Source organism: Neodiprion pinetum, chromosome 5, assembly GCF_021155775.2.
Source record: "Neodiprion pinetum isolate iyNeoPine1 chromosome 5, iyNeoPine1.2, whole genome shotgun sequence".
NCBI classification, from domain to species: domain Eukaryota; kingdom Metazoa; phylum Arthropoda; class Insecta; order Hymenoptera; family Diprionidae; genus Neodiprion; species Neodiprion pinetum.
The window spans coordinates 27,471,834-27,677,058 of record NC_060236.1 but is presented as its reverse complement, the minus strand read 5'-3'; the positions used below and the strand labels follow the sequence as shown (position 1 = coordinate 27,677,058).

General features: G+C 39.0%; 24 protein-coding genes, 5 long non-coding RNA genes and 1 other non-coding gene across 83 annotated transcripts; 16 read left to right on the top strand and 14 right to left on the bottom strand.

Annotated features, from left to right (window-relative positions):
• The first annotated feature begins 422 nt into the window (after nt 1-422).
• AGBE (1,4-alpha-glucan-branching enzyme) lies at nt 423-5,754 on the top strand. The gene is made up of 10 exons (XM_046629728.2): nt 423-667; nt 1,727-1,896; nt 1,981-2,228; nt 2,400-2,609; nt 2,687-2,994; nt 3,178-3,378; nt 3,471-3,823; nt 3,936-4,120; nt 4,312-4,600; nt 4,697-5,754. The coding sequence occupies exons 1-10, from the start codon at nt 555-557 to the stop codon at nt 4,702-4,704; spliced, it is 2,085 nt and encodes a 694-aa protein (XP_046485684.1). The 5' UTR covers nt 423-554; the 3' UTR covers nt 4,705-5,754.
• On the bottom strand, nt 5,389-16,059 carry mon2 (Mon2 homolog, regulator of endosome-to-Golgi trafficking). 3 transcript variants are annotated; one of them, XM_046629721.2, is made up of 25 exons: nt 15,588-16,059; nt 15,055-15,186; nt 14,481-14,663; nt 13,977-14,213; nt 13,758-13,883; nt 13,358-13,555; nt 12,960-13,212; nt 12,713-12,866; nt 12,306-12,548; nt 11,926-12,218; nt 11,335-11,705; nt 10,844-11,056; nt 10,534-10,709; nt 10,249-10,411; nt 9,980-10,127; nt 9,574-9,827; nt 9,294-9,428; nt 8,940-9,190; nt 8,694-8,856; nt 8,388-8,531; nt 7,964-8,277; nt 7,663-7,847; nt 7,335-7,578; nt 7,129-7,211; nt 5,389-6,997 (listed from the first exon to the last, which is right to left on the bottom strand). In XM_046629721.2, the coding sequence occupies exons 1-25, from the start codon at nt 15,708-15,710 to the stop codon at nt 6,828-6,830; spliced, it is 4,956 nt and encodes a 1,651-aa protein (XP_046485677.1). In that variant the 5' UTR covers nt 15,711-16,059; the 3' UTR covers nt 5,389-6,827. The 3 variants fall into 3 exon arrangements, with proteins under 3 accessions (XP_046485677.1, XP_046485679.1, XP_046485678.1); XM_046629723.2 differs by having other exon boundaries at nt 7,129-7,205; XM_046629722.2 differs by having other exon boundaries at nt 11,926-12,215; nt 15,588-16,058.
• A 47-nt stretch (nt 16,060-16,106) lies between these two features.
• Nucleotides 16,107-19,661, top strand: Not11 (CCR4-NOT transcription complex subunit 11). The gene has a single exon (XM_046629729.2). It carries the CDS (start codon nt 17,554-17,556, stop codon nt 18,919-18,921), a length of 1,368 nt encoding a protein of 455 aa, XP_046485685.1. The 5' UTR covers nt 16,107-17,553; the 3' UTR covers nt 18,922-19,661.
• On the bottom strand, nt 19,141-30,549 carry Taf3 (TBP-associated factor 3). 5 transcript variants are annotated; one of them, XR_006883625.2, is made up of 12 exons: nt 30,242-30,549; nt 29,592-29,802; nt 29,232-29,474; nt 27,924-29,086; nt 27,273-27,830; nt 26,959-27,138; nt 26,691-26,788; nt 26,384-26,496; nt 23,698-23,792; nt 22,671-22,855; nt 22,282-22,382; nt 22,120-22,140 (listed from the first exon to the last, which is right to left on the bottom strand). XR_006883625.2 is itself a non-coding variant. In XM_046629726.2 (11 exons), the coding sequence occupies exons 2-11, from the start codon at nt 29,755-29,757 to the stop codon at nt 22,005-22,007; spliced, it is 2,853 nt and encodes a 950-aa protein (XP_046485682.1). In that variant the 5' UTR covers nt 29,758-29,802; nt 30,242-30,547; the 3' UTR covers nt 19,141-22,004. The 5 variants fall into 5 exon arrangements, 3 of the variants coding, with proteins under 3 accessions (XP_046485682.1, XP_046485683.1, XP_046485681.1); XM_046629726.2 differs by lacking the exon at nt 22,671-22,855 and having other exon boundaries at nt 19,141-22,140; nt 30,242-30,547; XR_006883626.2 differs by lacking the exon at nt 23,698-23,792.
• A 437-nt stretch (nt 30,550-30,986) lies between these two features.
• Girdin (protein girdin) lies at nt 30,987-38,864 on the top strand. 3 transcript variants are annotated; one of them, XM_046628304.2, is made up of 23 exons: nt 30,987-31,653; nt 31,780-31,868; nt 31,972-32,281; nt 32,502-32,615; nt 32,689-32,876; nt 32,962-33,043; nt 33,293-33,471; nt 33,578-33,704; nt 33,787-33,913; nt 34,018-34,352; nt 34,428-34,709; nt 34,788-34,894; nt 34,983-35,174; nt 35,292-35,454; nt 35,662-35,844; nt 35,953-36,240; nt 36,328-36,528; nt 36,609-36,754; nt 36,913-37,005; nt 37,093-37,156; nt 37,256-37,376; nt 37,512-37,624; nt 37,700-37,841. In XM_046628304.2, the coding sequence occupies exons 1-23, from the start codon at nt 31,603-31,605 to the stop codon at nt 37,700-37,702; spliced, it is 3,558 nt and encodes a 1,185-aa protein (XP_046484260.1). In that variant the 5' UTR covers nt 30,987-31,602; the 3' UTR covers nt 37,703-37,841. The 3 variants fall into 3 exon arrangements, with proteins under 3 accessions (XP_046484260.1, XP_046484259.1, XP_046484258.1); XM_046628303.2 differs by having other exon boundaries at nt 31,059-31,653; nt 37,256-37,367; nt 37,718-38,864; XM_046628302.2 differs by having other exon boundaries at nt 31,061-31,653; nt 37,718-38,864.
• On the bottom strand, nt 37,370-45,983 carry LOC124219997 (uncharacterized). The gene is made up of 3 exons (XR_006883501.2): nt 45,547-45,983; nt 45,252-45,405; nt 37,370-37,643 (listed from the first exon to the last, which is right to left on the bottom strand). It is a non-coding gene; the product is annotated as an uncharacterized lncRNA (long non-coding RNA).
• On the top strand, nt 39,056-42,831 carry alpha-PheRS (phenylalanine--tRNA ligase alpha subunit). The gene is made up of 8 exons (XM_046628306.2): nt 39,056-39,356; nt 39,592-39,932; nt 40,008-40,229; nt 40,346-40,461; nt 40,575-40,759; nt 40,944-41,305; nt 41,591-41,692; nt 42,028-42,831. Exons 1-8 carry the CDS (start codon nt 39,213-39,215, stop codon nt 42,686-42,688), a joined length of 2,133 nt encoding a protein of 710 aa, XP_046484262.1. The 5' UTR covers nt 39,056-39,212; the 3' UTR covers nt 42,689-42,831.
• Nucleotides 45,984-46,013: 30 nt separating the features above from the next.
• Nucleotides 46,014-68,450, top strand: HUWE1 (HECT, UBA and WWE domain containing E3 ubiquitin protein ligase 1). 9 transcript variants are annotated; one of them, XM_046628298.2, is made up of 50 exons: nt 46,022-46,601; nt 47,282-47,513; nt 48,865-48,943; nt 49,087-49,305; nt 49,717-49,956; nt 50,153-50,215; nt 50,396-50,692; nt 50,818-51,089; nt 51,182-51,458; nt 51,576-52,244; nt 52,326-52,595; nt 52,699-53,208; nt 53,289-53,732; nt 53,833-53,982; nt 54,184-54,318; nt 54,437-54,723; nt 54,810-55,047; nt 55,166-55,288; nt 55,402-55,665; nt 55,782-56,102; nt 56,187-56,318; nt 56,447-56,701; nt 56,797-57,164; nt 57,234-57,474; nt 57,568-57,721; nt 57,872-59,111; nt 59,342-59,477; nt 59,560-59,665; nt 59,760-60,038; nt 60,185-60,338; nt 60,452-60,593; nt 60,715-60,841; nt 60,952-61,101; nt 61,218-61,349; nt 61,472-61,684; nt 61,811-62,000; nt 62,116-62,292; nt 62,392-62,620; nt 62,870-63,050; nt 63,137-63,506; nt 63,597-63,773; nt 63,885-65,199; nt 65,311-65,551; nt 65,651-65,926; nt 66,040-66,228; nt 66,329-66,516; nt 66,649-66,782; nt 66,883-67,048; nt 67,124-67,314; nt 67,522-68,450. In XM_046628298.2, the coding sequence occupies exons 3-50, from the start codon at nt 48,899-48,901 to the stop codon at nt 67,622-67,624; spliced, it is 12,780 nt and encodes a 4,259-aa protein (XP_046484254.1). In that variant the 5' UTR covers nt 46,022-46,601; nt 47,282-47,513; nt 48,865-48,898; the 3' UTR covers nt 67,625-68,450. The 9 variants fall into 9 exon arrangements, 8 of the variants coding, with proteins under 8 accessions (XP_046484254.1, XP_068992573.1, XP_046484257.1 ...); XM_069136472.1 differs by having other exon boundaries at nt 46,022-46,703; nt 53,833-53,949; nt 61,493-61,684; XM_046628301.2 differs by having other exon boundaries at nt 46,022-46,703; nt 53,833-53,949.
• A 637-nt stretch (nt 68,451-69,087) lies between these two features.
• LOC124219991 (UNC93-like protein) lies at nt 69,088-75,025 on the top strand. 6 transcript variants are annotated; one of them, XM_069136474.1, is made up of 8 exons: nt 69,088-69,468; nt 72,324-72,718; nt 72,831-73,117; nt 73,177-73,399; nt 73,524-73,683; nt 73,785-74,052; nt 74,174-74,245; nt 74,327-75,025. In XM_069136474.1, exons 2-8 carry the CDS (start codon nt 72,456-72,458, stop codon nt 74,431-74,433), a joined length of 1,380 nt encoding a protein of 459 aa, XP_068992575.1. In that variant the 5' UTR covers nt 69,088-69,468; nt 72,324-72,455; the 3' UTR covers nt 74,434-75,025. The 6 variants fall into 6 exon arrangements, with proteins under 6 accessions (XP_068992575.1, XP_068992574.1, XP_046484266.1 ...); XM_069136473.1 differs by having other exon boundaries at nt 74,174-75,025; XM_046628310.2 differs by lacking the exon at nt 69,088-69,468 and adding an exon at nt 69,480-70,528 and having other exon boundaries at nt 74,174-75,025.
• Nucleotides 69,481-72,092, bottom strand: LOC124219996 (uncharacterized). The gene is made up of 3 exons (XR_006883500.2): nt 71,717-72,092; nt 71,510-71,571; nt 69,481-69,635 (listed from the first exon to the last, which is right to left on the bottom strand). It is a non-coding gene; the product is annotated as an uncharacterized lncRNA (long non-coding RNA).
• Nucleotides 75,026-75,348: 323 nt separating the features above from the next.
• LOC124219994 (protein dj-1beta-like) lies at nt 75,349-76,737 on the top strand. Its single transcript, XM_046628317.2, has 4 exons — nt 75,349-75,657; nt 75,918-76,079; nt 76,225-76,414; nt 76,510-76,737. The coding sequence occupies exons 1-4, from the start codon at nt 75,571-75,573 to the stop codon at nt 76,635-76,637; spliced, it is 567 nt and encodes a 188-aa protein (XP_046484273.1). The 5' UTR covers nt 75,349-75,570; the 3' UTR covers nt 76,638-76,737.
• Nucleotides 76,738-76,948: 211 nt separating this feature from the next.
• On the bottom strand, nt 76,949-77,477 carry LOC124219995 (uncharacterized). The gene is made up of 2 exons (XR_006883499.2): nt 77,326-77,477; nt 76,949-77,052 (listed from the first exon to the last, which is right to left on the bottom strand). It is a non-coding gene; the product is annotated as an uncharacterized lncRNA (long non-coding RNA).
• Nucleotides 77,478-77,732: 255 nt separating this feature from the next.
• Nucleotides 77,733-81,683, top strand: LOC124219993 (probable peptidoglycan muropeptide transporter SLC46). Of its 2 annotated transcripts, XM_046628315.2 has the most exons (7): nt 77,733-78,438; nt 78,838-79,098; nt 79,270-79,619; nt 79,703-79,982; nt 80,338-80,520; nt 81,289-81,436; nt 81,513-81,683. In XM_046628315.2, the coding sequence occupies exons 1-7, from the start codon at nt 78,342-78,344 to the stop codon at nt 81,532-81,534; spliced, it is 1,341 nt and encodes a 446-aa protein (XP_046484271.1). In that variant the 5' UTR covers nt 77,733-78,341; the 3' UTR covers nt 81,535-81,683. The 2 variants fall into 2 exon arrangements, with proteins under 2 accessions (XP_046484271.1, XP_046484270.1); XM_046628314.2 differs by lacking the exon at nt 81,513-81,683 and having other exon boundaries at nt 80,621-81,419.
• TRNAV-AAC (transfer RNA valine (anticodon AAC)) lies at nt 77,849-77,921 on the bottom strand. The gene has a single exon. It is a non-coding gene; the product is annotated as a tRNA-Val (tRNA).
• Nucleotides 81,684-82,006: 323 nt separating the features above from the next.
• On the bottom strand, nt 82,007-84,056 carry LOC124218547 (ionotropic receptor 75a-like). The gene is made up of 7 exons (XM_046625085.2): nt 83,980-84,056; nt 83,739-83,861; nt 83,484-83,653; nt 83,134-83,399; nt 82,652-82,911; nt 82,375-82,581; nt 82,007-82,307 (listed from the first exon to the last, which is right to left on the bottom strand). Exons 1-7 carry the CDS (start codon nt 84,054-84,056, stop codon nt 82,145-82,147), a joined length of 1,266 nt encoding a protein of 421 aa, XP_046481041.1. The 3' UTR covers nt 82,007-82,144.
• Nucleotides 84,057-86,998: 2,942 nt separating this feature from the next.
• On the top strand, nt 86,999-88,983 carry LOC124219367 (uncharacterized). Its single transcript, XM_046626826.1, has 3 exons — nt 86,999-87,027; nt 87,274-87,381; nt 87,465-88,983. The coding sequence occupies exons 2-3, from the start codon at nt 87,283-87,285 to the stop codon at nt 88,851-88,853; spliced, it is 1,488 nt and encodes a 495-aa protein (XP_046482782.1). The 5' UTR covers nt 86,999-87,027; nt 87,274-87,282; the 3' UTR covers nt 88,854-88,983.
• A 1,113-nt stretch (nt 88,984-90,096) lies between these two features.
• Nucleotides 90,097-91,901, top strand: Arfrp1 (ADP-ribosylation factor related protein 1). Its single transcript, XM_046628272.2, has 5 exons — nt 90,097-90,287; nt 90,380-90,550; nt 90,972-91,053; nt 91,391-91,562; nt 91,653-91,901. The coding sequence occupies exons 1-5, from the start codon at nt 90,195-90,197 to the stop codon at nt 91,750-91,752; spliced, it is 618 nt and encodes a 205-aa protein (XP_046484228.1). The 5' UTR covers nt 90,097-90,194; the 3' UTR covers nt 91,753-91,901.
• A 347-nt stretch (nt 91,902-92,248) lies between these two features.
• Nucleotides 92,249-103,055, top strand: AP-1gamma (adaptor protein complex 1, gamma subunit). 25 transcript variants are annotated; one of them, XM_069136487.1, is made up of 16 exons: nt 92,250-92,470; nt 95,868-96,029; nt 96,972-97,033; nt 97,805-97,997; nt 98,078-98,224; nt 98,535-98,850; nt 99,118-99,135; nt 99,794-100,204; nt 100,284-100,514; nt 100,644-100,865; nt 100,978-101,105; nt 101,360-101,633; nt 101,724-101,985; nt 102,070-102,230; nt 102,302-102,394; nt 102,682-103,055. In XM_069136487.1, exons 2-16 carry the CDS (start codon nt 96,010-96,012, stop codon nt 102,781-102,783), a joined length of 2,640 nt encoding a protein of 879 aa, XP_068992588.1. In that variant the 5' UTR covers nt 92,250-92,470; nt 95,868-96,009; the 3' UTR covers nt 102,784-103,055. The 25 variants fall into 25 exon arrangements, with proteins under 25 accessions (XP_046484197.1, XP_068992579.1, XP_068992588.1 ...); XM_069136485.1 differs by lacking the exon at nt 92,250-92,470 and adding an exon at nt 94,242-94,653; XM_069136484.1 differs by lacking the exon at nt 92,250-92,470 and adding an exon at nt 94,242-94,920.
• Nucleotides 103,056-104,630: 1,575 nt separating this feature from the next.
• Nucleotides 104,631-107,580, bottom strand: CSN5 (COP9 signalosome subunit 5). Of its 2 annotated transcripts, none has more exons than XM_046628264.2 (5): nt 107,449-107,580; nt 106,985-107,156; nt 106,580-106,814; nt 106,251-106,445; nt 104,631-106,158 (listed from the first exon to the last, which is right to left on the bottom strand). In XM_046628264.2, the coding sequence occupies exons 2-5, from the start codon at nt 107,134-107,136 to the stop codon at nt 105,712-105,714; spliced, it is 1,029 nt and encodes a 342-aa protein (XP_046484220.1). In that variant the 5' UTR covers nt 107,137-107,156; nt 107,449-107,580; the 3' UTR covers nt 104,631-105,711. The 2 variants fall into 2 exon arrangements, with proteins under 2 accessions (XP_046484220.1, XP_046484221.1); XM_046628265.2 differs by having other exon boundaries at nt 107,511-107,548.
• Nucleotides 107,581-108,388: 808 nt separating this feature from the next.
• Nucleotides 108,389-118,186, top strand: LOC124219971 (transmembrane protein 65). Of its 3 annotated transcripts, none has more exons than XM_046628263.2 (7): nt 108,389-108,514; nt 108,821-109,116; nt 113,361-113,486; nt 116,430-116,471; nt 117,258-117,325; nt 117,411-117,614; nt 117,696-118,186. In XM_046628263.2, exons 2-7 carry the CDS (start codon nt 108,855-108,857, stop codon nt 117,825-117,827), a joined length of 834 nt encoding a protein of 277 aa, XP_046484219.1. In that variant the 5' UTR covers nt 108,389-108,514; nt 108,821-108,854; the 3' UTR covers nt 117,828-118,186. The 3 variants fall into 3 exon arrangements, with proteins under 3 accessions (XP_046484219.1, XP_046484218.1, XP_046484217.1); XM_046628262.2 differs by having other exon boundaries at nt 108,412-108,514; nt 108,693-109,116; nt 116,439-116,471; XM_046628261.2 differs by having other exon boundaries at nt 108,413-108,514; nt 108,693-109,116.
• A 53-nt stretch (nt 118,187-118,239) lies between these two features.
• LOC124219970 (protein CNPPD1) lies at nt 118,240-120,424 on the bottom strand. The gene is made up of 5 exons (XM_046628260.2): nt 120,195-120,424; nt 119,956-120,052; nt 119,626-119,831; nt 119,287-119,415; nt 118,240-119,198 (listed from the first exon to the last, which is right to left on the bottom strand). The coding sequence occupies exons 1-5, from the start codon at nt 120,237-120,239 to the stop codon at nt 118,446-118,448; spliced, it is 1,230 nt and encodes a 409-aa protein (XP_046484216.1). The 5' UTR covers nt 120,240-120,424; the 3' UTR covers nt 118,240-118,445.
• A 410-nt stretch (nt 120,425-120,834) lies between these two features.
• eIF6 (eukaryotic translation initiation factor 6) lies at nt 120,835-123,242 on the top strand. The gene is made up of 6 exons (XM_046628266.2): nt 120,835-121,185; nt 121,281-121,366; nt 121,558-121,733; nt 121,804-121,980; nt 122,102-122,283; nt 122,421-123,242. Exons 1-6 carry the CDS (start codon nt 121,079-121,081, stop codon nt 122,428-122,430), a joined length of 738 nt encoding a protein of 245 aa, XP_046484222.1. The 5' UTR covers nt 120,835-121,078; the 3' UTR covers nt 122,431-123,242.
• Nucleotides 122,701-128,185, bottom strand: LOC124219966 (uncharacterized). 3 transcript variants are annotated; one of them, XM_046628256.2, is made up of 10 exons: nt 126,952-128,182; nt 126,407-126,708; nt 126,077-126,331; nt 125,685-125,961; nt 125,184-125,470; nt 124,915-125,058; nt 124,586-124,829; nt 124,320-124,462; nt 124,020-124,155; nt 122,701-123,913 (listed from the first exon to the last, which is right to left on the bottom strand). In XM_046628256.2, the coding sequence occupies exons 1-10, from the start codon at nt 127,124-127,126 to the stop codon at nt 123,732-123,734; spliced, it is 2,145 nt and encodes a 714-aa protein (XP_046484212.1). In that variant the 5' UTR covers nt 127,127-128,182; the 3' UTR covers nt 122,701-123,731. The 3 variants fall into 3 exon arrangements, with proteins under 3 accessions (XP_046484212.1, XP_046484210.1, XP_046484211.1); XM_046628254.2 differs by having other exon boundaries at nt 126,407-128,185; XM_046628255.2 differs by having other exon boundaries at nt 125,280-125,470; nt 126,407-128,185.
• A 264-nt stretch (nt 128,186-128,449) lies between these two features.
• Nucleotides 128,450-130,089, top strand: amx (TM2 domain-containing protein 3 almondex). 2 transcript variants are annotated; one of them, XM_046628268.1, is made up of 5 exons: nt 128,450-128,800; nt 128,941-129,134; nt 129,301-129,422; nt 129,611-129,709; nt 129,790-130,089. In XM_046628268.1, exons 1-5 carry the CDS (start codon nt 128,716-128,718, stop codon nt 129,923-129,925), a joined length of 636 nt encoding a protein of 211 aa, XP_046484224.1. In that variant the 5' UTR covers nt 128,450-128,715; the 3' UTR covers nt 129,926-130,089. The 2 variants fall into 2 exon arrangements, with proteins under 2 accessions (XP_046484224.1, XP_046484223.1); XM_046628267.2 differs by having other exon boundaries at nt 129,566-129,709.
• Nucleotides 130,004-132,143, bottom strand: LOC124219968 (uncharacterized). The gene is made up of 4 exons (XM_046628257.1): nt 130,896-132,143; nt 130,438-130,742; nt 130,256-130,373; nt 130,004-130,177 (listed from the first exon to the last, which is right to left on the bottom strand). Exons 1-4 carry the CDS (start codon nt 132,141-132,143, stop codon nt 130,097-130,099), a joined length of 1,752 nt encoding a protein of 583 aa, XP_046484213.1. The 3' UTR covers nt 130,004-130,096.
• A 667-nt stretch (nt 132,144-132,810) lies between these two features.
• On the top strand, nt 132,811-134,963 carry IntS14 (integrator complex subunit 14). Its single transcript, XM_046628258.2, has 6 exons — nt 132,811-132,987; nt 133,058-133,382; nt 133,505-133,716; nt 133,832-134,086; nt 134,182-134,517; nt 134,582-134,963. The coding sequence occupies exons 1-6, from the start codon at nt 132,811-132,813 to the stop codon at nt 134,801-134,803; spliced, it is 1,527 nt and encodes a 508-aa protein (XP_046484214.1). The 3' UTR covers nt 134,804-134,963.
• Nucleotides 134,964-135,019: 56 nt separating this feature from the next.
• LOC124219976 (pyroglutamyl-peptidase 1) lies at nt 135,020-136,998 on the bottom strand. Of its 2 annotated transcripts, none has more exons than XM_046628270.2 (3): nt 136,932-136,998; nt 135,752-135,999; nt 135,020-135,513 (listed from the first exon to the last, which is right to left on the bottom strand). In XM_046628270.2, exons 2-3 carry the CDS (start codon nt 135,974-135,976, stop codon nt 135,091-135,093), a joined length of 648 nt encoding a protein of 215 aa, XP_046484226.1. In that variant the 5' UTR covers nt 135,977-135,999; nt 136,932-136,998; the 3' UTR covers nt 135,020-135,090. The 2 variants fall into 2 exon arrangements, with proteins under 2 accessions (XP_046484226.1, XP_046484225.1); XM_046628269.2 differs by lacking the exon at nt 136,932-136,998 and adding an exon at nt 136,609-136,925.
• A 33,937-nt stretch (nt 136,999-170,935) lies between these two features.
• On the top strand, nt 170,936-182,672 carry hbn (homeobrain). Its single transcript, XM_046627223.2, has 4 exons — nt 170,936-171,336; nt 175,100-175,377; nt 179,881-179,968; nt 181,696-182,672. Exons 1-4 carry the CDS (start codon nt 171,258-171,260, stop codon nt 182,184-182,186), a joined length of 936 nt encoding a protein of 311 aa, XP_046483179.1. The 5' UTR covers nt 170,936-171,257; the 3' UTR covers nt 182,187-182,672.
• Nucleotides 182,260-182,941, bottom strand: LOC138191030 (uncharacterized). The gene is made up of 2 exons (XR_011177268.1): nt 182,762-182,941; nt 182,260-182,336 (listed from the first exon to the last, which is right to left on the bottom strand). It is a non-coding gene; the product is annotated as an uncharacterized lncRNA (long non-coding RNA).
• Nucleotides 182,942-192,459: 9,518 nt separating this feature from the next.
• Nucleotides 192,460-200,862, bottom strand: LOC138191034 (uncharacterized). Its single transcript, XR_011177274.1, has 2 exons — nt 200,755-200,862; nt 192,460-192,582 (listed from the first exon to the last, which is right to left on the bottom strand). It is a non-coding gene; the product is annotated as an uncharacterized lncRNA (long non-coding RNA).
• Nucleotides 200,863-205,225: the final 4,363 nt, after the last annotated feature.

The following is a 205,225-nucleotide window of genomic DNA, read 5'->3' as shown; positions in this document are numbered from 1 at the left end:
ATAAACGAACAAATAAAGGCTGTTTGATCTTGTCGTAAATAATTGTGATTCTACGTATTACTTCAAATATTCTCAAGATTTATGGTGATTTCTAAAATTATTCTTATTACAGCATACTTACGATCAGGGGTAAATTTTGTTTCACTCGAATGTCATCAATAATGTAAATACTTTCATTATCGATCCAGTACGTCATAATTACGTCGGTAATGAAAACACCGCCATTACTATCAAACAACGGGAAGTAGAACTTACTTTCCATCAACGACGTACCATCAGACGATAACTACTGTCTATTTATAACTATCGTAATAACTATTTATAATGAATGGAACTCGGTATAAAACTAAACATCCCACAATTTAGGGACATTTTTAACGTGACAGATGGTGAAAGTGTATTCTGATTTCGGTCTGAGGGGATGCGGGGGGAATCACCTTGACATGTCATTCGTATTTGAGCCGGCATTACAGCTACACGCGATTGTTGAAGCAGTGATTTCCGCGATCTTGAATCTGTGTGAATTTATAATACAATAAACAAATTTCATAACAATGGGTGGAAAATGGTCCTCAATGGATCCAATGCAGATCGAAGTACCTGAACTGAAAACTCTACTAGAAAGGGATCCGTACTTGGCGCCGTACGAAAAGGAGATTCGGAAGAGGTTCTATCATCATTTTTACTTTTATTTCTCACGAAAATACTGAGTGATTTTTTGCCCATTTACTGGCCGTTTGCTCTTGAAAAACTCAACTTCCTGCTCGACGGAAATTGCCACTTTCCTTCATTGTTTTCGATCCGTGACCCGTGAATGTTTTCGTCTAGTTCCCTTCTTATTTTACATCACAGACATTCATTCGATACTGCATATTTGTATACTTATGCAATGCACGTGCAGGATCATTTTATTCTGGATTCCGGACTAGATGGTGATTGGTTACTGAAATTTCTTTACGACATTATGATTAGATCGACAGTAACAACAAACTGTAAATTGAGATAAGGTATCCGACGAATCTATCCCAAACATTATGAAAACTCAGTGACTTGAGTTTCATTCAAACAATTTCAAATCAGCATGCTGAACTTTTATTCTCCATTCTGTCTACCATATTCTTCGTTTGTTTATAAATGTATTATTTTTATATTATATTGCAATTTTTAAGCAAATCAAAAATTAAAAGAAAGAAAGAAAGAAATTGGATTTCTTTTCGTTGCTTTTGAACAACGTTTAAACTGCATTGGGAAATCATTGATTTAAGATGTTAGAGCAAATAAAAAGACCAACTAAAATGGCTGGAATAAATGATTTCAAAACAGACTACTCCTGCACTTTCTTGGCATTAAAATAAAACTTAGTAAAGTCTTATATAACTGTTCTTATAATAGATGAATTTTACACAAAAAAAAAAAAAAGAAATAGCCAAATTAAAATGAACTACATCATCTGTTTTCACTAAGTAATTCTCTGTCCATTTGCGTTTTCTGCAAACTAACAGATATAATTTGGATAATGAATGAAAATCAGACCGCTATTAACGCAATTCAATGTGAAGGTCAAAGGTTCTTTGATATAGCTAATCACAATTACTGATATTTTGTCAATTAATATCAACCTCGAGATTAGCCTCTTCTTTAAAGTACTGAAATACAGATTTATCTGGATGTGTTTGCTGAAATTCTTCAAATATATCACTAAGAATTCAATCTTGTTTATTTACAGGTATGCGATATTCAAAGATTACGTGGAAAAAATTGAGGTGGCGGAAAAGGATTTTGATCAATTTTCCCTGGCATATAAACACTTTGGAGTGCATATTAACCCAGACAACAGTGTAACAGCTTTGGAATGGGCGCCGGGAGCTAGAGAACTTTTTCTTACCGGCGACTTTAGTAAGAAATTTCATTACTAATTAAATATCAGTTCTGAGTATAAGTTTTGTACAGGTTCATAATTTAGTCTGTTTCGATACACAGATGGTTGGGATCGCACTAAAACTCCATACAAGAAACTCGATTATGGAAAATGGGAGCTGAAACTGGAGCCAAATCTTGACGGTTCCAGCCCCATTCAACATTTGTCAGAAGTTAAAGTTATTGTGAGAAATAATAATGGCGAATTATTGGAAAGACTGAGCCCTTGGGCATCTTACGTTACTCAACCGCCAAACCGCTCTGAAGGGACAACTTTCAAGCAAAGAATATGGCATCCAACTGATGACAAGGTAAAACTGCTCCAAAAGATAGTTACGCTTACCTGAAAATATAAAAAGAGCCTCAGTTAATTTGTTCGAAAGTAAATTACTTGCATATGTCCTTTTTTCAACTGAAAAAATAATTCTGCACAACATTTCCATTCTAGGTTGAATTTAAAACTATAATCGATGTTTTTGCAGATCTACAAGTTTAAATATCCAAAACCAAAACCACCCAAGAGTCTAAGGATATACGAATGCCACGTGGGAATTGCGACTCAGGAATTGCGAGTCGGGACATACTTAGAGTTTGCAAAAAATATCATACCCAGAATTGTTAAGCAGGGTTATAACTCCATCCAATTAATGGCGGTCATGGAACATGCTTATTACGCCAGTTTTGGATATCAGGTAACTTGACAAAAGTTATGTTTATGCAAACGATGATTAAAATTTTGTTACACCTCTTTACTTTTTGCATCTCCAAGGTGACTTCATTTTTCGCAACCTCTTCGCGTTATGGAACACCTGAAGAGTTAAAGGAGTTGATAGATGAAGCTCACAAGCACGGATTGGTAGTTCTTTTAGACATAGTCCATTCTCACGCTTCAAAGAACACCTTGGATGGATTGAATGAGTTCGATGGAACAGATTCTTGCTTCTTTCACTCAGGCTTCAGAGGCGAACATCCTCTGTGGGGTAGTCGCTTATTCAATTACGCGGAATTCGAGGTTGTCAGATTCCTACTATCAAATTTACGTTGGTATGCTGAAGAGTTTGCATTCGATGGATTCAGGTAACGATTTTCTAGCATTGGATTATCTTTGATAATATTTGAAAAAAAAAACAACAAAACTTAGATGATGCTTTACTACCTTTCAAGGTTATAGAAATTAACAAGGATGATATACTTAGAAACTCAAAACTCACAATATTAAAAACTGGATTGTTAATTCTTTGTGGAACCAATGTTATACAGGTTTGACGGTGTCACGTCCATGTTGTACCATTCTAGAGGGATGGGAGAAGGATTCAGTGGTCATTACGACGAATATTACGGTCTCAATGTAGACGTTGAAGGAGTAGTTTATCTAATGATGGCTAATCATATGCTGCATAAACTTTATCCTGAAATGATAACCATTGCCGAGGACGTTAGTGGAATGCCGGCAATTTGCAGGTACTATCTTGGTGAAAATATACATACAACATTCTTCAAGAAACCTTTCCTCCAGAGCGGTATAATTCACGTTGATTTTTCGTTCCATTCAGGCCAGTTGCAGAGGGAGGAGTAGGCTTTGATTACCGCCTAGGAATGGCGCTTCCTGACAAGTGGATTAAATTGTTGAAGGAGTGTAAAGATGAGGATTGGAATATGGGGGACATCTGTTGGACATTGAGCAATCGTCGCTGGATGGAGAAAACTGTGGCTTATTCCGAATCCCATGACCAGGCGCTAGTCGGTGACAAAACAATCGCCTTTTGGTTGATGGACAAAGAAATGTACACGCACATGAGCGAGCTAAGCCCCCCCAACAACCTCGTCTCGCGTGGAATTGCTCTCCACAATCTTATTACTTTGATTACTCACGGACTTGGCGGTGAAGCTTATCTCAATTTCATTGGTTGGTATATGCGTTTCAATTCAGGGAAAGAGCAAAGGGACTTCATCCCCCATTCATAAGAGATAATCGCATATTGAAGAAAAAAAATTAATTTTTACGCATTTTCTCTCAGGTAACGAGTTTGGGCATCCTGAGTGGCTAGATTTTCCTCGGGCAGGAAATGGAGACAGTTACCACTATGCAAGGCGGCAATGGAACCTTGTAGATGACCCAATCCTTAAATATAAGTACATGAATAATTGGGACCGAGAAATTAATCTTTTGGAAGAAAAATATGGCTGGCTGCATGCTAACCCTGTAAGCAATGTGAATCAGTTTAATACTTTCGTTGTTATAATATCTAACAATTTTACATTGAATGTTGAGTGGATAATTCAACATGTATCGAAATGTGAAACAAAGTTTACACGAAATGTATTTCTTTATTCTAAACCAAAAATTATGTTTTTTCACCTGAAAGTAAAAGGTATTGTTTTTTTTTTCTTTAGGGCTACGTAAGCTGGAAACACGAAGATGACAAAGTGATAGTATTTGACCGAGCAGGACTTGTGTTTGTCTTTAATTTTCATCCGACGAAGTCATTCCCTGATTACGCTATAGGCGTGAACGAACCTGGAGTTTATCAGATATTACTGAGCAGTGATGACGCTCAATTTGGCGGCGAAAATCGCATCGATACCAGCATCAAGCATTTCAGTAAACCAGAACCATTTGCTAACCGTCCGCACAGACTTTATGCCTATGTTCCCTGTCGTACAGCTATAATTTTAAATCGAGGTAAGTGATCAATTTTTCAGAGATTTGACTTGACTTCAAAAGATAAGAGCAAACTTCGCATTCGGGATATTGATCAATTTAATTTGTATGTTTCAGAATCCTGATTATAGTTACGTGAATTAGATACTTTCATATTTTGAGAGTAGCATTACAGAACTGTTGTAACGCTTGTTTGAATAATCAAAATAATGATGTGCATAAATTTCATTTCTCATCTTACTTTTGTAAGTATTTGACAATCGCGCATACATGCATGAAGAGTCTGTAATATATAATAGAGACAATACACAAAGAACTTGGTACAAAACCGTGGAATTTCTTAGTTTTCTTTTTTGCTGTTGTAAAGAAATCTTGAACGAAGTTTTCAAAACTTACGTTTTTTACAACATCATGTCTTATGGTAAATTCGATGTATATGTACAAAGAATTATTGTACAAAAATTAATTGCGAACGATTTTTTAAAACTTGTATAATACGAGAAGTTACTGTTAAGAGGATAATAAATTTTTGGGAAATAATATGCATGAAATGACCTATACTATATCCTTCAATACAAAAATTACTATAATGAAAAAAAAAAAAAAAATATTGCCGAGTTCGCAAGTATGATAACTTGACATAAATACCGCCCAAAATTGCATTGAAAGTTTGCTACTTTATTTACATCATTCCAATTTTATGCTCCCGTAAGTATTATGTATGAATATTTGACGATTGCAGGATAATCCAATGTTATTAAGTATACAAAACTGTCTACTTATATTAGTATACTAAATTCTTTAGCAAATCATTATCATCAATGTAATATTTACATCAGACTTTACAAAGCCATACTACTTCTATTTTTATAAACCTGCACTGCAATTAATTATTTACAGTTCAAATACTTAATATTAATCGTTTATTGCACACTGTCTATTATCTAGAAACTCGTGTAACATGCTAATAGCGCCGGTATTATGTAGTAATATATAATTAACTGTGTAATTGTTAATTACTACACTTTGAAATTAAATAATTGATATCTACACTGGGTAGGGGGGGTTAATCTTTCGCAAAAGACCAGATAATTGCAATATGTATAGAATTGGTGTTTCTCTCGTCTGTCAGTAAAAAAAAGATCGTTTTTGTACGGAAATACCTGGATAATTCACCCGCTCGGGAAAAATAGTTAATTGATGTGCACGGCGATGTTAAAAATTTAAATACCGCCAGTGAAAACTGAACATTACAAACATTGCAGTTAGTTAATGAAAGATATTTTCCACATGATTCAAGTTGTAGTCTAATGAAAGATTTAACACGACTAATTACGTTACTTTGCACGTTGATTATGTAATAAAAAAAAAAAACAAGACAGAAAAACAAACTATGACATAATATTAATTTTTACTGATATTCTTATCTTCCTGGCTAAAATTTTTTCACCAGTCCATATAATTTTTATTAATCTGTTTACCCTATATCTTGGTATGGTTTTTGAAACCTGACTTCATTGAACGGTTATAAAAAATTGTATCCAACCTATTGGACAGTTATAAAAATTCAGTACCGTTCGAAATCAATTTCTTCTAAAATATCTTCCATTATAATATTGACCTCTTTGTTTAATGTTTACTGTACTACTCGATTCTACCAGCATTTTAACATTGCATATTCTCATTAAATATAGTTATAATTATAAAATATGTTTTCTTTTTTCATCAACTTGTCATTAGTGATAACAGATCTCAAGTGCAAAGATTTTTTTTCACCTCACCTATTGTGGTTGATAAATGAAAATTCAAGACCAATGTAATTTAGGTATGTTAAATAAGGAATACTATTTCAGTCAAGATTATTACAGCCAGATAACCTGATAATTTTCAGTAAGAATATAACTAAATAAAAGGACGAAAAAAACAATAGAAATTCCTAATAACAATCAGAGAAAATAGTTTTGGTAGCGGAATTAAAAATTCACTCTACTAAATTATGTCTGAAGAAAAATGAATTATATTATAATCAATTTTGTACCGTCTCTGTTTCTTTAAGTTTAAGGGAAGGGGAATACTCACTGATCAGGGATACCAAACACATCACCCGCATGGGTATGCATAGTGGATATATCGTTGAGCAGTTCAGCCAAGGAAGTGATCTGCGTAGTGTAGGAGATACAGTTTAGCCACGACTCAGACGTGTCGTATTAAAATGGTTAGTAGTCTTCTCGGAAATTGTTTGCATAGGTCAAACGCCGTTGGAAGTTGGTAAACTACTTGTCGGTGATCTGAGCAAATCGTGATACTGGAGGAGAGCTTCGCGCAGCGATCGTGAAACCTGGCCAGAGGCAGTGGCCACTGTACATTCGACTAGGTATGGATACAAGCCTATTAACTGCTCCCAAACCGATCGGTCAACTGCGATAAAAGATAAAATGTGAAATTGTAGATGAAAAGGAACGTTTATAATATTTCATCAGCTGTAAAAATTCGAAATCTTAATCGAATACACAGGTGAAAATAGAATTTTTCAAAATAATTTAACTTACCTTTGTTAGCAGGTGCTTTCTTCAAAGATACAACTAGAGTCGCTACAGCCTTTAATACAAAGGATATCTCCGACAATCTGTATCTAGAACATGGATTCATATTCAACACTTATTTACAACGCTTTAACGAGTCAATTCTGCCAGTCACACACAAGGACAAGGTTTTTTAAATTTTCATTGACTCGTGACGAACGTGTTTACATTACCTTGGCAGAGGGCATTTTCCGCTGCGTCTTTCATCTTCTATGTAGCGACGCAATACTTCTTGAAACCTGTGAAGCAGGGCTGTAACAGCTAGTCGGCCAGCGACCCCTCCTTCGTCAGATTCCGAGGCTTCAGTCGTTGTCGTTTCAATTTCGTTGCTCAAGCCATCGAGCAACGAAAACTGAAGAAGCGTCTCGAAACAAGTCTTTGCAAATTCTTCCCTCAATTTAATCTCGTTACTATTTTCTATTATGCAAAACATCGAAAAAGTTTCGTTTCTGTGCCACGCTCAAACTGTAGCAAAAATTTTAATAATAATGTGCGCCTTACCAATACTTGTAGTTGTTGCTGAATGAATGGAACCTTTATTTAGCAGCATGACGACTCGAAGTATAAATTGATGAGGTACGTGCTGTGAGTGCGGCAGTACTTCATCTCTCAGTAGTTCCATTACTTGGCAATCAACCGCTTCATCCGCTTGCACTTCTTCGGCGCCACGTTCCGTAGTTATCACGCTATTTAATTAAAAAATACAACAAATACTTATACGATAGATAAATTAACTTCTATCTGAAATTCTTCAGTGCTACTCGCGTCGCGGAAATTATAGGACTACTTATTATTAATTCACCTCTTAGGGAATAAAAAATCGTCCAAAGTATCCGCTAGTTCTGTCCACATGCTGGAGAACTGCTCAGGATACGTTCTTGCCAGTGGTAAACCTGTGTGTAGGACAGCCAAGAGACTGGTGACTGCTAGTTTCCAAGTTGTAGGTGATGGGCAATTGTATTTCATGGATAACGGAACGTGAAGAGCTTCTATTATGTGCTCGAGCACTTTTCCGTCTATTACCGATTCCTCGTGAGCAGTTTTTTGATAGAGACTTACGACCATTGACAATGCCTTCTCCCCAAAGGGTACGTAGTTCATGGTAACCCAGTCAGCCTATTGTGTTTACATGTAATGGATTAATCAATTGGATTATTGATCACGAAAAATTATTTCAGTCATTCAACAAAGTTTTACAAAAGGCAAGAGAGAAAATGGACACTCACAGACACTCCTCTGACTTGGGATATATGCTTTGTGGGTATTTTTCCGTAAGTGGGTGCTTGACAAGCTAGCTTTGAAAAACTTAACAGCTGCAGGAATATCGAACCAATCATCGTTCTCAGATTGTCTGTTCCGTTGAGTACTTCCTATCAAGATGATAACCAAAAATAAGAATTTGCTAATGAATCATTCATCAGTAAACTATGATTAATTTGGCTTGCTAAGGTTTCGAGAAGAATTCATTAGTCTTTCAAATCCTCCGTAGAATTTCATTACAATTTTTCATACTTCAAAAATTTACAACAAACCTTTTGCAGTAGTTCCATGGAGTGAAGAACCCCATCTTGCAACTGGGTCAGAACAATATCCGGCAACGTTGGTAAGATGTAAGGAGTTGATTCTCCGTGTACAGGAACAGCGACTGCGTTTTTTAGGACAATACATAATTTTTGAAGGTCCGTACCCGTAAACCTGGAGCATAAAATAGATCATCAGTCATCGATATTGATTACGGGACAAATGAATAGGAAAAGAAGCAAAGAAATGCTACTAACTTATTTCTAATGTGCTGAAATACTGCTGGAAAAATATGAACCAATGCCGTCAAAAAGGCTTGCGAAGGTACGTAGGGTTCAGTGTCTCCTTCTCTCGGTGGTGTCGTACTTTCCATACCGATGCTAAGCCAAACTCGCCATGCAACCAACCACAATGCTTCCGAATCACTAGATCGACCAGCTTCCTCACTATCTCCACCTTTTTGAAGATAAAGTATTTCTTGGAAAGACTTTAGAGCTGCCAGTGAGACCTGAACATTGAATTAAATGTAAGTTTGTAGAATTAATTTTTACTTAGTACATATTTGTATTTGATCAAAAGAAACCTCACAATATTTTCAGACCCATACTCACTTCGTTATTTTTACTCAATGCAGAGTTTTCAATGAATTCTAAGAGCAGAGACCACGCCCGCGGAAAGTCTCCCAATAATTGTAACAGCTGCCTTTTTGTGTTGAAGACTCGAGCCACTCCGCTCAGTGTTAAAACCTGCAAAAGTTCAGATTCGAGTTTTTCGTTTCAAATGAGTTTCATTTATTTTCAGTTTTCAGTTCAATTTTAATTTTATCTCAAATACTAGAACATTTTTGGAGCGGAAAATCTGAGTGGTACACGATATTTTATGTAAACTGACCTGGGTTTCAGCCCACTGCTTTTGAGCAGTATTACGGCTGTGATGGATAAGAATATTTCCACTGGTATCGACCTTTTCACTACTTGCAGAACTGGATAAACTTCTAACTTTATCCAGCAAAGGGAACAACACCTGCCAAAGCACCGCTTGCCAGGTTGGTTGATGAAGCAATCCTCCGTGCGCAGATATTGTTGAAAATAATGTTTGGCTTGCAGATTTTCGAACTGCAGGCCTTGAATCCACGCACAAATCTCCTAGAAAATAACAATTTTCTATGTATGAATACCATTTAGCATTTTATTACAAAATAAACCGGAAAGCAGAATCTAATAAAGAATGAAGGAAGTTAAACATGTGGAACAAGGAGTAATTTTCTTGAATAGCGCTTAAAAATGACAAATCTTACCTAGTCTCGCGTAGAGACACATCCATAGTTTGTCAAACGGTGGCATATTTGTGGTACCAGGAAAATCGGGAAAGACGGAAGTAGCATCGCCTTGTAAAGAGCTGCACAATTTTTCTTGATTTTGGTAGAAGTAATCGCTGATGTTCCACTATAACAGACGGAATTAATTTATAAAAGCAGAGATAGACCATTTATTATAGCGCAATAGGTGAATAAATATCCCCAAACCAAAGAAAAGCGTTTTATTTATATTTTTATTTTCGATTTACCATGAGTCCCACTGCAGTGAGGGAAATGTTCAGTTCCTGAGTTTGCGAACCAAATTTAGCAGCAGTATCGACGCACAGCGGAAGGCATCTCCATGGCATTACAGGTAAAAAATCCGTCACCACCAATTGTAGGCATTGAAAAGCTATGCGAACCAGAGCTTCCCTGGTAATCAGAGAATAAAAAAGTAATTGCAACTTGATATTTATAAGCCTGTCATAATGCAATACTACTTTAAAATACATGTACAGAAGTACTGTGTGCAGTTTTTAAATAGTCAAATTTACCCATGATGATTGGAAACAGCTCCTATAATACCAAGAACTAAGGGCCATCCATGGGACAAAGTTTCTCCAGCTCCGTGTAAAACTTGTAGAACACATTCCAACTGGCGCTGCCTCACATCTCCGTGACGCACCGATGACAACTCGGACAATGGTCCCAGTAACAGAGTTTGTAATTTCTACAAATGGACGAAAACGCACGTATTTATAAAAAGCATATAAATGGCAAGGCTGAGCAGCATAAACATCAAAAAGCTTCTAGATATGTTATTTTTAGTTTGGAGGTAAGCTGTTGATTGATACCGATTGATACCTGATTATCCCGGAGTGGCTGGGGGTATTTATGTTGAAGGGCAGCTTTGACGAGGTACGTTATTGCCTCGACTCCCCATTCTCGCATTCTAATGTGTGGATGTTGACACACTTCCAAAAGATGGTTGGTCAATGGCCTCCAAAGAACCTCTACACGTGGTAAATTGACAAGCCCAGTTTCTAGCAGTTTTGCTACAGCGAACAATGACGGTTCCTGAAACAGAAATCAGTTCATTTCTTGCCTATATCAACGTGCAAGGAAAAAATCAGTTGTTTTAGTTGATGAAACGAAGTAGAAAAATGAATGTTGAAAACTAACAGCTAAGATTAGTGATTAGTTCACATGAAATTGAACAAAGCCAACGAATAATCGTCGTTGCCATTCAGAATGATTTTTAAATCGTAACACCCAGAATTTCCAAGAATCATTTTCAAATTTGGCATTGTAGAACGAATGAAATAATTAATTAACATAGGCTTTTTCAGTCTTACCCTATTAGAATAAGCCAGCTCCATAGCCTCGTGGCTCAATTTGCATAAAGCATCGATTAAGTGATGTAACGCAACGTCATCAAGATACTGACTGCTCTCAAAAAGCCTACTAAGCATAGCGCTAAGAACAGGCAAATCCGCCATCACAGCAGTAGTTATAACTGCGTTTGAATCAGCGGTAGTTCTACCAGCCTTCAAAGACCCTCCTGTGGATGGCTTAAGACCCAAGATCCAAACAAGGTGCTGCAAAGTTGTTAACACAAGATGCCAGGCACTGCCCAGGATGCTGCCGTGACAGTGAGCAAGTGACAGTAGCGCCCGCATACACTGCAGATTTTTTGCCGTCAGCATAACTGGTCCTTGCTGAGCCCCTGTAAACAATAAAAATTATCATACAACAAAAGCTAAATTGTTTGGTCGCCAAATCATCGAAAAAAATCTGTTACATTTGAGCTGTTTTTAGCTCCATTTAAGTAATGCATTGTTCGAAACTCTGTTACAATATTTGTTTTCCGACATTAGTCAATGTGATGTGAGAAAAACTATCAAAGTTTCATTGCAATATCAGAGTAAACGAAGTTGCCAACTTACCAATCGGTAGCGACGCAGTCGGCAACGGAGTACCAACAGCTACGACTTGCTGCCTGTAGTCAGGTTCGCTGATATTAGCCGGATTATATTGTACAGGATCCTGAGGTCTGGCACTCGGTATTCCTTGTGGAGCGCTGTATAATACAGTCAAGGCATAATGGGGTGGTAAAGAGGCCTTGCAAATTGCCGTAATGAAAGCATCCCTCGGTGTCTGTAGATCAAGGGAGCCACAGAGCGAGGCAAAAGTCTGTATGGCTTTAAGGACATTTTCAGAGGCTGACTCGTCGGTACTGCTGACAAAAATTTTTCACTTTACATGTGACGTCTTCATTCCTCAATAACTTTTAAACATTTCGTTCACCAAATTTAGATGCAGTTACCTGGCATCGACCAATGGACTGAGAGCTGCGAGTAAACCACACCAACTCGAGATAATTAATTGAGTGTGCAACTTGCGCTCAATTTCTGTTGGTTTATAGCGGTTCTGTTCTCTCCCTTCCTCACGGGGACCCTCGATAGCTAGTGCCACAGACCGAATGATGTCCAACAAACAAGCGTAAGCAATGCTGATTCCATAGCCATCAGGTATTTGGGGCGGTTCAATCTTGTCCAGCATTTCTAAACTGTAATAGATTTATTTCTTTTAATTTCCTTAAAGTTTTCGTCGAGACTCAAAGGAATTTTCCAAGAACTTTCCAAGAAACATGCAAAATTGTGAAATCTAACAAGTTCCCGGAGCAAAACAAAGAAATATTCGCGTCTTGTTAAAAGTTTCCAGTTAACTTACTACGTTGATTTAGCTTGACCACTGGTGAAAGTGGCAACAACAGGCAACCATATCCCTCGAGAATAGAAACCAGGCTGTGGAGATACGCCAGGACCGACAGGCATTCCAGCCAATAATGCAGGTGGTTGTCCTTGAGCAACAGGTACTCCAGTACCTAAATGATGAGAAAGCAATCATCGGTGATTCGTTCACAGAAAGAATGCCGAGCAAAATACGCCCGTTCAAGTGAGGAGAAAGCTGAATTTACCTCCTCCAGCTTGTCCCATCATTTGGGGATTTACGAACAGACTTTGCACGTAAGCTCCCAGACTGTTAACTATGTCTTGAAATATGTTTGTTGCGTGAGGTTTTAGGTCGTAGCATTCGCAAAAGCTTGTTAGCAGATCGGCTTGAACAGTCATTTTGTGTAATACTTCCAATGCCAAGGCACGCTGCCACGCAGGCTTGTCAGGATCCAGGAATTTAACGATCAGAGACAAAAATATCTCACATTCAGTTACCTAATATGCAAAAATTAAATGGAATTACGAACTCAATTGGCTCTTTTATTACAATTGATCGTTCAGAATATGTAAATTCGTGGTGAAACAATTTGGGTTAAAAAAATAAAAGTAAAAAATGATAGAAAGAGATGATGTAACTCACCAAAAGACAATGGTATTTTTGAACTAATATCGAAACAACTCGGAGTAGTCTCATGCTGATCGGAAAATATGGCTTGTCCAGTGGAGTTGCTTGCTGTACCGATGCTGGCACAGAGTTCCGATATTTGATGTTTGGGGAGAACAGTTTTATTACCAAGGCACATACTCGTTCTTTCAGTAGGAAACTGAACTCTGGATGCTGCAAAAAGCGAAAATTTAAAATATTAACCAATTTGAAGGCGTGACGGTAATCTGACATGTAATAAGTTTTGCATTTCATAATATCGTCATTGTTTCCCACACTTTGCCAAACATTTCACATTTCCGCACATCTATTTTCACTGAGAATTTTTCCCTTTCCTTGATAAGAGATCGGATTCTGATATAAAGACATTGGGTACCTTGAAGAATACTGATGAAAAGTTTGTTAAAACAGACTCTAGAAGTTCCAGACCAAAAGTTCTGGTCATTTCCGTTATCCCTATCAGCCAATAAGGTTGATCAGCATTTACCAACTGTACTAAGTCCTGAAAAAATAAGCAAAAAGAGTCATTTTATTATTGTTACTGAAATTTCATTCGAAGGAAAAGACCACAGAGAATACCAAACAGATTTGGTACCTGGAACATGAGGTAGGCATCTGCTGCGCATGGTCTTAGACCTTTGGGTGCTTGATTTGTAGGTACTTTTAATTCTTCTAAATTAACATCCTCTGGTTCGGCACGGCCGGCAAACTCTTCATCTTCAACTACTACACGCTCAAATACAAGCGATACTAATTGCCTCACAGTCGCTCCGGCAGTATTAATCGTTGTGGAATCTTTAGTAAAATGAAGCCGAAAACAGAGAACTAAATTCTGAAAAAACAAACAATATCAAAATCATTTTTGTTGTATCTATTGTTCTAATTACTTGATTGACGACAAGTACACTAGCACTTACGTATCATGTATGCTGAATAATAAATACATATTAACCGAATAAATATTAATTGATCACATCATAACGAAAAGCCAGAAATTTAGGAATATTATTATCCCTGGTTTGCTTTGAGCAGCAACTCATAACTGATTGCAGCTGATTGAGAGTTTAGAAGATTTCTTCAAATGAAACTGAGTAATTACCCTGGCCAGAGTCTCTCCGTGAACGACAGTGTTACTCGTTAGTAGCAGGGTAACACTTTGAAGAATTTTCACTTCCTCTGTACCAGATTCCATCAGCATCCATAGAGCATCTGTAATGTATCGGGCTCCTTTTGTGTCCACCGCTTGCTGTGTTATGAGCCTTTGCATCATGCCTAAGCAAAACTGAAATAAAAACAGAATAAATTTAAAGTTAACTTCATAACCTATAAGTTGGATAATTGGTTTTCAGTGAATTTTTCAGTACATATTCTTCCATAATTCTACGATTTTGTGCCAAAGTTTATCTAATTTTTGAGATTTCTAGTACACCCATTATTTTTGTTCCTTGTCCGTTGATTCATACTTTAAGTCAACTTGATAAGAATTGATAAAGTAGATAGTCTAAGTCATATTGAACAATATGTTAAAATTAAAAAACCTCTGTTCATGCTGCTGAAACGAAATCACAAAAGACTAATCACAAACTAACAATTTGAATAAACGTTTCAACTTATAAGCTAGCCATTACATTTTTTCCTGTAAGACTAACACCAGCAGTAATGCTTTTTGATACCTTTATAATCTTTACATCTCGACTTTCGCATCCTTGTACCAAAGGATATAATATTTGATTGACAATGTAGTATATCGGTGTTCCAGGACTATTGGTAGCTGTCCGTAACTTAGATATTCCTTCTTCGCAGGACTGTGAAACAAAAGAAATATTTAAAAATTTCACATCAAGGCAGATGGAATTGTACAATCGTCAATTATTCGATAAGGTAGGCAAACAGAAATAATTTCAGAAGCGAGCTTTTCGTGGTTAATAAAGTTTGAAAACAAATTACTGAGACCGTATTAGAACGTTTTGACAGCTGTCAAAATGTTCTGAGTCAAGACTTGTTTGTTCTTCAGCAACAGTAAAGCAAGAAGACATGATGCGCGAACAATAATTGTTGTAAGTTATGTTGAAGTCGCAAACAGGCTATAGGTCATTATCAAAAGAATGCTTATGATCGAGCAGATAATAACATCCTGACCTAACCTAAAATGAGAATAATCAATTAAATGGTGAATAATTGATGGCGTATGGATAAGATACGATACCTCTCTAATCTGTGGATACTTTTTTTTAGTTTCCGATGACAGAACCTTTAAATCAGATTGCAAAGACTCAAGGAATTTGGCAACGTTCTCCTGGCCGCCTCCGACGGCTGTATTTACCATCATCTTGTTGATTACAGTAATTTGTGATAAAATCGAGGTGGAGCCTTCGGTGAGGCAGATATTATTCTTTCATGACAGTTAAACTTCGATGAATTTCACTCGCACTTAACAGTTTCCTTGCAGCGAACGTCAGAAAGCGTAATCACAGATGCCGCATTAACAGATGAGCTGGCATTCTGATCGCTCCGTTTATCAGAAATGACAACCACGAAGTTATTGCTAGTTCGTGATGACAACCAGTCAGCTAACCAATCATCAGCCAACCACCGTTTCGTATAGGCTCGCCCTTTTCGTATCACCCCCACTCTACACCATCTCGGCCGAGTTCGAATAACACCAAGGGTATGTTCCGATATACACTGCGAGCACTGTTCAGTGCTCTTACAGTATCATAGGGAAATATATGACGTCATAAATCGTCGCCATTTTTCTACTGTGAACACTGGTGCTTTCGAGGTAAGGTGCTCTCAGTGCTTTGATCACGTGATCAACAGCGTTCAGAAATTTAACAGCTTCCACTATTGATAATTATTATTATTGAATATTGTCATTTAAAAATATCGGCCGTTAAAAACAAAAATGGAAAATTTGAATAAATTGTGTTTATTGCAATGTGAAACAAATATTATGTATGAAATGAAAGTAACGCCAAAAAATGTCGATCACAGTATACTGTACTGCGTTCCGTTTTAAGCAGTAACCAGTATAGCTAACTATACAGGAACGGCTTCGCAGTATACTAAATTGACGACACACCTTACAGTGCTCGCAGTGTATATCGGAACATACCCCAAGTCCGCAATTTGCGATCTAATCCTAAAATTCTACGAGCGACCTCGAGAAATTTTCAAATTCAGGTGGCAATAAAAAAAAAAAAAACTTCACGAAACCTACTGTACCCATTTTTACCAATTTTACCCGACATCCCGAAGTGATTCTACACTACGATGGCCCCTAATAAAATTCACTCAACTGCAGAGAGGCTGAGTATAATGACCTAAAAATACCTACTTTTGGCGTGACGATTATAATCCAAGTAACTCTACAGAACACGATGATGAAAACAATTATCTTCTATGCTGGCGCACAGGAGTTAAAATTTAATTAAGTAAATGATGAAGTATCGCCTTCGATTTACCGTCAAAATTGATGAATAATGAATGAATTTTGTTAACTCCGTCTTGATACGAATACTCAAAGTAGCAAAACATTGGCGATTGATCAGTTTTCGAGCTTTTCAAGTATAGTCTACAAAATTTGAAAACACTTTCGATCATTTGAAGTAAAATATGATGGATTTTATGAAATAATAAATGCAAAAACGAAAAATGATCGAAGCCAAAATGCAACTTTGCAAAGCTTCTCGATTTATCCGCCAAACATTGGATGACATCACGTGGTACAGGATCCGTAAAATATTGACGCCTCATCTTTCTTCCCAATTACTTTGTCCGTGACAACTTGAAAAAAAATGTTTTGATGAGAGGTTAAGAAACATTGAAGTGACTTCAAGTAATTGAATAAATATGTAAATATTGTAGATTTAAAGTGCATAATCCTTCTAATATCTAATATGTGTAAAATTCTGGGGCTCACTCATTTCCATCAGTAGGAATCTTCGGCAAAGAAAATTTTTTCCCACCGAAACTGAAGGTTACCGTAATAACAACAACATAGTCATTCAAATTGAATTTGCCTAGAAGTGTGTTTCGAAACCCTTCGAAGCTGTACGAAACCTTTGGCGATAAGTATTGTAATTGATTGGTGGATGAAATCTCGACGCTTTCACCGAATATTGACTCCAAAAAACTCTGTACAAACTCATCGATAAAGTCCGCAATTCGTCATGTCTGCAACACCAAAGCAATTATCAAACCTGCTTGATATTCTGGACGAGGAGAACCTGGATACCAGTTTAGAATCACTATCTAATCAGTTACACCAGGCGTTTGCAAAGGAGGATCTCTTCAAAGTCGGAACAACCCTGTTGCTGCTTCTTCAGCACATCGATCTCCTGCCAAACAATGTTCAGCGAATAATGGCGCTCGCTCTTCTCTACGACCTTTATCGAGGCGAGCAACTGGCGTCTACGCCGTTTGCCACAGTGTTCATCCAGGTATTGAAGCCCTCGGATGAGAGTGCTTCAGGTTCGGTGTCTCGGCCAAACTTCTCTGGACACATCCCGGCGCTCTCCAGATGCGAGAAGAACCTGCTTAGCCACCTACTCGGCTATGGAGCCAAAGAGACGATGCAAAAAACAGCGAGACAAATCATAGAAGAGATGTCTCACTCGGCTACTCCTCTCGTCGATCTCACTAGTCTGCAGCTTCAACTAGCCGAAAGGCTGTCGGAACTACCAAGTGTAAGCAAATGTGGAAATCCAGTAATCCTCCCGGATATGGACCGCTCGAAAGCTGGCGAGATAGACAAGAAAGTTGGCAGAGCTATAGCGGAGAGTCTTGTGATCGGCGAGCCACCTCTTTGTAGCCAAAGCTATCGGCCAGAATTCCTGAGGCTCACACCACCGTTGTATCACTCCGCAGATGAACTTGCATGGATGAACGTTGAGGAGCCGAGCCAGTTCACGGTTGAGTACGATTCTTCCATGTGTGTGTCTAATTGTGCAGGGGCCGAGGCACGCAGACTGATGGGCAGAGCGTATAAGAGTGCCTTGACGCTCCAGCAGCAACAGCACTTGCTTATGGAGCTAGACGCTGACCCAAAACTCGTTTACCACATCGGTTTGACCCCCGTAAAGCTTCCAGACTTGGTTGAAAACAATCCGCTAATAGCTATTGAAGTCCTGCTGAAGCTTATGCAGTCCAGCCAAATAACAGAGTACTTCAGCGTGCTGGTTAATATGGAGATGTCCTTGCATTCGATGGAAGTTGTGAATAGATTGACAACCACAGTCGATCTACCAACAGAGTTTGTTCACCTTTACATCAGTAATTGCATATCGACTTGCGAAACCATCAAAGATCGATATATGCAAAATCGTTTAGTCCGTCTGGTTTGCGTGTTCCTTCAGTCTCTAATCAGAAACAAGATAATCAATGTTCAAGAACTTTTCATCGAAGTACAAGCCTTTTGCATCGAATTTAGCAGGATTAGAGAAGCTGCCGCGCTCTTCCGGCTGCTTAAACAACTTGAATCTGGTGATATCGGTGGGCTCAATACCCCGCCGGCTAAGAGTAAGATCGATCCTTGCTGAAAAGAGTTATTGCAAGTAATGGAAAACTTGGATTGTAATAAATAGTTAAGAAATGGATCATCGTGGTATTGCAATTGGAAAGTTGAGATGCTTCAGTTGGTATACTCTTCATGGAAATATTGAACCAAATCTTCTGGGCCGCATGGATTCGAATTTTTTTTTAACATTCAATAATAATAAGTATTCTGTTTATTCAGGAAATATTCTGTTACTCAATCGATTTTTCAGCAGAAGAACTAGGTAATGAGTTTTTTTTTTTTTTTTTCAAGTCAACTTTGTTTAAATTTGACAATATTATTATTTTTTTTCTTTTTTTTTTTACAAGTATACGTATAATAAGTTCTGTTTTATACAAATTCATCAAATCAATAATTTTGAACTCTTTGTTCCATAATTAATATTTCTGTAAAACGTTTACTTACGTTAATACACAATCTTAGAATTGGGCAAGGACTTCATTCGAAAGTGTAATATCAATAAAATATATACTTTACAGTTAACTAGTTTCTCCTGGCTGTTATTAACCCGTGCAGATATATTTATATACGTATATGATAGATGAAATGTTATGGTTAAACAGTTTTAGGAAATAATTTCCAATGATAAATTGACTCTTTAAATTATCGCAAACAACGAATCACCTATAAAGTGATTAGAACAAGTCCTGCAATAAATTTAAAACTTATATAAATCCCGCATTTTTATTCATAGGTAGAAACGAAAATTTAGTCTACAAAATTCAGTTTTTGCAAAAAAAGTCATACGTCAATGTTATATTTCAACAATTCAAGAAACCATCATATGTTAATCACCAATGATAGTCTGAACATATTGCGAATAATGATTTTATCAGTAGTTGATCGACTATTGATTTCTCAAGTGAATTCATAAATAATTGAATATAAATATTCGTGCCGTCAATTTTCTGTATTGTTATATTAAATATATTTATATGACATAGGCATAACTGAAGCCATAAATGTGTCTTTTTACAGGCAATACACATAAAGTACGGATCGTATGGCTACAGAAAATACAGGTCTTGTTTCAAGCTGGTCGATTTTCTAATAAGCTTACGACACTGCTTTATATTTCATATACTTTCTATACCTATACTATACTTTCAACCTATAGTATGATATTTTATGATACATGATTCGAGTCGTCCTCAGACGTGTATCTTTTAAATAAAGATTGTTATTATTATACACAACATTTTTAAAAATTATCTTCCAATTCCAATCATTTATATTAGCTCAGTGTTACTTTAATTACTATTGTTACAATCATTGTCAACGTCATCATCATCATCATAATGATTATTATTATTATTATTATTATTGTTATTATTATTATTATTGTTATTATTATTATTACTACTACTACTACTATATTATATACACGTAGAATATAATTTGACTTTTAAAGAGAAAATTAGTTGTACTCTAATTCATGTATAGGTATAACATTACATTAAGTGTTACGAGACCGCAAATGGACTTTAAAATTTTTATTAGAAACCAAACTTGGTCAGACTGGATTTGATCCATTTTATTCATGTGACATATCTGTTGTTTTCTATGACCGTAAACGTAAAACCGTTACACCTTTAAATTGTTATGCGAATTTGTACAATATTCTATACTTTATCCTGATGCAATCTCAAGCGGACGCAAAAGCTTGTGTAAATAGATCGTGTGAAAAGAAATCAAAAAGAGAATAATCGTATTCACGTATGAAGAGGAGAATTAAAAAAAGCTGTCGGTGCCATTTATTTATTCCATTTTATTTTTAATATTTTTTTTAATTTAAAAATTTTACTTTTAAATTCCCAATGATAAATAACTATGCAGTAATTTTACAGTTGCAGGCACTTGCACATTTTTTGATTTCTCCTCTTCGTAAGTGCAACTAACAACAATTTCGGAATTTTTCATCGCTCTGGTTAGGTGTAAATCAATCAAATTTCGATTGAACATCTAACACAACAATATCTCACAATCTTCAACTAATTTTCAATCATTCAATCAACGAAAGGTATCAACAAGTACCTTTAATTTATGTACAAAAATCCTTAATCACTATGATGATATCTTGAGAAGTATTTGATCACTTCATCGATTCAATTTATCTCAGATGCAACAATGCGGGTCAGTCGGAATCTCTTAGTCGTTACCTCGCACATTATAAAATTGCGAAAGTACAACTACGGATGAGATTTTAAATCTTATGGTCCCTGATCGCTCAGCAAAGATGCCTCTATCAGGTTAATATAAATGGTTCTACTCGTAAATTTTGAGTTAAAAAAACAGAGAACTAAACATATGGAATTCATAATTTATTGTTAGTCTTTTCAAAAATATCAAATTAAAAAAAAAAAATTAACTCTAATTACAACGCCTACCGATATATGAGGTTAAAGTTAGTATGTTGCCTTGATAAAACGTTAGGAAGAAAAATCATCACTTTGCAATTTTAGAATGATTTTGAAAGAGTTGAGTTTTAAAAATATGAAAACGTTTCTGCCTCGTTACGATTTACTCAATTTCGGACGAAATTAAAGTTGCGAAAAAACTATTCTTCTTAAACATTTATTATAAAATTAACGTTACTGATTTCAACCTCATCACAATATTAGGAAATTATAGGCTGGTGATAGAACAAACTTTTCTGAATAACTAGAGACCAAAGATGCCAAAGTTGTGCAGCTACGATCTATTTCCTAAACGGAACCCAACAATAACGTTCAATCCTTCTGAAATTTAAGCTAACTATGTCTAATATTCAACACCATTATTTTTCTTCTTCGTCTTTGTACTTTTCTACAATGCGGCAATGTCTTTAAGTCGTTTTCCTTTCTTGACTGTTGTTTGCATTTTCAATCCGCTCTTTTTACCCTTTGTTTTAGGCTTTGCAGTTTTTGTTTTAAACCCTTTCATCTGTACTTTGAGTTCCTTCTTGGACACCTTTTTTCCCTTCATACCAACCCCTTTCACGCTAATTTTGTTGCCACCCTTTAGCTTCACCTTAGCTGTAGATTGGCTGGGTAAACCGGGCCTTGCACCAGGCCCGGTTAGCTTATACTAGGCAGTCACCTTCACCTTTTTCTTACGCTTCTTTTTCTTCTTGTCATGATGAAGCTCTTGCTTTTTAGCTATGCACAAACGGCAATACCAATCCTCGTTCTTTGCAGGCGGTACTTGCATACCTACGCAAACCCTGAAATTTTTATAAAGAAATTAAATAGTGATGCAATCTTTACGCAAAATCTCAGTTTCACGAGTTTTTAGACTGATGAAAATTGTTGTAGTTTTTTTTTCTACGTTTCTCAATGACTTATTCATATCAATAAATTCTTACCAATGATACCAAGCGTCGCAATCGTCGCATCCAATCATAGGAGTACCATCGTCCTGGTTTCCACAAGCAGGACATATCCATACTTGTCTTCCCTCTTGATCCTGTAAAACTCGTAGAGTAATGGAATCCGTACGTTTTGAAAAACTAGAGAACAACCCAACCCATTTAGCAAGAAATTATTCCTGTGTACCTTTTTTTTTCTTTACTGACTCGAATTGCATCAACGAATGTAACAATATTTTATCAAAACTTTGAATATCCAAGATCGAGCATTGATTAAATCATTTGTAAGTCACATTAGATCATTTGGGCTCGCCCTAACACGGATTTTTATGAATGACTAGGTTGTCGAAATAGGCAAAAAAATTTTAATGGTTTTCATGACTGACTGTAGTAGCGTAGCGTGCGAGCCCAGCCTCTTGAGGAGGACCGAAGTGGCAATTTGCAAAAAATTGTAAGACAGGTCCTCTCGTTCAGAAGCCGAATCAGCGAGCTACAATTTGAACTTGGTCCGGCTGCACCCGGACAAGGTTTTCTGCAGTTTTCCTTGTGCACTGTGCAAATGCGGGTCTTTCTATTGACATACCCAAAAAGGTATGGCGTGTTTCGAAGTTATTATAATTATTGTCGTGTGACTGAATTAATTTAAGTGTTTTCTTTTTTTTTTAAATTTTTTGAAATAAGCAGTGATGATTGTAGGAATGAGGGTCGAATTGTAAAGTAGCGCAGCACATGATAATATGATGAATAAAGATTGGTCTCCGATACTTGTCTCTTCTTTAGATTAAAAAACTGCCTTGACATTCCAACGTAGGTATATCGCAGCAGAATACAAAGTTAACAGCCAACAATGCTTTTTTTTTTAAAGGAGTTTTGTTTGTAAAGGAGGCAGAATGCATCACACAGTATTATCGATTTTCCAGCTTTAACTTTGTAATAATAAAGTAATACTAAAGCCTAAGAATTAAAACACTATTGAGCGTTTTCTAACTTTTATAAAACTAAAAGTACCAGGCACCTTTAATCCTGCCTTTTAAACAATCCCTGTATTGAACCACGCTCGCAAATAACTCGCAAACCGTGAGTTTAAAAATCGCGCAAGTCTCAACAGAATCAGAATATGTGGATTTCAAATCTCTCCTCGCAAAAATAAACCTTTGTTAGATAATAGCCGCAAGAGGAGACAGGGATTAATTGTTTGAGCGAACATCTTTGCTAGATTTTACTTTTCATCAAACCTATCAGTATTTCAAACATTTCGTAGCGCTGCCTAAAGCTTTACATTTCTATCGAACGATATTATATCGGAACGCAATGTACCTTATCTATGGTCGTTTGTTCCCATTAAAAACGGAGTGATAATCGCCGCGTACTCCTCTCTCATTCAAGTAGGGAGTGAATTACTCGTTTACTCACCACGGTGGTGGCGGTTGTTGGTGTCGCAGTGTTCACCCCATTTTCTTTATCTTCCTTGATGTCCTCTTTCTTCGTAATCCCATCTGCTTTCACCTCTGTGCCGGCAAAACCTTTGGTTATATTGCTGACTCTTCGCGCATGCTAAACACATTACACTATGCAAGCAGCATGCAGCTTAATTTGAACTACAAAAAACCGTTTCGCCAGTACCTTGTAAACGCTATTGCTAACATCAATGTATTAAATATTTTTCTCTAAATTTCAATGCGTTTAGAATTATTCTGAAATAGTTTTTAATTTAAGACGATAGAAAGTACGTCGCTTTTTTTTTAAACCATGCTTTCACGGTATCTGTGATAAAAATGTGATGTTTGTTTCGTTATAGCTATTTTACTTCTACAAGCTAGAATTGAGTGGTAAAAAGAAACTTTAATACAGAAATGAAAAACTCTAAGGAGGCATGAAAGAAAAACACAAAACCAAAAGGGATACGAAATAAGTCGTAGTTCGCGCATCTTCTGTTACTTTGACTGTTATTTTGCGCCATCATATCAGTCAAGTTAAAATCATATTTCGCAAATGTAGTGGAACGTATTTGATATATGATTAAAAGCGTGCAATTTTACTTACATAGATATAAATACTTTTAGTTCAGAGTAATTACAGGGAAATTTTCAATTTCTATATTCATGCTTATATAGGACCTAAATTGGCTCAGTTATTAAGAAATATATTAATTCTAGGAAAGAATCTTTTACCTAGCATTAGCTTAAAAAATATTCGAATCTTGAAAAAATGCACAATGATAGTCAAGTGATTGAGTAATAAATAGATAGATAGATAAATAAAAAAATAAATAAATAATTAAATAAATAAATAAATATACACACTGTGCAGTAGAGAAATGTGCTACGTTTTAAATTACAGAGTGCGCACTAACAGAGTTTAACGATAAATGGTTGTAATCATAATTCATCATAGCGCTGAGGTGTACAGAAGAAACCGCAAAGAAGCCGAAAGAAGTTCACATAAAGTCACAGCCATTTAAAAGTGTCCACGAAATTAGTTTGTTTTTTTTTTCTTTCTGTGTCAAATATGATTTTATGAACTAAATTTGATTAAACAGCGTAGTCATATATCTGAAGACGGGTTAAGTACTTCATCTTAGACAAAGCTGCATCGATAGAGACAAAGTTACGGATTCACATAAGTGCAGTTGACTTTTTACTTTCGGATAGTAAATTAACGTTCGCTTTCAGGGATGCTGCCTATATTTCAGAATAAGAAGAGACAAGTACAACCGACGTTATTAAAACATTACGTGGATGAATGAATGAATGATTGAATGATCGAATGAATTAGTAAATAAATCACCAATGAAACGCTGAAAATTGGCGAGAATATAAGAGTGAAAAACAAAGTTAAGATGTCATTCAAAATAAATATGCAAATACTTTCAGCGGGAGACGAGATACAGATTTTTTAACAATGATTCCTTTTAAAAACATTTGCAAAGACTTTCCGTTGATAACTGGTAATTTTTCAAGGATAGAAAATACGCTGATAGAAGCTAGCACAAAGAATTTCAGTGTGAGAAAAAAAGAACTGTGTAAAATAACAATTAGAAGAAAAACAATAATTTTTACTTGGCAAACTCTAAATACGTATAAAAATATTTTGGCCAATGTCATCTACGTAATTATATGTACAAAATTGTATATAGTAACGTTTTGTAAAGCGTCAACTAAAATTGTATATAGTAACGTTTTTTAAAGCGTTAACTAAAACTGAAAACTATACCGCCACCATAAGTTCTAGATGCATAGAAAACGTAGAGCAAACGAAGACGAGACATAATAAAGTGAGGTTTTGAAACCTGTGTTTTTGTTATATTGGATGGGTTGGGCCGTTACTCATTAACTGTAATACTTCTGCAACCTCACGTGAAAGATCAAACTAATTTCTCATTCACCGACAAATAAGCGTGATACGATTTTATTTTTAGAGAAAATTTGGAAAAAAAATAAACAGATATTCGTACTACGATCAGACGACAAATTCTGAGTTCGATGCAAATATTTACATATGAGGTTGCAGAAGAAAATTAAAAGACTGCGAGATCACAACAAGTAAATGTTCAGAGGTGCCCACCAGAATGAATAAATTGTAATTTTATCAAAATGTAAAAATGATCTGCCTTCCTGGATCCATTTACATCGTGGACTAATATCAAAAAATCACGACTGATCTGAGTGTAAAAAAATGCAGATGAAGGAATAAATATGATCTCGCAATCTCTGAAGCAGTGACAAAGTTTTTCAACCGCTCTGTCCGTATTATTTTATATTTAACACACGTGTCAGTAATTTTTTGCAAAACAGAGAACTTGGGCTTGGAATTGAAGTTTAGTATACTAAGTAAAAGTGAATAATAAAACTTTTGTCACTGCTAAAATAATAAGCGAACGTACTTACGAAGTAAAACGATGCTTGCTGCTGAAGTAACATAGGGCTTGGAATATCGGGTGTTTTGGAATAGGATAAAACTGAAGATTCTCTGGGCGGAAGTGTTTTGAATAGGGATTTTTTAGCCCGAGGTGTTGGAGTTGAGGAAATATGGGCCGTAACATTGATATCAGAAGAAAAGGTAGGGCTGACGTCTAAAAGCCCATCCTCCATTCTCTTACTTGTTGACTTCTGCTTCGGTGGCCTAGTTATTAACGCTGATATCTTAGCCAATTCAGGACTCGGCTCGCGTTTAACTTCGTCGTCAGGTTTCTTAAGCAGTGGTTTTATCGTTCTGTAAAAATTGAAAATGTTTCATTATATTTGTCACGGTCAACTTCCATTACTGTAAACTTGATGACATCATTTTGAAAAGAAAATTCTGCACCACTGAATCGCAATGCCTGGAGGGTTTCTAGGACACTTAGAAAAACAGGATGGTAAGCAATATCCAGATTTAAGTGTATCTTATGGATTCAGGATACTCACATTTTCGTCAAAGGTGTCGTATCAGGTGTTGGTGGTCTAGGAGACGCTGGACCAAGTTTCAACGTGATTTTAGGCACACCTTCGGCTTTATCCTCTTTCTGAAATATCAGATACCAAATTATTAGTTCACTGTTTGAAATAACAAACCTGACCGAGATTCTTGAAACGCCAATAACTTGTTCGTAAAATTGATTTATGCGTATTTTTTTATTCAGAGTGAAGATGCGAACCGGGATCTAGAATTCAAATGTGTAAGCAAATTATTTACGTCTTTGTCTTTGCGTTTTTCTTTCTTTTCTCGCTTTTCCTTAATCTTCTCAGCTTTTTCCTTTTTCTCGCCCTTTTCTTTTTTCTCCTTATTTTTCTCTCCCTTCTCTTTATGTTTTTCCTTCTTCTCTTTCTTCTTTTTCAGCTTATCTTTCTTCTCTTTTTTGTGCTCTTTCAATTTCTGCAACAGGTAATTGTTAGCAATAGTTTAAATATGTGTAAAAATTGATTGCCGGCAAATAACAACAGTTCATTTTCTATTCAAACTACAAACTTTCTCTCAATACGACTCCATAGCACAAAAAACAACATTACCTTGTCAATTTTATCAACTTTCGGGCTCTTTGGTGTGAGCAAAGAGGAATTGGTCACAAAATTATTATTTATTACTGGTAAAACTAAATTCGAAGGTTGCAGGGTTGGGGTGATGGGTTGCGCCACAAACTCCTTGTCATGTTTAGAGATTTTCGGGATCTTCTCGGGTTTCTCTTTTTCCACTTTTTCGGGCTTTGCTGGTGGGATAGGTAAGCTGGGCACCGCTGGTATAGGAAGCGGTTTCTCCCGTTCAGAAGGCTTAGATTTTGGAGGTGGAAAGTCGTCTACTTTAGTGTTCAGTCCAACGAATCTTGGGGGCAATGGTAAATTAGGCATTGCAGGATGCGGCACCCCTCTGCTCAGTGGAAGAGGAAACCTTGGAAACAATGGGTGACCAATGGGAGGCGGAATGAGACCAGGAGCTGGTGGAAAAGTTGGAAAGAATGGAAACGGCATTGTCGGAGGCAGTCCTAATTCTCTAAGTGGCGGTTCTGGTGCCTGCGGAGTCTTTGGCCTCTCCGGTGTATCCGGCTCCACCAAATCGTTTGACATTTTGATCTAAAGAAACATGAAACCAAAGCGTCATTATGGGTTGATGAGATACCGGTGGTAATTTGTAAAAACTACTTGACATCATTGACAATTTTTTACCTTTTTGGGACTAATGCATTGCTTGGGACTTTTTAATTTGGTTTCCTTCTTTTTTCCTTTCTCTTTCCGTTTCTTTTTCTGATCTATAACCACAGGTACGTTAAGTTCTGGAGTTTTAGGCGTACTAGGAGTGCCTGGTGGCGACATATCATCGAACATGTAGATGTCAGAGGATGGGCTTTGAAGACCAGTTGGATCCCCGGAATCAGGTTGTACATGTACATCGGGTGTATGGGGTGTCTTCTTCTCCTCAGTTTTCGCCTCTGCGTCAATTTTTCTGTTCAGCTTCTCGATATTCTCGTCGATTATCAAACCTGGCGAACTTTCACGCGAGTCCAAATCCTTGTGTTTATTCTCCGTAGTATCCTTTTCTTTATCGTCCCGGGGCTTTGAGATTTTCTTGAAAATATTGAGCTTCTGTTTGTCGGGCTCGGACGGTAACTTGTCTACCTTCTCTTCTTTCCTTTCTTGCACCAAACTACTGTTCGTTGGTTCAGATTTTTCTAGCTTCATTTTTGGCTGCACTACTTTAGGAGGCTTCGGACTCCCGGCAGGTTTTGGAGGTGAAAGTTTAGGTGTTGAAGGCCTTGCTGAAGGACCAGCTATCCCTGTTTGGCTCTTGCCACCACCTGGCTTTAGGGCTTTCAATTTGGCAAGTTCCTTCATGCCAGCTAATTTTTTAACTTTACTATCATCAATTTTATCTGGTTTAAAGAGCTCCTTCGCTCTGTCCTTCTTCTTATTTTCTTTATCAAGTTTCCTATCTTCTCCATTCTTTTTATTCACAATTTTCTTTGGCTTTTTGTCGGAATTCAATTCAGGGGGAACCATTGGATACGAGCTTGGCGACGGAGAGTCTGATCGAGCTTGTTGAGGTGTTCGAGCTTCGGGAAGTTTCCCCTCCCTGGCAGGGGACAAAAACCCTGAAGTAGTCATCATCACACTATGAATCTCACGCAGTGGTCTACCTTCCTCGACTACTCTTGGTCGCTTAGCTATTGGACTTTCAAGAGACACTGGATCTCCAGGGCGTTTGAAAACCACTTGTGGCGACGTACTTTGTGGCGATATGTTCGCCGATCCGTCAGGTGGAGAGCCGTTTAAAGGCGTTACTTCTGGAGTTGTTTCAGATGGGTTTTCAGATTTAGTTGGAGGATATTCATCTACAATATGAAATATTGATTCCCAGTTTTAATTGGAACAAAATCATCAAGAGTTTTCGTGTTAGGGAATATTAATTTTTTTAAACTTATCCAATGATCAGTTTTTGTGCATTTCGTAACTCGCATATTTCTCATCAACTCATACCTTCTGTGTCAGGGTACATAGCTGGCAAGTGTTCGTGAACATGAACAGGCCTAGTAACGACCTCTCTGCTTCCTGGCTTCAAAAAATTCATATGACTTTCGCGAGGTACAGGAAATTTAGGTACCTCGATGGCACATGGGACTGAATCAACATTTTTAACGTATTCTGCTAGTTCTTGAATGTCTATATTCATGTGCTGAAAGGCTAATCCAAGATCATCGAGGTTCGGTTCCGTTTTTCCCACTGAAATTAATCATATATGCTTCAATTCACTTGCAGTACAATTAAATGTTTGGTTTTATTTATGAAACCTTATGTTTCTGAATTTAGGATTCTTATAGTTCAAAAGTGGCTACTCACAGACTTCGGCATATTGGTGAGTCAATTTAGATGTCCTCGTTAGGTACTCTTGCATGAGATCGACCAAGAATTCCAGCGGCGTAGAATTTATTGAGTGCCATCCGATCGTTTGGCATATTTGAGCCACCACTACTCTTAATACGTTTCTACTGTATTCTGCTGCCATTTTTACAATATTCAAAAATTTTACTCATAGGACAACACTGATGACCTGAAAAACAATAATCAACCCTCTCTTATTTCTACAAAGATAAATCTAGGTGACTCACTCAGACTAGATCGTTGTGAGTGAGGATAAAATTTTACGGAGGTATTCCACCTTCAGTTTGGTATATTCTCAATCAGATAAACTAGCACGATAATACAGAACTAACCTAGCAAAAAAGTCAGTACATTTTTTTTAGGAAATTTCTCGATAATTCAAAAGAACTGTGTAAATGAAATGTATGGAAATTAACTTGTTCACAACATTGCAGCAGTGACCCGATGTACAGAAATATACTCCTGCGAAATGCTGAGGAGTAATCGAATACTAATATCTTTTTTCAAAATAATTATTTCACAGGTGAAAGACTTCCGTATCTTTGCATAGTAGACAAGTTGGAAAGTTCACCTACCCCAGAAAGTGAACGCGAGAAATTACTTCTTACCTGATAAAACTTTATCCGCCGTTGAGGGACTTGGATTTTTACGTTGACATCACAGAAATTCGCCTAGACTTAGTTCTCGGCATTGTTTTGCACAATTATTCACAAACGTAATACATGAACCTGCCAAAAATACGACAAAAAGAACAGCGTAACGCACTCCGGAACACTCGCCTCGCCACCATTTCTAGTCTTGGCAAGCAGTCAACCATAGACTTCTACTATTCCTGGTAGCTATTGCCAAGCCATAGACTATCTATTATATATGAAATCATTCCCAGTCGTTCCTCTTTCCGCGAAACTTACAGGACTAACGACAAACCAGAGAGGACAAACAGCCACGGAACAGCGGAATACCAATACCGTACACACGAACTTAATCGTACGGAATACGGAATTCCAGCCAATGGAACCATTAGGATCTCTGGCAGAGGCGTGGCTTAGAAATTGTACCTAGCGGTGAAAATATGCACTAGTTTGAGTAAGTCACGTTGTGCATAAACAAATGTAGATAAGGGTAATTTTATAAGAATACATTTTGTTTTTGTAATTTCAAAATATAATATAAAACTTTCATTGCAAGAAATTTTTTAAATTTGCACATAAATCAATAGTCAGCTGTGCGATTCGACCTACTCGCTCAGATGTTAAATATCGCCACCAGATGGCGTATCCGAGTGCTTTCCATCCACTCCACACGGGAAAAAAATTATTCAAAAGTGATAAAATTTCGCTACATTTTCAGGCAAAAATACCACATTTCTTGAGAAAAAAATTTCCTCTTGTTTCATCGGCGGACATCAAAATTCTTGAACCGAAAGAAATTTTTTTACGGTTGGCAACGCCGGACAGATCATACCCCATACTCGTGTCTCTACTCCATACCACTGATATCTGACAAATCCGTGAAGCGAAAAAAAAGAAAACCGAGTGAGTCATGATGATCTCACGGAGTTACACACATACAAAACTGCTCCCCTAGCGAAACTATCGCGAAACTATCGGCTCTCTTTCTCTCTCAGGGACCTAGCACAACAAAATAACTTCCGTCGATTGTATTCGGCGACGCAGCGAACTGTCAGTGCCGTCGGGAGGCATTTCTCCGTTCTGATAACGGCATCTTCTACCCCATTCACGATTAATATATTTAGAATATGTGTGTATTCATTATGATAGACCGACACTATTTTTTTTACACATACCTCGAGCTATTTTAAGGCTATCGGAGCCGATCAAGGGTCTTCCGAACTTTTTTACAAGAGTACCCTTTACTCGTTTACCATTCGCCAAAAAATCCGACGACTTGTTGAATAGACGTCCAAGATCGTTCACTATCTGGTTGATCAAGAAAACAAACAACGATTATGGCAACATCAAGTGTTGAAGACTTTTTATCCGGCCCTCTCGTCACTTGGGTAATTATTGTTTTTCTAACTTCAACACAAAGTATGGCTTCAGCCTCAGATTAGATAAACTCTATTACAATAGTCTCATTCCAAATATTTGGTAAGTTTTTCTTCACATGTTATTACTCATTATAGTTCACAAGCTGCCTTAAGGAACCTGACGCCCTTGTCAACTATGAAGATTTGGTTGACGGAGTTGCACTGCACGATGTCTTCCTACAAATGTAAACACAAACATAGAATTTCTTCTATTTTGTTTTGTCATGTGTTAGATTCTCGACTTTTAAAAATGATTTTCATCGAATGTTCTCTTTCAATCCTTTATAGAAACCCAGAGCCTATGCATGACGGGGTCGTACCGAGTGTTAGAAATCCAGCGATGAGAACAAAGAATTTAAACGCTATCATTGGAAACATTAAGCAATTTTACGAAGAGGAATTGGGTCACCTTGTTTTAGTGTTACCTGACACTGTCAAGTTGGGAAAAGAGCCCGAAACTGCTATTGGAGAAATCAAGTTACTTCTGTTACTTCTACTGGGATGCGCAGTTCAATGCCCCAACAAAGAAAAATTCATCACTAAAATCAAAGACATGGCTGTAGACGTTCAACTCGCCATTGTCGACTGCATAAAACAGGTTCACCACTAACTTTTTTCTGAAAACCAAACAATCCTACAAATGACATAAATCTATGAATTACTAAATAATTTACCATATGAATAATGGTTTTTCATTTAATTTGTAAACCCAAAACCTGATACTCACGTTACGTCCTAGTTTCGTAATGCATTTACAGTGGAAATATTATTTTCCCTGGTACTTACGAATGACTTCACTGATTGTTATACTTTCACAGGTCACAGATGATCAGAATATCGTGATCACTCAAGAGTCGATGGAGAATGTTAACATGGGTGTTTTGTTTAATCAAATTAAGAGGTTGGTTCACGATCGAGATCTATATTACGAGGTGAGTTATTTATTTATAACTCTGCCGATCATGATTGTACTGATTTACTTATGCTTTTTCGGATGTTTCATAGAAATGGAAAACCTCAACAACAACTGAAAGTGCAGACAACAGTGAATCAGCCATAAGCATTGAAATTGAAGAAATGAACAAACTGCATCAAGTAAACAGTATCGTAAAATCTGAGAGAAGCAACAACCATCATCACGCTGTTGAATTGGCCGATTGGAAATCAAAAGTTAGAAAGCAGCGACAAGAATTGTGAGCAAACACGAATTAAAGTACCCAAACATTTACCTTTTCAGGAAAGATAAATAAATATATGATTTATCTTCTTTATTTACAGGGAAGAAAAGACAGAGGGCTTGCTTGAGTGTAGAGAAGAATTAGAACACACAAAAGCTGCACTAGCAAAACTCAGGCAAGAGGTAAACTACATATTTATTTATCCATCCTAATGTATTTGAAACAATATATGATTTACATAAGCTTTTTATCTTACCAATACAGATAAAGAATCTCGTGGTGAACTGCTATAAAGAATTTTCTGTCGCTACCAGATAATAATCGAAACAAAAAACCAGTTTGCAATACAACTAGAACAGAGCTTTATTTGCAGAATTTTTACAATATCCCAATAAAGAAAGTTAGATTGATACATTAACATTTTCTACCAGAATCAAGAACTCATGCATGAGGCACGAACTGCAAAATCATACAGAGACGAGTTAGATGCAGTTATCGAACGGGCTGAGCGAGCTGATCGGCTTGAAATTGAGGTAGCCAGATACAAGGAGAAATTAGCAGACATTGAATTTTACAAAACTAGAATCGAAGAGATACGTGAAGATAATAGGTAATAAACGTGTCTAATTCTGTTGTAATATTACAATATTGATTAAAAGTTCAATATTTACGTTCTTCTTCTACTTTACATGTCGAAAAAATTTTTTATTCTTCAGGGTATTAATGGAGACCAGAGAAATGCTGGAGGAGCAGTTGATGACGACACGAAGGCGTTCAGACAAAGTCCCGGAGTTAGAATCAGAAATAATAAAGTACAAGCAGCTTCTCAATGATGCTTCTTTGGTAAATACTCATTTCTCATCTCTCTAAGAAATTTCCGTTACAATTTGCCTCCTTATCATATGCTAAAGAATGGATATTGCAGGAACGAGAGGCCGACAAGGAGAGGTACCTAGAAATTTGCGATGAAAATGCGCAGCTACGCTGTATAACAAAAGGAAATCTGGCGGAAACTTCACTATCACCATCTATGAGTGACTCGGAGGAGCCAGGTAAGATTGTTCAAGTATCAAATTGTATTTGAGTCACATACATAACTATATGCCACGGAAATTTTTACAATCGGATAACTAATTCTTGTACCTTGTTTTTTCAGCAACAGCAGACAACAGCCTCTCTGAGCAACTAACAAACAATGCCCAAACTCGAGCCTTGAAATTAGAGTTGGAAAATCGGCGTTTGGTAACACTGATTGACTCGCTTCAAGAGAATTCATTCCACGAGAGTTCTACGAGGGTTTTAGAGTTGGAAAAAGACAAGAAAAAATTGACTCTGAAAATAAATTCGTTAAACGATAACTGCGAACGACTAACCCAACAGAATGCGGACCTTGAAAGAATATGCAGAGATGCTCTGGAGGAGAATAAAAAACTCCAAGACTCTTTAAATAACAAACGTGCGCTGTTCGACAAACAGCAACTTGAAAATCAGGTACCTTATTCCCGTTTCATCCATTTTACTTGTAAAGCCTTTAAACGGTGTTAAAAAAAGGATCCTTCTCAACAGTCCCTGTCTACGAAAATCTCGGATTTAGAAAGGAATTATGAGTCGGTGGTGAAAGAAAAACAGCGTATTCAATCACTCCAAGAAAGCGCACAAAGGCGAGCTGAAGACTTAGAGCGATCTCTGGATTTAGTAAATCAAAAATTGGAGGAGCTGAAGAAAACTGAGAGCAAATTATCAGATATGGTGCTAAGATGTACCGAACTTGAAACTAAGCTTCTAAACTTGGAAAGAGAAAAAGAAAATGCTCAGCGTGACGTCAACAAGTTCCGCCTAACCATAGAAGTAAGCAACTGATAGAGAAAACAGTTATTGTTTGAAACAATTTCAGAGAAATTGTATAATCGTGCTCATTTCTTGCAGGACAAAGACATCGCACTCGACAAAGCTGCGAATGAGATTGAAATTGCGAACAAAACAATCGACGAATTAAAGCAAGAAGTTGACGATTATAATTCTCAAATTTCCAGGTATGATGATATACATTCATTTTTTAATTTTTCATATTGCACATGAAAATTTGTCATTTAATTTTCACACTTGTGTTATTCGACACAGGCTACGGGATATCGAAAGATCCAGCAAAGAATTGGATTCCAGAGCTGCAATTGATAGGGAAACTCTGGAAGCATTGCAATCTGACTTGGTTGCAGAAAAATTAAACACCCAGCATCTATCAACTGTCTTAGAAAAGTTCGGAGTTAGCATCAACATGCTATTATCTCTGCCTACAGACACTATAATAGAAACGTATGTATACAGTGTTGCAAAAACTTGCCTTGAAGTGAGCTAATGCCGTCGCTTTAAAAATAAGTAATAGGCAAACGAGAACGAGTCCTGAAATTATTATCACCACATTCATTCCAGAATCGCACAAGTTCCAGAAGTTATAAACAGTATTAAAAAATTCGTCACTATCGAAATTCCACCGCTTGATAATAACTCAGTCAGTAATAAGTCTTCCAATTCAACTGATATCAACACAATCACCGAACAAAATCGGTTGCAAAATACAGTGGAGACATTAAAGGTATTAATATATTCTTTTTTCATTTAATTCTCTAAAAGCCCCACAATAATTTTTTTCATATTAAAGAGAGCGATTGAAGAACAAGGGGAAAACCGGACAGTACTAAAATAATCCATATTATAATTGTTTAACACCATTTGTTGAGAAACTTGCGTAGTCAGGTTGTTTTCATTTTTCAACACCATAAATTCACCTTAATTACTTTAGATCGAGAGTAAAAAACTACGTGCTGAGTTGACAGCCTCGCACGCAATGTCGGATAATCTTTTAGCAGAGAAGGCTAAGCTTCAAGTAAATATAACGACACTACAGTCTCAGAACACTTCACTGACGACTCAGCATACGGCGTTGCAATTAGCTAACTCACAACTTGTCGCTGAGAAAGAAGAGGTTTGTTTATTTGATCGATTTTTTTTTTTTGCTGTGAAATATTGAGTAACTGAAAATAACTAACATTCACATATTTACGAGTCTATTGATTGAATGGTTACTTGACAGCTATTGAAAGAACGTGCATCCCAGGAGAGCATTCACTCTCAATTGGTCAATGATCAAATAGCTCTGCAGATCCTCCACGAAGGGCTCAACAATGAGTATGAGAAGCTGCTAGTTGAGCGTGAAGTGGTGAAGTCAACTCTTCGGGATGTTAAAAATGAGGCCAGGGCATTAAGAGAGACCTGCCAAAGTCTTGAAGCGAAGAATAAAGCCTTGCAAGCAGAAAGGGAAACGCTTATTGGTAATACTAAGAGCTTAAGCAATCTTCGAGGAGAACATTCGAAACTTAAGGTAAATGACAACCTCGATCAAATCTTAGCCTCCCACCGTTTTTAATCTAGAAACTATCTATACGAAATAAATTCCTTTTGTCCACAGGATGACTTCAGAAATCTTTTCACCGCTACGGAAAAGCTTAAATCCGAGTACAGGAATTTGCAGGAGGATTACAAGAATAACAAGATGGAAACTAATCGGCTGAGTCTTAAGCAAACGGAAACCAATGGAGAGTTAGTCCTTAAAGACGAGAGGTGTGCTTATCTAGAGTTTGAACTGAGCAAGTTGAACCAGCGCTGCGAAGTGTGTATTAATGATTATTATGAGCTAGTGGTTCGTTTTTAAAACAAATTTGACCACTGTTTCTTCTATCCATTCTTTAGATGCTGTTGCAAATGAATTCAGGATTAGATAATGACAGGCGTTCACTCATGGATCATGTCAGTTTGCTTCTGAGCCAATATCACGAGCTGCTGACCCATTCTTTGGATGATAAGGAACATTATCATATGGAAGAAAAATTGTTCACGTTAGTATATACCCATGATCACTCTTACTCACAATCAATCAAAATTGTCTTGATTTAATTATTTGATCTCTACAATTAAGGTTTTAACCGTGTTATATCTGTTGTTGTTGCTGTAGTTATTTGATTTAATTGAAAAAGTACAATTTTGTTATTCACAGGGACAAAGTAAACAATCTTTGCCGACAGAAAGAGAAACTGGAAGAAAAAATAATGGAGCATTACCGCAAACTTGAAAGTTGTTCGATGAAAAAGTATGAACAGACTGTGATTCCCAAAATTGATATTGTACCCTATTCTGCTTATGCATGTATTCATTTATTCATTCATTTCTGCTTTAGAAAAGGATTCGGTGCTAGTTTTGTCAGGAGAGTGAGAAAGGCCGGCTCTGAGCTCTTGAACAAGGTAAGAAAAATCGAAATATGCAAATGTAAGATGCCGAAGTTACTACCCCCAGTGAATCCTACAATTCAGGTTTCTAAAACTTTAATTTCCGATTAACAGAATCGTAGATCCTGGGCCGAGGACACCAAACAGTTGGATGGCAAAACATACGAGTCCGAATCTGGTGGAAACGATTCCGACGCCAGTGCAGAAGATATTAGACAGATAAGAGGTAAAAAAGGTACATAGCTTTAGTTACTGTTTGGATCCTTAGTAAAGAGCTGAAGAAATGAGTGAACGAGTGGTGCAAGTTTGGTGCGAAACTGTTCCATATATTAACATTTAGTGTTTTTTCTCTTTTTTCTCATCAATTCAGAACAGCCAGATTCCACGGAGCTGAGAAGCGATCCCTTATCGCTAGGCTACCCAGGCACTCGGAGAACAGTTTACTATACAGACGAAATTCCATCGAGCAAAACGACTCTGGATGTAAGTCTGTGTCATGAATCTGAAATAGGAAACTTCTTTTACTCCAATGAAAAATTACATTATTCTTAAGGATAGTGATTTTCCATTAAACAGGATCAACGAGTAGCTGATTCAGCGAAGATGCTAGAAGGAGATGAGAGAAACAGAAACGGCCAAATCGATTCGAACACAAATCCAGATTTAGACGCGCAGAACAGTAAACATCCAGTATTGATTTACAACAAAGTATCAGCGGTGATAAACGAATCGAAAAATATCTCTACAACGGAGAAAGATATTCCAGCCAATATTCCTGAAACCGTCGGTGAAAGATCATCCGAAAAAGATGCCAAAGCGGCTTCCGTTTGGTACGAATACGGATGTGTATAATTTAATCAACGAATAGTTACTAATTAATCAAGTTATACCGATCGCGTTACAAGTACAAATTGTAAATATTAGCGCTTACCTAATTTTGTTCTCTTTACAAGATATTTGTAATTTAGACTTGGTCAAGATTAGAGGTAACCGTTCTGGTTGTTTGTTTTTCTTTCAGTTGAGAAAAAAAAATAGAGGATTCCTACCTTATTGATTTTAGTTACCGAATATAGAATTAACTGAAATACTATTGATATGTGGATAGTTGGTAAACAGGGGTAAAAGGTATGCGGTTTTTACATAATGCGACAAAATGACTGTTTAATGAATGAGTGTAGAAATTATTATTTATTTCTATTGCTGCTTTTTAAAAAATTCTCTTCCATGCGTAGTTTTACCAATGTAGTATTTTCCAAAAGACTGGTGTTTTAACGAATTTACTTGCCTCGCAAATAATTGGGGCAATAATAACAGTGCACCTTTCATAGTATTACTCAGCTTATTTTTGATGAATGTTCTTTTTTTTTTAAGTGTGAGAGTCAAAGACTTGATCAGCTGTACAGCTGTATCAATTGAATGCTGTTTTATGCAACTAGGATAAGGCTAAAAAACACCAATTATGTTATCATTAGAGCCTAAGACCGATTTATCGAGATCGTAACAGAATCTATTCCATCAATCTTCTCACCTTGAAGTCATCAGACACTCTCAAGAGGTCACACATTGTTAAATTCCATCGGCAGCTTTGGTAGAAATAGAATTTGTTACGTTCTAGAATTCGGGCATAGTCGCAATATGAATGGTGTAATTAAAACTTTCCTACACAATATTGTTATTTAACAATAAAAATCGGCGAAATTTTTATTTAAACAACTGCCACCAATTTTTTATGTTTTCCATTGTTCCTTATATTTAACAAACAAAAAACTATGAGAAGAATTGAGGAATGTGATCCCATTTTTCTGTTTGATGAGTTTGGTTTGAATCACTGGCATTCGATAAACAAAAGCCAATCAGCAGCTATCCTTTGAATGTAAATTTCGACATTGATTGTCGATAATGAAGGGATCGATTCAGCGTAATTTTCTAAAATTCTAGGTTAGGTTTGAGCCGTGGCATGACACGCAGTGCGGTTCATCACAATTAACGGCGGTTAGCAAAGGTTGAAAAGAATTACTATTGAAAAAAGATTTATCATCGGATGTGAGACAGTTAATAAAATCTTGTCAACATGGCTAGCGAGTTAGCGGAGAAAATACTTGAACATTTATCAAAGCGTGGCGATGGAGTGAGCACTCTGGATCTGGCTGAGCTATTCGTTGAAGATCATCAGAAAGTGATCGGCGCTGTCAAAAGTCTTCAAACCCTCGAAAATGTAACTTTTGCACTCTATCGTTTCCTTCCAATAATACTCAGAGCCGTATTCAATTGTTCATCACTTTTTTGCATGTAAACTTGACATAAACAAAGTAAGAATGACGCAACAGCTGTAACTATTTTCGAATATTATTCAATGTTCTACACTGTCAGATCGTGATCGAATTATTATGAATGTACTGCTACGATTAAAATTGATTGTTTACTCTAAATCAGAGTCTGATTCACCACAGGTTATTTCAGTTGAACAATTGAATAAGAAGAGTTGGGCACTGACGCAAGAGGGTCAGCAAGTCGCTGAAAATGGGAGCCACGAGGCTGCGGTCTTTAAAGCTGTGCCAGACGGTGGTGTTGCGCAAACAGAGATTATGAAGACTGTACCAAACGCTAAGGTGGGATTTTCCAAGGCATTGGTAGCCGGCTGGATCGAGCTGGACAAGAGCAGCGGGACTCCGATCGTTAGGAGAAAAGTACCCTCTATAACGGACACAATTCAGTTACATTTGAAAAATGTTGCCAACATCCCGGACAATGTTAAAAATGATTACAAGAAGAGAAAACTCCTGCAGGAAGTGTAAGCTGCAATGATAGAATTTTCGGTACTTGTTATTTTGATAGTTTTTCATTAGTTAATTACTTGTCTTCGCAGGGTAACAAAGATAATGGTGTTGTCAAAAGGACTACAATTTGTGACTAAAATTGAGAAACTAGAAACAGATCTTACGGCAGATTTATTGACAAACGACTCTTGGAAGCAAAAGAAGTTCAAGCCTTATAATTTCGATGCTCTCGGTGTGGCGCTTGACATCGGCCATCTGCACCCTCTTCTTAAAGTCAGAGCTGAATTCAGAAAGATTTTCCTTGAAATGGGGTAAGATACATTTTTTGAGCATATGCCAATTTTTAATCATTGACAACAGGCGATGCAATTCTTTGACTTTGAAAAGAAACTCATCTTTCTTTTGTCCTCTTCACTCATTCTTATAGATTCTCCGAAATGCCTACAAACAATTTTGTTGAGAGTTCATTCTGGAATTTCGATGCGTTGTTTCAGCCACAACAACACCCTGCGCGAGATGCGCATGATACTTTTTTCATATCTGGTAAGGAATTATTACTATTTTCAAATCATCGGATCCCCTTTTGTATGCTTTTCACATTCGACATTAATCGTCCAAACTCAGCGATCCTCACTTAATTTTTGTAAATTCTTCAGAACCAAGAACTAGCTCAAATTTTCCTAAGGATTACCTGGAGAAGGTAAAGAAAGTGCACAGCGAAGGCGGCTATGGATCGCAAGGATATCGTTACGAGTGGAAAATTGAGGAAGCTCAGAAAAATTTACTCAGGACTCACACAACAGCTGTTAGCGCCAGAATGCTCTACAATCTTATGCAGCAGGTAAGCTGCATGTGTTCAGTATTGACTACAAAGAAAATAAATGGTTCATGAGCTGCCACGCTATATGCATTTAACAAATTTTGCATTGATCTTGTGATAAAATACGAAACCAAGGATTTTTTCTAGTAAATCCTGTTGAAATCTAGCTGAGAAGCATCTTAATCTGCAGCTTTGTGAATTTTAGGGTGAATTTAAGCCTGTGCGATACTTTAGTATCGACAGAGTATTCAGGAACGAGACACTCGATGCCACACACTTGGCTGAGTTTCATCAGGTCGAAGGCGTAGTTGCAGACTACAATCTCACACTGGGCGATCTGATAGGAACACTCTATGAATTCTTCAAAAAACTCGGCATCATTCAGCTGGAATTCAAGCCAGCATACAATCCATACACCGAACCGAGCATGGAGATATTTTGCTTCCATAATGGCTTGGGAAAGTGGATAGAGATCGGAAACAGTGGAATTTTCAGACCTGAGATGCTGCTGCCGATGGGGTTGCCCGAAAATGTTAATGTTATTGCATGGGGTCTGTCTTTGGAAAGGTAAAACCATTTTTCAAGTGTTGGAGCAATTTTCTCGCGACTAAGGCAAGGGAAGAAGGAAGTTGCGCCATCAGAACTACTGGTTTCCTAGTAATGTCAGTCATTAGTCATATTGATCAGAATTCAGATTGGTTCAGACTCAGGATTTCAATTAACTTATTAAGCAATTCTTACGCATCATTCACATCAAATATTACAATTATTTAATCCAGTAGTTGGTAGATCATCCATAAAAGAGGATAGAAAGTAGGTATTGATCTGTATGATATTTTGTTTTCCCTACAGGCCTACGATGATCAAGTATGGATTGAATAATATCCGTGATCTAGTTGGACCAAAAGTGGACCTGCAAATGGTACATAACAATCCCATATGTCGTCTTGAGAAGTAATTATCAATTTCATTTATTCATTCTACATTATTTAATGCATGTTTAAAATAAATCGTCTATTGAGCGTAGATTGTTTCATTTATTATCCTGTCCATTTTATAATATCCGTTGTGTTTTTTCAGTCCCGCAAATAACGTATATCTCCTACAACGTGTTTCCTCGCCTTTGTAGTTTTTGTATTACAGGAATTATGTTCAGAGAAAAGTGTCTATCCTTAGCTTCATTCAGAATCATTTGTGCATCACATGGATGTTTCTACATGCATAAGTTATAAGCTTGATAAGAAATGGTCACAAATGCAGATAAAATAGGGTGTGGCTTGTTTTCCTAGGAATGGACCGCGGATATTGAAGTCAAAATATACGGCAGAACAGTTGGAGGAACGTTTGGATAAAATTCTCTTGGAACTAGAACAGTTACAGAAGGAATTGCCAAGAGTTGGGCGCTCAACAACAACGTTTGAAAAAAAAAATTTAGTCATATTCTGTGATCCTAGTCGACCAATGTATTCTTTAGAAACTCTACTGAGTTTGATCAATGAATTTCATAGCGTATTCGTTTCTACGTATACCCATTCTAACGTTGCGGTATTTCCTCAAGAGTTGAGAGATTTCTGTTCAAAGTTTAAGAAATCTACAAATGCTGATACCGCTGACATCACTGTAACGATCGTTTGGAAGATCGTTGGTGTCGACCCAATTTTAAAACTTAGTCAGAATCATGAAATTGTTGGCGAAGTCAACATAGCTCGGTATTTAAATCGGTCCATTGAAGCTGAATGCAGAAACATCTTGGAATACGAAAGTACCTCGGCTGCTTACGCTGATAAAATAGACTCGGCATTAGACAAAATACATGGCATCATACACGGTGCTACAAGGTACAAACTAGACACTATGCAAATTAAATCAAAAACCGGATATATAATTGGTAGCAAACTTTCAATTGTTGACATCGTTTGGAACTCTGTAAAAAAACATCACACTAAATAGTTTTATATGTAAATATTTCTGGATTCTATAAAACGAAACAAAAAAATATTTTATTACTATTGATAATTATAAACGATTATTTCTTTTCTACAGCATTTTATTGTGATTTATCAAATTGAACATATAAATTATTTCACCATTTTGATATTCCTATTTTTTCTTTTCCCTTCTAAACAAACCCTAACTGATACTCCACGTTCGAATTTCGAATATAAGAAGCCTGGAGCAAAGACCGCAACTCGTGCGAGTATTAAGGTGGTAGTGTATGTACAATTTCTACTAAGCCCGTACTTTCAATGAATCACATTGCTAGATCATCAATTAGTCAGTCGATCTTGTGCATCCCTGCAACCGTTGACCGAAGACTTATAAAGATAGTTACCCGTGGGTAAATTTTTGTGTACTTGTATTTTCTAATTTAATTCAAAACTCCTATTAATTTACAGAATTCCATTTTCTAATTTAATTCAAAACTCCTATGAATTTACTGAATTCCGATTTAAAATCGCGAATATCTCGGTTTCCTAAAGGGGAAATAGAATCGGGCAGGTAATTAGCCCATCGTAAGAACTCCCCTGGATCCCTCAATTTTATTTCGATTTTAATTTTAATTTTCAAACCTTAAATCGCGAATATCTCGAGAACGGTGATAGATAGCGCAAAAATAGCAATAATTCGGGATCTGCGGGTCTGATATAATCTAATTTTATCAACAACTCTGATTAATTCACAGAATTTCGATGACAGAAATCTAAAATCGCGAATATCTCGAGAACGGTGATAGATACGGCAAAACTAACGAAATTTTGGAGGTATCCTAAAGGGGAAATAGAATCGGGCAGGTAATTAGCCCATCGTAAGAACTTCCCTGGATCCCTCAATTTTATTTCGATTTTAATTTTAATTTTCAAACCTTAAATCGCGAATATCTCGAGAACGGTGATAGATACGGCAAGACTAACGAAATTTTGTAGGTATCCTAAAGGGGAAATAGAATCGGGCAGGTAATTAGCCCATCGTAAGAACTTCCCTGGATCCCTCAATTTTATTTCGATTTTAATTTTAATTTTCAAACCTTAAATCGCGAATATCTCGAGAACGGTGATAGATAGCGCAAAAATAGCAATAATTCGGGATCTGCGGGTCTGATATAATCTAATTTTATCAACGACTCTGATTAATTCACAGAATTTCGATGACAGAAATCTGAAATCGCGAATATCTCGAGAACGGTGATAGATACGGCAAAACTAACGAAATTTTGTAGGTATCCTAAAGGGGAAATAGAATCGGGCAGGTAATTAGCCCATCGTAAGAACTCCCCTGGATCCCTCAATTTTATTTCGATTTTAATTTTAATTTTCAAACCTTAAATCGCGAATATCTCGAGAACGGTGATAGATAGCGCAAAAATAGCAATAATTCGGGATCTGCTGGTCTGATAGCATCTAATTTTATCAACAACTCTGATTAATTCACAGAATTTCGATGACAGAAATCTGAAATCGCGAATATCTCGAGAACGGTGATAGATACGGCAAAACTAACGAAATTTCGTAGGTATCCTAAAGGGGAAATAGAATCGGGCAGGTAATTAGCCCATCGTAAGAACTCCCCTGGATCCCTCAATTTTATTTCGATTTTAATTTCAATTTTCAAACCTTAAATCGTGAATATCTCGAGAACGGTGATAGATAGCGCAAAAATAGCAATAATTCGGGATCTGCGGGTCTGATATAATCTAATTTTATCAACAACTCTGATTAATTCACAGAATTTCGATGACAGAAATCTAAAATCGCGAATATCTCGAGAACGGTGATAGATACGGCAAAACTAACGAAATTTTGGAGGTGTCCTAAAGGGGAAATAGAATCGGGCAGGTAATTAGCCCATCGTAAGAACTCCCCTGGATCCCTCAATTTTATTTCGATTTTAATTTTAATTTTCAAACCTTAAATCGCGAATATCTCGAGAACGGTGATAGATAGCGCAAAAATAGCAATAATTCGGGATCTGCTGGTCTGATAGCATCTAATTTTATCAACAACTCTGATTAATTCACAGAATTTCGATGACAGAAATCTAAAATCGCGAATATCTCGAGAACGGTGATAGATACGCCAAAACTAACGAAGTTAGACAATTACGAATATTAATGTCATGGAATAGATCGAGCGTGTGTCGAAAAGAATCCCATTTCGAAATGAAAAATTGTTCTAATTTCTTATTATAAACGTATTATTGTAGATAATCTAGTTTGTCTCCTGGAAAATTATAAACTTTGTAGTATGCATCACGTATGGACCACATATATCAATATCGTACATGGACATATTCATATATACTTTTTGATCTCTGCATCATTATGACATCTGATCTATCATTATTTATCATCCATGTATACACACTTTTTCCGGGTACCTATACATTAATTGAATCACGTTTTTGCTACGAATTTTGGAACAAATTGATTCTCATTATTAATCTCTTGAATCGCTGACGATTCGGTAACGTTATAACTTGGTAAGTACGCACAAGCTAAATATTGACTTGAGCTTACCGTTACGACGACTGTGTTACTCGGAAGGTTAGTGCAACCGACATCTTGTCGTGACCGGTAACCCTCTGATGCTCCGCAATAAGTTCCCAACTCTGCCGCTGAAACACCGCAGAGGGTACAGGCGCGCGACGAATTTCGGTTGTCACACGAAAGCCTGTAAAGGTAACTGTCTTTATAGTCTTCAGTCAACGCTGCAACCAATGACACTTCGGTGCGCAAGGAACACTAATGACGTTAATGGTACAAAAAATAAACCTAATTTTCACGATTACTGTGGAAAGTTATGTTAATTCACCCATTTGAGTTCGTGCTCCTCGTATAGTCTCCATGAAAAGAAGTTGCCCTGATTTTTTAGCGCCTAGTTGCGCCTCCGAAGCCACTACCGCCGTTAAACACACCGGTTAAATGAGTCGGTACTGTGGGAAGCTGCAGCAATACCCAGAGAATCGTAAATTTGGTACCAATGTTGGCAGTCTTTATATTTTTCAGCTCAATGTCGTGGTGGGTGTAAAAAAATTAGGAACAAAGATTTGAATCACGAAGTAATTTGAATCATCATTCTATCGTCATGCAATCGATGAAAAAATATACGTAAATACACAAGGAGCATCAAGCAACTACCAGCAACGATTGTCCTATTTTTGTTGGCCCAATATTTATTATTATCATGTACAGTTCAGTTTGTTATCCGTTGTTTGATTGGCCGCCGCCGCGAGAGCAAGCAGTGACTCATTCGCCAGTACCGCGCCACAATTCCTCCCTACTCCCGCTGTCAAAGTAATTTCTTATAAAATAAATTTACCGTAAAAAGCAACGGTTTATTCTGATCAATCGCTGGATAAGTCTGTCGATATGGCAACCGTAATTTTTTTAGAAATCTAAGACGAAAAGAAGGATTGACAATTACCGTACAGACACAAGGTCGACATAAATCGAAACAATCCGTATTCCACGTACCGCGTGTAAATTGCTTTTTAGAACGGTCGGAAAGGTCGAAATTTCAACTGTTTGCAATCGTGTGCGTGACTTGCAGCGGCTGCTATTGCGTATCTATATATCTGGCTTTATACTCCGTGGCGTTCGAGGATTTCGGCGCGACGTGTTCGTCGTATGTGTAATGTGTGTTTCGTGAATCGCAGTGGTGTGGCGTAGATTTCAACGACAATGATGTCGCGTAGGTGATCTTCCGTAAAAAGTATATAAAAAAAATAAACAAGTAATAATAAAAGAAAAACAAAATACAACGAAGAAGAACCAGTGCAGTGAATGTATACCTGGGTGCACTTGCTTCGCCCAGGTGATACCGTAATAATCGCATACCCTGACGGTATACTGAATAATAAAAGAAAAGTAAATACCAAGAGCATTACGAGGCTAAATCTACAGAAATATACAACAAACAAATAATAATCTCTTTGTAATACAGAGATTGAAGTCACAGAGAGTCAAATAGTAATTATTAATCCGCGAGGTTGTACATACATACTACCTGCTTTTCTTCCCTCCTTTCTTTTCTTCCCTCGTTCCTTTCATTATTATTATTTTTTTTTCTCATCCATGTCGTTCTCTCTCTCTTTTTGGCTCCAGTTCGTAACCAAAATGGCGGCGACTGGCGCTAGTGGTACGATTGGCGCTGAGCAACACATCCGCGGACTAGTAGCAGAGCGAACAATCGAATAACTACAATAAACTCGCCTGCTATTTCGCGCACTAAAAATATATTTGTTTTCATTCGTTTTTAATCCATGGAGAGTTCGTTCAAGGATTAATAGACAATCCTTGCGTGATTTTGTGTTGGTAACATTTGTTTATAATAAACGATCTGTGGAGAGAAACAGAGAGAGAGAGAGAGAGAGAGAGAGAGAGAGGGCGAGAGAGTGAGAGAGTAAAAAATGCGGAGGGAATAGAAGAGGACGGAAAAAAAAAAAATTTATTCCCTACAAAGAGGCGAAGTCGCCTGTTACTTCGTCCGTACCAACAATTTGATATTAATCGACGATATATAACTGGTATTTACCGATTATTTTCAGAAGGTAGGAAAAGACAGAGATAAAAGAAAAGTGATTTTCACATTTAATACACACAAACCTACGTTATAACCAATGCGGTAGCGGCGCGATGCCTGCTGCACCGTATCGTCAACCTATTCTCGACAAGTGCAGCACTGCCATCGGTGAAAACTTTTCGAAGAAGATCGTTAAACACCATCGTTCCAAAACTTTGAACATACTGATTCAGAATTCGCACGATAATCTACAATAAGTAAGTAAATGCGACGATTATCCGCTACTTGCCTCACTGCCTTTGCCTCGCGTATATTTCTTGTCCTCCGTTCTGAACGCTGATCATTCCATATTACGATTACATTTTTGCCCCCTTTATTCTCTTTCTCTTCACTCTACTATTCTTTTCTTTGTTTTTTTAGTAAATCGAAAACGAACTTTCCTTCTACAACATTTGTTTGTCGTTTCCTCGTTGCTCACTTCATTCTCGTCCGTTATCTGCGTTCTATGTGTGAGTGTGTATTTTTGCGTGTATGTGTGCTATCGTGTCGCGTACATATGTGCATTTTTTAGCCTGCTGCATGTGCCCCGCGTCTTTATTTATCGCCTATATTTTCATTGCAGTGGACAATGAGTTAGTTTTCGTTATCGATGCTCGTAACTTGAGACTATTACTTTCAAATTTTTAATACTGGGTGATGAAGCTTTCAAATTTTGGCTATTCTTATACCTTTGTTGTTGTACGTGTCCTTATGTATGCTATCTATCTTGACTGTGAACAGCTCACTTTCCTGATAGGTTATGATTCGATAATCAATGACTGTGCAGAATCAAGTACCGTAAATTAGGCTCACTGCCATTTCAACCCCCTTGCAACCATTTTTCAACCATTTTTTTAATCAAACTCTTTTCTTTCGACGCCTCTCAAGACGGAACACCGATTCAGCATAACCGCAACGTCAAACTTTTCAGTCAGTGACGGTGATCGGTTTGTGTGATTACTTTTGTAGCTTTTGTCATTCTTATTACATGTTATTTTAAGTATTTATACAATGAAGAACGGCCTTGAGGGGTGCTCTAGGTTACACTAAAGAATTGTGCTTTGTTTGAATTTTATCTGGCTTGTAGAATGTTCAGGAACTTTCTTTTTCATCTTTAGTCTGTGGCAATGAATAAGAGTTCAAACATGCTATTGGAAGTCATAGTAAATTGCAAAAGTCTGTTTCTTAAGTTTTTCTGATTACTGCGCAACGGTTTGTTTCATCATCTTATGATTTAAAAATAATTTTAACCTTTGATGACAATGAAACATGGAAGCAAGAGTACAGTGATATCAACTCTGATTATCGAAAAGAAAGTTTGTTTAGACGAAAATTTTTTGTTGTAGTGTGAATATTTTTTACAAATTTATGCAGGATAGCATTCTTGAGCAAAAAGCTGGATACGATTCTTTAGCTACTAATAAAGTCGTAATTTTTAAAGTAAGGCTTTGCTGCATTTAGACAGCTATTTTTACATCGGAGAAATAAAGTGACGATGATTTGGGAGTGGATTTATTTTTTGTCAACGACGAGCTAGGTTTTTAATAAACTGCTTGTCTTTATTTCCAGATAAATAACATTCACACGGAAAACATCTTTCAAAATGAAGATTGATCGTTGTAGATTGAAAAAATGCACTTCCGAAGTGGTAAGCAATGGATTAATTATGAAATGAACTTGAAAAACTCTGACGACCTCTAATTCTTTTGTACAAAGGAATTTTGACTTACTTAGGCGACTGATCAATGTAACCTTTTTTGAAATCATATGAATATTCTTGGATATTTTCAGCCTGCCGAATGTCAGGCGCTGATAAGCAAGTTGCGTTCGTGTTCGCACGCCGAATTGCTAGAAGAACTGAAGCAAATAGATGCCTGGACATTCGGAAAGTGCGAATTGTTCCATTGGATCGATGTATTAGACCTGAGTGACAGTATTCTTGAAGAAGCCGCAGCTAGATCACCCGATAACCAATGGGAACTCGCATGCGATCTTCCTCAAAACAGAGAGGTATGAAGAACAGAAACAATAAAATCTACTAATACAGATCGAATATTGATACGGTCAGCGGGTTTTCATAAAAAATTAAATAGATGAGTAAGTGAATAAATACATGCACTGCAAAAGGAACGTCTTGATAACTTACAGATTTTAGTATTTATTCATGTCTGATTTGAAACAAAATTTGGAATAATTTGCCTGAAGCTTGATATAGATTTAAATTATTTGGTTCGAATTTAAATCCTTCAAGTATAAGAAATTGTTTTATTTTTTTTTACAAGTTATAATCCGAATTAAGGCGTGGTTTTCCTAGGAGTTTGAAATCTGCATAATTATTACTCACATATAATAAAAGGCATGTACGGTTTTCATGCTATATTTAAGTAACATGTAAAATTACAAATTGCTCTTTTTTTACAGGCAAAAGAACTGCTTCTCTGGGTACTACACTTCACCACCCTCCTGATCGAGCACTCTTTTTCACGACATTTGTACAATAGTATGGAACATCTAGTTACATTATTGTCGAGTTGCGACATGCATGTTGTCCTCGGCGTGTTGAATCTTCTCTACATGTTTAGTAAACGTAGTAATTTTATTACTCGTTTAAATAGCGACAAACGTCAAGCTTTACTCAGCCGTTTGAATCACTTGGCTGAGGTAAGAAACATTACTTTTTCTATTTTTATTTGCTGCGAAATTCAAGTTTGTTTTATAAATATATAATTCATGTAAGGTATGGATTTATACAAATTGGTTCTGTAGGTTTTGAGTAATTTTTTAACATTCTTTCTAGCATTTTAACACGTATGTATTGAACTGGTTCGTTATTTAGTGTTATATTATAACCTTTCAGAGCTGGGGTGGAAAAGAGAATGGATTTGGCCTTGCTGACTGCTGCAAAGAACAGCCGGAGAAGGTAAAACAGTTTTTCATTTGAATTTTCATTCGGATTTTTTTCATTCATAGTTGTAGAAGATAACATTTATGAGAGAAATTCAAATATCACCAACTCCAAATTTAATCGAATTATCTCAAACTCCAATTCAACTTGCTATTTACAAAGCTGATATAATAATATTTTCAAATTGATAAACAGCCATTTCCTGCTAGTGCGACTACTCTGCACTTTGAGTTTTACGCCGAAAATCCAATCGTATTTACAACAACGTCAGCAACAACGACAGCAACGACAACAACAACAACAACAACGATGGCAACAGAACCAGCCATGTCAAGTAGCGGAAGTGCCAGCGGAGGATCAAGTAACAAGAAGAGTGGTCAGACAAATTTGGTCACTTATATCCATATCGAGGGTGTCGACAAACTCCGTAAAACTCCGGCACAAATAATGAACGATTTATTAAAATCGTACAATGTTCCTCAAGAACGACAGGTTGGTATTGGCTTAAACTACTTGTATCATTTTAACTGATCGATCACTTATATACTTCTTCAATAATTTTGTGCTCGCTTTTTATGTCAATAAAGTTTCACAAAATTCATGTGTTCACTTTTCAGATGGCCTTGTTAACTCATATCAGATTGGCACACAGTTTCTCAGATTATCGAAGACGTTTGCAATGTGTTCAGGCAAGATTACAAGCGCTCTCTGTACTTGTATATAGTAACGCTCTCCAAGAAAATGCTCACAGTTTATTGCACGCTGGCTTGTTAGAAGAGCTGGTCGAACTTCTGGAGCTCCCTCATGCTCACCTTGTAGAAATTCGTGCCGCAGCCCTACGGACATTAACTAGCATTATACATCTAGATCGTAATCCACATTTCCCAAAGTGAGTACCTTTGTGTCTTTTGGTTTGTTATCTTTTACGAATTATCCACTGTGGTACTAAACATCGTTTTTTTTTGTTTTTCTTGAATGAAGGAAACCAGGTTCTCGTTTGAACATGATAATAGATGTTACCGGTGCAAGTTCGTATCATGGTTTTCTACCTGTGCTCGTGCGAACTTGTATTTCTACTTTGACATCGCCACAACCCGATGGACAACCCTTTCCACTTCCCCTAGCCACAGCTTTGTTCAGCTTTCTTTATCATCTTGCCAGTTATGAAGCTGGTGGAGAAGCTTTGGTCAGTTGCGGAATGATGGAAAGTCTTCTGAAAGTTATCAACTGGCCGGGAAGCGAGCTTGAACACATTACAGTGAGTGTTAAAGCAAAAGGTTTAACGAATTTAATGGCACGGAAAGCTTCTCTCTACTTTTCTACCCAAATAAAAGCCTTTAATGATTTACTGTTCCATTATTTTCTCTATTTACAGTTCGTCACACGAGCTGTGCGAGTTATAGATTTGATAACAAACATCGACATGCAAGGGTTCCAAGCCCACGGAGGCCTGGTTAGTTTTATAAATCGATTGGATATGGAAGTGAACGTCTGCAGAAAGGAACAGCCTTTCGAAATTGAACCTCAGCAGCAATCGAATCAAGAAAATCAACAGCAACAGCAGCAATCGCCTGCCGATAGGCCTGCAGAGGTGGACGATGACTCAAACCCTCCCACAGCCCCCCAAATGAACGAGACCTTCGATGACCGTGAGGAATCGTTGAACCTGATGGAATTTTCCGAGGATGAAAATGCTGCCTCGAAAGTAGAGGACAAACGTGAACCTTTGCCCGATTACTCGGGAGCTAAGACAGGGAAAACCTGCCTTCCACAAAGGGCAGCACTTCTCAAGTCTATGCTCAATTTTCTGAAGAAAGCTATTCAAGATCCAGCATTCACTGACAGTATACGTCACGTAATGGAAGGGACTTTGCCAGCCTCATTGAAACACATTATTAGCAACTCCGACTACTACGGACCTTCCCTATTTTTACTTGCTACGGATGTTGTTACAGTTTACGTTTTTCAAGAACCTTCGCTACTGTCTTCCCTGCAGGACAACGGCCTTACTGATGTCGTTCTGCATGCTCTGCTAATCAAAGATGTAAGTGAATTTATTGTTCGATACACTTCATACTTTCCCTTGTCTTTGAATTTCGCTCTTACATTTTACTTGTATCAACAGGTACCTGCAACCAGAGAAGTATTGGGATCTTTGCCCAATGTGTTTAGTGCATTATGTTTAAATCAACGAGGATTAGAGTCTTTCGTAAAGTGTCGGCCGTTTGAACGTCTGTTCAAAGTCCTTCTTTCCCCTGTTTATCTCTCTGCAATGCGACGTAGACGAAGCGCCGATCCGCTCGGTGACACAGCTTCCAATCTCGGTAATGCTATGGATGAATTGATGAGGCATCAGCCTAGTCTCAAAGTCGACGCTACGGCTGCGATTATCAAGGTATTACACACGTAATTTCAAATACTTTTCATCACGAAATGTAACACTTTGGATCGAGCATAACTTTCTAACTCATGTATTTATGTCCCTTAAAAATCACCAGCTTCTAGAAGAACTTTGCCTTTTGGGTTGTGATCCTCGCTACGTTTGTTGGCGTGCGGCAAGCAAGTCCGAAAACTCACCGTCGAGCTCGAGTTCGAGCAATCGTCAGTCCTCAGGACAATCTGTCGGTGTTGGTGTCGGCGATGGAAGTGGCGGCGCCGGAGGAGGGGGTGGAAGTAGCAGCGACGAAGAAGACGAAGATGAGGAAGAAGCAAGCACTAGTTCGCATCCTCAACGCGAAGAGCAGCCATCTCCGTCTCCCGCTCAGCCTGGACCACCACCTCAACCACGGGAAAAAACACCGATAGCTTTAGTCGACTATATTCACAATGTGATGAAATTCGTCGATGCCATACTGAGCAACAACTCGACTGACGATCACTGCCGAGAATTCGTAGCCCAAAAAGGACTGGTCCCACTTCTGTCTATCCTGGGATTGCCAAATCTTCCAGTCGACTATCCAGTTGCTCAGGCGGCGCAGGCTGTGGCTTCGGTTTGCAAAAGCATTCTGGTTAGTTCCAAGATTTGGTAAATTCTTTTACAGTGACGTTACAAACTTAGAACTATGTTCAATTGATTTTTGTTTTACAGAATTTGGCACACGAGCCTTTGGTACTCAAAACAGGATTGTCCCAACTCAATGAAGTCTTGAATCTTCTAAAACCGCTTCATTGTCACATGGAATCCCCTGGAGGGTCGGTTCTTCTACACGAATTAGCTTCAGCTCCTAATTTAGAGACTGCTTTTACCAGCGATCAGGCTACGCCTCTACTTCACGCCATGAACGCGGCTCACGGCTACGTTGTCATGTTTGTTCACGTCTGCCGAACCGGCCAAAGTGAAATACGTAACCTTTCAATGAATCATTGGGGATCTGATCTTGGGTTGACTGTCCTCAAAGGCCTGTCCGAATTATACACCTCACTTGTATGGGAAAGTACACTCCTATTGGCGCTCTGCAGTGACGACATCATTCCTGCAGGTTGTGATTTTGGGAAAGAAGATATGGACAAATTAGTACCCCTGGAACTTAGGGTGAGATATTTTGAATCTAGGAGTATAAAATTTGGTCAAGTTACACATCGTTCATTCAATAATTGTTATTGATGTAATTTTCCATTCACTTGTTAAACAGACTGAGGGCGAACCATCGTCCTCATGGGCTGCCACTACCTCGTCTGATATGGGTAGCAACGGAATGACGACCGCTATGGAAGCATTGAGTACAGATCCACCGCCAGTATCGATGGAGGTAATCAAAACTCAGGAATTAATTGCGCTAAGGGTTCGTTGATTGATAATAGGTTCTGAATTTTTATCCTTGAGCTGTTTTTTTGCTCGTTATTCGACTACTAGAATAATTGTGAAATAATAATTACTTCATTAAAATTAAGAAAAAAATCAAGGATTTCAATAATTTTACAAAGCATTTGCATTGAAATAAAGTAATCTATATCTGTATTCTCTTGTTCTAAAAATCTAACAGGTCGACGACAAGCCAAGCAGCGTAACTGGCAGAACATCACCAAGTACTCATCAATTAAAGTACATCAAACCTTTGCTCGGGGCTTCATCACGTCTCGGAAGAGCCTTAGCCGAGTTATTTGGCCTTCTTGTAAAGGTGCGGCAGCGTTCAATTAGACGATTATTTTTTACTTGAGAGCTGAATTCTATTTTTAATTTTAGTTCCTGAAATTTTCTGTGTTTTTAATTTACAACATCGTGGAATTGATTTCTAGCTGTGCGTTGGATCACCGATAAGACAACGAAGGGGTCAGCAGCTTCCTATGACTCCATCTCTGCCGTCTCAAGCAGCTCGCAGTGTCGCTAAAGCGCTGAATGGCTTGCTGACTCGTGGATTATCATGGGACAAGCTTCCACCTTCTCCAATTCCCAAATTTCGGCTTACATTTCTCATTTGTTCCGTCGGATTTACTTCGCCGATGTTATTCGATGAAAAAAGACATCCATATCATTTGATGCTTCAAACGTTTGTTCACTCTGGAGGCCAGGCAGCGTTCTTTGCGTACGTTATGGAATTTTATACGATACTTGAATGTATTAGTTTTTTCGTCGATATTGTATTGTTTTGTAATTTTCATCCACTCACAGTACATTTCATTGGGCATTGTCGGGCGGAGGGCAATTTCCCTTGTCTGAAGGATTGGAGCATCCCAATCTCCCTGATGGAACTGGCGAATTTTTAGACGCCTGGCTGATGCTCCTGGAAAAAATGGTCAACCCAAAAGCCATACTAGATTCACCACATGCAGTTTCCTCCAAAAATATTGGAGTTTACAGAGTTTACGAAACGTTCGATCCTATAAAATATCTCACCGACATCCACAAGGTACTATTATAATACTATCAGACTATTTTATTTGGTATTTCACTTAACGTGACTAGCACCTGTTCGTTTCATTCCAACGAGTATCTAATTCCATCATTTTTTCTACCTCCATTTACAGAAAGCATTCGAAGCTGTAATGCTTATGTGGGGTAAAAAACCATTAAAAAATTATGGAGCACGCATGACCGAATCGATTCTTTCTATTCTTCGTCACATTCTTCGTGGCGAAAAAATCATCAAGGTAAGTTCTTTTGCAACTGTATTGATCAGTTCTCTGTAATATTGGTTGCCAAAAGGAAAAAATTGTTAAATATCTGGTTTTCGAATTCATATCATTCTCAACATCTCGCACAGGAACGTGCTGAAAAAGAAGAAGGTGTAGAGAGTACCTCGACTGCAGCAGGCACCACTGGAGCCAGTAGTTCTGTAAACACTGTAACAGCTTCAACAACGGAGCGTCGAGAAGAGCCTGAAGCAGATGTTAATCCTCAACACTTGCGTCAACTGATGGATATGGGATTCAGCAGAGCTCACTGCATCGAGGCCTTGTTGCATACTCTTAATGTCGAACAAGCCACAGATTACCTTCTCACAAATCCGGCGACTTTGCGTAGAACGGTGAGTTGATTTCACGTAATTAAATTAACAATTATAAGTAGAAAACTAGAAGGATTCTGCTTTTGCCTTTTCACGATTATACGACTATTGCCTTAACTGATATCCTATATTTTCAGGACGCTCCTGCTGGAGATGCTAGTGGACAAGGTTTGATAATGGATCTAGAATTAGTGGATGACGACCAAATAATGCACGCTATAGCAATGTCTCTCGGGGATACAGATCCTCGAAAATATGTCGGCCCAGAAGAACCTGTGAAAGAATCATCACCGAGTAAAAGTATCGACGAATTTACTCACAGCACACTGGAACAGTGCTTAAACTTACTGGATCTCATGCCAGACACTGTCTATCGGATCTGTGATCTCCTGGTTACCATTACGAAACGAAACGGTGATGAATGGCGCGATGGCACTCTACGTCAACTGATTAGAGAAGTAAGTTTAATAAACATCAAATTTATAACAAATATAACTTGCATAATTTTGGATACATTTTTTTACGGTTTATGTTCTCTCTAGATCGCAGATTTGGTTGACTTCCTGATCGATATCGCCGAAAATGGTGGGGAAAATAATGGAACGCGACTAATTGAGTGCGAAGAAGCTAGCAAGGTTGCCGGTCGCATATACCTGTATACTTTATTCTTTGAGGTAGGTTTGAAACGACAGATCACTTTATTAATCAAGATAGAAACAGAGAAAAATTCTCTACACTTTTTCTGCTTTTGTTTTTGCAAATTATCTTCTAGATCATTTTGATTGAATTCCATTTCTTGTAGGGACCGTTCCAAGAGATGCGCGTACCTTGCGCACAAATAGTGGCAGAATGTGGCATCACAGAGAAACTTGTGAAGCTATTGGTAGTCAGCGAAGGACCGCTTACCGAATCAAAATCAAATAAAAATTCCAAAGAAAACAAGGACGCTGCTGCAGCAAATATAAAGACACCAAAATGGCTGGCGCCGCTACTTCTACTCATAGATCGTCTTGAAAAAGTCGCTGTTCTTACACAGAGAAAACAACTCATGCACAAGGTAAGCAATACACTTGCTTTTGTAACGCTTTTCATATACCTCAGTTACTTCGAAATAGACTTCATGATGTTTGACCGCATCACCTCACTTGTTAGGTGACAAACCGAACGTGGAAATGGTTCGACCTGAGTACCGGAAAGTGGACACCGTACTCATCCATCAATAACCGTGCTATTAACGATGCTTATCGGGCAGGAGAATCCAACGTTAGAATAACTTGCGGTAGGCGTCGTTATCTCATCACTTTTTCATGCATGACACAAGTGAACGAAGACAGCGACAACAGAAGACCCATAACGATGGAATTCAAACTGAAAAATTCCACTGGAGAAGATGGCAATCCCACTACCGAATCAAACATGGATACCGAGGGTTGTCCAAGTCCCGCTATCAGTCCTGAAGAAGATAAACGTAACGCCGTCGTTCAGGGACTAGACCCTGCAGTTGCGCCAAACATTGTTCGGTATGTGCCAGTTTCTTTTATTCAAAACAAACCGGAAGACAAATAATAACTAATTGAACTCATTTACAGCGCGTGTGTTAAACTCCTGGCAATACCGGTCGATCGAGACGCTTTGCACGCCTTGATGAAAGTCTGCCTACGTTTAACTAGAGATTATAGAAATGCTGAGGTATTCGCCCGAGAAGGTGGCGTGAAACTGTTACTCGACATGACACAAGGAAGCAGTTTTATCGGCTGTATTAGCCTTAGTACTCTACTGATTAGACACACTTTGGAAGAACCGCGAACGCTCTGTCTTGCAATGGAAAAGGTGAGGAAAAATTGCATCACGATAATTTGAAAATCTGTGAATTTTCAAAGAATAAATCCTTTGCCTAACGATTGGTAAATCTTATTGTTTCAGGTTGTTCGAGCTCGCACTTTAACCAACATTCCACCTGCTTATAAAGAAATATTATACATGACGAGGCAAATCAGCAGTGCCGTCTGTCGTAATCCAGAAGTCTACAGAGAAGTATGCGAGAATATTCTCAGAGTCGATATCAATGTCTTGAAACGTAAGTTCGGTAATTCCGTTTGAAAAAAAAAATTAATTTTCAACCACACCAATAATAAGTTATCCACAATTGAATTAGGAATATTTGATCAACTTAATTGCATGTTCAGAGGGATAAAAAAATTATGATGAATTTGCGTTTCCTCGCCAGGTGACGATGTCGATAACAGATTACTCGTCAAAGCGCTCCCACCTACTCATTCACCAGCTATGCCAATGGTTGAAGAAGTTTCGGTCGGCGTTATCCAAGACCTTTTGAACGCGCTGATCAAACCAATGCCTGTGATAGCGGACGAGGCTATGTCGTCGACACCAATCGGAAGTCCGGAGAAAAAAACAACCCCTCATTCGACCTCATCGTCAACGAGTGTAGCCTCGACATCCCGTCGAGACATACTTCGCAACAGTAGTGCTACACCGGCTAACTGTGATGCTCTGGACGACGACGATCAAGTGTCGCAATTAACACCATTGAAAATATACGCGGATATCAGTAACAACGGTAAAGTTGAGCCTGAGGAAGCGAAAAAACCACTACTGCCAAAATCCGCAATACTGAAAATGCTCGCCGAAGCTGTACGCTCATACGGTGCGGTTGCAAATCTCATCACCGAGCACACGTATCGCGCGGGACAAAGCGAACTCGTCGTCGAGGATACGACAGCCCTCGCTTTTCTTCTCGACAAACTGCTACCAATGCTCCCGGAAAATACTTGTGACAGACAGTGCAGCAGCATGGCACGAATGCTCATCGCTGCTCTAGCTTCATGTAATCATTCGCCAGATGCGCAAACCACGCTTGTAACAGAGGTGAAGGCCGCCCTTACGCGATCTCTGGCGCTTCCTGAGAGCTCCGAGAAACATGCTCAGCTTCAGCTTTTGATAGGGCTTATATCGACTATGATCGATAACTGTCCACCTACAGCTCACACTCATCTTAGAGCATCATTGAAACTTAGTCAGTACAGCAACGTCAACAACATCGTTAGAATTATGCTGAAGAAGGGCATAGTCACTGATTTGGCAAAAATACCTCACAGTCTCGATCTTTCTAGTCCGAATATGGCTGGGACTATTAACGCCGCCTTAAAGCCGCTCGAAACTCTATCCAGAATTATAAATCAGCCCATGCCTGGCGCTGTTAGTTCAAAATTCAGCAAACCAAAGAACAATAGAAATGCTCAAGAGGAAACTGGAATCGGTGAACAAACTGGGACCACAAATTCTGAGGCTACTCATGCCGTTGGCGAAGAGCCGAACGAAGACGCCGAAAACACAGAACACGATATCTCTGTAACTGCCGAGAGCTTGGAACCCACTTCTGAAAGTCATGTTCACGAAGAAGGTGACGAAGCTGCGTTGGATGATATTATGGACCAACTTTTGGAGAGGTAAAATTGTGTCTCGACGATTATAATTCTCTAATTTCAATGCCTCAGTTGTTTCCATTTACTTTAGGCCTATTGATGTCGTATTTATTGTTTTAAAAGCACTTATCAATCCAACCATTGTTTTTATCCTATATGAAATACAACTTTGAATCGATGTTCAGAATTTTTACACATTCGTTTGTTTAAAAATATATTCTCTTTGCTTTAGTACAGTATTTATAATCAAGTAGTGTACTTTTCCCTAGGGACGGCTCGGCCATCACGGAGGAGCCGCCCTCTCGGCCTCACAGACCAATGGATATTGATGAGGAAAGTTTAGCGATGCGAGAAGCAGAAGGTGAATTCGATCCTGCACGTGACACAACAGTAAGATTAACATCCTTTCTTTAATGTTGGTCTATTCCCTCAATTTTTAGCCTTGATGTTAAATAATGTTTTAAAACCATAGGAGGACCTGATGAGCTCTGATTCCGACTCTGACAGCAATCCATCCGACGATAACGAGGATGAAGTTCAAGACGATGATGACGATGAAGAGGAAGAAGAAGACGACGGTAAATATTTCAAAAAGCTGATTTGAATTCAGCATTTCAGCATTTTTACTTAGCAATCTCCTGTCTGTACTGTAATTTTAATTCGACTTAACAGCTGAAGAGAACGAAGAGGAGGAAGAGGAAGAGGAAGAAGGTTCCTCAAATTACGAAGAAGATGGCATGGAGTTTTACGACGACGTCGGAGAAGGCGTTTTCCGCATGCTGCCATCAGCTGATCGGGACAGCGGGAATGTAGTCATGATTCAACACAGTTACGATAATCACGACAATGGATCATCAACTCCGGCATCGACGGGTCCAAGTCTTCCTTGGAATACCAATTTTCCATTACCTTTTGGAATCTTTGACGATCCGACCGCAGTTGAAAGTAACGGTAATAAAAATGGCTGAATTTACTTTTCATTTATGTTTTAATATTTCTCCCAATTTTAATGCTGAATATTCTGTTTCGTAAATTTAAGTCGTTCAGATCCGTTATTTGTACTCATCGATACTCATACGTAATATTGTCTTGAATAGGAATCAATTCACATCCTTTACTGATGGCACGAAATAATTTGGAGGCTGCATCGTTGCCAGCTTCCAGAGCTCAACGTACCCTTCGTCAACGTCGTTATCAGTACCTCCAGTTGGCGAATCCTCGCAATACCAATCCGCCTGTAATTCTACAGAGGTATGTTGTTTGTGTTGTGTTTTTCTATTCTTACAAAATTATTAAGTAGGTTTTTAATGAATTCTGTTAGGCTTAAAACGAAACAAAATTTTTTTATCGCTTGAACCTTTCAGACTTCTTGGACCAACAGCTCAAACATTGCCGTTAGCCACGAGTCAAGTATTAGCATCGAATTTTAGAGATACCCGAGTTGTTGTTATGGACAATGGGCTTGGAATATTCACAAATCAGGAAGAAGAACAAATCGATTTCGTTGTGAGTACATTTATAATATTGTCTCCTAGCTAAATGGTGAGAAATAAAACTCATGCGTTCTAATAGAATGCAAAACGAATTGATCTAAAACATTATCTGTATTATTTACTAATTCTGTCAGGATCAAGCCGGATATTTGTTCGGCCCAGGTCTCGCCGCAACTCTAAACAATATTCCTACGGCCTTACACTGGTGGATAGAAGAGAGTAAACTACTCGATGGAGATTCACAGCCTGATTGTTGCGTTGGTAAGCATATTTTATATCATTACCTCGATGCTCACGGCATCAAACCTTTGCATTGTTTTCTCTCCAAGTTTTATCACGAAATCTATGACATGAATTATTTTTTGATGCAGGAGTTGTACAGAAGCTTATACCCGGGCTTGAGAAGTACAGAAATATAGAATTAGCAGAAAGGAAAGAAAAGCGTAAAAAGCACAACACTGGCGACAAGGAGTCAGAAAAAGAGGAAAAATCAGAAAAGGAACAACCAAGTAATACCGAATGTACGTATATCATTTTAATTAATGTTTATTATCAATCTTTCATGGTCCTTTAAAACTTTTTCACACCTAATATTTTTCTCTTTCTTGTTTGACAATCACTATAATTCTTTCCGCAGCCGAGGGAGCTACTACTACTGTGGCCACCGATGAACAAATAACATCAGCCAGTACCAGCACACTGAGAGAAGATACAAGGCAATTAGTTGCGGCTGTTGAAGCTGCAGTAGAAGCAGTAGACGATATTATCGGTAAGATTTTAAGCTGTTTCATTTCATTTCCTTTCCGTAAAAATCTACGAAAATATGATTGAAATAATATTGAAATAATAAGTATAATATAATGTAAAATTATATTTGTATAATTTGAAAAGAAAACTCCTTGCCCTACTCAGAAGTAACAGGAGAAATGGAAGTCACTGTTCAAGAAGACGAGGATCGTGCCCCACCTACTCCTCAAGCCGAACAACGTTCTTCCGAAGTAAGAGATCCTAGGACAGTAACTCGTAATGCAACTCTTGAACTCGCTGAAAGTATTGTGGACTCGGTTCTACGACCAAGCGCATCTGAAGCTACTAGACTGCAACGTGAGTTGAAATTTTCTGTTTCGTACACCGCAACTTGATATCTCAAAAGCTGTTTACCTCAATCAACTTGATCTATTGATTGTAAAATTTCAAATCGTAAAAGTTTATACGCGATTTTTGATACAGGGCAAAACATAAGAAACCCCGAAGACTTGTCGCCCATAAATCTAAGAAATCGTGGTGCAACACCGATACTTGTTGACTTCAATCAAGAGGTCTACCATGATCTTCCAACAGACATCGAGAGCAGCGGTAATCCCACAGATTGGATTAGAAGACTACTGACTGATGAAACTCAATTAAACGTTGAGCGAAAGTAAGTCGCAGTAATCAACTTGTGAGATCTTTCTTGTCTCACTTGGTTCGTTACTTTGTTAATTCATATATTTTTTTTCATCAACTTTCTAACATATTTCTTATTGCTATGTTAGTGCCAATGTCGTCAGCCAAGGCCCAAGTTCGTCTTCTGCTGAAAACAATCCACAAGAGTCTGAAAATCAACAACCACCTCAACAGCAAGAGCAACAACTACCTGACGGGGTCGATCCATCTTTCCTTGCTGCCTTACCTGAAGATATGCGCGAAGAAGTTATAGCAGAACAGCTCAGGTACGTTTATTTTTTTCATTTTTAGATTAATATTTTGGCAACGACGTTAATCATTGGACTTGATATTTTTCTTACCAATCATCTTCTATCCATGCATAGGCTTCAGCGTATCAGACAACGTGCGCAAGCTACGGTCGTCGAAGAGCCAACTGGTCCAGTGGAAGTAAACCCAGAATTTTTAGCTGCATTGCCACCTGCTATACAAGAAGAGGTTCTTGCTCAACAACGGCTTGAACAGCAGCGCCATGCTGCTGCATCTGCAAACCCAGAGGATCCTGTTGACGCTGCAGCGTTCTTCCAGAACTTGCAACCTTCCCTGCGACAAGCTGTAAGATAATCGAAAGATTAATCTTGTTAAAAGTAACTTAGGTCAATGAATACGAAGTTTTCGACCAGTTTTATGACGGTTCAGAATGTTGAGTCTGATGAGATTATATCAGCAAATTGTACACTCAGAATTGCAACTTTGTCTTGTTGTTGAACTCTGACAGATTATTATACTGATTTGTTTGTTATTAGACGACTTGTTTTGGTTTTGAATACTGATTTAACCAATTGTTTTCAATGTTTATAACAGATACTCACCGATATGGAGGAATCACAAATATCTGTACTACCCCCAGATCTTGCTCAAGAAGCGCAAAGTCTAAGAAGAGATTGGGAAGCTCGTAATCGACGAATGATGCAAGAGAGAATCCTGAGTCATGTTACTCAGAGCAATCCTGCGTTGTCTAGCATATTGAGGAATTCTGGACGAGGTCGGTTTCTAATGACATCATTTATTTTTTCCACTCATTTCCAAAATTCGAGGCATTACTTTGATTAATTGATTAATAATGTGTAGGCAGAGGAGGAGGCGCTCGTTATGCAATTCATACGGTGCCTCAGCGATCGCAGTGGAGTTCTTGGAACCCTAGAGGCGAAGGTGGAATCAACCACCAGGGCGCTGGATTACGACTGAGGGGACGTCAACTTCTAGATCATGAATCTATGGCTTGTCTCTTGGTATTGTTGTTTGTCGATGAGCCAAAAATCAACACGTTACGGCTTCACAGGGTAATAAGAAACTTGTGCTACCACGGCAGTACCAGAGAATGGGTCGTTAGGGCCCTACTTTCAATTATGGAACGAAGCAACGATGAAAACAAAGATGCTGCAGCTGATTTTGGTGGGAAATTTAAAAGAAAAGGATTGTATCCGATGATAGACTTTGGGTAGGCGTTAGTCATCGCGTTCTATTCGCAATTTTTGCGATTAATAATCTCTTTTTCTCACGTTGATGTTTGTATATCTTGTCCGTACAGGTTGCCGAAGGTCGCTGAAACACGTAACAGTGCTCAGTCTTGGCTTAATATCAGCATGGATGCTGCGCTCGGTTGCAGAGCAAATGTTTTTCATATAACAAGACATGGCGGTAAGAGATCCGAAAGACAGTGCAACGTTATCGCGATACATCCACAAGCAGCGCCAACCGTATGCAGGTCAGTTGATAATTCTTCAGTTTCGTGGCAATATTAATGGCGGAGAATTACTGCGATAAAATTACCATAAAATATCGTTGTACTGATTTCGTAAAACTTCCTTTTCAACAGACATACCCTAGAGCTGTTGATATCGTTGGCGAAAAGTTTCCCGGGATATTTTGTACCCCTGAAATCCAAAGAGGCTGAAGAAAAAGAAAAGGAGAAAGAATCAAAAGAGAACAAAGAAAAAGAGAAAGAGACAAATATAGTGAAAGACGAAACTGGAACAAAAGCAAAGTCTACTTCTAAACCTGGAAAGAGTGATTTGCCAGATTTCTGGGACATGCTGTTGCGACTAGACTCTTGCGCTTCCAAGAAGGGAAAATCTGTTGCTCGTACTCACTCTTATTCAAACCTAGGATCAGAACCTGAACAGAGTACAACATCATTCGAGGTTTCCGCATTCGGACAATTGATCTCAATGCTGAATTGGTCAGTGGTTAAAAGAAGTAGCCAACTCACTGATAAATTGCTCAGACTTCTGTCCCTTATATCCATCGGTCTCACAGAAGTTAATCCGTACCGTCGACAAGAAGGAGCCAAGAATAAAAAAGTTGACGTAGGCAAGGAACAGAGCGTCGCGGCCCCTGAAGGACACCTTCGACTGGCGGTCCAAGTTCTGACAAGCAAAAGCTGCTCGGAAGAAGGATTGGAGGATGCTACTGCACTGCTTCTCAATCTTTCCCACTGCCCAGATCCTACCAGACAATTGATATTAAAACTGCTTCTGGAAGGTGCCATGGAACTGGCAAACATGGTTTGCGAACATATCAACGATCTCATGATGGAGCTAAAGGTATTGAATAGGGAAATAAACCGACGATATTCCATTGAAGAACAACCATCAACTAGCTCGGGAAGCGGTGGTCGTGGCATTCTGCACGATCGATTCACTAATGACAACGTCATTGTGACGGCACCTAGCAAAGTTAAAGCAGGCAGCGATCTCCAGCTTCCGTCGATGGGTGCACTTGTCAGCAAAACATCTAGTCAAGCATTCTTTTTACGTATACTAAAAGTTATCGTGCAGATAAGGGAAGCGGTTCGTTTGGCTCATAAGAAAAAAACCGAAGTTAGTCAAACCGCCGAAACTGCTATGGACACTGGTACCACGAGTCAACAACCACCTGTCGCAGTAGCGGAGGAATATGTCGAGGCTGTTGCTATGGATACAACGCAGCCTAACGTTTCTAATACAGAAACTCCTAAAGCTTCGATCGGCAGTACTGAACCTTTGGCTTCGACCGCACGCGACGAGGAAGACAAATCGATATTACCATTGTTGAGCGAGAGCTTGGTGCTTGACAACCTTTGGGAAACTTTGAGCGCTTGTCTACTCGAACTTGAACATACACCTGATCATCACGCCGTCCTAGTCTTACAAGTAAGGACAATCATTTTTATCGATTGACTATTAAGGGGGGTTGTTGAAACGTTGTATTTCAAATTTGAATTTCCCTCGACTAACATGATCTTTATTTCTTTGTCACTATAGCCTGCCGTTGAAGCCTTCTTCCTAGTTCATTCATCATCCAGCACACCGACTCGCGAACGTAACAATGATACAACAACTGAGGCACGAGACGTTGTTCCAGATTTGGCACCTGTCTCACCCATATATTCAGATAACGAAGGTACTTCACAGCCCGAGGCTGTTATCAGTAGTTCCTGGGATATGGCTCCGGCACCACAAGTCACATTGCCGTCGGATCAATTGAAATTCTTGAAATTTGCTGGTACGTTTTTGATGTTTTGTGTTTCATCGCTATAGATTCCCGATTATTCTTGGCATATGTAAGTTTTAAATTATTCATTTGTAATCTTCGTTTTTACAGAAACACATAGGACAGTTCTGAATCAAATTCTTAGACAAACCACAACCCACCTAGCTGACGGACCTTTCTCAGTCCTTGTAGATCACACTAGGGTTTTAGATTTCGATGTAAAGAGGCGTTACTTTAGAACAGAGCTTGAACGAATGGACGAAGGCATACGAAGAGAAGAACTAGCTGTTCATGTACGCAGAAGTCACATATTTGAAGATTCTTTTAGAGAGTTACACCGTAGAAATGCGGACGAATGGAAAAATCGCTTCTACATTGTCTTTGAAGGTATGCAGTGAAATTCCTGTGCTTTATTTATTTGAATAATTTGATCTGATTTTTTTTTTATATATATATTTTTTTTATTCACGTATATCGCAATTAAACTTTGGCTAATTTAGGCGAGGAGGGCCAAGATGCTGGAGGACTGCTCAGAGAATGGTACGTGATTATATCGCGAGAGATCTTCAATCCAATGTATGCCTTATTTACCGTGAGTCCCGGTGATCGAGTAACTTACATGATTAATTCATCTTCGCACTGCAATCCAAATCATCTTTGCTACTACAAATTTGTTGGCAGAGTAATTGGTGAGTAATTATTTTTCGGTTAGTCATAGTTGCGAAAAACCATTGTGTAACGATATTCGTTTTATTATTTACTTACTCACTTATTACTTTGTCTTTACAGCTAAGGCTATTTATGACAACAAACTATTGGAATGCTACTTTACACGTAGCTTTTATAAACACATTTTGGGTATTCTTGTTAAACATACCGATATGGAAAGCGAAGATTATAGCTTTTACAAAGGACTGGTATACCTCACCGAACATAACGTTTCCGATCTTGGATACGAACTCACGTTTTCCGCAGAGGTAACTGAAACACCAATTCCATTCAGCTGTTTGTCTCAAATTTTCTCCTTCGGGAATCACGGACAAGTGCAATTAGATTTAAGAAGAAGAGATATCTCAAGTCGTTAAATTTTTCCTTAATGCTCTTCATAGGTCAATGAATTTGGGGTCAATGACGTACGAGACTTGATTCCAAACGGTCGAAATATCGTTGTTACAGAGGAAACTAAACTAGAATACATTCGTTTGGTCTGTCAGATGAAAATGACTGGAGCGATTCGTAAACAGTGAGTGTTTTTGTGCACCTCCTTTTTATGACCGTGTCAAAATGCACATCAAGAAACTTAATTCAAGTGTTCTACTACATTTTTATTGTTTTTTCTTCAGATTGAACGCGTTTTTGGAGGGATTTTATGACATAATTCCCAAACGACTCATATCTATCTTCAACGAACAGGAACTTGAGCTGTTAATTAGTGGTTTACCTAATGTGGACATCGAAGATCTCAAATCGAACACTGAATATCATAAATACAGTCCAACTTCGTTACAGGTAAGTTTTGTCTTCTGTTCACTAATAATTTACAACGAATGTTCTATAAACGATTATTCTTCATACTTTGGACAGATTCAATGGTTCTGGCGTGCTTTACGCGGTTTCGATCAAGCTGACAGAGCGAAATTCCTTCAATTTGTTACTGGGACTTCGAAAGTACCGTTACAAGGCTTCGGTGCTTTAGAAGGTATGAATGGCGTGCAAAAGTTCCAAATTCATCGAGACGACAGATCAACGGACAGATTACCTTCAGCGCACACATGGTAATTATTGGTTTCATTTAGTTCATGTACAAATATTATTACTGAAAAAGATTCATTGAAATAGGAAAGTGATCAAATATCTGACACTTACTAACTGAGAACGCGCAATTTGTGAAATGAAACTGAATTGAATGGTGTCATGAATATACATATAACTCGACAGTAGTGACCTTGAAACTAATTTTCCTATGTTCGTTTAATCTACAGCTTCAATCAACTCGATCTACCGGTTTACGAAACGTACGACAAGCTGCGCAGTAATCTGTTGAAAGCTATTCACGAGTGTAGCGAAGGTTTTGGATTCGCTTAGATTTGTTAATATCGAGTAACTGACGGCGCATAACGTAAGTTTTCTGTGTAAACACGCTCGTGTCTGTTTGCCTTTTGTTGTCGCAAAAAAATATCTCGATTCGAGACTATATGTGATTTTGTCTCTGGATTCTCTATTTGCACCTATGCATAACGTAACTATAACGGAATAAAATCGTATGAGTATGTACAACAAATCAAGACGTGTAATAAAACCGGAAATACGCGCTTGATCTTCAATCAAGATCTATATACTATAAATAAATGAATTAACAAAACAGAATATATACATATATGTATAAACATTTCGTATATGTATATATTATATTACACCATAATTATAAAATGATAACTTGTAATTATTAAGGTAAATATTTTGATTGCTACCAACGTTAGAGTTTATTTTGTTGAGAAAGATCTTGGAAGAAGATACAGAGCTTAACGATAATTCCCAGCAAAGCGAGATACGGGGAAAGTTAATGAAAATAATTAAGTAACTGATTTAAAAGAAGAAGAAAACGATTCGAATAAAATAAATGAAAAAGAAATATGTTAAGTAAGTTTACCTATAAGCGTAGCCATTAAGATTGATATGTAAGTGTATTAGATAGGACACTAAGTACGTTGTAAGGGTCAAATAGAATGGAAATTGTATTATAATATACTGTAATTAATTGGATGCATTCTGTAACCGACTCGATAACCGAAAAAAGATAAAGAAAGAACCGGAAAAAATGTGAGAAAAAAAAACGAAATTGAGGGAACGAAAAAAATGAATAAAAGGTAGAAAGAAAATCGTGCGAGGTATTAAAAGTGGTAAAAGTTGAGGAAGTGGAAAATACGAGCAAGAGCCTAATAACGATTGAATTATTGATTATTTAATTTGCGATGATGCAGTCAAAGAAGTTTTATGGTTGTACACTATTATTAAAAATAATAAAAAACAAAAATGGAAAGAAAAAAAACATCAATAACTTTTAATTCATTCTATCGTTCTGGAGATTATTTTAAACTAGCAAAATCATTCGAAATCAAATGTGATGTTGAGATAATTTATATTTGTTCTTTTGTATTTTTTAGTTTTGTTGTTTCCTTTTTTTTCTTGCTTGAATTTGAGTAGCAACGAGGAACTCTCGAAGAAGCTTGCGACTGAAACTAATATGTTTTTGTAACGCGTATGTCTATAAATACACAAAATTCATACGTTATATCATTAGTGCACATACCAACAATAATTAAATCAACTATATCAGGCTCCTTTTCAAATTGTTAGGGAATTATTGCTTAGGATTTGCTGAAATAAACGTGTTGTATTTCTTATAATATCGTTGTGTCTATTTATTAATTAATCCGACTATAAACCCCTTTAATTTGAATTTACGGGGTTCTGTGTTTTTTCATACGCAAATACCGGACTAAGAAAAAAAAACTTGTATCATAATGTAAGGAACACTGTAGCTTTAAAATTGTGAAAAATGAGGTAAGCCCAACTTCTGCGAATAAATGTCGCTTTTGAAAACAAAGTACTGGAAACTGTGTTTTGGACAACTTTCTCGGCATTCTTTTCACCATGCGTTTAGGTAGTGGGGCATTACTTTCGAGTTCGACCGCATGGTCAAACGCATTTTTCGAACAAGTGGCAGTTCATTGACTGTGACTAGTAGGCAAGGTAGTAGCTGCTACTGAACACATGAGACTCTGCGTTATCTTATTGAATTAAGATACATTGAAAGTAATATAGTGCGGATCGCACCGTGGATATTGCAATTTTAAATTCGTAATGTGACACCGGGATTGAATGACAAAATAAAAAAAATTCGTAAATAAATAAAGAAACAAAAAACAGTGAGTTGAAACATCTGTATTAAACATTCTTGTTTAGATTAAACATAATTGCATTGATTTAATTTTTATGTATAAGTTTATTTATTGCATGCATCTGTGATCCAATTATTCCTCCGTTCCATGTTGACGATGAATGAGCAAAAGTTGTATCACGGTAAAGTGCAGTTCTGCAATAATTTGTAAATAAAATTAATTTGCGTATGAGAATTGAGCTGGCAAAATCTGGGAAATATAATCTCGCTACCGACAATGAACGGAACAACGAATCGATCAATTCGAAGTTTTATAAATGTTTCGGATTAAAACCAGTTGGAATTAATCAAAAGTTATTTATTTCGCACCCAATTCCATTCTTTCTTATTTGCAGTCTCAAAAACTTTGAATCGATTGGTACAGTTCAATTTACTGCGGGAAGCGAAATGTATAGTGAACCACGGCGAAAAATTCGTCAAAGGCAATAATACGCAACTTTTTAGATAATTTTGCGCCTGTTTACGTGAGGTAAGACTGTAAGAACCAGTCAGTAATATGCTCAAGTAAACATGTAACCGAATCTACCGAATCGTCCGGAATATTTCACGTACTGTACGATGATAGGTTTCAATAACTCTGCAGGATGTCATGTGCGATTAAATATAGTGGGGAACAAGTGCTTAATTCCGCTGTACAATTTTGAAGCTGTTCACGCTTGACGAGCAAGCCGTTTGGTATTTATATAAATTCATGGACACAAGCGAAGAAGCGGCATTTTTTCTCCTCACGAACACGAAAATTAATTACGTGTCCGACCATGACGATTTTGGATGGTCTCGACCTTTTCTTTAGCAAGTGTATTGAAAACATCGTCGATTGTCAGTCTGAGAATGCAGCCTCTCACTTTAGCTTTGTTTATCGGTATTTCTGCCTCTCAGGCAAAAGTAATGATGTGGAGGGCACCCAGGACAGGTTCCCATATTAGCCGTTTACGATGTTGAAATTCATAATCTGATGGCTGTATAAAGAGGCATGTAAAGCATCGGCCTCGGCCTCGAATTGCCGGCGATACATTTTCTTTCTGATCGTGAGTAACTCTCCTTTCACAATGCATCGACACACATGGGGAACCGTTTTTCGAATAAATGATTCCAGCGTATCAAATTCAGTATCCCTAATTCTTCTCCTTATCGACCTTATCAAATTACCGCGAAATCCGAGCAGTTTTGGTTTATCGCTAGAGTTTATTAGCGATGCTCTCGCTTTGTTTCGCATGTATGGTTTGATGCTGATGCTTGCGGCAAAGTCGTTTATCGATGTTCGCTATATTGCAGGTATAATCTACATCCAGCTAAGAGAAGCGTTTCTAGTGTACACGAATCGTTTAGGACTTACGTTAAGGAAGTTATTTACCTCCGCGCTTTGCCACGTACCATTTACGTGACTCAAATCTAAATTTTGGGCGTGTATTATACAATTCTGATGTTATGTACATAAGGACGTCTCAAGTTGTACATCCAATTTTTCTAAACCTATCACGCCTCCACTTTAACTATCCGATAGATGAACGTTGTAGCTGTTGCTCAGACTTTCCCTTTTTTGGTAACATACACATTTGCATAGGTATACATTCAATACGAAATGTTTATTAATGAATGAAGATCTTATGACAGAGATGGTTTAACATGATTCTCTTTAGAACGCGTTAAGTTTCGCGTTGTTTATTTCACCGTCTTATAATATCCATAATTATTATAGCACGCTTGAATCGCCGAGTGGAATGAAAGTTACACAATTTAGCACGATACAGTGATTATTATAGTTTGATTACAGTATAGTTATTCATCATTCATGTCAAATTCCAATAACAGCGTAGAGTGATTCAAGAATTGAATTCTAATCCGATCGTCGGTTAGACACAATTTATAATTTCATCTCTAAACTTTGGTATCCCTCCATAGCATCCAGCCTATCTCACGTCAATGACCATACGACTTTTCTCGATTGCCCAGCAATTAATCAAATCGATAATTAGTAAATGTCCATGCCAAATTCAAGGTCATCTTACCCATATTATTCGGCTGTCCAGAAGTGCCTTGACCCATTCCAAATTCCTTAGCTTGGCGATCCCTTTAAACCATTAGCGATTCTATTATACATGTATTACGTAATGCTGACGTTTCAGGAATTGATGCGTGAAGAAAAAATGGATGATCTTGAGTACAGAATAATATGAAATCATGCCGGAACGGATTTACAGATCAGGTTTTCTTACCTTCTAGTTAGTCTGATCACGAGTCTTGAAGTAGTCGAATCGTGCTAGTCGATTAATTGCCCTGTGTCTAAAATTTCACACAACACAAACCGTGATTCTTCTATTTTTAGATACATTAATCGCGTAATCTCGTTATTTAAAACTAGCTGCAATTTCTTAAACTTTCGCGAATCTTGGTACCCAGTTAGCACTCTTATCCAGAGGCCAACTATCATTCGACTAGAAAAAGTCGACGTTTTGTCCAATAAAAAAAATTTCAACACATTCTTGGCAAAAAATAGACAAAGGTGGGCTATTTTTGAATGGCGGTAGATCGTCAAAAGTCTGGCCTTAAAGTTGATATGCAGTATTGCAAATTATTGGTCCTTATGTCTTGATTGCTCATAGTCAACTGAAAATTTAATAGTAGTTGACGTCGAGTGTTGCCTTCACGATGACATTTCAGAGGACATTCGCGCACTCTTAACCAGTGTACAGTTAACAAAGGGCTCATAATATGCCTAATTCTAGTTGACTTGAAATATAGTGAGAATTTCTGTCCATATTAATAATATATTCCAATAAACATGTCAAATCTCGACGTGAATCACTCTTTGTACAATTTCAGAGAAACAATCAACACTGGCGATTAAATAAACAAAATTTTATGATATGTGATGAATTTTGGAAACCTAGGAAGCTGTGGATAGAAAAGGTTTTCGTGTCCTGTAAATAAAAGAAGAAAAAACCCACCTACAGCATGCCATCCAAGGAAAATGTGGGAGGAAATTTCATTGAAGTCAAAGATGGAAGGTCAAATTTCCTGCCATCGGAAAGATGGCGAATCATGAAAAACATATTGATGATCAGCTTCGCTTTTATGGTACATTTCACGGCTTTCATGGGCGCCAGCAATCTGCAAAGTTCCGTTAACGCGGACAAATCTCTGGGCACGTTTACCTTGGCTTCAATATACGGCAGTTTGATCCTGAGCAACATTTTTCTACCCGTACTCATGATAAGGTAACATCGACAGTTATAATTGACGGTTAAGAAACCACATTTTGTAGCGTAATACAATTTCCTCAACTATAGGCCCGATCAATGACCGATCACCCACTGCTTTATCTCACAGCTGGCTTGGATGCAAGTGGACCATATCCCTGACGTTTATCTCGTACATGCCTTTCATCGCAGCCCAGTTCTACCCCAAGTTTTTCACCATGATTCCAGCGGGACTTGCCGTTGGCTTGGGTGGCGGACCACTTTGGTGTGCAAAATGTACTTATCTCACGGTTGTGTCCGAAGCTTATGCCTCTGTATCGGAACTGAGCGCGGACGTTTTGGTCACAAGGTTCTTCGGCCTCTTCTTCATGTTTTACCAAATGGCGCAGGTTTGGGGGAACCTGATCTCGTCGGCAGGTAAGAAAAATATTTAGGAACATGTGAGATTTAATGCTAAATTTAAAAACCTGTTGCAGTATTGTCCTACGGATTGGATGCCACGCCAGTAAACAACACTATAAACAGCACCCTCGTCGCTCAAATTTGTGGGGCAAATTTCTGCGCAGCACAGACCGATGAAGAAAATCCAAATCTAAAACCACCCCCTGCTGAACGAATTCAACTGATCTCTGGTATTTACCTAGGATGCATGGTCTTCGCTATTCTCGTTGTTGCTTTCGGAGTAGACTCTCTGACTAGGTAATACGGATCTCACGCTATGTCCGGACCGTGTGAAAGGACAAACCACTACCGATCTTTTCGCCATGGAAATGACGGTGATCTTCCAACTGTCACTACAACGTGACGTGAATTTTTATTTCAGGTACGACAGGGGCCGTTCCGGATCAACTACTGGGAAGTCTGGTCTTAAATTACTCGCTGTTACTTTGAAGTTACTGAAAGAAAAGAGACAGCTGCTCATTTTACCGATAACACTGTTCATCGGGGCTGAGCAAGCTTTCCTTTTTGCCGATTTCAACGCCGTAAGTAATCCAAGGAATGAGTCGAGAACATGATCAATGAAATTTGCTTGTTTCCTGCCACTTCTAGCAACTCACAACCGCTTATTATTTACTAATCGCAGGCGTTCGTCTCCTGCGCATGGGGTATTAGTAATATCGGTTACGTGATGATTTGCTACGGAGTGGCAAATGCGATTGCTGCTATAAGCACGGGGTCCGTGGTAAAACTCACTGGACGAACTCCGGTAATGGTTTTCGCATTCATTCTTCATGTTGCAATAATAGTAGCACTATTGCTCTGGAAGCCGACACCGGAACAGGGAATCATATTTTTTGTGATGTCGGGATTGTGGGGAGTCTGCGATGCTATTTGGCTTGTTCAAGTTAATGGTGAGTGACAATTGTAGTTGACTTGTTGAATTTAGAATCAGTTAACTTGCTATCCGGATCTTATTATTTTTACGCATCTTAATTTATGGATGAAGAAATACCGCTTATTATTCTTTTTCAGCATTGAGTGGCATTCTTTTCCCTGGCAAGGAAGAAGCTGCTTATTCAAACTTCCGACTTTGGGAAGCAACCGGTTCAGTGTTAGCCTATGCTTACAGCCCCTACTTATGCACAAACATAAAGTTGTACATTTTGTTGGCTATTCTTTGTATAGGAGTTACTGGGTACGTGATTATCATTCGGAAGGGTAGAGCCAGTCGGACCATTACAGATGAAAGAAAGAACTTCGAGCTCGTTGCAACTAGAGAAGCTTCTAGCTGATTAACTCCGTACTAGCAGTGTAGGATCGGTACGACTTGCACGTGATAAATTGAATATGATATTAAATGCATGGCGAGACTAAGGGTGGAAGCATATCCAGGAAAGTATAATGTTTTAATAGTTAAGAGAGTGTCGATCTTAAAGTGATATTAATTGATTCCGGACACTAGTTATATGGCTCTAAAAAGCGGTACGCCACAGGTGAAAAATGATTTGAAAACACTTGGCGATATTTTAGCTAGAACCAATATATCATGAACCCGTATCATCATGAAGTAATTGTAGAAATAATTCAATTTTTTCATCAGTTGTATTGTGTATGTAAAGAAAATTGTATTCTGGTAAAATTGTGGAAGGTGTAAGTGTATTCAATGGTGCCATTTGAAACCGGCTGAAAAAAAACCAGAAGCATTTTTCAAAATATTGTTACGGTTTCGCCTTTCGAATATGCATGTATTTATTTAATTAGTCAAAAATCAACGAACGTCTTTTGGAATCAACGAGTATCTTTCTGGATTCCTGGAACGAACTTCAAACGTCACGCGTCTCCTTGTACTTTTGTCCTAAAATAAATCGCCCCAGTCTTTTTGAATTCTCCTGATTATTTATGAAGCGTGTTTATTTAGCATTTCAGAGCAGCAGCGCTGCGGCGCGCAACACGGGGAGTATTTCAAATCGCTTCTCGAATCCTCGCTCGAATCGTTGCGCGCCTGTTTCTACTGGAAATTGTCCACATGACGTCAGAGCCTGGTTATCAGCGCCATTTTATCACCACATAACCAAAGTTTTTAATTTTAATGGAGGCAAATCGTAATTCTTGGGGTTTGAAATTACTCGTATCACATAAATTAATTAAACACGACCAGTAATATATGTGTTCTACTATCCACACGTGAAAAAACACGGTCAACGATCAGCAGTATGTCTCAGCTACCTGGTTGCATTAGTTTGATTTTTTTCTACTAGATGACGCATTGCAAAGTGACAATCTCAATTATATTCACGCTCTACGTTCGTCAAGCGATCAGCTGTTGCGGTGCGGCGCGTAGATGACCTTGGCTTAGAATTCTATTAAAGATTAAAGCCGAGTATAGAATACAAGTACACGGAGAAGAGGAATCAAAAATCTCATTTAAAATGCCAAAAACAGCGATTATACTCCTGGCCGAAGGCGCGGAGGAAATGGAAGCGGTTATCACCATCGATGTTCTTCGACGTGCTGGGGTACGAATGCACATTTATTTTGACAGTATGCAACAAGATTCTACGTCGATATACCGGTATTGTTATTTTTTTTAACTTTGATATTTCGTCCTCTTAATGATCTACCTCAAACCTTAAATTCCAAGATTAAACTGGGACAAGTATGATATAAAAAGAAACCAATGTGATGAGTGCCTGAGCTACGTTTTTAAGCTTCTATAGTGCTAGAAAAAATGAGAAAATAGCTGCATGGATATTACTACGTCTCCATTTTTTTTCAGATTGCAGTAACTGTAGCCAGTCTCGACGGCAGCAATGTCGTCACATGTAGCAGAGGTGTGAAAATTTGCCCCGATGAACAACTGACGGATGAACACAAGGATAAAGCTTACGACGTTGTTATAATGCCCGGTGGACTTGCTGGCTCTCAAGCCTTGGCTAAAGTAAGGTCATGTATACATTCCATTTACCTACAGGTATACATGGATAGTTTCAGCCTAAAACGGAAGAAAAAAAACCCTCTAAATCTTGCCTACCTGAATTGAAATTTCTGTCTGCTATCTGAACACAATGTACTTTTTATCACAGTCGGACAAAGTTGGCGCCATCCTCCAAAAACAAGCGAGTGAAAATCGACTAGTGGCAGCTATTTGTGCAGCGCCAACTGCATTGAAAGCCCACGGACTTGCCAAGGGCAAGAAAATCACTGCCTACCCATCGATGAAGGATCAGTTACAAGATGACTATACGTATATAGATGAGAAGGTGGTGATTGATGGTGAGAAACTGCACAATGAACATCAAACTTATTTATTACCTACTGCTAACTTGATGCATAAAGAGTAAATTGATGCATTTTTACTTATGATTTAGGCAATTTCATCACAAGCCAGGGACCTTCGACTGCATACTTGTTTGGATTGGCAATCGTTGAAGCCTTGATAGGAAAACCAGAAGCAACTACAGTTGCCCGAGGCATGCTTTGTGATGAGTACAAGTAATTTGGTACTACAAGACGAAGCGACGTAAGAGAAAGTTTTCCAGAAGGCTGGCCAGGATGACGAATGACAGTTTTTAATAAATAACATTACTTCTATAAGATTTACGTGTACTTCTTTTATTATTATTAAGATTAGATTCTCTCCTATACTTAAGAATTGCAATAGTGACAGAGAAACAAGAAAGTAACGTTTTCAGAAAACTCTTAAACAAGATCGATTGTATTTTTCACATATTACATTATTTCATCCTACTGCAGCACGGCTTAAAATCTAATTGGAGGAAGCTTGACTTTGTCTTTTGGGTTGAATGGTGGAATGTGAAAATCGAACCTCTGTGCTTCACATCCCGCCAGTGCCAGCACCAAAGCTGCCGCCAACACAAATACAACGTTGAGGAACTTCATTTTTGTAAATTCTGAAATCAGAATAAATATCTATGACTGGTGAAATTCACATCAATAACAACTTTTGAGTAGAAAAAATATTATCAAAACTTCTTGAACCAGGCAATTCTAAATACGTGCGTGTATGTTATATTCACAGAAATTAGGAGCACTAGAACACTGTACTGAAGAATTATTTGTTTCTAATTCGAATCTTACACAATTTCAAACTGTTCTATCACTTAACCAGAGACATGATATCAAAAATTGGCTAAATCATTTAAAATGTATTATTCTTTACAGACTTTGACTGTGAATTGCGTACCTTATCATTCAGATGCTTGTTGACCGCAGTGCTCAGAATGTTGAATGCAGCGTATTGGGATCCGTTTATATATGGATTCGCGACCATAGATGTGCTATTGCACGGGTTATCACAGTCTTTAAGGACATTGAATAAAAGAAAATTCAGCATTCACAGCTGACACATGCGGGTTCGACATTTGCAAGAGTAAATACCAGCGCGTGGATCCCCGTCGCTTTGCATTCGCGGAAATTCATACCCGCGACGTGCGTAATGCAATAATAAACAAAAGATAATTGCGTCTGCGATAATGGAAATAGAATTTTACAGATTGTGAAAATTTTTGCATTATTATCTTGCAGCAGATATTCCAACTGTACAAGGTATATAAATAATCTACCCTAATCCAAGGAAGTTATGGTAACACGGCACGATAAATAGATTTTAACTATCTTCTGAAATTGATATCGGATTAATTTAGCTTTTTAGAAACCGTGAATGGTCAACGCCATTTAAAAAAATAATGTTTCCGCCCGGGATCGAACCGGGGACCTTCCGCGTGTTAGGCGGATGTGATAACCACTACACCACGGAAACTATATACTCGTAAAGTTTTGGTTAAATAAATCACTTCAGTTTCGCAACTCGAACAGTTAAATTTGACCCAGAATTTTTTCCCGTATATCATTTTATTGAATTTTATTATACGTTTCAATGATAGCAGAATCGAGGGAACGAGAAATCTACAGTTTCTCATCGCGATAGTCAGTTCGAAAATGTGATATTTATACCTAGATGAAACATATCTATACTGCTTATTTTATAATCGCCGGATGTATAGATAAGAAACAAACCGCAGAGTTGTATGCGCATCAACTACACGAATTTCATGTCCTTTGTGTTTGCAGAGAATTTTTTTGCTCATTTATTGTTCAGTCGTTCAGCGGTTGCAGTACATTCTCTAGGCTCGTATTTAATTCTTTGTTTCAAACGGTCCGTCGGGAGATGAAATAAAAAATGACGGATACAGAAATCGCACCGGAACCATTCAAAGTACGTTTTTTCATCCTGGCTCCTCCAGTGACGTTACTACTGTTTGGACAAGCATTGACAGGTTCAAAAATATAATTTTATTATTTTTTATTTGTCATATACATACGATGATTCATCAGTTTCGAGTTCACAATTTTACAGCTGTGATTGAGCGGCCCTGTAAACTGTCACTTATTTTGACTATTCTCAAAGTTTAAGTATTAATGATCCAAAGAAGTCACAGTTGGCTTAATTCTACCTGCATAATGCCGAAGACCAATATTCGGCAAAAATGTTTTTATTGCAACGTTAACAACAATGGCAGACAATGTATATCTGTAATTGATTACCACTAATTGTAAGAAAAAGATTTTAGAATTTAGATTTTAGATTTTAGAATGACACTTTTCCTCGATCGTTAAAGACTAATACACACCGTATTATGTAGAATTTAAAAAAAAAACCGTACTCGAATTTGCAGGAACGGTCCTGACTGACTTAATTTTGTACCGCACCTGTCTATTCTCACTGAATATCAATCGCACCGAGTGCAATATCCTTCGAACCAATGCCAGTAGCCCGGAAGCAATCAAGTTGGAGGCGGAAGTTCAGCCGTACGCAAGTATGATCCTGTTGGCGAAGTCGTTGATAGAAAATTTATTGCCAGCAGTCGCTTCTCTGTTTCTTGGTTCTTGGAGCGATCGAGCTGGAAGAAGACCGCTTTTTTTATTATCGTTAGCAGGCGAGTTTTGTCTTTTTCTCTAAGCTTTGTCTAATTGTAGGTGCATTATTGCCTCGGCTACTATTTAAACAGCGAACAGTACCGAACAACGCATCGTCTCGCCTTATATTCCCTTAATAATAATAACCAATAGTAATGCAGCGTGTGATTGTCAATCTTGCACCTTCACAGGTTTTGTCATACTGCACGTATCACACACTCTGATTTCAATTTGGGACACAAATCCTTGGTACTTGGTGATCCCTTCGGTCCCAGCATTTAGCTTTGGTGGAGTTTGTGCCGTGATGATAGCAGCGATGTGTCATATCTCTGATATTACTGCGGAAAAGGAGAGAACGATGCTCATGACTTGGCTTCAGGCATCGGTGTTTCTCGGAATTATACTCGGCAGATTTATCACGCCTTGGATTTTCGAACACTATGGTTATACAGCTGTATTCGGCGCATCGGCGGTATGCTGCATATTGGCTTTAACTTACACTTACTTCATTGTCTCAGAAACAGTGAGAGATGCCTCTAAGGTGAATATCCGATACGCCGTTGAACGGTGATACGTATTATCTATACAATTATTCATCATTGAATGTCGACGATATTTCAACAGGAATCGATACGTGAAGTATTTAGGATCTCTTCCATTCGAGAACTTCTTATCAGCTCCTTGCAGAAGCGAGATGGTTTTCATCGATCTGTTGTCTGGTTCGCCATTTTCGCCCTTACTCTGACTGGATTGGTTTTCCAAGGAGAAATCAGCATTGAATTTTTATTTACAAGAGCGCGGCTGGGCTGGGATGTCCAACATTATTCTTATTGCAGCGGCATTGGTTACATGCTGAGTATGCCATGCATGGTCATTGGAGTCACATTATTCAGTCGCGTTTTAGGTAAAGTCCGTGATTAAGGGTACGTAGTACTCCTACCTTTATCGCCCGAGCAAACTGACGTATCCTCGGACGAAAATTCGTCACAGCTGAAGCAACACGCATCCAGACGTCTAGCAAAGTACGATCGAATCTGATTCTCTAGGCTTCAAAACATGGAGATTTAGTGAAAACTCAACTTTCAACTTTCATGTTTATTTGTAATTATTAGTTTCCTTATTTTCTTTTCTTTGTTAATTTTTTTTTTTTCTTCAAGTAAGCAGCAGGAGTTGACAAAAAGAAACCTATGCGAAAAAAGTCCGAATATATTTTACGACTTTTTGGATTACCTGCAATGAATTTAATTTCATCTCTTTAGGCTTCTCAGATACTCTTATAAGTGGCATAGCATTCGCAGCGTGTCTGGGCGGTTCGCTCACAGAAGCTCTCGCGACGAAAAGTTGGCACATTTATCTCGCGGCTAGTATCGGATTTTTTGGTGGAGCTGTGGAACCTGTCATGCGATCTGTAATATCAAAGTCCGTACCTGCAAAAGACATTGGTGAGTTTACGCATCGCTTGAATATTATTAATTAACGCGACGAGTTTAACGAAAAATGATGTCTTACGTTTTAGAGAAAAATAAATTTCTAAATTTTCAGGCAAAGTGTTATCCCTCACCAAATCACTCGAAACGTTAAGTCCGTTGGCCGGAGCTCCACTCTACACATTAATTTATTCCCATTATTTACCACCGATTTATCCATCGCCCGTTTACCTCCTTTCGACCAGTTTCTTCGCCATGTTGATACTTGTCACAGTGGGCATAGGAATACTAATCCGAAAGTCTCGCGATATAAGTTACGTTCCTGTCGTTGTAGAGGATAATTAAAGTTCACGGTGGTAGTTAAGATTCAACCATGTCTATGGTTTCATTCCTGTAAAACAATAGCGAGATTCGATGTTCAAACAAGCCATTCTATAATTTAAATAATTTTTTATCATAACGCAAAATAAAGTTAAACAGCCGCTTTAAACTCTCATTTCGCCGTAATTCCACTTGGGACAATCTGCAGTTGATATACTTGCATATATGATTATTAAAAATATCATTACACCAACTAACTGCGTATTACATGTATGTCCTATATAATATGTATTTAGATTGCTGATTTGTCATAAATTTTTATTAATGATTGAGCAGCCACGTGTCGGTAAATCACGCAATACGATATTGGTAAATCCCCGAGACCGAAATACGCGGAATAAACGGGTTATCTGTAAAGTGCAAATGTATACCAGTACCTCACATATCCATAATCCCTGGTAGCTGCGAAGAGCTACATTGTGACCCGGGGATTTCCCTTCTACCTCGAGGAATACATAATAAATCTCTTCGCTATCGGCGTCCATAAAAGCTGTCGGAGAGTCGAGAATCGTCACTCGCAGTTCCAGATCAGACGTGGCAATAACTGCAGGTAATAATTATCGTACCGATTTGCATACTTAAAATATATTGCTATAGTTTATACAGAGGTTTTCCCTTCTAAATAGTTCTGCAATAAATTCGAGATGAAAACAGCGCTAGTGCTATTTTTGCTGATCCTCGGCTCAGTCATGCTGACCCAGGCCTATATCCATAAACCCAGTATTGGACGGCCAAGACCAGGTGGAACCTTTCCCACGTTTCCTGGAACAGGACCCTTCAATCCAAAACCAAGATGGCCGGACGCTTATGTAAGTAATTCAGTGATCGAATTTATGCATAAAAATTTAATTCAACCCGACTCGTCCGTTCTAAAATTATTCTTCGTTTTTTCAGCATCGTGGACGACGTTCCGCCGAATACTTTAAAAATGAAGATTGAATGGAGACCCGACGTTGAATGATCAGAAATTTTTGATTTTTAAAAGAACTACGACCGACCCACTGCTGAAAACCGAAATACTGTCTCATCATATCTTATATCTATCGTAATGCATTGCAATAAAATATCGTTTTACTCTCAACTTTTCTGCCTGATCTGTTATTCTTTATTTCGCATACAAATAAATCCAGATATAGCGTACTATTATCCTGATTACATCGATTATTCGAAACACTTACTTATAAGTATTGTATATTACACCTACTTTTGTTCAATATTTGTCCGACAATAAAGCAAACACGATGTTTGCTTTTTGTAATCAGCACATTGTTCGAGCTCGATTTTGCAGATCTATGATATCTTCAGCACTTTCTTCTGCTGGAGGGGTCATGCAGAGTATAGCATCTCTTAACCGCAACCATCCATCCGGACTCGATTGAGATTTTGGAAAGCCCATTCGTGTCCTCCTGAACCACTTAGAACTAATGGAAAATTCATTATCAAAATGCTTAGGCCAATTGTATTACATCAGAAGCGCATTGCGATCACCATTGGAAGAATAGTAGCTCGATCGACAGAAGTGTAAGTGAAAGTCCGACTCCTGCGCCGAGTAGGTAAAATGCTGGATAAACGTCGTCCAGGTAGATGCTGATAGCCTCGCTGCAACAAGCTCCGTGGGACTCGCATAAGGGCCACGTCTTGAAGAGAAACCTTCTGGTCCGTTCGAGTAGTCCGAATTCCCGAAGGCGCAATAGGCTGAACCGCGAACAAAGAGAATTGAACGAAAACAAGGAGAAACAGTACCTAAAAAGCGATTCCCCCTTACCTGCGATTAATAATTCTTTTGTACTTGTCGTGACTTAGGTTCAGGACTCTGTGATAAGTACCCGCAGCGAATGGCGCCTCTTTAACTTTGCACAGTCTTTTCATCGACCGACAACGTCGATGGAAAATGTCTCTGGTCGATGTTCGGTCGGCCAGTAAAACGGCTGAACCATCGAGAACATTGAGCAGTACTTGAGATGGAACGATTCGCGTTATCTTAAGTCTTGCTGCGCCGTAAAGAGGTTTCAGTTTTTCCGTGTCCTGCGCATCAAAGACTCGTTAGGCGACCGTTAAGGTAAGGACCGGAGTAAGGAGTACTCCTACCTTTACCGACCGAGCAAACTCGTCCTTTTTCTACCCATATGAAATACATGAACGAACGGAAAGGATTCAAATTTCGACGATGCAGCGAAATTCAGGAATGTTATTTTCTGAGTCTGCTCGGTCGGTAAGGGTAGAAATACTGCATAATTATAAACTCACTTGCTTGTCGAGTACAAAATAGGGCGAATCACTGGCGTAAAGCGAAGGTGCGGAGACGACTGTCCCTGAATTGACGAACGATTCCGTGATGGCGATGATACTCGCGTTGTAAGCCGTGTAGACGAGGGCTGCCATTACGAATATCGCAAGGAAGAGGGTCCTGGACGAGGGAGCTTGCGGGTTCAGCGTTGTGCCTTGCTGGCAAAGTGCACCGACCGAAACGAGGAGAACTTCGCTCAGCTCCCATCGAACCTTCCGCCGACATCCTAGAAACGGAAGTAACCGTTATCACAGCCGTGACGCTTCGGCCAATCACTGATATAAGCTCAATTTTTCTCAGCGTTAAATACCAGCCGTCTCAGAATCGCTCAGTCGGACTTCCCTTGCCAGGACATAAGTCAGGGCGACGGTGACTCCCAGGAGAAGAAGTGCCAGCACGAACCAAACGTCATTTGCAAATGGCGCCAGGAAGATTATCTTCGACCGTTTGACGATGTTGATTTTGTGATAAATTGTTGGCCTGAAATATTACAGACCATGCAATTTTACCTACCATTGGCCTAATATTGTCGAGTCTTAATTAACTACTGGTGGACTATGCTGACTGGTGAATGAAAATTGGAAACGTTCGGTGTTCGCCGCTGCCGATTAAACCGGGTCCCGTAACTTCCACAGTTCCGTTACCGTTCGCCAGTCCCAGTATCGAGGAATTTACTCGCAGGTCATAGCTGGAAATTGAAATGATTTCCGGTGATAATTAATCCCTGGGTTTTAAATACAAAAATACGTTTATATTCCATATTATTATACACAATATATGTGACCGAAACTATTCCGCACACTAACTTTGATTCCAATACGTGGAGAAGAAGTTTCACAACCTCCTTGTCGTAGGTGGAATAAGCAGAACTCTTAAAGTGCATGATAGCGATGCTTATGCAAGTGGAGAAGATCCTTCGGGTACTCGTTGGGAAGTTTTTCAGCTATCCAGTCTTTATACGAATCGATACCTCGAACATCAGGTTGGAGTGGGCGTCTATAATCTCTACGGATAGGGCTTGAGTCAACTTTACGTTCGTTTACCCATCTATTCAACGTCTCATTCAAGCCAAGTGTATTTGGCAAATTAAAAACAGGGTTGGGATTCTGATGACGAGACCCGTTAATTTACTAATTGTCAGTCTTCCCTGCAATTACTGCTGATGAATTCAATCAGGCACGCAATTAATCGAGGTGATATAATTTGTCAAAAACGTAAGTACGTGGAATGACCTATGAAACTCATGTATTGCCATGACATCTGAAACAACTTACGAAATGAAATAACATTCCACATTGGAAGTTTACCGCATTACGCGTTGTTTGTAATAAATCTTGGGGCAGTTGTGTATTTTTTATTGCGACTTCTTCTGAGCACAAAGAATCTTGCAAGCTTGAAATTGATGACATTTGGTACAAAGAGTCGAAGGATGCGAGAATTTTTTTCATCATTATAATCAAATATATCCTTTGTTGGATTGCCGCTGCCCCTTTTTTCTCATTAACAATGCAGTAATGACTCTGAGAAAGTGAATTAAAAAAAACGTGGCTGGTATTGCGTGACAAATATAGTGGAGTGTGAAATTCCTAAAAATCCGACTGCACTCGTTATTCATTAGTATTTATTTATGCGTCAGGGTATTGGAGATGCGGGGAAGAACTCCCAGCAAGTACGTGTAGTTCGTGTTACACGTATACGTCAAACTATCGGTTATAAATCGCGTCTCCGACTTACTACATGTGCCAAATTATATTCTACCAAAAAAAGAAACGCCTACAGATCATTACAAGCTGCTGGTTCTAGGGTCACTGCTGTTATCGGCTAGCTGACACGTGCGTATAAATAACATATCGTAATATGAGTTTAAAAATAATATATTCCGAATGATTGGTAAGAAATTATCGTTATATCATTTCACATAATTTATCAGCATTGAAATATCGGGGCTATTTTGGCTACACCGGATAATCGGATGAATGCTAATGATGTTAGAAGTGAAGTCGCGAACAAAGAGAATTGAATGAAAACAAGGAAAAGTAGTAACTACAACGGATTTGCTCTGGAAAAAGAATTGAATGTACAAAGTGATTCTTCCTCACCTGCGATTGATGATTCGATAGTATTTGGCATGACTGATTGTGAGGTTCAAGACTCTGTGGTATAAGGTACTCACAGTGAATGATACCTCTTTCATTTTGCATAGTTTTTTCATCGATTAACAACGTCAACAGAAAATGTCTCTGGTCTAGATTTGCGTCCGTTTACCTTTGCTTCACAGGTTCAATTCATGCAGCATCTGCTCAGTATTATTCGTGCCAAGTCTACTCTGAAAATGGAAAACGGTTTCACGATTCTGATTGTGACACTTATGAATTTACTTGCCACTCCCTACGGCAGTGACGGCTGATGAATTGATTGTCAGCTAAGCTATATTCAATCGAGACAACATGAATTGTCAGGAACAATTTGAGGAGGACTAGTAATACGAATGTCCGAATTCGTTGTGAAATTTCACCGTATGAAGCGAAATAACATTCTCGAATGAAAGTCTACCGAACTACGAGTTGTTTGAGGACTTGTATATTTTTTCTCAAGACTTTCCCTCAGTACAAAGGATCTCGCAAGCCTCAAATTGATGACACTAAAGGGTTCAAAGGATCTATGTTTCGAAAAATTTTCCCAGTGACATTAATCAATTACGTGCTTCGCCCTTTGTGTATGGTCTTGGACCCTCTCTCCTCATTAACAATGCAAAAATGACTCTGACAAAATCGGAGTGAATAAAGAAGAATCTGATTGGTATAGAGCATGACAAATAGAGTTGAGTGCGAAATGCCTGGAAATACTCGTCGTTTCTTAGTATTTATTTTTGTCGAGGGAAATCCAAGACGCGGGGAAGAACTGCCAGCAGGCAGTTATATACGTTACGATATCCGTAATCAACCGCGCGTGTATCTGACTTCTGCATGTGCCAATTCTCAATACACGTAAGCGAAAAAAATAACGCCCGATCTTTGCACTGCGTAAGCCAGGGTCACAGCCGTATTCGACTACGACAGCTAAAGCACTATACATGTGCTTGTATAACATAATATATCAATTTTAATAGTTGAATAAAAAATCTGAAAAAATTCAGCGTTGAGACAATTAGAGAAAAAATTTGAATCAAAATCAAAAATGATAAGGTTCAAATGTTAGTTGGGTTGGCATGGAATTCCCCATATGCTTGACATCTGGAGATTTTATCATCATGATGCAACTGTGGTCGTAGAATTTTTTATTCTAAAACTGTCCGATAAAAAATCATTGCATATTCCTTAGAGTAATTCGTGATTATTGAAATAATGTCAAATATTTTCTGGCAGCATCCGATAATCTTACGAATAATAATGATGTTCAATTGGAAATTCTTTTTTTTTTGCGCTTATGAAAGCAGCTTCTGATTAATAATAGTACCTTTTATATTTTTCAAAAATAGTGTTGAACATCCTGCGCTTAATTTAAAATTTAAACAGTTTCAGCATTTTTTAATAACTGAGGAAAAAATCTGACCCCAGATCGATTATAACGAATACGATAACATGCTCCAAATAGCGTACAATTTCGCATGGAGTAACCCTTGGGCACATATTTTAATCTTGATTATAATAATAAGAAGTAAACAACAACGCACGATTGCACGGAGCTATCAAGCTACCGAAGGGGAATCCGCGGAAGTTTCAACCGTGTGAGTGATTGTAGAGATGGAAGTTTTTCCCAGAGTTTATCATACATGCATTTGGCTACCTATAAAAGCGAATAACTTACAACCAGCCAGCACAGTTGCAGTCCAGAGACATACTCAGTTGGAACAGGTAAGATGAACATTTCTTTACGATTCTCTACTATTTTGTGTGCTTTTTGGTGTTGTAGACTTTGTTGTCGATGTAACAGCTATTCAATTATCAAGTAACACGTTTGCTCTTGAATATCAATATCATGAGGATTAAATTCGTTAAGTCGTATTTAAATTCAAATCCGTTGAAAATTTTGATGAATAGATAATGCTACACGACATGTCATAAGCAGAATTTTGACTGATTGTAATTCGTTTCAGATAGTTGATCAAAATGAGGGCTGCCGTTTTAATCATTTTAGCAATCGCCTTAACGGCACTAGTAGAATCGTCTCCAGGTATAGGAGACACGAGGCGACCCGCCCCTTATGTCGTGAGTATAATTATCATTAGAATCGTGATGTTCATGGAACAATTACCAACTGTTCGTATAATGGCCGCGTTTTATTACTTCAGAATCGTCTGCCACCACCAAAACCACGGTTTCGAAGATCAGCCGATCCGGAACCCCAAGGATCCGTAAGTGCCACTTGGCAGAAGAATCTCGATGGTCCAGAACGTCGACCTTCTTACAACGTCGACTATCAGCAGAAGCTCTTCGAGAACAAACATGGTTCGATAAGCGCAACAGGGGGAGCTCAGAAGTACCCAGGTCAAAGGTGGGAACCAACTGTCGGACTTCAAGGATCCTTCCGATTCCGTAGATCGCCGGAACCACAGCCGGAACCTCAAGGATCTGTGAGCGTTACAGCGCAAAAGAATCTCAGTGGTCCAGAACGCCGACCTTCTTACAACGTCGACTACCAGCACAAGCTTTTTGAGAATAAGCATGGTTCGATCAGCGCCACAGCAGGAGCTCAGAAGAATCCAGGACAGAGAGTGCAACCTACTGTTGGAGTGCAAGGGTCTTTCCGATTCCGTAGATCGCCGGAACCACAGCCGGAACCTCAAGGATCTGTGAGCGTTACAGCGCAAAAGAATCTCAGTGGTCCAGAACGCCGACCTTCTTACAACGTCGACTACCAGCACAAGCTTTTTGAGAATAAACATGGTTCGATCAGCGCGACAGGCGGAGCTCAGAAGTACCCAGGTCAAAGGTGGGAACCGACTGTCGGACTACAAGGATCCTTCCGATTCCGTAGATCGCCGGAACCACAGCCGGAACCTCAAGGATCTGTGAGCGTTACAGCGCAAAAGAATCTCAGTGGTCCAGAACGCCGACCTTCTTACAACGTCGATTACCAGCACAAGCTTTTTGAGAATAAGCATGGTTCGATCAGCGCCACAGCAGGAGCTCAGAAGAATCCAGGACAGAGAGTGCAACCTACTGTTGGAGTGCAAGGGTCTTTCCGATTCCGTAGATCGCCGGAACCACAGCCGGAACCTCAAGGATCTGTGAGCGTTACAGCGCAAAAGAATCTCAGTGGTCCAGAACGCCGACCTTCTTACAACGTCGACTACCAGCACAAGCTTTTTGAGAATAAACATGGTTCGATCAGCGCGACAGGCGGAGCTCAGAAGTACCCGGGCCAAAGGTGGGAACCAACTGTTGGAGTACAAGGGTCTTTCCGATTCCGTAGATCGCCGGAACCACAGCCGGAACCCCAAGGATCCGTACGTGCCACTTGGCAGAAGAATCTCAGTGGTCCAGAACGCCGACCTTCTTACAACGTCGATTACCAGCACAAGCTTTTTGAGAATAAACATGGTTCGATCAGCGCGACAGGCGGAGCTCAGAAGTACCCGGGCCAAAGGTGGGAACCAACTGTTGGAATACAAGGATCATTCCGGTTCCGGAGAGCAGCGGAGTCAGAATCCGAAGAAAAGATCGTTCAACAAAATTAAAATTGAGTCGTTTATGTCCAATTGACTTATACTTGTCTTATGTATATTTGCCACTTTACCACCAAATTTCATTCAAATTACCTAATATATGTTTGAATAAATAATACTTGATTTCTTCTCTATAAAATAACCTTTTATATCATTTTAATATCAACAGTATTACCACCCTACTGTAAATGTTCATTTGTTAAATCATAAAGTGTTTTGAAAGAATTCAGCATGTAATTTATTACATGATTCATCTTCTAAATTCGATAAAATGTATGAGAAATCACGTAATGAAAAACAAAAGCACGAATTATCAGATATACTGGATCAAATATCATATAGTCATCTATACAGAGCAAGCAAAATCATATAGTCAACTGTTACGTGATTTCTTGGACACCATCCTATAGGACATCGGCGTTATTGGACAGCAAAAATAATCGGAAGCTATATGGAGCGCTAGATTAATTGGACACCGACTGATTCGACATAGCGATTTATTGGACAGAGCCCTTGTCTTCTGTTACTTTCCTGATTGCGGATCTACGGATGTATGGAGTAGTTACGATGCTTACTACAAGACGCGTTCGTGGAATTTGATCTATTCGATAGGTACATCGAAAAGTGAATCAGGACCAACTGCAAATACAATGCCAGTGCTAATCCTATCGGCGGCTGTATAAATGCGATAAGGTGCGCAACTATATTGTAAGTGTTGATTTGTGTAAAGCGAGCGCCCGGTTAGAGCATTCAGGCTCTCACTTGCTGCGACGTATGTTGGGTTGCCTTTCCAAGGCGCGTTAAACGCATCGCAAGATTGACAGAATTAACGACAATAAAATAAACAAAAAAACTATTTGAAAATAGTGAACAGTGGTTGAAGACGAATTTAGAATACATTATTGAATTATGTCACTAACGAACAGTGTATTCCGACGGAAAATTAGAAAATGATTAACCTCATCGTCGCGGCGTCGCCTGGAACGGCGGTAATTTTTTTCATTTCGTTAGTAATTATCTTCGACTGCCATAGTTTTAGCACAGATATAACATTCATAGGACATTCTATTTCAGTGTACGATAGTTACCGTGTATCATGTTTCTTATGTCCTATAACTCCGCAATCTGGTAAGTAAAATTTGCGTCCCGAATATATCATCGGTCGTTCGTTATTCCACAATACCGACGGGATGTTACACGTATTTCCAGATATATCAAGTTGTTACCGATAATGTCGAATTCGTGCAATACCGACTTACAAATCGTCGTCATTGACAAATACCCAACCACTTGGCTCATATTGAATTTACTATGACACGGAAGTAAACTTGTCAAAGAGTGAACAATATTGAAATGTATACATTATTAAACGGTCTTTATAAGTACCTCATGCAAAAAGACGAATATTACGTACTGATACTGGGCTTAGACAATGCAGGGAAGACGGTAAGAGTATCATTACACATTGTTGTCTTAGGTTATGTTCTGTACGAAGAGACATTGTGAGTTTTCTAAACGCTAGTTTAACTATTTCACAGACTTACTTAGAGGCAGCTAAAACGAAGTTCACGAAAAACTACAAAGGCATGAATCCCAGCAAAATTACTACAACAGTCGGCCTTAATATTGGAAAAATTGATCACGCGGGCGTGCGGTTAAACTTCTGGGATCTCGGAGGACAGGAGGAACTTCAGTCTCTCTGGGATAAGGTTTTATGTCGAACCTGATTTCATCTTTCACTCACTTCAGTCGACCTAGAATATCTCACATTTTTTGTAAAAAAATCCCAAGTCATAATTCTTATTTCAAATTTTATAAACCAAGATTCGCTTGACAATCTGACGTTCATTATACAACAATGGCAATATTCTGTTTAACCTTAGAGGGCTGGAATTTTTCCCTTGAAATTGGATATTTTTTTAGAGGTATGATTTATGTATGTAAATAGTCAACGCGCATGGTGGAGTTTCCGAATTATCTGCTGACCCCTAAAAGAGCCAGGCTGGCCCTCTAAAGGTTACTAAGGCGAGCCTGAAGCCTGATCACAATCATTCATCTCATTATAAATAAAGTTAAATCATTTGCAATGAAAACGCTATTATATTTTGTAAAACATAACATATTTTGCAGTACTACGCAGAGTCGCACGCAGTCATTTACATTGTTGATTCTTCGGACAGAGACAGAATACCAGATTCCAAAGAGACTTTTGGTAAGACAGTACCATTGGCCTAAGTGCAGGATGTTCTATTGTTACATCAACCTGTCAATGTGCATTTTACTTTTTAAAATCCAACAATAGTCTTAAAATAAAGTTTTGCAGTGCGAGTTTAAAAGTATCTTGAGCTACCTAAAACACATGTATTACTTAAAGGGTGCCTCAAGATCCTCAGAAAGTAGTAAATTTGTCTAAAACGCTTCTAGTTTTACCATGGTCGAAATTATCGATTTCTTTAGAACAAAAAATATGCTTATTCAAAGTATGTTCGCATGGAACAGCCTGACAAATTTCAAAGATGAATAAGTGTGCTTATAACAGATTTATGTAGACAGGATGATATCTTCGGAGCATTTGATGGGAGTACCTCTGCTGGTTCTCGCTAATAAACAAGATATACCAGACTGTATGGGAGTCAGAGATGTGAAGCCGATTTTCAATCAGAATGCCCATCTCATTGGAAGGAGAGATTGCATGGTGATGCCGGTTTCCGCGCTAAATGGGTAAAAAGAATAATTTCGCAGGGGTTACTCAGGGATAAACTCATTGAATTTGATCGCTCAAAACGGCCTAATAATTGTTGTTATTTATAGCGACGGTGTAGACGACGGAATTCACTGGCTGGTCGATTGCATCAAAAGAAATAACGACATCCGTCCGCCTCGTAATCAGGACGATAATTGTCTGTCGTAGCAAATACATTCCTGTCTTCAATAACGGTAAAACATAAGTTAAATTTTAAGAATAGATATTTTGTACATTTTCCAATACGACAATTCGTTGTTAATATTATTATTAATATTTTTATTATTATTTATATAAATAAATTATTTTTATTTCAATATTAATCGTATTTCTGAACTATTACGGTAATAAAAGGAAATACATTCCACTGTATCGATAATCTTCGAGGAGAAATATCGATTGATCAATATTTGTAAGACAGGTGAAATAATAACGATAATATTAGCAGAACAATATCGAAGTCACTGATATTGTGTAAAATCTGTATCCGTAAATATCCTCAAATTAATCACGATTAATTATTCTTCGCGGCCAACCGGTAAATGTGTTTTTAATGCAATGAAAAAGCGTCGGAAAATAGATAGTAAAATTGAATCTGATGGTTGATTAGAATGGTAGCTCCTGCTCAGTGTCAGCTGATAGCGGAGTCACAGAGTGAGATAAGAGATAAAGGCAACACCTCACACCTTCTGGCGCTCTATAATGCTAGTGATAAATATCGTTCGCCATACTAGCTGCTAGCCACCATAGCACATGATATACCGCCAACGAATTAACGGTGCTTCGTTTAAATTGCAAAATCCTACTGTTTGGTGAGATTACGCATCATGTGGCCCTATTATGAGACCGAAGATTGGAGTGTTCTCCCGCCCGAGCTGAACAGAAGGTAATCTTAACTACATATAACAGCTTAACATTGTATGCGACCTCTAAAAGCTCCTTATTTCGCTATTCACTCCATTACCGATTTTCTATTCCTAAAATATCCGTAAATGAAGTAGAATAATGTAAATTCAAAACTGTCCGTTCTTATAGTTGATTCGATAGGTGATGGTCCATAATTTATTTTCGAAGGTTTAAGACGCGTTTCTTTTTTGGTTCTTTTTTTCATTCTTTTTTCACAATTGTTGGTAAAGAAAAAACGAAGTGGGTATACAGTATAAGATTACATCAGCTGCAGATAGTATTTAGTGAAAAATGTACGGTGCATCATGCATAATGCAGTGATCGAATTAATATATTCTTGTGTAAAATATTGTCGGCGCGGTGATAAGCGTCCACGTTGCAGATTTAAGTTGCTGCCGGTCGCAAATTCACAGTGTTGATAAGCCTGTGGTGTGAAGCTGTTATTTGCGAGTATAATTACGATCGGTAAATACGCATTTTTTATGTACATATATATATATGTATGTACAATATATGTCGTTCGTATAAATTACATTGTATGCACACACACGGAGATGTGCTTGTGTAATATGTATCTCGTTATAACTCGGGTAGGGAAAATTTCAAACGAGTTATAGTATTGTAACGTGACGCGAACCCGCAATCAGGTAAGCCGATATGGGGAGAAGGGAAAAAAATTCAGGGAGGAGAAAAAAAGAAGCAATGATAAAATACACGCGTCGAGATAAATGGGAGAGAAGTATGAATGCAAAGGTGTGACGCGTCTGCATGAATCACAGATGCTCGATACATCCAATCGTTGGTGATACGGTACAAGATAACGAAAAATATCGCGTATTGATGAAGCTGATTGACGAAATGAAATATGCAAAACATGCATTGCGATGCAATGTACCAACTTACAGTCTAGTTTTTACTTATACGAACATATTGATGATCGGTTCGAAGCGTGATCGGTTTTTAATAGTTTCTACGATCGTTTCGTTAGAGATACCATTGTGCACAATTAGTACATGCAATTACCCGGGGAGCAAAATTTATTAACAAAACTACAGGAATTCATTAAGTGATCTTTTCAGTTTTTTCATATCCTTCAAACGACAACCGCATATAGGTATGAAATACCACAGCAAGTCAACTACGTTGTGCAATGACACCTTTATTACCCTCCAGCGATGTATCAAGGGTCGAATGATAGGGTATATTTATTAAAAAAATGCAGTATCAAGTGAAGCGTGTCGCTTTAATAACGGTGCGAACGTATAACCTGTAAAGCATGTGCCCAATTTTGTTAAATAAGCGATGTACCGCCGACCGCCAACGTCAATTGAGGCCGTCCCGCCATCTTAGTTTTGGTGTATGCAGTGTTGCCAGATGACTGTTGCAGAAATCTCCTAGGGTACCTTTGAAATTCTCCTAGAATCTCCTAACCCACAAAGAAAATCTTCCCAAATTTCCTCCTAAAATTTTTAAAGGACAGAGTGACCTTGAATCAAGTTTGCACGATATCATGCATATGATTGACACGTAGAAATAATATTCACCTTTCACAATAAGCTGTTCCTATAATATCTGAAATTCAGCTTAGACCCTACCAGCAATTCTGGAATTTGCTTTACCGATAGAATCTCATCCCCCCCCGCAAGTGGTCGCCTTTCGCTCACCGCACTTGTCGCATAGAAAAATAACAAATAAAGTCAGTAAAAATTGTAACAGTCGACGAGCGAAGCATAAATCTGAAAATTCTTGAAATTCGTCCTGAAAAAACTCCTAGATATTTTTTCTCCGGAAGCTTCCAATTCCTCATAAATTTAGTAGGAATTCTGCTAATCTGGCAACACTGCACGTATGGCTGACGGCGGAGATTAGTTCGTCGGTTTAGTGTAGATTGGTGAATTGCAGACAAGCGAGTGTTTTGTCGTACGTTCGGGGTGGGTCGGCGGCGTAATTTAACATATGCGCGATTAATAATGATCGCCTTGATGCGCCGATAATCGATTCGTGATAAATACCCCTGTTCCACTATTGTTTGCCATTTTTTTCTTTTCGTCAAATTTTCTCTTTCCTTTATCGTCCCTTTCTTTCCTCCTCTAATGATTTAAAACAACACACCACCCTTCGCCCACAACAATACGATTCTGGTCTCGAACTCTGTGGTAGGCGGTAGGTATCAACGTTAGAAAACCTCGATCGAATACATTATCCAGTGATCAAAGTTGACTAGTGAGCTGGAAAGTGGAACAGAGTTTCGGCAGGGCAGGTGCGGCATTGTTCGACGAGTGGTTCACTAAACTCGCGTTTGTACCTACTCGCAGTTCCAATTCCAAGTTATACACGGCTCGAGAATCGAGAGGAGTTGCCGATCAGTGCCTTTCCGTCCTCCCGTGTTTCTCTTTGAGTGGTGTGTCTTTCATTCGGATCCGTGCATCGGTTTGTTCCTGTCTTTTTTCTCACCTAAAAATCTCATTCGTCAGGTGAAGTTAGGTGACACGGTGGCGATTGACACGTTTCCGTCGTTTGACACCACCGTGTGCATCTGGACAAAAACTCTTCTCACCTGCCTGCTTATAACTGCCGTATGTATGTATTTTACATGCTCAACCTCGCTTTTCAACGATCTTGTACACCTGCAACCTTCGGTTTCGCCCGATTCTTTTTCCACCGTAGTTTATTCGATGTGATTTACCAATTCTACGCACACATTTGACAGCTTACCAAAAGCTAACCTTCGCATCTAACGCCCACTACTCTTTACATACCACACTCGCATTATTCAACATCGATTAGCGTCAAAGTTAGTCAATTCTTTTCTTCTATTATCTTTTACTCTTCTCGGCGGTATCTTTTCTTTTTTATTTTTTCATTTTTTTTTCCTACAATACAAGATTAGTTTCATACAGTTTGAGTTTGTTTTTAGCCACTCTTATTTTCCGACATTTTACACCTGCAAATCATAAAACATAGTAAACTCGAGTAACTCATCAGCATCTTACATTAAACATAATTTTCAAGCCTTTCAAAACATTGCCAATTTCTTGCGTAGAATGAAAAATCTAAAACTGACAAGTATTTACTGTAAACAAATAATATTATGTTGACAGAAATGGCAGTGTAAATCGTGTGATATATTTGTCGGGAAATTAATCTTGGAAGATGCGAATGTTTCTGTTACGTAATACAGACACGTACGCATATAAACTCACACAAATGTATGTCGACTCTGTTTATTGTTATAGAGACATGTGAATAGGTACATACAAAGCTTGCGTTGAACGTACAATTAAGATTGTAACCCCCATGCCCTGTCCCTGAGTTTGATATCAAAAGGAATAACGCCGATGTAACCATAAAAAAAACAAATACGATATGTCTAACAGGAGCATAGCGGCGATACAAAGGAGTAAAGAGTGTGTGTGTCGAGTGGTTAACAGCCTGCTGCAGTAATCCAGTTTGTTGCTATAGCTGCCAGCCGAAAACAAAAAAAAAAAACACAAAATTTCTAAACGGTGTTGAGAAATCATGAATGCCTCAGAACATGGGTAATTTTATTTATTTTTTTGTTCATTTCAGTATTTCGTTCCGTACAGATGTTTGTTTGATTCGAATTTTATTATATTCAGCCCTTGCGTACAGTCCTTCCTTTAATCTCTGTTGAAAAATTTTTAACATAGTCTGTAATAAGACTACTACTATTTTCTTATTGAAATAACGTATATTTACTGTCTAAAAGTTTTTTCAATGGTATAAAATAAGTAGAGCAAATTATATGCCAATTTATTTTTACAATAGTCAACATTTTTCTATCTTTAATTGATTTTATTTATTTCAAAAGTTTTGGAAAGAGTAGATTTCTTTTCAAATTTGTTGGTTGATTTGAAAATGATTCTTTTAATTTTCGTCTTGTGTCTTTTTGTTGTTCTTAATCCTATCGTATTCAATTCGGACACTTTTCTGCACTCGATTGCAAAAAGAGAGTTCTACGGATAATTACTGAAATAAATTTTTCGGAAGAAGCTCTGACTTTATTTTATTTGATCTTGTTTATAATTGCAAAAATTTGTTACAGTCGACATATTTTTTGAATTTCAAGAACAATTGAACCATTCTTCTATAAGAAAATCTAAAAATAGAGAGCAGTGGGGATTAAATAGGACAACCTGAATACGTTATCATATTATTATAACAGATGAAATACCGTGTTATAGATAAAATCTCGACTCGTTGACATTGATTTTAAACTTAGATAATTTATCTAACAATCGATTATTTCTTATCACTACTTGGAGGTTTTCATTTTGCATCGGATTGTTATCTTCCTTTTCCAATTCCTCAAATTAAAAAAAAAAACTGTGTCAAGTTCTAATGCGATCAAAAAACGATTGGGTACTAAAGGTGTCAATGCATGTAGATAGATATTACTAAGTTGAACTAAAAGACATTTATGGTGTGCTTTCTAAACCAGCATGGTGTGACTTTTTCAGGTTTAACCCAGCCTTCAATATGGCCTCCATAAAGCAGGCTATCAACGAGGCTGTTGAGCGAGGTGGGTATCCCGGATTGTGCGATTGATCATCCTTCCCTAGCTTTTTACACACGTCCCCAGGTTGCAATTAGAATAGAGAAAAAAGCAAAAGAACCTAAAGATGAGCTTCGGCGTCACACTCGCTAACTAGATTTATAATTCCCATCAATTTCTTTTACATCTGCGTAATGTATGATCTATTTTCTCTTCCTCAATGTCATCAGCTTCTGTACTATACGCTTATATTTATAGTGACTGTGAAATTGAAATTCAGAGTGTGGTATTTGATTTTATATATCCTGCTTATTCTGAACTTACAGAGAACTTCTTTCAAGCTTTTTCAGTCCGTTCAATCTTTGCTTCGGTTTGTAGCTCTTTTACAAATTTTAAAGTGCCAGAGGATTTCTTTTGGTAAATCGAATGCAGAGCTTTGTCAAGGCTTGTACCAGATATTTTCAATGAAATATGCAGGTACTTTCTTTTCGAAAAATGATTCATCCTTTAAATCTTCAATTACTGCCACACGCCTGATTCATTCAGGCTTTTGTAGCTCTGGAACTTGGCAAAGCTCTGAATAAAGTCAACGATCGTTTCAGAAGTTTATGACACTTATTCGCACAGTCCTATAGTTGCCACTATTTTAAAATTGAATATATCGCACAGATTTTATGTGTCCAATCACGTCCCTGTAATGCAGCGATTAGTTCGTCCAGTGCAGTGCTTAGCTTTTTACACTAACGCACCGCCGCCCAGCTAACACAGTGCACTGATAACATAATGTTAATTTAAAAGTTTCGACAGTGAGAATGCCAGCTCCTACACGCCTCCGCGATTTGATCAGACAAATACGAGCGGCAAGAACTGCCGCTGAAGAACGTACAGTCGTCAACAAAGAATGCGCATACATTCGATCGACGTTCAGGGAGGAGGACAGCGTCTGGAGGTGTCGCAACATTGCCAAACTTCTTTACATTCACATGTTGGGGTCTGTAAAAATTTATTCTTCGTTATAAGAAGATCGGAATAACTTCTGAAGCTGAAAATTTGCTTCAATCAAATTCACAGATATCCGGCGCATTTTGGACAGCTCGAATGTTTGAAGCTGATAGCGTCGCCGAGGTTTACAGACAAAAGAATCGGCTATCTTGGGGCTATGCTGCTGCTCGACGAGCGACAAGATGTTCACCTTTTGATTACCAACTGTCTGAAAAAGCAAGTATAAGAAGTGATCATTAGGGCAGAAAATATATTTTACCAGATTTTGATTGTGCGTTGAGAGGATGAAATATCATTCTCTCAACTCTTGAATGAGTTTTATAACATTCGTCTTTTTCTTTCTCTCATTATTGAGGAAGCTGCATTTCATTCTATAAACATCATAGAACTTGTTGCTTTAATATCAAACTTGAAATGAAAACCAGAATCTAACAAACACCTGTCGCACCTGAGCAATACAACATTTTTCACTCTCTTAGCATTACGAGATGCGAACGATGAAAATAATATGTCGACGTTCTTACAGCGATTTGAACAGTTCTACACAGTTCGTAATTGGGCTTGCCCTGTGCACTCTAGGTGCAATCGCATCACCAGAGATGGCAAGAGATCTGGCAGCTGAAGTCGAGAGGCTTATGAAATCGCCCAATGCATATATTAGAAAAAAAGCAGCCCTGTGCGCGTTCAGAATAATCAGACGTGTCCCCGAGTTGATGGAAATGTTTTTACCAGCCACTCGCAGTCTACTTACGGAAAAAAATCACGGCGTTTTAATCACCGGAGTTACTCTGATTACGGAAATGTGTGAAAACAGCATTGACACTTTGAATCATTTCAAAAAGGTGAGGAAAATGTGATTTTTACTGATCGAATAGTAGAATTCTCGGCGTGAAAAAGACTACCCTACAAAGTATTTTTGCGTTGACAATACACGATTTCTGTCCGAGGTCATTATTCTGTAATTCCTGATTTCTAATGTTATCTGAACCAATCAAGCATGCATTGAATGTTGTGTTACCTATCATTATCGTCAGCTGTGAGTATAGTAATGAATAACTGACTAGTTTCACTACTTCAATGATCCTTAAATTAAGTTTTGTCCTATTTAGGAATGCGGCCATCGAGAGGTAAATTATTTTGAAATATACTGTGTTAGTGCATGTTAGGCATGGCACAGTTTCTCTCTTGGTTTATCCTCGTACATAGTTTGAATTTTATGTTATCTTGCTATGATCCAGAACCGAAGTTCTTACTTTAGTGTAAGAATTATTTTCATACTTTAAATACAAATAGTGTATACTAACGATCAACAGTTAACTGTCGTGAGCCAGTTGCTTTCCATTTTGATCCGCAACCGAGAATTCAAAGTGATCTAATCAAAGCAGACTCTTTATAACTTCCTGGTATTCGGCGGTTGTACACTGCGAAAACTTCCGGTTATATGTTTTTATATGCATTGCAAAACGCTGCTATAAGTAATCAAATAGTAAAACATTACTAGGTAATATTGAACAGCAAATGAACTTGATTGAACGGTTGATTGATCGTCTCATTTAATCAATTATAGCAAAATTTTGTTATAAATTTAAATATGATCTGTTAAAGCAAAGATCATCTGCTTCAATTACCTTTCATTTCTATTGCTGTTTACTTTTTAGGTATGTAAAATATATGTCAATATGTGTCGCAAATAATGTTAAAAAATAGTGTTTTACATTATATATTACTGTTTTAATACACATTTATGTATACAAATTGTGAGGAAAAAAAATCTGTTTATTTCAGATTGTTCCCAACCTCGTACGGATTTTAAAGAATTTAATACTTGCTGGATATTCTCCAGAGCACGACGTATCTGGAGTATCAGATCCTTTCCTTCAAGTGAAAATTCTGCGACTTTTACGAATTTTGGGAAGAAACGATGTCGATGCATCGGAAGCTATGAATGATATCCTGGCGCAAGTGGCAACAAACACGGAAACCAGTAAGAACGTTGGAAATACGATATTGTACGAAACGGTTCTGTCTATTATGGATATAAAGTCAGAGAGCGGCTTGAGAGTTCTGGCCGTCAATATTCTCGGTAGATTTTTATTGAATAACGATAAAAATATTCGTTACGTCGCGTTAAACACCCTTTTGAAGACTGTGTATGTTGATACGAGTGCTGTGCAGAGACACCGTTCCACAATTTTGGTATGTCGATTTTCGTTCCTTTATCCTAAATATCCATACGACACATGCTTTTATTTCACAACATAAAATAAATTTGCAGGAGTGCCTAAAGGATCCTGATGTTTCGATAAGGCGGCGTGCAATGGAGCTTAGCTTCGCTCTAGTGAACTCAAACAACATAAGAACTATGATGAAAGAATTATTGCTCTTTCTAGAACGAGCCGATCCTGAATTCAAAGCTCAATGTAGTAGCAACATCGTCATGTCGGCGGAAAGATTTGCTCCTAACAAACGTTGGCACCTTGAAACGCTCTTCAAAGTTTTAGTCGCAGTGAGTGAATAGTGTTCCAAAGAAATGAGTGGACGTGAAGTTACTATGAGATTTGAAAGATTTTTAACTCGTCAGAACTGTTTTTTAATAAATTATCGATGCTCTATTATAGAACTCGTTTGTTCTCAGGCCGGCAATTACGTGAGAGATGACGTCGTCGCTTGTACAATTCAGTTGATATCGGAGGCACAGGCACAGCAAGGATATGCGGTTTGTGCACTTTGGCGCGCTTTGGAAAGGGATACTGCCGATAAGCAGCCATTGGCTCAAGTGGCGACTTGGTGCATCGGGGAGTACGGTGATTTGTTACTTTATGGTCCGCCAAGTGAAGACGTCGAGGCACCTGTAAATGTGAGTTAAATTTAGAGGGAATTAAGGTCAGGTTAATGGTCATACTTATTGATTTGACCCAGAAGGCGTGGAATTCATGGCTAACCTTTATACCTGTCTACGTGTTTGCCAGCTAACTGAAGATGAAGTCATTGATGTCTATCAAAGGTTACTGTGGAGTCCACAAAATACCGTAGTCACGAAACAGTACACTTTACTGTCACTCACGAAACTCAGCACTCGTTTCCAACAAGGCAACGAGTAAGTATAGTTGCTTATTCTTTTGTATTCAGCCACTTTGAAAGTGCTCAAGGCAAGAGTAAATTTAATCTCAGTCACACGATTTTTAATCATTAGAACAGAGTAATCTCGCGAGTTATTACAGCTGATGTGGCGAACTATGGTTGTTTCTTTTCTTTTCTTATTTTTATTTTTTTTCTCTTAAAAATCTAATTTTATCGTTATGTATGTCCCAGTTATGGTTTTTATTTTACTACCAAAGTAACACAATGCAGTATGCCACTTTCATTTTACAGAAAAATTCGACAAATTATTGATACGTTTGGGAGCAATTTACACATTGAGCTTCAGCAACGCGGAGTTGAATTCTCGCAGTTATTTAGAAAATATGAACACTTGAGGACCGCATTACTGGAAAGAATGCCTCCTATGGAGACTGCCAAACCACAGGCAAATGGAATCATCGGATTAGTTAACGGAGAGTCTGAAATCGAGGAAGATAAAACTATGATTTTGGAACAGCTACCTGTTGCTGCTCCATCAGACTCGGTAAGTTGAATTATTCCTACTGTAGACATCAATGAACCTTATTCAGGATGAAGATTGTAATTATGCATTCATTTTGCATTTCTTTTACAGAGCGCTCTGCTGGATTTGCTTGGAAGTTCGGACTTTGATACTGAAATCCCAGCTGTGGTGGATAACAATACTCCAGTTACTGCGGCGCCAGTCATTAATAACAATGACCTTCTCGATCTACTTGGAGGGTTAGATCTGAGCACACCTATTTCAGCTCCGCCTTCTTTTCCACAGGTCCAATCGACTCCACAAATCTTTAGCCCAACCAATACGTCCAATTTCCTTGTCGATGGCCTTCTCAACTCGTCCCCGGTTCAAAATGGTTCGTAACTTGAAGCATGAGTATATTTCTTTAAATTAAGACTTTTTATTATCGATGGAAAATAAGTAATTTTTTTCTGTACAGAAATACCAAGTCTGGTTGCCTTTGATAAATTAGGCCTTAAAATCGTACTCAAATTAGAGCGACCATCAGAGACTCCAGACTTGTTGGTGATCAACATGTTGGCTCAAAATGTTGGTTCTATGGAACTGACCGAATTCTTATTCCAAGCCGCAGTTCCCAAGGTATAAATTCATTGTAAACCTTATTTAGATTCTGAAAGAAATGGTAAATCAATTCCCTAAAACTTTTTTAGACATTCCAATTACAAATGCTGTCACCTTCAGGCACCGTCATACCTCCATCGGGTCAAGTAACTCAAGTTATGAAAGTAACAAACATCAACAAAGTAAGTCTACAGTATCGTTCAGAGAAATTTATTGCTTCAAACGAGTCTCATAAAAAGTAGTCTATTTTTTCAAGACGCATTGCTGTTCCAATCAGAATAATTCACGAACATGATAATCTAGTAATTATTTAACTGTTGAGTAAATGAAAATCACATCTGAAATACATTTCCGTGTATTTTAATGCGTGACAGAAGAAACTGTACTTTTTAGTGACTCGTGTGGTAATTCTAATCGATACTAGGACTATCTGATGAACGTTTTTTCCTTCAACTATGTCAAACTACAGGCAGCGCTTAGGATGCGATTGCGTATTTCGTATACGGGAGATTCGGGGCCCGTATTGGAACAAACGGAGGTGAACAACTTTCCGCCGCTGGCATGGCAGTGACAAGACACTATAGAAAAACCAATTGTACATATGTCTGCCTAATCATACAAGTCTGATCAGACTGAAGAACCCCTCCCCACACCGTCTCACCTCCACGATCACCTAACAATCAAATTGAACTGGACGAGTGTAACAAAAGGCTCATGGTATATAGATATACATATAAGAAATTTATATTCTCAAATTATACCTGATCGTTGGTTATAAAACAATGAAAGGAAAAAAAGCAACAAAAAACAAATGATAATAATAAGAAAAATCTGTGAAATGTGATACGAGTGAATCTGACAACAAAGCCTGCGGAGAAAGAAGATTCAAAATAATATTTGTAAAAAAAATTTCAAGAATTTTTACAGGATTTGTCGCTCTAACTCTCCACGTGTACGCAAGAAGAACCGTTGTGTATGTACTATAAAAATCAATATAAGATACCACTATATTAATAATAACGTGTAAAATTATTATTATTATTATCATTAGTATTATTACTGTGATACCGGATTTATTCCCTTATGAATTTTTTGAAAGCAATACAAAACATGGATTATGTTACGCTATGCAAGCATGTATTTATAAGATGAAACATCAAAAATCAAAATAACGCAGTAAATTCATTACAATGAAATTTTTGAATATTTACCTCATGACTTGCATTAGCTATTTATTATTGATGATACAAAACAAAATTGCAAAAAGAAAACGTAAAAATTGAATTTTTATATTTGGACATCGATTACTTTCATATACGATTTGACCATTGAAATTAAGTGTATTGTCGCCATGATTAATGATAACACGTACAGGTGCACACAGTTAAATCACTGCAAATTATAGTAGTTTAACTATAAACTTCGGTGACGATTAAACTCGCAGAGGAATCGTCGATACAATTCGCTTTAAGTTGCCACATCAAGTAAGGGAATCAAAATGGTGAAACATTTAGAGAAGAAGAGAAAAAAATATTATTATCTGCGAAGACGAGTCGATTGGAAAGTGCGGGTGAAGGGTGCTTGTTTTTATAATATCTTTTACTACTCTCACAACCATCCACAATATATTGCCCCGCTCTGTTGATTTGATACTTGACTCGGTTTTCCCTTCTTCGTTTTGATTGAAAATGAACTCAATTACTTTGTACATATTAGATAGAAATTGTCATGCCAAACGTGACTATATTATATACAATAAATAATTGGGGCTCATGAACATTGTTTTTTTTTTTTTTTTTTTTTTTGTTTATTTTTAATTTTTGGCAGGGGGCCAGGGGGGAGGGATATTTGTAGTACTACGTGTATGATAATTTTGTTAATTATCGTAAATAACATTGCTACAATCGTTTTATGTACAATTATAACTATCTATCAAGTTATGTTGGATAAAATGATTTAATGCGATTCACCCTACTAATAGGAATGAGTTGCTAGAATCCTTGTTAGACGTAGAATCCTTGATTAATTATTATCATTGGAGGGCTGAGGACTGAATATTAAAACATTTGCTACTCATGTCATAATTTTACATCCCAAATTATACGTATGTACGTAACAAATGCGGGAACTATTAAGGTCTTGAAGACCGAGGATTCCCTTTATAAATTACAGCATTGTATTGTACCGAATCCCCCTGACAATCCCAAGTTTTTCCTCTCTCTGGATTCTGCTACATTTAAATTCTATCATACCTCGTCTCCACTATTACTGTATTTGGACTATAATTTTTAATATTTGTTATTATATATTCATTTAGCTGCACCAATGAATCGCTAATTCACGCGTTTAATATAATGTATGAATACGTATAATATTTATTTTATCGCTGTTGTATGCTTACATCGTTGCGTTAGGCACTTTTGCAAATTCAAAAAAACAAAAAAAAGATTTTGCTTCAATATTTGCTTAAGTGTTGTTTATCGAAAGGCAGAGAGAGGTAATTATGATGTCAGTTGAGCTGTAGTTGAAAGAAATCATATATGTGGCTGGAAATTGGCAATTAAATATTAATGGCAAGGTTGTACTTAAAGTATTGTAAATATAAATTTACAAAAAAAAAACATATTAATCTTGTAACTTTAAGTTACTGCTTGGTTACAAAGGATTGTGGACATGCACTATTGCACCGATTTTATCGGTAGTTAGGATTTTTCGTATATTAGGTCCGTCCCTTGTGAATTGTGTTCGTAACGGGTGATTGCAGTTAATCTGCAGGATACGTGTAACTGAGTGTATGCATGATTATGTTGACAAAGAAGTTTCAGCCCTCCAATAGGGATGAACCCTGCCTACTTGTTCTCATAATTATTTGAGTTTTATATAAATATATACGCATTTATAAATATATGTATATACATACCTATGTGTAAATGTGTGTATATTTATCGGTTACAATGATAATGGATAATGATAAAGATGCTGTATATACTTTTTAGTGAGTCAAGGTGTGAAAATAAAACGTATTTTTATTCCACAATAATTGAATACTGTTACTTTGTATTACATAAAACTTTGACTTGTTACTGTAATTACTGTTTAAAAGCACTGCGCTGAAAGACAAAATGAATTTATTGGGAAGTTTGTGCCTGTGTGTGAATTCATGAATATACTACTGCAACTCAGCAGCTTCAACTGTACAAGTCATAATTCATTGGAATATATGTGGAGTAGGATACTACAAAGTCATAACAGATTCTTATAAAAATTTTGACATCTAGTAAACTTTGCATTTTTAAATAAAATAATGTATAGGGACAGAAGTAGTTACGATTTGGTAACCAGTTACATTATCACCTCTGATTTGTAATATTCTCATTATGATTGGAATGATTTTCGTATTGAACATAGTAAATTTGTTGCAAATCACAATATTATTATTTATTTATCTTTTTAATAATAGGTATACAATAGAAAAACTGCACTGTAAGAGAAAATAAGCTTAAGAGTCTTTTTTGCCGGTTCCAAATTGATTGAAAAGTCTATCTTTGATAACTTGAGCCATAAGACCATGTATAACTTCAATTGTAGTTTTACAGCTATCTCTTGTCGTTTTGACGAGTTTGTCCTCGCTCCGACGGTCGTAAGGATCATTAGATCCGGCGAGCATGTTTCCTCGACCAAGTGCTGCTTCAGACTGTTCCAGTTTGTCGGAAAGATCAAATATCTGTCCAGTCGTGTAGTCGGCATTCGTCAACAAACTGGACGAGCTCAACGTGTTAACCCAGTACTTATTCCAGAGAGAATCAAGCAGTCGACGATCAAGGGAGGATTTGAAATACGTTACTTCCAAGGAATAGTACTGCTTGCAGTGTACTCCAAAGTCTTCGATTTTATTCAACGGTATTGTTTGGTACTCTGATGGCTCGTCGTTGGGTGGTTTATAACCCTGTGGGAATTAAACGGCACGAAAATGATTAAATCAAACAAATTCAGGTATAATTTCCTAGTAATTGTGTTCAAATCATTTATTATATTAACCTTGGGATATGTTCTGAAAGCTCCAAGGCATACTTTTCCAGCTGAAATAGTTCTAACAGGGTCAATTACAATCGCTACGAATGGTTCTTGAAAATTTTGATTCAACATCTGAGTGGAGACGTCAATTCCTGATAACCAGCATCCGTAACCCGGGTGACTGTGATACCAACCGATGGCATTTTCGTGACGGGCAACCTGAAAAAATGTCGTCAGTCCCATTTTTTTGTCTACTCTGTAATACAGTTGTAGAATGTATCAGTATTGATTCAGCCAATGGAGGTGAAAGTCTTGGCACATTTTACAACCCAAAAATATTGATTCACCGTTACCTGTTTAGCAGCCTCGATGTAAGCGGTCATATATTCGTATGCTTGGGCCTGGGCATTGACTCGAGTTTCAGTACCCTCAACGGGAAGAGCGAACGAATCCATGACGAGCATAGTATTCGCCGTTACTTTTCCCAAGAGTAATCCCATGACCTCAAGAGTTCCGCCGGATCGGGCATGCATAACCATCTTCAGCAAAGCTAGCGCCGATATTTTGATGTCTTTGAAGAAGTGAGGACTGAAAAGATCAAATTTTAGTCAATAATAGATCAGTTACTTGATAGTTATTACTAAATTAGAGACGGATATGGTAAAAACACGAAAAAAAAATTGCAGACGTGTTCAGTATAGATTGATGAGTGGATTTTCTCTCGGATATTGAAATAACTGAGCAGGCATAGTTCATACTCTTTTTCCCATGGTTTCGCAGCGAGTATATCAAGCTGCTCCTGACGATCGTATCGATAGATTTCATCTGCTGTGCTTATGGTCTCAACGTTATTTGTCATTTCCCATGTTTTCTGTGCCGTGGACGACTGATCGCTCGACGTGCTTGCCATTATTAACGATCTTCTTTATCCTGGAAACAGAAATTGACATTTGATGAACATAAACGGATTTTTCTATCTGCCTAATACCGCTGGATAAATGGATGGATGGATGACTATAAATTGATCGCTTTTATTATTTGTGGAGAACTTAACGGAAAATAATTCGCAAAAACGTGAAATGTGAATATCGAACAGAAATACGGTGCGGCAGTTGAGTTTATGTAAAGTAAACTTATTATAAAAATTCGTATCAAATATCGACAGAGTAGTTAGCCAAACTGTAGAAAACTATGGATCAGAACAGTTGACTAAAATCCATACCCGTATATACTTCTTGAAAATAATCTTTTCGAAAAGAAACTCTTCGACGGTCGTAAACAAACCTAACTTAAATATCTTCTCGAATTCGCATATCCACTAGTTTTGCAGTAGGGGTCACTGGTGTCGATGTTTAGTTCAAAAAAAATCCGTCACGAATTGCTCGCTCTGAGGGCGCTGTAAATTAAATTGAAAAACAAATGAGACTCATCATGAAATTAGTCATCTCATTGTGTATTTTCTGTGCAGAGATTACTGATCAGTGTTGTACTTATATTGCGTACTCTAAATTTTATTACTCCCTTTTACAATTCATATCTTTAACGGAATCATGAATGAAATTTTATCATTGCGCGATTTGCTTTTGCGTGAATCATTCGTGACTGAGAATTAATTAAAAAGGTTTTAATTCGTTGTATCAGTTATCGCAGTTGTAATTAAAATTCGTTTGAACGATATCATTGCAGATTGGATATTTCATACACGTTAATTTTTTTATTGCCATTTCGTCAAATACGGCAAATATGGAAGCATAGCCGGAGTTGTGTTATCCCAGTAAACTAAATCGAATTGCACACGGTAAAATAGGAATTAACATGAATTATAACAAATTCAAAAGAATTAGCCCATAAAACATTTCAATTTGCATTAATTCTAATTAACTGCGTTTTTGGACGTACTCAATTCTATTCAATTCATTTTGGTTTACTTGGATCCCGCCTTAAGGCATTAAACTACGAAGAATAGGGAAAACACCGAAGACAGAAATTTATAATATACTAATAATACATAAGGAAGAATCGAAAATCCCACGTACTCATCCGAGAAATGAAGGGATCGCAGAACAGGGAATTGGATCAACTCCGTGGACATACATCCAGGAAATTTGAATATGTATACATCAACCGACGAATCAGAATGGGTAGGGCAGGGGTGGGGGGAGGGGGAGGGGGAGGAGTCGTCGCATCGACGCGAGCGGCTGATGCCGGTAGAGAGCGTAGGTCACCGCAGGGGATCTAGACTCCGGTCAGTCAGTCAGTCAGTCAGTGAGCCCAGATTCGCAGAGTCGGTGAGTTGTGTTCGAGCGTGCAACGTAAATGTTCAGTCGATAAAGAGTGCCATAGATATAAATAGGTGCCGCATAGATAGTATTGAAAAGCGAATGAATGTATTATTGGTTGTAAAATCAAAAGGGTAGAGTAAAAAGTTTCGAAACGAGAATGAGTGGACCTGTGACGTCATTGCAGTGTTTGGCGAAGTTTGGGCCCGGAATCGGTGCATCAACGTTGAGAAAACTGTCGATATATGACAATTATTCCCATACCATGTGCTGTGGCAGTGAATTATATTTAATGTCTAAAAAATCCTCGAGCAGCTCGTCGTCGTGCTGCAGGACTCCGAATAAGCGCATGTTACCGACGTCACGGGGGTCAACGGACCTCCGATTGCGGGCATCTATGACAACGGGGGTTTCCCCCTCGGCTACTACAGCTACCGCAAGTACTGCTACTGCTGGTGCTCCACGGAACGTCGAGACCCCCGAGACCCCGCCGATTTTATCTAAGCAACAGGCGAGGGATCTCGCTGTACGCCTGACACCCGAGGAGAGGGACGTGCTCATATCGGCACTGCAGGAAACTCAGTCTCAAAAAGTAAAAGCAGAGTATGAAGGTACGAATGATACCGATTCGACGATGTCACTGGATGTATTTGCCCCCTGTGATAATTGTAGTGCGTAGCTTGCCAAGACGAATCGGGGAGAAAGAGAGGCGACCTCGTTATACATAAAACATGCGTTTCTTTCATTTTCCTTCTTTCTTTCTTTCTTTCTAATGTCGAAGCGATTTACCCGTTCCGTGTTTACTGATTTACGATAATATGTCTGTATTGTTGTTCTAAATCCTATAAATTGATACCCTGAGTAATTTGGTATTGTTAATGACTCCGCAGATGTAAAAAAAAATTCACAACAAAGATACGTAATAGTAGATCAGTATTATGGATATTCCTAATTTTCTCACGTGTCGAAAAATCACCGTTGCTACGTTACGCGCGGCTTTAACACGTGCGTGCGTGTGTACTCAGGCATATAGAAAAGTCATGTCAGGTCCGAAGCGAGGTGTAATTCCCGGATGGGTAGCCAGGTGGATATGACCTCACTGACGCGTCATTGACGCCAATACCGCCCGGACTTTCGTAATTTTACTGTACAGTTTGTCTATCTTCAATTTAGTCACAACATACGTCACGGAAAGTGACATCGTAATGAAAATAAACTGGCGTCTAGAAAGATTGGAGTTGCCGCTAATTATTTGAGTGTATCCAAAGTCGAGCCAAATGTTTGCAGTCTGACATAGAGAATTTCAAAGTATACCCAAGAACCCTTGCGGAGGGTGAAAGTAAACCAAACATCTATAGACAGTCGATGTCGTCATTGATTGGCGGTAAATCGCTGTTAGTTTCTCGGAATGTGCAAAAGATCAAAATTATTGAATTAAACTTGATAATATTTAATTTTATTTCTCTTTGAAGGGAAAAAATGTGTGTCAAGTTAACCATTTACCTAAGGAGGTGTAGTTAGCTTGTCATACTTGAGAGTTAGTCAGTTCACTTAACGTTTATCGCATTTATGACATCATAAACACACCTGCCGCCTTCGTTAGACTTGTAACTGTTTGTACAACACAAATTGGTAGAATTGTAGTTTAAAAATTTGTTATACACGATGCAGCGTGTTTAATTTAATTACACGTTACACGTATTAATTATCTTTTATGAACCGAAATCGCGGGTAATTATGAGCTGGCTGGCTTGTACGGGTTGAAACACACTCCCCTGCGTAATCGGATTAAAGGCTGTACTGGGGAAAAAATTGGTTAATACAAAGCGTACAAATGAAATAATTCACGCGTCCATCGTATTATGCGTTACTCGTATATATAATAATTATACTTGGCACTGTGACAGTAACCTCAGTCCAATACCGTGACCGTGATGTGTTAAATATTTGTCCTTGGCATTCTTTTCGTCACAGTTTCTATAATTAATAGCTTTCCTTGCCATGCTGGCTGATTTACGTACACATATTATACATACGTGTCATACACGTGACTAGTCGTTCATAGCGTTTTGACTACGTTCGTCGGACTGATGATTATAGATCGGTCGATGCCTGTTTCGATAATGAACTTCCGTCTGAATCAGGTGCGAACCTTTATTGATATTGGATAATGGAAATCCTCTCAGAATTAGCGATAAAGTCGAGTTACCGATGTGACATATAATAAATAATGCCTATTCATCGAGGTTCTTAAGAACTGAATCGATACGCGTGTACGTTGATTCAAAGCTAAGATTGCGTGTATACGTTTTTGATTAACAGTCGGATTATATCGGCTTCTCAGCTTTTATTACAACTATAAAATCCATTCGCCACAAGATTTAATGGAAAACACGGTTTCATGTCAAATTTCGTTCAATGATCCATCTACGCGTAAATTGCGAATTTACTTCAATCAATGCATTTATACTTTCATTCATGGTTGAGAATATTTTTCTTAGCCGAGAAAATTATCTTAAGATAACGTTAATTTGACGAAGAGATGATGAATATTACTCGAACAATCGTTACCGCGTGTAATTATACGATCATTCGAATATTTATAGCTGTAAGAGGATTTCCGGTGTATAGTAGTATTGCAAGTTAATTCTCTGACGTTGTGTGTCAAGAGACATTGCACTTGTTTCTATAATAAAGAAACCGTTGGTCCAGACGTTGTCTTCACAAATAAGATGATGCAATACCTGCGCGACGCGATGATGACAATGCGGTAGGTCGTGTCGTTTCGTTTCGTCGAGAAATCTTGTGTATATTTTACGAACGTGTGAATTTCGTACAAGGACAGACACACTCGAAGGTATCTCTCCGTACATCTGCACGCTTGTTGCAGCGTAACTGCGTAGCCTTAAAGTAAAACCCCAATTTACCTGAACTGTACTCCGAAGGGTTCAATGGCGCAACGGTTTTACTGCGGCCATGAAACCATTCGCGGTATTTAAAAAGCCCTTTCTAACCTAAAGCAACGTGACGTTGGGCACGTAGGACTTGGGACGATCGTAAAGCTGCAACTCGCTCCCCGGCAGAATCCCCTGGAATAACGTAATCGTAACACGTGAATGTAGTATACATTTATCTGTTTATACCTATCTAATACCTTATACGAGAGAATTTATTAGCTTCCGAAGAAGAAGAAGTAAGATTGCTGTAACACGGATAATTTAGACGATTATCAGATCCTCTGTAAATATATTATTTTTCCTATAATCGTTTGTGAAATCATGTTTTGGATAATATGCTTTTACGTATCAAAATTTTAACATTATTAGATCGAGTGGGAGAAAAAAATATGAGGTTTCATCGCATTGAAGTTAGTCACGTTAACGTGCCGATTCGTACTGAGGAAAAACCGTTATTCCGTCATTTTAGAATTGTTGGAAATTCAGTGAAACGTGATGCAACGCAAAATAGTCATATTACGAAATCTTAGTTCCTTAAAAATCATTGTAAAATTAAGAAAATAGTGATTTTTTTCCTCACTGCTTCGTTACGATAACGTTACTAACTTCAAACCCCTGAAATTTCAACCGTGTGCACGTATAATACAGTGTAAATATTTAAAGATTCTTATCTCAACACGACGCTGAAGTTACTGACGTAACGAAACGTTGGGGGAAAAATCACTATATTCTTATTTTTATAATGATTTTGAAGGAACTAAGATTGTAAAATTTGAGTATCTTTTGTTTTGTTACGGTAACAGTTCCAAAATCGCGAAATAACGATTTTTCCTCAGCATGGATCGTTAAGATAACGTTACTAACTTCAACATGATATTCCGATGCCATTTTGTGTTTTTTTTCTTCTCTTATTCTTTATAAGATCAAATGCCTGGATATCACGAGGTTGAAGTTAGTAACGTTATTATCGGACAAAAAAAATCGTTGTTTTCCAATTTTATAATGACCGAAGGAACGGAATTTAAAAAATATGAGCGTGACTTGCTTTATTATACGAATTACTGAATTTCAGACAGTTAAAAATTCCCGAAATAACGGTTTTCCTCAAAACGCACCGTTTACAATAACGTCACTAACTTCAAAGTGATTCGATATCCGTGAAATATTTCACAATACACGCTGCAGCTTGCAGGATTTATTTGTTCTCTGAGCGCGAAAGTAGTCTAGAAACTCTCTACGGCAATGTTTGAGTTACGAGTGATATATTTAGAGAGATATTTTTACCAGATTAGGATCACTACCGTAAATTTTGTACTAATTCTGCCGACGTTCTTAGATTTGATTTTCCTGAACAATTTTTTATTTAAAAATTTTTTTTTTTTGTTTTATCACGAAGATTAATTAAAATTAGCGCACGTTTTCAAGCTTGGAAAATTCGTCAATTATCAATAACATTAGGTAATAATGATGTGAAAAAAACGCGTGAATTGAAATGTCGTTTAACAACGTACATGGATACTTGGTAGGCCATGAATTTCATGAATATTCAAGCCCATTTTGCGGAGCCTTTGGGTCAATACCAGGAACGTTCATCCAAGTCTTATATATCCTGTTAAATCGGTGCCATTATGCAATATCTATATGTACACATATGGATTAAACAAGACGGAAATGGAATATGTGGACATGAGCGATAATCAGACTTGCAGATTCAGGTTTATTATAGCTGTGTATTTAACGTATTCTACAAATACAATAACACGAAAAATCGTCATCATTATACGTTCGTTTTACGTCATATGCCTGTATATTAATTATTATCGTCATATTGCATGTTTGTTATATACGATCGTTTCAATGTCGAGCATTTTTATTGCTCTTTTTGTCGCACGGCACAGGTCAACTGGCGGCGTTTCGTTGGAGGAGCAAATTTGGACGACCCAGCCGAGTACCCAGCCTGGGAGACGTCGATCCCACAGGAACTTACTGCGCTGTGCCAGAGGATTGGTTACTGCGAAAGTATGGTACGCGCATGACTTCAGATACGGAAACCAGATATATACATGTTATATAACATACTGAATTTTACAGAGCCCAGCAAAGGTTGCTTGTTTTTTTTTTTCCGCTTGTCTGCCAGTTCGTGTTCTTCGATCCATAAATCCAATTTCCCCGCTTCCACATTTCGGCAGCTGATAATTATTTTGCTCGATGGTGAAAATTTCTTTTTTTTTTTCAATTTATGTTCCTATATTTATATCGGAAATCATATTTTAACGGTCGTAAATTTGGATATTTGGGGAATTTTTTAAAATTGAAAAAATTTTCACTAGAGTGAAATAAATGAGGGATTATTGGCAAAAAAAAATTTTACAATTACACGTATCGCGCGATTTTCATCTTGTATGCGTTATACAGTACAGCTTCTTGTTGAGGTGATTGAATTATATCGCGTTGCTTGTTATACCCGTTTAATTAATCGATTCCGCAGCTTAACACAAGATTAACAGAATTAACAGCATGACAAGGAGATCGGGATTTAATGCTGTGAATGGAAATGAAAATTGGGTTACGGTGAAAAGAAGATCATGAAGTTTAATGTTGTTCTGTCAACACTTTGTTTAGTTGCTTGTATGTTATTTTTTTCTGTTCATTCAGTCATTCATTAATAGTCGCCTATCATATTCAAACATTGGCTAATTTTTAATAATTCTCTGAATGTCTGTTATAGCAGCTAGAATGTAGAGTATTTGTTCAATTAAATGCGCGTAGATAATATAGTAAGGAATTAACTTGCGTCGAATCTATAAAAAAAATCTGAGAAAGTAGGAAATTCTTTTTTAAATTGTAATCAACCGTCTTTCAATTCGGCGCAGATCGATCATTTTTATTCGGTCAGTTTGAGAATAATTTAAATTACGTTTTATTTTAACGTATTACTTATTACTGATTTATTTTTTATCACGCTCTACTGCACAGTGGAACTTCAGATGAAAGCATTACGTAAGAATATTATGGGCATATAATAAACGAAATGCATGGGGTAGACTGTGAAAATTTTATAAATATATATATATATATGTATATATTTGATACCATGCATTATGTATAGTCATTTGATAATGCGCATTCGTGACTGTTAGCCTGTTAGGTAAAATAGCGAACTAATCGGGAATTGTCTCTGTTATAGAGAAAAATTAGAGTAGTAATTGTTTTTATAAAAGCTGCCGTTTCTAAATAGAAATAAACGAATATTAAAACGTGGCATTAGACATAAAAACGTAATTGGTATATGTTTATATTACTTGAAAAAAAAAATAATTATAATAATTTTTATAGAATCATTTCAGCTGGGTTTCTCGCAATTATTTCAATACAATTATTATTTGTATTCTCTGTAAGTAATTCGATATTTCGTCATTCTTTAAATCATATGTAATAATTACTTGTGATGATTTTTTTTTTCTCTTACTGGCTTTCTCTTTCCCTGGAAAATTTCGATATCCTGTAAGTTTTCTAACCATTATTAAGCAACGAATATACGAACTATCGCATGATTATAATTGAGTAATTTCTTCTTATTTTATTTTATTGTTTTGTGAAAGACAAATATGATTTTTTTTTTTCAAGAAAATTTTACCCTGGCATGCAATTTTATTACGTTAATATATTATCATTTATTTATCGCTACTAACGCGACACTTCGTATTCTATTATTATACGCATCTAAACAATCACCGTTATCGTTTGTTTCTTTTCCAGCAGGGAAAAGATTGTTTTCGAAAATTGGCCCTTTCATCACCTACTAACAATACTTAATAGTGTTGCGTAAATATTAATCTTGGATATAAAGGTCAGAACAAAATAGTTTTTTGTGTTAACGTTTCAGCCCGGATGGGGGCGCTCCTCAGAACAAATATATTTAGGAACATCTTTCACGAACAGAAAATTATGTAATACAAGTTAGTTATTACAAAATTAATGTGTAAGAGGCTTATAAATTCTACCCTTTGTTTATTACTTCCACGTGTTGTTTTTTCTTCGAAATTGCAAGTTCCATGTCATCATCAGGTAATTCTCATTTAATTATATCAGCTTAATTAGCCTTGCTTATCACATAAGCCTCTTACATATTAATTTTGTAAAAACTAACTTGTATTACATAATTTTCTGTTCGTGAAAGATGTTCCTAAATATATTTGTTCTGAGGAGCGCCCCCATCCGGGCTGAAACGTTAACACAGAAAACCGTTTTGTTCTGATCTTCATATCCAAGAATAATATTTACGCAACAAATACCGAGTTCAATAAATCATTTTCACAATACTCAATAATACCATGAAATAAGGATTTATTTAATAAGTTTGTTATGGGTATGCAAAGAAGAATGAATCTATGGTGAATAATGCATGCGAATTGTATTTGCCGTATTTAATTACTCTTTCTAAACATTTCGGATACAACGTCACGAGAATAATAAAAATAAAAATTTATGCATTTATGATTTTATATAGTTTTTAAAAATTTGCATGGTTGGTCTCTCTTTCGGTATCATTGAAAAACTGATTGAACAATTGACTTTCCGACTATCGGAAAGTGGGTAATTGATTATCTTACGGCCACCCACAATGCTATTTGCGTTTGAGGTCGAAGCTAATTCTACAAGGGTTATCTTTGTTGTACACTTACCCTCGTGCTATGATTTTGCTTGCGACTGTTCGTTAGATAATATAAACATGTATACTTAGTGAAAATAACTTTAACTCTACAGCACGGAGCTACCGTATATCTGAAAATTTGCAAAACTCACTCGGCAACTTGCATGGAAATGTTTGCATGATACTAATTTCTCTGAGAATTAAGCAGTAAGTAATTAGAAATATTTTAAACACATGGGTGATTTAGCGTAGAGACTTGTAGAGATTGATTAAAAAATTGGAAATTTTTTATTTGAATAATCTTATTTTACAGCTGAAACAGTACCGCAACCGACCAGAAAGGACTTGATTCGAGGTATGTAACTTGCAAAACAGCGAGGCGCTTTGGATATTTTGGTATATACTGTTTAATTTAAGCGTCTCGAACGACTATCTAATCTTCTAATCCACTGTATTAATTCGTTCGTTTATTTATCTATTTACTTAATTAATAATCGAACGCTCATGATCTACAATTTTCAAATTACTCTTCGCAGCGACAAGAATCTTTCTAATCATTAAAGGTTCTGCGTTTCTTGATCCCCGAAAACGATTTTACTGACTATACAAAATTGGCTGAAATAATAAAATACAAAGTGCATATGTACAAGCAATATCGGGATAAACGAATCAATATTTTAACTCTGGATAAATCTTTTCAACAAATCATTTCTTGCGAATGTTTTACAAACTCTATTAATTCGTGCGAATAAATTTTACGATCATTACAGCAATTGATTCGTTTACTCCGATCTTCGCTTCTATCATCTATAATACGTTGTATTAGTGCTATGCGATTAATCAACGATTTCGGGTATTTGTTTTTCCCAATTAATCGATTAATCGACGGTCTCGATTAATCGATTGATCGATCGCCTCGTAATAATTCGGCAGGTCAATCGGTATATGAATCGAAACCGTCGATTGATCGATTAATTGGAAAAAACTGTTGATTCAAAGGGTCGATTAATCGAAAGAACGATTAATCGAAACTGCCGATTAATCGCCCAGCACTACTTTGGGTGTATTATTTGAACGATTTAAGAGATGACCAGCTACAAAGCAATTGCTGGTAGGTGTTTAAAAATGTGAATAATTTCAGTGTCGATAACGAACGCTATTCCGTTCATCGGATTTGGTTTCCTCGACAACTTCTTCATGATCATAGCCGTATGTATAGATTCAATCAATACGCGTATTTTGACGTATATTGTAATTTCCCAATGAATTCTGTAAATCAACATCGAAATTACAGGGCGATCAAATTGAGACGAGTCTCGGAGCCTTTATATCACTTTCGACCATGGCAGCGGCGGCATTCGGAAACACAATTTCCGATATCCTTGGAATAGGTTCGGCATTCTACGTCGAACGTCTCGTCCAGAAGATCGGCTTCAAGGCGCCGAAATTGACGCCAATTCAAATGGACATGCCCAAGTCGAGGAGAGCCGCAAACTTGGTGAATTGATCCGAAATAAAAAATGAATTAACAAAACGTCGTCCGAGTCCTTTGAATAATTGATTTTGATCTCTTTTTCAGGGTCGTGTTCTCGGAGTGACGATCGGTTGCCTGCTGGGGATGTCGCCTTTGCTCATACTTCACAAGGGAGGAAAAGATAAGGAGGCCAAAACGTCGATAGCCGGGAAAGAGCCGGTAGTGGCGATAGCTTAGAAGATTCAACCCGATTCTCGGGTTTTCGGTATTTTTTTTTTTCTTCTCTTTTTTCAAATTAGCGCAGCACTACTTTGTAATATGATTATTGTACAAAAAGAGATCGCGTGACGAAAGAAAGCAACGATTTTAGCGATCAACTGGTGATTCAAGTATGTGTAGATTATTATTTATGAAAAAATTACGATAATTCGAAATAATTGTATTATATACAATTTTGGTATCGCTATCAACCACTTAAAAACAGCACAGGTTTTCTTTTTAAATTATTACAACCTATGCATATATGTATGTATTTAATGTATGTATGTATATAGAGATGTGAAACGATATTAAACCGAATTAGCGGATCTTAAAGTGTTACGGGTATATTTTGTCATTGAAGGGTAAGTGAATTTTGCGAGCACCTCGATAACGGCGTGGATATGGTTAATTTTATTGTATAAAATTACTCTGTTGATGATTAGCAGTGAAATACTAAGGTTTACACGGTAAGGAGTTAGTACAAAAAATATATTTGACAAATTTTCTACTATATATTAATTAATAAAGATATCGATAGACTAAATCTTCGCCGTTTCGACTGGGTAGACAAATCGTCAGTCATTATACTCCTTATCAGTGTCTGTGACCGAGTGTTACTTTAGCGATGTATCCCGCGTAACGTCTCCAATCTTGCAATTCAAATTCCAAATCTAGACTCAACGTTTCCTTCCAGTTAATTTCAGTCACTTGGTGGCGATTGGTTTGAGGATGTGAGCCGATATCGAATACTGATTTTGTGTTTGTCACGAAATTCCTGGTCTGCTCTTCCATGTTTTGCTCGCTGATTGGACTTAACTTTGACTTTAAACCTGAGTAATCGGGGAGCCAAGTCATGAGCGAGCTCAGCCACCATTCCCACCCTGCGATATCGTTGCTCGTTCTGTTTCTATTTTCAGTTTGCTCAAAATTTAAATAGGACCGATTGCAGCTCAAAGAATCTATTACAAATTCGCTTGTGAGAACATTGACTGACGATATGTCGTCTGGAATGGGTCCAGGATCAGGTACGAGAAGTTGGCTTGTCTCTAAAGTATTTTTACACGAAACGACCGGTTGTCTAGGTGTCAGAGACGTTCCTGGTATCTGACTCGCTACTAAGGCTGATCCCAAAAGCGTTGCTATCCCTGCAGCGTAAGTTGCAAGGCAGATGGAAGACACACTCATCACTGTCTGAATCACTGCCATCAGCTGTGTCGAGTCCATGAGAAAATTAAGGTCTGTATAGGAGAACCAACCTCTCTTCTGACCTTCTTTGTAAGCTATGTCTCTCTCTAATCTCTGTAAACGGTCCCAGAAATCGTTGTTGCAAACGAATATAGTCCAATCCTGTTGGAGTAAGAAAAAAGAATATATAAGGACTCATTTTGGTTCTCATTGATATTATTGCTGTGAACTGTAACGACGATGAACTTACAATTGAGACAAGAAAATCCTTTTCCAAACTATTTATTTCAGATAATGTTAAGCCTGCTGACTCTGCCCATTCTGTGTTGAACACTTCATCCTCTTCCCCGTCATCGTGTAAAAATTTACTGGCAACCATCTGAAAGTAGGGCAGTCATTATCATATGCTGTTAAGTGATTAATTGTCAATTTTGATTGTTTGCACAGCTAGATAAAAGACCAGTATGAATTTATCACAGCAAAGATTTATTTAATTGGGACCAGGCTATGATATACTTTATCATCGTTATGTATCAGTACAATAATTACATCATTTTTATAAAATTTTAATAGAATAATATTTACTGACCAGAGAAACAAGGAATAATTCAGATGGGGCCACACGTTGCAAGTACTCTGGATTGCAATCTTTGAGACGTTCCAAGTAGAGCAGTGCCAAGACAAGAGAACAAGGAGAGACACAAGCATTCCGAGATATGCGGCTTGCTTCCTCAACGTCGAGGCGTTCCAGTGTCCGACCACTTTTCACTTCCGTGAAAAGTTCGGCAGCTAATTCTATAATTCATCAAAAACTCGCATGTAATAAATTTGAAAATAGCTCCAGTACTAAATTTTCTGAAACTTAGTCATGGGCGAAAATGTGCCGCTTTTTGGAATGGGTACAATTGGTGTAACTCACCTGTCACAGGGAGGCTGAGGCAGTCGGTCATTGGCAATTTCGAATAGTAAAGTGATTTCGTTATTCGACTAAGGAACTCGTCGTGATCGCCCATAGTCTGTAAATATCAATAATTTATTAATGATACGAATGTCGTTTGAAGAAGATGCGAGAGGTGATAAAAATTGTCCTTGGAATGCCCGTAATTGCTCATCTTATACCGTGAATAATGCATAGCAATTAATTAACAGATGGCTCACCTTCAACTTCGCAGATGATTTTCTACGCTTTGAGATGTTAGTCATGGTTGACCGATTATTGCAACAAGTCAACCGAACCAATATCAGCAGTCAAGTTGCCAAGTCAAATAATGAAAACTTTTCGAATCTTTGAAATATAAGTTTAAAAAAAAGTAACCTAATTTTACGAGAGATCAAGGTGCCTGACCAAGACACGAAATGACCCTTTTTAGCATAGAGTAGCAAACGTATATAGAAGGATGTAGGGAAGATGAAGAGAGGGCGAAAGGCGTTGCCTCCAAGATGTAAGAACGATAAGGTATTACTGCGCAGGCGTATTTACGAACTAATCGCCTGTCCGGACCATGGAAGGCCGTCTTGGATTTTAAACCAATCGCATTCGAGATAATTTAGCGCACATTTTAAAATGTGAAAATCCACATGTTTCATCCATGTCGTTGTCTAGTCGCGCATGCCAGACAAGAACGAAGGGGTTATATTTTGATTCTTATTAATAAAATATGTCTACGACTTATATGGGCTGCGCAGAATGAGATGAAAATGCATCCGCCAGAAAAGCACGCCTTATTTATTTTCATACATTATGGTTGCCTCGAACAGTTTCGATTTCTTCTCACCGACGCGTCGGTAATCTAAACATCTGCATCCCCTTGCGACGTCCATTTTTCACTGACCAGAATCCCTCCAAACTTCTCTTTTCGTGTATCTCGAGTCTGTTATTCGCCCGTTCGTGTTGAGTACCTCGTGGCTCGTGCATTGAAGTTTGGTTAGCTTCCGTGCAATCGACAATCGTACATTAAGAAGAATATCATCTAATAAACGAGAAGTGGATATTTAATTGAGGCTCGCTCTTTATTGTCTTATGTGATTGTAAAGTGTCAAAAATGGCGGTACGCGTGCAATTTGAAAACAACAATGAGGTCGGTGTATTTTCAAAATTGACAAATTCATACTGTCTCGTCGCTATCGGCGGTTCCGAGAATTTCTATAGGTATGTTGCTTCCTTCAATCTCCTTTTTCCGCTCGTTTTAATTCTTCCTTATTCTTGAAACGACTAACAACCTTAATACATCCTCGTGTCAACAGCGTATTCGAAGCTGAATTGGCCGAAACAATACCGGTCGTCCACACGTCGATCGCGGGGTGTCGAATCATCGGACGATTGTGCGTCGGTAAGTTGTTACGTTCATATGTGCAATTCGAATGGACTAGTCGAAACGCTTTGCATACTACTTACAACTGTACAACTGTGATAATACGTCCAGGTTGATAGTACAAGTTGGCTTCTTGTAGTCGGACACTTTGACAGGGCCATAAAAGGTAAATCTGTCAAAATTGTTACTTGTTTTTCCCCATTGACCAGGTAACAAGAATGGAATGCTGGTGCCAAGCAGTACGACAGACACGGAATTGCAACACATACGTAACTCGTTACCCGACAATGTGAAGCTCCAGCGAGTTGAGGAGAGGCTTTCTGCCCTGGGCAACGTTATAGCATGCAATGATTATGTGGCTCTGGTTCACCCAGATTTGGACAGAGTAATATTTTTCACCCTATATCCAAAAGATATTGTCAAATGGACCTTGTCTTATTGATTTTATTACATAGGAAACTGAAGAGATCTTAGCTGACACCTTGAATGTCGAAGTATTCAGGCAGACAGTTGCAAGTAATGTACTTGTTGGATCTTACTGCGTTCTCTCCAATCAAGGTGGCCTTGTACATCCACAAACTTCGATCCAGGACCAAGACGAGCTCTCATCGCTGCTACAAGTACCGTTAGTTGTAAGTCTTGTGGAAAGAGTACTTTTGTGGTGTTTTAGTTTAAAATGAAACACGTAAAAGGCAATATTTGAAAAAGTTACACTGTATACATTGCACCAACAGCTTTTCATCTGTATTTCAGGCAGGTACGATAAACAGAGGAAGCGAAGTTATTGCTGCAGGAATGGTTGTCAATGATTGGGCATCCTTTTGTGGCACAGACACAACCTCGACCGAACTCTCGGTGATAGAGAGCGTTTTTAAGCTGAACGAATCTACACCAGCTGCAATTGCATCCACAATGCGTGCCTCATTGATAGAAAGGTTTACAATTACTGATAATTATATTGGATTCTTCTTGTCTAAATTTAGTTATTTGTTTTTTTTTTTTTATTACCAAGGGCAGAATTTTTTGAGATTCAAGAAAATATGAGATTGAACATCATTTTCAACTGTTTCAGTATGTCCTAAATGACATTGTGATGAAGAGAAGCGAGTTGCGTAAATGACTGTACGGTGCATACGTTCCGTACTGTTTCGGATACGTGGACCGTGGGAATTGATCAACAAGGATACTAAAACTTCTCGTTCAAAATAGACTTATCATTCTAATTCTGTTGGGCACGATGACTATAGCAGTTGATAGTTTTCATATGAAAAATTGCATGGTGTTCGTCTCTCAGAATTGTGAAGTATAATTCGGTATATTGAAAATTTATATAACTAAATGAAGAAAGACACTTTGGTTCCCAGTTGGTTTTTATTTTTACCCAGACTAAAAAATAGTCTAATTATTTTTTATGTATAGCTATTGTTGGTCTGTACAGGATACATGAAAATAGAAATATAATTGAAAGGGAACAAGTACAACTTGGAAGATAATGAAAACATAAAAGAAAAAAAAAAGAAATACATCTTCAAATTATCATTATTTTCACTTGATTTTCGTAGATTATTATTATTATTATTCTATTCAAATAAATACAATGTGCGAGACTAACTTAGATTGATTAATTCTTAGAGCATTTTTATTCCTGTAGTAATGCAAGGCACAACAGTCCAATGATATAATAAATCAGACCAATGCACCCGAGTGAATTTTATACTCTGGCTGTACAATATGTATCGTGCATAGGCATGCCTGAGAAGCCTGAATTGCATGAAAGTTAGGGGGTGGCTCTTCTGTACAAAGCAGTCTAGGTGGGTACGCAACACAGTGAATATTTTTTACGAACTTTTGAGACAATTGCGATTCTAGTCGTTACATAAATTGGTATGCTCTATCTGTTTTTCAAAAATATAGTGCAAAATTTTCGAAAAAAAAAAATAAATAAATATATATTCGAATAAGAAACAAGAAGGTATAATAAAATTCAAATCATTATTATATTTTTAATTGTCGTGAAATATCTCAAGATATGTACTCATATGTATATACCTAATACGCAATTATTAAGCCCTCTTCAATCACCATTCAACGAGCAGAGCAACGTTAGCCATACTTAAACTGAAGTTTTTGCACAGTAACTGAATACAGAATAATTCTTTATTCTTGTGATCAATTGTTAGAATTATAGCTATATTTTATTACAAATCCCACTCGAGGTATGCTGCGTGCTGCAAGTAGGCAGTTTGAAGCATTTTCGCGGATAAACCTGCCTTTCTTTCCGAACAGGAGTTTGTCAAAATGTGACAAAAGTTTGAGTAAAGTTGATATATCTTGTCGTAGTTCGCTCATTGCTCTTCTGTTTTCATAATTTTGATTATTTAGACTAGAGAACAGGTAACTGTTCTGTTTGCAGCAACTCTGCTGCTCCGGCGGCGTCTGATCGCATAACCAGAGTTATTCCAGCTCTGTATGAAGCTGGGATACGGATGTGCGTTATGCTTGTTGTTATTCCAGAACTCTGCCTCCTTTGGCCCATCGTTTCTCTTACCAGGTTCACTATTTGTCCTGTCGAAAAAAAGACATTTCTTGAAAAACCAGACAATTTCAACGGTTTATCAAAACTACTTCCGAAAGTTCAATTAATTTTAGTTTGTTGCTTCAAGAATCTTACCCAGGACGTTCAATTTTCGCCAACGCTGTCCTAATTGGCTAAGTGGCCTTAGATCTGTGTTTGTACTCCAGTGTGCCAAGACGTCTTGTCTTCTTATTAACAAAATACTCGGACTGACCAGTTGATGCCAGACTGCCTGTAGTTAATATTTGGTAATATTGAATTCTTTAATGAAATTTGTTTTCACGGAAAAATATTGAAATGTGAAGAAAGTAGAATTGAAAATTTGCAATGAGGCGGGTATGCTTTGGCAGAATACTAATGTATGTTTTTACAGAAGGTAAGAGTACTGGGACCAACCTGTTCAGATAAACACTGCAAGGGATTGGACAAATATATTCCAGCGGGTCCGACGCCGAAAATCATTTGATGATGCCACGCATCAGGGATATTTGCTCCTTCCCCACAGTGTTGGAGATTCAGAGTGGCAATTGGCACTGCTCCTGAAACATTTATAGCACAAATGTACCCAATTCTCGTGCATATCCGAGTTTATTGATGGATATCGAGGACAGGCAGTGGTTTTACTGAAAATTCTAGTGTGATTTTGTCGGCCAACTTCTCACCCTTAGATATCCAGTAGTGCAACCAGTGCGAAAACGAGATCTTCCTTTCTGGGTATAACGCAAAGAATTTCGTTACCACTGCCCCACTGGTAGCCAAAGACATTCCTCGGGCTAGATCTTTGTGAGTTGCTCCAGCCATTGAACGGCTCATTAAATACATTGGTAAAGGTGTGCCTGGCTCTCTGAGCCTGGTGGCTACGCCACGAACCAATACTTCGAGAGAAAATGCTACATCCAAAGCGAGCTATAGGAAAAAGAAGGTTTCGGTTTTGTAACTTGTAAGTTTCATGTCAGAGTTCTTTTTGTTGATGTTTATTCTGTACACTTACGAGTGCGTTGATAGCTGCGGTTGCTCCGCAAGCCGATGTTGCAATTTGAGTAACTTGCTTCACTGTAGCTTCCTGTTCGCTCCAAAGCATAATTTTCTCTACAGGCAATAGATCTTGAGATCTCTCCGAGCCAAGTTCACTTTCCTGTGGATGAGGGGCAATTTAGTGAAAACGAAAATCTCATATCGGTAAACATTCTTTACTCACTTTGTATCATTCTCTAAAAGTTTCCTCGCGATTGTATTGAGTTAGCGCAATGGAATACTTACGAGATTTGAGTCGCCACTTTGATTAAAAGCAGTTTGTTTGTTGAGCATTAGTTTCTTAGCCATCATGCGGTGGTAAAGGGTAGAACTGAGATTTACTTTTCTAGAATCCAAATTAGAACTCTCAGGTATTGAACCTCCGATCCCTGTTGTGTCTTGAGACCATAACTCAGCATCCGTATCTCTGCTATCTCCAGGCGATATCAAATCACCGTTTGTATTGTGATGTCCATAAGACTCCTGCAATGGACATAGCGTTGCGCGATGCAGTCCTGTTGCCTCCCACTTATCTGCAAAATTGGGAGAATACACTTTGTCATAATTTACTTTTTTTGAAATTTAGTCTCACGTGATTTCTCATGGTAAACATTCTGTCGATCAGAACTTTTCGTTTAACTATGTACAAGTTTTTGTCAAAAACCTCAATCAAATACTCGATTACTGGTTTTCTGGTACAACTTGGATAACAATGAAGAGCCATTTTTAGCATGGAAAACATTGTACCTATTCTACTGCTGGTACTCGGCATCCAGTGTGATGAACTAGGCTGGTTTGGAATTTGATTGAAGGAACATTCTTGATTAGAACAGGACTGAGTAGCTCTCTGGTTCAATATTTCAGAATTCTGAGTAGGTTGTTGATTTGATGGTACATTGTCAAGCCTGGAGGCGACTCTTCCACTGCTAAGATCATTCAGTGGCACAGGATCAGGCTCAACGCTATCTAACGCGATATTCTGAATATCCTCATTAATCGATGCCATATCGCTGTCTCCAGTATCCTGTGGGAGAAAATCAGATTAGAATTAAGAATTTGCTATGTATGTAAAAAAATTGTTATTGCTAGGATGAAAAGACGTATAAACCATATCAGAAAGACGAATAGCCCTGCAGTACCTGCTCACAAGAAGGACCAGGATCGAAATCCATTTCCAAAAAGTCCATTTCTGGACTTGAACTCCCACTGTGATATTGGGGTTCAGCCTCTCTCTCCTCTCTCTGTCCTTCTATAGGCCCCAACTGCTGTCTGAAATCCAATTGCGTAGGATCATCCATTCCTTTGTAAGTATAAAAGCAGCAATCCTCGCCATCCGACATGTCCCCCTCATTTCCAGAACTGGAATCTCGTCTGTCGCCTTCCCTTGGAGACATCTATTAAAAGAGCAATATAAACAAGTGAATAAATGCATTGACACAGAGCACAGAACTATCAGCAGGAGAGCTTACTCTCTGCAATCCGCTGGGTCCGGCGGCTTCTCTGCTGCCGTTGATATTGGGCCTTAAAAAGCAGCACGTTCCTTGGCTGGTCGAACCGATGCTGCTTCCAAAGTTGTTCATGCCTCGATTAGGCACGAAAGAGGTAGAGTTCCAAATGGGATTGCCGTCGGCACTAGATTCTGCACTGCAGGCAACTTTAGGTGGACATTTCTCAATCCCAGATCCATAATCGACATTGTTTCTGATGTCGGTGTCTTCCTTGGATCCGTTTTCAGCCATGCTTGTCGACACATTGGCGACGTTGGTTTGGGCTGACGGAAAGACCGAGTTCGAGTAGCTAGGGGTCGACTTAGGATAGACGAGGATGTACGGACTGGTCATATTAGTATGTGCGTTACTTTGAGAGGTATCTAAATAAGCAGTGCAGGTCGAATTTGTGTTTAAATGATCGGGACCCATATTGCTGCTTGAATTATTGGTCTGTGGGTTCTGGGGACCGTTGGCAAAGGTGCAGGATGATTGTGGGGAGAGATGCAAGTCCTCATTTTCCTCACCTATGTTATTATTCATCTTAAACTGATCATTGGTCAGTCTGTTCGGGATCTTCGCTGCCTGATGTGAGCCCCCCTCACACTGCGAAGATCTGTTCTCGTTCGCCTCCTGTTGACCCTCGATTCTTGTGTCGCCGTTAGGGCGACTTTGCCCGTTGCTGTCTTCCTTCGAGTTCATTTTGTCAACGTGTGATTCAGGCTCCTAAAGCTTGTCACGCTGGTGTCAATGTTACAATTTTGATCATTGTCATCGTAGTTGTGATTTGATGACCGATGTCTTCTAATCCTCTAGGTGATTTTGAAACTCTCCCAATTCTGAGTAAATATATCGCGAATCTCGTCGTTGGCCGTCGCAATAGTGACAGACGAGTATTGTATTTTTATTTTCAGATTACCAAAAGGAGAGAAGACAAAACTAGGAGTTCAAAAAAGCGATCTTGATGGGCTTAAAACAGTCTACAAATCTCCAATTCCTCATACGGACGAAATAACAAGGGGATAAATAAATGCCGTAGCAAAGTGATGTGTTATAAAATCTTGGCTAAGGTTAAACTGGGGTTGAAGAAGGAAACACTGCGAGAGGTCTTCCGACCTTTCTTTCTTTTCCCGTTTCGCCTGTCCGTTTCATCCGCAAGATTAATATCGTCCCGATTATCACCTGATTTCTGTGTCCAATTGCTTTTGTATGTACCGAAAATCCGATCACAGTTATCAATACAGATCGAACTACTGCTGCTGTTACTGATTATACTTTTTTATATTACCAACAGCACCGCATCCACGGTACTTACGATTAGATGCATGGCATCGTGTACTGTACGCATGTACGTTGTTATATATATACATAAGAGAGACTGATACACACACCGTGGTCGCGGTTCGTGACACACACACCGTGCGATGTGTGGCTTCGAGTTAACCGTGTTTCGTTGTTTCTTACCGCCTTCTATTCTATCCCTTTTTTTTCATCTTCTTTTTCGATCCGCAACGCATCCCGGGACCTTGACGTTATTTTAACACCGCCACGAAATTATCGCGGGGTTGTTAAATAGCCGATCCGACGAGAGGAATTCCCTTTTATATAACCACTGCAAACTGGTTAAATTGCTGTTCCTCCTTTTTATTCTTTCTTTCTTCTTTCTTTCTTTCTCTCTTTTTCAATCATAACACATACCCTACTCTACTGTCACAAAACTCAACATCGAAACAACGTATAGCTCGTTCAAATAACATCAAGCCTCATTCGAATCAGCTGATTATACTCACTGCTTACATGACCACCTGGTGGTTGAATTTTCAATGATTTTCAACTGTATTGTACTCTGTACGCAGGTGATGCGGAACTAATCGTTCATGCCTGAGGCATATTATTGTAAAGTTAGAAAAAATGCGCCTAAATTATTATCTGAATAAAGCTGAAGTCTGTATGATAATGGATAGGAAAAAGTATTTTTTTTTTTTTATAATTGGAATATTTTTTGCAGGTGTCCTGTACTCGGAGGTATTTTATATCTGAGGCTTCATTACTGTGATTTTTAACTCATGAGAATGAATAGTCAGTGGCGCCATCTAGTAGAGATCTTGAAAATAATCGGTACCAAACCATGTTAAGCACGTGACCTGACAAATTCAATGCTTCGGTACATGACGTTTGTGAAACAAACTGGGTGTCAAGTGTCAACTCCCAGTAAATCACAATAAACAATTTGGTTGGAATTTTTCGTGTTTTCCGAAGGCCGATAAGTGGTGAAATTTTGTCGAGCAGGCATGAATATCGTTAGGATAAATAAGAAAAATGTATTTTACATAATATTTGCACTGCTACTGAGTACTGTCAAAGAGGCACAAATGGGTGGGTGCATTGTTTACTCACATTTGTTTAACTTAACCCAGTCTAACTCGTAACCGAATAAGCGGCATTGCTTTGACAATGTACTTGCTACGATTATTGCACTGGACTTATTGTCAGAGTTCCGATTACAAACATTTCAGGTGGAATGGCAGACTTCGTGAAGCATGAAAGAGAAAAGAGGAACACAAATTCTACCCTCCAAGAAGATTGCCCGGCTAATAAACAATGCTCAGAATTAAGCGTGGAATGCCTCAACTGTACCACAGATCCGGGGTGCATCTATGGCAAGACTATTACATCGACGTGTACAGTTCGCAATGAGGTCAAATGTGTGGTATGTTGATTTGTGATTAAAATTAAAAATCAAGTCAGTAGGAGAGATGACAACAACTTATGATATTATGGTTTTTTTTTGTCACTTATTTTCTTCACTTTTTTACAGCATCACGATAACTTACTATAGAATTACTCGTCACTTTATTCAATTTCTTATCCATCAGGGTGAACAAACTTTTAAAAAAGACTACATTTGCCGCTACTGTTATCAGACTGAGCACTGGGAGCATAAATGTCATCAAAAAGCTACTTGCAGCTCAGTTGCCTCTCCTCAACAGTTTTATCGGTACGTATTAAAGCACCTCTTAGTTACTGTTATTCTTAATTAATTCGGATTGAGTAAAAGGTTGAACTGGGAATATGAAAATCTGCAATTATGATAGTATTGATACCACTACAGTACATCTGATTAATTATTTCATGTTTAAGTACAAATTGCACAGTCAATAGCGACATTGTCTGTTTGGGTCACAGAAGATTCATGAAAAACTTGCCTTGCAATTGGATAGGCGGATATAGATGGTCAACCGCGCTTATACTGAGTATTACTTTGGGAGGATTTGGAGCTGATAGGTAAGATGGATTTCTCACTTGCTCGCATTTCTGATTAGTTGTCTTTCTATTATTAATAATGTTGGGGTAAATATTCGCAGGTTTTATTTGGGTCACTGGCAGGAAGGAACAGGAAAGCTGTTCAGCTTTGGGGGTCTTGGAGTTTGGACATTAATTGACGTAGTACTTATTTCCATGCGTTATTTGGGTCCTGCCGATGGTTCGTTGTACATTTGAATCACGAATAGATTCCATGAATTTCAAGAACTCATGCTTAAATTCATCATCGCCATGTGGGATAATGTTTAAGGAAGATTTGATTGTTAATTTTTAATTAAGCCATTTCATTATACACTGTATTGACATTATTATTTATTATTAGCAATATATGATCACAATTCGTTTGTGTTATTTTCTCATAAGTTCATCAATAGCTTCCCCGATAGTTGTGACCACTTTTTCCACCTTCAACGGTCCAATATTGTCAACCTGGCAAAATAAATATACGGGATACATGTACAGCAGAAATTTGATAACTACTCGTGAAAAGACATAATGTTTACTTACTAGTATAGAAGTGTATCCCAGTGTCTTGATTAGCCTAAGTTTCAAGGTCATTAATCCATGTGGTTTCCGAGGTTTACACAAACACGTGTAATTGTTCAACAAATCGACGTGAAGCCATCTAGAAACAAAAAGTCATCTGTTCTTAACGGAACCGTAGATCTATAACAACTTGTTATCCCTACCCTAGTGTTTCGTGCTTTGCGCTGATCCCATATATTCGTATCTCATTAACTGGGCAGTCAACATTAATCTCGCTCAATTCCAATTGACTTTCCAAACACTTCAATATGCTACTGATGCATTCAAGCTCGCTGTATTCATTTAACAATGGTTCCTTGTTTGTGTCCCAGATGAGGTTGGATGGAATTACCACTGTGGGTGCCTCAATTTTTATGCATGCCAATAGCATGACCAGTCTCCCAGAATCTTCTAAAGAGTTCTGGAGTAGTCGGTGGAAAATTTTAACGCGAAAGCAGTATTCTATGATCTGTAACAAAATGGTTGCATCGAATTTGAATATGTAGTCATCCATGAAACACGCCTGAAAGTTATTGCGCAATTATTATATTCTCCCTATGTTCTGAAAGCATTTAGATTTTCATTTATGATTCTGGCTTTCAGACTAACTCAGTATACACACCTGACGACATTTGGATCCCAGTATCCAGAGGGCCAAAAGTGAGCCACAGAATGCTTTGGGATACCTGGAAAACGCGTCTAAATTATCTGACAAAAATTTCTCCACATATAAGAGTTGACTGTGGGTTAATTTATGGTTCAGGGTGCTGACGGCCCACAGTAACCTATCAATATCTTTTACTCTGATCGCATCTTCGGCTGCGATATTATCTACTAATATTGATCCGCTTTTACGCATTTGCAAGAAAGCGTCTCCGACTAGTCGGTTTATCACCTTGGAGTCAGCCTGCAGGATTTCTGCGTATAGCGCCAAAATTGGTACTGCGAGTGACATTTTGTATTTTTCCTTATGCTCGAGGATTCTTTTACTCAAATGATCTAACGAAAATTCGCGCGATGGACCGGCATGCCGCATAGCCTTTAATAGGGGTACAAACAGCTTTTGATTCTTTAGCAATTTCTCAACATTTCTTTGCACCGTTCCTTCTATGATGTGAATTATTTGTCGGTCAAGTTTGACTCCGCATTTAAAGGCAGCTATTGATACGATACATTGTTCGATTATAGAGAGTTTTTCAAAGTCTGAGAGATACTTCAGCGTGTATCTAACGTCCAACAATGCCTCCGTCTTTCTTAGGCTCATGAGAAACAACAAGTTCATGATTTGAAGGGAGCTTTGTTTGTTTTCGGACAGGCGTAAGCGCAGTGTTTTAATCGATTCCAAGTAAAAGCCCAGCAACATCACTTTAGTTGGTGCTGTTCGGGCGAGTTCATTTAAAAGAATTAGAGTTTCATCAAAAGACAAATCGCACAACATGCGACTACAAGTTTCATCCACTCTCTTAAGCAGGAACAGGAATTGCGCATTATTAGGTTCCTTATCCAGTATGTCTATGATGATTAGTATGGGAAGCAATTTTGACGCAGTTTGTGTAACTGAGGTATTATTTGGGCTTTGTTTGATGTCATCAAGCGGTGTAAGTTGATTCTTTCTCAATTCACTGGCTATGAAACTTTCTCGTTCTGGTGTTTTTATGTTCAAACTCATCATATACTTTTTCAAATTTGATTTCGTCATAATGTTTACTTGAAGATAATTCAAAAATGTGTTGTGCAAGTTTTCTACTCTTTGACCATCTTCTTTGTATTCGTCAATCGATCGTTCCTTCGCATGATACAAACTGGCTGTAATTCTATTATTTCTATTTACAAAATAGCAGAATAATTTCCTGTATAAACAAGACTGCATTTCGAATTCTGGAAATGAAATATACGATGTATATCTGAAATATGTATATAGGTATGAATTTAAGTTGGTGGGGAAAGAAATTATCTCAAAAAACTAAAACAAATCGCCAAACGGTTTCAGGAATCGATTGATCCAAAAATATAGAAAATTAAATGATTCAATCATGAGACTGCCAATAATTGTGACAACTATTCGACTGCATTCTGTGATCGTTTGGAAGGAAAGTTGAGAAGTATTCATTGTAAAATCAGGTGCAACTTCCAGTCAGCAAAACAATCATTTGTTCAATGTGTGAAGTTTGGTCTGGGTTTCATCCTCTCTCATCATCTTCTCCGGATGTAATCATCGCCTATAACCTATAAAATCGAAAACAAACGTCAACCTTCTAACCGTTGTCTCATTGGCAAGTAACGAAACGCGTAGTTTCGGTTGAAAACTGCTCACCCATCGCAGACAAATATCAGTGAGGTGAATCTTTATCAAGAGAAAACGTTGCGACTTAAAAAAACACACTCGTCAATTTGGTGAGCGTGAAAACCACGCGATCGTTGAGTTACTTGAAACCTAACCTAACTGTCTAACTGTCTATTCCCCTACTTGGTAAACAGAATTCGACAGGGCCATTAAGTCGATCTACTAAAACTATGAGCTAGACAGGAAGCCAAAGATGCCAACTGTAATAGCCCTCGATGTTTCCCTGTCTATGCGACGCCCTGTCGTTGGTTCGGTCACACCAGACGGAACGCAGAGCGAACAACTCACCCGGCATCACCTCGCCATTGCTGGAATAAACGCTCTCATCGATTATCTACAAGTTAACTCTAAATTGGAGTTTGTTGCACTGGTGAGTATCTCTGTTCATTGACACTATTGAGATGGAAAAGTAAAGAGAATAACACCGCTTATTCCACAAGGTTGTATTCTCCTCGCTGTACGAGGTCATCTGTCCGTTCACCAGAGACTATGATAGCATCAGAGCAAAGCTGCAGAATATCGAAGAGTGCGACAAGACCTGTGTCGAGACTGCGTTGCATGGCGTTAATACCGTAGTTATGGCAGAATGGGGCAACACAACGGCTTGTCAGGTAGTTCTTGTCACTGACGGCAACCCTGGAGTTGGCCCAATGTCACTGGGAGACTCTCTGAACTCGCTGACCGTTAAACGGGACTCGAATCTGTTTCCTCTACCGTTTCCTTACCCTGGGAAATTGACCGTTGTTTGCATTTCGTCACAACAAGGTATATATAGTTCAAAAAATTCCTTTGTAAAACGATGTATTAACTCTTCTGACTTTTATGCGGCCGCTTTTACATTTATGTAATTTTTCCTCTAGTTATTTTCGATTTAATTTGTGCTCTAGATCCGGGACTGGCTATTGGAATGCCGCTGTATCAGCGACTAGTCGAGTTGGCGGGAGGCAACAGCATAGTCTTAGTTCCTGAGGGACCATTGACGAGGAACTCAGTGACAAACTGTTTTCAAAAGTTGGCTGAGGTTAATTACGTCTCTTTTCAAGGGTACTTGAAATGTGGACAATTGGGTTCTCGCATTCTCCTATCTCCACCACCTCTGGTATCTATATACCTTTCACCTTAAAGAGTTTTAAAAAGAGCCGCATAATATTTGGCAGAAATCTTTATAAGTTGTTATATGAAAAAAAATTTTAAGCTTCTTAACAATTTTGCAGCCCTACACGAAAAAGACTGATTTTGAGATACTGACTGGTCAAACGATATCAAAAACTCTTGAAATTTGCGGCTTCATATCCGTGGTCGATGTCGGAAGCCCAAACGCGATATCGAGGCATTTGGTCCTGCCGCTTCCTACCGAAAGAACAACGAGTATGCAGGGAATAAACCTCGAGGAAGACTCTGACACAGACGACAACGGGGATGAGGGAAAAACGCCTTCGTTCTGTGTCCTGCTGCATGGCGCGCTAAAGGTAAACGAATCGAATGATCTTACATATTCCGGAAACACTCTGGACACAGAGCGAACACTGCATCTCGTTCTCTCTTCTTTCCGTTGTGGTCGAAGGTCGAAAACATGGCAGCTCTGTGTTTGCTGAATAGCGACTGGTATGGTTTCATCTACTCCTGGGCAGACACCAAGAAGAAGTCTAACTTAATGCTGACTGTGCTAGAGCCGGGTTCGGACGTTATACCTTGGCTAGGAAATTTGAATAATTTGGGACCAGTCGATGCGAGCATCTTGAAAGACGGAGAAAGCGGATTTCCTGTAAAACCGACTGAGAAAAGGAGCTACTCCCAGAACGCGCCCTCTTGGATACGCCAGGTCGGACTACAGTCGGATATTCAAAAGATCTTGAGGCATGCCAGAAAGTTGCCTGAGAAGACACAGAATTTTTACAAGGTGGGTATTCGACTATGGATTGGGATTAGAATATATCTACTAGTTATGTTCTTTCTTCATCTAGGAATTGAACAGATTAAGAAGAGCTGCGTTGTCGATGGGATTTGTCGAACTTTTGGATGGCCTGGCGTCTATATTCGAAAGAGAGTGCACACTTCTTCCCGCCAACTTGAATCCGGACTGCACGATACAGATGGGACACGTTGCCGAGATGCTGAAAAAGCCGTATTCTCGAGAACTGAAGAACAATATAACTCCTGTTCGAACAAAATTTCATCCCGACTAGATCATACGTTCAAAGAAACCTATATCCAATTTATCATTTCTTTTGTTCCATACAAAGAATGCACGAGTAACTTGGTGAATTTTAATTTAATTATAATCATTAAACATTTTTATAAAAAATATTTTATTACATGCAAGAGGATAATACTTAAAATCTTTTTATCAACGTGATGCACGTTGGGTTTACTCGATTATTTCTACTATCTCCTTTCGCCGATTATTTTAAATTCAATGCGAAACAAACTTTTCCCTTTGTCTCGATCGTTTTTTTTTTTTACTAAGATTAGATCAATTTTTAGCAGCGTCAAGCTCTTCGAGAGCCAGTCGTATCACGTGGTACAATCCCTTGGCGCTTTTAGTTGCGGGGTAGACATTTAGGTCGGGTACATGAACGAAAATCGTATTGTCAGATCGTATCTCAAGAGACTTGCGAAATATGTATTCGCAGAGATACAAGCCTGCGTCTTTTGACAAAACGGCTCTGCAGCCCTCGTCGTTGGAAGATATCGAATCATCGCGGCAATTCAGCTCGTCGCAAATTCTCTTTACGTTTATACCGGTCTCTATAACTTCCCCGGGATCCTCTAGTAATTCGTTTTCCGCAATCGGAAGGCTTTGAAACACGTCCAATTTATTGTAGCCACTTCCGTGCGCTCGGCATTCCAACTCCAGACAATTCGCCATGCCGGAAACCCCAATGTGCACCACAAGCTGCAGAAAAAAAATAGGGAAAAATAGATAAGATAGATTAATCAGTGAAACGAAGAAAAGGATTAAAAACCAAAAATCAAACAAGTTTCCGCTCGGTAACTTTTGTCTCTTGAAAGGAATGAAAAAAGAAGATTCGGTTTATCTACTTTATTGAATAAAATTTGGTCAAAGTTCAGAAATTTTCCATGCAAATAACTCCGCAGAGATTAGATTACACGGTGTTTGATCATGTGATTACCATGGGTTTGTGCTCCAACCATAGTTTCGGTATCAGATGTGAGACACTCTCATAAGCTACCGGAACTTCCATTGCGACCATGGTCACGTTGCAGACATCCTCCAGATCCGAATTTTTGAGTTCCTTAACCGCTTCCCAGCTCGCATTTTTCGGATGCCCTGCGAACGGGCCAAATCCCGTTACTAAAACAACGCGATTTCCCTTATTATTCCCATTGTCAGTCATGATTTTCTCCTGATGATTATTCCCTGAAACATATATTTCAATGTTTTTGATACTTCATTCGATATCTTCTCTCCTTTGATTCTACCGTTATTAAATCTTCAGGCGACTTGCAGTCGATTCGATGGACGCAACGATCGTTTACTTCGTGACATTTTGTTTATTAATTTTCGAAAATCATGACAGTTATAATGATTTTGGATCAATCTCGATCGCTTGCCATTCCCGTACGTTTTTCCCGAAACTAAGATACCGCGATCAAAATCCAAAACCGCGAAATAAACTTTAATTGTATTTCAACAAATCAGAAGCACTCCTTAGCTACGTTAGACTGGATACAGGAGTTGTGACACGAATAGAAAGAATTGCAATATTTGAAAAGTATACTAAGCAGCGTTTATCCGTTCCATCATTCCTCTTATATTTTTGGCGGGAGTTATTCTCTGCAACTCCATTAAAACATTCTCCAAATACTTCCTCTAACAAAGTCGATCCAATTTCGTGAATCGTATCTCTTTGCAGAAGGTTAACGAAGAAATTCGATAAGAAATTTCGAAATTTTGCACTAAAATTTTTACCCTGCAAGAATCTTCACTTATCGATGACGGAAAATATCTGAATCTTCGACTACCCACCTTTTTGCTTCGATGGTAATTCAGTTTATTGTTGGGAAGCAGCGCCGAAAAAGACAAGCTTTAAAAAAATCCGATTACGACCGACAACGTATGCATATATTACAATTATATCGGATACTGAGAAACACCCGCGTCCGATTATCCTCTTACGTTCAACGGGGCGTGTGATCAGACGAGTTCCACGATCTACGAGGAAATTCCACTACATGATCGCTGATTAACTCGCGATTCGCTGCAGCTTGCGCCACGTGGCCATTCGCCTAATGCAACGTTTCGGCGCGTGCTTGAAAACTAAGGTCCGTCTATCAACAACCGATACTTACTACTTATTATCTGCCACTCAGTGGTCTGACCATCGCGGCAAGTAGTAGCGGACTTAACGCGTCCTGTTCGTCCAATCAACTTCCCTTTTATTCCGTATGAGCGCTTCTGACGCTCCGAGGTATGTCTGACCTATACATAATTTTCTACGCCTAGCGCTCGATTCGATTTTCCAGACTCTGGGGCCGCCTCTTTCAATGAAATGGCAAACTTTAGAGATGAATGGACACTAGAGTCTGAATGAAAAATTGGAAAAAAAGAAACTCTTAAAATTATTTAGCATTAATATTTGCACCAATGAATTGCGCATATTTGAATGAGCAAAGCTGAGATATCGACAATTGCAGATAAAGTGTTTAAGTTAGGACGTTTACAATTATTATACTTTGGTGATTTTGGTTCGGTTTAATCGTTTTTTGGCTCATTTTCTTTACAAATAGTTAATTCCCAGAGTGGATAAAAATAGATTCGTGTAAACATTGTGCAACAGAGTTGGTTACAATTATATTTGCGCGTTATAACTATACTATACTGTAAGACGTCTGGGATGCTTTTCAAAGTATCTGTGGGAATCTAATCAGCGGTCAAAATGTTCGCAAACTCATTAAGATTGGATTAAAAAACACTAGAGTATAATTATTTTGAACGTTCTAATTATGAAAAACATTCTTAAATTGTTAATATTTTACCTTCTGCTATTCAAAGCTGCTGAAATTCATTTCTGTTACATAGTAGGATGTCGATTAATAGATCTTGACTATCGTTGGTGCCAATGATTTGGCAGGACATTTTTCAAAAGGTGATTTTTTTCGTTTCCTATCTTTTGATTCAGACTGTGGGACCCATTCACTATTAAAGTGAGATAGTCAAGTTTGGAACCCGAGTATACTTATAAAAAAAAGCATTTTAGTGGTCCGTCAGTTGTATAATGGAATGTTATTTTAATCCAAGTTCTACTATACTTCGGATTAATCGTATTTTCATAACGTTATTGGTGTATCCTGGAATCATACGATTGCAGAATTATATTCTTACGCCAAATTTAAGTCGGTAATAATTTTCACTCGTTCCTGCTCTTACTATATGAAAGGAAATGTTGCTCGAATCTCAAATTTTGTTCAGTTTCAGTTTGAAGTATGAGTAATCGCGGCTGTCCACTGTGGTGGAAATTTTCTTTAAAATCCTTTCAAAAACGATGAGAAAAAAGAAGAAGAGTTTTTTATATCAAATCTAAGAGGGGAATAAAAATGTCTAGGCACTCAGTCGGAGGAGTTTGATTTTTTTTTACATTATATTAAATCGATGCTGCAGACGACTTGGGAATGTTGGGAGCAGACAGCAGTCGCCACTTTGGTAGAATGTATAGAGGCAGCAGCGGCACGTGCGATTCCTTTGTCGGGCACGTTTCCAATAGTCACAATTGAGAATATTTTTCAACTCTGATTTAATTCCATGAATTTAATAATTTCCATTCCTATGTGAAAACTGAGCTCTTTGATGTTTCCGTTTGAATGAGGCATTTTATTCCGCCTGTATACATACGTTCTATCTATACGAAGATATAGACCCTGAATTTCATGAATTTCTCTACACATATTATCTGCCTTATTCTGGGTGAGTCAAATCACGATATGTCGGAGAATGGTTATTGCCTGCAAATCTGTTTCAGACGAACCCACGAAACATTCTTTGCCTAAACGCTGTTCCTTCACCAACATTCAAAAATTTGCAATTTATATGTAGGTACAAACTAGATACATTTAAAGAAAGTACTTAGTAATTCTGAGTTATCAGTAATCCAGTCACGCATTAGGTGAAAGACAAAACTTCTGGACATTTATTCCAAGGATGTGTTGAAATCTGAATAATAAATGTTGAGAGATAATCTTCGAAATGGTTTTAACGAGGTCGCGTTCATTTGTTTCACGATAAGCTTAAACACTTCTGGCAAACAATTAGTGGAATCCGCTCATACCGATGGTATAAGTTAGCAGGACTTAAAATCGCTGCAGCGGATTATTAGTCTTTTGGGTGATTATCGAGCTATTAGGACTGTATTCAACCGTCCACAGGAGTCTTCAATTGTTTTATTGCACGACCATAAAATAGTTGCGTTATTAAAAAACCCTGGACAATGTTCAAATTCACCACAATCGCGGTTATTGTAAATTTACCTTTGAGCCGTTTATGGACTTCTTATTGTGAGTATAACAGTAATGTACGCTTGAATGTTTGAATGAATAATTAATTTAAACAGTCTGCATCCGTACACTTTCTAGCAAAAATTTCGCGAGATAAATATTGGCGATTTATGCCGTGGTCAAAGTTGGAACCATAATCGACCTATTCTTGCCATTTTTATGTGCGAAGTGAAGTAGCGCTAGGTATCTAGCGAGTGCTAAAAACGATTTTATAAGGTAAGAGAAATCTGAAGCGTGTCAACGTCCGCCATTTTGCTCTTTATTGTCTTTGGAGTACGCTCATCGACTACTTACAAAGAACATCATCCTTGTGCATTAAACGAAACATTACGCGGTTGCCCTGCACTATGTCCCATAAAAAATATCTATTACGTAGTATATTATTACAGTTAGTTGTAACGGATGTGAAACAAATAAAACAATCTTTCTGAGGTGGGTCGAAACGTGAGCTTAAAAAATTGTTCGCCTCACGGACTTCCATATCTTAATCGAGGTCAAGAAACAATTCTACATTATTACAGTAACACTAAAAGTTGAGGCGTGGGTGAGGCATAGAGTACGTAACGTCCGTGTGTATGCAGTCTACGTAGCCGCATAGCTACAGAAACTCAATATAGTCCGGATCAGTGAAATCAGCGCCCTCAATTCACCGTTTGAAAACCTTGCTCTTTTACGCAATTTTAGCGTTTATTAAAGTTTGCTCGCAAATGAAACGAAACCCATATATAACCCACCTAATTTAGCGAGTAGCATTTTCGAGTGCGCGGACCACTCCAAGCGGCAGCCAGCCTCTGCTCCTCATCCTCCCTCCTCGCCTCTCGCCTTCATCCCTCTTCGCTCGTCGCTCTTCTCGGTCCCGCCGCCGCTTTACCGTTCCGCGGGGTTCCTCCTTTATTGACAGCGGTTATTGCCTAACTGCGTACCTACCTAATACGCGAGCTCGAAATCTGCATTCAGGGACGAACTAAACGAAACACCAAAAATCCCAAATTCCAACTTTTCCTCCGTTATTCGAGTCCTGATTTTTCAGCCCCTCTTCCTGGCTTCTTCCTCGTCGTAATCACGTCTTTGTTTGCGTAATCTTTCGATCATTGGTAATAACAGTACCGCCGTAATAGTCATGGGATTTAATACATTTTTCATTATTTCAGTTGACATGTTATACTTTTTTTTCCAAATCCTCAATTGTGTCCCACGTAGAAATCCAGCAAGTAGCCGGAGTTGCGAAGGAACATGCGTTACATTCGCGTTTTCACCGGGTATGCGGGAGAACGGAGAGGGGGGGAGGGGGGCTTATAGTTCCGAGTGTGGGACGTACGGCCCTGTCTGGATTTGAAACTCTGTTAACTCACCGAATATTAACCCGTCCTAGCGAGATTAACCCTATTGTGCCCGTTGGAAATGATGACGTCACTATTAAACTCTCGACGGGTCGTGGTGGAAATTGATTAAACCATCAAATTAGTTGAGCTAATACTTATACCGCATGCATGGCTGTTGCAAGTGCAGCTGCTGCCGCTATACAGTCGCTACGAATGAATAATTGCAGACGCGTGACGGGGGAACATGATTTTGTAAAACAGTGTCATTATTGGTAAAAAAAATTGTAAGTAAAGATTTTTACTGTCGAAACCGTTTCTTGGTCCCTTATTTATCGAAACTCATACGTGCACGGAGTTATATATTTACTCCACGGTCAAGGGTTACGGGGTTGTATTTTTGAAGGACCCGTACCACGCCACGGTGTGCCTGAAATGAATTTTTTAATAACGTAGCTTCATTACAGCCGAACTCGGGTGCGGAAAAAAAATCCTCTAACAGACACCGGCGTCCGTGAAAAACTTTTTTTTTTCTTTTCAACTTGACGAATTTTCCGCTGTAACACCTCTCATTCGTCGATGTACGCCTATAATTTCAGACATAAAAGTTCTTCTTGTTTTCACTCTAATTGGGTATGCGTTAATACGCTGTAAAATTGGTAGGAAATTATATTATTCCAAACTAATATAATTTATATAATATAATTTCCTACCAATTTTTTTATATACTCCTACCTATTGATATATATGTATACTTTCCTACCTATTTATATATATATATATATATATAGATACGCAAAGCAACAAACTGCAAGCCGATGAACAAATGGTTTGTTATTGCATACAGAATTTATTAGCGAATCTAATACCTAAACTGTCGATCATTTACCAATATTTGTTTTTTCGTTAGGCTGAAGGTTGTATCATTGAGAATCAATATTCTTTCGAATATCTCGTTACAACGAAAATTTGGTAGACTCGTCCGATTTCACTGTCACGGTGACTAATTATATTGTTCGGAAAAGTTTCTTCAGAAAATTCTCAGTGATAGAAGTTTTTTTTTTTTCTATCAATTAGTGAATTCAAAGTGGTATATGTGTTGATTAAAATCAAAATCATTGCAATCCTGAATAATTATAATCTAAAACTGCCGTGGTAGCATTGTAAACAATGGTCTTCCGAACAATAATAATCCATCATCCAAGAATGAAATGGAATGAATGCACCAGGATTTTCACCGTTCACCAAAGGTTAGTTCAAGGTGAACAATAGTTGATTTATAATCCTATTATTGGTTTCGACAAAACTGTGATAAAATTGTAAACAAAAAAAAATTGGTCGCCGACTTAAGAACCCCCTCAGCCACATAACGAGTAAGTACTCGAACCACCCGAAATAAATCTCTTTATTCTCGTCAGGATTAAGTGCAAGACAATCAAGAAGGTATATTAATCCATTCCGTGAGAGATTTATAACCCAAAGTTGCGCGGTGATTGGCTTGAGCTAATCGTTGTGGCCCCGAAAGAGGGAAGTGTGAACAATTTGTCGCATTGTCAGAGGTTGTAGGTACCCTGTTGCAGCGGGGTGAGATGTCAGGGGTATTTGAGGGGTGGAAGAACGGGCACGAGAATAATTATCGAAGAGCTCGTTTGAATCTAACTGTTTCCTTTATTAGGAGTCTACTCGGTGCTCGGTTCGTACGTACGGGTACCCACCCCCCCACCCCCATTCCCACCCCCAATCCCAATTCCCATGTCCCCGTTCTTCCCTTCTTCGCCCGTGAAGTGGTGATTCCGCACAGGACGAATTTCGCAGGGAATTACCCCCCATTATCATAATTGCCACCATTTACCGATAATATCTCACCGATCATCATACCGGCTTTGAGAACTTCCCCGCGCGGATACGCCGCTACGCGTCCCTTCCTTTTGACTCGACCCTCTCCATCTATAAGTACGACATGTAGCGAAATGTCTATACACGTTAACGCTCGCAGCAACGCGCTTTGTGCAATTCGAGTGCATCGTTGCAGGCTCTCTTCTATTTTCTCATTTCCAAAACCGGGTTTAACGGTGTTACTATCCTTATAGGTATAGGTATATTTATAAATCGATCTAGGGAAGGATGTAAAGTTAACAGAAAATTTATTTTCAATAATATACCCGACTGATAATTTAAAATAAACGTCCAACGCGAGAAATATCAGTATAAATTTTTTTTTTCTGGTTTTTTTTTCACTTACAGTAGTCAAATTTAGAATTCAACCCGTAGTTTCTATCAAGACAATTTTAGAGACTTTTACGTGCAATGTGACCTCGGCAAATGGCTGAGAATTTTTGATAAGTCAAATCTGTAGTGACTTTTGTCGAGTTTCATTGGTCGTGATTTATTCATTTACTGTTTCATCCTTTGTTAAATAGATATTGCAGAGTTTCGAAGTAAGAAAGGGCATTGGAAGTAGCGTTCGCTAGTGAAAAGAACTTTCTGTTACAGAATTAATCCGACTGCAGTGAAAATAACTTGCGCGATATATCTGTGATTGTTATCGGTATAAATATTTTTGCTGTATTCCATGTTTAGACGGTAATTATGTAATTATACATGAAACACGAAACCAGTGTCCGTTGAACTTTGCATGCTGTTCCTGACAGATTTTAGCTGCAGGGGGTGACCGTAGTCTAAAAGGTGGCATGGTTGCATAGGAACTATTGGTACGAACGAATAAATTTATCCACTGACAATGGACAGTGAAATATTAAAGAATGATTGAAAAACCTCTAGGCGTTTAGTAGCAGGGTGTTTCACATCCAACAAAATTTCGATTTTTCTATAGGCGCATGCAAAAATTGCTTGATTCTAGCCTACAAAGAAGCTTCAGAAAGACCATACACTGAAAATAAAAATTGATATTAGCGCTCCTTTAACGCGTAATATTTTTTTCATACCGCATTGAAAACTGTACTATGTCCCAAAAAAATTATCGAAAGCGCATTACAGAGGAATGTTGATACAGATGGGTCGCAAAAAATGCCATAATGCATTTCTTCATGAAATATAAAAGAAATAATGTTATAAAAATGAGAGTAAAATTTTTTTGACGATCCTTCGATATCAGCGTTTCTCTGCAATGCGTTTTAGATAATCTTTTCTGTCCAATTACCGGATTTCTTTGTATAGTATAAAAGAGACGATAGGTGTTAAAGGGGTGTTAATATCGATTTCTCTCTTTCTTCAAAAATCGTTTTCATCGCACCCTAAAATTGGTGCTATACATTGCTCAGTATTTTTGAGGCTTCCTTTTAGATCAGAAAGCAAGGATTTTCTTTAACCGCTTGTAAAATTGTGAAAATAAAAAAAAATTGGAAACACCCTAATACATACTAACTGTATAACTATTACGGTCATGAAAGAGCCGTTGCTGTATAATAAAAGTAAGTTTTTTCTCCTCATTAAATGTGGATCTTCGAGCAAGGTAGGGAATGGCGTAATTACGAATATTAATTGCGTTTCCTCTCAGCGGGGGTCCGAGTGCAGATGTCAAGTCATTATCATCCCGAGATGCGGCGCGGTGTCGCGGAGGCTTGGCGGCTGTGGCCGAGCCTCGATCACCCGTCGTCCTCCATTTTGCATCTCGCTTTAGCTTCCTTTCACCTCTTCGCCACCCCGGTGCTTAACCACCCTTCTCTTTCCGCTCTCTCTCTCTCTCTCCATCTCACCACTCTTCGCCCCCTTTATTAGCAAGTTAACAATGTTACTCGCCGATGAATAGCTGCGGGGATGTATCATTACCAATGTGTCATCAGCAGCAAAAGCTACGCTGCTGTGTCGCTCTTGCAGACCTCCAAGTTCTAAATAGGTACCCGTCCTTATTCCAACAAGTATCGTGCGGCGCGAGGCGGTATTCGATCATAGATCGGCTGACAAGTGATTGAAATTAAACTAATTGATACATGAATAAAATTAATGATTTCGAACGATTTCAAGCAATGTCAAGGCATTTCAAGTGATTTCAAACGATTTCATGAGATTTTAAGTAATTTTAACCGATTTCACATCATTTCGAGTGATTTAAAAATGACTGACTGCTTTTCAAACTGGTTTGCGATTTTAACAAGTAGATATACGTGCGATTTCATGCAATTTCACGTGATTTCATGCGATTTCATGCGATGTTAAGTGATTTTACTTGATTTCACATGATTTCACGTGATTAGATGTCATTTCAACTGATATCAAGTAATTTCAAGCGTTTTAAAACTGACTGGTTTCTAAAGTGGTGTACGATTTCAACAAGCGATTACTCCCTTGGCGCGGTGTTATTGAATCTTCTTTCACGTGCTTCTTACACTTTCAGCTCTCCTATACGGCGTCATCAAGTTTTCAAAAACAGCGATAAAGATTGCAAGTGAATTTGGCCCACTTTGAACTCTCAAAGTGATATTATGATAAAACTGATTCTCGTAGTCATTCTGTTCTTACAGGTGAAATTTGTACAGCTTTCGGTACATCATTTGTGCTGACAACGATTCTTTAACCGAAGTATTACGAATCCGCGTATGATAAATTAATTTCAAGAATAGAATACACAATGAGAATCAATACTCCGTATTGACCCGATAATAAAAAGGTTTTTCAATCACGCATTTACCTCATTTTTTCCATTAAGCGCAGGTGTATATGCATAAGTCGTCGCCGATATGCGTTAACGGGTGCTTATCGGTGTGCGAGACGAGGCTAAAACGAGGAATAAAACTTTAAAAGGCGCAACGATTGGAGTGCCTTTTGTTGCTAAGTAACACTCGTGCAGAGCGCGCACCCCCAATCGAGGGAGCTAGTACATAGGCTCCATTACACTCAACTTGAAAACTTTCAAGCACAGTCGAACTTAAGTCACCCCGCGCATCGACTTCTTCGCCATTTTCAACGGTGCCTGAAAACTTAGCCACACGTCGCCGTTTCTTTCGACGTATGCAAGAAAACTAATATTCGTGAAGAAAATTTATACAATCATTATTCACCTGGCGAATAGGAATTGAGGAGAAGTCCAATTGAGTGACGTCATTAATGACATCGTGATGTAGTCGTACAATGGTTTGATGGTTTGTGGCGAATGATCGTGAAACAGGAGGATGTGAACGCGTAAACAATGGCTATGGGCTAATTGCGCGTGAAATGGTTTCGGGATCTGGTTGAAACGTAAGCTTTTTTTTGTTTCACTGCTCACAGAAGTTATTGAAAGTATCGATATCAGCGATAACGTGCGGACATCGAAGCTTTCCGCGTCGTGCAAGTTTCCACACCACTTTTCTCGAGTATCGACAATCCACTCTCTTTCCACAAGGAGATGATCGGACCTTTTCATCTCACGCTTATATCGTTCCGCAGGTAATTCTCATTCTATACAGGGAAATAACTCCGATTTGTGACGGAAGCTCTTTATTATCTGATATTGGTCAATTATGTGTATACCGTACGTACTGTTGGCACCACAGTGTCTCAGTCCACCTCACGTTTTCATGAAACTTTTTTTTATCCATCGCCGTTCTTACCATCATCCCCAATTATTCGTTTGCTCTGGCCATTTAAGTAGGGTTAGGAGTATTGCATATTTTTGAATACATAAGTGATGCTGAATCAGTCTTCAGAACGTTGTAACTTATATGTCACAAATGATAGTTTCTTATTGGATTCTGTGAATCAGTTCGGCTGGATAGGAATTAATGGATGAAACTATTCAATACGTTGACAGGGCATATTGGAGTGTAAGATGGCTGTTGAGAAGTAATTGGCAAGAATCTGGCTGGGAGAAAAGGTGTATTAAAAATTGATTTCCGCTACACTGGCTTGGAGATATTTGAGCAGATTAGAAATAGCTAGAATCGATTCTTTGAAATACGTTTAATTTTCAGAGACTTGAAACCGTTACGGAACAAATAAAACTTATTGTTCGATAAGCCGTGTCGACGTCGCTCTGGGACTCTAAATGCTTGCGTGTAGGCTTAGATCGCTATGATGAACGGTTCCAAACTTTAGGGCACAAAACATAGGAATTTAAGATATTATTGGGGCCATTGATCCTATGACGTTCCTGACGAGTCCTTCTGCGCTCCCAGACGTTCAAGTATTGTGAGAGCAAAGCCCAAGTTGATTCAGTGACGAAAAGTTTCCGAGCTCTGAGAATCGAAGTAAGAGCGGGGCATGTTTTCAGTCGAAATTAGCCGATTTCCGAGATAGTGTCTATAAATTTCTTAATACGCTGTTCATGAGTGATTTTGCAAGAGAAATCGATTGCTCGCAGTCCCAACACGCTGCGATCAACGCATCAAAAGTTAGAGCCAAAAAACGAGAACCTGTATTTTTGGCATTTTTCAGCAGGTGCAGTTTCCTCCCTAGGTTCTCTCCTGCTGATCCTACGCTCTTTTCGTTGCGTTTTCTGTGTTCCTGGAGGTCAAATTAGTCAGGAAAGGGCCATACAAATCGAATCTGAGACCAAAAATTCTTTGGTCGAAAAATGAAAAAAAAGTAAGGCCAACCCCTTTGTATTTTTGGCGAAAATTTTCGCGATTTTCAAAAGTGCTGGAATAAATCGATTGATGCGCCGTATCGACGTAATCGTGCGAAATGAATCTTTTGCGCCGAAACTGCAGTCGCTGCGAGCCATGGACCAAAACCTCCGGCTGGAAAACACAGAATCTACGTTTGATTTTCGAAGAGTTAGGCAAGGAAAATCACAAAACTCAAAAGTAGAAAATTTCACATCTAGTTTATTCAATATGACCTAAATATAGTACAAGTGTTCAAGTGTCAGTGTATACTACCTCAAGAAGTGTTCAAATAGTACTGAACTAAACGTCAAAAAATACTGTAGAAAAATGAACGAATTGTATACAATAATTGTCTGTGTCATACATAGAAAACACAAGCGCAATCAACACTACGTTAAGTAGAATATGAACAATGTTGCGTGAGGTATTATTATTGTAGTAAGTCAGTGGTATTTAAGTCTCGGCTCGCGTCCCAATGGAAAGCACCTCTGCAGGATACTACGTATATAATATTGTATTATATAATATAATATTAATACTTTATGTTAAATAAAATAAAATGAAGGATAAATAAATTCCACTGTATTTTTACCGCATTTCCTTCGCTGTTATTTTTACCACGCACCAAATACCCTTTTTGTACTTTCAGGGGTCCGATTAGTGTATAAAGGGTTGAATTATTGTGAATTGATGCTGAGACGAGAAGGAGAAAAAAAAGAGGACCTGTACTTTCGGCATTTTTCAGCAGGTGCTTTTTCCTCCGTAGTTTCTCTCCTGTTGGTCCCACGCTCTTTTCGCTGCGTTTTCTGAGTTCCTGGGGGTCCAATTGGTCGGGAAAGGGTCATACAAATCAATTCTGAGACGGAAAATTTTTCGGTCAAAAAAAAAGGAAGGTTAACCCCTTTGTATTTTCGGCGAAAATTTTCGCGATTTTTAAAAGTGATGGAATAAATTCTTTCGGACACTAATCCGACGTAATTTTGCGAGAGAAATCGATTGGGCGCAGTCCTAGGACGCTGCGATCAACGCATCAGAAGTTACAGCCAAAAAACGAGAACCTGTATTTTTGACACTTTTCGGCAGGTGCTTTTTCCTCCGTAGTTTCTCTCATGTTGGTCCCACGCTCTTTTCGCTGCGTTTTCTGAGTTCCTGGGGGTCCAATTGGTCGGGAAAGGGTCATACAAATCAATTCTGAGACGGAAAATTTTTCGGTCAAAAAAAAAGGAAGGTTAACCCCTTTGTATTTTCGGCGAAAATTTTCGCGATTTTGAAAAATGCTGGAATGAATTCTTTCTGATACTAATCCGACGTAATTTTGCGAGAGAAATCGATTGGGCGCAGTTCCAGGACGCTGCGATCAACGCATCAGAAGTTACAGCCACAAAACGAGAACCTGTATTTTTGACACTTTTCAGCAGGTGCTTTTTCCTCCGTAGTTTCTCTCCTGTTGGTCCCACGCTCTTTTCGCTGCGTTTTCTGAGTTCCTGGGGGTCCAATTGGTCGGGAAAGGGTCATACAAATCAATTCTGAGACGAAAAATTTTTCGGTCAAAAAAAAAGGAAGGTTAACCCCTTTGTATTTTCGGCGAAAATTTTCGCGTTTTTAAAAAGTGCTGGAATAAATTCTTTTTGACACTAATCCGACGTAATTTTGCGAGAGAAATCGATTGGGCGCAGTCCCAGGACGCTGCGATCAACGCATCAGAAGTTACAGCCAAAAAACGAGAACCTGTATTTTTGACACTTTTCAGCAGGTGCTTTTTCCTCCGTAGTTTCTCTCCTGTTGGTCCCACGCTCTTTTCGCTGCGTTTTCTGAGTTCCTGGGGGTCCAATTGGTCGGGAAAATGTCATACAAATCAATTCTGAGACGGAAAATTTTTCGGTCAAAAAAAAAGGAAGGTTGACCCCTTTGTATTTTCGGCGAAAATTTTCGCGATTTTGAAAAGTGCTGGAATGAATTCTTTCTGACACCAATCCGACGTAATTTTGCGAGAGAAATCGATTGGGCGCAGTCCTAGGACGCTGCGATCAACGCATCAGAAGTTACAGCCACAAAACGAGAACCTGTATTTTTGACACTTTTCAGCAGGTGCTTTTTCCTCCGTAGTTTCTCTCCTGTTGGTCCCACGCTCTTTTCGCTGCGTTTTCTGAGTTCCTGGGGGTCCAATTGGTCGGGAAAGGGTCATACAAATCAATTCTGAGACGGAAAATTTTTCGGTCAAAAAAAAAGGAAGGTTAACCCCTTTGTATTTTCGGCGAAAATTTTCCCGATTTTGAAAAGTGATGGTATAAATTCTTTCGGACACTAATCCGACGTAATTTTGCGAGAGAAATCGATTGGGCGCAGTCCCAGGACGCTGCGATCAACGCATCAGAAGTTACAGCCAAAAAACGAGAACCTGTATTTTTGACACTTTTCAGCAGGTGCTTTTTCCTCCGTAGTTTCGCTCCTGTTGGTCCCACGCTCTTTTCGCTGCGTTTTCTGAGTTCCTGGGGGTCCAATTGGTCGGGAAAGGGTCATACAAATCAATTCTGAGACGGAAAATTTTTCGGTCAAAAAAAAAGGAAGGTTAACCCCTTTGTATTTTCGGCGAAAATTTTCGCGATTTTGAAAAATGCTGGAATGAATTCTTTCTGATACTAATCCGACGTAATTTTGCGAGAGAAATCGATTGGGCGCAGTTCCAGGACGCTGCGATCAACGCATCAGAAGTTACAGCCACAAAACGAGAACCTGTATTTTTGACACTTTTCAGCAGGTGCTTTTTCCTCCGTAGTTTCTCTCCTGTTGGTCCCACGCTCTTTTCGCTGCGTTTTCTGAGTTCCTGGGGGTCCAATTGGTCGGGAAAGGGTCATACAAATCAATTCTGAGACGGAAAATTTTTCGGTCAAAAAAAAAGGAAGGTTAACCCCTTTGTATTTTCGGCGAAAATTTTCGCGATTTTGAAAAATGCTGGAATGAATTCTTTCTGATACTAATCCGACGTAATTTTGCGAGAGAAATCGATTGGGCGCAGTTCCAGGACGCTGCGATCAACGCATCAGAAGTTACAGCCACAAAACGAGAACCTGTATTTTTGACACTTTTCAGCAGGTGCTTTTTCCTCCGTAGTTTCTCTCCTGTTGGTCCCACGCTCTTTTCGCTGCGTTTTCTGAGTTCCTGGGGGTCCAATTGGTCGGGAAAGGGTCATACAAATCAATTCTGAGACGGAAAATTTTTCGGTCAAAAAAAAGGAAGGTTAACCCCTTTGTATTTTCGGCGAAAATTTTCGCGTTTTTAAAAAGTGCTGGAATAAATTCTTTTTGACACTAATCCGACGTAATTTTGCGAGAGAAATCGATTGGGCGCAGTCCCAGGACGCTGCGATCAACGCATCAGAAGTTACAGCCACAAAACGAGAACCTGTATTTTTGACACTTTTCAGCAGGTGCTTTTTCCTCCGTAGTTTCTCTCCTGTTGGTCCCACGCTCTTTTCGCTGCGTTTTCTGAGTTCCTGGGGGTCCAATTGGTCGGGAAAGGGTCATACAAATCAATTCTGAGACGGAAAATTTTTCGGCCAAAAAAAAAGGAAGGTTAACCCCTTTGTATTTTCGGCGAAAATTTTCGCGATTTTGAAAAGTGATGGAATAAATTCTTTCGGACACTAATCCGACGTAATTTTGCGAGAGAAATCGATTGGGCGCAGTCCTAGGACGCTGCGATCAACGCATCAGAAGTTACAGCCAAAAAACGAGAACCTGTATTTTTGACACTTTTCGGCAGGTGCTTTTTCCTCCGTAGTTTCTCTCATGTTGGTCCCACGCTCTTTTCGCTGCGTTTTCTGAGTTCCTGGGGGTCCAATTGGTCGGGAAAGGGTCATACAAATCAATTCTGAGACGGAAAATTTTTCGGTCAAAAAAAAAGGAAGGTTAACCCCTTTGTATTTTCGGCGAAAATTTTCGCGATTTTGAAAAATGCTGGAATGAATTCTTTCTGATACTAATCCGACGTAATTTTGCGAGAGAAATCGATTGGGCGCAGTTCCAGGACGCTGCGATCAACGCATCAGAAGTTACAGCCACAAAACGAGAACCTGTATTTTTGACACTTTTCAGCAGGTGCTTTTTCCTCCGTAGTTTCTCTCCTGTTGGTCCCACGCTCTTTTCGCTGCGTTTTCTGAGTTCCTGGGGGTCCAATTGGTCGGGAAAGGGTCATACAAATCAATTCTGAGACGAAAAATTTTTCGGTCAAAAAAAAAGGAAGGTTAACCCCTTTGTATTTTCGGCGAAAATTTTCGCGTTTTTAAAAAGTGCTGGAATAAATTCTTTTTGACACTAATCCGACGTAATTTTGCGAGAGAAATCGATTGGGCGCAGTCCCAGGACGCTGCGATCAACGCATCAGAAGTTACAGCCAAAAAACGAGAACCTGTATTTTTGACACTTTTCAGCAGGTGCTTTTTCCTCCGTAGTTTCTCTCCTGTTGGTCCCACGCTCTTTTCGCTGCGTTTTCTGAGTTCCTGGGGGTCCAATTGGTCGGGAAAATGTCATACAAATCAATTCTGAGACGGAAAATTTTTCGGTCAAAAAAAAAGGAAGGTTGACCCCTTTGTATTTTCGGCGAAAATTTTCGCGATTTTGAAAAGTGCTGGAATGAATTCTTTCTGACACCAATCCGACGTAATTTTGCGAGAGAAATCGATTGGGCGCAGTCCTAGGACGCTGCGATCAACGCATCAGAAGTTACAGCCACAAAACGAGAACCTGTATTTTTGACACTTTTCAGCAGGTGCTTTTTCCTCCGTAGTTTCTCTCCTGTTGGTCCCACGCTCTTTTCGCTGCGTTTTCTGAGTTCCTGGGGGTCCAATTGGTCGGGAAAGGGTCATACAAATCAATTCTGAGACGGAAAATTTTTCGGTCAAAAAAAAAGGAAGGTTAACCCCTTTGTATTTTCGGCGAAAATTTTCCCGATTTTGAAAAGTGATGGTATAAATTCTTTCGGACACTAATCCGACGTAATTTTGCGAGAGAAATCGATTGGGCGCAGTCCCAGGACGCTGCGATCAACGCATCAGAAGTTACAGCCAAAAAACGAGAACCTGTATTTTTGACACTTTTCAGCAGGTGCTTTTTCCTCCGTAGTTTCGCTCCTGTTGGTCCCACGCTCTTTTCGCTGCGTTTTCTGAGTTCCTGGGGGTCCAATTGGTCGGGAAAGGGTCATACAAATCAATTCTGAGACGGAAAATTTTTCGGTCAAAAAAAAAGGAAGGTTAACCCCTTTGTATTTTCGGCGAAAATTTTCGCGATTTTGAAAAATGCTGGAATGAATTCTTTCTGATACTAATCCGACGTAATTTTGCGAGAGAAATCGATTGGGCGCAGTTCCAGGACGCTGCGATCAACGCATCAGAAGTTACAGCCACAAAACGAGAACCTGTATTTTTGACACTTTTCAGCAGGTGCTTTTTCCTCCGTAGTTTCTCTCCTGTTGGTCCCACGCTCTTTTCGCTGCGTTTTCTGAGTTCCTGGGGGTCCAATTGGTCGGGAAAGGGTCATACAAATCAATTCTGAGACGGAAAATTTTTCGGTCAAAAAAAAAGGAAGGTTAACCCCTTTGTATTTTCGGCGAAAATTTTCGCGTTTTTAAAAAGTGCTGGAATAAATTCTTTTTGACACTAATCCGACGTAATTTTGCGAGAGAAATCGATTGGGCGCAGTCCCAGGACGCTGCGATCAACGCATCAGAAGTTACAGCCACAAAACGAGAACCTGTATTTTTGACACTTTTCAGCAGGTGCTTTTTCCTCCGTAGTTTCTCTCCTGTTGGTCCCACGCTCTTTTCGCTGCGTTTTCTGAGTTCCTGGGGGTCCAATTGGTCGGGAAAGGGTCATACAAATCAATTCTGAGACGGAAAATTTTTCGGTCAAAAAAAAAGGAAGGTTGACCCCTTTGTATTTTCGGCGAAAATTTTCCCGATTTTGAAAAGTGATGGTATAAATTCTTTCGGACACTAATCCGACGTAATCTTGCGAGAGAAATCGATTGGGCGCAGTCCCAGGACGCTGCGATCAACGCATCAGAAGTTACAGCCAAAAAACGAGAACCTGTATTTTTGACACTTTTCAGCAGGTGCTTTTTCCTCCGTAGTTTCTCTCCTGTTGGTCCCACGCTCTTTTCGCTGCGTTTTCTGAGTTCCTGGGGGTCCAATTGGTCGGGAAAGGGTCATACAAATCAATTCTGAGACGGAAAATTTTTCGGTCAAAAAAAAAGGAAGGTTAACCCCTTTGTATTTTCGGCGAAAATTTTCCCGATTTTGAAAAGTGATGGTATAAATTCTTTCGGACACTAATCCGACGTAATTTTGCGAGAGAAATCGATTGGGCGCAGTCCCAGGACGCTGCGATCAACGCATCAGAAGTTACAGCCAAAAAACGAGAACCTGTATTTTTGACACTTTTCAGCAGGTGCTTTTTCCTCCGTAGTTTCGCTCCTGTTGGTCCCACGCTCTTTTCGCTGCGTTTTCTGAGTTCCTGGGGGTCCAATTGGTCGGGAAAGGGTCATACAAATCAATTCTGAGACGGAAAATTTTTCGGTCAAAAAAAAAGGAAGGTTAACCCCTTTGTATTTTCGGCGAAAATTTTCGCGATTTTGAAAAATGCTGGAATGAATTCTTTCTGATACTAATCCGACGTAATTTTGCGAGAGAAATCGATTGGGCGCAGTTCCAGGACGCTGCGATCAACGCATCAGAAGTTACAGCCACAAAACGAGAACCTGTATTTTTGACACTTTTCAGCAGGTGCTTTTTCCTCCGTAGTTTCTCTCCTGTTGGTCCCACGCTCTTTTCGCTGCGTTTTCTGAGTTCCTGGGGGTCCAATTGGTCGGGAAAGGGTCATACAAATCAATTCTGAGACGGAAAATTTTTCGGTCAAAAAAAAAGGAAGGTTAACCCCTTTGTATTTTCGGCGAAAATTTTCGCGATTTTGAAAAAGTGCTGGAATAAATTCTTTTTGACACTAATCCGACGTAATTTTGCGAGAGAAATCGATTGGGCGCAGTCCCAGGACGCTGCGATCAACGCATCAGAAGTTACAGCCAAAAAACGAGAACCTGTATTTTTGACACTTTTCAGCAGGTGCTTTTTCCTCCGTAGTTTCTCTCCTGTTGGTCCCACGCTCTTTTCGCTGCGTTTTCTGAGTTCCTGGGGGTCCAATTGGTCGGGAAAGGGTCATACAAATCAATTCTGAGACGGAAAATTTTTCGGTCAAAAAAAAAGGAAGGTTAACCCCTTTGTATTTTCGGCGAAAATTTTCGCGATTTTGAAAAATGCTGGAATGAATTCTTTCTGATACTAATCCGACGTAATATTGCGAGAGAAATCGATTGGGCGCAGTTCCAGGACGCTGCGATCAACGCATCAGAAGTTACAGCCACAAAACGAGAACCTGTATTTTTGACACTTTTCAGCAGGTGCTTTTTCCTCCGTAGTTTCTCTCCTGTTGGTCCCACGCTCTTTTCGCTGCGTTTTCTGAGTTCCTGGGGGTCCAATTGGTCGGGAAAGGGTCATACAAATCAATTCTGAGACGGAAAATTTTTCGGTCAAAAAAAAAGGAAGGTTAACCCCTTTGTATTTTCGGCGAAAATTTTCGCGTTTTTAAAAAGTGCTGGAATAAATTCTTTTTGACACTAATCCGACGTAATTTTGCGAGAGAAATCGATTGGGCGCAGTCCCAGGACGCTGCGATCAACGCATCAGAAGTTACAGCCAAAAAACGAGAACCTGTATTTTTGACACTTTTCAGCAGGTGCTTTTTCCTCCGTAGTTTCGCTCCTGTTGGTCCCACGCTCTTTTCGCTGCGTTTTCTGAGTTCCTGGGGGTCCAATTGGTCGGGAAAGGGTCATACAAATCAATTCTGAGACGGAAAATTTTTCGGTCAAAAAAAAAGGAAGGTTAACCCCTTTGTATTTTCGGCGAAAATTTTCGCGATTTTGAAAAATGCTGGAATGAATTCTTTCTGATACTAATCCGACGTAATTTTGCGAGAGAAATCGATTGGGCGCAGTCCCAGGACGCTGCGATCAACGCATCAGAAGTTACAGCCAAAAAACGAGAACCTGTATTTTTGACACTTTTCGGCAGGTGCTTTTTCCTCCGTAGTTTCTCTCCTGTTGGTCCCACGCTCTTTTCGCTGCGTTTTCTGAGTTCCTGGGGGTCCAATTGGTCGGGAAAGGGTCATACAAATCAATTCTGAGACGGAAAATTTTTCGGTCAAAAAAAAAGGAAGGTTAACCCCTTTGTATTTTCGGCGAAAATTTTCGCGTTTTTAAAAAGTGCTGGAATAAATTCTTTTTGACACTAATCCGACGTAATTTTGCGAGAGAAATCGATTGGGCGCAGTCCCAGGACGCTGCGATCAACGCATCAGAAGTTACAGCCAAAAAACGAGAACCTGTATTTTTGACACTTTTCAGCAGGTGCTTTTTCCTCCGTAGTTTCGCTCCTGTTGGTCCCACGCTCTTTTCGCTGCGTTTTCTGAGTTCCTGGGGGTCCAATTGGTCGGGAAAGGGTCATACAAATCAATTCTGAGACGGAAAATTTTTCGGTCAAAAAAAAAGGAAGGTTAACCCCTTTGTATTTTCGGCGAAAATTTTCCCGATTTTGAAAAGTGATGGTATAAATTCTTTCGGACACTAATCCGACGTAATTTTGCGAGAGAAATCGATTGGGCGCAGTCCCAGGACGCTGCGATCAACGCATCAGAAGTTACAGCCAAAAAACGAGAACCTGTATTTTTGACACTTTTCAGCAGGTGCTTTTTCCTCCGTAGTTTCGCTCCTGTTGGTCCCACGCTCTTTTCGCTGCGTTTTCTGAGTTCCTGGGGGTCCAATTGGTCGGGAAAGGGTCATACAAATCAATTCTGAGACGGAAAATTTTTCGGTCAAAAAAAAAGGAAGGTTAACCCCTTTGTATTTTCGGCGAAAATTTTCGCGATTTTGAAAAATGCTGGAATGAATTCTTTCTGATACTAATCCGACGTAATTTTGCGAGAGAAATCGATTGGGCGCAGTTCCAGGACGCTGCGATCAACGCATCAGAAGTTACAGCCACAAAACGAGAACCTGTATTTTTGACACTTTTCAGCAGGTGCTTTTTCCTCCGTAGTTTCTCTCCTGTTGGTCCCACGCTCTTTTCGCTGCGTTTTCTGAGTTCCTGGGGGTCCAATTGGTCGGGAAAGGGTCATACAAATCAATTCTGAGACGGAAAATTTTTCGGTCAAAAAAAAAGGAAGGTTAACCCCTTTGTATTTTCGGCGAAAATTTTCGCGTTTTTAAAAAGTGCTGGAATAAATTCTTTTTGACACTAATCCGACGTAATTTTGCGAGAGAAATCGATTGGGCGCAGTCCCAGGACGCTGCGATCAACGCATCAGAAGTTACAGCCACAAAACGAGAACCTGTATTTTTGACACTTTTCAGCAGGTGCTTTTTCCTCCGTAGTTTCTCTCCTGTTGGTCCCACGCTCTTTTCGCTGCGTTTTCTGAGTTCCTGGGGGTCCAATTGGTCGGGAAAGGGTCATACAAATCAATTCTGAGACGGAAAATTTTTCGGTCAAAAAAAAAGGAAGGTTGACCCCTTTGTATTTTCGGCGAAAATTTTCCCGATTTTGAAAAGTGATGGTATAAATTCTTTCGGACACTAATCCGACGTAATCTTGCGAGAGAAATCGATTGGGCGCAGTCCCAGGACGCTGCGATCAACGCATCAGAAGTTACAGCCAAAAAACGAGAACCTGTATTTTTGACACTTTTCAGCAGGTGCTTTTTCCTCCGTAGTTTCTCTCCTGTTGGTCCCACGCTCTTTTCGCTGCGTTTTCTGAGTTCCTGGGGGTCCAATTGGTCGGGAAAGGGTCATACAAATCAATTCTGAGACGGAAAATTTTTCGGTCAAAAAAAAAGGAAGGTTAACCCCTTTGTATTTTCGGCGAAAATTTTCCCGATTTTGAAAAGTGATGGTATAAATTCTTTCGGACACTAATCCGACGTAATTTTGCGAGAGAAATCGATTGGGCGCAGTCCCAGGACGCTGCGATCAACGCATCAGAAGTTACAGCCAAAAAACGAGAACCTGTATTTTTGACACTTTTCAGCAGGTGCTTTTTCCTCCGTAGTTTCGCTCCTGTTGGTCCCACGCTCTTTTCGCTGCGTTTTCTGAGTTCCTGGGGGTCCAATTGGTCGGGAAAGGGTCATACAAATCAATTCTGAGACGGAAAATTTTTCGGTCAAAAAAAAAGGAAGGTTAACCCCTTTGTATTTTCGGCGAAAATTTTCGCGATTTTGAAAAATGCTGGAATGAATTCTTTCTGATACTAATCCGACGTAATTTTGCGAGAGAAATCGATTGGGCGCAGTTCCAGGACGCTGCGATCAACGCATCAGAAGTTACAGCCACAAAACGAGAACCTGTATTTTTGACACTTTTCAGCAGGTGCTTTTTCCTCCGTAGTTTCTCTCCTGTTGGTCCCACGCTCTTTTCGCTGCGTTTTCTGAGTTCCTGGGGGTCCAATTGGTCGGGAAAGGGTCATACAAATCAATTCTGAGACGGAAAATTTTTCGGTCAAAAAAAAAGGAAGGTTAACCCCTTTGTATTTTCGGCGAAAATTTTCGCGATTTTGAAAAAGTGCTGGAATAAATTCTTTTTGACACTAATCCGACGTAATTTTGCGAGAGAAATCGATTGGGCGCAGTCCCAGGACGCTGCGATCAACGCATCAGAAGTTACAGCCAAAAAACGAGAACCTGTATTTTTGACACTTTTCAGCAGGTGCTTTTTCCTCCGTAGTTTCTCTCCTGTTGGTCCCACGCTCTTTTCGCTGCGTTTTCTGAGTTCCTGGGGGTCCAATTGGTCGGGAAAGGGTCATACAAATCAATTCTGAGACGGAAAATTTTTCGGTCAAAAAAAAAGGAAGGTTAACCCCTTTGTATTTTCGGCGAAAATTTTCGCGATTTTGAAAAATGCTGGAATGAATTCTTTCTGATACTAATCCGACGTAATATTGCGAGAGAAATCGATTGGGCGCAGTTCCAGGACGCTGCGATCAACGCATCAGAAGTTACAGCCACAAAACGAGAACCTGTATTTTTGACACTTTTCAGCAGGTGCTTTTTCCTCCGTAGTTTCTCTCCTGTTGGTCCCACGCTCTTTTCGCTGCGTTTTCTGAGTTCCTGGGGGTCCAATTGGTCGGGAAAGGGTCATACAAATCAATTCTGAGACGGAAAATTTTTCGGTCAAAAAAAAAGGAAGGTTAACCCCTTTGTATTTTCGGCGAAAATTTTCGCGATTTTGAAAAGTGATGGTATAAATACTTTCGGACACTAATCCGACGTTATTTTGCGAGAGAAATCGATTGGGCGCAGTCCCAGGACGCTGCGATCAACGCATCAGAAGTTACAGCCACAAAACGAGAACCTGTATTTTTGACACTTTTCAGCAGGTGCTTTTTCCTCCGTAGTTTCTCTCCTGTTGGTCCCACGCTCTTTTCGCTGCGTTTTCTGAGTTCCTGGGGGTCCAATTGGTCGGGAAAGGGTCATACAAATCAATTCTGAGACGGAAAATTTTTCGGTCAAAAAAAAAGGAAGGTTTAACCCCTTTGTATTTCCGGCGAAAATTTTCGCGATTTCAAAAAGTGCTGGAATAAATTCTTTCTGACACTAATCCGACGTAATTTTGCGAGAGAAATCGATTGGGCGCAGTCCCAGGACGCTTCGATCAACGCATCAGAAATTACAGCCACAAAACGAGAACCTGTATTTTTGACACTTTTCAGCAGGTGCTTTTTCCTCCGTAGTTTCTCTCCTGTCGGTCTCACGCTCTTTTCGATGCGTTTTCTGTGTTCCTGGAGGTCAAATTAGTCAGGAAAGGGCCATACAAATCGAATCTGAGACCAAAAATTCTCTGGTCGAAAAATGAAAAAAAAGTAAGGCCAACCCCTTTGTATTTTTGGCGAAAATTTTCGCGATTTTCAAAAGTGCTGGAATAAATCGATTGATGCGCCGTATCGACGTAATCGTGCGAGATGAATCTTTTGCGCCGAAACTGCAGTCGCTGCGAGCCATGGACCAAAACCACCGGCTGGAAAACACAGAATCTACGTTTGATTTTCGAAGAGTTAGGCAAGGAAAATCACAAAACTCAAAAGTAGAAAATTTCACATCTAGTTTATTCAATATGACCTAAATATAGTACAAGTGTTCAAGTGTCAGTGTATACTACCTCAAGAAGTGTTCAAATAGTACTGAACTAAACGTCAAAGAATACTGTAGAAAAATGAACGAATTGTATACAATAATTGTCTGTGTCATACATAGAAAACACAAGCGCAATCAACACCACGTTAAGTAGAATATGAACAATTTTGCGTGAGGTATTATCATTGTAGTTAGTCAGTGGTATTTAAGTCGCGGCTCGCGTCCTAATAGAAAGCACCTCTGCAGGATACTACGTATATAATATTGTATTGTTAATACTTTATGTTAATTGGAATAAAATAAAAGATAATTAATTTCCACTGTATTTTTGTCGCATTGTCTCCGCTGTTAGTTTTACCACGCACCAAATACCCTTTTTGTACTCTTAGGGGTCTAATTAGTGTATAAAGGGTCAAATCATTGTGAATTGATCCTGAGACGCAAAGTTTCCCTCTCGAAACGAGGACAGTCAACTCCAACAAAAGTGGCAAAAAAGATAGGTTTATTCTTTCGGATTTATTGATCTTAATTTTTGTCGCTTTCACAAATGCTAGTATTAAAATATTCAGACGCAACAACGACGTTATCTCACTGAAGAAAACGATCATGTATAGTTCACAGTCACTGCCATCTACGCATTGATAGTTACATTCGTAAATTCGCAAAATTTGTTCGCAGCTTTCCATTAATCGATCCTACGATGTTCTAAATTAAAGAATCTATTCGCAGTCTTCAATCATCTTCATTGTACATCAGCTCCTCTTCGATTAGTTGAGCTTTCATCAGCACGAAGTGTCAAAGACTTGCTCTATGTGCAGGGACTGTTCAGCGTGAGCGTACAACGTACTCGCAGGTTTTCTACTCTGCAATTCATTCACAAACACATTTTAAGTAACCACGCCTTAGGGTTGGAGAGTGAAGTCTAAATCATGATATAGAAATTTTCATTGTTACTCACCATGATGACGTGCTTGGAACTCACTAATCCATCCCGTACCTCCGTTATTTATCGATGTCCTATACTTCGTCAATATTTTGTAATTCGAGGAATGGTACGGAGTTTAGGGGTCCTGTCAGGAAACACAAGGATTAATTAAGCCTAGCTAATAAGCAGTGAAATCGACGACCGTTTCGCGTCCAAAGGTGAGTCGAATCTCAATTTACAGTTTGAACCATGGAAATACCAAATTTGAAATTTTTGTAAAGGTGGAAAGGTAAATTCCCAGTTGATTGCAAACTCTGAGCTGGAAGTGTGCTACCGCAATATTTGCCATCACCGAGGAGAGGGGACGAGACTGCGTGGCCGTTTTCCAACTGCAATCAGTAATCATTGTGAATAATCAGAGTGAAAGAGTTTTCTGCGAAATTATCGTGCTTGCGTTTTGCTGCAATACACATCGAGTAGTCTTCCAGCCCCATTCACTACCCGTACCTCGAGTAATCCAAATTACAGTTCTCACTTTCAGTCACATCAAAGTGCCTGAATATCAAGCTTATCGAGGTCCCCGGTGATGTTTGAAGGTTCCGAACACACTCCACGTTTCGGGGGTAATTGCTTGGATATCCAGGTGTGGTAATCGCTCCCTGTTCCGATGAATAAGTACTTCCGCAAGCAGTCATTAATTTTCAACAATCAGTATTATCACTTCAGAGAAAAATTACCCTACTCGACTACCTCGCCAAACATCGGGTTGGGTTTCAGATATTTGGACAATACCTGAGTTTAAGACTGTAGGTAGGTAGGCCCCTATAAACTTTACCGTGTGAAATGATTTGTACCGAGTTGTGTCCTGGATGGTTAAAACATTTCCTTGAATTGTTATTGCTGGTGGAACCTTAGCCCCGTATCAGGTACTCAGCGTTGGACCATGTGTTTCTCCACCCTCGAAAACCTTTATAGAAAGTCAATCGCACTCATAGCTATCCGCAAGGGGCGATGACGGGAAATACGGGATAACATGATAATTATAACGCGTCCGATTCACTGAAATCCCTACCAAATATCGCTTCATTCAATATTCAGGAAAAAAAAATTTTATTCTTATCCTGACCGGAATTCAATCAGTTGGAATAACTGTTAACCTGAAATCAAAAGACATTAGTCTGAAGGATTAACTCCACGTGTCAAATTTTACCGTTACAAAACCTTTCGGGCCGATTCATGCTGGCCCCATTAATCGTTTGAGTAAACACGTTGTGCTTGAAATATTAAATTGGCACAATATGCAATTAGTGAAAAATTTCGCCTGGATCGTCGGCTATGGTCCATGTGCAGTTCTTTATGCCTATATGCAAGCCGCTTGCAGTGTTTGAACCCCGTAGGTGTGGTGAATGCTTTTATAAGTAGCTTGTCTAGGTTTCTGTGGTACCAAATAGTAGGATAAGACACGTGAAATTGATTTTACGGTAAAAACTTTTCGGTTCCAAAAAATGGAAAATATACTGACAATAAGGATTGCCTAAGTTATAGAACTTGTGAAACTCATCGAAAATACTATATGCTCTGAAAAATTGTAAGAGGTAACTGAATTCGATGATATTCTAATAATTGTTTCGTCTGACAAGTGCCAATCACTTAGCCCCATTTACATACTAATAATTGCATAATTTATGACAATAATCAAATATGCTTGCGAACTTCGTCATTTATCGTGGCTAAATTCCAAAGTACACATTATCAAATCCCAAATCGTAGTTTCTCGTCATCCAAAACTGCGTCAAACATGGCCTACGAATTCGCAGGATGAAAAACAACCCGCTCGAATTAAAAAAAATCTACAATCGAATAATTCGTTCCTGAGCCTGCGACAAATCGTCAATTTCGAGATCACCTTACAATCTCCTGTAGGTACCTAAAAAACGTTCCCTAGAATCAAGTCAATTTCGTTATCTGGTATACAAAACCGAACCGGCGTTCGCGTAGTTGACTCTTCCACTCTTCATAGCGTTCAGAGGTAGATGATACGTGTATACGTCGAGTTGTGAGGCACGCGCGTTCGTATCAATCGCACGTCGATGCTCGTCGACAGCGGTGAAAAAGGACCCGCCACACCATCGACGCTCCAGAGGAAAGGGGAAGGTGAAGGGGAATAGGAAGAGGGTGGCGAGCGCCGCTGAATTGATATAAGTGAGCGGTTATCTCGGCGTCATTTGGAGCGCCTATTGAATCGGTCTCGTCGCTCCAGGATTGGGGGGTGGGGGCCTTGATCCCCGGGTGGGGATGCCGGCTAGCGGGGAGAGAGAGAGAGAGAGAGAGAGGGCGAAGAGGTGAGGGGGGGGGGGGGAGGCACGTGCGTCGGTGCGACGAGGGTGGCGCCCTCCCGCCTCTCCCTCCAGCCGTGTTACACGGATCAAAGCCAATGGGTCTAATTGACTTCGAAATGCTTTTATGTATTTCATTACAGCGCAAAACCTGGCGCACATGCTCTTCGTCGCAACGTATACGGTTCACCAGCTCTTCGTAGCCGTTTTGGCGCGTCGGTTGCGGCAAGCCGTTTTTTTTTAGGTTAGGTTCAGTTCATGCCGAAGTGGCGTGAAGCTAGGCGCTAATCGCCGTCAGCGTTTCAAATATCGAACAGTATCAACGCTTTCGAATTGCCGTAAGTTGAACAAAACCCGTTCTCATATTCGTATACGACGTAACTGGGCAAATGAGGTACAAACGATGAAAACGGTACGATTCTCTTGAATCTTTATGCAACGGCTTTCGCGGTTGTCGTGAAATGCCGAGAAATAAACCGTCGGCAAACACAATAATTGCCAGCTCTTTATTTGGCCGTTTGGCTCGGGTTTTCGTCGACTGGTGGGCGGGCGGCGGGTGGCTGCAGGCGGCCGCTGATTCACGCTCCGTCTCTCTTCCCCCCCCCCCCCCCCCCAGCCCCTCCGCCCCTCTTCGGCCCCAAGGCTTGACCCCCTCCTACAAAAGTTAATAAAATCTCATCTGGTAGCGTCGCTTAGCCCGCGGCCGTTTGTCTGTATGTCCTTCGTCCCTCCGACTTTCGCTACCAACCGGCTCTCTCTCTCTCTCTCTCTCTCTCTCTCTCTCTCTCTCTCTCTCTCTCTCTCTCTCGCGTTCTCTTTGCCCTGGGTACACGCGAATGACGAGGACGCGGCCCAATCCCTCGTTAGATGCAATCCGCGTCAACCACTAACATCTAGCTTTTCATTACCTTTATAATTGTCAAACCGAAAGTCTCATGTTTTGGTTGGGATGGGTTAGGTTACCATGAATTAGCAGTTACCTGTTTTCGTTTTTTCTTTTATTTTTTACGAATGTTTCATGGCGGGGCTCTGAAAGTGAAATGGTTAGATGATTAGAAGGGTGAAAATATCGAATTTTCAGAGAATCAAAAATCTTTATGTATATTAGACTGGGCCAAAAAAAACGAAGAATTTTTTTTTTTACCATTACTAATGTATATTGTATAAGGATTTGGTAGTAGAAAGGCGATGCATGGAAAAGTAATACATTTAAAAAGTTTAAAGTTTATAATAGAGAGCGAAAATATAGAAACGTCACATTTCAGAATGAATAAGAAATATAGATAGTCAAAACGTAGAATAATGGTAGAATTCTACGGATTTTAGATACATTCTGGGTTAGTTTACTTCATATTTCTACATTTTCACGTTTTATATCACTGTGATATATATTTTCGCATCTTTCGAAATTCGATGTTCGTATTATTTAATTCGCTGGTCTATCTGCTTTCCGAGCCTCGCCCCATACGAATTACGCTAATACTCATCGTCAGCTTGAGTTTCCGGTTTCGACTAAAGCTGTCGAACTTTTTCCACCGCGGATAATCCTCGCAGGGTTTCATAGACGAAATAAAGTTTAGTCACGATTGTCGTGTATAACGTATATCGACGAGCAATAAAATTGTAAAAAAAAGTTGTCAGAATATTACATACATCGAACTGCACTTGTCATCATTCTTCAAACATAGTGAAAATTCTTCTCTCAAGTTATAATTTAATCACTCCCTGTAACTTTTCGTATTAAGATACTTATTCCCTGTGCTTCGAAAACGACCCTGCAGTAATAATGAAAGCGTCTGTAGCCTTGTGTTCGTTCTTTACGTCGTCCTGTTTTTCTTTTTCATCCGCACTCAAATAACCTTTGGAAAAGGTTTCTGGCCCGAACGATGCAGCAAGCAGAACAGGGGATGGTATACAATCCCTGCACCTACAGATCTATCCAGCTAGCTGAGAGACACGCAACGGACGGCTACAGTCACCGAGGGACACGAAGCGCCGCCCGAAGGCTCAATAACAACGATTCTAATACCCGCGGTTGTTCCTCGCGAATTCAGCGGCAGCTCAGCAGCTCTTCGTCTCCGTCTATTCTGCCCCTATCTGACAATAAATATAAACATCCAAGTGAGTGCATGATATGCAGGGTGGTTTTCGAGCGGCGGGAATTGAGGGGCGTAAATATTATCCGTAATTTCAACCCCCGACGAGTGTATAAATTCATTCGTGTACGTACACTGGGCGTGTTTGACACGGCGTGGATACGTGGAAATTAATCCGCGAAGGATGTGCGGTACAAATCCGAATCAAGCGGATTGGATGCAATGAAAAATCGTAATTACGCACGTGCATGTGTGGATGTACCGAATTGTTGCCGATAATAACGATCTCATATGTTCCGCTTGTTTTATATCGTTTTCGGAAATTGTCAACAAAATTTTAACGTCGATAATCCCAGTGCTGGTAAATTACCGAAAAAGTAAACAAGGCGATAATAATTATTCGAGTATAATTATCATACACGTCACAGTTTACGTGCCGATATTACCGTGCGAAAGTTTTTTCGTCCTCGCGTGACACATTCGATTTGCAGCAAGATTTGATCCGTCGAACGGATTTCTTGATGAAAATAGATTCTCGTCACTGTTTAGCAATCTGGTTTTCATTTAGAGACATTTTCTGCAATAACGTGTAAAAAAGTTTATAAATTTTAATCCTCTCCGTTACAGTTGGGTGATTTTTTTTTTTTTTTTGCGAGTTAAATTCTCATCTGAAAGAGATGTATAAATATTATACACAAAGGATTGAGAGTTCTTTCACTGCTCGGCGAAGTTCCCGATGTTACCTCGCCTCAAGTGCCGAGGGTGAATGAAATGAGTATCTCTTGATTTTCAGCGAAAACAGATGCTGATTAAAGCGAGGAGCGCCGAGACTCGGAACCCCCCAAATTTTATTCGCACCCTTAACTAAGGACCGTCATTTCATCCTTACAATATTACAGAAAATTATTTCTGAGGTCCAATGAGAAGCGTATATGCACCCCTTTTAGCCACCTTAGTAAAGTCTGTGGCCAAATCCATTGATCCATTTGTGGCCACGTAAAACGAGGACATGGCCACAAATGGTATAAAACTTTTCAATTAGCTTTGATTATTGCCGACATTACTTTTGTTAAAATTTATTTTCAACAAGTTTAAGTTAGTATCATACGAAAGGCATGTTTTCATAACGAATGCAGCTGGATGAATTTACATTACCGCGAACAAGTAAAACATTTTACAAAGTTGGCCAAGAATGTTGCAATGGCCACAACCTCATACCCAAAACGCCGATACCTAGTTTTATGTGAAATCTGCCGTACAACGACAGTAACAAAGCAAGCGTAGCTACATTTTGAATAAGTGATAATGCGGAATGTAGCCACAGTTGACTGTCTGCGAGCTTTGATTGACCAGTTTCACTGAAAACCCCCGATAACAAATAATTGTGAGATCGAATACTGGGCTCAAAACTGGGGTCTGAGAGCGCATCGAGAGCCATTGGTAGGCAAAGATTGACATTTAGAACCTTCAAGGGTGTTAAATTTGCAAAAACAGGATTTCGGTTTCTCCGAGCAAGTCTCGGAGTCGAAAATTCTCAGGAATGAGACTGTAGCTATGGTAGCCATTATTCGCGTACCCGGTACGAAGCACACGATTTGCACACCCCGAGGAGATAGGTGCGATGCTTTGTTATCGTCGGGGTCACCCTCGCGAAAATTACAATAAAGGTATAACCTCCTCGCGCTGAATACGATTGTATTGTAACCGACACAACCGGGCCACGTATAAGTGTATCCGTGTATTTCGCACGCAGACGTATATGTAGACGTATACACTTACAGCTTTTGAAATATTTCCAAAGTTCGAAGTGGCATTCCAACATGGCAGTCAATTATGGGCGTTGAATGCGCACTTCGGTCCGTTTGATCTTTGATTTGGTTCGCTGAATCTATTGTGAACTGTATCTACCCACCTTCTTTGTCCCCGTTCGATCTCCCCACCTTTTCCGTCCTCCCGCGCCAACTTCAGATCCCTCTTCGCCCTGCGAGGATTCCCGTATTATAATCTCCTCCTTTGCCAACTTAATTCCAGTCATTTATCCACGATAAATGATACGCGTGATATACATTGATGCTTCATACATATGTATAGGCTTGGAATTGGATTAACGATTTTTTTTCAAATTCTGCACCGTGACGTCAAGTCGTGTTCTTATTTCGAATTTGGGACAATGTTCGTGGAGTTTGCCCGCGGTCAGGTGCTTATGAAATTTTTTCATGGCTTGGGAATTTCCCTGGTGTGATGTGGATTTTATTGTTATAGGCAGAAACCTTCGCGAACCGGAAGCAGAATTTTCAGGACACTTTATTACAGTCTTTCGAAAATCGGACGGAAGCTTAACTCGAAAGGCAGTCAGCTTATCTGCTTATATACTTACGCATCATTCCAGCATATCATCCCATAATAGAGTTGATTTAACATTATCCGGTGTAATTTTCAAAGCAGTGAATATTTCAATTGTCTTAGAATATACAGTTGTAGGGTATAAGAAATGCGGATTAATCTACGATCCTGACTAACGGTAATAACCTAAGCGATGTTTCTCAGCCGCCTACGTGACACGGGTCGCTTGGACGAGCAAATTTTGAGGAATGAATTCTCAGTTGTTTGGAATTAATCGAAGGTCAAGTAAGGCTCCAGTAAGTCTAGCCATCATCTTGTTTGGCAAAAAATGACAGTTGACTGCGAACGACCGACAGAAATAATCCTGGAGCTCAAACTAAATTCCAAGTGAGTCTACCAGCGGCCATCTTGTCTTAGCATTACGAGCGTTTGAATTCACCGATAAAATATCGTAAAAACCATGTTTTCTACTTCACGTTGACGATTTTCGGTAGAGGGTAACTCTTGAGTAGTAACGTTGCAAAAAAAAAAAAAAAAGAAGAAACTGCTGAAATTTGAGCCTCTCCTTTTAAAATTCAGACAATGATTTTTCGTTAACCGTTGAACCGACTGAGCTCAAACTTTGAGGCTACTTTAAGACTGATCTTATCTTGAAAGTGACCCAGAAACGTGAAAATCCGACCACGGAATTCCGATATAGAGCCAAAGAAACTTCCAAGAAGAATATCAAGTAACACTACTAAATTCTAAGACAAAAGTTTGCACTTAATTTATTAAATTCTTCGTGAATTTGAAATTTAATAACCTCACTTTTGGAAAACAATTACATAGTTAAATTGTTTTTATCGCTAACATAGCCATGGAGACTAGAGCAAAGGAGTCCAAATTTCTTACCTTTGATACGGCATCGAAAATTCGTACAACAAGGCTGGCTGACGCCGAATGGCGCTGATATCGCAAAGATCCAACGAGTGGTGATGAGAGTAGACAGAGACAGATATACGTATTCATATGATTATGCATCTATTTCACAGACAAAAGGCTTCAACGTCACCATAATCATCACAGTTTTCATTAGAATGCAATTTCTGGCATGTTGGAGTTATATATAAGACTGCGGCATAAGGTCGGATGGTAATTTATCGAAGCTTGTTTTCTTTTTTATAAATATTTTTAATACATAGCCAGCTCCGCTAAAAATTTTTTATAATTTTGTGTGGTTATGACAGCGTATTACATCCGTCAAAAAATACTCAGCCTAGAATACTGAATATCATAATTCCCAGAGGTCGTCTACGTCGTTTACAACAATAAATCAAAATTATACACTGGATCCAATTATGCATTAATACCACTTTCTAAGAAATAACTGTGGTAAGAGTGATAGGATCAACAGAAATAAATCCCTGCCAATACCTAATATATGCAACCTAACCGTTGCGTTGAGGCGAAAAATTATAAGTATATCGCAATAAAGGTTTTCAATTTGCTGGCTGGAGAAGGGAGAGAAATTTAAGGTATTCAAATGTATAAAATTGCATACTATTAAGCAGAGAATAAAAGAATGGATTAAAAAATATTATACGACACGCGGCAAGTGCAGTTAGTGGTAAAAAAGTAAGTTTGTTAGAAAAGAATGTACGAATAAATTGAAATGTCATATAGTTGTTTGTTTTCTCGAAAAGACGAATGGTTAAATGAAATTATTACGAATAATTTTCTTTTCAATTTAGTTTTCGTTTCATTTTTATAGAATATAATTTCATTTTGGTTACGATCGATGTTTACGTATATATATAGTCAATTCTTGCCAACGTTACAACGACAGCGCTGCTTTCGATGTAATCTGTAACCAGTAAGCTTAAAATTTTTTACGACGAATTTTCCGTATGCTTTCCAACAGAGATTGGACTCCTTTACTTTATAAGTCTCAATGAACATGGCACATAATAGATACTGAATAAAGAATACTTGCACGTAGTCAATATCTGTTGCTTCTCAAATATATAATCTGTCCAACGTTATTCGGCACAGCGGTTCATTCGCAAAGGGAAACAATTTATGTTCAACACGATGCGTCGATCATGTGTGTTTTATGCAAAAAAAACGCATACGCAGCTCACTCTACGTTTGGCGAGAATTTTCCACTCCAAATATTTCAAGAGCGTGTTTCAGTGCTTAGAGATCTGTGACGCAGATATTTTATTTGCCCCTTCGACGGAGATCCAATTTTTTCTACTTGTGTTATTTTGCGCTTCGAATTTTCTTCTAACCAGACCGTACCGATTGAACGCAAAGTTTAGCTGTAAATCCTGGTAAACGTGATCTTCTTAATTTTTGTTCGTGGGTTTGCGATCTGCGTTACAAGGGTGGGAATTTAAATGAGAAGGACAATCCGTGGGCAGGTAGGACTAAGCAGCGGAACTGGCAATCCCTTCAGGACAGGCGTTGTCTTAGAATAAGTACCTTTACCGGATAATCGTAGACGCATTAACGATTTTGCTTAACTATCCGGACGCTGGACGTTGGGGGAAAGCTGCTGGCGCATAGTTCTTAAGACGTTCCACTTTTCCGTAATTATTACCTGGCAACCGAAATTCTCACTGCAGTAAAGCTCTTGTTCCTGGAACCAGGAAATCTGCAAGGCGCTGTTCCAACCACTTGCTTGTATATTTGTATTTCATTTTTACAATTTACATTCACTTTTAACGATACAGTGATTCGGTATTGTAAGGTATTATTTTTTACGGAACAAGAAACGTGTTATTATAATAAAACAGACAACTATCAATGAACAGATTCATCGTGCAAATTGTGAGATTAACGGTGACAGATTTTTTAACGAATTTAACAATATTGTTCAACACAACTGGTGTTTCGATATTCGCATTCCATTACAATTTTCTACAGAAAATACAACGAAATGAAATTTCTTTCAGGGTATAATAAATATCGAATCGTTTTTCTTTCTATTGAATTGTTCCTCGTTGCGGGCAAGAGAATCGTTTGAAGTTTATTAAAAAAAAAATTTCAAACGCCTTCTCCCCCAAATTTTGTGGGTAAATCAAATCCGATGACGATCGTTTTTTGCTTCGCTTCTTTCTCTTCCTTTGCCTTATATTCGCAGTTCTGGTTTTGAAAGGGTGAGAAAATGTTGAAAAACTGATATTTCAACGATTCTCTCTAAATTACCTTATAATAAAAACTGCGCAACTTGCATGACGGAGTGAATATTCCCACTGAGAAAAATTTCGTTTGTTACAGTAACTAGAAAAATTCAGCAAAACAGGTATCGTTTAAAAAAAGTGTTTGAATATTGTTGGAATTACGAAAAACGAGGTACGCCTAACCATTTTGCGCTATCGTCGATCCTTTTTTGGCAATTGCAACGCAAAATCAGCTTCTTCGGTTTACTCTACTTTTTCAGTTAAGCAAGGCTTTGACGTCGATTTATTCTTGCACAAACATTAAATTTTGAAAAAAATGAAATTAGTTAAGGACTGAGCTCTCTCATCGGCAATCTTTAAAAACGAACTTTACCACTTCAAACGTGAATAAAATCACTGAAAGTTTCTAGAGTGAATTCTCACTCTCCGGCATCAAGAGACTTTGATCCGTGGTGTCTGATTGACAATGAGAGATTAATTTAAAAAAAAAAAAAAAAATATCAAAAATTCCACGCGCATGGATTTTCCGAGTGGTTTGAATATCGCGGACGAAATTTCGGACGGATAGAAAATTGTCGGGTCCGTTCCCCCGAGATGCACGGCTATCTTTGCCTCCACCAAGCGGGGCAAGGTACACTCCGCCCATATTTAACCTGGCTTATATTCAACCCCGAGTAAAATGGGTGGTGAACGGGGTGGGGGAACTACGTGAAAATCCCACAGTCGGATTGGCTGGTTTCGCGATATGGCGGCGTCAGGGTTTGCAGGGTGGGGCGACAGGGCGCGATATTAGGGGATGATTTAACGGTTAGAATTTTAGTTCACGTTGCGACGTCGCTCCGTGGAGTTGACGAGGGTGAATCAGTCGCTCCTCGGAATCCCGATAGAGATTGTGAAATTAACAGTTTAAAAAAGAAAAAAAACAAATTAAATTCCACAAAAAGTTTGCTCAAAGTTTTCGTTTTTAACTTTGGCGAGTATCGCTAGCGTGTTTTATCGTACGAACGATTGGATGTAAAATTATAAAACATATACCTGGGAACTTAAAAAAAAAAAAAAAACAAATTTCCACCAAACCGAGTTACCGGAGAAAGTTTCGAACAGTGACTTTCTATACAAATATTACACACGCAAACACTTTTTGTGCATCTGAAATATAGTCGTAAACTCGTCATGGCTCAGACGTATAATCATCAGAAGAGGAACAATGTGTACAGCATCGATCAAATTCTGGGCCATGCGAAAGAAGAAGGTAAGACTGTTACAAACGTGTACATATTTAAGTATATTTGTAACGTCAGATCTTGGGATCAATTGATTTTTTCATTTTCATGCGAAAGGAAGCAAATTTTGGCAAAAATTAAGTAAGCAAACGGAATCTAAACGATTCGAAAAATTTCGAATTTTTTTTTCATTTTTTTCTTCCGTTGTTGTTGTTTTTTTTTTTTTGTTCTCTACACCTTCTCACGCACGAGGTTCGGTGAGATTTTGAATTTTCTCAAACGGAAAACGTAGACGTATATTTCGTGCGTGCGCAGGTTGAGGATTAGCGACCCACTTTGCTTCAGACCCGTCATTAGGGAAATTTCTAAGTGAATAAAGGGGGCCCGGTGGTTACCTTAAGGACGTTTGGAAAATGAGCTGTCGAAATTTGAAAGTTAAAAGAATAATAAATATATCCTCTTTCACGCTTAGCCTAATAGTTTTCGGTGACTGTCGGTACATCCGTGGGTATAGGAGCTGTGCATAATCCGGAAATAGGAAGCTAGGAGAACAGTAAGCCGCCTGCGTGTTGTTATGGGTATGGTTATGGGTAATTATGAGGAACGTTGGAAATACCCAGACCCCCCCCCCCCCCGTGGCGGGCTATCTTTCATTCATTATTTTCATATCCGGCACCGAATACTGGTCCGATGTGGGTATAATGGGATATGCAAGAAATGCTAAACTCGATCGGGTGTAACTGTTCTTAACGCTGTCGTCATTACTCCATGACTATATATACTAGTGGTTCTAATTGGAAATTAATTATTTCGGTAATTACGCTAACGTACCTAGTCATGCCCGTAACGTATAGGTGTACAGAATCACGAGTCATTACACTTTCTCATTCGATATACTTATCGTTCCATTTTCTTTATTGTTGCCATGCGACGTGGATATTTTCGTTTTGCAAAAATCGGTCCCGTAACGGAGTTATAATCGTCGAGTCGTTTATTATGAAAAAATTTTTTTCAACACCCGTGTCGTTCTCATTGGGAGGACGGATCGAGCGGATCGTCTTTATCGAAAGTCGAAGGAAGTTGGAAAAAAGAAATGTTTAAAAAATTGTCCACTAATGTTATTTGGGCCGATGAAACTACGCTAAATGATACGACATTTTTATTATGATACGGATATTAATGTGAGCAAATTCGAATAATTAAAGTCAAGATATCAATAATTTGAGAAAATGTTTTATCGTTAGAACGTTTGATATGATTTAAATCGGCTGGTTTTTATCCGATTATAATGTTTTTTGGATTCTTTCGCTCGCTGATCAAATATCCACGAATCCTGAAATACATTCGATAAATCTTTCGATACGGTACATTTATAACGTTGGTATGTAATTATTAACAAACAGTTATACAAATTCATTTCTACCCACTCCGGAGATGACTATCTTTGCTTTCTAGAATGAATAAATTGACCCAAAAACATCAGAATCGGTGTAAAAACACGAGACTTCAATAATATTCAGCGTCTTAATTGAGAAATCCTTTTATCGAATTTACGTTATCGAATTTTTTCAGATTCACTTCCATCGCAACGACCGAAACGTTGTCTCATTATCGTTCGTTGTCGTAATGCTCGAACAACATTTCCGAAGGCTTTTTTCGCTCTTCCAAATTTTTCATTCGAGCCAACTTACCCTCAAATTTTTTTCTCGCCTATCACACATGCATGGAAAAACACCTGTGAACACGCCAGTCAGACACATACAAGAGTTGGCTTTGGGTCGAAGTATACGCTCGTATAAGATTTAATAAAAGGCAATAGAGGGGTGATGGCGGCATGCTGCCGGGGTTGAAGAGGAGGAGAGGGTTGGCATCAAGTGGATCTCTCTCTCTCTCTCTCTCTCTCTTTTTCTCCCCATTATAAGCGCGGACATAAAAACATTAAAATCTCTCTATTCACCCCGGATTAGCCCGTACATCTCCCCGCTCTCTCCTCTGCAATACCCGCTCATCACACACGTGCGCTTCTCTGAATACATGCCCAATAAAATGACGTCGGTCATATCATCCGGGTGTATAGATTGCCAGACATGTGGTGCGCGACTGGTTTATGGAGTGCGCCGATCTCTTTTCCTAGAGTATACTTTTGGCCTTAAATGTTTTCGACAAATTTTCCTCCCTCGGTGAATCGATGTCACGTTAACGTCACGTTTAATCTTTCAATTGAAGACTAGGCGAGGCTTGGTCAAATTAAAATCCACGATCCCATACAAGAGTTGCAGATTATTGCAGATTAATATCGGCCAAGCCGCCGTACCGTCCGACTCTATTTTTCTGTTTCTCATTTTACCGTGGAAGTAGGTATTACGACAGAGATGATCGAGGCAGAAGGTACACACATCCTACCAATAAAAAGTGGCTCAACGTTTAGTGGGTGGATGATCGAGGTCTCTCCTCACTCTTGCGAGATGTATGTTTTCTGCATGCGTAAACGGGATTTGCGTGAACGAAATTAGGCTGCACACGGACAGCACGGAGATGGATTTACGCACTGACACATGTGGACGGTGATTTCGAGGGTGGCTGTACCTGCTTAAATTTAACAGTAAGCCGCTCGCACTCGCAGGGAACTAAATACAACGTAAAAACGGTAGCCGTTGGGCGCTGGAACTGAAGAGTTAAGAGGGCGAGGCTCTGTGTGCAAGGGAGGATTTTGTGCGCTCGAAACCGCCGCCCCTTTCCTGCCTTTTCGTCCCTTCGGCTTTGCCGCTTCATATCGGGTCCACTGCCGTGTTTGCTAATCGCTAACAACAACGACACGATCGAGTATTACCCAGGAAGCATGATCGATGCAGCGTAGTTGGGTTTTCGTTTTGCCCTGTTTTTCATTCTCCATGTTTTTGCGATTTTCGTTTTTTGTTTTAAGTCAAGTTGCTGCACCGGCAATGAATTACCTGGGGATTAAATATATCGCTAAATCCTTCGACCCTGCGTACGCGTCGATGTTCGAAATGAAAAATTCGCCCATCCAAAGGGAGGGAAAAAACGAATATTATAGTCAAACAAATGCCGATCTAATACCCCGGTGTAAAAGCTCCCGGATCACATAAACCGTATGATATTGATAAAATTCCCTGCAACGCGTCTCTTTAATATACAGAGTGATTATCTAACGGCCGAATGGTCCGTCGTTTGCAAAAATCTAACGCGCATGCGCTGAAATTCGAAACGAGTTATTTGCCAGGGTGACCAACCGGCGCTGAACGTAACCTAGAAAATTTGCACAGTTGTCGCTGGTAGTTGTGCTCAGCACCGACAGCTGTAAAAGTTTTTGGGGTAAAAACTGCAGGAGAAGAGGAACACTTTCAAGTTTTTGCCAAAAAATACCAACGTGATCTGTATTTTTTACTACAAATGTACGAGATTTTAGTCTGCACACAGTGGTTTTCAATGTTTCTAGAATAAATTCCACATTTCACGAAGTATATTTTACCAAAAAATCTGACGTGCTCCTCTTTTTCTGCAGTTTTTAGTAAAATCTGCTCTTTTATTCCCTCCCCGGTGACTGGAACTTGTGACGGTTGGTCGCCCTGGAAAACAACTGCTTTCAAATTTGAGCGCATGCGCATTACATTGTAGCAGACGACGGGCCATTCGGCCGTTGCATAATCAGGGATGGTTCCGAAAGTTTTGTTCAAATATTCTTGTCTTGCGGACTAACTCGAATATCGCTGTTTTATTTCAACCAATATCGTGTCACGAAGTCACGCAAAAGTGAAACTCTTTTTTTCACAGACCTTGGTGTAGAACACGCGACGCCATCGGATCAGGACGGTGAAAACTGCGAAACGGAGTTGGGTCATCTGAGTGATCACCAGATGAACGAAAGCATCAACGATCCACTTGACATGGGGGAAACCGACCGGCCGAGGAAAGTCCGGCGGTCCAGAACCACCTTCACAACCTACCAGTTACACCAGCTCGAAAGGGCGTTTGAGAAAACTCAGTATCCCGACGTTTTTACCAGAGAAGAACTAGCCATGAGGCTCGATCTTTCGGAGGCCAGAGTTCAAGTAACTATAATTAAAACGATCTTACGTTTGGTTTGATTTTGGAACTTCAGCAGGGGACACGTTTTTGCAGAGCTCAATTTACTCGCGAACTTATGAAGCTGACCAAAGATATGTTTCCACTAGTGTGAATGTCGATCTCGAACACGATAAAAGATAGTTTATAGATTCTGCTTTCATGTAGTTGGACTATTGCAGTGAAAATCCTATTCCGCTGTATAAATATGACCTACAAATTGCATCTGTAATACTCGTTAGAAGCTTCAGCCGGTTAATGAAAGTGATAGAAAGTTTCAAACGAGAAACCCATTATGAAGTAGAACAATTTCATTATATACCCACCTTATTCTTATACGTATGTACACTTGGGGACAATGAATCTGAGACGGTTAATTTTTTACACTAGACAGTTAAGTTGGCAACACAGAGAAACCTACAGCACCATAGTCTTCCGAGCGCGAAACAAACTCAATCTCAGTAAACGTAACATAACCCATGACCGTCGAATCTAACCTTGGAATAATGACTTGTTAGATTGACACGTATTTTAAGGTTAGATTCGACGCTCATGGGTTATGTTACGTTTATCGAGATTGAGTTTGTTTCGCGCTCGGCTGACTGTGGCGCCGTAGGTTTCTCTGTGTTGCCAACCTAACTGTCTAGTGCAAAAAATTAATCGTTTCAGATTCATTGTCCCCAATTGTACAACAGCAAAGGGGGGCTAATATCAGGTAATTCCGCTATTGGATTCTTTCCAGGTACTGAGGTTATGTATTTTCCGAACGAGGGTTCGCGGTGTTTTCATGTATTCGCTTCGTCACCTCTTATACAAGCGGGAAATTATAATACGAGAGATATAAAATGCGTCTAGGTATATATAAGGCGCGTTCGTACATGGCTGCATATGATGCGTGTACTTGTACGAAGCATTCTATGTAACTCGAAGTGCCCATATATCGAGCAGAAGGCGAGGATCCGTAGGTGCATGCACGCCTCATCGTTAAGTGCCACTCGAATAATTACTACCATTGTTATTCGATGTGAGCGCAAGCTCTTGATCCGAGCATATACGGGGCTAAAAGGCAGTTGCACAGCATCATCGACTACGCGTTTAACAGACGAGAGTGAGCAGTTGGAAAAAAAAGAAAAACCATATATCAGGGAACGAAGAACGAATTTGAATTTGCGGTTGGGTAAAAATTAATACTCTTTTTTTTTTTTTTGTTCTTCAATCTTACCACGTGATAGCTGTGAATTGAGTGTTTAGTGATAAATACTATATTCGTATTTCCTTCACCTGATTTTACAACAGTGTGACGATATTTATCACGATCAACAAAATTATGTCAATATTGAATTGGCTGAAGAACAAAAACAAAAAATAGTTACAGCGACTTTGTATAGTGACATCGAACGAATCTATTAGACTTTTTTAAACAATTTTGGATATATTTGAAAATGAAGCATCGATGTTTCAGGCTTGGTCATCTTTAATACTAGTATTTTCAGCTTCCCTAATTTCAAATTTCGCAGTATCAATTCACGGCAAACTTACTCCTTTAATAAAACTTGCATATTTTATTTAATGCCGTAATTTTTCTCCTAGCGAGTTTCGCCCAAATTTCCAACTCTCCAATTTTTTTTTTTTTTTTTTTACGTTTTCTATTTTTTCAACGAGACGGCCAATTTTCTCTCTCTCCTGGCCCCCTTTTCTAAATCCAACCCCCGATTAGCGTAACTGGTAGTCGCGTCGGTCGGTTTTCGGTTCCCCGCTAGCTGAACGAACGGCGTGAAACTGCAGCGAAACGGGATCGACGAAGCGACGTGTACGCGAGGGTGAAAGAGAGAAAGAGAGAAGGCGACGGGAAAGAAAGAGAGCGCCGCAGCGCGGTGCGGGGGTGGGAAAGAGAGAGAGAGAGAGAGAGAGAGACGTCGGATTCCGATTGGCCCATTGTGGTACAGCGAAGCGACAATGCCGGCAATTGGTTGTCGCTCGACAAAACCGCTAAATGATCCGTCAGCACCCTCGTCCTTCTCCGCGGCCGAGCTTGATGCACCCCCGATGCAACTCGAACGTGCACCACCCCGTTCGTCAGTCACACGTCGATCTTTCCTTCAGTTTCGTTATATTCATTGCTCTTTTATCCCGCGTAGACAAGGTTGATGTATCAATTTTTTTTTTCGTGTCTTTTTAAAGCAAATGATTTTTAGTTTTCGATCTATCTCGTCGACTCCTTTTCACTCTCTCTGTTATCGGGGAGTTTTTAATTGTTTTTTTTTTTTTTTTCACTTTACGTGGATCTTGATGTAATATTATACATGTATATGAACGTGAAAATTTTTATTCTGTCGCGACAATGAGAATTTGGTTGTTTTTTAGCAGGCACATGTATTTATTCATCAAAAATGAATTTAAGATTCTGAAAATCTGATTAATTATTTATTTCACTATTTATTCTAGTTTAAATGTGTCAAGAGCCACGGGAATTAGAACGGCGTAATTCATAAACGTTATGGTATAAAATGTCTTTGTGTAACTTGCGAGAAAACGGAACAGGATTGTTCTCTTTTTGATACAGATTTGTTTCATTAAATTCCAGAATAAGAATAAAATGGAATATCATTTTTAGACGAAATAATTGAAAGAAGAATATTATGTGTAAACGTATTTGCGTGAAGGAAAACAAGAGAAAAGCAGTAAGATACAGTATTGGTACACTCGAGTATATTCAATTTATATTATAATACAGCTGGCTACAAATGTTCTTTCCATCTTTTTCGGAGCAGTTTAATTTCTAATTTGGAGGTATGAAAATGGATTTCCGTTGTAGGGTGAGCGTTATATGCGTGTATACAAGTACAGACGTATATTATAACTTGAGACATCTCGTCGCGGACTTAATTTAACGTAATTTAAAGTTTATTACACCGGGTTGCGGAAAACGCGAAAACGAGCATTAAGACTCTCGCGAAAGCCGTACGCACGGAGCACTTATACACGTCGCCGGCAATTCTGTAAGACAATTATACAATTAGTCGCAATTACGAAACGCGTAATTAAATCCCTGTACCGACATGTCGGACACACACACATACACACACACGCACACGAATCGCGTCGCTGTAGGATCGCGATAGCGTAAAATTCTGAAAAGATTCTATTTCCTAATTCGTTTCCAGTAAATATATCGTATATCGTATATGCATTATACATCACATGATTAATTTTACACGCTGGATTATAAAATAAATTAAAGTAAAACGAAAATTCATATCGAAATGTTAACAGAGGGATTAATAATGGCAGATGTGTGAGAGAAAAAATCGAAGCCGAGAATATAATGGGAAGAGTTCGGGGCTTTTTAATTCTTCCCTTGTTTCCGCACTGCGTTTGCGTATGTGTGCATTTAATTCGACGTCTGCTTACACGCGATTAGTAGGGCGTGTGCATGTATAGTCGGGGGTCCGTCCGCGAGTCTATAGAAAGCGAATCGAATGGGGTCCGGCTGGGTTATATCCACTCGTTTCGGGGTGGGGTGTTCCTCGTGAAATCACGATAATTGTTAACAATTAGCTTAATCAGGCTGGAGAGCTTCGGCTTTTGTTGGCTGCTCAGATACGCCGGCAGGGGTTCTCATACTGAAACCTGTCCCGAAACGGCTCCTCGTCTCCTCGTATAGTCGATTTCGTAAAGTAATAGCGAAGAATCCATAGTAGTCTACAGGGCGAGGGTGAAAATGTAAAAAGATGAGAAAAATCGAAGGGCCACAATGTCGAACTTTTAAGAAAGCGAAAACTCAATTTGTGGAATTATAAAAGTTTGAATGCCGAAGTGTAAAGAAGTAAAAGATTAGAAAGGTTGGAACACAGAATGTCGAACTGTAGAATCGTCAGAATTTCTCTCGATAATACAGAATCGTATACAGACTCTCGATTTTGACATTTCATGTCTTGAACTTTCTATAATTTGTCTTTCTGTATTTTGAGTTTCTATATACTTTCAATTTTCAGCGCTTGTAGTTTCCACATTCTCAAATTCTACGTATAAGGTTTTCGCATTGAAAGCTCGATATTCTGGTCTTTTTATCAATCAGCAATTTTAGTTTTTTACCCCTACCCAGTGTACAATACGGATTACAATAGTATACTGCGTAACAAGAAGACCAACAACTTTGGTTGCGAGTACGCGAGGCGAAAAGATCGTCGCTTCTTTGTTGCACACGAAATACGAAATTGAGGTTAGGATCGCGTAATGGCAGATTCGTTTGCGAGTGCGCATGCGCACTCGTAGACACACTCTACGGTCATAGAAACGAGTACTTTACGTACGGAAAACGCGCTCGAAAAAACGCATTAGACGTGCTTGCGTAATATAAATACGATTAGTCGAAAATCAACATAGCATGGTGTGGTATGGAAAAGAAGTGAAAAATAAAGACGGCGAAATTAAACTCAATGCACCGTCCGCACCCTTGTATAGTAATTATTTTCATTCTTTGATTCCAGGTATGGTTCCAAAATCGTCGAGCTAAATGGCGGAAGAGAGAGAAAGCGCTGGGACGTGACACGAGTTTTATGCACGTTGACCAAGGAGGTGAGTTTCAACATATAGTTATATTTCGTTCGTTTCGCGTAGATGTAACGCTTTGGAATCTAGGGTGAATTTTAAACCGCGCGGGCACAACATAAAACAATAAAAAATTAACGAATCAATTAATTCCTACGGAACAGCAGAGAAAGGTATTACACCTAAAGGGAAAAAATGACAAAGAATCAGCCCTTACCTTCAATCAAATAAACAAACTACCCGGTCAATTTGTGTTTGTGAAAAAATACGGTGCGAGTATAATTCGTACGTGTATAATAGATCGTATATACGAATGGTGACAGATAGCGGTTCGCTTCTGCCTGCTGCACGGGTTCCACGCGGTCGTTAATGCAAAACTTGCAGGAGAGCTTATATTTCCACGCGATATTATTACACATGTACATTGTGTACGCGCCTAGATCCGGTATTTTTGTGTATACGCGCGGGACGTTCGAAGGGTAGATAGAATCGGAAGACAATTATGGTTAATTTTGTTATCGGTAACGACGATCTTTCGGCGCGGGATCTGATTTATCGCAGATAGTCTCTTCGCGTACACCTCGCGATATGTCTCTGACGTCAGTGTGTCGCAATATTATTTGTAAATTATGGTAGTCCACAAGCGTATTAGGGTGAAAAAAAAATTTGATAACAGTCATCCCGACCGTTAAAAACGTTATTGTTATTTTTTTTTATTTCCAAGCAATTCAAGTACTTCCGTGTTCAAAATCATTTACGAATGGAAACCGTGAACGAAGCTCGCAAAAAAATTATTCGAATTTCCCGGGCCTAATTCTCAGATTCCAGGCATTCGACATAACTGGAACGACGCTTAAATAATTCTTGCCATTATTTTGTTCAGTCTGAAGTAACTTGCAACAGCTGAAAATTGCGGTGAACGATTTTACAGTCCGAATAAAATGGCAATCGAACGACTGACGGCCATATTAATTTTCGCAATTCTCGCGTCTAAGTAATAATTCACACAGCACAAGTTTCTTTTTCACGTCGTTTTTATTATACGAACTCAGGGTGTAAATATTAACATTCAATTATTTATCGCGATCATTTTTTTTTTTTTAACCACTGACAGGAAAGCTCGATTTTATTCTACCGTTAAATCTTATACAGATCACGACGAGAATAAATTCTACAATTCCGTTTCGAAGAGATCATCGTGTCGTGGAAGGGCGGGAGGGGGTGGGGGATTGTGTGTGCGTACAAACACCTATAATACACAGTATTAATGATAATAATAATTATAGGTACACGTCTCGATTCGTGCGTGGTCTCACGAAGGGTGCAGCGATGGTAGCCAGGCACAGTAATTCACACACAGTCCAGAATTTAACGCCAGAGAGTATTCATTAGTCGATTAGTATATATCGCCTGTCAGTGATAACCCGGATTGCAACCAACGCGTGTACATCACACACCAACAACACCGGGCAGCCTTTGTAATTAGACTCGATGTACAGAAACGTAAAAGGCGCATTTAGTCGATCGATAATCGGGTTATTTAGATCCCGGTTCGATTATTCGTTGCACAGACTTGCGGACGCCCTCGCTCAAGCATCAATGTCTTTCGAATACACGAACTTGACCGTAAAAAAAAAAAAAAGAAAATTGATAAATCTGCGATAGACTGGATCGTTTTCGTTCGTAGACCTCTCTTGAAACGGCAAGTTTTACTGAAAAAACGTCGAAATAAAAGTTGAACTGCTAATTTTCAGGTGTAAACGAGCTCTCGTTGCACGCTCATCTTCTCCAGACTGCGGCAGCGGGACTTCCGGGAGGAGATTCGAGCTCGCCGTCGTCCGGTGGTTTCCCGTGGTTCATACCGCCGGTGTTTCCACCCCCGTGGGCGACCGGGGCACCGAAATTAGCCCCCCTGCACGCGATCTTGTCCCAGTACATCGGGCTGCCGTTGCCGCCGAATTTAGCGTCGCTGGCGGGCGCCGGACTTCCGCTCGGGGGTTCGATGGGCTCGATGAATCACCCGACGATCGCTTCTCAGCTCGGGGGTGGCGCCTCGCACCCCGTAAACCCGAGCCAGCTCCACCACCTGCCCCTAAATCTCGGCGTTCAGAATCTCCCCCAGAACTTGAGCGCCAAGCACGACAGGGACGAGGACTCCACGTCCTCGGACGACGAGGTCAGAAGACAGAGTGCCGAGATCCTGAGAGTCAAGGCTCAGGAGGCGATTCGCAAGACGGACAATTAACTTATAGGAGAATTCGTCGGTAGCCGTTTCGCCACTCGTTTCTTTTCCCGTTCATTCCTTTTTAGAAAAGACATCCGGATGACGTTGTAGCTCGTAGCCAGGATCGAAACTTCTTCGACATTATTTTCATTCCCCCGGACGATCTGTGAACTAAGGATAAAGACGCGTAGTAACGATAAATCTCGATTGAATTAGAAGGTAGGGGCGAAAAAGTAAAAGGAGAAAAATTTCGACTACAGAGTATATGAATATAAAATATCATACATCTGTACGTGGATTGAAGCCGATTTCTCGATTATTACGGACGAAGGCTTTCCCACCCGTGCATTGTACCTAATATACATATACAATATAGCATAGAGAGTTTTGTAAAGAAATATATCGTGTACACGTATATACACACGTCGGTATATCATGTATCTATTATCGTGTATTACTTGTGTAAATATGTATTATTGAATAGGTTATGATTAGGATACGATTCAATACTGATCATAATATTAATATTAATAATACCGATAATAATAATCCAACGATATAGAGAAGAGTTGAGCTTTTATTATTCAGCTTCTTACCTTTAACAGCAATCCCATCATACCTCTTCACTTTCCCTGACTGATATCCTTTCTCTCTAAATCAGGATAATTGATGTGCCTGTGCAATCAACTCGGCACTGCCGGATTCACATTCAACGCAGCGATTCGATTGCTAATTAGTTGCTCCGATTCCAATTTTGTTCCGAGATCATTCTACCTATAAATGGACGGTTTTAAGTGTATCCAGATAAATCAAGTGACCACCGTAACTGCAAATAGTAAAAAATAAAACGATTTTGATTTGTGTACGACATACCGATTGGTTATATACTTTGAATGCTTAAAATACGGTGAGCTTTATCGTGACTTTTTGGTAATTGTATTCGTGACTTAATTATTCCATTGTATTCTTTTATTATTCTATAAATATACGAGACAGTTTTCGTTCATCAACCACCTACTCGATCACGGATGAAGATAATTTAAGGATTCGTGCAGGTATACGGTAAGATTGGTGGATACAATAAGGAAAGCACGAAAAGCTAGCCTGCTGATTGGAATTGTGGAGACGCGCCTCGTTGTTGAAACGGCAATTTTTCACCGCTGATCGTAAATCAAGAAGAGATTTGACTGTCATACGGCAACGCTAAAGGGTGTCATTACGCCAGTTTGAATTTGTGTTTTCGATGCTATTATATACATGTAGCGAAGCGCACGACATCGCGTAATTCCCACGGACCTGCGTGTGAACTTGGTATATCTATTTCTCTGTTTTTATTTTTTAAACATACCTCTTTTTCTTCTCACTCTACAACGTACAGGCTTCAACACGTACTCTCTAATTCTCCACCCTGTCCTTTACTCGCTTTCTCATTTTCTCTCGCTCGCTCTGGTTTTGGCGTTAATAGCTGAATACGCCAGGCCGTCGATACATTTGTACGGCACGCACAAACGCAATTACATCCCCGGGGCCAATTTATTAACGTTATTAGAACGCCGTGCGAGCTCAGAAGCGCCGCGGGCATCGTATGAAAAAATAATATTTGAAAATTAATGGAGAATAAACAAGAAAACGAAAAAAGGATCCGAATAGAATCAAGTAAAAATATAACTGTAACACTTCGTTTAAGATCGTCTATTCGTATAATCGATGGCGACGATCAATCGCGCCTGTTTTCACTCAACATAAATTAATTCTCATAGGAATAACATGGATCTATAAACTATACTATTTTTGTTCAACCAACAAATGAGGCCCAACTATCAATTTTTTATTGCACGATAATGAAACAGTCGCAATTGAGTTACAAGAAACCAGTACGAATGACGATAATCAAAAACAATAGTAGATCGATGTGGATACTAGACTCATTTTGATTTCTTATCCAGAAGTATGCGTAAAATTTTTTGGTTATGGTAAAAAAATGAAAACAGGCATAACGGCTTTTGGCTAACAGTAACTGCAAATTTCGTTCAACGTATACTTTTCACATTCAGTTTTTTTTTCTTTTATACAGCTTTAAAAAACGATCTTCCAATTTTACATCAAAAACCATGTTGTGTATTTTTCTGCCACGGTGAGAAAACAAAAATAATCAAGAGACGTGTACGTGTACCGTTGACCCCCTCCCTTTTTACAATTAATTTTCCTCACACGAAGGCAGGTGAAAAGCGATCGCACAACCGCGCCGCGATACCGAGATTGACATCCACTGTTGAAGATCTCGGCAGCCTACGGAGGACAATTAGATTAAAAGCAGCGCCTCTTGCGGCAGCTTGAGATCCATTAGTGCCCATTGTACACCACCTCCCCGTTTCCCATTTCCCATTTCCCATTTCCCATTTCCCCGTCGGCGGGGGCGTCACTCGGGGGTAGCGCTCAACTCAAGTCCTCGGGAGATCTGCAGGCGGTGAGAGGGTGGGTGAGTTTCGTCCAGGAACTTCTCCTCTCCGCACCCTCTCTCCTCCCCTCCCCCCTATCGCGAAGCCGGGTACTTATTCTCAATAGTAATATGCTCACTTCATACCGCGGGATCCATACCTTGAGTTGTTAAAAAGCTGTGAAATGCTGGAACACAGATACGCCTCCGCCTTCTACTCGAGAGATTACGCCCCCCCCCCCCCCTCCCCCTTCCGCACCGTCCATGGAAATAATCGCTGGATCCCCTCTCCTTCTAAGCTGTTGAAATCGCCGTAATTACGCTCCCTCATTATTATTCTCTTCAATCATCCCATTATCAAATTCAACGCTCGCCGCCGTTCATCTGCATCCATCGTGTATCGGTGTACAGGTATGTATATATTCGCTATGCGCGATTTAATACGCCCATTGTACACCGATCTTTTGTTTTTTTTTTTTTTTCCCCCATCTACTTCGTGGTCTTCTCCTGCCGGACCTGCGGAATCTTCGAGGGATCCTCGGATTTCTGCTGTGACCAAAAATGTAGGGATTCTCACTGGAATCGAGTTAATTATTTCAAATTAATTGTAGCATAAGTAACAGTGATTTCAGAATTGAACCGAGATTCGTCTCGTTTATAGCTCTCGTATATCTATACAGTTTAGCTGTTCACCAAAATTTGTAAAGTATGTAGTTCTAGGTGAGAAACGAAAATGAGTTTTATATATTGCTGTAAACAAAGAATGTAGCACTAGTTACTATTATTTTTACCTATCGTCGAAACCGAACTATATTCTTTTGTTACTATATATTCCCACAACCCGATGTTGGGGCTACAACAAATTAATTACAAGGTTTCATTTAGGATGCGTTCCGATGTCAGCTTCCACTGCTGTCGACAATCTTTTACTTCTTTTGCGCTGCTAAGTTCGTAAGTAGCTCTGCCTCTGTCCTGGGGAGTTTTTAGAGCTACTATCTAATATGGGAATGCACCCTTAGCTAACAAATTGTGGCAATAAGATTGAAAAAAAAAAAAAAAGACAGAGCTAACCTTGCAATAGCAAAAGATTTAGTATTGGCAACTATAATCACGCTAAGGGTGCGTTCCGAAATTAGCTACCAGCTTAGTACTGTCAACAATCTTTAATCTCTTTTGTGAGTATGTAGCTCTGCCTCTGTGCTAGGGACTTTTTATCGCCGCGAGCTAGTTTCGGAACGCTCCCTAAATAGTCAACCTTTACCGTACTGTTTTCTAATTTTAACAATATTCGAACCGTTAATGTAAGAAAAGTGTAACAATACCCATTTCGCCAGAATATTCTAGTAACAGTATAAAAGAACAGAAATATCCCTAGGACAAATTCCACTAGACGTTTTAACCTGCAACGAAGTAAGTATTTGCACACGACGCACGGCACATCGATCGGCAAGTAAAGTCGAAGCCGTATAATAATGAGGTTTGTAAAACGAAGGCAATGTTTCCGCACCTGCAGAACAAGCGTTGTTGGTTCGCCCCGCGGCGATTAAATGCTGCAGCTAGCTGCTGGTGGGACAAAGAGTTCGATTTGAAAAGGTATTTCGAGGTGCGCCTGATTCTCGGCTGTTCGCAGTGCGGGATCCGCGTATTTCACACGGGGTGAAGTCATCTGACTGTGCGCTTATGCTCAAAAATTAGTTTTATTATAGATTATAGTCGCATGTATAACCTCGCGTACGTAATCCCGGCATGAATCTTAGCCGCGTACATTACGTACACTCACTGTGTGCACACGCTTCATTAATGCCATTAGAAGCCATCAGCCGCAGAAACGATATGCCAGCTTTGCAGCCATGCAAGGAACGGGATCGCGTACAAAACGTGGGAAGCTACAAACTACGCTCTGCGTGTCTGGCATTAGCCATCTTGTGTTATTATACGCAGGCACAATGCCGGACGGATTCCATTTTCACTTTTTGCAGAGGTCAGGGGGCTACTGACTCTGAAAAACGTGGAAGGAGTTTCATTTGGTTGGCCCGACTTGCCTTGCGCCTCAAAATCTTACAATCAAGTTGAGCGTACCAGTTATTGACACGTTTAGTAGACCCAATTATTGACCCTTTCATTTACCAAAATTATGAACTGATGGCACGAATTGTGAATTTCTCGATGGTTAAAACCAATTGCTAGAAGGTTACACACTGCAGATTCATTTTTTGGTAATTTTATATCTAAAGATCGATCAGATACAATCAAAAAATGTCAATAATTGGTACAGGGTCGATAACTGGTACACTTATCTTAGTATTAAAACTCGACATTACCGATTGTTACGTAGTTACTTGATTGGCGGTAGAAAAAACTGTTTGAAACTGAAAATCGGCTGATCGGCGATACAAGAATTTCAATATATAATAATACTGGTGAAGGGATAAAAAAATTTTTATTTTTTTTTTTCTCATCCGCGAAATGCTTGATCCCCGAAATAAAATACTAGCACGGAGTTGAAGCGAAAAAAAACGAGTAAATGAATAGAGGAAATAAAAATACCGTGTTATATGCCCGCTGTACGCGATACGCGTTATATACCGAGGCTCATTTCGGCTCTCAGCTCTATTTTGGCGAACTGTAGCCGGCACTTGATCCCTACAGTATCAGAGGTATGGGAATATGAAAAAAGAAAAGAGATTCAAATTTTCTCCAGAACGATTTCGATGGCGAGAAATTACGATGGCTTCAAGTTTGACGGTAAAAATTGTGCAATGCAGATGAAGCTCCTTAATAAGGGGTTATTATTTTATTGCGCCCACGCGGCCACATGTGTACTATTATACATAGATCCCGAATCAAAGGCGGCCTGTTGATAAAAAAAAAAAAAATAAAATAAAATCATAAAGTTAGTGGTTTGCGGGGAAAACCGGGTGCAGGGTCGATGAGATAATGCGTGTTGTGTACGGTGTGGATATAAGTTGATATAATAGGCGCACCTAATGCAATACACAAAGCATCTTATCAAAATCTCTATACGCACAGCTTCGGTATTCTCACGCTTTATTAAAACGATCGAACCGAGTTAAAAACTACATAATAAATCTATTAGATTAGCCACGGCGTACGTACTACAGGCGATAAATGTAATTATGTTACACCTTTCCTTTCCTGTGATCGCCTCGCGTCGCTTGCTTCTGCGGAAATTTTAATTACACACGTTTTTATCGACTTTCATCAAATTTGCCATAAAAAAAAAAAAACAAAAAAAAAAAACAATTCCATCGTAATAACAAAAGTTGCTTAAATGGAAGCGTAAAAATAATTTCATTCCTTATTTATTCTTCAAGTATATTCTTCGGGAAAGTTTAAGTTCAGAGTATAAAAAAGAAATGGTCGCCATCTTGTCTGGGTTGATGAAAATGGTGCTGAACCATGATCAGATATGCATTTTAGAGACTTGGTACAGCAGCAGCAGCTTTTAGTGAATTTATCAGGGTACGGTTTTCACGATCGTTATCCGATTCGCGAAAGAGCTCCTCGGGTCGACGTCGTCGTGCTTGTAACGGTTAAACAGAAACCAGCAATTTGTAAGAGAATGAAAAAGTTAAGCCACGAGACGCGGAACGCGATGGGCGTAGGGGAGGAAGGATTTTCCGTCAGACAATGGTTCTCTCTCGTGGATTGAAAATCTGAACTGCAAACAAACCGGGGACCGCGCGGATTAAACCGTAATTGAGATATTGAGATCTGATTAAGATGGAAATCGATACACCCCCGTGCATATTTCCTTCTCTTCTCTCCGCAGCGAAGACGCGGTTTCATTCTTACCTCGAGATATCGACGATGCAAAATGCAAAATTTTTCAACCATTTGCAATATGTCGCTCATTTATTAATTTTTCGTCTTTCGTGTCTGCTGGGGTCGAAGATTATTTCACTGAGAGAAATTTTTTGTTCCGGTACCTCGCGGAAAAAAAACCCCACTTGGGTGTAAATTCGTACCCCCAATTCGTAGATAATGCTAATTTCCACGTAAGAAAAAAGTTAGGGGTACGAATTTACAACCAATTTGGAGTTTTTTTTCCGCGAAGGGTTACCGCTCAGTCCTTAATTATTTTCATTTCTTATCATAATCGAAAAATATAGTTCTAGGTAGAAAATGAAAATTAGTTTTCTAGCTATTACCAGAAAGTCTGGTATCCGTTACTATTCTTTTTCATTACGATCACTGTTGCTATATTTTCTTGCAACTGTTGCGAAAATTTAATACTTGTGCAACGATAAATTGACGTCAAAGCTTTGTTTGACTGAAAAAGTAGAGTAAACCGAAGACACTGATTTTGGGTTGCAATTACCAAAAAAGGATCGACGATGGCGCAAAATAGTTAGGCGTACCTCGTTTTTCCTAATTCCAACATTATTCAAACAGTTTTTTTAACGATACCTATTTCGCTGAATTTTTCTAGTTACTGTAACAAATGAAATTTTTCTCAGTGTTCTAACGCGAGTCTTTGCACCATTTTGTTTCAGCTTATACTATTGGGTAAGAATTAGGGCTGCGAGATTAATCAATTAATTGCTTTTGTTTCGTTTTAAATAACGTCGGTTCTTTCAAATTGAACGTTGTTTTTTCTTTTCTATTAATCGGTTCTTTGAATTAACTATATATCCGATTGTTCGATGAACCTATTATTGAGGAAAATAATTAAACCGTGAAAATATTATTAAAAAGTTCATTTCCAAAATCAAACACGCGAATGCTGAGAAATCCTAATCTCTAATGGTTTCAGACAATCGAGCTTATATTATTGGTGTGAAAATTACCCCTGCAGGGTTACTTTTACGGAAAAGGTAAGTCCTTCGGTCGATCTGACAAAAAAAAAAGTTTAACCAACAGTCAAAAATGGCGGCCTATAAAAACGAAGGCGAAATTCACCACCCGCCATTTCCGGCGGACGCGATTGAGCGCGGAATGCGATAGGGGGAAAAAATAAGGAGGGTTGGTGTCAAGTGGAGAAAAGCGGTAACGAATACGCGAGGGTCAAAATTGGCGGTTCGGGGATAGGATACCAGTTCACATGATTTTTTTCTTTCCTCTCCAAAGGGCCCGAGGGGTAAACAACAACAAATTTGAAAGCTTAGCCCGCCTTGTCGTTTGGGTCGAGGTGTTGTTCGGATTTCGCCTAGCGCCTACTTTATACAGTTTCGTTGTCGAGCGGTTTTGTGACTGAGGAACGATGCGGTTAAGTAAGTGTGTAACAACAGGGTAGGTTTCTTACTTGGTGGCAGCGGAGGGATGGCGGGAGGGCGGGGGGAGGGAGGGGTGTAGGGTGTAGAGGCGGTTCCCCGCGTTACAATAAAAGATACTTTTGTGGCCAAACACGGGAAGCATAAACACAATGAGCGATATACCGGGTGTCCGCATCTGTCGTCGTCACTGCAGGAGGTCCTTTGGTCATGAATTGAAAGGTCCTTGAGGTACCCCGCGGCTCTCGAGAGAGTCTCTTCTACAGCGGAGAGAGAGAGAGAGAGAGAGAGAGAGAGAGATAGAGAGAGAGAGAGAGAGAGAGATAGAGAGAGAGAGAGAGAGAGAGAGAGAGAGAGAGAGAGAGAGAGAGAGAGAGAGAGAGAGAGAGAGAGAGAGAGAGAGAGAGAGAGAGAGAGAGAGAGAGAGAGAGAGAGAGAGAGAGAGAGAGTATTTGAGAGAGGGATGAGAAAGGAATTTTGAAACCGAAAGGAGAATCGTTCCGTTGCCGCGTCGTAGCGACGGAGTCGGCGCATTGTGTTCGTGCCGTTTTTCCCCCGGAGCCGACCAATCGGCGTTGCTCACCGGCGGAATGAACGTCCGTGATGTGCCTAAGTGCCCGGGAAACCGAATCGGCCATGCGGCGGAGTTGGGTAAAGTATAACCCTGTAACCGACCCTCTTTGTCGAGACTTCACAACGGATTTAACGCGGCGCGGTGTGGTGTAACACTATTTACTTTTTTTTTTTTTCTTTCTTTTTTTTACGCAGCTTCTTATTCACACTAATTACGTTCCGAAATCCCCTTAAACGGCCATTAAACCGCACCTAACCACCCGTGAAATGCACTCTGGGAAACCGACCCGACACGAGGTGTCTATAAACGTATACTATACATATACACCCAACACAACCGGCTTACACGCGGTGTGTATCAACATACAAATAATATATCTCGTTACCCGCTAAAATCGCCGTTTGTAACCCTTGTTGTTGTCTGTTATGGGCGCGGAAAATTCGAATTTAATTCAGCACGGTGGGAAACGGGTCTTTGCGTCGGTAGAAAAAAAAAAAAATAAAAAATTCTACTTTCATTTCTGTGTAAAAAGTAGAGGAACAGAACAGAATATACGTAATCGTTTCGTATTTCTTCTTTTTTGCCAAAAAAATCTAATTGCGAAGTGACGTCACGTAAGACGGTAGCGGTACTCGATATGCCGTAGATATGTTTTATTTCAAATATTAATTTGGCCGAGAAAATTGTTATACAATTATTTTTGATTTCTCCGTTTCATGTACCTACGTACATATTATATTGTTTAAATTTTGTTTTTTTCTAACAATGGTAACGATTTCTAGGGAATTTTTTGTCCAAGTCGCATGTATTGGTAATTGGTTGCAAAGCAAGGTGCTGATGATTTAAGTTTTCGAATAAAAAAAATTCTCAAACATGTTCAAGGCTCGGGGAATTATTTGTGGAGAAATTGCGTATTGCTGGATGGGGGTGAAACTGTAGAATCGTCAGAAAATATAAGGGTCACGGTAGCAGATCTTTAAAGAAGTGAAAATCTGACAGAATTTCGAAACGTAAAAATACGAAGTAACGAAATACAATTTCAGCTTTTTTTATTCTTATTCATTCTGACGATTCGATACTTAGGCTCTTAATACCTATTTTGACCTCTCTTACCTTTTCTGCACTTCACCTTTTCACAAAGTTTTCAAATTCCGCGAAATATTCCTTCGTTTCTTTGAAAATTGCATATTGTAACCCTTTCACATTCTGAACCTACTTTGAAAAGTACTTCGTTTTCCTTTACCGAATAAAATTCGACCCAGCAAGTAAGAAGTTAGTAACGTTAACGTCACGAAACATCATGAAAAAAACAGTTATTATAGAATTTCAGAACGACTTTCAAGGAGTTGACTTATCAAAATATGAACAAATTTTCTTTGTTATTAATTACTAGCTAAATTTTAAAAAATCCTGAGGGCCCAAGTAGCGATTTTTTCTGAACACGCATCGCTCAACTAACGTTACCAACTTTGCTCGAGGTTTGAGATAACGGTTTGAGTTAATTTCCATTGTTTATGACGTCAGAATACAGGTGTCTAAGATTTTGTACGTCAGTTATATCGTTGACCGTATCGTTTGTGGAGATGTGGATCATTTCTTTGATTAATTTTTTCATACCAATTATTTTCTTTATCTGATATTTTGACATCATCAAAACTGAAATCGTAACCTGCGGTGAGTGTATGAAACGCCAGGGCTGACTTGTCTGTATCACGGGGCTTGATATCGTATTTATGATTTGCGATACGTTTTTTTTTTTTTTTTTTAACGTTGTGACGATTGTCCCACATAACATTTGTTGCAGTTTTTACAGTCCATACGGTATACAGTGTTGATTTTTTCAAGATTTGGTGTCTGTGATTTGCGAGCAGAAAACAGGGAATTAAGTATAATTGTTATTTTATAGGTTACCTGTATGTTCTATTTTTTTTTAATTTTTTTGATTTGTTGCGATAGATCATTGATGAGTAGCCGTGAACCTCCTTTGGTACGTGTGTGTGTTGGCCAAATTTTGACGCCATGCGTTGTTGGAGTGTTCTTTCGTCAATGTGGCAAATTGAAGCTTGTTTTATTTTATTGATGTTTTTGTTTTTGTCAGTGTCGAAGATGATTTCGGCACTATGCGTGTCAGCTTGGAATCTGTTGCCAACTTTAAACCTCACGAATCAAGCGCTGCAACAGAATTATCGTTTAATTAGCGACCGTATTTGCGGGACACGAGGCGAAGCACCCTCATCGATGCTAATAAATTCCCGACCAGTGATGTGATTCATTATATTATAATACCTACGCGTCCGATAGTTGCCTGCAGCCCAGGGACGTCGCGACGGATCGTCAACGTCGGGCTTCGGGCGTCGGGTAACGTCGTCGTCCACGTGCCTCGACACGTGTCTCCCGGACCGAGAACATCGACGTCGCTCAATCAATCCGGTCAATTTTGTCTTTTATTTAATTAACTGGAAGCGTTTCACTCGACCGGCCAAACACGCTCGCGTACGTTACGTGTACACACGCATTATCCTCTTGTGTATTCGCCTACGAGGGCGGATGATTTGTCATCAAATCAAAGCTCGATTCTCAATTCAGAAGGAAATCTCACGTGTATATGGGAGTGATTTATCATTCGTCTCTCACAAGGAAACATTCTTCGACTTGTATGGGGATTAAAAATACATTGGACACGTCTTTTTTTTTGGTGTAAATAATACCGCTAAAGAATGAGGGGTGCAAAATCTTACACCGTGAGGGTGAAAATCCCGCGTTTGTTAATGTTTCTTTACAAATGAACTCCCATCCAACCGGAGTTGTCGAAAAATTTTACGTCATTATCCGAGAAGTTCTAAGAAATGGATTTCTGGGGGATAAAGTTTAGGAATGATGTTTTACCCCTCAAACGGTCAAATTTGTTCGTCAAAAAAAAAAAAAAAAAACAAAAAGTACGTATTCAATGTTTTTTTAACGTACCTACTACAAAATATCACGGAATTAAGAAAATCGGCGAAGTACACTTAAAAGGGATAACTACTATCCAAATTTCAAGCCGACGATGAACGAGCGATTTGAGAATTGAAGATAACCGAAACATATCGCTGCGTTTGACAACCATCGATCACATCGATGCTGTCCCCAAGATCGAATCATCGCGCGAAGTACGTATTCTCCTTGGAAAAATTCCTCCCCCCTTCCCCCCCTACCCGAGATTACACGGTGCATTTTCGACTGCAATATTTGGATCTGGTTTGCGGCTGGAGCATCCAAAGTTGAATTAAATGCGGTTCCGGGTGGGTGACGGTGCTTTATATGCATCGTGGGGCTCGGCTTGAAGGCTGTCGCGCGTGTGTGTTTGTGTGTGTGTGTGTGTGTGTGTGTGTGTAGATTCACATACGTGGACGTATAATAAGGGTGCAGTGGCAGCAGTAGCAGCAGCAGCAGAAGCGAATGGGGATGTAGCCGTCATCCGCCTTGGTCTCCTATTCACGCATCTACTCGAGGGCAAACAGCTTCGCAGCAGTTGAGTCGAATATATTGAAATAATCTCGGCAAATACGACAAGTTCGGTTATGAAATTTGCCGAAGGGCTTGCGCGAGTTCCTCTCTCTGATGGCCGCCTCAACCCCTATCGCCCCCCCACCCCCAAACCCTCGTGCTCTCTCATCCTCGGCCGCCCCCAACCTCCGTGAATATAGCCACGTACCTACCCAACGCTTGGAGGCAATGTTTGCCCAAAATCGGTTCAATAGCAACTTGGACCATTCTGCTGTTTGTCTTAGAGTGTCCCCATCCACTCACCGCATCCAGCCTAGAGGATCGTAGACGTTGAACGATTCTATTTATCTCTGAGGTGAGTTAACGGGCTGTGCGGGTCTGATATTCTCCTGTCTGCTTCACGTCGGTGTTAAACACACCCGGGCCGAGATATCTGTTTCTCAACTTTACTCTGCGCCGGTGAGGTATCGGCTGCGGTTGTAATCCAGATATTAGATCTGCGTTAGCGACGACAATACCACGTTTGATCCCAAGTCTACAACGGATTTGTGATGGATTCGATTCGTAAGACTCGACATGGATTTTCAGTTGGTGAATTTTACTTTGTACGAGGCTTGGCGCGTTTTTTATTTTTGTCCGCATCTTCTTTCGAGCCGAATTTAATTTTTCCAATTTTAAACAGCTCGGTTTGATTTCATCCGTTCTACAATGATTAAAAGTTTGGTATAGATTATGTTTAAAATGTTCGGTTACTTCGCGAAACAAATTAGAAGGTTTGGTGGCTTTACTGTTCAAAGATTTGGGTATGCAGAAAGGGGAGAAAGACAAGATAAGCTAAATCTAAAATATTTCTCTACACTCTTGAAGGTTTGATAATTCGCAATGAATTCTTTATACGACAGATTTACCCTGGAAAACAAGAGAATAAGAGGCCGCTGATTTTGCAATTGGTTCATTAATTAATGTCACGGGTTTGAAAATTCTAGTATAACCGATGATTGGAACTACGTTAAAATTGATGAACTCGACATTTTTTAAGATCCGGTATTGGACTGTTTTTGAGATCCGTCGTTTGATTTTGGAAAGCTTTTGAACGATAATTGGTGAAAAAAAAAAAAAAAATGATTACAACGGTTGTAAAATCAGCGTGAAGTAAATGATACCTTATTTTCAGGAACCTTAATTTGACCACGACGGCTGACCAAAGGATTAGATAGGAGCGAGCCTCTCAGTCAAAAGCGAGTAAACACACGAAGGCACATACCCAACGCTTGTTTGCCAGGTTCTAAGTCGCATGCATAAATTTCGGCGAGCTTGTAGTTTGTCAGAAATTGAAACCTTTGATACTTGGGGTGGGTTACGGGTGGTACAATTAAACGCTAAACTACCCCCGGAGAGTCGAGGAACCCCTAATGCGCTCTTTATGGCGACTTAACGCCCCTAATATTGCATGCGACCCTCGCGCGCCGCGTTCGCAGAGTTTCCCAAATCAGATCCTGCGCGGTATTCGAAAGAGGCGGAAAAGTGAACGAGCTCAAGTTTCCAGGACCAAACGAGCCGTTGCGGATGTCCAGACTTTTGAAAAATCACTGTCGAATTTACCGCCCATTTATTATTCATTTTTTCCTCGATCTCGCTTCAAAAAGGCTCGCAGACGGGGAACGGAATTTTGGTGACAGAAGTGGGATGTGGCGAAAAACTTTCGGGGAGAACCCCTGCCGACGGGCCATGGGAAAGCCAGTGTTGTGTTTGCCGAATAGATCTACCAGTAGAATAACGTAATGTGGGCAGCTCTATTGAATTGTATCTAATATCCGTCACCAAATCGGAGGACTCTGTTTGAACTAGCCTTCAAGGCGAGCGGGACGGGGCGAAAGTTTCTTTATTAAATTACTCTTATTATTTTTGTTTCATGCCGCGCACGGACGAGTGCGATCGACTTTTTACACCCGCGCGAGAAACAGAAATGAAAATTTTTCACGCTGGCTCAGCTCTATGATTTTGTGAATACTGGAAAAGCCCACGAGTGAATGGATGTGTAAAATATTGAGTAGGTTGTCTGACCAAGGAACGATATTTTTTTTTTACTATAATCTTGTTACAAAGTGAAAAATACTGGAATTGTAGACAAAACAAAGTTTGGAAATCGATACTTCGTTTCAAATCGCTTTGAAAATTGTTAAAAACCTAGCAAGATTTCACCCTACGATGACTCGTTTTATTTTCAAGACTGTTGTTCGCTGGTTCACTGGAACACTTTTTTTTATTATATCGCGATCGTTGGATGTTCAGTTTCACAACATATCGCACCGATATCGATGATGATCAACAAATGACGGTACATGGAATTGAAAAGCGAGAAAAAAAACAAAAAAAAATTGAATCTACCGTACTTTTAACAATTTTGAAGATATGAAAATGAAGCTAAGATGTCTAATCTTTTGTTTATATAATTCCAGTATTTTCGATTCTTGTATTTCAATAATTCAACAAAGACTCCCGACTATTTCGCAATGAAACGAACGAAGATTAGCGATTTTCGGCCATCCAATCACCTTATTACTCGTATTCCTGACCATCGCCCCGCTTTCCTCGCCCCGGTCCCTTTTTAGTTCAAGGCTCATAACGAACTCTTTGGAACGACGTACAGGTGTGCGGTACGTGTCTGCGAGGATAGGGCTCATCTTCTTGACACCCTGAATGGTGTTAGTTCTAGCACCTATAGAGACCCGAGTGTTGAAGCCCGGAACGGCGCGGGGTTGGCGAGTAGGAAGAGGTTCAGGGGGCGGCTGGGTGGTGGCCACTAAGTCCCTCGGGACGCAGAGGATCGCCTCAAGTGGAAGAGAAGAAGAAGGAGATGGAGGAGTAGGAGGAGGAAGAGGAGGAGGAGAAGAGGCGCATAATGTCTGGATTTCGCAAATTTGGTTCATTTGGCACATTGTCGCCGGCTTAACCGCAGTAACGCGCGATCAGCGCCAAAGCACCCTCTCGGGGAAAAATCATCCCAAAGCACGTTGATCTTCACCGACCGTCAAAAAGAAGAGAAGAGAGGAAATAAAAAAAAAAAAAAAAGAGAGAGAGAGAACGAAACAGAGAAGAAAAATAAAAAAAATACAAAAAACCAGAGTGCACAGAGTCGGGCCAAAATGGTGGTTGGTAAAATTTAATTAAAGGTAGAGAGAAATGAAAATAAACAACGCGGCGCGGGGGGGGGGGGCAGGGGGCTGAGCCTACGTACAATCGGAATTGATATTTAGGCTCTTGTTATCGCCGAATAATGGAATTGACGCTGCAATCCGACCATCTGGGAGTTTTGCCTGGGTAATAATTGGAGCCCGTTGGTGAAGCCCCGACGTAATCGAATGTGCTCGACTAGGGGGGGGGGGGGGGTTTCTGTCTGTGCCCGTCGTTACTCTTGATATCATTGTTGTAGGTACTATTTTTTATCCCCTCATCCCCCCCCCCCCCCCCCCCCCCCCCCTTCGCGACCACCATTCGATTTTTGTTTCTCCTTTTATTATCAGACCTAATGCAAAAGACATAATTTGAGTGTATCGCTTCGGGTTGGTAATAATGATCATCCGGCCCTAAACGACGATTATTCGGACGCCTTGGGTTACCTACGTTTTTATCGTATTATACTATTGGGTTTCAAAATATTCTCTATAGCGCGCTGCTCGGTATTTTCTCCATCGAGGTCATCAAGATAAACTCATCACTGACAAATGTATGCGTCCTCATATTTTAATAACCCAAGTGGTCGCTGGCTTTGAATACCTGCACGTGTTCGATATTCATTGTCAATTTTGACGGTCTCAATTTTTTGTTTTTATTTATTGCTCTTTTTTCTTCTTCTTATTTTCAAATATTCGACAGTCGAACGCATTAGACAATTTAAAGTAGCCAATGGAATCGTCAATAGTTTGACAATGATTTTGAAAAACAAATGTAGATATCGTTTCTGCGATTTTTCTAGATTCACAGCGCTTTCGAAATAGTTGGCAAAAAAATGTAAGAAGAATCGAAACTCGGAACGATGTAACGACAGAGTGAATTTCTAACGACTGCACGGTCCGTCGTCCGCTAAAATTTAATGCGTACAGGGTGACCAACCGTCATAAATGTAATGTGAAAAATTTGACTGTTGTGAGTTGAGAGCAATTTGAGTCGAAAATAATCGTGTAAAAATTTTTGAGGTTACGTAAATCGCGGCGAACTGTCGTCCAAAATTATGACGGTTGGTCACTCTGATAAACAGTTGCTCTCAGATTATAGCGCGTACGCGTTAAATTTTAACAGATTACGAAACGTGCAGTCGTTACGAATTCACTCTGTATATAACAAAAGAATCAGGTGGAACCGAACGAAGTGCGAAAGTTTGAAAGCATTTTGAAAATCGTTGACAAACGCGTGTTCCTAGTATATATAATATATATACACGCGCGTGTAAAAATCCGAACGCACTTCCTCTCGCTTGGCGATTTTTCATCTAATCTAATACATCGTCGCGCGATTTACATTTCCAGTTTTTACTTCTTCCTCTATTTCGTTTCCTCTCTTTCAGCTCTTATTTTGTTTTATTTCGTTACTTTGACGGGGACGAACGAGAGATTCTTTTTTATTTTTACCAACCACGCGTAACGAAAACGTTTTCGCGCGTATAAAGCTATTAAAATTCATAACTTTCGACATACACTGCAAGGCTGCGGAGGAGGGCGAGGGAGAGAACGTTGAGGGGTTAAAATGAACTAACCAAATTTCGCGGGCCGTGCGTCAACTCGAAAACAAGAGACTCGAACCACCCCTGGGCGATGCGCATCGGTTTGAATATGCATCGTCCCCGGTCCACGTGCAGAATAATTTAACGACGTGGCTTGATGTCTTCCTGTCTGGGTAAACCGTATGCATATCTTCTCATCTCCACTTTCGGATGAAATTAGAAATTTGAAAGAAATTCGTCTGTCTTTGATCAAATTTTACACCGTTGTATGATTGTTTTTTGCTGTACGTTGATGGAATTTATCATCAATTTCTCAGATTTTGTCGGATGAATTTCAGACTTACATACATTACGAGTGAATTCCTAACGACTGCATAGCCCGTCAATTGCTAATTTCTATGAGCTCAGAGACGGTTGGTCGCCCTGGTAAACAGCCCTTAGCGAATTGTAACGCCTGCGCGTTAAATTCAAGCAGACGACGAACCGTGCAGTCGTTAGAAATCCTCTCTGTATACCTACGCGTTTATCAATAACTACACTTATCGTTTTTCTTCATCCGAATCGCTAATTCTGACGAGAGCAATGTTTTCTTTTTTTTTTTTTCGTAAATGTTAGTCTCACAAATGCGATTATAACAAAAATCAACAATTTCTTTTTCACCAAATATATACGTACGCACGTTTCGTGCTGGGGTGAAAAATAAAAAAAATAAAAATACACGAGTAAAATGAACGCCATTGACGATCCGGGGACACGGCGAAGTAGAAAGGTGGGATTTTTGATTAGGCAATAAGAGGCGGGGAAAAATGGAAATTGACAGTAGCTAAACAGGCGTTTGGGTATAGTTTAACGAAATCGATCTTCTGTACGCGGTAGCGAACGACAGATGATGAATAATGTATTAATCGACAATCAGATAGGAAAGTAATATGAAATACGATTCGACGAATGCGCGCGGGGAGGGGAAAAGGAATTTGAATACGTAGGTACGTATATCTGGATAATATTAGACCGCGCCACTTATTGTACACATGCGGTACACAACTGTCAAAAATTTCTTTCGTACAAATGACTTGTCGGAATTCGTACACGAGCGGCTGATCGGTGTCGGTGGTAAAATGGGCCGCAGATCAACCGTTCCAGATAAATAACGACGGGTCAATTAGCTCTGGGACTATGGGACCGATTAATTATAGCCACGATGAAATTCTATCCAAAAATTAATCATTCCTAATTGCGCGCCTCGTTCGAAATACGATGAACGAAAACAAACATTACGATCTTAATATGCCTTGCAGGTATGAATTTTACCGTTGTTCAACTTAAACAATTAGGTTTTATGGCGAAACTCCTTACGGGCTTGAAATACTTTACAATGTTGTAGGGACATTTGAGTCGAACGAAAAATTCGTTTCGAGTAAATAATTGTTACCCGCATGAGTGGTAATTACTTTATTTTATGCGTTAGGATTTATTTCAATGACCAAAGGTTAAATAAAATAAGAATTGAGGAAGTTGGATAAAGCTTTGATTTTTGAAATGTTCTTTTTTAAGCCTGTATAATTTCTAAACATAAAATTTAACGATCATTTGTAAGCTGAGAACCGTTGAACGAATTTGTTTGTTTTTGTGTACGATATAAGTATAATATTCGCGGCGTTCTTCGTTTGCTAGTTTCGTGCAGTAATCGGACAAATATGGTGAAGAAAATTCTGAATTTAAATTTTTCTTCCTCAAATATCAGAGAAAACTTGCAATTCGTAAAACAGTTGAGACTGTGAAGTTAATCGAGAATAGTTGAAGCAAAAATAAACAATTAATTCAAGGAAAATTCTTACAGATATTTGTTGATATAATCTTAATAAAGGGGTGCCAATTTAGAGTTTAAAAATCGTCAAAGATCCTCGCCAAGGATAAAATTCTAAATACAATATTTTTTTTTTTTCTCTACAAGAGTAATTCGTTAATCTTCTACTTTGGAATCCGTTTTTCGTTTTGTTTCACTGTTTTTGAATTCAAGTTCGAATCGATCACAGTATGCAACGTAAGGGCGAGAGAATTCCTAGCTGAGTGGTAAATTTATAACCTGCACTTGCCTCCAACGGTAAAGGTTGTTTATCGATTTATTACCAACTTACCGCTAGGGGTGGTTTTCAGGTTCGATATTACCCCGCAAAGCGGCAGCACCTACCCTGTAACCACCGCATTCGGATATGCAGGAACCAGAGGATACATTTTTAGCAACCTGAAATCAAAGTGAAAAATAAAAGTATGTACAAATAAAAAAATGGAAATTGAAACGGAGATCAATTATCGAAATAAGGGACGTTTGCAGAAGTCCGAATGTGTTGTAGATATTTTTTCGATCGTATAGATTTTGAACGAACATTTATACACTGTGAGAAATTTCATTTGTTATAGTAACTAGAAAAATTCAGTAAGCCGGGTATCGTTAAAAAAACTGTTTGAATATTGTTGGAATTACGAAAAACGAGGTACGCCTAACCATTTTGCGCTATTGTCGATTCGTTTTTGCTAATCGCAACGCAAAATCGGTTTCTTCGGTTTACTCTACTTTTTTAGTTAAACAAGGCTTTAACGTCAATTTATTGTTGCACAAGCTTTAAATTTTCGCAACAGTTGCAAGAAAATATAGCAACAGTGATCGTAATGAGAAAGAATAGCAACGGATACCAGACTTTCCGGTAAGAGCTAGAAGACTAAGTTTCATTTTGTACCTAGAACAATATTTTTAGATTGTGGGAAAAAAAATGAAAATAGTCAAGGACCGAGCGGTAACCGGAACTAAAAATTTCTCTCAGTGCAGTCTGTTTCTTTTTTTTCCATTAAAATTCATCATTCTATTATTTCCCCAGAAGATTGTTGTTCACCAGTTTGGTAAATCCTTCGACATAAGATTATAACATTGCGCACGATCGTCATTGTAAATACTATATATGCGATAATAATTAATTCCATCCATCCAATGATTCGTCGGACGTAAATATATGTATAGTTAGGCATATGTGTGTATAAACGATTCAAACTAATAATTAGTAATAAGCAATCAATTACGGTACCAATCCTGCGTTGATCAGGGGGGTTGATTGGAGTGTAATTTAATTACTGGTGGTCGCAAATTCACCAACCCGGAATAGCGGCCAGCGATTGATTTCGCTACTCTTTGAAGTCCCGCCGAGGATACGTTATATATCATCCCCGCGTTACACGCCTCTGTGACAACCCTATCGCATTCCCATATTAAACCCTGCAGCGTTAAATTATATACGCATGAAAAAGGAGAGAGAAAAAAGTGAAATTCGAAATTGATACACAACAGAAAATGCCTAACGATCAATTTCTTCTCAGTTATAACACTTTCACGACGACAAAAAAAAAGTTTTCGGATAATGTATCAGCTGATTTTTATTTTATCATCATATCATTTTTGTTGCTGAAAAATTCGCTACCAGTACAGAATTTCGGAATAAACAAATTATGTGTCTGGAATAAATATAATATACGTTAATTAATTATAGTTTGACGCATGGAAAAACGGATGGATAAAAAAATGGACGGAGAAAACCTGCGTATACGTTGTTCATCCATCTCTTTCTCTCTCTCTCTCTCTCTCTCTCTCTCTCTCTCTCTCTCTCTCTCTCTCTCTCTTTCTCTTTATCTTTCTCTCGCTCTCGGAGAACGGAAAAAGAGGGAAGAGATGCTGAGCGCGGTAAATGAGAGCCGTGCAAACAGACTAGGATTGTTTTTGACAGTAATTGCCTCGTTTTGGACAAAGGGCCAAAGGGTTTGCCTTTGAATTTGCATTTCAAAGCCCGCGTAGTGTTAACCGAAAAACTTTGCTCCATGCGCGTGTAGCGTATATTATATTTTATTGTGCATTTATTACATCGCGCACCGTGACTGTTTACTCAATTTATTTATGGTCATAGTGATGCATATATATATATATATAATTTAACAGACAAATGTTACTGAATGCGTACAGGGAAATATTTTTGGTTTTTGGGGGATTTACTAATGCGAGAGAGCGAGATTTGGTTGCAAAATCAGATAAATCCAGTCGGTTTTTTAACAAATTGTACTTTGTTAACCTTTTAAGTACTCTTACCACCTATTTTATATCTATTTCTTTTATATTTACAGAACTTTCTAACATATTTCTTTGCAGTTTTATCCTATCTCTGATAGTATACCAATAGATTTTCAATACTCGAGAGTAATTGTCGCGATATAATGTAAATTGTTATTGTTAGAAACAAATTTATTGAAGAAAATCATGAAAATTGAAGGAATAATTAATTTCCGAGAAAGTTATGCCTCTACACGTATAGGTACGTGTTTTACAAAAATTATAAGTTTTAAAAATTCAAGCTGGCGGATTCAATATGGCGGACGAAAATTTCAAATCCCATCGTATCCGGAGAAAAAACTCTGTCCATCGTTTCCTGGGGTCGCTGATTACGAATCTGAAATCTGATTTTGAAAATTTCGTACGGCGAATCCAATCAGCGACTCCGAAAACTCCTGCATAGAGTTTTTTGACCGCATATATTCGATCAAATGTGAAATTTTCGTCCACCATGTTGGACCCGCCATTTTGAAATTTTGAAATCTGATTCCAGATTCGTAATCAGTGACCCCAAAAATCATGGAATACTATCTTGTTGTAAAAGTCGTGTCGGCACAACGATGTGTGACTCAAAGGGGTAATTTGTTAGAAATTTTGCCGATTATTTTTTTCAACAAAGATGTAAGTAATTGACTTTTTACCTACTGTAAATTCTGCACCGATGATAGTACATAATATGCTTCTTCCAACTTCTCCTCTCATATGATGAATATTATCACAACCATTCACCTGTCGGAAAACTTGCTCGATTAGTCTGTGCCATAATTTTCAATTAAATAAATAACAAGGTCTGCGCGTAACAATAACGAAAAAAATAAAAAATAAGGCCAATTTTTCTCCTTCGAGTGTAGAAAAAAAAAAAAAAAACTGTGTGCAAACTTTTCATTTCTCATATCTCTTGACAGAGCAGACGTAACGAAACATAATTTCCGAAAGTATAATTTGATTTGATAAAAAGATATCAAATTTATGCAAAATAAAAAGAGTTATAAAAACGCATCAGGGCCAATTTCGACGAGAAAAATTGTAACCCAAATTCCGTTTAAATCTCGATGAATAAGTTTTGTTCGGCAACAATAAATTCAAGTCGAAGTGACGTTTTCGTATTGATAAAATGAATTTAAGGAGACACTGGACGAGATCTCCTCCGACTCTTATCCCGAGGATTTCTTCTCCCAGGTTCCTGCGAGGGTTCGGAGGGAGCAATAAGGAAGAGGATCGAAGGAGGGAGGCTGGCTTCGCAATATAAAACACGGGGTCAACCCCTGCCAGATACTCGTCTCTCTGCACTGACTCGTTCTCTCCGCTCAGGCGCGCCACGTCGTTCTTTGCCTCCGGGCTCCGGCCTCCTAAACAAATTCAATAATCCCGGGATTCTTTGCCAATTTCGGCCCGTGCAGCGAGACTCCGGGAACCCATTTACGATATTACGTTAAGAGCCTCTTTCGAATCGCAACGTCTCGCGTCACTCTGCAGTACCACTTTTCCCCCTCACCCCCTTTACGAGGGAACCAAAAGAACCGATTGAACACCGCGGCAAAGGTGAAATTGTTTACAAATTACGGTCAAATTTTAACAACGTATTAATCGAGGTGTCGATCACCGTTACGTTCTTGATTTTTACGTCTACTTTTGCAGTGAGGTTAGACACTGGCTTTGTCTTTATCTCTGGATCGTACGTTCAAAAATCTTGAGCAGGATGCGAAATTCCCGATAATCCTGTACTTTCACTTCGTTATGAATTTGCTCCGTTATGTGATACGAAAAGCTAAAAGTGGCTATCGGAATGGGACGTCTACCGAATTTTGTCAATATTGTACAAACGGTTTCGCTGTTAGCTTGTGAAAAGTGCTGAAAGACCTCGTTTCGTGTCAAATAAGTGCTATTAAACAATTAGGTATTGCACAATTTGCCAAATTTCGAAGCCTAAAATAGCGCCGAAACTACTATCTTTCAAGTGTATAATCGTTGATTATTTGCGAAACTTCCCGTGCCAATAACAGATATTTAAAATCGTCTGAAAAATCAGACGCGAAAGGTTTGAAAAGTTCAGGTAAAACCCTATACATTGCGCAGAAAAGATTTTATAAATCAATTTTAAAATTGTTAAACCTTGAGATTCTACGTAATTCCTGATCCGCTTGGTTAGGTACAATCACTTGAAATAAGAATTTACCATTACAATTCAATCTTGTAATTATAATTAGAACAAGACGTTTTTATGAGAATCACCGAAGTTGTAACTTCGTCCTGAATTCGTTTTTGAAACGACAGATAAAAAAAAAACATTTCTAAAAAATTCAACCTCCGAGATCTGAAATCCGGATTTCTTCACTCAAAATCAGACACACGAAAAAGAAATCTATTCGCACACAATAAATCTATGAGAATCTTGGCTTGTTCGGAAGAAAAATGAACTGGGCTCAACTAATTTTTATCCAACAAATAGTAATGATTCA

Excerpts from the sequence above, each read along its gene's own strand:
- eIF6 (XM_046628266.2), top strand. The coding sequence starts at position 121,079 with ATGGCGGTACGCGTGCAATTTGAAAACAACAATGAGGTCGGTGTATTT. Across the intron at positions 121,734-121,803 it reads TTCACCCAGATTTGGACAGA|GAAACTGAAGAGATCTTAGC; the intron begins GTAATATTTTTC and ends TTTATTACATAG. Across the intron at positions 121,981-122,101 it reads TGCTACAAGTACCGTTAGTT|GCAGGTACGATAAACAGAGG; the intron begins GTAAGTCTTGTG and ends TCTGTATTTCAG.
- LOC124218547 (XM_046625085.2), bottom strand. The coding sequence starts at position 84,056 with ATGCACTTTAAGAGTTCTGCTTATTCCACCTACGACAAGGAGGTTGTG. Across the intron at positions 83,862-83,979 it reads CTCCACGTATTGGAATCAAA|CTATGACCTGCGAGTAAATT; the intron begins GTTAGTGTGCGG and ends TTCAATTTCCAG. Across the intron at positions 82,582-82,651 it reads AAAAGAATTATTAATCGCAG|CCTATTGCGCCTTCGGGAAT; the intron begins GTAAGGGGGAAT and ends TTCGCGGTTCAG.
- hbn (XM_046627223.2), top strand. The coding sequence starts at position 171,258 with ATGGCTCAGACGTATAATCATCAGAAGAGGAACAATGTGTACAGCATC. Across the intron at positions 175,378-179,880 it reads TTTCGGAGGCCAGAGTTCAA|GTATGGTTCCAAAATCGTCG; the intron begins GTAACTATAATT and ends CTTTGATTCCAG. Across the intron at positions 179,969-181,695 it reads TATGCACGTTGACCAAGGAG|GTGTAAACGAGCTCTCGTTG; the intron begins GTGAGTTTCAAC and ends GCTAATTTTCAG.
- LOC124219971 (XM_046628261.2), top strand. The coding sequence starts at position 108,428 with ATGCCGGTAGAGAGCGTAGGTCACCGCAGGGGATCTAGACTCCGGTCA. Across the intron at positions 113,487-116,429 it reads TTGGTTACTGCGAAAGTATG|CTGAAACAGTACCGCAACCG; the intron begins GTACGCGCATGA and ends CTTATTTTACAG. Across the intron at positions 117,326-117,410 it reads ACTTCTTCATGATCATAGCC|GGCGATCAAATTGAGACGAG; the intron begins GTATGTATAGAT and ends TCGAAATTACAG.
- Not11 (XM_046629729.2), top strand. The coding sequence starts at position 17,554 with ATGTCTGCAACACCAAAGCAATTATCAAACCTGCTTGATATTCTGGAC.
- amx (XM_046628267.2), top strand. The coding sequence starts at position 128,716 with ATGAATATCGTTAGGATAAATAAGAAAAATGTATTTTACATAATATTT. Across the intron at positions 128,801-128,940 it reads TGTCAAAGAGGCACAAATGG|GTGGAATGGCAGACTTCGTG; the intron begins GTGGGTGCATTG and ends CAAACATTTCAG. Across the intron at positions 129,423-129,565 it reads TCTCCTCAACAGTTTTATCG|TACAAATTGCACAGTCAATA; the intron begins GTACGTATTAAA and ends TTCATGTTTAAG.
- IntS14 (XM_046628258.2), top strand. The coding sequence starts at position 132,811 with ATGCCAACTGTAATAGCCCTCGATGTTTCCCTGTCTATGCGACGCCCT. Across the intron at positions 132,988-133,057 it reads AATTGGAGTTTGTTGCACTG|GTTGTATTCTCCTCGCTGTA; the intron begins GTGAGTATCTCT and ends TTATTCCACAAG. Across the intron at positions 133,383-133,504 it reads TTGCATTTCGTCACAACAAG|ATCCGGGACTGGCTATTGGA; the intron begins GTATATATAGTT and ends TTTGTGCTCTAG.
- Taf3 (XM_046629725.2), bottom strand. The coding sequence starts at position 29,757 with ATGGCAGCAGAATACAGTAGAAACGTATTAAGAGTAGTGGTGGCTCAA. Across the intron at positions 26,789-26,958 it reads AAAAACGCAAAGACAAAGAC|AAAGAGGATAAAGCCGAAGG; the intron begins GTAAATAATTTG and ends CTGATATTTCAG. Across the intron at positions 26,497-26,690 it reads ACGACACCTTTGACGAAAAT|AACGATAAAACCACTGCTTA; the intron begins GTGAGTATCCTG and ends CAATTTTTACAG.
- mon2 (XM_046629721.2), bottom strand. The coding sequence starts at position 15,710 with ATGATGGTAAATACAGCCGTCGGAGGCGGCCAGGAGAACGTTGCCAAA. Across the intron at positions 14,214-14,480 it reads ACGGAGAGACTCTGGCCAGG|AATTTAGTTCTCTGTTTTCG; the intron begins GTAATTACTCAG and ends TTGTTTTTTCAG. Across the intron at positions 10,412-10,533 it reads GCTGTTTCCAATCATCATGG|GGAAGCTCTGGTTCGCATAG; the intron begins GTAAATTTGACT and ends TCTGATTACCAG.
- LOC124219367 (XM_046626826.1), top strand. The coding sequence starts at position 87,283 with ATGAGGGCTGCCGTTTTAATCATTTTAGCAATCGCCTTAACGGCACTA. Across the intron at positions 87,382-87,464 it reads GGCGACCCGCCCCTTATGTC|AATCGTCTGCCACCACCAAA; the intron begins GTGAGTATAATT and ends TTATTACTTCAG.
- alpha-PheRS (XM_046628306.2), top strand. The coding sequence starts at position 39,213 with ATGGCTAGCGAGTTAGCGGAGAAAATACTTGAACATTTATCAAAGCGT. Across the intron at positions 39,357-39,591 it reads GTCTTCAAACCCTCGAAAAT|GTTATTTCAGTTGAACAATT; the intron begins GTAACTTTTGCA and ends GATTCACCACAG. Across the intron at positions 41,306-41,590 it reads TGGGGTCTGTCTTTGGAAAG|GCCTACGATGATCAAGTATG; the intron begins GTAAAACCATTT and ends TTTTCCCTACAG.
- LOC124219993 (XM_046628314.2), top strand. The coding sequence starts at position 78,342 with ATGACGGATACAGAAATCGCACCGGAACCATTCAAAGTACGTTTTTTC. Across the intron at positions 79,620-79,702 it reads CAGTGAGAGATGCCTCTAAG|GAATCGATACGTGAAGTATT; the intron begins GTGAATATCCGA and ends ATATTTCAACAG. Across the intron at positions 80,521-80,620 it reads CGTACCTGCAAAAGACATTG|GCAAAGTGTTATCCCTCACC; the intron begins GTGAGTTTACGC and ends CTAAATTTTCAG.
- LOC124219970 (XM_046628260.2), bottom strand. The coding sequence starts at position 120,239 with ATGACTAACATCTCAAAGCGTAGAAAATCATCTGCGAAGTTGAAG. Across the intron at positions 120,053-120,194 it reads AATCATCTGCGAAGTTGAAG|ACTATGGGCGATCACGACGA; the intron begins GTGAGCCATCTG and ends TGATATTTACAG. Across the intron at positions 119,199-119,286 it reads AGGATTTTCTTGTCTCAATT|GATTGGACTATATTCGTTTG; the intron begins GTAAGTTCATCG and ends TTACTCCAACAG.
- LOC124219968 (XM_046628257.1), bottom strand. The coding sequence starts at position 132,143 with ATGCAGTCTTGTTTATACAGGAAATTATTCTGCTATTTTGTAAATAGA. Across the intron at positions 130,743-130,895 it reads TGGGATCCAAATGTCGTCAG|ATCATAGAATACTGCTTTCG; the intron begins GTGTGTATACTG and ends ATTTTGTTACAG. Across the intron at positions 130,374-130,437 it reads GCAAAGCACGAAACACTAGG|ATGGCTTCACGTCGATTTGT; the intron begins GTAGGGATAACA and ends TTTTGTTTCTAG.
- LOC124219976 (XM_046628270.2), bottom strand. The coding sequence starts at position 135,976 with ATGACTGACAATGGGAATAATAAGGGAAATCGCGTTGTTTTAGTAACG. Across the intron at positions 135,514-135,751 it reads GGTTGGAGCACAAACCCATG|CTTGTGGTGCACATTGGGGT; the intron begins GTAATCACATGA and ends TTTTTTCTGCAG.
- LOC124219991 (XM_069136473.1), top strand. The coding sequence starts at position 72,456 with ATGCCATCCAAGGAAAATGTGGGAGGAAATTTCATTGAAGTCAAAGAT. Across the intron at positions 72,719-72,830 it reads CTACCCGTACTCATGATAAG|CTGGCTTGGATGCAAGTGGA; the intron begins GTAACATCGACA and ends TTTATCTCACAG. Across the intron at positions 73,684-73,784 it reads TTTTTGCCGATTTCAACGCC|GCGTTCGTCTCCTGCGCATG; the intron begins GTAAGTAATCCA and ends TACTAATCGCAG.
- AGBE (XM_046629728.2), top strand. The coding sequence starts at position 555 with ATGGGTGGAAAATGGTCCTCAATGGATCCAATGCAGATCGAAGTACCT. Across the intron at positions 2,229-2,399 it reads GGCATCCAACTGATGACAAG|ATCTACAAGTTTAAATATCC; the intron begins GTAAAACTGCTC and ends ATGTTTTTGCAG. Across the intron at positions 2,610-2,686 it reads ACGCCAGTTTTGGATATCAG|GTGACTTCATTTTTCGCAAC; the intron begins GTAACTTGACAA and ends TGCATCTCCAAG.
- LOC124219994 (XM_046628317.2), top strand. The coding sequence starts at position 75,571 with ATGCCAAAAACAGCGATTATACTCCTGGCCGAAGGCGCGGAGGAAATG. Across the intron at positions 75,658-75,917 it reads ATGTTCTTCGACGTGCTGGG|ATTGCAGTAACTGTAGCCAG; the intron begins GTACGAATGCAC and ends ATTTTTTTTCAG. Across the intron at positions 76,415-76,509 it reads TGAGAAGGTGGTGATTGATG|GCAATTTCATCACAAGCCAG; the intron begins GTGAGAAACTGC and ends CTTATGATTTAG.
- LOC124219966 (XM_046628254.2), bottom strand. The coding sequence starts at position 127,126 with ATGAACTCGAAGGAAGACAGCAACGGGCAAAGTCGCCCTAACGGCGAC. Across the intron at positions 124,156-124,319 it reads TGCAGTGTTTATCTGAACAG|GCAGTCTGGCATCAACTGGT; the intron begins GTTGGTCCCAGT and ends TATTAACTACAG. Across the intron at positions 123,914-124,019 it reads GCGAAAATTGAACGTCCTGG|GACAAATAGTGAACCTGGTA; the intron begins GTAAGATTCTTG and ends TTTTTTCGACAG.
- Girdin (XM_046628302.2), top strand. The coding sequence starts at position 31,603 with ATGGCAACATCAAGTGTTGAAGACTTTTTATCCGGCCCTCTCGTCACT. Across the intron at positions 31,869-31,971 it reads CACGATGTCTTCCTACAAAT|AAACCCAGAGCCTATGCATG; the intron begins GTAAACACAAAC and ends AATCCTTTATAG. Across the intron at positions 34,895-34,982 it reads TATAATTCTCAAATTTCCAG|GCTACGGGATATCGAAAGAT; the intron begins GTATGATGATAT and ends TATTCGACACAG.
- AP-1gamma (XM_069136478.1), top strand. The coding sequence starts at position 92,412 with ATGTGGCCCTATTATGAGACCGAAGATTGGAGTGTTCTCCCGCCCGAG. Across the intron at positions 97,034-97,804 it reads CAACGAGGCTGTTGAGCGAG|TTTCGACAGTGAGAATGCCA; the intron begins GTGGGTATCCCG and ends TTAATTTAAAAG. Across the intron at positions 101,634-101,723 it reads TTGCTGCTCCATCAGACTCG|AGCGCTCTGCTGGATTTGCT; the intron begins GTAAGTTGAATT and ends TTTCTTTTACAG.
- HUWE1 (XM_046628298.2), top strand. The coding sequence starts at position 48,899 with ATGAAGATTGATCGTTGTAGATTGAAAAAATGCACTTCCGAAGTG. Across the intron at positions 53,733-53,832 it reads TAGTACCCCTGGAACTTAGG|ACTGAGGGCGAACCATCGTC; the intron begins GTGAGATATTTT and ends CTTGTTAAACAG. Across the intron at positions 62,293-62,391 it reads GTTATAGCAGAACAGCTCAG|GCTTCAGCGTATCAGACAAC; the intron begins GTACGTTTATTT and ends ATCCATGCATAG.
- CSN5 (XM_046628264.2), bottom strand. The coding sequence starts at position 107,136 with ATGGCAAGCACGTCGAGCGATCAGTCGTCCACGGCACAGAAAACATGG. Across the intron at positions 106,446-106,579 it reads ACATCGAGGCTGCTAAACAG|GTTGCCCGTCACGAAAATGC; the intron begins GTAACGGTGAAT and ends ACATTTTTTCAG. Across the intron at positions 106,159-106,250 it reads CTTTCAGAACATATCCCAAG|GGTTATAAACCACCCAACGA; the intron begins GTTAATATAATA and ends TAATTCCCACAG.
- Arfrp1 (XM_046628272.2), top strand. The coding sequence starts at position 90,195 with ATGTATACATTATTAAACGGTCTTTATAAGTACCTCATGCAAAAAGAC. Across the intron at positions 90,288-90,379 it reads TAGACAATGCAGGGAAGACG|ACTTACTTAGAGGCAGCTAA; the intron begins GTAAGAGTATCA and ends ACTATTTCACAG. Across the intron at positions 90,551-90,971 it reads TTCAGTCTCTCTGGGATAAG|TACTACGCAGAGTCGCACGC; the intron begins GTTTTATGTCGA and ends CATATTTTGCAG.